At 40.4% G+C, this 273014-nt stretch overlaps 1 protein-coding gene across 1 annotated transcript; it reads right to left on the bottom strand.

Annotated features, from left to right (window-relative positions):
• Positions 1 to 32227: 32227 nt before the first annotated feature.
• Positions 32228 to 237186, bottom strand: LOC126188002 (kinesin-like protein KIF11-A). The gene is made up of 18 exons (XM_049929415.1): positions 237015 to 237186; positions 226781 to 226928; positions 226534 to 226683; positions 200987 to 201144; positions 190505 to 190654; positions 161940 to 162369; positions 106212 to 106394; positions 105905 to 106113; positions 85815 to 85954; positions 75589 to 75704; positions 72190 to 72375; positions 63528 to 63695; positions 54674 to 54931; positions 43755 to 43934; positions 36371 to 36593; positions 36165 to 36289; positions 35920 to 36030; positions 32228 to 32761 (listed from the first exon to the last, which is right to left on the bottom strand). The coding sequence occupies exons 1-18, from the start codon at positions 237068 to 237070 to the stop codon at positions 32645 to 32647; spliced, it is 3108 nt and encodes a 1035-aa protein (XP_049785372.1). The 5' UTR covers positions 237071 to 237186; the 3' UTR covers positions 32228 to 32644.
• Positions 237187 to 273014: the final 35828 nt, after the last annotated feature.

The following is a 273014-nucleotide window of genomic DNA, read 5'->3' as shown; positions in this document are numbered from 1 at the left end:
AGGCATAATCAGTCTTAAATAATGATGATGATATTCACCTGTCTCTTACAACTCAACCCAGTCGTTCCGTGTCTTAAGTCATTGGCTTACATAGTCAATAATCATGCGGTCCTGATCCAGGAACTCTCGAAAACTAAACCGTCAAAGTGTAAAACAATACTTGCTCTAATGACCTGGAAATTCTGTACACATCTTGTCCGCTGTGGAGTATACAAGAATAATTTTGCTCTTCCTTCTGTTCAGATCTCATTTGCAGTACTTCGAATGCTGACAGCTTTCCTTCCATCCCACTATCTCCCAGGCTTCTATCCTTCCACCTTTATTAAACTTACATGCACCCCACTGTCTATTAAAACTGGGCATCTCAACTGAATGAAATCTTTCTTGCTGGTGCAATCTGTGGTACGTATAATGCCGGTTGCAGAGTAATGTGACTGCTCCATTATCCTTTGCGTTTCTTTCCCAGAACATTCTTCTTATGCACATTCAGCCATCGGGTCCCTGTAGTGTCCATGGCGTAGTGTCCCGGGCAGTGATCGGTAAAGCATGTCCCTGGTTTCCCTTGTGTACATGAGTGAGTATATCCCATCAGGCTACACTGACTGCATCTCACTTGAGCTGGGCATTACGACTGGGACCTGTTTGCTCACAAGTGACACACTTCGATCTCTGTGACCGGTAATCTTCAAGGAATCGAAGGTTGAATTAATTACAACTCCACACCAAGTGTCTCTGTGACCACACATAAAACACTTTGTACATACGCCATGGCTTTGTCTTGAGGAGGGACCACACTGTTCCCTCAAACTTTTCTGTCTGAAGTCATGGCACTTTCTTTAATTGCCACTAAATCTATGGCTTCCAACAATGTTAGATGCTCCCCGTGAGCTCTAATGACCGTCTTTATGCTGTTCTCAAACTGCCCGTCCGAGTTTTCCAATCAATGCATTACTTCCAAAATCATCTGTGTTCATTACAATTTTAATTGCTTCCCTGAAAGGAAATTTCATTACGTCTATTCTTGTGCCCCAGTGATCCACACTTTCACCTCTGCTGCCAAATAATTTGTCCTATGATAAACTTTAAAAATTCTTTAAAGAACTAGGATCCACTAACTCGTATGCTTTATTGCAATTGTTTATGAATTCAGACCACTGTTTGCGATCACCATCAAACTTCCATTGCACTAATTTGGTTGCATCACTGTGACTCAAAAAATCTCGAACCCTGCTATTTGAGAGTGGACTCCCTGCCTCAGAGAGTGAAGTCATAGTCACTAACCTTCTCTTACTATTGTAGTCAGTGTAGCGGGACTTTGAATTTCGCCGCGCTACACTCGTTCCCTCAGATAAAAAATATCCCGTCGCAGCGGTATGAGCGCTCGACGGCATAGAAACTACTAAAATTGTAACTTTTTTTTTGTTTTCTATTCGTTTCTTTTTTGTCTCTTGATAGCCGAAGCTTAAGGTAGACGTGATCTGATGAAGACGTTAAAACAAACTTATTAGCTAGTCTTGATCTGATTTTAATGTGTAGACATATTGTGGAAGTTGTTAAGAAATTCGGAGGATGGAAGTAGCAAAGTAAATTAAATTGCATACAGTATCAAGATGATTTTAATTGGTATAAATTAGTGATTCCTGGACGATTGCAAGATTTCGGAGCAGACTTTTCACGCAGAAATGAAGGAGATTTTTGAAGACCTGGACGCCGCCCGAAAGAAGACAAGTTAACCTGGTAAAGGATGATCTCTCATCTACGCCACTTCCCCCTGTCAGTTACATTCTGTTATTCTCTGTTTCTTTTCAGTAAGTTTTGTAGTGGAAATTGGTTTAACTTTTGCTCAAAAACGCCCCAACTATAGCTTTTCTGTAATACGAAGTCCGATTTGCATTTCTTTCTTTCTTTCCCTTTTTTTTCACGGTCATTAACGATTTAAAAAAAAAAAACATTTTCACTTACGATTTCTTCCCACATTTTCAACCTTTTTTTTCTTTTTCTTTTCTTCTCTCTTTTCTTTTTTTATTAAACACTACAACTGGCTCTTGCGACAGGACGCAATTTTCGGATGTGTCGTTTTTGAGCAAATTTGAAACTTTAATTTGTATTTTTTCCCAACAGAGAATAACCAAAAATCCTGATGTTTAAAGGGTAGCGAAAACACCAACTTTATTGTACCTAAGCAAATGATTATACAACAATATTGTAAAGAATTTGTGTAACTAATTCAATCTGTTTTTCTTTTCATTGCATATATTGATGCGAAACTGTTATTTTGAGACCTTTTGGTGATTATCCGATGGAGATGTATTAAGAAAATCCATATTTTGACGAATACGATTTACGCAGAAGTGTTTGACCAGCCACTGCTGGACAGAAAATTTAATGGTGAGTCACACAATTATGTTTCATTCAAACATTCAATAGCCAACTGCAGAATCCATTTTTCCCTTTCCACGCATCCTGTAGTTTTCTTCTAGATTTTTCCAAAATTATCTATCTCTATTGTAGTTTGTGGTAATTATAGTATTGTTGTAGCATATGAAGATCGTGAATTTGACCGCCAAACAGCCATTTGTTACGAAAAATTTTGTCCGCCCTGCTGCATCTTTCTCAATCATTGTTTGCAATAGAGCAATCATTTACATTGACGAGAAAATATTTCATCCTAAATTTGAGTCAAATCTTTATTAATCAGACTTATATTATTCCCTTTTTGACTTACTATTATACATCCTATTACAATGGAACGCGGTAAGGCAGAGATAGTTTCGGCAGATGAGTTAAGTGAAGTAGATTCATCTTTCAACCAACAAGAAAGTCCGCGTTTCCCTCCATGGACGAGTTCACAGATCAGTGCAATGATTTTGCCTCAAACTCGCAACATTTGTGATAATACACAGATGGCGACTTTAAATGACGAAATGTGGAATGGACGCGAGACTAGACAGTCAGCGCCATTGTTAACATCAATGTCAGAACCGAATATGAGACAAATTCAGCAATGTGACACAAATCGGACACAGGAAACTGACAAACTGGACCGACTATTAGAGTTATTTGCAGACATGAAACGAGACGTTAGTCAGAAAATTGACATATTAAACCATACTATGACCGAAAATTTTGAACGGACGACAAAACAGATGACAGAATTAAATAACACCACTCAACAGCTCAGCCAGTGATTTGAGACATTGTCCGATCGAGTCACTAAACAGGAAGAAACTTTGGTTACATTCACACACGAAACAAAAAACAATATCACCGGATGTGAGAATCAGTTAACTCAAATAGTTAATGTGCAGCAGGAAGTGAACACTCGTGTGGAAGAGTTAGTTCAGGCCCACACTTCAGCTAGCTCCACCCAAGAAAAGCTGACTGACAAATGTAGTTCTTGAACAAACCCACCTCAAAGAAAAGATAGAAAAATTAGAAGACCGAGCGGACCTCGCGTCACTAAACAACGACACCAACATGGCCGAAAGAATCGTACATGAATGTAAATTGTGTGACGACTATCTGGACAAAAAACTTGAAACAATTACACAGGACATACTTTCAAAAACAAAGACACATGTTAAAGACGAGACAAAACACATAGAAGACGAAGTGACAAAATTACGAGACAATGTTGTGCCGTGTTTGGCGATTGGTGCAAACGCATCGCTAGGAAACGACAAAACAGCTAAAACCATGGCTAATGACACAGACAGAACACCTATTGTGAAATCACCTATTTCCAATCAAAATTACGATGTGGAGCTTTCTTTTCCACCAAACGAGCAATATTACGGTACGACACCTAGAGTAGCAAGTGACACAAACTACGTCAATACAGTTATGCCAACCGGCATGGCCGATGACATGTTTGTAAGACATGGGCGTTTCCAGACATTTTCCAGTGAGGTCAAGCACAAAGTCCACCCTATTGTGTTTATTAGATCATTTGACGGTGTTTTTCCACGTAGTTGGTCAGAAGTCGATAAAATCAGATACGTTACCAATCTCATGAGAGGACGGGCAGCTAAGTGGGATGCCGCTATGAAACGGCGGTGCCTTACGTTTGAACAGTTCGAACAAGCCTTCTTGGACGAATTCTGGTCCGAGAATGAGCAACAGAGTCTAAGGAGAGAAGTGTGCAACCCCGAGGCCTATGACCCTAAAAAAGAGACATTAAGACAATACTTTGAGAGGTACCTAGACAAGACGCTGTACTGGTCCAAACCAGCCGACTTGCCAGCGATAATTGACACTTTAAAGAGCCACTTACCCTTTTCATACCGAGACAGATTAATAGGAGTACCGGAGAATGACGTTAAGACTTTCTTAAACTTCTTAGATTAAATGGACGTAGTTCACAGAGGCGATTCACGCCATTCAAATTTTACTCGTATTAGTAACCAAAATCGGCATCCACCCCAAAGGAACCGTAGTGACGGTGGTTGGTGGAACCATCCGTCCGCGCCGCGGCACAATACGATGCCTGCGCGCGAAACATATTCAAATGGAAACGTGTATGACAGTAGGAACAACCGCAGAAATTCGTGGAATAATAATAATAATAATAATAATAACAACAACAATAATTATCACCCATATCAAATTGGTAACTACAAGCAAAATGAAAATTACAGACAGTACAACAACAACAACAATAGGAGACGTGAGAATAACCGGTACAACCCGGGCTACTTTGACAGGAACATGACATATAACAGACATAATTACCACCAAAACAATAACAATCCCAACAATCACCGACAGAATATGTGGAACACACAAAATTCACGCATGACAAATCATAACCCTCCACGGAATCCGCCCCCGTTCCCCAGTACAGTTATGCACTCCCCGCCACGAAGTAGCAATAACAATTGCGGCGCGCCATCAGCTGACGCGTGGGCGCCAACCGGCCGGAATGTAAACATAGTGGAGCTGGTCAGTGAACCCGGCAAAACACAGCAGACGACGGAAAACAGTCGACGACCGAGCTAAGCGCTCGTGCTTCGGTCGTGAGGTGATGTAAGAGCGCAACGGCTGAGACGGTTTGTTTCCTCAGGTACGATGACAAAATGACAGCAGAACAGGAATTAACCGACGAGATAAACATTAAATCAGACAGTTGTGTTAAAGAATTCATACAAGCTACGGCATGGGTTAAGTTTAACGATTATGATGTACAAATTTTATTCGATACTGGTGCTGCTGCAAGTGTGATGTCAACCGCATTCTATAATGAATTGAAACAAATTATAAACATACCTACATTACCTGTACAGAATTGCCACGTGGTTAGTGCCACAGGTACTAAATCTAAGAACATACGCATGCAAGCCCTTGTTAACTTCACATTTTCCAATACACAGTTCAAGTGTAATTTTCTGATTGTAGACAAGCTTATCGTACACTGCATCCTAGGGATGGATTTTTTGAATGAACACAAAGCAATCATAGATTTAAGTAATGACATATGTCAATTATCCGTAGGAGAACAACTAATTAATGTTGAACTTAACAAGACGATTGAACCACGACAAAAACATTACGAAGTAAGTCAATTTCAGTTGGTATATCCTACCATAGTTAGTGTATGTAATTTAACACCTGAAGATTCAGACTATCAGGAGACTGAACAGGATTTATTGTATCAGAAATGTGTCGAATCTGACTATTTAACGAAACAACAGCAAGAAGAATTGTACAAATTATTATGTGATTATGCACAAGTTTTCAGTGAGAGGCCTGGTGTAATCAGAGGTTATAGCTACAAAATGGATGTTAAGCCACATAAGACTTATTGTAGGACACATTATAATATTCCATGGGCGAAGAAACCTGCAGTTTTACGTGAAATCGAGCGTATGTTGACCTGGGGTGTCATAGAAAAATCACATTCCCCTTATTGCAGTCCTATCCTGGCGGTAGGCAAGCAAGATGGCAATGTCAGATTGGTGCTAGACGCACGTGAAATCAACAAAATTATTATACCAGTTAACACAAGACCCGTTAACTTGAATGAACAGTTGCTAAAATTTTATAATGTACAATACCTAACTAATACTGACCTCCGCTTATCGTACTGGCAGGTGTCCCTTCACAATGACAGTCGTAAATACACTGCTTTCCTTTGTGAAGGACGCAGTTATCAGTTTTGTGTGTTGCCTTTTGGTTTGCGCATAAGCGCGGGTGTGTTCATCGAAGCGCTTGACGCCGTTCTCGGCCCGTGTTTGTTGTCACGCGTCACGGCGTACGTCGATGACATCGTCGTGGCAACAAATACGTGGGAGGAACATATTGATCTGTTACAGCAAATTTTATTTAAATTTTCACAAGCTGGAGTCACAGTAAATCTTTCGAAGTCCAAAGTAGGAAGGCGTGAAATCAAGTTTTTAGGCCATATTGTCTCGCCGGAACGTTTTCGTCCCGATTCTAAGAAGATTGTTGCTATTCGTAATTTCCCTCCTCCACAAAACCGCAAACAGTTGAAAGCATTCTTAGGTTTATCTTCTTTCTTTCGGAAGTTTGTTTCAAAACAGCTTCTGAACAGCTCTCACCTGCTAACTTTACTGAAAAAGAACGCAATTTGGAGATGGACAGAGTTTTGCCAAGCTGATTTTCAGGCTATTAAAGATGCATTGGTGAACGCACCCCTCCTCCGCCACCCTGACATGACGTCAGACTTTTGCCTAGCCACGGATTCGTCATCATACGGCCTTGGAGCTTTTCTATTTCAAATTCAATCCGAAACAAGACAATCTGTCATCAAACCGAAAAGGTTTGCGAGCCGCACGCTCACTGAGTGCGAGAGGTCGTACTCGGTGACGGAACGGGAGGCTCTTGCCATTATTTGGGCATTCCGTAAGTTTCGCTACTTTCTTTGGGGTAAACATACTCGCATATACACAGATCACCAAGCCCTTTCTTTCTTGCTATCATTCAAATTGCTTCATTCACGGCTCACCCGGTGATGCCTTTCACTGCAAGAATACAGCTTCGAAATTATTTACATAAAGGTAAATCAAACGTAGTAGCCGATGCCCTGTCCCGTTTGCCCCAAGGCATACAGGATTTTTCGGAACTTTCCGAGCAAACATCAGACTTTAACATCTTACTTATGTATGATGGTACATACACCCCATACTACCGCAATATGTGCAAGAACTTTGCTTCACTTCAGGACAGCGACCCCAGGTGGTCAAATATCAAAAAGAAATTACGTACAGATCCTTCTTCACATTTACAAAAATATTACACAATACACAAAAATGTATTTTTTCATAGGCGTACCCGACTCGCACCATTGGTGTGTTTGTCTACCCGACGCGCATGTTGACGATTTTATTCTGTTCACACACAAAACTTGGGGACACTACGGAGTCACCAAATGCACTGATAAAATAGTACAGTACTGTTATTTTCCCAATCTGCGTCGGAGAGTGTTGCAAATTGTTCGTAAATGTATCATCTGCCAAGAAGCAAAATTTTCCAACCGATCATCTTTGAATGAATTACATCCTATTGTACCAACCCGACCTTTGGAGATAGTATCGTTGGATATCGCCGGACCTGATCCCAGAGCTCTTGGAGGTGTGAAATACATCGTTGCTGTATTTGCTGTCTTCTCAAAATACTTAAAATTGTATGCTATCCGCACTGTCAACGCATCTGCTATTGCTAGACGTTTGACAGTTACTTTACAAGGTTTGGCAAGGCCCACAGCATTATCACGGATAACGCACCCTATTTTACGGGAAGAAAATGGAAATCTTTTGTTGCCACACATAGCATCAAACATATTCTTACATCAGCATTTCACCCGGAAGGGAACCCCGTAGAAAGGATTTTTAGAGAGTTTGGTCAATTTATGAGAATACATTCACCTCACAAACACACAAAGTGGATCGAATTTTTAGCACCCTTTGAGCAGATAGTAAACAATTTGCCTCATGCCTCAACAGGATACCCACCACAGGAATTATTATTAAACAAACCTGAACAGAACAAGTGCGCTATGCCCATTCCAAAGCTAACCGCATCCACAACACATACACCTTTGGAAGAGAAAGTAAGACAGGCATACACTACGTTGTGCAATAAAGCCAAGATCAGGAAAGGGAAGTATGACAAACATGTTACAAATACACAAACCTATCAGGTTGATGACCTTATTCTGTTGCGTTCACATCCCAAGTCTACAAAATTAAAACAACTGAACAGAAAATGGCAGCTATTATATTCAGGTCCTTTCAGAATAGCAGCATACCTCACCCAGGTTGTTACTCCCTAGAATACCCGTTATCTCACAAGCCGAGGGGGCTGCATCCCCACAGACATTTGAAACCCTTTGTACACTAAAACAACATAATATAATGATAACTAAGTAGAACATGAGCAAGTTGCTGTGAAGACGAGATCATAAATATTTGTATTGAATACACGAACATTAAGTTATACAGCCTAAGAACACAAACGTTAATTTATGGAAATTATATAGCCTACTGCAGTTACACTTGTACACATAATTATGAAGAGAATGTAAACTCAGGTGAGTACACTTACTGAATGAGAAGATATTCATATAGGAATGAGATCTACGCAGGTTACATTTGTTGTTAATTGTAAATTATAAGGTGAATCAACAATTAGGTAGTTATTTCAAGGCACTCTAATGACAGGAAATAATAGCTATTGAGATCAGTAATGACATATGTATGTAGCAGAATGAATGAGGACATAAGAATGAATGATCAGTATGAATGAGTTAATATTTAGGTTAATATAAGAAGGTAAGTTACTGTGAAGTAGTTGATGGAGACAAGAGATTATTTGAGGAAAATATTATTGGAAGTTTATGAGAATGGAAGTGCCCCACGTATGTGATATATTAATGCTTGATGAGGAATATGTTTAATGTATAAGGACATATATATTATGATGAATATGTGAGCAAGGAATGAGTGAGAATGTTGGGTAATATTGTGCTACATAGAGAAGTGAGTAAACAGTCTACATCTTTAAGATTACATAAGAATTTCAGTTTGACAGAAAACATTTGTGATGAGTTAAAACACATGAGTACAAGGCGTTGAAGGTGAATCTATTTACAATGCCCTTGAAAATGAACGAATGCAAGAAAAGCAGAGTGAACATAATGTTGATTACACCTGTGGAAAGAAGTGTAATAAGAATGTAACTTGGAAACACATTAGCCTTAATTTATTTCAGAAGTGTAACTTAGTAACCTTTCGTTAAGTTTTGTTAAGCCATTGTGTGGAAGAAAACACTTATATTTCGTGTTCAGACAGGAGAATGGTATTTTAAGGAACTTAAGTTGAAATATAGTTTTTACACAGCCCTCATCTGAATACATTTGTATAAATTTCTTTTTACGAAAGTGAAATTAGTGCCATGTTAGCCTTTATTATACTTACACACAACAGAAAACCATGAGGAAACAAAAGATAGGTGAGTTATTAAGGCCGTTTTGCGATTCGTACAACACCTCCACTTAAGCGAACAGATAACAAAATTACATCTACGTTGAAGACATTTGACTTTTCAGGGTAAGCAAGGTAAGTGCAAAGGAGCAGTGACCATCCGTGCAGCCGACGTCGAGCAACGGACACTGAGAAAGAGACATTTTACTGTAAATTATAATACTATGTTCTTTATTTATGATTTATAGAAAGAAATGATATATATACGCCACATACATGGTGTTTAACCTTCACTAAAGTAGAAGAAAGTTCATGGTTGAACTCTTGAGAGGAAATTTGATATGTTATCATATAATACACATTATGAGAGAGACAATCTCTGAGATACATTTTCCATTTGTATAGACGGCATCCACAAGAAGTGGAGATATTGAGGAAGTACTGAGCAGATATGCGATTCACTCATGCAAGGATTTGTTAAGGTATAATACACTAAGTCATATGAACAATCACAACACAAACAGAGAATCTGCCATGATGTTACACTACACAGACTTGACGTAAGGACACTTACATTTACCCATGATATGGTAAATTGTAAGCACCTCCTTTCACACACCCCTTGAAGGTGATGCAAACGTTATAATGTATTATGTTCTTTTTTATGTATTAGCTGTAGGATTTGGCAGTTTTTAGGTAGTGAATAGTTTCTTCCAGTCTATCTTTCTTTCTTTCTCCATTATCCTACCACCTACTGCAGCTGGGTATTGTTTCTTTATGGAATGTAAGAATATATTGTGTGACAGTAAACTATCAGGTATGAATAAAAAGACATGAAGAAAACTGAATATTGATGGCATTACAAGCCTGGTCAACCACTAGCCAGCCAAGATATGGAATCAAAAGAAAGAAAGAAATAATAAGTGAAGGAAAGCCCGTGCTTTTAAACATTAAGTCTTATATCCCTTGGCACGCCCAAACCTGAATAAAAAAATTAATACCCCAATAAAAGAAAGCCAATGGGACTTGTATAATTTTTTTTAGTGTAAATATTTCACATGCATATTCTTGTAAATATATATGTATTTGTATATGTATAAAAACTTTGCATATTGTCAACATATTTTGAAATGTGACCACGAAATGTAAGCTTTCAGAATTAACGATGTAAACATGCTTGGCCAAAGTGAGCTTTGTTAAAATGTAAATGTGGCAAAAAGTGTTGCAAACTGTGTTAAACAGTGAACGCTATAAACGACGAATTTTGTGTTGTTTGTGAAACTTATGGTGCATAAACCAAATAACTGTTTGTAAATCGATATAAACTGCAATTTACTTTGACGATAATGAGGATTTTCACACTGCAAATGAACGTTTGTTGGCAAGTGTGAACAATGTGGTGAAACACCGGCACTTATGCAGTTTAGCAGGTACGGAAAAAATTTTTCATTCCAAATGTATCTGGCTTGGAGAGCTTTGTGGGTGAATATGTAAAGTTTGTTGGTGATTGCACTTTGTATTTTCATAAATAAAGTGATCTGTAGCGTAGCCCACTTGAGGTTAGGTTGGGAGTTTTTTTTTTTTGGAATGCGGCCGCGGCAGCGGCCGCCTATGATTTGAAAATACTGATTAGTTAGTGTATTACGCAATGTTGCGTCATCGGCAGCGCCGCGCTTATCGGGCAGAAGATATCGCCGACGGTCAAGGGAAAATGAAAATGGATGTTATATTCGAAATCAGCGCATCAGAATTCACTATATCGACAAAATATTGAAAAATAAAAAAAATTTAAAAAATTTAAAACAATTTTTTTGATGTAAATAATTGACTGGGGCGAAAATAAATATCGTATTCGTAATCAGCGTATCAAATTTGACTATAATCGATCAAATTTTGAAAAAAAATGAAAAATTTTTTCCGTACCTGCTAAACTGCATAAGTGCCGAAACACCTACCTTTGCGAACATCGACGCCGTTGTTCCTGGCCAGCCTTCAGATGCTTTGGAGACAATAAACTCAGCACCTGTCGTAGGCGATGTGGAGGCTAAAAACTACATCGACCATGTATGCCCCGGGAACAATAGTCATGAAAACGCACAAGGACCTGGAGTGTTGTGTCGTAACAGAAGACATGGACGTTGCTTCAGATCACGCACGCGCTCAATCTTATGGTGTCATCGGACTTAACACGCCATTTAATGCTGGAATAACAACTTGTAATGAACACTATGTGAAAGTAAATACTGTTCAAGACTGTCATAACACAGCGATTTTGAAACTGCCGGACGCGAAATTCAGTGATGCTACTGCGCGTGCGCAAAGACTACGTGCTGCCAGAGATGCATTGGGAAACTAACGCTGGGAGCCATGGAGGTATCTGGGAGCACACGACATTAACTGCGCTGGCGAGCAGCTTTTTCAAACAAGCTGTATGTAAATATATATATTAATTGCGTACAAAGGATCCAAACTGTAGTAATTGTATTTAGTATGTAGGTTTAGAAAGTAAGTGTTGGGAAAGATTATCCCCTATGGATGCACGTGGCCTTTCCAATGAAAATATGCGTATATTGACTTTTAGGTTTGCTAGCCTGCCACGCTAAATGTTTTAGCGTGACAGTCGAGGGGGCGATGTAGGGGGACTTTGAATTTCGCCGCGCTACACTCGTTCCCTCAGATAAAAAATATCCCGTCGCAGCGGTATGAGCGCTCGACGGCAGAGAAACTACTAAAATTGTACCTTTTTTTGTTTTCTATTCGTTTCTTTTTTGTCTCTTGATAGCCGAAGCTTAAGGCAGACGTGATCTGATGAAGACGTTAAAACAAACTTACTAGCTAGTCTTGATCTGATTTTAATGTGTAGACATATTGTGGAAGTTGTTAAGAAATTCGGAGGATGGAAGTAGCAAAGTAAATTAAATTGCATACAGTATCAAGATGATTTTAATTGGTATAAATTAGTGATTCCTGGACGATTGCAAGATTTCGGAGCAGACTTTTCACGCAGAAATGAAGGAGATTTTTGAAGACCTGGACGCCGCCCGAAAGAAGACAAGTTAACCTGGTAAAGGATGATCTCTCATCTACGCCACTTCCCCCTGTCAGTTAAATTCTGTTATTCTCTGTTTCTTTTCAGTAAGTTTTGTAGTGGAAATTGGTTTAACCTTTGCTCAAAAACGCCACAAGGACCACCCCAACTATAGCTTTTCTGTAATACGAAGTCCGATTTGCATTTCATTCTTTCCTTTTTTCACGGTCATTTACGATTTTAAAACCCCCTTTTTATTCACCATTTCTTCCCACATTTTCAACCTTTTTTCTTTTTCTTTTATTCTCTCTGTTCTTTTTTTATTAACCACTACATCAGGCTAGTTACTGCGTTTTATCTGGGTGTCTCCTTCGGAGTCAGATGAGCATGTTGCTCATGGTCTGCATGGCAGCAGCTGTGTCGGTGAGCCTGTTGCTCACTGTGGAGGTAGCACCTGCATCGGTGTCCCCTTCTGAAGGGTGGGCCTGTCGCTCACTGTGGCATGAATGTGAATGTGGTGGGGCTCTCCATCTCGAAATTCTTAGCTTGAGACGTTCCCTGTTGGCATACACTTAATTTAACTAAGCTCCCATACACCTGTTCCAGTGCCCTGATTTTATTAAATCCACCTACATCGAAACACATCCACTCCATATCTGGAACCAAAATGAGTTCACAATCCTTGTCGTGTCCCGAGAGGAGGAGACATTTCAATTACAAGGGCTTACTTCGATTAATGGTATCAAGGATGACTTTTGCATGGGTTGCTGGTAGAACCGCATCCTGTGAAGAATCTACAAGCTAAGAGGGTGTTCAGAGACACAGAACTCTGTGTAAATACCAAGGAATCGCATTTTGAATTAAACTCCAAATAACGAAGTTCAATGATAGTTCACTTCTGTCATTACTGACTTTTAACTCCTCTGTTCAATGCATGATGCTACTGTATGTGGCTCACTTGACTCTTAACAGTCAACTACTTCTTGTCTCTCGATCCTCAGACTACCTTCTCAGTACTATCTCGCTCCCAACACAGGTCTAAATATTCCAAGTCCTCAGCCTGGCGATGTCCGGCACAGGGCGATTTCCCTTTTTATAGTGCTCACCATGTTGCTGGAACATTCCATCTGATGCTTATTGCAAGAGGGTGTACATTAGCATATTTGGGGCAACTCCTGGTGCACTTGTCACTGAGAGACGTTGCTTGTATGGGTCCTGGGTTGAGCACTGGCCGACCAACAGTCTGTCTCCATGTGTGTGCAGTGTATAAGGGGCGTTCAAAAAGAAATGAGCGGGGGGCCTAATTACAGAAACCAGTACCTGTATATCAGAAGTACTGACCCTGTCTGTTGAGACAAGCGTCCAACTGTGCCACAAGGTGGTGAGTGGCTCTTTCACGTATACAACCTCCTTTCATGATTCTTAAAGTGTTAGCTATTATTAGGTTATGCTCTGTGCAACATTCTATCAGACAGCTTATTCTTTCATTCCTTACTCCCGTCCATATTCACCTACTACACACTGGCCATTAAAATTGCTACAGCACGAAGACGACGTGCTACAGACGCGAAATTTAACCGACAGGAAGAAGATGCTGTGATATGGAAACGATTAGCTTTTCAGAGCATTCACACAAGGTTGGCGCCAGTGGCGACGCCTACAACGTGCTGACATCAGGAACGTTTCCAACAGATTTCTCATACACAAACAGCAGTTGACCGGCGTTGCCTGGTGAAACGTTGTTGTCATGCCTCGTGTAAGGAGGAGAAATGCGTACCATCACGTTTCCGACTTTGATACAGGACGGATTGTAGCCTATCGCGATTAAGGTTTATTGTATCGCGACATTGCTGCACACGTTGGTCGAGATCCAATGACTGTTAGCAGAATATAGAATCGGTGGGTTCGGGAGGGTAATACGGAACGCCGTGCTGGATCCCAACGGCCTCGTATCACTAGCAGTCGAGATGACAGGCATCTTATCCGCTTGGCTGTAACGGATCGTGCAGCCATGTCTCGATCCCTGAGTCAACAGATGGGGACGTATGCAAGACAACAACTATCTGCACGAACAGTTCGACGATGTTTGCAGCAGCATGGACTATCGGTTCGGAGACCGTGGCTGCGGTTACCCCTGACGCTGCATCATAGACAGGAGCGCCTGCAATGGTGTACTCAACGACGAGCGTGAGTGCGCGAGTGGCAAAACGTCATTTTTTTGAATGAATCCAGCTTCTGTTTACATCATCATGATGGTCGCATCCGTGTTTGGCGACATCGCGGTGAACGCGCATTGGAAGTTTGTTTTCGTCATCGCCATACTGGCGTATCACCCGGCGTGATGGTATGGGGTGCCTTTGGTTACACGTCACGGTCACCTCTTGTTCGCATTGACGGCACTTTGAACAGTGGACGTTCCATTTCAGATGTGTTACGAGCCGTGGCTCTACCCTTCATTCGATCCCTACGAAAACCTACATTTCAGCAGGATAATGCACGACCATATGTTGCAGGTCCTGTACAGGCCTTTCTGGATACAGAAAATGTTCGACTGCTGCCCTGGCCAGCACATTCTCCAGATCTCTCACCAATTGAAAACGTCTGGTCAATGGTGGTCGAGCAACTGGCTCGTCACAATACATCAGTCACTACTCTTGATGAACTGTGGTATCGTGTTGAAACTGCATGGGCAGCTGCACCTGAACACGCCATCCAAGCTCTGTTTGACTCAATGCCCAGGCGTATCGAGGCCGTTATAACGGCCAGAAGTGGTTGTTCTGGATAATGATTTCTCAGGATCTATGCACCCAAACTGCATAAAAATGGAATCACATGTCAGTTCTAGTATAATATATTTGTCCAATGAATACGCGTTTATCATCTGCATTTCTTCTTGGTGTAGCAATTTTAATGGCCAGTAGTGTACTTTCCCTTGTCTTCCTTTTCCTACTATTTAACTCCAGTCTCCCATGACTATTAAATTTTCGTCTCCTTTAACTATCTGAATAATTTCTATTATCACATCATAAATCTCTTCATCATCTTCGGAGCTAGTTGGCATATAAACTTGTACTACTGTGGTAGGTGTTGGCTTCATGTCTATCTTGGCTACAATAATGCGTTCACTATGTTGCTCATAGTAGCTTACCTCTGCGAAGTCATTAAGTTTCCTAACACTGGAGGGCGGGGGGTAGGGGGGGGGGGGCAAAAATGCAATATAAACATGCCCATGCTATGAAGAGATATGTACGGGTGGGGGTGGGGTGAACCGAATATATATCTGTATTCTTCTGTTTCCTTCTACTCATTCTGAAAATGAGACCTGGAAACACTGTAGCCTGCACTATTCGGATATAACAATGACATTATTTATGATTTTATTATACTGCATTCTTTATCACAGCGATGGACGGCGCTTACTTTTCTTCAAGCAAGAAGAGGTAAACATCACTGTTCAAAGGAGAGTTAATATATCAATCAATTTAGACTGTTTCAGTGGTGATCGTAGTGATAGACTGTGGAGGTGTAAACTTGTGACACATTAAGTGCTGCTGGTGAAAGTATCCGCCAGCAACACACACCAAAGTAATCCACAGTAGTTGCACGTCCTTTCAGCGCCAGTACTTAAATACCAGTATAACTGGCGATGGTAAAAAAAGATGGTGCCTGGTATACTTGAAATAATTAAAATATGTAAAAATTTTCCATTGTATTAATTATCTTTTGTTTTCTTTGTTATATGAAACGAATAATATTGCCAAGAGAAAGAGAAGAAGGATCACAAAAGGATATGCATGTACAGAATAAATTGTGAAACTCATTGAGAAGATAGGAAAATTCTGACTTTCAGCTTGCATGGCTGCACTTTATAGTGCCACCCTTGTATCTAATATCAGTAGTACCCTCTCCCCTCCCATCCTAAAAACAGGAGTAAATAGTGTATATATTAAAAAATCATTTTCTTGTTGATAATTTTGAGTACATGTAAGGGCAACAACAATGAGTTACAATATACAGGGTGTTACAAAAAGGTACGGCCAAGCTTTTAGGAAACATTCCTCACACACAAAGAAAGAAAATATGTTATGTGGACGTGTGTCCGGAAACGCTTACTTTCCATGTTAGAGCTCATTTTATTACTTCTCTTCAAATCACATTAATCATGGAATGGAAACACACGGCAACAGAACATACCAGCGTGACTTCAAACACTTTGTTACAGGAAATGTTCAAAATGTCCTCCATTAGCGAGGATACATGCATCAACCCTCCGTCGCATGGAATCCATGATGCGCTGATGCAGCCCTGGAGAATGGCGTATTGTATCACAGCCGTCCACAATACGAGCACGAAGAGTCTCTACATTTGGTACCGGGGTTGCGTAGACAAGAGCTTTCAAATGGCCCTGTAAATGAAAGTCAAGAGGATTGAGGTCAGGAGAGTGTGGAGGCCATGGAATTGGTCCGCCTCTACCAATCCATCGGCCATCAAATCTGTTGTTGAGAAGCGTATGAACACTACGACTGAAATGTGCAGGAGCTCCATCTTGCATGAACCACATGTTGTGTTGTACTTGTAAAGGCACATGTTCTAGCTGCACAGGTAGAGTATCCCGTATGAAATCATGATAACGTGCTCCATTGAGCCTAGGTGGAAGAACTAAAATGAGCTCTAACATGGAAATTAAGCATTTCCGGACACATGTCCACATAACATCTTTTCTTTATTTGTGTGTGAGGAATGTTTCCAGAAAGTTTGGCCGTACCTTTTTGTAACACCCTGTATATACACAACATGTCACAGGATAATTTACAAAATATTCTCAGAGTAATTAAGAAAGGGATATTCATTTTAAAATTTAGCGTTTAGTAAATCACAAGGACAGGAATGGATACAGCAGGTAAACCCAATGTTCACAATTCAGTAATTAATGTACAAGCACAAAGTGTCACTGAAACTAACATGACAACAAATGGTACTGAGTGTAAACATGTCCATGAGTGAGACAACAAATGCGAGAATTATTTAAGCTCAACTATGATTGAGGACAGCAATGTTGCGATTAATAATATGACTTGACTTACAGTAGACAAAATAAATTCAGGACTATCACTGGGAAGCATTTTTTCATATGAGACTAGTGAAAGATGCAGAGTAGGGGGCAGAGTCCAGTAGGTCTTTTAATGTCCTCATCAGGCGAAATGGAACCGAATGTAATCAGGTACAACTTATGCAAGGGTGATGAAAACTCTTAATGATTTTAGGAATGAACAAACACAAAAATTTAATAATTTAACTCAAAAGTCTAAGATTCTTCAAAACAACACACACACAAACACAGAATAATTTTAGTAATTGTGCAACACAAAACTATGAAGAACTTTCAAATGAACAAATCCAAAACTTTGACGACCTAAGTAAAATTTTGTGCACTGACCTGTGAAATGATTTAACACGTAATTTGTCTGAAATGGGAAAAGAATTAAAAGTGGATCTATTCACAGATCGGGTTTCAGGAAATAGAGAAGATAGGTACAGGATGAAATGGCAGGTACACATAGCAATGCCTACCTGGGAAGAGCATTTGCAACTTTCGGAACAAGTACTACATCGATTCTCAGGATATATTACAGCAAATTTAATGAAGTCTGAATTTTGGTATGAGAAGGACAAATTACTGAGAAACATCACATCACTCCCAGGTACTTAGCCAGCTCTGGAGAAACTAGATGCAATTAGGTATCTTCCCCCACCTCAGAACAAAAAACAACTGAAAGCTTATCTGGGCTTAGTGTCTGTTTAGAAAATTTACTCGTGATCAGTTGTTGAACAGCAAGGTCCTGTTAAACTAGTTACAGAACAATAACTCAACGGTATGAACCAATTAATGTCGAACCAAGTTTGGAAAGACAAATAATGCTCTACTCAACACAAATATATTGCATTACCCAGACTTGTTTTGTTTAGGTACTGATGCGTCTTTGCAGAGTCTGGGAAATGCCTATTCCAACTCACCATGACAGACGGACAACAAATACCCAAGATAATTAGTTTTACCAGAAGAAATCGTACTTGTTACGACTTCTGTACCACTTGTTAGCAGCAGACACAGTGACTGCGGCAAAGACTGAGATGGCGTGGAGTTTTACAATTATTTATCAAACTTTCTTTACAATTTCTCCCTCGTCATCGCTGCCCAGCCCTGCGAAACCCTCCACCTGGCTGCTGCTGTGTAGATTTTCCGACAATGCTGATCGCACTCTGAAGCCTCAGGCCACCAGTACTCCGCCGAAGCCAGGATGCCTTGTGGTTGAGATGAACTAGTCGCCGCTTGGCACCCCAGTACGGCATGCCCACGGAGCTGGGTCGCTGTGAGGTCAGCTGCCGACGCATGACGCACCAGCGGCTGGGAAGCTGTCAGTCGCGATGTCCCGTCATGGACGCACCACACGCTGTGGGGCCGGGTTGCCATGAAGTCCGGGCGTCAGTCCCCAGCGGCACCTGTGACCAAGACCACGCTGCGGCCGGTCCTGCTGGAAGTTCTCCCTGTAGTTAGTCAGCCATGGTGCCGACCAAACTCGGGCCGACCACTGGAGCTGAAGTTGACATCTGGCTCAACATAGTAGCACAAGTGTCCCCTTCCTTAGAAATTAATAAAACCTCCTGTGTCCTCAACTGTATGCCCTTCCCCATGCGCTTCCATCTGACCGGATAAGGATGCACTCTGCAACAGTGATACTGTCTCCCCAAACTAGTTACTGGAAATCTAATCTCTATATACATCTTAAATCGATCTGTTGTTACCTTAATCCTAGACATATGATAAAAAAGTGACATACTCGCTTCAGTTATCGGCAGTACGTGCTCTACCCCCTCTGGAAACTCTCCTGCCTGCTTCAGACTCCGTCTGAATTTTTCTGGTGACATTAATGTCACACTCACCTGCCTGTGCAATGAATGATGTACTGCCTCTTGCAATTCATCCATTCTCACTCGTGCATCACCAATGCTGTTAACCAGTTCCCGCAGCAATTTAGCCATTTCCAGCTTCCTTTCCGCTATATCCAATTGTGTTTGTTCTATATATACTCGTAACCCTGTAGCCATCCCATGAACCACGTGTGTCACATTCAACAACTCTGTACCTAACCCCCGTATCTCTGTTGTGTGTATATCCACTAACTTCCCTATGCTTTCCTTCCTGTCGCGAATAACTGTTAAAGAATTGTTCAAACCCTCAATATTGTCTCTATCTGCTGTTCCAAAAATTGTTTTCAGTAACTTCCCACCTGCATTCAACCAACCCCTCTTTACTCTCTTTCTCCCCCTGGAATCATGCTCACGACTTGGCGCAGTTGTTCCCTTATTTCCTTATATGACCTATCCAAAGCCTTGTACTCTTCTTGCACGTCCCGTAATATTCCATTCTTAGATGAAACCATTTCCACACTCGATACCACCTCCTGTAGCTGCCGCATCTTGTTCCTTACCTGCAGCAGGATGTTGAGTGCCAGCCGAAGCGTCCACTCATGACACGTGAGGACCACATCCGGTTGTTTCCCGAACAACACCCCACTTCGCAATGGCATATCCTGTACCTGGCCAGCTTGTGTCAGCTGCCAGAGGACTACGCCCCACATTATCCACTTCTACCCCATCCCGCGACTACACATCCCTCGAACACAACTTATATGTAATACCCGGTTTACTGTCTGCTTCTGGGGCTTCTTTTCACTTTCTGCCAGAAGGAGAAGTACGTATACACGGATCTACTAACCCCTGGAACGGCTTAACTATACTAACGTGAACCATCGTTCTCTTGGTAGGCAATTGTAATTTTACATTGACAGGTGGTGTCATTGCGTGCCTCAGCGATACAGATAGCCGTACCGTAGGTGCAACCACAATGGAGGGGTATCTGTTGAGAGGCCAGACAAACGCGTGATTCCTGAAGAGGGGCAGCAGCCTTTTCAGTAGTAACAGGGGCAACAGTCTGGATGATTGACTGATATGGCCTTATAACACTAACCAAAACGGCCTTGCTGTGCTGGTACTGCGAACAATTGAAAGCAAGGGGAAACTACAGCCGTAAATTTTCCCGAGGGCATGCAGCTTTACTGTATGGTTAATGATGATGGCGTCCTCTTGGGTAAAATATTCCAGAGGTAAAATAGTCCCCCATTCGGATCTCCGGGTGGAGACTACTCAAGAGGACGTCGTTATCAGGAGAAAGAAAACTGGCGTTCTACGGATCGGAGCGTGGAATGTCAGATCCCTTAATCGGGCAAGTACGTTAGAAAATTTAAAAAGGGAAATGGATAGGTTAAAGTTAAATATAGTGGGAATTAGTGAAGTTCGGTGGCAGGAAGAACAAGACTTCTGGTCTGGCGAATACAGGGTTATAAATACAAAGTCAAATAGGGGTAATGCAGGAGTAGGTTTAATAATGAATAAAAAAAATAGGAATGCGGGTAAGCTACTACAAACAGCATAGTGAACACATTATTGTGGCCAAGATAGACATGAAGCCCATGCCTACAATGGTAGTTCACGTTTATATGCCAACTGGCTCTGCAGATGACGAAGAAATTGATGAAATGTATGATGAGATAAAAGAAATTATTCAGGTAGTGAAGGGAGACGAAAATTTAATAGTAATGGGTGACTGGAATTCGAGAGTAGGAAAAGGAAGAGAAGGAAACGTAGTAGGTGAATATGGATTGGGGCTAAGAAATGAAAGAGGAAGTCGCCTGGTGGAATTTTGAACAGAGCACAACTTAATCATAGCTAACACTAGGTTCAAGAATCATAAAAGAAGGTTGTATACGTGGAAGAAGCCTGGAGATACTGACAGGTTTCAGATAGATTATATAATGGTAAGACAGAGATTTAGGAACCAGGTTTTAAATTGTAAGACATTTCCAGGGGCAGATGTGGACTCTGACCACAATCTATTGGTTATGAACTGTAGATTAAAACTGAAGAAACTGCAAAAAGGTGGGAATTTAAGGAGATGGGATCTGGATAAACTGACTAAACCAGAGGTTGTACAGTGTTTCAGGGAGAGCATAAGGGAACAAATGGCAGAAATGGGGGAAAGAAATGCAGTAGAATAAGAATGGGTAGCTTTGAGGGATCAAGTAGTGAAGGCAGCAAAGGATCAAGTAGTAAAAAGACGAGGGCTAGCAGAAATCCTTGGGTAACACAAGAAATATTGAATTTAATTGATGAAAGGAGAAAATATAAAAATGCAGTAAATGAAGCAGGCAAATATGAATACAAACGTCTCAAAAATGAGATCGACAGGAAGTGCAAAATGGCTAAGCAGGGATGGCTAGAAGACAAATGTAAGGATGTAGAGGCTTCTCTCACTAGGGGTAAGATAGATACTGCCTACAGGAAAATTAAAGAGACCTTTGGAGAAAAGAGAACCACTTGTATGAACATCAAGAGCTCAGATGTAAACCCACTTTTAAGCAAAGAAGGAAAAGAAGAAAGGTGGAAGGAGTATATAGAGGATCAATACAAGGGCAATGTACTTGAGGGCAATATTATGGAAATGGAAGAGGATGTAGATGAAATGGGGGATGTGATACTGCGTGAAGAGTTTGACAGAGCACTGAAAGACCTAAGGCCCCGGGAGTAGACAACATTCCATTGGAACTACGGACGGCCTTGGGAGAGCCAGTCCTGACAAAACTCTACCAACTGGTGAGCAAGATGTATGAGACAGGCGAAATACCCTCAGACTTCAAGAAGAATATAATAATTCCAATCCCAAAGAAAGCAGGTGTTGACAGATGTGAAAATTACCGAACTATCAGTTTAATAACTCACAGCTGCAAAATACTAACGTGAATTCTTTACAGGCGAATGGAAAAACTGGTAGATGCAGACCTCGGGGAAGATCAGTTTGGATTCTGTAGAAATATTGGAACATGTGAGGCAATACTGACCCTACGATTTATCTTAGAAGCTAGATTAAGGAAAGACAAACCTACATTTCTAGCATTTGTAGACTTAGAGAAGGCTTTTGACAATGTTGGCTGGAATACTCTCTTTCAAATTCTGAAGGTGGCAGGGGTAAAATATAGGGAGCGAAAGGCTATTTACAATTTGTATAGAAACCAAATGGCAGTTATAAGAGTCGAGGGGCATGAAAGGGAAGCAGTGGTTGGGAAGGGAGTGAGACAGGGTTGTAGTCTCTCCCCGATGTTATTCAATCTCTATATTGAGCAAGCAATGAAGGAAACAAAAGAAAAATTTGGAGTAGGTATTAAAATCCATGGAGAAGAAATAAAAACTTTGAGTTTCGCCGATGACATTGTAATTCTGTCAGAGACAGCAAAGGACTTGGAAGAGCAGTTGAACGGAATGGACAGTGTCTTGAAAGGAGGATATAAGATGAATATCAACAAAAGCAAAACGAGGATAATGGAATGTAGTCGAATTAAGTCGGGTGAGGCTGAAGGAATTAGATTAGGAAATGAGACACTTAAAGTAGTAAAGGAGTTTTGCTATTTGGGGAGCAAAATAACTGATGATGGTCAAAGTGGAGAAGATATAAAATGTAGACTGGCAATGGCAAGGAAAGCGTTTTTGAAAAAGAGAAATTGGTAACATCGAGTGTAGATTTAAGTGTCAGGAAGTCATTTCTGAAAGTATTTGTATGGAGTGTAGCCATGTGTGGAAGTGAAACATGGACGATAAATAGTTTGGACAAGAAGCTTTCGAAATGTGGTGCTACAGAAGAATGCTTAAGATTAGATGGGTAGATCACATAACTAATGAGGAAGTACTGAATAGGACTGGGGAGAAGAGAAGTTTGTGACACAACTTGACTAGAAGAAGGGATCGGTTGGTAGGACATGTTCTGAGGCATCAAGGGATCACCAGTTTAGTATTGGAGGGCAGCGTGGAGGGTAAAAATCGTAGAGGGAGACCAAGAGATGAATACACCAAGCAGATTCAGAAGGATGTAGGTTGCAGTAGGTACTGGGAGATGAAGAAGCTTGCGCAGGATAGAATAGCATGGAGAGCTGCATCAAACCAGTCTCAGGACTGAAGACCACAACAACAACAGGTGATGTCATTTCCACTATCTGGTACGGTCCCTGGAACTTGTTTGTGAACTACTTGGTTCTCCCTTTTGGAACATGCGGATTAGCTAGTAGCACCCATTGGCCTACTCTGTATGTGGCAACTTCCTCGTTGTACTTCCCATCCGTTCTTGTCATTCCAATGCTTTCATGTTAGCTCGTCTAACTCTTTGCCATACTTCCTTAATGGTTTTTGCAAATTGCCTTACATGCTTGCCCTCCGCTCCCAGCCTTGGACGAAGCATGTCAGAAGGTGATGGCATCTTCCGCCCATACACCACTTCGTACGGCAACAGTCCTGTTGATGTATGTTCCTTACTATTATATGCACTGGTTACGAATTGCAAGTACACATTCCAGTCAGTGTGTTGACTATTTACATAGTGACAACATCTTAGCGATCGTGCGATGCCCTCTCTCTGTTCGTCTGTTTGCTTGTGGATGGAATGGACTAGTCTGTAATTTCTTTACCTTCAGCAACTTACACAGTTGCTTCGTCAGATCAGATGTGAAATTAGTACCTTGATCCGAGATTAAGGACTGAGGTATCCCATACCTGAGTAACTAATTATTAACTAAAGCTTGTGCCACTGTACTTGCTTTCTGATCTGGTAATGCGACCATGACTAAATACCTAGAAAAGTGGTCAATCACTGTTAACACATACTTATTCCCTGTTGCACTCCTATTAAATGAGCCTGATATATCGATTCTGATTTGTTGGAAAGGTCTGCCTCCCTCCGGTAATCTTTGAAGCTGAATCTTTTGATGGCTCAAGTACGCATGCTGTGTGCATGGCACACAATTCCTGATGTACTCATCCACGTCTTGACGTCATGTCCTCCACCAAAACTTCTCCGCTATCCACCTATCCGTAGCTCGTCTCCCGCCATGTCCTGACAGAAAATGGTCATGCGCCTGTTGCAAAACTTCAGATCTCAACACTGCTGGTACGACGACGCACGGGCCGCATTTTGTCGACCTGCAAAGTAACCCATCCTGTACTAGGAACTGCGGTTGCTTTCGGAACGATTGGCAATCACTATCCACGGCTTGTGACCTTTTCCACTCATCTTCAGTCACCCCTGTTACTTGTAATACTGCCACTTTCCTGCTCAATGCATCAGCATTGGCATGTTTCACGCCTGGCTTGTGTATTACCTCATAATCGAACTCACTTTGTTTCAGCGCCCATCTCACTAGCCTACTCACTGGGTCTTTCAGACCTAATAACCATTTCAGAGCTGAATGATCCGTCATAACCTTAAACCTTCCACCGCACAGATAACATTGAAAGTACGAAATCCTGTACATTACCGCTAACAATTCCTTCTCCGTCATGGAGTAATTTTGTTCCACCTTGTTAAATTGAGAAGGTGCGAACGCAATCGGATGTTCTTTGCCATCAATTTCTTGCCCAAGTACAACCCCAAGAGCGTGATTAGACGCGTCACACTGTAGTATAAACTCCTTCGAAAAGTCAGGAAACTTCAAAACTGGATCTGATGTCAGTATCCGTTTCAACTCTTGAAATGCTTTCTCGTACTCTGACATCCACTGGAAGGTAACACCTTTTCTTTGCAACTTAGTAAGTGGCCTTGCTATTTCTCTGAACCCCTGTACGAATTTTCGATAATAGCTCGCAAGACCAATATACGATTGCAGTTGTTTAACCATTTGCGGAAACGGAAAATCTCGTACTGCAGAAGTGAGACGAGGATCTGTCCGTACCCCGTCCTGAGTGATAACATGCACGAGATAATTTACTTGTGCTTGCGCAAAATGGCATTTGTCTAAACTTAATGTTAGCTGTGCTGCCTCTAATCTTTTAAACACCTCCTCTAATCGTTCCACATGCTGCTGCTTCCAGAATCGTCACCTACGAAGATTGAACATTCGGACACAGACCACGTCCGTCCTCAGAACCGAACTGCTTCCTAATGGCTTCTGTCTGTTTCTGCCTGCGCTCCAATATTTATATACGGGACGAGGACTTTTTTTACCCTCGGTGGCAGCTTTTTGTTATTACTCCACACAGTATATTGCAGCGTAACTTAGCGTGCTGGCCTCACTTCCCCTTACTCAGCACTGTCCAGGCTTCGCTCGGCGCTCGGTCTTTGTGCGTCCTTGCGTCAGTCTGTTGGTAGACTGCTGCTGTCAGCAAGGCTATCTGTGCCTGCTTATTTCGCAACGCCTCGGTCGCCAGCATGCCTCTGTTTTGCCATTCTCCACTGCGTGAAGCAACGCTTACTACATGTGGTCGCAACGGAGCAATCATATTCAGTAACAGAGCTCAAAGCTCTCTCTATGATGTGGGCTTTCATGAAATTCAAATATTATTTGTGGGAAAATACACCAAAGTCTTCTGTGACTGCCAAGCACTTTTTTTTCTCTTGACGTAGAAACTGTTGCACAGAATCGGCATATCATGTTCTTACCCAAGAATCCAATTTTGAGGTAGTACACATCAAAGGTAAACGAAACATAATTACTGATGCCTGGTTGGAGCTACCCCAAAGGTTATATGAATTTTTAGAACTCACAAAACAAAATTCTGAAATCCATGCCTATAAAAAACACATACACACTATTATGTAAAAATGTACAATAGCCTGAAGCAATTGCAAGAAGAAGATCCATCCTGGAGAAGGGTAAGACTGAAATTACGTGAATGAGATAACTTAAAAAATTTTATATTATTTATAAAGGAGTACTGTTCATTGCTGTACACCTGATCAAAAACGGTGGTGCATATGTTTACCTTAGAAGTTTGTAGATGAATTCATTCTTTACACTCGAAAATGTATTACTTGTCAGAAGACCGAATACTCCAGCAAATGAAAATTAATTGAACTGCATCTGATAGTTCCCATTAAACCTTTAAAATTGGTATCATTGCATGCAGCCAATCTTTATCCAAGTACGTCATTATTATATACAATGTTTTTTCCAAGCATGTTGAATTGTATGCAGTGACATCAGTGACCACAGCCAGATCTATTAGTAAAAGAATTACAGATGACTATTTCCTGAGATTAGGCAAGCCACAGATAGTGTTAACTGAAAATACATCGTACTTCACAGGTAACAGATGTAAGGAATTAATGACTGCTAATAAAACATATACTGGTATCATGATTCCACCCCATAACAAGCCCCATAGCATAGGCATTTAAGGAATTTAATAGATTTATACACTGCTACACACCACAGAAAAATACAAAATGGATCGAGTTCATCTCACCATTTCAGCAAATCATTACCTTGCCACACAGTTTGACAGCGTTTACTCCAACTGAATTAATGTTTAGGAAACAAGAAATGGATGAGTGGGAAAACCACTGCCTAAAATATCAATGGGGGATACTATTTGTGCAGACAAAGTTGACTCTCAGCATGCTGGCTGATGGGAGTGATGATGATGATGTTTGGTTGTGGGGCGCCCAACAGCGTGGTTATCAGCGCCCGTACAAGCACCCAATCATTGCTCAGTCCAATTGCGCCACTTTCCTGGATGATGATGAAATGATGAGGACAAAACAAACACCCAGTCATCTCGAGGCAGGTGAAAATCCCTGACCCCGCCGGGAATCGAACCCGGGACCCCGTGCTCGGGAAGCGAGAACGCTACCGCGAGACCACGAGCGGCGGACGCTGATGGGAGTGACTGTAAATGAGAAATGCCTTTATAGTCGCTCCTGTCAGCCACTGCGCCGAGTGTCAACTTTCTTTGCCCGTATGAATGTCATTTGAAGGAAAAATACACCCAGCCTTGATTAATCTGAAAGAAGAGGCTGAGCAGAGAAAAAATTGTTACTGCAAAAGAATACGGCACACTGTACAATTCCACAAAGGACAAGAAGTATTGCTGCAAATGGCAACACTTTCACACTGGCCCATTTGTAATTACGCCCCTCATCCAGGATCATACAGTGGACCGGACAAGGGCCTTTATCCACACAAGGATCTAAAGGAATTTGTACACTGAATGGGTTTGACAAAAGGTCATGAAGTTTTTGTGCTTAAGTGTGGTGAAAATATATCACTACAAATTATGAAAGGTGTTCACTTAGTTTTAGGATAAGTTTCTCCCTTGTTATTTATATGTGAATAAACAGAAATAAGGTAAGTCATTAGTTATTTAAGATTTTGTTCATTCACAAAAGGATGTAGTGAAATAAGCAATAAGCTGAATTTAATTGCCATGGTTCGAATTTGCAACTAAAATACATACACCTTCCGAATGCAAATTGATGAATGTGGCAGGAGAAATAAATGATGTAGCACTACAACAAGAGGCAACAAGCAAGCACAGTAGAAATTTATCTCGCAGGACAGTGATCTTGGTGCACGCGAAAATACAAAATGTGCCCAGCATGCTGCTTAACACATCAGTTGCTCAGCTAACATTAGTATCTGTACACCAAGTAGAACATATCCGAAATATTACGAGTATAAATTGATTACTAAAATAAATACTGAAGTCTACATTATAGAAGTAAAACTAATATAAGAAAAGAGAACTAAGATAAGGAAATATTTACATGGAAGTGAAGAAAACGAACTAACTACGAGGAGATATCTATCCACTAGGTTACTATAAGAGGTGTTCAAAAATAAATGAGCCGGAGGCATAATTACAGAAACCAGTACCTGTATGTTGGAAGTATTGACCCGAGACACATGTCCCATTGTGACACAAGGTGGTGAATGGCTGTCTCATAAAATTCCTGGCACTGTGATGTTATCCAGTTCCGCATGTGCAGCTGGACATCGTTGTCCACACGAGTGTAGGAAAGGTTATGCTGATGGTGTTCTTTGACCAATATGGCTGGCCCCCTTCTGATTCCCTTTCTGCAGCACGGGACAACAGTGAATGCCCAGCATTACTCGCAAACCTTGACCATCCTTCGCAAAGCGATCAAATCAAAACAACCAGGCAATCTCACCCGTGAGTTCATTCTGCTTCACAACAATGCACAGCCTCATAAGGCCAACACAGTCGTGGCACTCCTGCAGAAATTCAAATGGGAGGTTCTCAGCCACCCTCCATACAGTCCAGACCTCTCTCCCTGTAAGTATGTCATTTTTGGTCCCCTTAAAAAAGCTCTAAGGGGGCAAACGATTCACCTCTGACGAAGACGTCCAGCTATATGTGTGGAACTGGTTAACATCGCAGACCCAGGAATTTTATGAGATAGCCATTAACAACCTTGTCACAGAGTGGAACAAGTGTGTCAACAGCCAGGGTCAATACTTCTGACATACAGGTACTGGTTTCTGTAATTATACTTTCGGCTCGTTTCTTTTTAAATGCCCCTTATATTTACAATATACACAAAAATCTACATTATGGCTATATACAAAATAAACTAAGCACTATAAATAGGAAATCTGTTGTTGTGGTCTTCAGTTCAGGGACTGGTTTGATGCAGCTCTCCAAGCAACTCTATCCTGTGCAAGCTCCTTCATATCCCAGTACCTACTGCAACCTACATCCTTCTGAATCTGCTTAGTGTATTCCTCTCTTGGTCTCCCTCTACGATTTTTACCATCCACGCTGCCATCCAATACTAAACTGGTGATCTCTTGATGCCTCAGAACATGTCCCACCAACCGATCCCTTCTTCCAGTCAAAATGTGCCACAAAAGGAAATCTGTATATAGCATGAAAGAATGACTAATTCTAGGGATATACTCATGCTCGAATTCAAACACAACCTTATTTTGCGTCAAGATTCTCAGGAACGGAAACTTTGGAAGTTTTGTACATTTCATGTACATTAATTGTAATATAAAGCCGACAGGTGCAGGGCATAAATGAGATATAAACTTAGCCGCAAATAAAAGGATTTGAACCCCAGCTGGACCAAACCTTAGTTTAATTGGTACTTTCATATGAAATCTGATTGATTATATGTATGTGTGTATGTAAAATACACCACTAATGTATACTGTCACTCTGTAATCTGACAACACAAGTATACAGTAGGAAGCAGTTGTGATAGATCTTATGTTGTTTTAGCTATAAAGTAAGTGTCATTTAATAAGCATCAGAACACTGTGCAGGGCACAAACATAAACATGCCCTTGCCAAAAGAAAAATGAAAATATGTATGTTATATTTTTCCTTAGGGCAATATCAAAATTTTCACTTCAACTATCTCTCTCTTCCCATCCATGATTCTGGTTGGACGTGTTGTGTGTGTTAGACAGCTATGTGTATTTGTGTAAAAGTGGTTTTTTTTTTTTTTTTTTTTTTTTTTCCCATCATATCTTGTGGAAAGGGAGGCTGTTTCTTTCATTTATAAATTACTCATCCTGAAAATGGTATCTACATATACTGTAGACAGCAATCTTTGGATATCAGCGACATTTTTTCCGATTGTATTATACTGCAGTCTTGATCATGGTGCTTCCTTTCCTTCAAGAATAAACTAGTAAATATAATTCTGTTTAAAGGAGGGTTAATACGTCAATCAATTTAGACTGTTTCAGTGGCAATCTTAGCGAGAGACTGTAGAGGTGCAAATTCAGACGCATGAACTGCTTCTGGTGAAGGTATCCCCCAGCCACACACCTCGAAATAATTCATATTAGTCGCACCTCATTAGGCCACATGTGCTTAAATAGCAGTATAAGTGTCACTTCATGCAGCAATGACAGATTTCTGCCAAATGATTACCCCTGAAAGATACACTGTCAGTAGCGCCTCCTTAAATTAAAAAAAGTATTATTATTATTATTATTATTATTATTATTATTATTATTAACTCTCTCTCTCTGTCTGTGTGGGTGTGGTTCTTTAATATATAAAAGCAGTTTATATATAAGGCTGCCCAAACATAATTTAAGTATAGAAATCTACGAATTTTAAGCAATCTGTGGGCATACATCTGGTGGAAAATCTGAAGAACTGTGACAGTGGCGGACAGTGTGTGGAACATCATAATCTCTGCAATTTGTTCTAATCAAAGACAACAGAGTGCACCAACCGCTGCGGTGAATGGTAAAACAACAGGTAAATTTTGCAGTTCCAGCAGAGAGGGCACTGCCACTGAAGTGTGGTCCATCTGTCAACTTCAATCTTTACATTTGAATGGAATACTCTGAGCACGCTATATATGGTGGAATGGAGCAAGCATTCATTGGTTCACCTGAAGATGACTGACAGCTGCCCTGTCGAAATATCATGCAATGAATTAGACAACAATTGGCTGCAAGCCCGAAATTTGTTTGAACAATGAGTCTGTATATTGAACCTAGAGGACTGTATAATAGCTGGATATTTCTGTATGGAAAGCATGGATGGAGGGATGGGAGGGAGGAAGAAAGGAAGATTAAAGAGTCTTAACATCCCAACAACAGGGCAGCCATGGGTGACCAAGCACAAGCTCTGATTACAGAAAGTTTGGGAAGGAAAACAGTCATGCCCTTATCACAGAAACCATCCCCACATTTGGCTGGAGCAATCTAAGGAAATTATGGAAAACTTAAGTCGAGATGGACGAACAGGGATTTGAACCACTGTCTCAGGAATGTGATTCCAGTGTGCTGATTGTTGTGCTACCTTACTTAGTAAGGAGAAGTTGTCATCCACGTGGAGAGAGAAAAAAAAAAAAAGTAAAAAATTACGAAGTATGCACATCCCCACAGGGAGATTTTCATATATTTTTGGGAGGAAAAATTTCCATTGTGCCACCTAGCAGACACAAGAAACCAAATAATATTCGAAGAGATTTTAATATTAATGTTCTGAAGGATTATGATAAACATAAATTGAAACTATTACTTTATCACTTACAATAGTGTTCAATTCTTAATGTGTCCACCAGAATTACACAGGTGAGCAGTGCATTAATATGCGACACATTTAGTCAATGACAAACATTTCTACAGCAAAAAATGCCCCTGCCATTGACATTTTTTTTTTTCAGAATTTTCTGTTGCTGATACAGTATGGTACAAAAAAATAAATAAATAAATAAAAATAAAATAGTCTTGAACCATGAAAATTTTCATATCACATGAAATACTATACAATAATAATTCAGGCAATACTTCAGAGAGAAGTTGAGCAATGTGAATGTCCATTATTGTTCAGCTCCTTTCTTTAAGCACAGTCAGGCACCCAAGTATTAAACAAGCTCAGAAGACTGGCATTGATACTGCAAAGGATGAAGCAATGTCAATGCTACATATGTACAGTCAAATTTCAGTTGCACTGGCCAGTCTCACTGTTTTTTCTGTCATGGAGGTGCTGGAAAATAATATGTACACTAGAAACACACACCTATTCCAAAGTACAATACTTCTCTTCCAAATACATCTCTCCACAAAATTTACAATTTTTCAATTCATGTATCAAATTACACAAAATTTAAACAACAAAATATTGCAAACTGGTGTATTCTGTGATTTGTCTTAAGCGTCTTTTTGTGCAGCTCACTCTATTTTCCTACTACAGGAACTCCAGTAGTATGGTATTGAGATCTGGCTGCTAACAGAAAGGATGCAGAACATTCCACTAAGAAACTCAGGGCATGTACACTGTAAAACAGCACCTTCAGATTGTGGCTGACTTCCTACAAGTGTACCACAAGGACTGACACTGGGACCACTCTTTTACAGGAAAAAAATAATGATTTGTTATAAAAGCATTACAAACTGGAGTCAATTTATTCAACTTTGGCGTCAGAATGACACTGTTTCCTCAATTTACAGTAAGACACACAGCTGTCAAGCTCAGTTATTGTTACAGGAATGTACAAAAAATTAAAATAAATGCCTAGTTACAAAAGAACATTAGCACACTAACATACAATTTATTATATTTCTATAAATATTCACATGTATGATGGTAAAAACGGCAGTGAAAACCTAACCCTACTGACATTTTCTTCTCTTAAAAGAAGCTGTAAAAACTTTGTCATAATATTTACAGACAGCTTCGCACAGCTACAATATATGTTTAATTTACATTTAATTGCAAGATAAAACTGAGGTTCACTAAACTTTTGTTTCCTCTTACAGGAATGTACAAAATAAATTCATGTAACGTCGTGATATAAAAGCATTCAGTTTTTAGCATTCAGAGGTTTACGTGGTGTGACTTTCATATCATTTAAACTTGCAGACTTTAGTAACTTGCTCGTTTCTTTGTCACTAGGCCGTGAATTCTCTTTATTAACATCCTGTAACAAAATAGAAGTGTGATTCAGAAATGGAACATTTGGAAAAATATGGTAAAAGTTATCTAGTGCCACCTAAACTTATTCCAATAAGTTGTTGCTTACACCATTGAAGTTTGAATGAAAGGGCTAGAAAATTGTAATTCTCAGTCACACAATGTAACTTGCTTAAATTTAAAAACTGATATTGAATTTTCTGTAATAAATATCTGTAGTATGCACACAATTTTCATATCAAGAAGTTTCAGTTCAAATTAAACTAAACGGTGTTGTGTGTTTAAGTACTACAGTATTAAGTTAAATGTCAGAACCAGCATCCCCGAAAAAACACAGTTGATCCAAGTAGGGCATATTAGTAACTGGATCTAGGCAAACAGCTAGAAATTTAGTGCATGGAATGTGTGTGTGTGTGTGTGTGTGTGTGTGTGTGTGTGTGTGTGTGAGAGAGAGAGAGAGAGAGAGAGAGAGAGAGAGAGAGAGAGAGCAGGGTGGCATTGGGACGGGTGTGGGGGATGGAAATGTGTAATTGGGGGATGGGGACATTGTAAGCATCGAAAACAATGTGTTGCAAGTTGGATGGATGGGCACATTGGGAGGTAGAAGTCTTAACAATATGATTTCGTTACAGTCCTGTGTATTATTGAGTGACAAGAGGATATGCCATCATTATCTGAACAGCAAGAGATATCAATTAAAATGCAGGGTCTACAGGTGGCCACACTGCAGGAGAGACTTTTTGGTGTTAACCAGTTGACAGATGTTGAAGTTGAAGTTGAGTTGTTGCTGGTCACTGGTAGGTTTGGCGTGAACACACATTCTTATGGGGCAATCAGTAGGTGAATGCAAACATCCACGAAGGTGGGTAGCCGAGCTGAAGACAATCAGGTAAAAGGGTGTGTGTGTGTGTGTGTGTGTGTGTGTGTGTGTGTGTGTGTGTGTGTGTGTGTGTGTGTGTGTGTGTGTGTGTGTCTGTCTAAGATGGCCCTCACCCTGTGAATAAATCATTATGACACAACACGAGGTTTGCGACCGAGTAACTACAAAAATGCCTTGAAATAGCCCAAGAACATACTGGAGTGTGAGGTGCAGACCTCCTGATATGACAGTTGTAAATATCTTTGTACAACCACCCTTTAAGTGACTGGCTCATGAATTTGTTCATTTCAAGACATTTATAACACTAAAACCAAATGTTTAGGATTCTTGACATTAGTTTTAAGAATATATTTTATTCTCATGACATGTGAAATATCTAACTTGAAAAGTTACACAACCAAATCAAAAGGGATGTCTCATCTATAACAGTGTCAATAAAATCTCCTTGCAAACTTGCAGAAGGAAATTGTGGAAGTCACAGATATGCACTAGCAATAGCTTATCAGCGAAGTTTGTGAATGCTTTGACACTTGCTCTGTCAGCACACAAGTGAACACACACAATTCCTCCAACAAAAGCATTGAGAAATCTTCCCTGTGGATAGATTAATTCATTTTCGAGAAATATATTGGATATTACCAATTCCCTAATCCTTCAGACTGCAACATGTTGTCCTTCCTACCCTGTCACCTCAGATCATGAAATTTTTAGCCAGATATTTTCAACAAAAGCAACAAAAAGCTTATTTCAAGAAATTATCTTCCAAAAACTTACATTTTTATTGATAAAAAACATCCCACAATGAAAGACATTACTTATATACTTACAAAGATAGCCTTTAAAGCTCAAAATAATGAGTTCTAGCTTACTGAACATTTCCATTAATAAATTCCCGAGTGTACTCATGTACTGGACATCAACTAAAATATAAAAAAACTAAAAGTCACTTTTTAGTTTGTGTAGCTATGAAGTCGTTCACAAAGGTTTCCTGTGAACACTAACATTGGAGGAACTTGCTGGAGAACACTGGACGTATTTTCTCTTACCATTGGCAAGCACTTAACTGACGAACTGTTGTAACTTACAGTTTCTAATGAAAACAGCACATTTTCCTTCACTTTCTGAGCTGCTAAATTCAATGTGAATCTCAGGATTACTGTAGTATCCTCTTTCAAAAGTACTACCTAACCAACAATATGGAACAGAAGTTGAAAGTGTGTGTTTTGTTGTCAAATATCCCAAGCAGCGCACAGTGTAGACAATATCTTGTGGCAACCACCTCAGCCAAAACATGACAGCCACACTAAGAATGTACGATTTAAGCAAGATTTAATTTTTCAAAGATCTCATCTTAAGTTGCCCGAGGATACTTGGGATTTTTTAGCTTGCCAAAATAATAAAACCAGAGTAAATTGGGATTTTATGTTTAGAGGTAAAACAAAAGGCTGCAAAATATTTTAAATACAATAAATCTTACTGAGATAGGGACTATGCCATTGCCACTTCCCATCAGTGGTAACTGCACACATTGTGATTCTAGAAAGCACTTAGTAATAAAATAAATGAGGGTTGCCCAGAAAGCAATGCACCACATGTTTCCTTTAACAATCCTTTATTGTACATAATGAGAATTACACACACGAAAGAATTTTTTGTTTTTTACACACACCCTATTTCTCCACTTTATCTCCATCTCATTCTATGCTCTTCATTCAGCGCGAAACAAGGGTGCCTTGTTGGTATCAATCCTTGTCTTGGTGGCAGAGCCATTGCTTCACTGTATGAATCATCATCTGTTCGTCCTCGAAATGTCTTCCACAAATGGCATCCTTTAATGGCCCAAACAAGTAGACGTCCAAGGAGATTAGGTCAGGTGTGACAGCCATGGACAGTCTCCCCGACTGCTGCAAATCTTAACGCTCCACTGAACCGCCTTCTGATGACCTCACTTTAAGTGCCCAGCGACTAACTGTACTTTTGCTGACAGCAGTTGCTCCATAGACTTTGCACAAGTGTTTGTGAATACTCCCCACAGTTTCTTTCTCTGCAGTGAGAAATTCAATGAAGGCACATCGCTTGTAATGTGCCATTTTGAAACTGCCCTGCAGCTACACTACCTGCCGGAAGTGGCAGAAACTTGGTGCACTCACTCAGGTGACTTCACATAATACGTAAGTAACGTTTCACATTTACAGCATTGTTTTCGGCTGAGAAAAAAAACGTAGTGTGTTACTTTCTGGGCAACTCTTGTACATTGCAGAAATATAACTCTAAACAATATATACCTCATTGCTCTTAGCTTTATGTAAGCTAATGGGTGTCCTTAATATATTTTCTGCATCTTGATTACTGATGGAGGAGTCTGTGCTCTCTGCTTCTACATCTTCTGAAATAACCTGGAAAACACAAGATTATAATAGAGAAAGCATTTTCAAGCCTTGTTTTCTCCAAGCAGCATGTACAGGTTAACAATGGACATGATGGTGCATTTATTTTCTCCTACAGCCCACATCAAAAATATGTAGCTCACCTGATCCAGCTTATTTTTGAGTTGCGCAGCATCATGAATTTTCTGTAACTTTTCCAATATCCTTGTAGGTGTTGAATTTATTAAGGTTGTTGGGTAGTCGAACTGCCTTCTCTGCGGAGTGGTGCCTACAAATCAAGGGACACAATTAAGAGCAAATGGCTCTGCAGCAGTTATAACAAACGCTGGAAGCAGTAAAGTGAAATTACCAGTAGGGATATCTTGACGTAGCAATTCCACAAGGAACTGTTCAACATCTTTATCCCGTTCTTGCACATGACCATCAATACTGTACTGCCAGTCAGATATATGTGCACACTGCTGTTCGAGAGAAAGGACACGTTCACGAATAAAACTGGCATATGACATGCGTTGTTCTTCTATATGTACTTCTTGAGCATGTGCTGACTTGTGGAGACTCCCAGTTAATAGCTGTAGAAGAGACACACATACAAAAACAGGCATGAATTTTGTTATTGAACTAACATGTTAAACGGAGTATGTGTAAAACTAACACTGTTTGTGTAAAGAATTATATTTATATTTAACTCTTCCAGTGCAAACTTTGTAGTATATTTCACCTAACTGTGATCATCTTTTATTCAATTTTCTTTCCAAAGCATAAATGTATAAATAATGAAGCTTCTTACAAGAATAACAGTGCCTTCAGTGAGAGAAAGAACTTGAGTGTATCCAGCACTTCAGACACTGACTTTTTGGAAGTGGATAAAGCAGTAGATACATTTGGAAACTTTTACACATTTGATTTAAAGAGAACCTTATCAGATCTGCCAGGGTGGTAAACATTATAGAAATATAGGACAGCTGTAGAGCAAAGATGCCACAATGTTAGGTGAAGAGCGAGTGATGCAGGGAGTGTGTGCGCACGAGCATGTTTACCATTGTGCGTCTCAGCAAGACTGAGAGGTAGACCGCATTGGCATAGAGAAATCTGGAAACTGATTTTACACACACGAAAGCAGAGATGTCCAACATAACTTCTGCTGACAGGCTACATGTTTCAGGATGAAGCAGCTCTAAGGTATTTTAAGAGATTGTGACAAATTGCTTTTATTTAAGCCAACTGATATCACGCCATTTTTGTGAAAATTTGTAGCTATTTCATCACATGGAAACAACGTCGTCGTATATGATTCTTGGCTTCCCAACATCTACACTTTTGTACTATACTAGTCATTTATAAACAATCTGGGACGAACAATTCAATCAGCCTCGCAACATGTACCGTATTTACTCGAATCTAAGCCGCACTTTTTTTCGGTTTTTGTAATCCAAAAAACCGCCTGCGGCTTAGAATAGAGTGCAAAGTAAGCGGAAGTTCTGAAAAATTTGGTAGGTGCCGCCACAACTAACTTCCGCCGTCGAATATATGTAGGGCTACACAGGCATGCTTTGCAGGCACAAAGATAAATTCTGGCGCCAAAACCTCTGCGCCAGTAAATGAATTAAAAATAGGTGAAAGGCGAGCTTTTTTCTCCGCCCCGAGTTCCGACCACTACATTTTCATACATTATACAACGAAGTAAATACAAATTCCATATTGTTCATCTTCGAATGTAGCAGCATTTCAATGTACTACAAAAATCCAACTGGCAAGACTGTTTGTGATGTTTGTCAATATGGCCAACTCTATGTTCTGAATTTTTTCATACCTGTGAGAGAGATGGTTGTTAACAGGAACTTTTATGAATTGTGAATCACATGCAGTATTCCCTTCACCATAAGAATAATTTGAATATAAACATTTTGCCATGCATTTGTTTCATGTTTGCTGCTATCTCATTTAAATCCTGTCTGCCTAATAAACTACGAAACTAGAGTAAGACAACAGCAAACGCGGAAGAATATACATATCATGTCATGTTTATATTCATATTATTTGTATGCCTAATAGTGATACAGTCAGAAATGAAGCACGGCAATTGACTAGATTTTTAAATCTACGATGACTCTAATTTCTGTGCAGAATGTTATGTACTAAAGAGGCGTCTGCAAAGATTTTCAACGGAGAAAATTTTTCGCTAAACTCTCGTTCAGAACATCTATCATACACAGTCTATTATTTGGTTCTTGTAGATCATTATAATAGAAAGCAGCAGTGTAAGTAACAACAAATAGCAGTCTCTTCCCATTGTTTCGCTAATGAGACAATTCCCCCCCCCCCCTCTCTCTCTTTCTTTTTTATTGTAAGCGGCGGTAGCGTGCACAAAAGTAAGCTATGCCGCGAGCGGCGACAGGCCATAAACACTCATTATCAGAATGCGACAAACAATGCATGACACAGTACAGTAATGCGTTTTCAGTTTAGAGTGACGTAAACACCTATAACAAAGAGAACGGCACTTATCAGATCAAAGAAAAATAAGCAATGAATTCAAACTAGACGAAGCACGTGGAAAAGGAAGGGTACCCGTACAAATACGGATGGAGCGCCTGACGCATAGCAATGGCTACCTGGTAAAGCTTAACTTCTAAGCTTACGACTCGAACCAAACGACTCTAGCTGTATCGCCATGCATTCGACCTACATTGTGTCTCATATTACAATGGACCAACTTTGTTTCGATTTGGGGGTGCGGCCTAAAACTTTTATCTCCCCTTGAATTTCGAGTCTCATTTTTCGAGTGAGGCTTAGAATCGAGTGCGGCTTAGATTCGAGTAAATAAGTAAATCAAAATGGTCAATGGAAACTCTTAACTTAGTCAGAATACTTTACATTTTTAATTTTTTTTAAAATTGAAATATTTTTATTTTAGTTTTGTAAATTCCAATCAATAGAAAAGTCAATCACAAATTTATCACCACCTTGAGCATCATCGTGAAAACTGAGTCAAAACATGTTCTACTTTGATTATAACACAGTGAAACCGTTAGCCTCCCTTTACTAAATTTTCCACCTGGCATTTTTCTGCTATGAACTCAGAAGTGTTTTCCAGGCAGAAAGTGCAAAAATAATACGATTTCATCTGCATTAAAATCATCATTAGGACTGTACTTTTCTATGACAGCTTGAAGAGTATTTTTCCACAATTCTGCAGTGTCAATGTCATGCTTCCTGCTTCAGATCTAACATTTATGTACTAATTATGTGTTCTTGTCATTTAAAATATGGTATGCTATATAGTCATTGGGACATTTTCTTGGGGACCCAGAGAAAAACACACAAACTTTGGTAAACATGTGCAGAACAGATCAAATGAGGAATGAAAAAGCAAATTGTGGAAAACATCCAGCCAAGTGATGAACACACAAGAGATATCATCATCATGAGTAATAACGACAGAAAATAATACAATTTTACTTCATACAACATTCATACAAACAGGATTTAAAATTTTAATCCTCAATAATATGTGAAAGTTATTTACTCAGTTGCTGGTAACAGCCTTTCTACTAATGGTCAAAACTTTAAAAAATACAATTCTGCTATGCAGGTACTGTTATCTCATTTAAATCCTGTCTGCCTAATAAACTACGAAACTAGATTGAGACAACAGCAAACGCGGAAGAATATACGTATCGTGTCATGTTTATATTCGTATTATTCTTATGCCTAATAGTGATACAATCAGAAATGAAACACGGCAAGTGACTAGATTTTTAAATCTAAGATGACTCTAATTTCTGTGCAGAATTTGATGTAATAAAGAAGCGACCGCAAAGATTTTCAAACGGAGAAAAATTTTCGCCTAACTCTCGTTCAGAACATGTTCTATCATACACAGTCTATTATTTGATTCTTGTTGATCATTATAATAGAAAGCAGCAGTGTAAGTAACAACAAATAGCAGTCTCTTGCCATTGTTTCGCTAATGAGACGATTCCTCTTTTTTTTTTTTTTTTTTTTTTTTTTTTTTAATTGTAAGCGGCAGTAGCGCGCACAAAAGCAAGCCATGCCGCGAGCCGCGACAGGCCGTAAACACGCACTATCAGAATGCGATAAACAATGCATGACACAGTGCAGTAATGCATTTTCAGCTTAAGAGTGACGCAAACACCTATAACAAAGATAACGGCACTTATCAGATCAAAGCAAAATAAGCAATCGATTCAAACCAGACGAAGCACGTGGAAAAGGAAGGGTACCCGTATAAATACGGACGGAGGCGCCTGACACATAGCAATGGCTACCTGGTAAAGCTTAACTGCTAAGCTTACGACTCGAACCAAACGACTCTAGCTGTATCGTCATTCATTCTACCTACATTGTGTCTCATATTACAATGGACCAACTTTGTTTCGATTTGGAGGTGCGGCCTAAAACTTTTATCTCCCCTTGAATTTCGAGTCTCAAATTTCAGGTGCGGCTTAGATTCAAGTAAATACGGTATTTATATTACTCTTATGTGATATGCAACTGAAGTGACATTGTTACTGTCTGGATTATAACTGTATACAGTACTGAGGTGGAGCACTTTGTCATCATCACTATTATTCTTTCCTCTAAACATAATTTGCTTCATCTCAAGCAACAAGAACCCTTTCAAGTTTGAGCAGAAAATGCAGGAATTAATTAATTGTAACCCTAGTGCTCTGCTTCTTGTAATGAACTGCTGACTGTCAAGGTGTTAATGTGCAAGTGCAGCTTCATGGATATCTTAACTGAAATGATCGTGTGTTTGAGATCCCCCGACACAGATCCTTTTCGAAGTGAATGAAAATGATTTATTCGTAAGAATTCATTCACCTGTGTTCACCCAAATTCAGTAACAAAGTTTCCTGTATGTCAAAAACTTAATATCATCAGTAAATTTATTTTAGTTAACTTTTACATGTTGTCTTCAAAATTTGCTGTCATAAATAAAACTAATGAAAGCATAGAGCAGATCTCCAAGAGAAGTGATGCCAGTTCCTTTTTTGTGCACTGACCAGTTTAAGAATTTATGATACTGAAGATATGCATGTGTTCTGTGTGGGATGTGCAACTCTGCTGGTGTTAGAGCTAAATCGCTGTCTCCTAAGTTTTTACTACTGTGGCCAGATTAACAAGGAACATTTACCACTGATTGGTAGACTTTTTCCACCTATCACCAAACACAAATTAGGAACATGAATGGTGCCTGCTGTGTGCAATATGAACCCATTCTGTTACTGCATCACAGTTACGTTTGTGTTACAGAAATTCCTCATGAATGAATAATAGCCACTATTTTTGAGAATTTTTGGCTTAGCAAATGCAGTTTAAGGAAATCAATAGTCCTCTAAAAAAGATTGTCTTACATAAACGTACTGTCCACATCCCCACTGCTTTCGCTGCTCACAGCTTTCCTTCTTTCTCGGTGTCCTTGCTAATGTTACTGACCTCTATGATAATAATGCTGTATAATACGTATATAAATAACAGAATAGATTTTCTTCAAGAAACATGATAGCAAAATGATTCATTGCAGGACAACTAGTAAAAAATTCCTAGGAAAACTAAGCACAAGTCATATGCATCCATTCAGCAATTAACCACTGGTGTACAATAAGATCAAGGGATCTTTCGCAGAACCCAAAGAAGTTCTGGCCATATGTAAAGGCTATTAGTGGCACCAAAGTTAGTGTACAATGCCTAGCAAATGAGACAGGAACTATAATTGATAGTAGCAAAGCAAAAGGTGAAATGCTTAACTCCCATTTTCAAATGTTCCTTTACAAAGCAAAACCCAGGAGAAATTCCCCAATTTAATCCTCGAACCACTGAAAAGATAAATGAACTAAGTATAGTGTCAGTCGTATTGAGAAACAGCTGAAACAGTTAAAAGTGAACACAGCTCCTGGGCCCGATGGAATCCCTGTCAAATTTTATGCACAATTTGTGGCCAAGTTAGACCCTCTTCTAACTATAATCCATCTTAGATCCCTCGAACAAAAAACAATGTCCAGTTCTTGGAAAAATGCACAGCTCACATCCATCTACATGAAGGTTAGTAGAAGTGATCCCCAAAATTACCGCCTAATATCCTTGTCACAGATTTGTTGTAGAATTTTAGAACATATTCCGAACTCAAACATAATGAGGTATCTTGAGCAGAATGACCTCTTCAATGCCAACCAGCATGGATTTCAAATTCTTGGTTTCTGAAAAGCATTTGACTCAGTACAACACCTATACTTATTGTCAAAAGACTGAACATATGGGGTATCAAATGAAATTTGTGACTGGACTGAGAACTTTATGGTAGAGAGGATGCAGTATGTTATGTTGGATGGAGAGTCATCGTCAGAGGTGGAACTACCTTTGGATGTGCCCCAGCGAAATGGGTGGGGATGGCAGGCTTTTTGCAGATGATGCAGTTATCTATAATGAAACAGTATCTAAAAGAAGCTGCATAAATATTCACTCAGATCTTGATAAGATTTCAAAGTGGTGCAGAGAATGTCAGCTTGCTTTAAATGTTCAGAAATGTAAAATTGTGCACTTCACAAAATCGTAAAATGTAGTATCCTATGACTATAATATCAATATAGTCACTGTTGGAATCTGCCAACTCATACAAATAGCCATGTGTAACACTTTGTAGGGATATGAAATGGAATGATCACACAAGTTCAGTCATGGGTAAAGCAAGTGGTAGAATTTTGTTTATTGGTAGAATACTGGTGAAGTGCCATCAGTCTACAAAGAAGATTGCTTACAAATCACTCGTGCGACCAGTTCTAGAATGTTACTCTAGTATGTGGGACCCGTACTAGATAGGACTGACAAGGAACAATGACGTATACTGAGAAAGGTAGCACATGTGGTCAGAGGTTTGTCTGATCTGTGGAAGAGTGTGACAGAGATACTGAAGGTATTGAAAGACTCTTGAAGATAGTCATAAGCTATCTCGAGAAAGTCTAATAACGAAGTTTCTAAAACAAGCTTTAAATGATTATTCTAGGAATATACGACAACCCCCCAGATGTCACTCACATAGGAATCGAGATTAGTGTAATTACTGCACGCACAGAGTTATTCAGACTCTTTCTTCCCATGCTCCATATGTGAATGGAACAGAAAAAAATAAATAAATAAATAAATAAATAACTGGTACACTGGAGTGTATCCTCTGCCATGCACCTTATGGTGGTTTGCAGAGTACAGATGTAGATGTAGATCTAGGAGATATAGGTGTACTTATTCAGGTTTTGCCACCTCCCTCTGTACATTGTTGAGTATTTTTTACTGTTACTTTCTTTGCTGAGCATTGAAAGGCCAGATAATACGACTCCCGAGACATCATCATGATCTGAATGAGCCTGAAGTATTTCATTATTATGAAGGTTGAAGTCAAATAAATAAATAATAAAACATGGGTAATAAGGTTGCAGTATAGCCACTAAATCTGGATAGCTGATGTTTTGTGTTAAAAGCTAAAATATAATTTTAAATAAATAAATAAATATTATTATTGTTTATTTACAAGCAAAGGGATGAAAATACTTCAGACTGAAGTGAGAAGGAAAACTAGAGTAACTTTGTGTCAATGACGTCTTACATTGTTCTGAAAGTACACAACTGTCACAGTATTAGCTTTCAATAACAAAAGCAGGATGAAAACAATTGCCAACCAACAGATTAGGTGTTATTACGTGTTACTAACTTACTTGAGTATGATCTTGATGCTGTTTCTCAGCTTCTCTAATATTTTCTGATATATGACGAAGTTGTTGCTCAATGAAACTGTATTGTTTTGACCATGCTCCTTCTGTATCTGAAACTGCTTTCCTTACGACGGTTTCCAGTTCACCATTACATTCTTCAATCCCACTTTTAACAGTTGAAATCTGAAAAAAGAAAACAATTTAATTTTAAGATAAATATTAAATAAATACTAACATTATGTATAAAATAATTATGTCTGCTATTTGCTACTTATGCAAAAAGCAATGATATTATCAAGTAAGAGAATTCTTTTTAACCATTTTAAATTGTTGCATGATATGTAGTTTGTACAGTACACACAGATCCATACATAAGACACTACTTAATTGAATGTACTTTTTAGTTACTAAGAACACATCGGTAACCTCAGTAACAACTCAATAAAACATGTAGACAAGATTCAAGGATACTTCACTGCACACCACTTTTACTATTATTCTGATAAACATTATTACATTACTACAATTGGTTTGTCAGTGAAATATGCAAATTTGTCAGATTTTTGAGACAATATTTCAGGGTCTGTGTAAATAAGAAAATGATTAAAATTATTTAGTACCCCATTTTCGGTTACACCCAATAATGTACTTCTGGAAATGTAATTAGAATTAACAGACTTGCAAAAAAATGTGCTTAGCGGAGATAAAACTACAGCACCACAAATCTGTTCCGATATATTGGAAAACTGGTTGATTCATGGGAGAGAACCAAACAGCGAGGTTATCAGTCTCATGGGTGTAGGGAAGGATGCGGAAGCAAGTCAGGCCCCATCCTGCCATTTGCCTGAAGTGATTTAGGGAAATCACAGAAAATCTAAATCAGGATGGCCGGACACGGCACGGGTTTGAACTGTCAGCTTTCCAAATGAAAGTCCAGTGTGCTAACCACTGCGCCACCTTGCTTGGTAACCACTGGTAAATCTGCAAGCATTGGAAAATATGGGATGCAATGCAACAATATGAAACATGATAAATCAATACTCACCACATAAGGGAAGCATTTAGTAACTGGCAGGCAGGCATGTTTAAAAAAGACTGCACTTCATATGCAGAAATGAAGACCCCCACACACACAAGGCTGTGCTGTAGGGTCAAAGGGGGGAGGAGAGAAGCAGATAAGGGGAAAAGACTACGCAAGCACAATGGAAGGGATAGAAGACAACTGTATGATAAGCTGGAATGGAAGCAGGGAAGGGGATAAGGTAGGTTGCGGACAAACTAAAGAAGGTTGAGGCCATTGGGTTACAGGTGCAAACTGTATGTTGCAGAAAAGTTCCCAAATCGCACAATTAAAAAAATATGGGTTTTGGTGGGAAGAATCCAGATAGCACTGGCTGTGAAGTGATCTTCGAAGTCCAGCACATTGTGTTCAGTAACGTCATCAGCAACTGGGTGGTCAAGCTGTCTGCTGGCACGGTGGTGGTCATTCACGTGGGCAGACAGTGTAGCCTCCTGATGTTGCACCTAGGAGTTCACCATCTGTACCTGCCAAATCCCTACACACACACACACACACACACACACACACACACACACACACACACACCACTGGTGTGTCTTCCTCCACCACTACACTGCTATCCCTCCCCTTCCCTGCACCACACCTCACACCTCTTCTGTACTCCCACTCCCACCGCACCCCCTCCCCCCAGACAAGCTCAATGCTCACTGCAGTTGGGCCATAAGCCCGTCACAGGGGGAGTCAATTTGACTGACATATAATTATAAAATTGTTAAGGCTTTCGATGTCACTTGCTAACGAACTGCCTATTGGCTTCTGTCTCTGGTTCTTCAGCTGACATTCGTCTGATGATTTTTCTGACGTTCGCCAGCACGAGTGGCTGGCATTGTCAAAGTTTCACACTCCATTGCTAGTGGTGGACGTGAGCCAAGCTCGCGGCCACAGACTGTATGTACCTGGTGCGCCGATGTCCAAGGCTTCTATGCAGTCATTTCCGGTGTGTTTCTCCTCTTGCTACGGTCATTCATTGCGGCACAGGAAGCCAGGATCCATTTACCTTGAAGCTTTCTTCTTTCTTGATGAAGCTATTCCCATGTTTTTGTATTTCTATAGGTTCTCTGAACAAGTGTGTGTGATAGTTCTCCTCTCCAGCCAAAACTTCAGCGTTGGGAAATTTTACTACGTAGTCTGTCTCTTGCAATGCGTGCTCTGCCACGGCCTATTTCTCCATCTGCCCCAATCTGCAATGTTCCTTACGTTCTGTGATCCTGGTGTTGATTGATTGTCCAGTCATTCTGACAAACTTTTCACATGTGCATGGTATGCGGTATATTCCTGACACTGCAAGTGTGTCTTTTCTCATTTGCCGATCTAAGACACTTTTTGATCTTCTTTGTTGGTTTGACAATAGTCTTTACCCCACGTTTGCACAATATGCGGCCAATTCTGTCTGTCACTCTGGGAATGTATGGCAGAAAGGCCGAACTTGATATTTATTTTTCTGATTTGTCACTTTGCTGAGTGTTTTGGCTCTGTTACACCACATGCCATGCACATGTGGAAAACCTTATGTCGGAATGACTGGATGATCAACACCAGGATCAAAGAACATAAGTGACATTGCAGGTTAGGGGAGGGGGAGAAATTGGCCGCGGCAGAGCACACACTGGATGAGATTTACATGGTAGAATAAACAGACATCTGAATAAAACAACTACCCAGGGACAAATGCAGTCCATCCTAAAATAGAATTCACCGTTAAGACAAAAGCAATCGTGAAATTAAATTTCCTGTACATCACCATACACACAATCAACAGTAAACACAATACAAACGATACATTCAGCCATGAGTACAACTGTTAACAGCCAGTCCACTCACTGAAGTGCACAAAGTTTCACATACATGCTACACTCCATAGGACAAACTCAACTGTACACATGAAATGTACACAATGAATCAGATAGCTAGAGAGCATCGGTACAAAAAAAAAAAATTTACAGAAAAAGTCGTCAGTCCTGTGACTCACTCTGAAGATGGCCGGACGATACGCAGCCGAAATATCAGTGGAGGGAATTTTATTTGCGTGGCTGCATGCCCAAAATTTAATGGACTATTCATTACGCCGCTAGAAGTTGAAAATGCACATCAAGTACCTCTTTGAGGAGGAGATGGTTTCATGGTTCCACAGTTTGGACATATTACGACACAAGAGAGCAAGACTATTTACCTCCTTGAGTTTCTTACTGAAGTGCCATGAGCATGGAGTTGTCCCAAAATTTGCAAGGTTGGTTCACTTTGTTAAGAACGCTGCAGTAAATAAAATTTTACATAGGGCTGGTTCTGTATTGTCAGAGAACGAATTCATTTTACTAGTTGGAAGTTGGACATTGTATCTGAACACCTATATCATCTGCATTTGAAGGTAGCAGCTGAATTATGGTGTTGCCATGGGAAGTCCCCTCTACCCTCTGGTAGCTAATTTATAGGACATGCTGTATATCGGAAACCAACACATATCTTCATGCCAGTAGCTGCCATCACCCTTAACAGACCATAGGTGTCCTTAAGACCTTAGTGCATTGGGTGCACTGTATATCCGATAAAGACAATTTACAAGAAGAGCTCACACACCTCAAGAGCATTTTTCAATCGAATGGATTTTCTCCAGAGCAAATTCGTAGAGCATTCAATGCAAAACCTAAAATGCATGTATGTGATGGGGAAGAAGATAGTAATGCCTTCAGATCTAGTGCGGTTTTGCCCTATGTGGGTGCTCTTTCCTCGTCGATAATCCGTATTCTTGAGAAACACTGTGTCAAAATGATCTTCCGGTCCCCCACGAAGATTGCAGCTTTACTCGACTCTACGAAAAACGATTTAGAGCTTCGCAAAGCTGGCGTGTATCAGATTACTTGCAGAAATTGTGAGAAGGCGTACATAGGTCAAACAATACGCACCGTTCATGAGAGGTGTGTCGAGCATCGAAGATACACAGGATTATTACAGCCAGACAAATCAGTTGTGCCCGAACACTGTATTGATACAGGGCATTCCATGAATTACAGTGATGTGAAGATTTTAACATCCACTACTTCTTTTTGGGAATCTGTCTTCAAGGAAGCTATAGAGATTAAACTGCAGAGAAGTTGTCATGATCAGCATCTATGACCTGCATGCGCAGTACCACTGTGGTGGAGCATCTAAGGCTGCGCTTGGCATCTTGTCAGACTTGTGACTCACTCTGAGGATGGCTAGATGATATGCGGCCGAAATTTAATGGACTACAGAAAAACTAATCAAGGATAAATTATCAGCCGCTACAAAACCCAAGAGCACCAACACTTGACAAACACAGAATGGACTATACAAATGTATATCAACAATGATGTCCACAGGATGGGGAAGATTCTGAAGAAACGACTACAATATTGAAACAGATGGGAAGTTCCTAAGAGAATGCAACAGTTGGGTCAAGATTTTGTTATGAATGTATCTGTCATGAGGAGGATTACAACTACAGAATGGTTCCAGCTTTTGGACGCAACACTAAAAAAAATTCTGTGTCTTGCAGCAGCATGAATATTTTGATACTTGTAAATAAAAATAAGTCTTGTTATGGAGTTTAACAGGGTAACACTGTGGGCAGCGTGGGAATGATATTCGGAAGATATTGTCTTACTTTAGAGCTTAGCTTGAAAAAGTCCCAGGATGTAACTAGATAGAAATGGGGAAACCAGTTTTGAGTTTACAAATTGTGGTACTGGGGGTTTCAATGGTAGGGCAGAATCTGACTTTGCCTTTACAAATGTCTGCTTGTGTGGTTGTGTGTGTGTGTGTGTGTGTGTGTGTGTGTGTGTGTGTCTGTGTGTGCGCACCCCCCCCCCCCCCCCACTAAGGTACCGTATTTACTCGAATCTAAGCCGCACTTTTTTTTCGGTTTTTGTAATCCAAAAAACCGCCTGCGGCTTAGAATAGAGTGCAAAGCAAGCGGAAGTTCTGAAAAATGTTGATAGGTGCCGCCACAACTAACTTCTGCCGTCGAATATATGTAGCGCTACACAGGCATCCTTTGTATGCACAAAGATAAATACTGGCGCCAAAACCTCTGAGTCAGTAAATAAAATTAAGAAAAAAATTGGAAGACGAGTTTTTTTTTTTCTCCGCCCGAGATTCGACCACTGCTTTTTCATACATTATCCAACGAAGTAAATACAAATTCCGTATTGTTCATCTTCGAATTTCAATGTACTACGAAAATCCGACTGGTAATACTGGGATTTTTGTCAATATGGCCAACTCTACGTTCTGAATTTTTTCCTACCTGTGAGAAGAGATGGTTGCTAATAGGAACCTGATGAAATGTGAATCACATGCAGTATTCTCTTCACCATAAGAATAACACGAATATAAACATTTTGCCATGTATTCTTTCGTGTTTGCTTCTATCTCATTTAAATCCTGTCTGCCAAATAAACTACGAAACTAGAGTGAGACAACAGCAAACGTGGAAGAATATACGTATCGTGTCATGTTTATATTCGTATTACTCTTATACCTAATAGTGATACAGTCAGAAATGAAGCACGGCAACTGACTAGATTTTTAAATCTAAGATGACTAATTTCTGTGCAGAATTTGATGTACTAAAGAAGCGGCCGCAAAGATTTTCAAACGGAGAAAAATTTTCGCCAAACTCTCGTTCAGAACATGTTCTATCATACGCAGTCTGTTATTTGGTTCTTGTTGATCATTATCAAAGAAAGCAGCAGTGTAAGTAACAACAAATAGCAGTCTCTTGCCATTGTTTCGCTAATGAGATGATTCCTCTTTTTTTTTTTTAATTGTAGGCGGCGGTAGCGCGCACAAAAGCAAGCCATGCCGCGAGCAGCGACAGGCCGTAAACACGCACTATCGAATGCGTCAAACAATGCATGACACAGTATAGTAATGCGTTTTCAGCTTAGAGTGACTGATGTAAACACCTATAACATAGAAAACGGCACTTATCAGATCAAAGCAAAATAAGCAATCGATTCAAACCAGACGAAGCACGTGAAAAAGGAAGGGTATCCGTATAAATACGGACGGAGCGCCTGACTCATAGCAATGGCTACCTGGTAAAGCTTAACTGCTAAGCTTTCGACTCGAACCAAACTACTGTAGCTGTATCGTCATTCATTCGACCTAAATTGTGTCTCACATTACAATGGACCAACTTTGTTTCGATTTGGAGGTGCGGCCTAAAACTTTTCTCTCCCCTTGAATTTCGAGTCTCAAATTTCAGGTGCGGCTTAGATTTGGGAATTTTTTTTTCCTTTATTTCGAGTCTCATTTTTCAGGTGCGGCTTAGATTCGAGTAAATACGGTAAGTCTTTCCGCTCCCGGGACTGGAATGACTCCTTACCCTCTCCCTTAAAACCCACATCCTTTCGTCTTTCCCTCTCCTTCCCTCTTTCCTGATGAAGCAACCGTTGGTTGTGTATGTTTGTGTTTGTTCGTGTGTCTATCAACATGCCAGCGCTTTCGTTTGGTTAGTTACATCATCTTCGTGTATAAAAATGCATTTATTAAATCATTCCTCTATGAATTTCTGGGCTTAAATTATTTTTATTATTAATTTATTTCTTTAATCGGTAACTTCTTAATACCCAGGTTAAAAAGAATTGGCACAAACTGTATTTTTTAAGGATAAATGAATGGGAATGGCTTGCTTTGTGCACAGATGGAGTTCATGGGGATGAGTCAAGAGAAATATGCTGGCGAAGCAGGGACTGAAGTTCGAAAAATTTTTACACAGTGGAAGCTGCTATTCCTTGCTTGAAACTAGGGATCTGGGATATCACCTAAGCTTTAACCCTGAGACATTGATGCTAATTATTGAATGGTGTCAAAAGCAACATGTAAATACACCTGATACCATATTTATCAGTCAATAAATAGAGAAATAAATAATTTTACATAAACCACAAGAATTTGGACTAGAAATACGATTTTTGAGGAGTTTCTTCTTTAATCCACTGCATTATTGACAGAGAGCAATATCCTACTTCTGACAACAGTCTTTTAGAAAACTGACATTGTGTTTACACAGCCCTTCAGCACTTTTTTTGATAGGTAGTACTGATGATATGATTCCATACTTCTAATAGATCTTGTTGAGCAACTTTAAGGTTATTTTGCAGATAATAACTGGAGTGTTACAGTAGTTCCAGTTCACTTTCAGCATATTATTCTTTTCTTGTGGATTTTTATAAGTATGCATGTTTTGCCCATCTTTAGAGCCATTCATTTCAACAGCAGCAAGCAAATCTTTGGTGGTTTTGATTGCCTTCATCTTGAAAATTTATGTTCTGAATACAGGTGCCAGCAATGTTGATATGGTTAATGTATTAACATGTTCAGCTGATGGTAAGTGTTTTCTGGCTTCTGTTATGATATTATTCTTTACATTCCCTTCAACAGTCAGTGTTGATTGTATACCAGATGTTTTTATGTTCAACATGCTGGTTTTGAGATGAATTCACTGCTTGCAACATACTTTTCTACGCTAATTATCAGTGTAGCCAATTCTATAGACCGCAGAATGTCACAACCATCTTAAATATCTAAAATATCGGCAACTGACAGTGCAAGTGGTGCACTAGCATGGCAATAACTGGATATGGCTGCACAAAACTTTCCATTAAATCTACTGGATACTGCTCATATTAGTTTGAAATCTCTTTCCTTAGCTCATAACTTGCTATTAAACTTTGTTTACACTACATTACAATTATTTACACAGTATTTACCAACTCAGTCAGACTTGTGGACAGCTTTTTTTACTTCATTTTATTTTATTTGTGTGTGTGTGTGTGTGTGTGTGTGTGTGTGTGTGTGTGTTGGGGGGTGTACCAATCTGAGCAACGCATATTATGCACCGCCTTCTTCCACACATTATTTCTTTTCAGTTTTAAGAAGTTAATTCCAGTAGCTGCATTCTTTATTTGCTTGTATTTAGAGACTTCTGCACAACAAGCTTCTTACTTATGAACAATTAAGTCATTTTTATAAATTATATTTTTACCCAAGTGTAGGTCAGTGTTTCTCAACCTGGGGGTAATTACCACCTGAGGCGTAAAATGAAATTTTCTGAGGAGTAAAAACTGAACAATTCGATTCTGTTTCAGTCATAAAACTAATATTTTTCAAAAGATAATTACTATTATCACAATTTCGTAACACTCTGATAGTGATTATATAAGTTATCAATAATTACATCTTCTCAATTAGTAGTATTAATGTGGCGGAGGTTACTGGTTCCTCACGTAGTCCAGCCATGACACGTCATGCATTGTTCCGCACATTGCTGATGATAGAAGTGAGACTTATAAATAACAAATGCTTCATATCTAAACAAAATATCTTCTCCAAGTTGTAGATAGCACCTGCAGTAATCCAGAAATTATTTTATTACTCTACATACTGAAAACACATAAATTTACCACATAATATCTAAGGGATGCGCTATGACTATTTTGGAAGAATTGTAGATATAAACACACACATAAGAAATTTCCCGAATGACTTATTGAACAAACTGACCTGCAACACAATTCCTACCTAAAAATTTTATTGAAATATTTGACAACTAGAATGGATAAACATGAAATCATAGATAACACACATACGAAATTTCTATAACTAAATAATATCTATGCAATAAACACACCATCCTGGACTCCCAAAGAAGAAAATCTGTTAATATACAGCACCTAAGGATGCCTCCTGTCAAATGACATCAAACAATTATCACGAATAATTACAGATTATAATATTATTTCTTAACAGATAGTTCACAGTTGGACCCTGGATCCCATAACATTGTCAACTCCACCTATACATAAGCACACTGTAATTTATAAAAATGGCATTACTGATCATAAGTAATACAGAAATAAGAGTCACTATCTACATTAACCACAAATGCACTATAAAACGGCATTGTAGGCCAAAACAGGGAAGCTTTTTGTGCAGAAATCTCTAAACACAAGCATAAAAAGGTTACACTGCAGTTACTTGAACTGACTTTCTGTAACACGTGGTATTCCTGCTCAGTTCACCCTGCAAGCCCTACTGACAATAATACATTGACAGTGGTAACAAGTAGACTGGTTTTACACTAACACTGAAAGTCGATATTTTGTCATTAACACTGATGTAATTATGTTTCAAATGCTCCAGTGTCAAGATTGACATTCTGTAAATATTGATGACTATTTAACATCCATACTTCAAATTACCATTTAGGACAATATTACGCAATTGTAAATAATATCTCTCAAATTTCTTAATGGGAGTCAATTTCTGTATCTCATATATTTCAGGAACAACAGTATACTAAAATGACAGAAAAGAAAGAAGAAATATTATGTTTAGGACCTTAGTTACCATTCTCATCACCCCCTTCTACAAATTTAACACATTAATTTCTTTATGTTTAAAAATATCAATTTCCTGCGAAGTGTTCCATAATATCAAATTCCTGTGACAATGGTGAATCTACAGTGATAATCCAAAACATTATGACCACTGCCCACCGTGATGTTGGATACTGCATTGTGTCGCGGCAGGCCTATGACATGGTAACAAATATATGCAGAGCAGACACAAACAGAGGAGCACCTAAGTAAAGATATGGGCTACAAATGGGGAAATACATTGAGATAAGCGACTTTGACAATAGGTAGACTATTATTACGCAGAGCCTGGGAGCGAGTAAGTTAAAACAAAGAAGAGCCACTGTCTTGGGCATCTATGGAAGCGGTAGAAGAGCAGTGAAACTATGAATAGGCGCTAAATGGTTGGACGTCCACGACTCTTCACACAGACTGTGGGGTTCGGAAGCTTGTGAGATCTATAAAGTAGGAGAGAATGTGATCTGTGGCCCCACTGCTGAAAGAGCATAATGCTGGTGCATACGCAAGTATTTTGGAGCACACAGTTCATCGTACATTGTTGAACAACTCTGCAGCAGACCACCCCTGTGTGTTCACACGTTGACCAAAACATCATTAATTACAACTGCAGTTGGCACAGAGCCATCGAGATTCAATCATCGATAAATGGAAACATATTGGCTCTTTGGTTGAATCATATTTTTGCTGAAACTAGGTTGATGATTGTCTCCACTTATACCATCACTGAGATGAACGGCACCTCGAAACGTGCAGCGCGTCATGGACGCAGTAATAGAAGACACGCAGACAGATGCAAACCACCTGCTTTCTTTCATGCTCAATGTGTTCCCTGACAGCAATGTCATCATTCAGCAGTATAATTGTTCATACCTCTGAGCCAGAACAATGCTGCAGTGGTTTGAGCGGCATTATAGGGAACTCACGTCTCGGCAATCAAATTTGCCTGACGTAAATCCTATGGAACCCGCCTGGGTCAAGTTCAGGTGCCATCACCACATCTACAAATCGACAGTCCATTATTTATGCGAATTACGTGACCTGTGCATAAACATCTAATGCCACATACCTCCACAATGTACGAACAAACTAACAGGTCCCTGATATACAGAATCAGTGATGTATTTCATTCCGAAGACAGACAAATAAGCTATTAAGCAGGTGGTCATAATGTTTTGGCTCATCAGGTGTTTAAGTGCACTGTTCTACGGTAAATCAGTTTATATCCTGGTACCACTTTATTCTTTATGGCACTGCTGTCAAGAGATTACAATTTTTGGGAGTAAAACTATTAAAGATGTACCTGAACAATATCTACTGAGACCTCAATTCCCACTTCTGAGGGCAATTCTTTTGCTCTTTGTTCTATAATAAATATTTAGCATATTCAGTACAGTTACTGTACTAGAAATTGAACACTCATTTTCATTTTCCATACTCACCCTTTCAAGAAATCCTTTTACCATTTCCGAAGTTTCTTCGCCATGCACCTCTATGCTAGTATGAAGATCGCGGCACCGTCTTTCTTCTGTTTCCAAAGCAGATGATACCATAAGATTAGCTTTCTCTGTATTTTGCTGGATTTGCTTAAAATCTTCATCTGTTTCCGACTCATCATTTTCTTCTGTAAGGAATTCTTGGTGTCTTCTTTCAATATTTCTAGCATTTTCTATCAATTTTCGTAAACTGGAGAAAAGTTCCTGTAGTAAAAAGAATAATGCTTTAATGCACAGGTGTGATGATAATTGCTACCTTCAAAGCTCTTATCAGATAACCTTCAAACAATTTTGAAACAAAAGTCAAATGGATCCTTCTGCACTAGTGTAATGATTAAGGACCTGGAAAGATAACATCCGTTTTTGGTGAAACTGGAACCAATAAAAGCAAGCATGCCTCACGCACACGTCTGCCAACTCCATCTAGGGCCAGAATGCAACTGTCACATGAGATGCAAGCCACAATCTGGAGGCAACTGGAAAGGGAAAGGGATAGTGGTGCATGGGTGGAGAGAGAGACAAATGCTGTCTGATGGAGTGTGCAGGGACTGGAATGCCAACACGCATGTGTCAGGAGGTTGTAGGGCAGCGAAGTGGGGAAAAATGGACCAAAGAAGGATAGGAACAGGGAAAGACTGGCAGTTGCATTGGCAGAGGATTGGAAATAAACAGGGTGAGAGATGCTAGGACAGGAGTGGAAACTGTTGGATGGAAGTTGTGCGATAAGTGTGTTACTGTAGTTTGAGGGAGGGATACTTACAGGAGCAGAGAATTTGTTGTAAAGATAACTCCCCATCTATCCAGTTCAGAAAAGCTGGTAGTGGAGGGGAGGATCCAGATGGCTCGAGCAGTGAAACAGCCATTCAAATAAAGTGTGTTATGTTCAGCTGCCTGTTGTGCCACCTTAATTCCATCACTGAACCCTGCATCTTCCACTTCATACCACCACAGAACTGTAATCCTCACACTACCCCCCCCCCCCTCCCTCCTACTTAACCCCCACCAGTCACCTTCCAGGAATTCCTTACCTCCAACTTAGCCTTCTCCATCCTTCAGTGGAAGAAAGAACAGCCATACACAACCTCAAAACAAATCCTGACCTGACCATTCAACCTGCAGACAAAGTTTCCACCACTGTTGTCATGAATCACAGTGATTAACTGGCAGAAGGTCTCCACCAATTATCTAACTACTCCATCTATAACTCTGCCAGTGTGATCCCATCCCAGAAATCCAACCCAATCTCCAATCCCTGCTTAAGACCGTAGCCAATTCCCAGAAAATCTCCCCTGAACCCATTTCTGTCCTCACCCTATGACAGCTGCACACCTACACACTCCCCAAAATCCACAACCCCAACAATCCTGGACTTCCTATTATGGCTGATTATTGTGCCCCCACTGAAAGAATTTCAGCCCTCATTGACCAACACCTTCAACCGATTGCCCATAATCTAGCCTTCCACGTCAAAGACACAGACCCTCCACCATCACCACCCGTTTACCTCCTGAATCCTTACTTCTCACTGTTGACACCACCTCCCTATGCACCATCTTTCATGTCCACTGTATTACCATTATTGAACAATACTTTTTCCAGCATCTTCAGATTCCAAACTCACTACCTCATTCCTCATACACCTTACTAACTTTATCCCAACCCACCCTTTGAAGAGAAGGTACATAAATCCGAGGCACAGCTATGGGCACCCACACAGTACCATCATATGCTAACGTTTTTATACGATATCTAGAGGAGACCTTTCTAGCCTCCCAAACACCAAACCCCTCGTCTGATTATGGCTCATTGATGATACCTTCATGATCTGGACTGAGGGCCAAGACACTGTATCTTCGTTTCTTCACAACCTCTAACACTTTCCCACCCATCTGCTTCGTGTGGTCCTTCTCAATGCAGCGTGCCACCTTCCTAGATATTGACCTCCCCATTCTCTCTGATGGCTGCATCTGCACCTCTGTCCACATTAAACCCACCAGCCACCAACAGTACCTGCATTTTGGCAGCTGTCATCCCTTTCACAGCAAAAAAATCCCTCTGGCCCTTGCTCAGTAAGCTGAGGGATTTACCAGGGCCGTCACAGACAGGTACTATTCCCCAGACCTAGTCCACAAACAGATCTCCTGTGCCATTTCTCTTCACACCCCCAATCTTTCCACGGCCCTCAAGAACCAGACACAAAGGAGTGTCCCCTTCACCACCCCGGACTGGAAAAACTGAACCACATCCATTTGATTACCTACTATCATGCCCTGAAATGAGGGACATCCTTGCTGAGATACTTCCCACCCCTCCTAAAAGGGTGTTTCGTTGACCACCCAACCTCGACACATAAGGATCATATCCCTGTGGAAGACCCAGGTGCAAAATCAGCCCAATCCACCCACCCAGCACATTCTATTCCAGTCCCGTCACATGTTTATCCTACCCCATCAGGGGGTGGGCCACCTGTGAATGCAGCCACGTCATTTATCAGCTCTGTTACAATCACAGCACAGCTTTTTACACTGAAACACCACAGGAACTGGTACAAGTCCTTAATATCGTGCAGGGACCCTGTGAGCATGCAGAAATGCTGCAACAGGACATGGCATGGACACAGCATGGATTCAACTAATGACTGAAATATTACTGGAGGGAATTGACACCATGAATCCAGCAGAACTGTCCATAAATCAGCAAGAGTACGAGGGGTGGAGATCTCTTCTGAACAGAACATTGCAAGGCATCCCAGATATACTCAATAATGTTCATGTATGGGGAGTTTGGTGGCCAGAGGAAGTATTTAAAACTCCGTTCCTGGAGCCACTCTGTAGCAATTCTGGACAGGTGGGGCGACAGATTGTCCTGCTGGAATCGCCCAAGTCTGTCGGAATGCACGACGGACACGAATGAATAAAAGTGATCAGACAGGATGCTTATGTACATGTCACCAGTCATAGTTGTGTCTACATGAATCGAGGGTCCCATTTAACTTCAACTGTACACGCATCTCACCTTTACAGAGCTTCCACCAGCTTGAACAGTCCCCTGTGCAGGGTCCATGGATTCATGAGGTTGTCTCCACACCTGTTCACGTCCATCTGCTCGATACAATTTGAAATGAGACTTGTTTCCAGTCATCAACAGTCAAATGTCAGTGTTGAAAGGGCCCAGGCGAAGCATAAAGCTTGTGTCGTGCAGTTGTCAAAGGGTACACGAGTGGGCCTTCAGCTCCGAAAGCCAATATTGATGACGTTTCGTTGAATGGTTTGCACGCTGACATTTCCTGACTGCCCGCATTAAAATCCACAGCAATCTGCTGAAGGATTGCACTTCTGTCACGCTGAACGATTCTCTTCAGTCGTCGTTGGTCCCGTTCTTGTAGGATCTTTTTCAGATGCAGTGATTTTAGAGATTTTATGTTTTATCAGGTTTCTGATATTCATGGTACACTCTTAAAATGTCCGTACAGGAAAATCTCCACTTCATCGATACCTCCAAGATGCTGTGTCCCATTGCTTGTGTGCTGACTATAACATTATGTTTAAACTCACTTAAATCTTGATAACCTGACATTGCAGCAGCAGTAACCAGTCTAATTGCTGCACAAGACACTTATCTTATGTCAGCGTTGCTGACCACAGCACCGTATTCTGCCTGTTTACATAGTTCTGTATTTGAATATGCATGCCTATACCAGTTTCTTTGGCACTTCACTGTATATTGGTATGAGTACCAACCAGATGTCCACCAGAATGAACGGCCACCAACAAACAGTGGCCAAAACTAAAGTAGACCACCCTGTGGCCCAACATGCAGCAGACAAATAACACACTTTATTTCAATGGCTCCTTCAATGCCCGAGCCATCTAGATCCTCCTCTCCATGGCCAGCTCTTCTGAACTGCACGGATGGGAGTTATCCTTACAGCATGTAACAATCACAGTCTCAACCTACAGTAACATACTGTCCACACACCCTCCACCCAACGGTTTCCACCCCTGTCCTATCATCTCCTCCCATTTTCGTATCTCACCTTGTTTATTTGCAGTCCTCTGCAACACATCTGCCAGTCTTTCACTGCTCCTCTCCTCCATTTTCTCCCACCTTCCTGCTACACAATCTCCTGATTCTGCGGCTGTTGGCATTCTAGTTCCTGCATACTCCACTAGACAGTGTTCGTCTCTCTCGCCACCTGTACAGTACTACCCCTTCCCTCTTTCCTGCTGCCTCCAGATTGCTGCTCCCATGTGATAGATGCATTGTGGCCCGAGGTGCTGGTGTGTGTGTGTGTGTGTGTGTGTGTGTGTGTGTCTTTCACAGGTGAAGACTGGCCGAAAGCTGTATGTAAGTGTCTGCAACTTAGTATGTCTTTTTTTACAGTAAGTAGTGTTTTGTCTTCTTCTACATTTATGAAACATGACTTTAGTTATGACCACTAAATTCCTACAGTGCGAGGATAGAAATGGGTGTGTCTTGTGCAACTGTCCACTGGATATAAAAACCAATTACTTCAGAATGGAAGCTGATATTGTTCTGATCTCAATCTGAAATAAAATTTCTATAGCTTATCTGCATTTCATATGCTCAATATACAATCTAAAATCAAGCATACACAAAGTTTATCTAACGTGTTTTTACCTCTGAAAGTCTTTAAAACTGTGTGCAATGTTTTCCTTATTTTGATGGAGTACAGTAACTGATGTATAACAAAAGGAAATTGGTCCTCTATCAAGTGAAAATATCAGACTGTAACATGTGCAAAATCAATTTGTTTCATCGAATAATTTTCTTAAAATCTGATGATAATTACTGCATAGGGGCCTGAAAGCCATCTCAGCACAAGTAGCAGCATTTGACGAGTAGTATAGCCACAACAAAGCTACAGTCAGCATGGATGGCAGAGAGCATGTACGTAACAATGAAAGGATTAACGACAATTACTCATTCTTTTTCAAACAATAGTGACTGGAAGTTTAGTATAGAAATGTCTGAAGTAACTGCATGATAGATAATTATCTGTCTTCTTTTTCCATCAGGGACTGTCATTCTCCCCTTGGGTGTACCAACGTTTCAACTTCCACTAATGAATGAAATCAATTTCCGTATGTGTAATGAATGATCAAGATTAAACCAAGTCTGATCAAGCTACACAATATTATCTAAGGTCTCACCCACCATATTCCACAAAAATATCAGCTATTATCTCTCCATCTCATAGTTCTGATCCATTAATAAATGAACAACTAAGTCTTACGTTTCTCAGCATTGCACGTAATGAAAATTTACTGCCCTTGAGAAGATACAACCTTCCTGAAGTAACAAGAAGCTTTAAAAGTGTCGACTGTTCCCTTTTCCTAGAAAGACAACAAATGTTATATTTCTTATAATCATCCAAAGCTGTCATTTACTTCTTACTCTGACAGTTTTAACCTGGGGAATGCCAATTCGTTGTGACAGTTTCATTATAATTTCACCATTATTTTGCTAACAACACCAATGTGCTTTTGCTTATTTCCCAAAGCTGTTGTGGTCCTCTTAAGACCTGACTAATAGCTCACAAGTTACCTTTTCTGTTCCAAAGCACTCTTTTGCCACATGGATGTATAGCACATATTTCTCCCTCATGTGTGTGGTTTGTACCATTCATTGTATACATCACTGTTTAGAATGAAATGGAAGTGAATAATCATGAATAATAACAAAAACTAAATAAACTCACTTTTGCAGTTAAATGACTCTAAAAGCCAAATATATGCACACAAGTTCCGGTTCCATTGCACAAATGATGTCATCAAGCTACACATCAAGAAGTTATACATAATATGGTAGCTATTGCAATAAAACTGGTTAATCTAAATATTTTATTCCTTTTATGTCTAAATATTTAACATACACATGAAGTGCACCGATTCAGATCACTGTACTGTAACCACAATGGTAAATCGGGACACTATCTGCATTTTTGGAAGGCAACTTAGGTATTTGATGAATGCAGCAGCAGTAGCAGCAGGGGAGGGAGAGAGGGAGAGAGAGAGAGAGAGAGAGAGAGAGAGAGAGAGAGAGAGAGAGAGAGAGAGAGAAATGGACCAAATGCAAATTTGTTTAGTTATTTTCCAGATGGACTATGTAATTCAGATAAACAATTGTAACTACAACTAAGACAACGGAAGTAACTCAAGGGACAAAATATCCTGTTTTTAGTGCAAAGTGTGGCAGTTGAAGTAACATCAGTTAGTGACACTGCTTCACAGATAATAAGTGTAAGAGGATGATGAGGCACAGACCGAGTGATATTTCCTCCTAAGGCAACACAGTTCCACAGCAGGTACCAAGAGTTTATGCTACAATATTTGTGCAACTAATGTATAATGCATAATTAAGGCACATTAATTTTAATTTTTATCTGTTAAGTGGTAATCAGAGGCAGTTAACTTTGTAAACCTTGACGATATGTACTGGCACACTGTGTTCTTACTTAACCCTTAACATCTCTGAAATGTGCGTAACTGAACTTCACATAATATGACAGAAATCAAGTAAATAGTCAGTTAATTCATGTTATAAGTAAATTTAATACTTTTCAGCCCATATAAACACTTTGTTGTTTAAATTATATAAAATAAACAGGATTCAGTGTCAGATTACATATGATTTTCACCACTGTTCTACCAGACAATATATTCCCAAATATAAATAAAATATTGCAGAGAAAAAAAGATGATCATCAATTGAACTGAAATATTAAACCCCATCTCTTTTGCACAGTCAACACACGTCTTTCTGCTGCATTCCAGGCAAACTGGGTGACCACATTTGATGCACTTATAAGCCGTTTTCCTCTTCTTGGTCACAGGGCACTTCGTACACGTCTTCCTTTTGACCATTCCATCACTTGGTATGCCTTCGCTTGATCGCTGAGTGTCTCCTAGAACTTTGTGGATCATTTCCTTGACATTTCTAGAACGAGTTCGCATGGGGTTTCCTCTGTAGCACAAATACAGAACAAAACTGTTCATGCAACTGATGTTTACAAGCGTGTAAAAGACTGACATTGGGCAGCACCTTGTACGTCTGTTGACGAATATTTCGCACATTTCATGCCGAGCAAATCATCTCCAAATTTCGTTACTACAATGCAACAAATAATTTCTAGCTTATGTTTTATGGTATCATTTTCAATGGAATGATGCATTGAAGACACAAGAATTACAGCTTTGTTTCTCTTAGGAACAAATGAAACCAGTGTTGTATTCTCAGAGAGTCCATATAATGCTGACCCAACCGGCGTACTTTTATCAGCCAAAAACTCTTTGAGAATTTCATGTTTGTTCTTTCTGACCGTTCCTATGTATGTTAGTCCTCTCTTTCTCAGCTCACGGATGAGTTCTAGAGATGTAAACCAGTTGTCAGCAGTAATATTTCCGTTACTTCCTTCTATTGGTTTGCACAGACGTAAAACAGCCCGAGTTGGTTTGGCAAGCCCTTTCTCTTCTTCTGTCAGGCCACATCCATCACTATCTTTCCCTGAATATATGCAGGCATTGAAGAGGTAAGCGCTTCCAGAGTCTGCCAGGCACATAATTTTTATGCTGTATTTGACTGGTTTGCTAGGCATATAAACACGGAAAGGACATTTTTCCCCTGAACGGTACAAACATTTCATCCACTGTAACATTGCCTTTTACACAGTATAATTGCTGAGAATTGAAAATTAATTTCTCAAAAATGTTTGATATTGCAACAGCACGACCTGACTTCTTTCTTTTGTTTCTGGTAGTCGCATTGTCGTCTCAGGCTACTTAGAAGTATTTCAAAGTGCTTTGCCGACATTGTCACCACAAATATACGACAACAGGTCAGATCCTTTTCGGAAAGATACTTGTCAGTATCTCTGTAATTGGACGGATTAGTTGTTTCCTGCAACTTTACCCTTATTGTATTCAGTTTCATATTTGTGTGTCAAATTATTTCATCCATCATGTCATCATCAAATAAATTCTCCCATATTTGAGATTTAGTAGGACTTGGTCCCAAACTTCGACTTTTGACTGTTAGGCCAGGCATTCTTCCTTTCAGAATATTGTGCTCTGGTGGTGTTCTCATTCTAACAGCCCACTGGAAATTATTTTTACCATAAAAGTACTGTGTTTGCTGTGAGGTATTGTCTGTAGTATACACTGCTCCAGGCTCATCTTCCAATAAAACTTTTTCTTCACTATTATCACTCTGTTTCAGGGTGACTACCACCTACCACGAAATCTGTATCATCATCAGAGTCGTGGATGTGTGGGGAGAGAGATTCAAAACCTTTCTGGTCATAGGGCAGATTTGTGAATTTCTTTCTATCTGTGTATTGGGCAACACATCCATCCTAAAAGTAGTAAATGTACTTTGGAGTTGAAAGTAACATTTTAAGAAATTGACGAAACTGTGTTGGAAAGCAACCAATTTTTGCTGAAGGTACTTTGTTATATATTTTTGAAACATTTTATTTAATCACAGCACTGTGTTTTCCACTGTTTATGAGCATATAATTTCAATTTCGTACAGATTAACATCACCAAAAACATGCATCTCCCTTATTCAATCTTCTTTCGCAGCTGTAATTAAAACTTAATGGAAAGTAAGCTCCAGATTTAATGTGTAAAATTAAATACGTAATTAAGAAACAATCTTGCTTTCTTCTATGCACTACACAGTTTGGCACGTCACTGCTGTAGCAAATATAATCTCTATTACTTTTAGGATCTCAAAAACTTAGAATATAAATAAAGGGAAAACTGGACTGTAGCATTACCTCATTATATTTCTGTTTTGCTTCTTGCCTCTTTTTATGATCCTTCTGCATTTGCTCTGTTGTCTCTTGAACTATCTGAATAGGAATGCTAAAACTATGTCGTAATTGCGACAGAGCTTCCAACTGCATTCTAGTGAATGTTGCAACTGTCTCAGAGCTTCTCTGGGCCTGAAATTAATTTAAAAAATAAAAAAGGTAGCATTACTGTAACTCGCCTGAGCTAAATTGTTCTCCGAGTCTCATTGAAATAATTCAAGATCGACATGCAATTTTTTCAGCCACTGGATAATTTATTGTTTCCTTGTTGCCAAAGTTGGCGATTTTATCATTAACAACATTAGTCAGTTTCATGATCAGTGAACTACTCCAAATTCTCTGCAGTTATAAAATGTTGACCAGGAAAGTGATCTCTCCACATCACAGGCAGATTAAATATTCCTGAAGACATGTCCAATGAAGCATAGTCTTCTCTCCTACTGAGGATATAGTAGATAGTAAAAGTACAATAGCATGGATTTCTTGTCAAACTTACATAATAAAACAGAATTGTCAAATTTGAGAAGGTACGTGACCAGGGGAAGCAGCAGCTCAAATTCAGGAACACATTTTAAGTGATGCCACATTCTTAGAAGGTTTAGAAAAGAATTTTAAAGAGTTAAAGCTTTCTACTGAGTAAATCCAGTTGCTCAATTAGTGGCTAATGCTGAGCCTAGTCCCCATAGCACAGTCCCTGTCAGGATCAGAGAGAGAAAGTAAGATCATTATTTAAGACTTAAGAAGGGTCTTAATGGAAACTAACACAAGAGAATCAGTGCACGAGTTAAACGACAAGGTTCCCACTCTTTTCCTGATCTGAAAATTAGAGCCTGCGAACACTCGTGTTCTAAAGAGGAAACTAAAGAAGCTACGAATTGAAGGTAAGATATTCACTAGTCCCACATAATTTTTTTATTTAGCAAAACCAATTAATACGTGTGAAACACTTTAAAATATGTATTTTAAAAGTGTTTTATTTTACACACACATAATATATAATTTAGTTTCATATCTTTCTCTAAACCTTTACAATGCACCAGAGTTATAAAAGTTTAGAGCAAACAAATTCTATATCTAGCCACCAGGTCATGGCAGTTTATAAAATTTTACGGGGGGAGGGATTGCTCATATATGAAAATTAAAACCGTTTTTATGGTATCTTTATGTGAATGTTAGAGATATTTTGCTTGCAGTGGCGCACGTCGATTGTTTGTTAGATCATTTATATTCTTGCATTAACAAGGACAATGACAAAGAAAAATATATTTCTATCTCGGCTTTCTGTCAGAAAACTGTGGAAAAGAAACTAACATCTTCCACGAGGAATGGAAGCTAAAGCATATTATTTATTATTATTAGTTTTACTGTAAAATGGTTTTTGCCTCATTTAAGATAACAATAGTGATTACTAATTTTCATGGTTCATGACTGATGTTGCTAAATGGAATGATATGAAAAATAAAGTTGTATTATCAGAACAACAGTGTTTTTGGTTATCAAATATATGCAAAAATAATCTTTAGATGTGGAATTTTAATTTAAACATAAAAATTAACTCAAGTCAATGATTATAAAGAATCCGCCTTGATTGCAAATACACAATCACGCAAACGCAACTCACTCATGATATGTCCAAGTTTGACGAAGGTATTACTGGCCAAAAGCTATATTTGTGACAGTCTTTTTGTTGTGCTTATCTGCAACTCAGCATCTCCGCTGTACCATGAGTAGCAACTTTCCTTTTCACAATATTGTTACATTCCATCCTGCATTTTCCATTGTTTGAAATGTGATTTATGACTGTCAGCGATGTAATTTGTGATGTCACAGGAATGGCGGTGGCACATGGAGGCATCAGGATAAAAGACCGGATCACAATTTGAATAGTGATTACAGGAGAGGCAGGAACAATTGGAATGCTAGACATTTTAGGAATTAAAGAGAGAGCAGACGTAATGGCAAATATGGTCACAGAAATGACACACATTCAGTCTTGCACATTGGGGCCGTACAATCACCGGAACTGCGGAATAATGTGTAGTAGCCACGAAGAATTGAATGTGTGTAATTTTGAAGATGTGGGGGAGCTTTTGCTTGTTTAGAAACAGGAAAAATTAGATTCTCTAGTGAGTCCAGTGCTTCAAATAGAAGATGAAACCACTGGTAATACATTATGCACCATTACTTACAATTATTCCACAAAGATTAGAAGGGCTAGCAGCAATAGCCTTGTTTGTCCTCTTGGGATAACTAATAAGGGGCCCATTTGCACGTCCTTAAGTCATTTCTTGCATGAAGTTAGACAGGTGAAGAAGATGGTATCGGACAACAGTCCATAATTTAGACCAAAAGTCTGAAAACATGCTCCACAACATCACAAGATTAGAACTATTTCCATTTCACTATATCATCAGGCATGACACTTACGATAGTGTGATGAAAGAAATAGGATAATTGCGCAGACTTTTATTGTTAAAGATGCCACAATCACAGCATTCCTATATTCAACAATTTGAGGAAGTCCTTAATGAATTACAAAGTAATTCAAAATGCCCATCACAAATTCAGGCTCTGCGTACGGGGGTTGAGACAGTGTTGATGTGCAGCTGGCTTTATGGAACATCAGAAGGGATGCCAGGAACAATAACTGCAAGAGAGTAGCAAAGTCAATCGTCCTGGGATAAAATAACTAATTACCCAGTAAATGATATTCACTGATACAGAATGTGTTTTTTCCTATATATTTAAGACCATACTGAGTGAGGTGTGTTGTAAATGAAAACACAATCAAGGTGGAGACTAAAGAGCAGGAAAGGCCAGGGAGCCCTTTGTCTCTATCATGTGGAAATATATAAAGAGCAGAGAGTGGAGAACAGTGTTTTTACTTGGAGTCCTGTTGTGATGAAGTATTTACAGCTCTTTGCCTACTATGTTCTGTATTATGAGAGGGTTGAGATTTCAGAAGTAACTGAGTAACGCCACACTAGATTCATTCAGAATAAACAAAGAGGAAGTAATTGAAGGAGTGAGTGCAGCCACCACAGGAATAATTTCAGGATGGACTTGGGACAACAAATAGTAAGATACAGCAAGCATGATGTGAGTGAGTACGCTGAAACTTCTACCTTTTATCCCTGTATTTTAGTGAGTGAAAATAACTTTTCGACCTAAGGTTTAGAAGCCGTGTAGGGTTTCTTGTTTTATGTTATTCGTATCTGAGTTGGTGAATGAGTACCATTTTTCCAGTAGGGACAATTTTGAAGATCAGCGTTGAATGTGTAATGCTAACTACCTTACAAAAAACATTCCAAGTCTGCCCTCAAATTCCAGTGGAATCTGATGGAAATGGAAATCATCCTATGGCACTGTTGGCCGGGAGGCCCCATTTGGGGGAGTTCGGCCGCCGTATTGCAAGTCCTCTTTAGGTGATGCCACATCGGCAACTTGCAAGTCAATGATAATGAAAATGATTATGAAGGACACACAACACCCAGTCCTCTGCTGGGAATCGAACCCGGGCCCCCTGCGTCGTAGGCGGTAATGCTAAGGAGGCGGACAGGGGAATCTGATGAAACTCCACTGTAATTGGCCATCTATCTACTATTATGTTTTTACACCACTTTGTCTTGCAAACAATCTTTGCTGTTATACCTGTGACACATCCACCAACATCCGAATACTTACACCTGCTTTGGGTACAGAAGTGTTTCGCTGAGGTCTACGATGAATGCGCGGCTATGGCTAATGTCTACTAAGGGTGTTGTTGGCGCACATGGCTGGCTTGCTATTAAGGAAAACAAGGCTTCGAACTATTCCATTTGGGCTGTTTGGAAGGGAAGGTATGTTTTGCTCATGAATGACATTGTGTGGTGACAGTGACTGCATTAACACACACAGAATAGGAGGGAGATATGCATGAAATCAGCAACGGCTTGTAATGAAGAATTAATAAGAATATACAGCTGCTTTACATGCTCCTATCCTGCAACACCCAGTAATATTATTATTTGCTTTACAAGTGGCATAATGGCACTCGAAGTTATGATCGATGCGGGGCAGATCCCATTTTGTTTACGTATTGTTTGATTTGTGATTGGGTTTAGCAAGTCAGTCTTGCACTCACCAAATAGGTTTAATATTTTCTATGCCTTTTCAAATTTATGTCACTGACTGGAGAAAGTCGTACATGTCTTGAGTAACCTTAATGGCTTTGAAATAGGTAAGACTTTCATTATTGTGGAACAATAATAATTATAAAGTTAATGCAAATCTCATTTTATTTCAAATTTGCACCTTTCATAAATTTAATTAACACAAGTACAACTATTATTAGTTAGTAGAAGTGGGCACCAATGGCGCATAGCACATTGCTTATGTGGAAGTAATTAAAACAAAATATTCTGGAGCCTAATCAAAGTCAGCTTTTTTTCCCCCTCATTGAAACCATTTTTGCCCATAGTGGATGCTTGCAAAAACCACTCTTTGGATTTGTAAACTACTTTTATATTATAGACAGTAAGTTACCTTGAGAGCTTGGAAACTGTGGCTACTCAAAATTTTATTTACTGGGTTTGCGATACTGCAGTACTGCAAGGGCATTTCACTGAAATAAAACAACTTCATACATTAAGCATAAATTTGGGTCTCTGTATTGCTTATTGTTAAGAACATGAAAATTTAGCATATTTTTGTTTATAAATGATTGTGTTTAAATTTGAAAGGTTGTCATACTATCTGCCTGAGGATGAAGACTTAGCATTTTGAAACAAGACTAAAAAATTGATGATTTGGGACCTTTTTGACTGGAACATTTGCTTTTCTCCTAAATGATTTTGGCTAATTTTCTTCTTTTGGGTCTACTTAAGTTTTCCAACAAATGATACCTTCTGTTGAGGAAAGGAACGATTTTCCCACCCATTTCAAAAATTCCAAAATTCACATGTTACTGACTTCTGGCAAAATCAAACAATGGCAAATCCAGGATGGAACATAACAATATTACGAAAAGGATAGTTGCTACTCACCATACAGCGGAGATGCTGTGTCGCAGATAGGTACAACAAAGATGCTGTAAGAAAGTGAGCTTTCTGCCAAAGAGGCCTTCATTTGGAAAAACACACACACACACACACACACACACACACACACACACACACACACAAGGCTACACACTCTGGCTAAAGCCAAACTTGGCAGTCAGATTTCTGAATGAAGACCTTGTTGACCGGAAGCTCACTTTCTAACCGTCTCTTTGTTCTGTCTATTTGCAATTCTCCATCTCCGCCACATGGTGTGTAGCTACTATCCTTTCATAATATCGTAATACTGACTAACGTCAGTGGGCATTCATAGCCATGCAACACATACTTGACAATGTTACAGATGGAACCAGCAAGGTAGATACTGGTACTTGGAGAAAAGTCCATAAAATATGCCGTAGAGAAACAGAGGTGCTGAACTTAAGATTAAATGTCCTTTGCCATATTGCTGTAAAGGATAAAAAATGAAACACGCTTGACAGCCTGCACATTTTTCACTAAAACGACCAATAATTCATACAGTAAACATAAACTGGAACATGAGTGGTTAAAAAAGGGCATTCCATCAGGAAATGACGAACCGTCAAAGGTTGAGGGCAATAAGCAGAAAGTGGTGGGGAGCACCACTTGACAAACAGTAATGGCTAAGAAGGTAAGGCCCAATATGCAACCTAGCTAAAATGATCTCAGATAGATAGGGCCAGGAGATTGTCCAAGCCACTGGGAAAGGTTTAATTTCCCAGAGCTTGTTCCCACGAAGAGAGGACCAGTGGTGTTGCCAAAGTGACATCACCTGCTGACGGACGGCAACAGAGAGATCCTCGGAGGGAATGGAAGAACCAATGGGCCTTGGCAGCAACATTTCCTGTTAGATTGAAGTGACCAGGAACCCACAATGACACAGTGGATCTATCAAGAGGGAGCAAGTGACAGCTTTCCTGGAACTGTTTCACCAAGGGATGGACAACGTACAGCACACAGAATTTCTGAAGGGCACAGAGAGTTGGAGCAAATGATGCAATTGAAAAGCCTGTGTCTCCAGATGTACTGCATGGCCTGATACAGGGGAAAGAGTTCTGCTGTAAATACTGAGCAGTGTTCCGGAAGCAGATATTGAAAAATGTAGGTGCCAATGACGAAGCCACACCCAAATCACTTTCACACGTTACACTAACACGTACTGCTTTGTGGTCACTTTATAGTGCACAGTGCTGACACTATAAACTGGCAGTTGCTCACGACCATAAACCAACTAGAATTTTGACTGCCATAGATAATAGTAACAGTGCAGGGAAGCAATCCCCTTGCAGTGCAGCCAGTGTACAACCGCATTCTGCGTTTCTGGAAGAACAGAACTTGATACACAGTTACTGGGATCTCCGATCCCTACTGGTGTTATTAGCTTCTATACTCATTTAAAAAGAAAAGAAAACAAGAGCAATGCACAATGCAAAGCATTCAGTAATAGCTACCACAAAACTGCTTGCTGATGTTGGCAATGTCATGAACAAGGTAGTTCAAGCCCGAACTCAAGCAGTACTTTATACAACCACAGCTCTAAACAGTCACCTCCTAATTCCGAATAATAGAACTAGCCTTACAACAAAGCATCAAGAGCAGATATGTCATTGCATTCATACATTTGTTATTTTGCAAACATCCTGCAGAAAACAAAGCTATTTCAAACTTGCTCTGATAAAATACAATTCACTTCAAAATAGCATTTATGTGTAATTTTGTGTTTCTGCACTTGAGACAGAATTCGCTTGTATGTTTACATCTACTGGAAACTGCAAATTTTTCAGGTCCCTGCTTGTTACGCAAATATGAAATACTATTAGGTGGAGGTAGCTTAAGGAAGAGGCAATACTGAAGTATTACAGATATTAAAGTAAATGTTACATTGCACCATATAAGTATGGGTGTCTGTACAACCACAGTTCAGAACAACCAGACTACATTTCATTAATTGAGGCCTTATTCAGTTTTTAAGGAAGGGTAATCTTTATGCGGGACTTAGTTACCACAGAGTATTGCAGTTAAGATCATAAATAATATCCATTTGCTGCACAGACTCCATGCAGGATGCCCTTATGCTTGTGTTTTACTGTGAGCCCCATCTGATACTCTTCGGTCACATTGCACACAGCATCCCTGTGTTTAGGAACAGTCTATTTTGGCTGATTGTCACAAAATAGGCAACAGATGATGCAGAATCACAGCAAAATTCTGCAACCAGTTGTTAATAAGAATAACGCACCCTTAATGTATTCACTGCTGTGAATATGAACAACCACAAACTGTATAAGAGAATGATGACAATGAAAATCTGTGCTGGACTGGGACTCAAATACAGATCTCCCACTTTACACACATGGTTGCCTTAACCACTTCAGCTATCCATGCATGAGCCATGGGCATACCCAAACTTACATATGTTGTCACACATGGAACACAATCTGTGCACAATACAATATTGCAGTGTCTGTGTTGTTAAAAAGAACAATGCAGTGACCCTCTGGACAAGCATGCAAGTCTGAAGGAACAGGCACTGCAGCGACTACAGCTGTTACGGCAGGAAATCTTGGTTTGAGTCGTGATCTGGCACAAATTTTGATTGTTGTCATTCCCTTGTACAGCTGATGGCTATTCGTATTCTTAAGTACAAATACATTCCATGCCATTGTTAAGTTTTTTTGTAGAGGTTGCAGACTACCAAGTGTTGAAGAAAATTATTTGACACACTGTTGTCAATTGCACCTCTATGTGCATCCAAAGAATCATCCAAATGACGCCTTCTAGTGAAATTGCAATCTTTCTACAACACCATTTCTTTAAACATTCACTGTAAATAAACTGCTGTGCCAATTTGAGTGCTGGCATTATTTGTTTAACAACAGATTTTAAAACCACACTATCATCATACCTCAACAGCACCATTTCGTGTTGCAAAAACTCAAAATGTGTGTATCATACAGGACTAGCAGCCTGCCTACACCGTACATGATTGTCCCCTCCCCAAGTTTGTTGGGATTTAATCTGCCAAACTGTAACTTTGTTCTTGTTAGAAATGTTTGATGATGGGTACACATGGAATTTGTGAATAGTTTTACAAACCTAAATCATAAAAGAGCAATGAAAAAGAGAGTTGTCATTATGGATAATTACTGGATGAATAAGATCACAAGTAAATGGGGTAACACCATTGACTGCACTACTTTCACGATACTGAAAATGAAATGTAAATGGCTGGCAAATATCCTGTGAAGCTTAGAATCTATTAACAGTGTCTGCTGCCGAGAAGATTTAGCAACAGACGAATAATTGCAAAGATGTTATTTTAGCAGGTCAAATTAAATAACTACATATCTTCTACGGTATCATAATGTAAGGACAAATATCCTAACACATTTGAGAAAATGGATAACGTCTTTGTTAGAATTATGCCTGTTTACTCATTTTATAATCCGATCACAAATAATTCTTGTTTTTTTAACTACATTCTCATCACATGAAACAGGCTTAGGCTATATTTCAACAACAGCAAAGAAACACCAGAAATTATGTTTTACACAGTAATTACTCACCTGCTCAATCACAAGGCGTGCAAAACCATCATTTTCAGCTTTTGAGCGAAGAATTTGATGTTGAAGATTTTGGGTTATGGGTAAAAATCTTTCAGTCAAGAAACTGTGTACCGAGTTTATTTCTGTATCCGTTATGCTTCTTGCATCTTGAAGAAGATTTTGTGTATTTTGTTGTGCTGCACCTATCTGAAGCAGAACATATTTTTCACTTATGACAGGTAGTTCAAGTTGCCTGGAATTTGTAAGGCAGTGCTGCCTTTATTCTGCGCAAGTGACACCTTACAGTCAACAATTACACACACCATGATACAGCAAGCTGTAATATTTTGAAGTTTACATGATAAAAGATTGATCCTTTTAAGATATTAATCAACTCTCATCAAATAAAAAATAATGACCCACCTTTGGTGAACCCGGTTCAATGTTTAAATACACCTAGTTAAACAGTGGTCTTTGAGATCAATTAGAAATAAATGCCAAAATTTGAACATCCTGGATGTTTCTCATCTTCATTATATAACTGTTCCTCAATGTCTTTTAGTAACAAAAGCTTGTTTTTTTTTATGTTGGGAAAAAATTCTCCCAGAAAGGCAGAATATTGATTCAAGCCCCAATCCTACACTGTTGCTTGATTTTTTATTTTTAACCCTTAGGAAATAGTACACAATCCTTTGTAATCACTTTAATCCACTTCATTGATTTCTGAATGTGTGACAGAATATTTCAGCTCTACTACATTAACTATTTATTAATAAAAACAAATAGCAGAATCTTAAAAATTACTCTCATTGATTCAATTTTATAGAAAAATGGATTTTGTTTCATGTATTTCTGTTTACTTTGTTTCATGCAATTTGTGTGAACATATAGCAGATTAGATTAAATGAAGAATTACCCATTAGCAGCGTTTCACCAACATGAAAGGGAACAAATTATATGTGGATGAGAACAACAAAGTGATTGACGTCTAGCTTTTTACTGATCAGAGAATGCACTTGGTTGATACTTCCATTCGCCATTGTCAAATCACACTGCTACTACAGGTAACAGTTACCAGCTAGTTGCAGACAATGCTTTTCATCAGTAACCTAAGAGTTGTGATCTGCTTTTATAGGGTGCTTTAGTTCTTTGTATTTACACCACAGAATGACTTGCAGCAGGAGTGTTCAGACAAGTGTGGGCGTTTAATGGAAAGTTCAGCAATCTGCTCACGCCTTGTGTGGTTAGAAATATGGGTTTGTGGGATCAGTGTGGGAATATTTCGAGAAGAAGAGAGAGAATAGTGTAGCTATTGCCTCTAACAAAGGTAGTCTTAAGAACTGCAGACATTCTAAAGGGTCACAACAATCTTGTCAAAGTTTCTATGGGAAAATACTTTGTGGACCAGGAACGGGCTGGTTCATTTAATCTACAGGGTGATTCACGAAAATATGCAAATATTTTAATATGCTATTCTACAAGTAAAACTAAACAAAAAAGTTCATATAAACAGAGGTCCACACATGTTTAGTAAGGGAGTTTTCTTCTTGAATCACCTTGTAAGGACAACCAGCATAAAAAAAGACAGACAGAACAATGAGAAAAACTCTGATTTATTCCAATACGATGCTACTAGTCACCACATAAATGCATATTATAAGAGAAAACTGTGTGTTACTGTTCACAAGGTACAATTATTCGGTGTCAGAAAGAATTCTTTGTTAACAGTTATCATAACCTTCAGTTTCAGATACAAAAAATTACTTATCACAATATTATAACTAAGATAAGTGATGATATTGCGTAGTGCACACTAAATGGTTTGGGCTCTCCAACAACAAACAGTTACAGCATCACTGTGGCAGAAATTGAGAAACTATTAGTGGATGCAGTGGCACAAATAAAACCAGTGTAGTGGAATAGTGCTGTATGCCACACACACACACACACACACACACACACACACACACACACACACACACACACAATGAAGTGACTATAGAAAGTAATATAATTATATCCTTCACCAACTTCAGTGACTCTTCCACAGATCATAACAGCATAGTAAACATGTCGAGATAGGAAATGGGATTTATCCTTTGTTTAAGTTTGTCTTCCTTTACTGTCTGCAGACATCGTTGAGTGGCATCTGCCACACTTCCATAATAAATCTCATATCATTCTTAGTGAATATGCCTCTGTATTAAGTATGACATATCACGTGGACACTACACAGATTGGCATTTACTTAGTTCTGCAACTGTAACATAACTTGCATTTAACAAGATGATTTAAAATCCTCATTTGATGAAAATTTCTCCCCTGCCAGCCAAAGTTTCAAGACAGGGAACAGGAAGTAGTCACTTGGGTCTAAGTGTGGTGAACAGGGTGAATGTGGAACCAATTCAAAGCACAATTCATGGACTTATGCCAATGTTATCACTGACGTAGGAGATGGTGCATTATCCTGGAGAAAGAGCACTTTTTGCATGACAATCTCGATTTTTCAGCCTAGGCAAGTTTCAATTTTAATGTTGTTAGTTATTGTATTCACATGCAGTAACCTTACACATTTGAGCATCCCCTTTGTATAAAATTTACCAACTAAATGCGAATCATTTTGATTATTATAAAGACAGTGCTCACCTCTTCGCTTTTGTTGAGGTATATAAGCAATAGGAAAACATTTATTTTACACACAGTAGTACATTCCTTAAGCAACAAGGATATTGTGACCCTGTAAAGTGAACTCAATATTGCATATTAACAGAGAGTGTGAGAGGATGTTCAGTACCGAACTGTACACCTGTTGCTACTACAGTCAAATTGTACATGCATGCAATGGTAAGCCTACAACACACCCCTATTCATACTTAACTGCACTTTGCTGTCAATCACTGTTATTCTTATCCACATATAATATGTTCTTTCAGTAAGGACATAACATTTACATTTCTCACTGTGTGTAGAATAAACACTTCCACAAAGCAGAGTACAAAATATATATGCATAAATATTTTCTGCTATTAAAAAAAGATGTGCAAAGTTATTCTCTTTCAGGTAATCAGCACATTTTTATGGATAGTGCCTGAACATTCAGTTACACTGGATCTCCAGTCTTTCACACTCCAGTTTCAACAGTGCCACATGAAATTAAATCTGATATTGTAGTCTCATGAAACAGGATACCCAATTCAGTTCTTCACAATTTCTGTGTTTTAGTACTTGCATAAATGTCGAGCTTCACATGCAGAATATTTATGGAAACTGTCATTCCACTGTAGCCTCAGCACACATAATTAACCAGAAATTTTTGAACATTACATGGAGCGTAGTGTGTCTTTGCTGCTGGAGTCATATGCTCTCCCAGTCAGGTCACACTAAATTATTAATAGTCACCTGAATTTCTTGACAAATTACCTTCTCAGAAGATTTTTTGCTCCCCGTCTGCAAGGTAGTAGTTAGCATATTTACTAAGGAAGCCAGATCATCACTTAATATGGATAGATCTTCATTTTTCTTCTGTACACTTTCATCTGAAATTTAAAATAAATTTTTCCTGAATAAGTAATTCACGTAATAAGAATTGTAATGTTGTCATGAATGTTTTGTTTGCTCAAATATAATATGTTAAGAATGTGTTTTTAGTTGTTAGTACAACCATAAATTTTGAGAGACCTATGAGTTATCAACTTGGGATATATACTAAGCTACTCAGGAACTGGTGCATGGTCTGTGTAGCACACGTCTGGAGAAGAAACATATTTATTATGAAGCAGTGATACCTTTGTATTTATGGCTCTGGTAGAAGTTCTGGTATTTTTGCAGGCTTATTGAGAAGGTTGACGACATGATTCTGATAATGTCATCAAACAAGAGTGTGCATGAAACAGAAACCATTGGTGTGTTGATGAGAACGTGATAAAATGGTCATAAAACTGTTGGTGTGATGGATGCTGACAGTCGTCAAGCAGTTACACCTTTTAACTTTTAAACTCTGCACGAAAAAATTTGAGAGCAACATGGAGGACATTTTGCAGTAAGTTTTTACTGTCAACAAGCCATGGATTACTATAAAATAAGTAACAATCCAAACAAGCTGTTTCTAATGAAGATGCTCCAATACAGACAGATTGTTCCATCTGCTGGGAAAGTGATGGCAAACCCCCTCCCCACGAAACTTGTCATCGAACATAGTTCTGCAACTGTAACATAACTTGCATTTAACAAGATGATTTAAAATCCTCATTTGATGAAAATTTCTCCCCTGCAAGCCAAAGTTTCAAGACAGGGAACAGGAAGTAGTCACTTGGGTCTAAGTGTGGTGAACAGGGTGAATGTGGAACCAATTCAAAGCACAATTCATGGACTTATGCCAATGTTATCACTGACGTAGGAGATGGTGCATTATCCTGGAGAAAGAGCACTTTTTGCATGACAATCTCGATTTTTCAGCCTAGGCAAGTTTCAAACAATACAACAATGAATCTTAAAAGGGTCCAATTATGGTTGTGATTTTTTCCGAATAATCCATGACTACTATTCCTTGCAAATCCCAAAAAACAGTGGCCATCACTTTACCAACTGACAAAGTAGTCTTTGCCTTCTTTGGTGCACTTTTTCCAGTCTCTGTCCATTGTTTTGATAGCCATTTTGACTCTGGTGTGTAATGGTCGATCCAGGTTTCATCAACAATCACAAATCAGCACAAAAAGAATGCGGATTGCGACTAAGCATTACCAGACATTGTGCTGAAATGTTGTCCCAGATGCGCTTTTGGTTGACTGTGAGGAATTGTGGCATGCATCTCTCACACAGCCCCTTCGTAGCCAACTCTCCTAGCAGGACATTATGTTATCACTAAGTTAACATGCTACAGTCTCAGCAATGTCATGCATTCTTATACAGTGATTTTGTCAATGGTTTCCTTTGTGGTGACCTCATTTGGATGGCTGGAGCATGCTTCATTTTCAGTGCTACCTCAACCATATTTAAATTCATTAATCCAAAAGTAAATATTCTTCAATAATGGTCCAGAGTCAGTGTAAACTTCATTTATTTCTGTTTTGATTTGTGTGGCAGATCAACCCTACAAATGAAAATTAATAACAGCACAAATACTGTCGTCTCGACTTTTAATCCCAGTCGATGCACTGAACAATTCAGACAGCTTTACACTCTACAGTGTTGAAATTCTCCACACTTTACTTTGTACAATCAAGCTTACCAGCCATGAAGATTTAACAAAATTGTTACATTCTCACATGGAAATTTACCGCACATATTACACCACCCTCATAATTCTCTCTCACAAAAATGCGAAATATAGAGTGTATCGAAAAGAATCATCCAATCTGGCACGTCTATTTCTGAAACTGATCAACATATACAATGAATTTTGTTTTTCTATGAACGAAAGACTCCAAAAGTTTTTCTTCTTTCTTTTTTGCCCATACCTTTACATAGGTGTTCTATATACCCCACTCAAGATGCATTTTTATAGACCCCCCCACAAGAAAATCACATACACCCAGGTCCGGTATCTCTGAGACCAGTAAACTAGGGCTGAGACCAGTAAACTAACGCTGAATCATTTGGCCCAGTGCAACCAATCCATCGTTCAGTAAACCTTTGATGTAAAAATTCCCACACTTCCAGTTGCCAGTTCCCCATCCTCTTGGTAAATGAAGTCATTCGTATCAGTTTCCAACTATGGGAAAAGAAAGTTTTCAAACTATCAGGTGCTTCCCGTAACAGTGTTCTCGGAAAATAAGAAGGACCATACACCTTTCCTGTGAAACTGCACAGAACACATTAAATTCTGGGATTCCTCTCATGTTTTACAACTCCATGTGGTTGTTCCATACCCCATATTCTCACATTACGACGGTTCACCTTTCTATTTAAATGGAATGTTGCCTCGTCACTAAACACTAAGTGTGGAAGAAAACTGTCATCCTCCATCTTGCTAAGAGCAGAATTACAAACTCTACACATTGTTGTTTGTCAACTTCACTAAAAGCTTGCAGTAGCTGAATTTCGTATGGTTTTGTGTGTAAACATCAATGCAGCACACATTGGGGGCATGTTGAGCTGTCGAGCTGCACAGCGAATGAATTTCTGAGAACTTCTTGTGTTAGACATTCGGGGATGGCTCAGCAATTTGCCTTTACATAAACAACCTTTTTCATGCCATGCTCTTTACTAGAATGGAAGTGGGCACACACTGCTGCTACCTAAGTGGAAACCATGTAAAACTCGAGTGTTTGCTCTTTCCAACAGTATGTTGTTCACACACGAATCTCAAACATAATAATGATTTTTAATTGGATGATTCCTTTTGATACGACCTGATAAAAAGAAATTTTTCCATCGAGTGTTTGCAAACGTAACTCTTTATTTTCAAGCTTTCATGCACTAATTTAAATAACTTTATTTCCAGATCATTACACAATTTGCGTGTGCATTCATTCAAGAGACTGTTCTAAATCACATTTCAGTCCTTAAATTCTGGGAATGAGGTCTTTATTCCAAGGATATCTTAAGCTGGGTTAACACTAAGCAAACAAACATCAGCGCAAACTGCATTCTCTCTTGTGCAAATGGTAGGCAGGTGCGAGCAAATGACATTCAATTAAGTTTGATTCGTAGGTCACTCACTATGCATCATGCCTCAGATGCTTTTGAAAATGTTCAGAAACATGTGATTCAAATCTCTTCTTTCACATTACATTATTTTCCTCGTAAGTGAAACAAATCCTGTCTATAATGTAATTTTCCCTTTCATGCTTAGCCTTTTTCACACAGAGAGAAACAACTTAATACCGAACGCATAATGTCAACATTTGCAAACATTTCCATGATAGAATCATCATTCTGTTGTGTTCCCTTCCATTCGCTATCCTGTAAATGTTCACGAAACAGACACCAGAATGGCAGAGAGCATTAACAAACTGCTCACTTGAGCCCCAGGTTTCCATCAGAGTGATGTGTAAACAGTGGGCAAGCACAAGAAAACATTCTGTCATGTTCGGTATGCATTCGCTGGTGTTTGGTCGTGTTAGGTAGTAATTAGTCTTTTAGCGAAACATCAAAGGAAGTCAAAACTTTGCTACTTCGGGTCTTGCACTATCCACAGTTTCACGTGCAAACAACTTTGTGATGATCAAGGGTAGTTAATGCTCTTTTATATTTTCTGCTTTAAGTATAAATGGGACCCAGTGAAGGATGTCAACCAACATATACTGCTATAATGCTGGAGCTGCAACTGAGTTTTAAGTGCACCACCTCGACGTAATTCACAATTATGTAAAATTCAGACACCTACACACTTATTTCCTTACTCAGTTTTCCTGCCTTCATCAGAAAGAGCAGGGAAAATAATTGTACCCCAATACCAAAGATTTACATCATAGCTATGATTAGGGCGGTAATGTCGAAAGCTATGTGATCGATTTAAAAAGAATTGCAGTGTTAGTAGAGCCGGCAAGATATGCTTATTCTCTCATGTTCTCTCCTGTGTAACCACTTGCTCACAGGTGCAAACAGGGTGTGTACGTAGATGAGGGGAAAAAAGTTCCCGGATTAGTCCCGGAATTCCCAGTTAACAGTACACTTCCTCCCGGGTGAAAATACACACTTTCCGTGTTAAGTCAGAGTATACTTTTCCTCGGAACTGTAAAAGTTTGAATGGTTATGGTTTTATACATCGGCGTAGAATTTCCCAGCACTTAAGCAAAAGAAACTCAGGGAACAAAACATGATTTGGGAAGATGTCATGTGCAGCAACATGTACACTGTTTTTTCATATTAAGAAAGTATAAATTTGAATTCCACCAAACACCGCATTTTACTTTCTGAAGCTTTGAAATCGAGATTGCGATGCACTTTTGCAAGCCAGTCATAGCTCATGTCATGTGATCTCGCCAGCCTACAACAGTGGATATTCAGAACCTAGGACACGTGATGTAGTCAGCCAATAGCAACATCACTTAATTAGCGTGAACACACAAATAGGAAAACTTAAAGGTCTAAATTAATATACGTAATGCTTGCTACAAGAAAAGAAAAGCTTTTACATATAATGATGCCCCTTCTTGCACGTGTTACACTTTAAGATACATCACACAAATGTGCCAGCAAAATTTTTAAGAACATAAATGTCAGATCTTTTGGGCTCGAAATTATTCTAAATCATCGTACTCGAAGTGCTGATTTTTAAATGAGAGTCGAACGCTCTGTGATTTAAGAAATTTGTCGTACATTCTCACACACAGTTCATCTTGCATAAAAGGAAATTTACTTTGAAAGTAACGCTTTACAAACCACTATTCGCAACATTTTCCCATGACCTATTAGAAATAGGTTCATTTCAGCAGCTGCCAGAGAGTGCCAGATAACAAGTGTCACCTCGCTTGCCCGGCTACGACAGCACAGGAAGCCCGTATATTCGTACGTGTAAAACACTAAAAGATCTTACATAATTGCATAAAAGAAACAAGACATTAGAGGATATTCCAAGAGCATGGGAATTTCGTGAACCATACTAAAATGCATAATTTGGCAGAAAGTGCACATTCGTATGTCCAGATTCGGATGTGAACTTTCTTCAAGTACCAGTACTGTATTATCTCATGTTTGGTTCTTTATTGTGGCATAATGCCATATATGCTAGAAGATGAAAATGTGCACTTGAAATGCAGCAAACAGTTGAAACTAGCCAAAAGTGTGGAATTAAACACTCCGTTTCAAATAAATTGGTTGGCTCAATGGAAAAGATTAAATAAAGCCACATTTGTTTATCAAATCAACAAAAATAACTTCATTGTTCTCCAAGGCGATTACTGCTCGACTGTCAGAAAGGGGACATAAAATAAAATCTGAAACTAATAACATATTTTAGCCTTCTGTAATTATGTAAATGTATTTTAATGGACTTGATAGCTCCCGGCCACAGAAATCAGTTTTGTTTACATTTGATGTGAAAGCAATAAACGAAAAGGAAACAGCAAACTCACTAAATGTGAACACACATGACATGGGACTACCCACCTCCCCATCACAACTTAATACTGGTCTGTGGATCAGGCCCGGATCTACGATATTTCCAAACCGGGGCAATACTAGATAGTGGCGCCCCTCCTACCTCGAGCGTTTGAGGTAGGACGCCAAACATTTTAAAAATAGACTTTTAAAAAATATGTCCATTTTGTAGCGCACATCTTTCTGAAGAGTTTGATACATAAAACGAACGTGTTGAGGAAATTTTTGATCTTAAATGTGCCAAAAAGTAGTGCCACGCCTTTTCACACAGCATTCTTCCATCGCACATCACTGTATTTCGCTCTGTGGAACTCGAAATGTGTAACATTTTATAATGAGTGCCATCAAACTGTATTCAGGACAGTGGAAATTAAAATGTCCTGTGGTACCTCTCTTGCTCCCAGACAGCCGGTTTGACAACCTACCCCTGTTTAAAAAAACTTACAATAAATACTGGATGGGATTATTTGTAACCAGGAGAACAGGAACTCTTCACAAAATTTGCACTCTTTTATTGCCTATTAGCTAATAATTTGATGTTTTGTGTGACATAAAATTAAATATAGAATACATAAAACCATTAAAGGCAATAGACAAGCAAGACAGTAGACATTTCTTCAATCCTTAGCTCCTAGAACTGCTTTTCTCACTAACCTTAGTACATCTTTACATAGTGTGCTTTCCTTTTGGGAAAGAATCCATTGGCTCACCAAAGGTTTTGTCACATGAAAAAATCAAATGTCACCATCTAATACTGAAAAAGCTATTAATACGAATAGTATCCAATACTGGTGTGCTTTCTCGATCTGATTACATTTATTTTGTCACTGTCTGCTAGATACCACAAAAAAGGTCTGCCTAACACTGCAGCAATTTTAACACACACCGAATAAACAACACTGTTTTTGCACAAATGGTCATTTTTATAACATGATAAAATATAATCATGAGGCACCAATATCAAATGCCTATTAGGCCTACTACAAGAAAAAAGCTTCAAGTTAGGAAATAATTTCACATTTCATTCAAAAGCTCTAGCTTCAGAAGCATGAAATCAAAAAGTAGTAGTACAAAATTTTATATAAACTTGGAATCGTCATATTCTTCCATAATTTTTCCTTCTCCTTCCTCATTCTAACAATCCTGCAATCAATAATACTGTAACTATTCCTGCCAGGGTTAAAACTTATTCTCCGGTTCACTTGACTAACCCTGCCACAATCACCGGTTTAGTCATCCCGCATTTATTTTCGTGTTAGGTGTTATTACGTGTTCATACAACATGTTTTCCGGGCTACTCCCAGAATACAACTTTAGCGGCTGCTAGCCGGGGACTGTACAACTGCCCCTTACCAGTGTAGCGTTCTGGGGAAAAAAAAAAATTCTGCCAAAATTTCATTTTCTTGGATACGCTGAGAAGATAATACGTAATCTTTCTTACCTGTTATTCAGCAGGAATGCATTTCAAAATCGTATGAATAATCGATAGACCGATGTGCGCTGGATGCTAGGCGCTTTGTGAAACAAGGTCTTTCCTCTCCCAGCAGAAATTGGCGCCCGGGGCAGATACCCCGGTTTGTAACAATGGATGAGCACTTCTATAGTGCAGAAAACACTGTCCCAAGCACAGGGAGACTTCCGCATTGTCTGAATGACACTTAAAAATTTCAGAAAATATTTCCTCAGACTGTGAATGGGATGTACAGCCATGATTATTTTTCGGTGCTACTGACACTGCTGTGACTAATGCAAGAGGCCGTGGGAGCAGGCCAGGCCAGAGCCAAACAAGCATAGTTGCATCAACTACTACCCACTGTGTGACACACTGACACCATATCAGGAGATTAGCACATTGATGGCATGACCGACGGATCTGCATCGTAATAATGATATGGCAAAAAGACAAGAGCCATTGTCGGGTGGTGGCTAATTTACTTCAGGTCCGAACCACAGGCTTTGTTGGGCTTTGTGACAGGAATTGATGACTTGGCATAACAAATATGCACCGTGCCTGTCATTTTTATCTAGAAAGCTGTAGTCTGGCAAGAGCAAGCACAGAAGGGACATCCATGTTGATCTACAAATTGACGTGAATCTACGATTTGTCACCACAAGACAGACATCGCTAACTGCAAACACACTGAGCCCGAGTCCAATATAGGCCACCTCTGGGCCTACTTCCTATCACTGCCTGCCTCTTATCCCGGAGAGCTATTGTTCAAGAAGAGCATAGCGGTGCAGCTGCCCAGCCACCTTCAAAGTGTACACACACACACACACACACACACACACACACTACTTCCTATCACTGCCTGCCTCTTATCCCGGAGAGCTATTGTTCAAGAGCATAGCGGTGCAGCTGCCCAGCCACCTTCAAAGTGTACACACACACACACACACACACACACACACACACACACACACACACACACACAACCTCGTGTGTCAGCATTGCTGCTGAATCACTGCAGTCACCGCAAGCTATTGGAAGCCACATGCTTACCCCACCGTTTCCACACACCCTGTCTTTAGCCAACGCCCTGGAATGTCATGCCACCTCAGAGCATCTTTACGATTGTTGTTGTATGTTCACTAATAAAATGTATGCTTAATCAATGATTTTTTTTCCCTTGATGACATGTCACCCTGCAACCAGACTACCACTTGCTGTCCCAATTCTAAACCACCCAGGATGGTGAACTACTGGTTTCTAATGCTTCCAACTCAGTAAAACTTGACAAAGGGCTGTCAGCAAAATGTAAGATGGTGGAATAGCTGAATTGTGAATCAGTTTTCCATATCATAAACTTATAGGTGTTGTCAACATCTGCACATTGGGTGACCCATTGTACACTTTAGCCACCAACTCAGTTCCAGCATCCACTGCTGCAGCCAGCCATTACATGGAAATCCATGGAGTCTCTATTTGGGCCAAACAACTGTTAGTACAAGCTATAAACCAGAATAAACTGATAATACTTTGGTGTCATATGTGCCCCTGCTGAAAGAATGGCTACCACAGTTGCACCAATACTACTCCATGGAACGGGTGAGCATTATTGGTAAGTGAAAGTGGTTTACGCATGCACAACAGGAGTTGCGGCGTCATAATGAAAAACATCAGCCACTTCATTGTTAGTGTGACAGGCAATGTTGGCAGTTCAGATTGTAGAGTCAGCACCAGCTGACACCTTCAAGATCTCGAGACTTTTCCCGGCACAGGGATGGTGCTTCACTGGTTTCTGAATATTTCTGTGCCCCACGATCTTGGATCACAGATCATGTACTTATAAATGCGAACATATCTTACTTATGAAGTATCGAAACTGTATCCACCTGTTAAACAAAGAACATTTTGTAACTATTCCTTTACTGATGGCACTCCTTGAACAAGATAGATTGCACTAAACACACTACATTGCATCTAACTAAATGGTAAAGTGTTTCTTTTTGCCAGCATTACAATTTTTTCAGCAACTCCCCTCACTGCCTCAGCTCAAAACTACATATGCCTTTCTTTAATTACCTCTTTTCAGAATTTTCACAGACCTATATAAACTCAGCCCCCCCCCCCCCCCCCAAATGATGATGTCCCTAAGCTGATAATTTTGGGTGTTAGATTGCACACTAAACATAATATCTAGCATCACATGTGTCCTTACGAATGTACTGATGAAATATGACTGCCTGGTTAGTTATGAGATACTCTTGCCAGAATAAACAAACAATTTTTCTGAACATTCTCCTCGAGAAAAGCAGCGTTCTACCAAAAATAAATTAAAATGGATTAAAAACAGTCTTGGCTGCAACAAAATATTCATTTTTAATAATTGGTTTTGGTCAGAATGTGAGTATCTGCAGATCATCACAATGGTAGGTGGTGGCAGTGGATGAAATAGGTGTTATGGTTCCCAGAACGGTAACTGCAGTCAACTGTCCATGGAGCCGCAACTTCTACTCCATTCACTGCCACCACCACTTACCATCATGATATAAATGGTCTGAAGATGGTCACATCCTGAAAAAAAAAAAAAATAATAATTTACTGTGGTCAACTCTGTTTAAGTCAGTTTTGAAATAAATAATTAACAAATGCCCTAAATTATGCAGTTCTCCAAAATAAAATTAAGTTTATTGTAATTGAACAAATTAAATACACAACATAAAATAGAAAATGACAATATTATGAAAATTATAGATTGCTACCAGCATAGAGGCAATGCTGAGTTGCAAAAGGCATAAAAAAAGGCTGCTAAACTTGTGAGCTTTTGGTCAAAAAGCCACCTGCTAATGCAGAAAACACACACTCAAGCACAACCACTGAGGCAGAACTGCGAGAAATTGCATCCGATGGAGACGAAATCTGGGCGATGAGGATAAGGACTGGGGAGGGATAGCAGGGTAGTGCTGCTTGTGGGAGCATGCAGGAACATAGTAGGTACCCTTTTCATTAGATCATCACTATTCCATCTTGTACTTCACATTGTTTTAAAAGAGAAAATTATAGTACAAGATTAATTTTAAAAAACCTCTTGAAAGCAGAAATAAAATTTCAACTTATAAAATCTAAATTCATTGCAAATTTGAACTGCTGAAAATCTTACCAAGTGTTTTTCTTATTTCATTTAATGCCGTTATATGCCCACTTAAAAAATTTGTGATGTCACCCTGTATCTCAGTAATTTTTTTGTGGAACTCTAAGCGAAAATCACGACTGATTCGGGAATTCTCCTGTTCAACAGACCTAGAAAATAACAAAAACAAATAATGAACAAAGCAAAATCGAAGTGTACAGCTACTAAATGATAGAATGCCCGACTGTCTAAAAAAAAAAAGAAAACACACGAGGTTCAAATGGCTCTGAGCACTATGGGACTTAACAGCTATGGTCATCAGTCCCCTAGAACTTAGAACTACTTAAAGCTAACTAACCTAAGGACAGCACCCAACACCCAGCCATCACGAGGCAGAGAAAATCCCTGACCCCGCCGGGAATCGAACCCGGGCGTGGGAAGCGAGAACACTACCGCACAACCACGAGATGCGGGCTGTCTATAGCAGCGGTGGTCGAAAACCACTGTGTTTAGATACTAATACTTTTCAGATTAGATTTACTTTCATTCCAATTTATCCGTAGTGAGGTGGTCCTCCAGGATGTAGAACATATAAGAAAAACAATACTACAAGACAAATATTTACAACTGAAACAAATAAGTTAATGTACCTTCCACAGGTCCCAAGTGGAATGACTGTCTTTTTTTAAAAATTAACACTATACAAAAGAATCATTTTACAAACACTCATTTACTAGGATCGCATTAATGCACTAAATTTAAAATTAGAAATCTTTTTTATTTGTAAGGTAATAAACATGAAATAGTACACATTACTGTTCTGAAACGGCACAGAAGTTAGATTGTACTTAGTTAAATTGTACCCGCACACAAAAACAAAAAACAGTTGGTCCTACTGAGAAATTAATCAATGGAGTAGAAAGAGTTGGCCACCAATAAATCCTTTAGGCTTCTCTTAAACTGAATTTCATTGGTTGTTAAGATTTTTATGGCTGCTGGCAAGTTATTGAAATGTGTGTTCCTGAATAACGCACACCTTTTTGTAAAAGAGTAAGTGATTTTAAATCCTTGTGAAGATTCTTCTTCTTCGAGTACCAATTCCATAAATTGAGCTGTTGGTTTGAAAAAGTAAAATACTTTTAATGACAAATTTCATTAAGGAATAAATATATTAGTAAGCAGTAGTTAGTATCCCTAATTCCCTAAACAGACTTCTGCAGGATGTTCTTGAGGTCACACCATATATAATTCCTACTGCACGTTTTTGTGCCCGGAAAACTTTAGCTTGGCTTGATGAATTACCCCAAAAAAGAATCCCATATGACATTATGGAATGAAAGTAAGCATAGTAATAACACCCCACCATAGTTTTCATTTTTATATCACCTATGTCTGACAATTCGCATTGCAAATAGAGATTTGTTTAGATGCTTCAAAAGTTCTGTGGTGTGCTCCTCCCAGTTGAATTTATTAACAAGCTGTAATCCCAAGAATTTAACACTGTCCAATTCTTCTATCTGCTTGTCATCATATGTTAGGCATATACTCGTGAGACACGCCTTACAAGTTCTGAACTGCATGTAGTGTGTTTCTCCAAAGTTTAGTGACAAAGAATTGGCTAGGAACCAGAGATTAATGTCCACAAATATTTTATTAGCCAATATTTCTAAGGCTACACTTGATTTGCTATTTATTGCAATGTTTGTATCATCGGCGAACAAAAAGAACTTGGCATCAGGCAATGTTACTAAAGAAAGGTCATTGATATACACAAGAAAAGGTAAGGGCCCTGAGGTGGAACCTTATGGGGACCCCCACATGTAATTACTTTCCAGTTGATGATGCCTGATAGCTTAATACATGTCTCTTTCCTAATAACACCTTTTGTTTCCTGCCAGAGATATTATATTTGAATCATTTCCTGTTACACCATAATATTCTAATTTACTTAAAAGGATATTGTGATTTACACAGTCAAATATACCAGTTGCCTGCAATTTTCTGTCTAATGAATTAAGCACATTTTCACTGTAAGTTTAGATAGCCTTCTCAATATCAGAATCATCTAGAAATCCGAACTGCGACTTTGACAGTATGTTATTTATGATAATATGGTTATAAAGCCGATTGTACATTACTTTCTAAACTTTTTGAGAAAGCTGGCAAAAGTGAAATTGGATGGAAATTTGATGCTATTTCTTTATCTCCCTTTTTAAACAGTGGCTTAAATTCAGCATATTTCAACAATTCATGAAACATTCCACTGATCAACGACACTCTACACAGATATCTTAATATGTCACATTCTTTAACTATGTTGATATTTCATCATACTCACTAAATGTTTTTTATTTCAAAATTTTTACTGTGGAAATTATTTCTCCTGGGGTAGTTAGGGTCAAATTCATATTATGGAAGTTACTTGAAATGTCTGGTCTGAGGTATTATTCCATACCAGCATCTAAAGAACCTGACAACCCCATCTTTTCAGTAACAGTTATAAAATATTTGTTAAAAAGTTCTGCAAAACTACACACATCTGTCTAAATGTTATTTGTCCCTCTTCATGTCTGGTTCTACCGGTCTCCTCCTTCAGTATATCCCATATTGTCTTTATTTGATTATCTGAAATGACTATCTTTTCCTTTTAATATATTTGCTTTGATGTCCATATTAAAGTCTTTAATATTTTTCAGTATTTCTTGTAATGTGCTATAGTATCAACATCAGAACTGCTTCGGATTGACAGATACAATTTTTCTTTTTGTTTTACAAGATACCCCTATTCCTTGAGTAATCCATGGCTTCTTTGTAGACTGTGCTCTAACCTTGGTTAGTTTTGGGGGGTAAACAGTGTTCAAATAAGGTAAGCACTTTACTAGAAAATTTTCATTCATGCCATGCCATGCCATGAGGACTGTAAACATCAGTCCAGTAAATGTCTTTGAAGAGTGTCCTAAAATAATCAATTTTTGGCTTATTGATTACCCTCTTGAGCTCAGATTTAACGGATTTTATATCCTGTTCATTATTAACATTTAACAGAAGGAACTGCATGTCATGATCTGAGAGGCCATTGACTATTGGTTTTGTAATATAGTTTTGTTCATTGGACTTTTCTATAAAGATACTATCGATGGGTGTTTGTGAGCAATTGGCTACCCTAGTGGGGAACTTTACATAATTCAAATAAGTTCTTATTGGGAGAGTCTTTAAGGAAATCTACATTTAAATTGCCAGCAACCACTATCTCTTTGTTTTTTGTTAAATGGGCCAGTAGAGCTTCAAGGTGGTTTATGAACAAATATACTCTCTATATTATGAAGGATTTTTTGCGAAATTCTACTTCTGTTGCACATGCTTCCATATGCTGTTCTAGGCAAAATTTATGAATGTCTATGTTCTTAAATTTATGACAGTTCCTGATGAATGTTGCATTAACATTAATGAAGGAAGTTCTTATTTTAAACATAACATTTTAGTACACCAGAGAATTTTTTTTCAGTCTGCTGTGAGATACTTAAAATTTGGCCAATAAATAGTGAGCACAGTTCTCATAGTATAGCATAAATGCCCATCAGTTAGTTCATACTGATATTTGAAATAAATTAATGTGTGTTGAGTACAGTGAGTCTCAAACATTGAGATTAGTCTCGGCACACCTTTGTTAGTTATTTTGTTCTGGCACCTTCTTGCAAGTTTTCAGTAATTGAATATATCACCAGAAGAACATTGTAACCAACATTTTTGACGATTGTGACTCAGAACAGTGTTGTATCTGACACCCTGCATCTGCCGATTCAATTTTTCTGCCTCAGAATTTTAGTACCACTGTCAAACCACAAAGTTCTTTAAGCTCCAAAGTCATTTGGATATCAAAGTGATTGTAAATTATAATTTTAACAAAATGCTAGTCCAGATAACGATAAACTAATTTTAAGTTCCAACTATCAGTTTCAGTTTATAGGATCTCCTTCAGATCAGAGGCATTGAAATGTGTAACATAATAGGTCATGTACGAGGGTGACTCCAAAAGAAATGCACACTATTTTTTTTTTAAATCCATCTTTTATTCTACATGTTTCAAAGTGTGTAGATACGTCCTTTAGGAACAATATTTTCATTTCTCCACATAATTTCCATCCCTCTCAACTGCCTTACGCCATCTTGGAGCCAGCGCCTGTATACCCGAATGGCAAAATTCTGGACCAACCTGTTGGAGCCACTGTTTGGCAGTGTGCACAAGGGAGTCATCATCTTCAAACCTAGTTCCACGAAGAGAGTCTTTCAGTTTCCCAAAGAGATGATAGTCACATGGAGCCAGGTCAGGACTGTAATGCGGGTGTTTCAGTGTTGTTCATCGGAGTTTTGTGATCGCTTCCTTAGTTTTTTGACTGGCACGTGGCTGTGCATTGTTGTGCAACAGCAAAACATCCTGCTTTTGCCGATGTGGTTGAACATGACTCAGTCAAGTTTGAAGTTTCTTCAGTGTCGTCACATATGCATCAGAATTTATGGTGGTTCCACTTGGCATGATGCTCACAAGCAAGAGTCCTTCGGAATCGAAAAACACTGTACCCATAACTTTTCCAACAGAAGGTGTGATTTTGAATTTTTTTTTCTTGGGTGAATTTCCATGATGCCACTCCATTGATTGCCTCTTCGCCTCTGATGAAAAATGATGGAGCTATGTTTCATCACCAGTCAGAATTCTTCCAAGAAATTCATCTCCACCAGTCTCGTACTGTTCCAAAAGTTCACTGCATACCATTTTTCTTGTTTCTTTGTGAGCCACTGTCAACATCCTGGGAACCCACCTGGCACAAACCTTTTTTAACGCCAACACATTCAGTATTCTGCAAACACTTCCTTCCCCTATCTCAAAGAAGCGTGACAATTTGTTCACTCTCTGCACATTGTCTGGAGAGTGTGCAGTACGAGGCCTGCTGCTGCGAGACAATCCTCATTATTGCCGTGCCCGCTTTCATCACATAACCTGCTTGCCCACTAACTGTACTGCGATCGACAGCAGCCTCTCCATACACCTTCTTCAATTTCTTGTGGATGTTTCCCACTGTCTCGTGTTCACAGCACAGGAATTCTATGACAGCACGTTGCTTCTGACAAACATCATCAAGTGTAGCAGCCATCTTGAAGACATGCTGTGACGGCGCCACTCACAGGAACAGGTTGAACTAAATTGGAAAACAAGCGGGAAGGATGTATCTACACACAGTAAAACTTTCACACATGCAGAATGAAAACTGTATTTTTAGAAAAATAGTGTGCATTTCTTTTGGAGTGACCCTCGCACAACAACATTTATTCGCCGTAAAAACTAACACAAAAGCAACAGTTATAAAATAAAATAACATGTTAGCAGATGATGTGAAGACCTTATACACGGAGCAGCTGTGAATACCAACAGCTATTTATCAAGTGCTAACTAGCTACCAAAGGCTAGGCATCATAAAGAGGACACTCCACCCACTATTCCACATACGATCCGCAATAAAAGCAGTTAAAATTGACAAACAGTGCATGTATGATCAGAAAATCATCATCCAGTGCATGCAAAGATAACACAATAAATTATTAAAAATGGAAACTTCAGTTAACAATCAAAGCAAGGCACTGAACAATAGTGCATGGCCTAATGTACTGAGGACACATGGCCCTGTTCTTGGAAAATTGCCACCTCATGGGGTGAGTGGAAAAACACCATTACTTATTATGAAGAAATGTTTCTCAAATTTTACACAACCAAAAATTTGCACAAGCTTTTCATTCAAACTAAAACCTTTACATCACATATATACTGAAATGTTCAACATATTTGGAATGCAATTTCATTCTTTTCTAGAACACAATTTCCTAATGTTAGTTTACATAAAGAGAATTGCAGGCAAATAATGAGGAACACTTATTTAAGAGATTTTACTCTCATTATTATGACAAGCATGACAATTTTGGCTTCTCAGTGCACTGAGATAGCTTATGTGAAGAGATGTACAACAGAACAGGGTGTCTCTTATTGTCCTTGTTCATTTATATACAATTTGTCTTTAGAATTAAGTGTAGTGTCATAAAACACTGTGTGACATTCTGATTATTACAACTTAGATTGATAAAGAAGATACAAGAGGAAAACATTCCAACAGGCCTCACAACACACCGTTAACGACATAGTGAGAAAGAAACAATGGATCATTTCCATTGCAAGAAAGTGAATACTCCATGTATAAAAGTAAAACCATATTTTAGATCTGAGTATGCAACAAATTTACGTCCTTCTCAGGAGAAGTACACCAACTAAACACTGTCGAAATTATATCTAAGAGACATTATCAAAAGTGATTTTAAATTACATTTGGTATGCCAAGCTTGGATGTGTGGTCATACTGCAACAAACGTTTTATGCAGGCGTTAGAGGTAATTAAAACAGTTGAAACAAAAGAAAATTCGCCATGCAAATACTGAAACAGCATACAAAATGCTAGTTGCTGATACTGGAAATGCAAAATAGCAGCTACTAATATGACTGTGCATATCTTCAGTAGGTACTCTTCTGCTAACAGTTTAATCATTCTGTCCTTTTAACAGCAGTACTCCTGTTACAACCTGGCAATATGCAATATTGATTATAACAATGCTTTCATGTGCTGTTGCCATAAAAGCATTGACAAGAGAATCACGGCAGAGATATCTTTATACATTCTGAAATATGGTCTGAAACATTTCATTCTGCCCAGTTATGGCCAGTCTATGAATAAGGTTATTTGCTCTGACCTTTGCACTGGACAGAACAACAGTTGGCAGGCAATTTAGTTTTCTCAAAATCCGATTGTCCAAAAATACACTCCTGGAAATTGAAATAAGAACACCGTGAATTCATTGTCCCAGGAAGGGGAAACTTTATTGACACATTCCTGGGGTCAGATACATCACATGATCACACTGACAAAACCACAGGCACATAGACACAGGCAACAGAGCATGCACAATGTCGGCACTAGTACAGTGTATATCCACCTTTCGCAGCAATGCAGGCTGCTATTCTCCCATGGAGACGATCGTAGAGATGCTGGATGTAGTCCTGTGGAACGGCTTGCCATGCCATTTCCACCTGGCGCCTCAGTTGGACCAGCGTTCGTGCTGGACGTGCAGACCGCGTGAGACGACGCTTTATCCAGTCCCAAACATGCTCAATGGGGGACAGATCCGGAGATCTTGCTGGCCAGGGTAGTTGACTTACACCTTCTAGAGCACATTGGGTGGCACGGGATACATGCGGACGTGCATTGTCCTGTTGGAACAGCAAGTTCACTTGCCGGTCTAGGAATGGTAGAACGATGGGTTCGATGACGGTTTGGATGTACCGTGCACTATTCAGTGTCCCCTCGACGATCACCAGTGGTGTACGACCAATGTAGGAGATCGCTCCCCACACCATGATGCCGGGTGTTGGCCCTGTGTGCCTCGGTCGTATGCAGTCCTGATTGTGGCGCTCACCTGCACGGCGCCAAACACGCACACGACCATCATTGGCACCAAGGCAGAAGCGACTCATCGCTGACGACGACACGTCTCCATTCGTCCCTCCATTCACGCCTGTCGCGACACCACTGGAGGCGGGCTGTACGATGTTGGGGCGTGAGCGGAAGACGGCCTAACAGTGTGCGGGACCGTAGCCCAGCTTCATGGAGACGGTTGCGAATGGTCCTCGCCGATACCCCAGGAGCAACAGTGTCCCTAATTTGCTGGAAAGTGGCGGTGCGGTCCCCTACGGCACTGCGTAGGATCCTACGGTCTTGGCGTGCATCCGTGCGTCGCTGCGGTCCGGTCCCAGGTCGACGGGCACGTGCACCTTCCGCCGACCACTGGCCACAACATCGATGTACTGTGGAGACCTCACGCCCCACATGTTGAGCAATTCGGCGGTACGTCCACCCGGCCTCCCGCATGCCCACTATACGCCCTCGCTCAAAGTCCGTCAACTGCACATACGGTTCACGTCCACGCTGTCGCGGCATGCTACCAGTGTTAAAGACTGCGATGGAGCTCCGTATGCCACGGCAAACTGGCTGACACTGACGGCGGCGGTGCACAAATGCTGCGCAGCTAGCGCCATTCGACGGCCAACACCGCGGTTCCTGGTGTGTCCGCTGTGCCGTGCGTGTGATCATTGCTTGTACAGCCCTCTCGCAGTGTCCGGAGCAAGTATGGTGGGTCTGACACACCGGTGTCAATGTGTTCTTTTTTCCATTTCCAGGAGTGTAGTTCACTACTGTAGACCAGAAATTCCGTGTTAGAGGGCGTACGAGTTTTGCCCTTTTAGGGAGGATACAGTCTCTCTACAAAAACAAAACATCTCTTTTCTCACTGTCTATGTTTACTCATTTTAGAAAATATTGTATCTGTTACGGTAATAGCAATTATCAGAATTTCACTTGAACGATGTATCCAGAGCTGAAAATTTCATTACTTTGTACAAGAGTGACTAACTGCCTTGTACTGCTTTATCAAGGCAACAAGATACTTCTCTGTGCAGTTCATTCTAAAGTTAAACAGAGCAGCACTAGACCAAGGCAAGAACTACATATAGCCCATGAGCCACAGTGGCCACTGTTTGTCTATAGGATCATTCTGTATCAAGTGGTGCAATTTAAAAAGTCATGCCAACAAAATTTTACACAAACATCCTTCACAGAATAAAACTACTACCAAAAATTTGAGCTAAATGTCAAGTGAGCTTTATTTACAGTTTTGGCCAAATTTAAGATGGATTAAAATTGAAACTAGCAGTAATGTGAGCACAATATTTTGACTGGATATACATACAACTTTTTGTGCTCTCCAGTCTTAAGATTTAAAGAATGAGCAATTTATCTTTTTTGTGCTTTGTAAGCTCACATTTGGGGGCGGGTGGGTGTGACAACGACATTGAAGCTATTTTTCCAACAACTCCATCAGTGTGGTAATTATTGAACAAACAAGTACACCGAGTGCTCTTTAGCAGTTTTGTAGACAAGCTGTTACTTAGTTTTCTAGACGTTATTGAAATGAGACCAAATTTATTTATATAGAATTTGTGTGTAATTTGATGTCCTATTGCTAAATAATGTTGTACTTCCTATAACCTATGTCATTAAAAAGAGCATGTATTTGTATACTGGAGAAGTTTTTGTTTGTTATGGAGACACACTGGGTAACTTTTAAAAAGCGAGGCCAAATGCCAAATTTATTTCAGCAAAAACGAATTCAGTAACTGTTAAGAAGAAATCATCACAATGGAAAACCAGAATGAAAATGATTAAAAAGGACAGACTTAATTACCTACTGATGATTGTGAAAATATATGACACACATCCACATTGACGTTTCAAACTAGTTCGACAGCCCACACACAGTAGAAACAGATGTTGTACCTACATACAGATCTGACGTTATCAAGGTGTCGGTATAGAGCAGGGATTAGTGATCATGCTGTTATAGTAATGATGGTTACTTAAGTTAGGGAATCAATTGTGAATGCTAGAAGAGTACTTTTGCTAAAAATAGCATGTGTATCGGAAAGACAGATTAGACACCGTAGGAGGTGGTGTCTTCATTGCAGTTGACAAAAATATTGTGTCTACTGAGATTGAAGTAGAGTGTGATTGTGAAGTTATACAGACACGTTTGACAGGACTTGGAGGATCATACAAACATACTGCTGTTTGAGTCTCGTACAGATTCCCGTATGGAGGACTTAGTGACAGACATCCCTGGGGTTGCGAAGCAGCTGAATGGGTTGAAAATAAATAAATCGCTAAGTCCTGATGGGATTCCAATTCGGTTTAACAGAGAGTACTCCACTGCAATGGCTGCTTGCTTACTTAGCTTGCATTTATCGTGAATTTCTGACCCAACATAAAGTTCAACTGGAAAAAAGCGTAGGTGACGCCTGTATATAAGAAGGGTAGAAGGACGGATCCTCAAAATTACAGACCAATATTCTTAACATCGGTTTGTTGCAGGATTCTCGAACATATTCTGAGTTCGAATACAATGAATTTCCTTGAGACAGAGAAGTTGCTGCCCATGCATCAGCATGGCTTTAGAAAGCATCGCTCCTGCGAAATGCAACTTGCCCTTTTTTCACATGATATCTTGCGAACCATGGATGAAGGGTATCAGACGGATGCCATATTCCTTGACTTCCGGAAAGCGTTTGACTCGGTGCCCCACTGCAGACTCCTAACTAAGGTACGAGCATATGGGATTGGTTCCCAAGTATGTGACTGGCTTGAAGACTTCTTAAGTAATAGAACCCAGTATGTTGTCCTCGATGGTGAGTGTTCATCGGAGGTGAGGTATCATCTGGAGTGCCCCAGGGAAGTGTGGTAGGTCGGCTGTTTTTTTCTATCTACATAAATGATCTTTTGGATAGGGTGGATAGCAATGTGCGGCTGTTTGCTGATGATGCTGTGGTGTACAGGAAGGTGTCGTCATTGAGTGACTATAGGAGGACACAAGATTGGACAGGATTTGTGATTGGTGTAAAGAATGTCAGCTAACTGTAAATATAGATAAATGTAAATTAATGCAGATGAATAGGAAAAAGAATCCCGTAATGTTTGAATAATCCATTAGTAGTGCAGCGCTTGACACAGTCACAGCGATTAAATAGTTGGGCATAACACTGCAGAGCGATATGAAGTGGGACAAGCATGGCAGTTGTGGGGAAGGCAGATAGTAATCTTTGGTTCATTGGTAGAATTTTGGGAAGATGTGGTTCATATGGAAAGGAGACCGCTTATAAAACACTAATACGACCTATTCTTGAGTACTGCTCGAGTGTTTGGGATCCCTATCAGGTCGGATTGAGGGAGGACATAGAAGCAATTCAGAGGCAGGCTGCTAGATTTGTTACTGGTAGGTTTGATCATCACACGAGTGTTACGGAAATGCTTCAGGAACTCGGGTGGGAGTCTCTGGAGGAAAGGAGGCATTCATTTCGTGAATCGCTACTGAGGAAATTTAGAGAACCAGCATTTGAGGCTGACTGCAGTACAATTTTACTGCCGCCAACTTCTATTTCGCGGAAAGACCACAAAGAAAAGATAAGAGAGATTAAGGCTCGTACAGAGGCATATAGACAGTCATTTTTCCCTCGTTCTGTTTGGGAGCGGAACAGGCAGAGAAGATGCTAGCTGTGGTACGAGGTACCCTCCGCCACACACTGCATGGTGGAATGCGGAGTATGGATGTAGATGGAGATATACCGTATTTACTCGAATCTAAGCCGCACTTTTTTTCCGGTTTTCATAATCCAAAAAACTGCCTGCGGCTTAGAATCGAGTGCAAAGCAAGCGGAAGTTATGAAAAATGTTGGTACGTGCCACCACAACTAACTTCTGCCGTCAAATATATGTAGCGCTACGCGGGCATGCTTTGTAGGCACAAAGATAAATACTGGCGCCAAAACCTCTGCGTCAGTAAATAATTTTTTTTAAAAAAGTGGAAAACGATGTTTTTTTCTCCGCCGCTAGTTTCGACCACTGCATTTTCATACATTATCCAACGAAGTAAATACAAATTCCGTGTTGTTCATCTTCGAATGTAACACAATTTCAGTGTACTATGAAAATCTGACTGGCAATACTGACTGGGATGTTTGTTAATATGGCCAACTCTACGTTCTGAATTTTTTCCTACCTGTGAGAAGAGATGGTTGCTAATCGGAACCTGATGAAATTTGAATCACATACAGTATTCTCTTCACCATAAGAATAATATGAATATAAACATTTTGCCATGTATTCTTTGGTGTTTGTTGCTATCTCATTTAAATCCTGTCTGCCTAATAAACTACGAAACTAGAGTGAGACAACAGCAAACGCGGAAGAATATACGTATCGTGTCATGTTTATATTCGTATTATTCTTATGCCTAATAGTGATACAGTCAGGAAGCGGCCGCAAAGATTTTCAAACGGAGAAAATTTTCGCCTAACTCACGTTCAGAACATGTTCTATCATACGCAGTCTATTATTTGATTCTTGTTGATCATTATCAAAGAAAGCAGCAGTGTAAGTAACGTCTCTTGTCATTGTTTCGCTAATGAGACGATTCCCCCCCTCTCCCTATTTTTTTTTATTTTTAATTGTACGCGGCGGTAGCGCGCACAAAATCAAGCCATGCCGCGAGCCACACCAGGCCGTAAACACGCACTATCAGAATGCGACAAACAATGCATGACACAGTGCAGTAATGCATTTTCAGCTTAAGAGTGACGCAAACACCTATAACAAAGAAAACGGCACTTATCAGATCAAAGCAAAATAAGCAATCGATTCAAACCAGACGAAGTACGTGAAAAAGGAAGGGTACCCGTATAAATACGGACGGAGCGCCTGCGCATAGCAATGGCTACGTGGTAAAGCTTAACTGCTAAGGTTACGACTCGAACCAAACTACTGTAGCTGTATCGTCATTCATTCGACCTAAATTGTGTCTCATATTACAATGAACCAGCTTTGTATCGATTTGGAGGTGCGGCCTAAAACTTTTCTCTCCCCTTGAATTTCGAGTCTCAAATTTCAGGTGCGGCTTAGATTCGGAAATTTTTTTTTTTTCCTTTATTTCGAGTCTCGTTTTTCAGGTGCGGCTTAGATTCGAGTAAATACGGTACGCAGGTATTAGCATCTCACTTAGAAAATGAGCGAACATCATTTAATTTTATGAAGTGTGATTGGAAAGTTTTAAAAATGGATTCGCTACTGCTTACTGGAATGGCAGGCAGGAAGACGGAGGGTGGGTAGTGAGTCATTGCCTTGTCCCTGAACACCCTCTGACAGGAAACAGTGTTTCCTTTATGTAGTTCATTGTGACAGCTTGTTGAGTGTGGGTCTGTTAAGACTTGTTGCTGGATTCTGTCTGCATGAAAATTGATGTAAAAACGGAGCAACGAGTTTGTGTGAAATTTTGTTCGAAAAACGGGAAATCAGCTTTGAGACTTACGGACTATTAAAAACAGCTATCATTTGAAGATCAACCACGGTCCAACCGGCCTTCCACCTCAAACGAATGAAAATGTTGTGAAAGTTCACGTACAAGTGCGCTCTGATCATACACTTACAATTAGGGAGATGGCTCGTGAACTTTATTTAAATTTCCATGCAGTTCAGTCAATTTTAACTGAAGATCTGAACATGCTTAGAGTGTCCGGAAAATTCATTCCAAAACTGTTGTCAAGAGACCAGAGACAATGCCAACTTTAAGTGTGCCAAGAACTGATTAATCGGACTAAAAATGACCCAGATTTGTTAAATAGGGTAATTACAAGTGATATTGTGGGTATATGGATATGATCCTGAAACCAAAGTGCAGTCTTCGCAGTGGAAGACTCCAGGTTCACCATGACCGAAAAAAGAATGGCAAAGTCGGTCGAAGGTGAGGACAATGTTGGTGATTTATTTTTTATTTTTATTTATTTTATTTTTTTTAGTCTACCAGTATAGTGCTACATGTATTTACCACTGGAGGACAGACAATTAACCAGGAATACTACAACTGTGTCCTTAGCATTTGCGCGAAAAGGTGCAGAAGGAAAGGCCTGCATTGTGGAAAGGCAGGAGTTTGGTGCTACACCATGACAATGCTCCAACTCATTGTGCCTTCTCCGTCGTTGAATTTTTGACCAAATTCAAAACTCCTGTGCTTCCACAACCACCATAGTCCCCTGAGTTGGCTCCTGCAGACTTCTACCTATTTCCTAAACTGAAATTTTCACTGAAAGGGAAGTGATTTGACTCGACTGAAGACATCTAGGCAAATATGGAGAGCGTCCTTAACACACATCAGGAAAAAATTTCCAGGAATGTTTCCGAAAGTGGGAACACTGTTGGAGTCGGCGTGCTCAGTCAGAAGGGGACTATTTTGTAGGAGACGCATCACAGTAGCATATAAGTGCCATCATTGTACAATTAAAAGCCCATTCTTAAGACTTTCCAATCATACATAGTAGTATCTTGGAACTATGGGCAAAGTTTAAACAGACTGTAAATCATGCTCTGCAGAAATATATACTGAATAAGTGGATTAACAACAGAAAGGACCCATTGTGACTAAATAACTAAGTTTGGAAAATGCTAAGGAAGCAAAGACTACTGTATTCTTGGTTACGTGTGTTAAAAGATCAATGCACGAAGCTTACGACCATCACCGTCATAGCTTAGCAAAGGATCTAGCGAAGAATCCCAGAAAATTCTGGTAGCTCCCAAAATTTCTAAGCAGGCCAAAGGCTTCTATCCAGTCACTCTTTTACCAATGTAGTGTGGCAATTCGAAGATAACAAAACGAAAGCTGAATTTTTAAATTCTGCTTATAAGAAATCATTCACACAGGAAGATGTAATGGATCTGGGGGATATGTTATTTTTTTTTTTTTTTTTACCGTATTTGTCGATACCAAATTGTAAATGTTTTCTTATATTTTTTGTCAGAATTTTTTATTATAATTTGCCTTATTATATGTTAATTTACTTATATTTTTGAGAGTGAAAGTCTATTGATTACTATTAGTAAATGTATCGAAGAATAGCAAAGAGACTGATTACAAGTGGAAGCTTGTGTGTTGTGTAAAATATCTTTGACACTGGAGTCATCTTTGACTGTAGTCAGTCGGCAGTTAACTCTTGGTGTGTGTTGACGGAAGAAGAATGAGAAGGTCGCCGTCATAAATAATTTTGAATTATGTTACTATTTTTCTTATATAAACTATAAGAAGAAACTACATTTGAAGAAATGGTATTTGAAACACCAAAAATAAGGCAAACACATTGAACCAGGTCATTTCTGCAACCGACAAAGATGCATTGTGGAATCATACTTAGACAACTGAAGCCAAGACTAATATGCCTTATGAACGTCTAACGGAAAAGGTACTGTCACGAAATATGGCAAATTTAAGTAAATAAAAAATAGTGAGCACATTTTCAACTTTGTGTCTTGGCCGGAATACCATATTTCAAAGATTATATCAACATACTGTCGTTTGACCATCGCATAGAATCCTGTATGGAGGACACAGTAATTGGTGCACTTGGATTAGAGAAGCAACTAAAAGAGTTTAGCACAAATTAGGTGCCCCATCCGAATGGAATCACAATTTGGTTTTACAAAGAGTACTACGGCACTGGCCCCTTACTTAGCTTGCATTTATTGCAAATCTCTCAACCCAGTGCAGAGTCCGAAGTGACTGGAGAAAGGAGCAGGTGACTCCTGTGTATTAGGAACGTAAAGGAAAGGGCCATCAACATTGCAGACCAATATCCCTACCATCAGTTTACTGCAGAATTTTTTAAACATATTCTCAGCTCAAATGTACTAAATTTCCTGGAGACAGGAAAGCTTCTGTCCAAAAATCAGCACACATTTAGAAAGCATTGCAAACACACAACACAATTTCCCGTTTCTCACACGACATCCTGCAAACTATGGATGAGGAGCAAAAATCCAGATTTCAAATTCCTAGATTTCCAAAAAGCATGCGACACTCAACGAAGGTATGAGCGTACGGACTAGGTTCCCAAATCCATGACTGGCTTGAAAACTTCGTAAGTAATAGGACACAGTACCCTGTCCTCTATGGTAAGTATTCATTAGAGACAAGGGTACTGTCAGCAGTGCCCTGGGGAAGTGTGATTGGAATGTTATGATTCTGAAACTTCCTGACAGATTAAAACTGTGTGCCGGACCGAGACTCGAACTCGGGACTTTTGCCTTTCGCGGGCAAGTGTTCTACCAACTGAGCTACCCAAGCATGACTCACGACCCGTCCTCACAGCTTCAATTCTGCGAACCTTGCAGAACTACCACTCCTGGAAGAAAGGATATTGCAGAGACATGGCTTAGCCACAGCCTAGGAGATGTTTCCAGAAGGATATTTTCACTCTGCAGCAGTGTGTAGGCTGATATGAAACTTCCTGACACATTAAAACTGTGTGCTGGATCGAGACTCGAACTCTGGACCTTTTTATTCCACTGCAGAGTGAAAATCTCCTTCTGGAAACAACCCCTAGACTGTGGCTAAGACGATCTCCACAATATCCTTTCTTCCAGGAGTGCTAATTCTGCAAGGTTTGCAGAAGAGCTTCTTTAAGTTTGGAAGGTAGGAGACGAGGTACTGGCAGAATTGAAGCTGTGAGAATGGGTCGTGAGTCGTGCTTGGGTAGCTCAGTTGGTAGAACACTTGCCCGCGAAAGGCAAAAGTCCCGAGTTCGAGTCTCGGTCCGGCACACAGCTTTAATCTGCCAGGAAGTTTCATATCAGTGCACACTCCGCTGCAGAGTGAAAATCTCATTCTGTTATAATTCTGTATACACGCAAATGATCTGATGGACAGGGCAAGCAGCAATCTGAGGCTGTTTGCTGACGATGCTGTGGTGTACAGGAAGGATTCATCGTCGAGGGACTATAGGATGATACAAGATGGCTTAATCAAAATATCTAGTTTTTGTGATGAATGGCATTTAGTAGTTCAGGTTTTTTTTGTCCACAGCTGCACACATATATTGTATAGGTTAACTGCCACGTTTAGCAACTGTGAAGAAGTCTTATTAAGATCAGACGCGTTTTGATTTGTTTTGAAGTATCTTCAGTGGTCAGTGGAACAATTTTGTTGTGATAATTAACAGGTTGTATGCTTTACTTATTACTATAAACAGATTTTATTCCTTTTGTTACTTACACGTTTTATTTGTGATAATTCCATTTTTCTGTCTGTGTGTGTGTGTGTGTGTGTGTGTGTGTGTGTGTGTGTGTGTGTGTGTGTGTGTGTGTGTGAGAGAGAGAGAGAGAGAGAGAGAGAGAGAGAGAGAGAGAGAGAGAGAGAGAGAGAGAGGGGGGGGGGGGGGGGGCAGGGAGGGAGGGGACATGGAGGGAGGAGGGGGGCAGAGGTACCATGTCCTGGCTACTGTGTGACATTGTTTTATAGTTTTAGATAACCTAGGATGGGGATATTACCTAGTTTGTGGTGTCTATTTGTGGGGGGGAGGTTATTTTTCAACAAAATGTTGCATTATTTTAAATAGCATCTGGTTGCTGAAGTTTGTCTGGTCATTTTTTATGCAGATCTTCTCTGTTATTGCTTTTTTTTTTTTTTTTTAATTTAAAGTTTGCTTGTAGGTGTACAAGATGTTTCTGTGGCTGAATCTGATTAGTTTAGTCTTTTTCTAATGTAGTAGGATCATAGTTTTCTTGATGGATGTGTTCTGAAAATGTTGAATGGCTGATGCCATATTTCCTAGCTCTTTTGTGTTCCTTATACCGTATTTCAAAAGTTCTGCCTGTCTGTCCTAGGTATACAGCATCACAGCTGTTGCTCTTGAGTTAGTAAATGACACATTTTTGGTAGATGTCCATTTGACCTTCCCTTTTTAAACATATCTCTATAGAGTCATTGCTTTGGTGTTCTATTTTTATTTCTCATTTCTTGAAGATGTTCCCAATTCTGTGTTACAGTTTATTTCCATATGCGAGTGTGTACCAGGTTGTCCATCGAGTTTCTATGTTGTTCTGTTGTATAGTGGTGGTGACAACGTGTGTGCTTCTGCAGAGTGATGTGGGTCTCCGGATTTGTTGGTGCTTTGCTTTTTATTTTTATTCCTTTCTCGATTTTTTTTGTTCTGTTTTGTTAATAGAGATTCTTGGTATCCATTACTGTTTGCTATTTGAATAATTACGTCCAACCCCTTACATAACTACGGGCACTTACGTGATTGTTTTAATACTGTGTGTTGTGATTTTCCTCCTGTAAATGATTACATTTCTTTGTAATTCATACATCTCGGAAATTTATTTGGCCAATTTCTTCTGCCTGTAAAGTACCAGCACTCATTCACTCACCTCTCCCCCCCACCCCCTAGTTGGAAAATACAAACACTGAAAGAGTGATAACAGACACTTCCATCACTATCACAACAAATGAGAGACAAATAAATCATTCAATAGCAGAACAAAACATGCAAAATGTTGACAGGACAGTACACAGAAGTGCAAATGTGTTAAATGCAGAGAAAATGTTGTTTTAAAGTATGCAAACTGTTAATTACCAAAACAAAACCATAAGAGAAAACCATATTGTTACAGTGACCACTAAAGATGCTTTAAAGTAAAGCAAATTGCATCTGGTCTTACTAAGACTTACTAAAGTTGCTAAAAGTGGCAATTAACCTGCACAAAGAAAGTTAAAGTGAACTAGTAGGAAGAATAGTCCTGTAATGTTTGACTAGAGATGAGTAATGTGTTACTTGAAACAATCATGTCACTTAAATACCTAGGTGTAACACTGTAAAGCAATAGAAATGGAACAAGCAAGTAAGGATTGTACTAGGGACGGTGAATCATTGACTTCCATTTAGGAAAGTGTGCATCACCTGTTAAGGAGACCACACACACAACATTAGTGTGACCCATTCTTGAGTACAGTTCAGGTGTTTGTAATCACCATCAGATCAAATTAAAGGAATACATCAAAGCTATTCAGAGACAAGCTGCTAAAGTTGTTAAAAGTAGGTAATCAACACGCAAGTATTCTGGACATGGTTCAAGAATTCAAATGGGAACCCCCGGAGGCAAGGAGACTTTCTTTTCAAGGATACATATTTACAATACTTACAGAACTGGAATTTGAAACTGGCTGCAGAATTATTCTACTACTGCAAATGTATATTTGGTCTAAGGACTGCGGACATGATATAAAAGAAATCTGAGCTCATGCAGAAGAATATATACTGTCATTTTTGAGAGAGGAGTAGGAAGGGAAATGACTAGCAATGTACAACATACCCTCTGTCATGCACTGTATGGTGGCTTGCAGAGTGTGTTTGTAGTTGTAGATGCAATGCAAGCCGAGTTTTAATTGGTGGTGTCAACTTGGTCTTTAGGGTGTTTCTTACTGCTGGCTGTCGCCGACTAAAACAGAGCCACATTAGCCACTGTGTGAGAATGCAGAGTTGAATTGTGCAAATAATCCACAACCAGTTCTTTTTTAAATGGAACCAAGAAATTGAGTAACTTTTGAATCCAAACACACACTTTGAATAAAAGGAGACCCACTGAAAAGCAGAAACATTGAATTGTCAACAAACATACAGGAACAAACAAAATCTGCCGGCTTTCGGAGTTATTCTTTGATGAGCTAGAGGGTAACCGCCCCCCCCCCCTTCACATATACACACAAAAAGGGCATTTCTGCTTTTTTGGTAACTATAACAAAGAACTCCAGTCACTGAAAGGTTTACCCATCAGATCAACACAGACTGTTGAAATTACACTTGTGTTATAGTCATGAAATAGGTTCAGTTATCTGCTTCTATCGCGTAGCTTTGTTTCCAATGTAATTTCAACTGTTGCAGGAGCAGTAATGCAATTATTTGGCATGAAGGAAGCTTTATCAATAAAGGGCTTGTGCACTCTTGAGCAGCAAAATTAAGGAAATACACACAAATTGTGTCTCATGTACCAGAATGGGGTTCACAAGAAACTTACTGGTCTGTTATCCTACAAGGTTTCAAATGCTGGTGACCAAAATTCACACTTGCCAGAAGGAATGAAGTGACCTTCGAAAATTAATCAAAATCTTCATCTACAGTTTCACAGAAATTTTTCTGGGTTTACGACCGCATTTTTAATATATAAAACTACCAATGCTTCAATCCCTATTGCAAGTGACATTCTTCAGGGTGTTTTTTGCTCAAAAAAGAAAGTAACTTGCAACAGGGACTGAAACGTCAGTAGTTTCATATATTCACAATGCAGTCACAAACCCAGAAAATTTTTATTGAATGTGAGAATAGCTGCGGAAGTCTACGTTTATATTCCTCTACAGTTATTTATTAAGAGGCTACTTCAAGAGACCTCAGTGTCCCAATAATAGTTAACGTTACCATTCAATTTGACCAGTCCTTTGTGGTTGGAGAGAGGGGAAAATCTCACAGCTAGAATATGGTAACATCAGGAGGGGGGAAGGGGGGGGATAAAAATAAAAATAAATAAAAAAATTCTGGACTCATCATTGATTTCTGAGTCAACACATGCACACTTTACTATTTATTTGGGGGAAAGAAAATTTACCTTTTCCTGTCAAGTTTATCATGGAGCTTGTGTGTATCAACAGTAGAAGTATTTGCAACGGCAAGTATACTCTGTGCTTGTTCCATTAGCTGCTTCTCTTTGTCAAGTTGCTCTTTAACGGTTTCTGCAGCTAACTTCAAAGTATTCTTGGAATCCACTAGTTCACCTTCTGTTTCTTCCAAAGACATGCGAAGTTGGTTGCACAAAGCCTGTAATCATTTACAACTTAACTCATAGATAACAAAATTTGTTTGGGAAAAAAATATTACAATAAGCAATTTTTTAGCTATACCTAACACCAACTTGCCTCTTTATCAGCCTTCTCCTTCTCCAGAACTTTAACAAGTTGCAGCTTTTCATTTATTTCTTGACGATTCAATTCCAGCTGTCGTGTCATCTCATTGTAATTTTCCAATGCAATATATACACCATTTCGTTCACGAGCTGCCAACAGGTCACGTCTCAGGCGATCAATTTCCTCAGTGTATTCCTGTAACGAATTATGTGGTGTATGAGCGAATAGCCTAAGAGCACTCTTGATAAAGAATTTTCATGTACATGTTCAGGAAAAATGCTATAGCTGCAACAATGTCAGATACATTGTATTGTTTATCAAGCCAATTTCAAACAATTCAATTCACATTTGTAAATACTGCTCTTGGACTCTCACAATTATACAAGCATAAAATCTTGAGGACAAAAATTGAAATCCATCAAAGTAAATATTGTTTCTATAACAACTCAGTTTCACAAATAATCCTCCACCTAGTAAAAATTACTTGCAAAACACACATAAAAAGAAACTGAAAATGTGTAGTTCTACACTCAGATTTTTCTACTAGCAACATTAAGAGGACCTGTATCCTGCCAACAGCCACAGGTGGCGTATAAATAGAAAAAAAGGGCACAATCACACGCCACGAGATAAATTCCCTCTCTGATTTGGATGCTAGGGATTTCAGGCCATGCAGTCCTATAAGGGTAGTGGGAAGCGGATCTAGCTCTTTATTAACATTCCGAGCTGACCGTATTTACATTTTCAAAAACCATTCCTGCAGAAACTCATGCAGCCTCACTGTTCATCACTTTCACAATGCACTGGAGTTAAAGAACGAGGTATATCGCGCGCTACACCGCAGCCCAGCGCCGCGCCGGTATGATCGCAGCGACGCCATCGTCGCACCGCCCCTAGCGCAGCGGTTTCACCTTGTGTGCAACGTAGTTGATGACGACTGTGAGCACGGCGGAGGCGAGCAGCACCAGCGTGGTGAGGGCCCAAATCGCCACAGCCCCAGAGCCCATCTAGGCGCGGCCCCATAGCTCAGCTGGTTCGCTGCGAACCGGCAGCCAACGCCGTTATGCGCTTACCGAGTGGCAGTCCCACACAACTACGCCCGCCCCTCCTGCCCCTCCCGCGGTCGCTACCGAGCAGCGGCAGCGAATTTCGCGGAGCCTGCCATGCGCCGTCGCTTCATCTTTAATCGTCGCCCTAATTAAAAAATGAATTTTCTAATGTCTTCGCTAATATGCTTTGTTCTTGATAACTACTTATATTCAGAAGCTTTAAGTTACAGGAGAGATAGAGGGGTGGAGGTGGGCCCCGTTGCATGGTCGTAAGAAACTGGGCTCTTGTACTAATGGATGAAGTTAGGGGAGAAAATTGGAAGCTGCCTATTCAACAGAACCATCCTCGTATTCATCGTAAGTGTTTACAGGAAACACAAATTCAATTCCGCTGTTCCCAAATACAAATCCGGAGACGCGAACATTTCACCATTCCACTTCAAATACCCACGAAGCCTTGTTGAATGACTTTCACACAACACAATACACATAGCCCGCTTGGAAGTGACTCATCTTACAAGACAGTGATCACATTTTTGGGGCAAATGACATGAATCACTTCAGGTGAAGCAACGAAAGTATCGTTAAAGGAGACTTTTCAGAATCAGTAGAACGTCTAAAGCCTGATTAAAGATAAAAAGCAATGTTATAAAGCAGAAACCGTTTTATTATGCGTTTCACCTACGCTGTGTTTCTGAATTGTTCGCATGTACCATTTCTTCTTCAGCACCAGAAATAAAGTTACTTAAATCAGTTTTGTTTTATGCGCGATTATCATTCTCTCCGCTTGTTATTGGATAGAACAGATCTTTACCAGATAGCGCTGTGACTTATGGTTTTATGTAAAATGTTTGTCTGTATACGACAAGAAATAAAAGGAATCCGACAACTTAAAACAATATCTAATGATTACTTTCATGGGTTAGTATAGCATCCAAATATGCAGCTACTGACACTTCATCGGGAAGTATGTGTACAAATACAAAATCATTACGGGCTAATTGGGGGAACTTCCCATTTTATTGGTTTTAATTGTTCAGTGGTTTCACAAGGAAAAGCATACAAGTTTCAAGTCATTCACACCAGACAAGTATCAGAAGACATTGTGTGCGAATCGGTAAAGCCACGCCAACAGGTCGAATAACCACCAAACGTTCCTCAGAATCAAAAGTGAGCGACAACAATGTGGACTGAATTCATTTTACCGAAACTAAGATCACTACAGCCGACACCATATAAAGTTTTGTGACGTAACAATGTAACTTCCGTACCAATAAACTGTCACTGACCATCGCACACGGAGTAAGTACCTACAGCTGTTTAAGCCTCTTTCGGCTACAGTGCACCATATAGTTTTGTGGAAACTGTTCAGCGGACAATCGCCCGGTTCACGTGTGTTACTTGTGGTGCAGTATAGAAAGTTCTATCTTTCATATAACTATACACTAAAGTACCCTTCGTCAATAAAATGAGAGATTTTACTCTGGAAAAGGGCCGCCTCTTGAGCAAAATGATCTAAACGGTTTTTATCTCATCTAAACTGTACTATTACAAGTCATCGCACAGTGTGTGAAGGAAGTTACAGAGTAACATTACTATGTCCTCTTCTCTCCTTCCTCGCACATTCGTGACTGTGCGATAAAAATGAATGCCAGTGTCGCTCTGAATGCGAGAAATTAAATCTTTCTTGACCCACCTTGGAATTTCGGGAGTAAATCATTCCTTGGACTTCCACTGCGAACTTACATATTCCAGTGATTTTGTCGGATCGATAAGAAAACTTAGAACTCTCCTTCCGTTAATTCATGTTGCTATGAGTTCTAGGGTGACTAATAAAATTCAATCGCGCGCTGACTTAGCTACACGGCTGTTCCACTTCAAATTGATCGTGCTAGATACATGGCGACTTATGCACAACATATATTGGTTTATGTGTGGTGCGCGGACAATCTTACCTTCATGTGTTCCTCATGTGCAGATGTTGCAAACATTACGAAATCTTTCCTGTATACAACAGCTTCGTTCGCGGAACTTGTGGGCATACGACATTGTATCTTAATCGAAGTCCTGCCGTGGCATCATCTGAGGATTTATCTCGCACAATTATCTAAAAAAGAAACCTTTAGTCTGAACTACACCATAATAATCCCTGTTTCCAGAGACTGAAGAATGCATTTTTGTCTCATCTCCAGGACGCCGTGTAAGCCCAATACCTGACTCTACTTTGATATTATTTGTTACAAATTACTGTAGGTTGGAGAGGTTTAAGTGCACATTCAAGGTGAAAAATTTGCCCCATCACAATAATTTACCTAGGTTTAACGGTGAAAAATCCACAATTTCAATAGCCATTCGTCTATAACTTTATCGGCAGAGAATATTAGAGAAACTCTTGTCGCTAAAATTTAGGGTTGCAGATTTGAACGGTAGCTTTATAACTTTATCGCTATTTTCAAATAAAAACTCTACGATTCGTTCCATATTATATTTACATGGTCTAAACGAAGAGTCAGGCTTTTTAGTCACAGGCCATCAGCCGAGAGAGTTTCATGAAGGACCCACAGGTGGAAACAACTTTCACTACAGGTTACCAATTACATTTGCCTTATTGGACAGTGCCGTCATGTTGTCTCTCTCTCTCTCTCTCTCTCTCTCTCTCTCTCAGAAATTCAACCAATGGTATAGGCCCGCGTTTCTCAACCATCTCGCCTTTGGAACACACTAAATCGCGGCACCCGTACGTGCTATATATAGATGGGAGAACTATGAGATATAAATGTTAAATTTATTCCGTAAGACTCTCGAATAGGAATGTATGAAATTGATTACTCTTAAGCGGGAACACAGAATATAAAGACATAAAAGTAGCGATATACTTCCCCTGGCGATTTTTTGCAATGTCGTTCTCTGTGTGGAAGAACCTTGACACACTCACTTTATACTCTTCAACGTAGAGAATACAGACTCGCAATAGTAGGACGATTAGAAAGAAACGAGATGTTGATTTATTCACGATATCCGGATATTCACTTTTGACAGATCCCAGAAACATCTGGACAATTTTCTTTAAATTTCGATTTCAGGATGATATTACGATATGTTACTCTTTTTCGGAGCTATCAGTCTGCTTTGGATAAGCTTTCCCCGTCAGGTGCAGTCATCCACTCCCAGCCAGCAGTTGATATCAGATGGAAAGTGTGTGGATATCCCTTCTTGCAATTCAGGTACGCATCCTTTTATACGTTCCTTCATCTGATTTCTAGGGTTCTGTACCCCAATCGGTGAAACCCATATAGCAGCATCACTTTGTCGTCCGCCTGTTAAAACCCCTTTCTGTTATGTACAGATAGGCGTATCGAGCTGAAATTTATGTCACGTACTATTTAAGCTTGTATAAGTCAAAGCACTCACAATATACGGCCATTCTTTCTCGAACGTTTTTAAGGAAACTATACCGTAATAAACTAATTTTCGCGCATCTCTTAGTTTAATTCGTCAGCTTCATGATGAACAGGCTATCATTTCGTTAATGGTCATAGTTATTGTGATATTTCGATTGTAGGTAAACTACTGCAAGACATTCTTAGTTTGCAGTGCAAAAATTAGTACCGCTATGAATCTGTGTTTGGTGCGTTCAAATTCTAAAGGTGGCAGTGGTAAAATGCAGGGAGCGAAAGGCTATTTACAATTTGTACAGAAACCAGATGACAGTTATAAGAGTCGAGGGACATGGAAGGGAAGCAGTGGTTGGGAAGGGAGTGACACAGGGTTGTAGCCTCTCCCCGACGTTATTCAATCTGTCTATTGAGCAAGCAGTAAAGGAAACACAAGAAAAATTCGGAGTAGGTATTAAAATCAGAAATAAAAACTTTGAGGTTCGCCGATGATATTGTAATTCTGTCAGAGACAGCAAAGGACTTGGAAGAGCAGTTGAACGGAATGGACAGTGTCTTGAAAGGAGGGTATAAGATGAACATCAACAAAAGCAAAACGAGGATAATGGAAGTGTAGTCGACTTAACTCGGGTGATGCTGAGGGGATTAGATGAGGAAATGACACACTTAAAGTAGTAAATGAGTTTTGCTATTTGGGGAGCAAAATAACTGATGATGGGCAAAGTGGAGAAGATATAAAATGTAGATTGATAATGGCAAGGAAAGCGTTTTTGAAAAAGAGAAATTTGTTAACATCGAGTATAGATTTAAGTGTCAGGAAGTCATTTCTGAAAGTATTTGTATGGAGTGTAGCCATGTATGGAAGTGAAACATGGACAATAAATAGTTTGGACAAGCAGAGAATAGAAGCTTTCGAAATGTGGTGCTACAGAAGAATGCTGAAGAATAGATGGGTAGATCACATAACTAATGAGGAAGTATTGAATAGGACTGGGGAGAAGAGGAGTTTGTGGAACAACTTGAAGAAGGGACCGGTTGGTAGGACATGTTCTGAGGCATCAAGGGATCAAAAATTTAGCATTGGAGGGTAACAATTGTAGACGGAGACCAAGAGATGAATACACTAAGCCAGGGCTTCCCAACATATGTGCTCGCGGAGCAAGCTGTGAGCAGCAAGGCACGAGCACGCTACCCCCACTACCGGACCAGAGCGGAGAGTGGAGAAAGTCACCTGGGGCACACAACAGCTGCCGCCATTCAATGTAAATCCGCGGCCACCTGCAGGGATATCACTCACGGATTATTACTGCGACAAATGAAACAAATAAAGGAGAATGTACACATGCCACATAATTTTATTAGCTTAGTGTATGCCTCTACATTCGCATTAATTTGTGAACTGTTACACAATAAAAGGTGTCACTGAAGTGTGGGATTCTCGGTTATCTTGTAGTTTTTGCCCTTTACAATTGCGTCTATGTTCGGAGTAATTGTTCTTGTACATTTTAGGTGCAGCGTGCAGTTTAAATTTCGATCAGGCAATGCGTTTCTCAGGCGCGTCTTGTTACATTTCATTGCAGAGAACAGTTGTTCAAAAACATACGTGGAACTGAACATTGATATTATTGTAGCCGCCAGTTTGTGCAAACGAGGAAATCTATCCTGAGGAAAGTGTCTGTAGAATTCCAAAATGTTTTTCTTGTTCTGAAATTTGTCTCTGTATTCTCTGTCACACTGCAGGTCAATAATTTCTTGCTGCAGCTCAGGACGAATCTCTTAAATATTCGATGGATATGGAGAGAACAGATCAAAATCACTGACTAGTGCTGTCAGATCTCGAAAGCGCTGATCAACTAAACTATGTGAACATCTTGCATGGATGATAATTTAGGAAAATGAGCTAGGTTTCCTGTTTCCAGCTGACACACCCAAAGTGTCAATTTCATTTTAAAAGCTAGTATTCGATCTATGAAATGAGTAATTAGCAGATCTTTAGCTTGTAGTAAAATGTTCAAAGCATTCAGATGGCTAGTTAAATCTGCTAAGAACGCGAGATCACATTCAAACGTGCGCGCGCATTTCCCCTCCCTCCCCACTCCGCGACCTTGCACCTGCTCGCGAGAACGTGCCTGAGTAGACGCGAGTACTCCGCCAGTTGTTAAGCCCTGCACTAAGCAGATTGAGGAGGATGTAGGTTGCAGTAAGTACTGGTAGATGAAGATTGCACAGGATAGAGTAGCATGGAGAGCTGCAGCTGCATATTAAATGTAGATGATATATTTAATTATTCTTCAAACTTTTAAGGATATCGCCAACGGTTTCCAATTTCGGGAAAATTTAATATATTTAAAGCGCTCAATGACGAACTCGTGCGTCAGTGAAAAAAATGGAATATAATATTTAATTCCTCGTATCTCATAAATGGTTTGATATATCCAAATAAGATTTGGCAGATTATAGCGCGCAAAGAAGGGGGTATTTTGCCATACGATTAATATGCGAAACTTCCATATCTATCGTGATATTCAAACGACTATAGAGTTTTTTCAGTGGAATAATGTAAATATTGAGTCATCGATAGCTGGTCAAACGAGAACTGCTGTAACAATTTAAGTGAAGAAACTACAAGTTTATATACATACTATGAATGGCCTGTTTCATAAACTATTGACCTATCACTCAGTTGTTAGTTCAATAAGACACTATTTCAGGATTCTTTCGCAATTTCAACTGCATTAGAATGTTAGTGAGATGAATATTTCTGAACTCTGCTGTGTTTTGACAAAAGAAGCAGATTTTAACATGGCAACAAGGAAAGTTGTGTACTTGTCAAAACTCGTCACAGTCCTTCATGAACAGATGTTTCTTGAACTGCCTTCTTCGTATGGCTGACAAAGACCAGTCCTGTTGCGCAACATTTTCAATGGCTTCTTTGGTCAGCATTTCAACCTCACTCAGTGTAAGCTGCTGCTTGTTTTTTGCCCCATTAGTTTTCAGCTAGGCCCATATACTCATCGGGTTCAAATGAGCATGATACGGAGGAAGCCTGATTAAACAATTTCCTTTACCGTTAGCCAGTTCGTAGATAACGTAGCGTGAAGTTCAAGCTTGTACAGCACTCCAAGTTCCATTTCCTTCGCCTCATACATGCTAGGTTAAATTTTAACTCACGGATCATTTCTTTGTACCAGCAAAATATCTGCTTTCCCTCATTGCATTGTTGGAGCTTTATTCATCGCAACAGAGCGACCGAGCGGTTATGCGTTTTGTTCATTACTACCGCTGAATTCCAATAAATGTTTTGCGGCAGAACGTTATCTTTCCAGCCCATGAAGGTGTTCTCGGACGACACTTTTATTGAAAACGTCGTATTCTGGTGTACTGCATAGCAACTAATGCAACACCAACACAAACCACTTGCGCATAGTACCTGACGACTACAGAAGACTTCAATGCCAGAAAATACGTTGCAATGCGAGTTGACGAACGTTGGTACATCTAATGCGTTCTGTTTATTCATGGTCTGGCAATAGGGGCGCGTTGCCAGCCGATCCACTGACGGCGTGGTAGGGAAAGTCGGCTCGCCATTGGTGCTACCTGGGCAACGGCGTCACATCTCTCTTCGGTCAGCCAAACGTCAGAAGTAAAACTAATTTTAAACGTACTATAGTGTCACGGTTTTGTATTTTACCAGTATCGATATCAGACAAGAAGTCTGTCTAAATCCTCGATTCCGCCGAAGGATGAACTATACGTTATTCTACAAGTAAAATTAAAGAAAAGAGTTCATACAAACATATGATAAGCAAGTGTTGAGGTACGGAGTTACGGCTAATAAAAGAATTTGCCTGAAATTTAACAACTTCGCTAATATGAAGCCATCGCAAAACTATACAAGGTTAAAGTAAAGCACGATTTCCATTATTTTGTTGTTATTGCTCTGGTGAATCTAATAAAACATGTCCCAGACGGGTACCTGCAGTGGTTTTCAAGAACATACAGAGAAGCAAAGAAGTAATTTCGTAAAATTTTTAATTTATTAACTAATTAGCCCATTTTTTTTAAATTCCAGACAATAGCACAAAGTTTTCAACAGAAGTTGTAGAGAATTTAATTTTGGAAAAATGATGGTAACAACGTTAATTGAAAATGTATGATTGTAAGCTAATCTGCTTTTATTAATACCATAGCAAACGTGAATTCCTGTGAAACCGGAAAATACACTTTTGTTCTTTCACTGAATAATACAGAAAACTAACTCGTTTCAAGGTCAGCAAACGACTGAAAAAAAAAAAAAAAAAAAAAAAAAAAAAATTCAAATACGTGTGAAATCTTGTGGGACTTAACTGCTAAGGTCATCAGCCCCTACGCTTACACACTACTTAACTAAATTATCCTAAGGACACACACACACACACACACACACACACACACACACACACACACACACACACACTTGCCCGGGGGAGGACTCTAACCTCCGCCGGGACCATCCGCACAGTCCATGACTGCAGCGCCCAAGACTGCTCGGCTAATCCCGCGCGGCTGACTGAAACAGCTCGCTGATGGTGGCCACCAACGACATAAACGTTTCTACATTCTTAATGAAAAGTAAACAAATTTGCTCTGGATGTTCTGGAAAGCTACTGGAGATACACGCCTGGGACACATTTTATTAGATTCACCAGACCAATAAAAAGAAAATAAATGGAAATCGTGCTTTACTTTAACCTCGTACAATTTTGCAATGGCTTCATATTAGCGAAGTTGTTAAATTTCAGGCAAAATCTATTATTAGACGTTTGCGGACCTACGTTTATATGAACTTTTCTCTTTAGTTTTGTTTGTAGAATAACATTAAAGTATCAGCATATCTTCGTGAATCACCCTGTATATACAGATAACTCTCGCTGCGCGAATTCTACTCGTACTAACGGGGATTTTTTTTCCCCTTGTCCATTCACTCACCTGATGCGGTAACCGTAGCTGAAAAATCTGTTATTCGTAGATCGTTCTCTCCTGTAGCCGAAGTCCAAAGGATGGGTTTTTACGAAAACGCGCTGATTTTATCACTTGTATGATCGTTTTATGCAGTCCTGCATAACTGAATTGAAAGTTAGTTGAAACTATCTGAGGTGCGCTGAGCTGGCGCACCAAATGGGATTTTTAAGACATTCACAGTAAGGGAACTTCATAATTCTAAAACATGGAAGTAGTTCGTGATGTTCTAGAATTATTCTAAGGTTGGCTGTGGAATAATACTAGGATCTGCACCAATTTCTTCACAGTTTCTCAAACGCTTAGGATTTTACAGGATGAGTTTATTACATAACAACCGTTTGAATGACGCCAAACAAACTATTTTCGCCTGCAGTGTTCGCCATTAAATCCTCTCTAAGTAAAAAGCGAAGAGTAATTATTACTGATCGGTTTTATGCCGCGCGGAAGTTCTAGTAGGTTTAAAATTAGTTGCTACTTCAGACGTTTGGCTCACACGAGGGCACATGACGCCGTTGCCCAGGTAACATCAATGGCGAGCAGGCTTTCCCTACCACACCGCCAGCTGTTCGGTTGGTAAAGCGCCCCTGTTGCCACGCCGTGGATGAACACTACCTTACCGTGCCGCGTATTACATGGATCTACGCACTTTAGCTCTCGTTGTTAAGTGATATTTTCTCTTGCTGAAGTGTTCTTCAGTAATCACGTATTGAACTAGTGTTTTGTGTTGGAGTCGCATTAATAAAAACAGTGCACCACATCTGAACTCTAGATTCGCAATAGAAGTGGTCGTCAAATAACACGTTCACCGGGTGTGAAGGTAATGTGCTGCATAATATTCCTCTGAATTCAACAATAGCAATGGACAATACGCCACACCACTCCGATGTGATGGATAACGCTTCAACAATGTATGGAGGAAAGCGAATATTTTGCTGTGGGTACAAAGAAATTTTCCGTTAGGTAAATGTGAAGATAACTTGTGTGCGGCGGAGTTCAAGGAACCTCTGTACACGCCAAAAACTCTAAGCTGCCAGGTCGATGCTGACGCTGAAAGGCATAGTTTAATCAGGCTTCCTCCATAGCATCCTCATTTAAATCCGACTGAAAATATATGGGCCTACGTGAAAATTAATGTGGTTGAAGAGACATGTATTCATGAAGGATTGCGACAAGTTTTGAGTAATACGCAACTTCTCTTGTGCCATGTTTAAACACAGCAGAGGTGACAGATGTCGATCTCACTACCATTCTAATGCAGTTGAGATAGTGACAATCTTAAAACAGAGTGTCAAACTATCAACTGAGGGGAAGACAGGTCAACAGTTATGGCTCTGAGCACTATAGGACTCAACATCTTAGGTCATAAGTCCCCTAGAACTTAGAACTACTTAAACCTAACTAACCTAAGGACAGCACACACACCCATGCCCGAGGCAGGATTCGAACCTGCGACCGTAGCAGTCCCGCGGTTCCGGACTGCAGCGCCAGAACCGCTAGGCCACCGCGGCCGGCGGTCAACAGTTATGAGAAAGTCCACTCTCAGTAGTAAAATAAACTTTTAACTTCTTCACTTATATTGTTATAAAATCCACAGCGAATCTCGTTTCACCAACTACTGATGGTCCTTAAATCTTACATTATTTCAACTGGAGAAAAAAAAAAAAAAAAAACTGTAGTTGCTTGAATATCGCGTTAGATATGGAAGTTTCGCATATCAATCATATGACAAAATACTCTCTCTGCGTGATATCAATGCCAAAAACTTGTTTCAAAGAATTTCGCGCAGTAGTTTCCCCTAATATCCAAATATCACATTAACTATGACCATGAACGAAATGATAAGCAGTTAATCATGAAGCTGACGAATAGATCTATAAGATGTGCGAGAATCAGAGTTTATTCCCGAATAACGTCTATAAAATCCGTTGAGAAGGATTGCAGACAGGCCGGCTTGCTATTCATGCATATTCTGTCATTGCAGCGGTTCTATCAGTACATATAGCAATGCAATCCGTCCACTTGGCCCCGTTATCTTGAAAGAAACTCACAATAACGGCAAATCAGTTACAGTGATGGTGGTTTCCAGTTCTCGACAAAACGGGTACTGTTAAATAATAGTTTATCGATCAAGATAATGCCTGAATGCAAGAATTCCCAAGTTTAAGATACTCTCGGCTTGTAATTCCACTGACTGGGATAGTATTGTCTTCAGTACCACCTCGACGTTAGCGCCGATAATCGGTGGGGACTTGTTTGGATATGCAACGGACAACGGTGGGATACCACCTGACTACCGCCCCGTCATATTGCCCGACAACAATGAGTGATGGCGTGGGGTGTCATTTCTTTTCATAGCAGGACGCTTTGGCTGTCATTCGCAGCATCCTTACAGGACAGCGGTACATCGACGATATTCCACGCCCCTTTTTGTGCCTCTTCGTGACAAGCCATCTTCGGCACACATTCCAACAAGATAATGTCCTCCCGCACAAGGCGGGAGTTTGTATTACTTGTCTGCGTGCTTCCCAAACCCTACATTGGCCAGAAAGGTCGCTGTACCTCTCCCCAATTGACAGCGTTTGAAACATTAATGGGCTGCACCTCCAACCTCGGGATTCTGGGAATCTAACGCGCCAATTGGACAGCATTGGGCACGATATTCTTCAGGAGGTCTTCCAGCAACTATCGGTCACTACCAAGCCAACCCAATAACTGCTTGCATAAGGGCCAGAGGTGGACCAAAGCGTTACTGACTTGCTCATATATGAGCGACCGTTCGTTTTAGAGTTGAAAGCAAAAAATTTATTATTATGATACATGTTTAAATGCATGTAATCACAAATAAAGGTAACCAATTTGCTGCCAGTTGGGCTATTCCAAGAAACGATTTGGCAATAATTTTTTTTATCTCCTAAATATTGTATCAGCGGAAGATTAGACGACATTAAAAATCTCACCACACACCTCACATTTATTCCGAGATACAAATGTGTCGCGACACGGCAGTTGAACGCTGGTATATGCAATCTAATTCCTGTCACAAGGTTTTTTTTTTTTTAAGATCTGAGATGGCTAAATGGATGTCGACTACATACAACTCCTAATGCCTGCAGTTCCATCCTCACATGGTTCCCCCGTCATTAAAACTCATGTATTTTCCGGAAGTAGTATGTATACAGGAAATAATGCTAAGTTGTGACATTTAAGAGTCACAGCTAAACTCTTAAGTCCCTCTATAACTGGGACTGGGTGCATCAGTTGTAAGACTGGTGTAAGACAATGGCGTATAACCTTCAAGATGCCCAATTTAGTCCAGCACCCAAGTGTTCAAACTATCTCTTTGAACTGAGAACAACTCTGCCTTTATACTGAGCGAGAAGCAACCGTTCTGAAGGCACTAGACTTCCATTGGGGAGGGGGGATTCAAGTTTCCACCTGGTCAACCAGATTTAAAATAAGAGCAATGAACTACTGCTATAAGCACTTTTAATTTCCACCATCAGTTGTTACTGTTAAAAGAATTAACACAGGACTCTCTCCAAGATTAAAGTGTATTGGGCGCTCATCAACAGCCGCATCCGAAGGAAACTGGTTTCACGTTTTGAGAATAACTGAAGACGCCGCCTTCTGCGGTCTTACATTTGGTCATTACCGTTGCCATTGCGATGGTCGCACTACCTCAGACAATGCAGGCTCAAAGTGGGATTTCTGTTAATAGCTGATGGGAAGTTTAGTTTCAGCACATTAAAATTGTGTTTTTAACAACCTACTTACTGACGTAACTTGGTTACATCAATTTTAATGGTAGACGATGCGACAACCATGCGCCTGAATATTCCCTGATATTCATCCAAACTCCCTGATACTCATCCAACGAAACCGAAAAGACGACTAATGATGTAACTGCCCTCGTAACTTTTCCGTGAACCGAACAAGTACACTGATTTTTAAACGGAATGTAAATCTCTTGTGCCGGCGCCGAAACATTTCGAAGTATCCGTGAAATATGCTAAAATTTATGCAAGGGGATCAGAATCGGCTGTTGTGTGAACACCGACATGTGGGGCTCTCACCCAGTATCTGTCTTAAGAATGACGACAGGCATGTCGCACACCGGCAAGGAAAGTGGTACCAAATCAAGAAACGGCAATTTTAGGTTTCTGTCATCGCAATATACGTGTGAAGTGAGCCAACGTGCGAGAAAAAGTCACACCTCTATCTCGCAGTTCGTCTGCTTCAGGACAGATGTGTCAACTTTGTTGCAGGTTACTTCAGGATACGCCATGATAAGAACAGCCAACAGTGTCTATATCAGGATTGTTACTGGCAGTTGTGCATGGGTCATTCACGAAGAGCGACACCTTCTGAGATGTTTAACTTTTCATGTGTAACTTAAGTTGAATGTAATAGTTAGTAATATTGATAATGACAACGTCAGTGTTCATATACTGTATCTCACATAATAATGTCCTCCACACATTCATGCTTATGAAGGAACAGACACTGTTTTGTAAATTTTACAAAAAATTTCGTGCGTTGTAGCGTACAAGCAAAAATGGACATTTATACTATAAATAGCGTTCAGATTGAATAATTTTCCTAGGTGGAAATTATTCCTGCATTATATTATCCCATTTATGATTCCACGTTTCCTTAAATTGTGTTCCTTAAAATTTATCTAATTTATGTTCCTTAAGTTTTATTTATTTTCATAAATTACAATCCTGCAGTTTTCTGTAATGCAACAATTTCAACTTTTTTCATTTTTGATGTTAACTTAAATATGGTAGAACCACTCTTGTCCACCGTTGCGGTTGATGCGTCCGTACTCGAGGTGACCTTGTCCCGACTCATGGGCCGTTTTTTTTATTTTTTACAGGTAATTTTTGTTGCTGCTAGTTCGTTTTTGTGCTCAGTCACCTCTCGTATGGTTTCTGTCGTTGTACGTGTTTTTTGTACTGTGAAGTTTTTAGTGCTTACTGTACGGTGGTTTTACAACATTGATCTTCTGTGGTCTTTACAGTATTGTGTTTGTTCTACATTGTGTGCACTCTACAGTTGTGTTTTGCAACATATCAGGAGTAAAACTTAAACATATTACTCTTTCATCGAATGAAAAATTAGCAGCCCTACGAAGACTGGACAAAGGCTAAGCCAGGGAACTCAATGTTGACGTTACAACTGTAAAAGATTAGAGAAGAAAGCGGAAAGACACTATCATGTTCAATTACGATGGATGATGAAAACGCTCTTATGACTCGCAAAACATTGAAACAGCCTAAACTTTAACAGTTTGACAACATATTGTTTATGTGGTTGCATCAAGAAAGTAGGAAAGGGACCCCGATATCTGGGCCCACTATAATAGAAAAGGCAACAGCTTTGCACTTAACCCCTAATTCACGCGGTGTGGTCTCTCAGACCGCATGAAAATTTTTGAACTCGCTCTCCAGGGGCCAGTTGTGGTGGAATGCTTCTGTACTACCCCTACCCTCCCAGCTTACGATATTTTGTCGTCGGTTGCGTTATCGCCTTCTGCGTTTATTGGTTCAAATGGCTGTGAGTACTATGGGACTTAACATCTGAGGTGGTCAGTCCCCCTAGAACTTAGAACTACTTAAACTTAACTAACTTAAGAACATCACACACATCCATGCCCGAGGCAGGATTCGAACCTGCGACCGTAGCAGTCGCGCGGTTCCAGACTCAAGCGCCTAGAACCGATCGGACACAACGCCCGGCTCTGTGTTTATTGTTGACACGTGTTACTGATAGGTATTGGAGTCTCCTAGACCGCGCCTCGTGAACTACGTACCTGTTTTCTTCAGTCGGTACCGTAAAGCTCAAAATGTGTTGGCACGAATGTGCCGTTTTTAACTTTAGCGAGTTTGACGAAATTGTTGGTCTATGGAGGAAGGTGTCAGTGATATAGATCAAGAAATAAACGAGAAAGACGAAGATTTTACATTAGACAGTGATCACAGTTCTGCTATCGGACATGGGTATTATTCAGAGGAAGAACTTCAGGAAAGTTGTGATGGGGATCTGTCTGTTTCTTCAAAGAAATACTTAAAGTGTGTTAAAATCGAATGTGTTCTGAGTGGTGATCAGTGGAATGTAGTTCCCAGCAATCCTCGTGAGTTTGACAGTTTCTTTTTGTAGCTATCAGATGGAATTTACAGTGAGTCCAAAAAGTATTCGTCTAGTTGTAATTTTTTTTAAAACTAAGTATATGTCACGTGAAAGGAAGGGAACATAAAATGTGAACATCCAGTCATATGCAATGAACCTTGGTAAGTCATTTTTATTGATGGACAAGGAAATAAATACATCCATAGCGATAGCAAATTTAACAAAATTGAGAATTTATTCAAGTGCTACTTCAAAAAGTATTCGTTCACTCATACTTTCGTAATTTACAATCTGAAAATGTGATTTCAGTTACAAAAATTAATATTTAGTGGGGTTTCCCTTTGCAACTATTACTGCTTGTAGTCGTCTGGGCATCGACTTTCCCCAAGTCTGCCGTCAGAGAGGTATGAATTTTGTCCCATTCGTCTTGAAGTGCTTCTTTTAGGTATCTTGTTAGAAATGTGTGTTCCTCCTTTGCTATTTTCCAGTACTTTGCAAAGGTGTTCAATGTTGATATACATAAGGTGATCCATTGTACCTTCTATGAAATGTAATTTTCCAATACGTGCAGCGCTCGTACAGCCCACACCACCATGGAGCCACCACTGTGTTTAACCGTTGGCACAAGATTGCGCGACATCTCCACCTTAATTTTATGCCACACCATTCGCCTGCCATCCGACCCGAATACGTTAATTCACTCTCATCAGAAATATTACTCTGTTCCAGAAGTCTTCCTTTTTGAATCTACACTCCTGGAAATGGAAAAAAGAACACATTGACACCGGTGGGGTCAGACCCACCATACTTGCTCCGGACACTGCGAGAGGGCTGTACAAGCAATGATCACACGCACGGCACAGCGGACACACCAGGAACCGCGGTGTTGGCCGTCGAATGGCGCTAGCTGCGCAGCATTTGTGCACCGCCGCCGTCAGTGTCAGCCAGTTTGCCGTGGCATACGGAGCTCCATCGCAGTCTTTAACACTGGTAGCATGCCGCGACAGCGTGGACGTGAACCGTATGTGCAGTTGACGGACTTTGAGCGAGGGCGTATAGTGGGCATGCGGGAGGCCGGGTGGACGTACCGCCGAATTGCTCAACACGTGGGGCGTGAGGTCTCCACAGTACATCGATGTTGTCGCCAGTGGTCGGCGGAAGGTGCACGCGCCCGTCGACCTGGGACCGGACCGCAGCGACGCACGGATGCACGCCAAGACCGTAGGATCCTACGCAGTGCCGTAGGGGACCGCACCGCCACTTCCCAGCAAATTAGGGACACTGTTGCTCCTGGGGTATCGGCGAGGACCATTCGCAACCGTCTCCATGAAGCTGGGCTACGGTCCCGCACACTGTTAGACCGTCTCACGCCCCAACATCGTGCAGCCCGCCTCCAGTGGTGTCGCGACAGGCGTGAATGGAGGGACGAATGGAGACGTGTCGTCTTCAGCGATGAGAGTCGCTTCTGCCTTGGTGCCAATGATGGTCGTATGCGTGTTTGGCGCCGTGCAGGTGAGCGCCACAATCAGGACTGCATACGACCGAGGCACACAGGGCCAACACCCGGCATCATGGTGTGGGGAGCGATCTCCTACACTGGCCGCACACCACTGGTGATCGTCGAGGGGACACTGAATAGTGCACGGTACATCCAAACCGTCATCGAACCCATCGTTCTACCATTCCTAGACCGGCAATGCACATCCGCATGTATCCCGTGCCACCCAACGTGCTCTAGAAGGTGTAAGTCAACTACTCTGGCCAGCAAGATCTCCGGATCTGTCCCCCATTGAGCATGTTTGGGACTGGATGAAGCGTCGTCTCACGCGGTCTGCACGTCCAGCACGAACGCTGGTCCAACTGAGGCGCCAGGTGGAAATGGCATGGCAAGCCGTTCCACAGGACTACATCCAGCATCTCTACGATCGTCTCCATGGGAGAATAGCAGCCTGCATTGCTGCGAAAGGTGGATATACACTGTACTAGTGCCGACATTGTGCATGCTCTGTTGCCTGTGTCTATGTGCCTGTGGTTCTGTCAGTGTGATCATGTGTTGTATCTGACCCCAGGAATGTGTCAATAAAGTTTCCCCTTCCTGGGACAATGAATTCACGGTGTTCTTATTTCAATTTCCAGGAGTGTATGTTCCACCCCAAAATGAAGACTTTTCTTTCGATTCTGTTCACTGACACAAAATTTCTTGCGCGCTACCCAGCCGTGATACACTTTTTAAGATATTTCTGATTGTGTTACCACATGCCTTCTTTCCCCCTAGACTCTTACTACCCAGCCAACTTAGGAGCGCTGATTTTAGGTTTGGGCCGGCCGAAGTGGCCGTGCGGTTAAAGGCGCTGCAGCCTGGAACCGCAAGACCGCTACGGTCGCAGGTTCGAATCCTGCCTCGGGCATGGATGTTTGTGATGTCCTTAGGTTAGTTAGGTTTAACTAGTTCTAAGTTCTAGGGGACTAATGACCTCAGCAGTTGAGTCCCATAGTGCTCAGAGCCATTTGAACCATTTTTGATTTTAGGTTTCTCCTTCATTTTCCTCATGATAAATCTCACGTCTGCATCAGTCAAAGTGTGAAGGTGTCCAGTACGTGGTTGGTTTCTTAATCATTTTGTTGCGCAAAATCGATCTATTATCGACTGAACCGTCGATCTAGGTCTACCGACTACTTTAGCAATCTCGTAAGACTATTTGTCCTCATTATGTAGGCGCAGAACAAGTTTCCTTTCTATCAGCGTCGTCTCACTACCCTTAAAGCCCATGGCGCTAATTGAATTGCACTGTATCGGCGCCGTTCAGAACCACAACAGCAAACAAGAGGGTCCGCGCACGGTTGACTCTAGTGTGTGCCGTGGGTCAGCGTTGAAACTCACCGCGCGCAGAATTTCGGCAATATCTGATGGACGAATACTTTATGAACTAGCTCTTGTATTACATTTTCTATTTTATTAACCTTGCTGTCGATTTGGATGTATTTCTTTCCTCGCTTTTCAACAAAATTGACTTACCGAAATACTTCTTACATGACTGACTCTTTAGATTTTGTAGACATTTCTTTTCACGTTACACAGACTGTTTTCTAAAAGACATGCAGCTAGGCGAATACTTTTTGGACTCACTGTAACTTTACATGGAAATTTATTTGCTATAGAGATTGTATAATTTTTCAGAATGTAAAATTCAGTACTCCAACAAAATAAACTGGACCCATTTAAACAACACTTGAATAATCGTGAAAATTAATGTTATATGGCATAACTTAAAAATTCCATGCGATTTTTGCCTTAAATCTCGGTTTAAACATAGGGGTATCAGAGCCTCCCCCGTCGTGGTATACGTTCTCGCGAGTTAAGGGTTAAGACGAACTCCGATGCGAGCTCGCAGCTAGTGAAGGCTGGTGTTATGCTGTTAAACCCGTCATGGCGTACAGTTTGTTTCAGTTTCTAGTGAAAAGCTGATGCCGAGGAGGCAAAAGAATTTTCTGTGAAGTTTCAAGAAATTGTCGAAGCAATTTAACTGTTACTTTGCCACTATAACGAGACAGGCCTAAACTACAAAATATGCTGCCAAACAAAACTCTCGCTGCATCAAGTAAAACCGTAGCAGGAACGAAACTGTAAAGATAGGATAACCGCTGCTCTTTGCAGCAGCGCTCACGGTACACCCAAGCTTCCCCAGCTTGTATTGGCAAATTTAGGAAGCCAAGGGCGCTAACTTTATCTTCCCTGCTGGTTTATTACCGCAATAAAAAATATACTTCGATGGACTGTAATCTTTTCCAACCTTGGTTTTTCGACGAATTAGTTCCATCTGTTGGAAAAGATTTTAAACAAAAAAGTTCCCTGTTCTTGGTCTGTTGCTATTGGATAAACGCACTATCACGCCCATCCATCCGAGGATGATTTAGTTAAAGGAGTCGTGAGAGCTATCTACCTTCCCTCAAATGTCACATCACTTATCCAAACAATGGATCAGAGAGCGACAGAATGGTTAAAGAGGCGATATCGTGGAAATACATCAGCTTAATTTTATGGAAATCCCAAGTAAGTTGTAATGTACTTGCAGCTAAGAAAACGCTCAGCGTCAAAGCCCTTACCTATACAACTGCTGTGTTATTAGAGGAATTAAAACCTGACACGCTGCGAAAGTTGTGGCGTACGCTTTGGCCGGGAGTTCTCACCGAAAGTGACCAGATCGAAGGCGAGCAAAACGACAACACGAAGGAAATCGTTAAAAATCTACAAACCATATAACCTGATGTCCCTGCCGGTAAGATTGAGGAGTGGATTGCCGAATGTGATAAGACAAGCCAGTGAAGAGTTCAATGACAGCCAGATCATTGGCGCTGTTTTGGAAAAAGAAAAAAAATTGGTGAGGAAACTAAACGAGGACTGACGGAAAAAATTGGTGAGGAAACTAAACGAGGACTGACGGAGATGATCAACCCCCTACAAACATTTCACATACCGACGCCGAGAACGTTTTTGATACTGCCCTTCAGTACATCGAATATAACTCAACCAACATTTGTGGACATTTTTTGGACCGAGAAATGGAGAAACACTGCAAATAGGTCTATAATTTTATCTGCTAAACAAAGCTCGATGACTGACTTTATTCCCAAGTAATTTTTTACTAGTGTATAGGCTACCTTCAATTTTTACAGTTCTGTACAAATGCACTGTATGTAGAGAACAATAAATGCATACTGTATAGTATTGCTCTTTTTCAATATGTATTAACAACAGATTTCGTGCTATTTATTGCAATTTTTACTGTAGAGAACAATATACTTATGTACAAGTCATTTTTGAGTTAAGAGATTAAGAGATTGTTTATTTTAACGCAAATCCGTGTATTGCTTTAGTTTCTGGTGATTCTAAATATTTGGATTTTTTATTACATGAAGGGTAATAAAAACAACTTACTTTTTAGAAAGTCAAGAAGTGACAATTCAAAGAATTAATAATTACCTGAAAACTCCTATCACTCGACGAGAAACAGAACGACATGCCCATATTGCTGTTGTATAGACTATAATGGAATTTACTGGGAAAATTACTAACTTTAAATATAAGAATGCTTATACTACTTTAAAACAAGTTTTACAGAATTCTTCAAGTCGTTTTATCACAAGTAGTGCATTTTTTAGTTGTCACTATTCTTGCTAGGGTGCGATATTATCATACTAAAATAGGCTTGGCCCGCTGCTCTACTTGGTATTTACATTGCCTTCCCTTTCAGTTTTTGCAGGAATTTCAGTAGCAAGATTATAAGCGTTATAAGAAGTACCGCATTCATCTTTCCAAGAAGCTTTCAAATACACAAAGTATATTGTTCCATTTAATGAAAAATAAAATAATTGGAGTGATAATGCGACTTTCCCTGAATATCGTTGGTAACAGTCGGTGCAAATTAACTTTAAAAGTAGAAGTACGAATTTGCTTAACTTTCTCCAAACACTCGTTTGCGTGGAACAGCAGCTCTAAGTAATAGTGCTTTCAATTCTCAGGGCGGTGGGGGAAATTGGGACGATTATAGTATCTACACTGAACTTTTTTTAATCTAATACGGGAAGGAAACATCGGCTTTGCTAAAATGTACGGAAAAAGTTAACTACCTTTCGCGATGATGATACACAGAAATTAAGGATGCTTATGATCTGCACAAGAGTAGTCATATTTTATTTGTTAACCGTCCCGTTGTTTGGGTCTTCATAAACTAAAAATCTGCTGACAGTTTTTGCACAACGGGTCCTGTGAGTTACAAGCGAGCGGCGCGCCGAAAAGCGGCCATTGAATCCGGTTTGGGCAGTCTTCCTGACACGCGTATCAACGGATGACGTCAGTCCCTTTACGTTAGCATGCTGCGCTGAACGCAGAATACCCAAACAAAAAGCGAATGCGCAAGCCATCGGCGGGGTCGGTACGAATGCGATACACTTTTGGAACTTCATCATACGAATGGACGCAGAACTTAACGTACTGCACTAATAATTTATACGCAAAATGTGTTCCCATATGAGAATGAATCAAAGTATTTAATTTGCCTCGCACGTAGAAGCAGAACCAGGTGAAAATCAGGTTTTCTTCCGGGAAAACATAGCAAACAGGCGAGGCAACACTGCCCTCAAAACTTCTAGGGAAATTGATCGTGGCAAGCAAATATACGTTTATAGCATTTGTAGATAGAGAAAAGGCTTTTGACAGAATTGACTGGAGTCGGTCAGTGAAAGTCTTAACCTTCTGCTTACCAGAACAACTGTATAGCGTTGCCTACCAGTCGGGCCCCTCAGACTCGTGTTGTCTAATTTGACATACACTGACACTGTTTTAACTACCTATTACGTGACCTACTTCTGACGTATAAACACTTTTAAAATACAATTTTTATGCTTGGTAGCTTTTATTCTCATTGCAAACTGATGTACAGACAATAGCAGAAAGTTCCAAGCATACAGGTTTGGTGCGCTTATAACATGTGATTTGACTTTATTTTTCTTCTCTACACAAATGCTCATAATCTTCTCTTAGCTGGTGGTTTCACTACCCTTCCTGGATCCTATGCTACTAACAAATTCACTAACTTCTTTACCCCTGGTAGTTGCTTTCCAAAATTGATGATGAAAGTCTGATGTCTCTTTTTATTGATCCATCCAGATTATGTATGCATTCATTCCACTCACACCGATCGTGCTGAAGTAAACTATCAATGGCCAGTGCCTTATTTTACTCTTCACAATGTATCATCGCGTCTTTATGTCCACGGTGTCAACGCCGCACTTCGTGGTATCGTATATCATTACAACTACAGGCTTCTTTACTTGTGATGATAACACCGTTGGTTGGTACTGAACAGAGAAATGGACGGTAACTACTTCGACTTTCTTAAGAATAGAAGAGACTATCATCACATCTTGTTGAAAACCAAATAATGTAGGGTATACTTCACGTCGATTAGGTATAATAAAATCTGCAGAAAGCTCACCGTTGCTTTTCCGGATAGTACTGGCCAGTGTCAGATCTGATGAACACAAATAATAAGCTAAATCGAGAGATGTAAAAAAATTATCACCGGTGATATTACGTCCAGACTTTTCAAGTTCAATCACCAGGGTTTTCACAACATTCTCTCCAAGTCGCACGGCTGTGGTTTCTTCCTCCTTCCTCAAATACACTTTCATCTTCCAGAACTTTATCCCCAATCTACCAGGTTTTGATGAGACGTATTGTCGAAATGGGAAGCGACTTTGGAATGTGAGCGACTGTTCATCCACGGTCATGAACCATCCTGGAACGTAGGCACCCGTAAGGGTAATTTCCCACATTTCAAAAACTTGTGATTGATTCTAATTTATTTGCTATGTTCACGTCGGGCTGCTGCACTGACAATGTGCAACACCCACAGAATAGGATAGAAGCTGTTGTGAGACAATTTCATTGAACTGTGGTCGGCCATTCTCAACACTCATAAGCTGACAAATTGGGAAAAATCCATAAAATTTCATTAAAATAAAAAATACAGAGGATACTAAAACATCACGGACAGGCCTCTTGAGGCCCGATGGTAGGTGAAGAGTTAAGTAGTACAGTGAACAGAAAGTTACATGCGACTAGTACAGAAGACAGAAAAGTCACAGAAATAAAGGGGAAGTAATACCGTTGTTGTGGAGGAAGTCGCAAAGAGTTGAAGCTGTAGCAGTGACATCTTGCTGTTTGGGTAGTCAAGTAATTGGCGATGGCTGAAGTAAATAGCTTTTCTGAACAACAGTCTATTATGTCCACACCGAATAAAACTCAAGTGTTACAACGACTTTCCTATTTATATCTGGAATGTAATGTTATAAAGTTGACGAAAAAATGCGCATACAACTACAGGATAGATAATTTTTAAATGTAGTAAGAAAGATGAAGATTACGCAGATAGTTACTAGATCTTAACCAAGAGGTTGGGAATTGAACTAGGAGGAAAGCTTTATATTACACCATGTCTAAAAGGGATAGGTTGATAGGACATATCCTACAGTCTCAAGAAACAGTTAATTTTAATTAGAGAGAGAGAGAGAGAGAGAGAGAGAGAGAGAGAGAGAGAGAGAGAGACCAGGCTTCATACTGCAAGGGCTTCCCATCCATTTCTGTACAAAAGTTTACAACAGCTCCCAATTTGGTAAGCACCCATTACACCATAGTGACACCCAGGTAATCCATGATAATATTGATAAGTCACGTCTAGTCAAGGTATAATTATGCAAATATATCGCAGTTTTCTTACGAGCCTATCTCAAGTGGGTTTTGAAAATTCCGAAGACATGTGTAAGAGTGATTAAAGCTGTAAATACTAACACTGCAAGACGATTAAGTTTCATCTATAATTCCAGATATACATATCGCCTGTTTTGAACTTACGTTTCGAAAATTCAATGAGATTAACTATAATATTAATCAGATTTCAACACGGCACTAATGCGGAACAGCAGCGAACTACCACCGACTTACAGATGTCAACACCCCATAATTACTACATTGCGAATGCTTAAGTGAAAGAATAAGTACTTTACATTTACAGAATGTGCTCCGTGTAGAATAGGCACTGTCAGATGCAGTTTTGTAAGTTGGGACGTCGGGCGAGCTCCGTAGTTCGTGAGGCTAAGAAGGACGGCAGAGCTGCAAAAACTGGCTCCGCGCACCAGGGTCCAGCGATATGCAGGCCATTAAATCATTGCTGCCTGTCTCGCTAACAAGACCACTGCGCATTCAGGAACTTCACAGTCAAAACAAAGATGCTCCAGTTTGAAGATCTAGCCTTGGTACAAGCTATTTCAGTATGACAGTGAAATTAAAACTACGGAACAAGAGGTAGTAATAGGTTCATCGGCATACAAGAACTCAGTGGAAAATCCAGGATAGATTGCTAACCACCATATAGCAGAGACGAGTCGGAGACAGGAACAACAAAAGAGCACTAAATACGTAAATTTTTTGATAGAAGGCGTTACTGAATAGATGCCTCGTCTGCCAGAGAATGTGTGTGTGTGTGTGTGTGTGTGTGTGTGTGTGTGTGTGTGTGTGTGTGCGCGCGCGCGCACGCGCGCGTGTGTGTTCTTCAGAAGATGTCCTTCTGGCCGAAAGCTTACGTGTTGAGTAGTATTTTGTAGCGCTTGTCTGTGACGAATATGACATCTCTGCTATATGGTGAGTAGCTATCTATCCTTTTCTGGTATACAAAAACTGCATTACTACCCGGCTTTCGCATATTAACATGACTTCAAGATTTTTGTGTTGTCACACTTCATGACCCAACTGTGTTCAAACAGTTCTTGGCTGCGTGTTCCACAAGAAACTTAGTAATGTATTCATATTGATTCCAAGCATTTTGATGAATAATTCGGGAAAATTTGGTACATTTGATCTAACGTCCGTGGATAAATAGATCCAATTTCATTCAACAGAGTGGGTTTCCGCCGCGTGATAGTAAGAAGTTTATGCCAGAAAAATAATTATTCTTGTTTAAAGTATTTGTAAACACCGAATTTGATAAGGTTGACGTAGCAAACCTGTGTGTGTGCGTGCGTGCAACCTTGCAGCCAAGCCCGCCTTGAATCCTCGATGCGTTTCAATGACCCTTCTTTAGTTATCCGATATATCCACCAAATCATCAGAATTCTTCTGTAGCACCACATTTAAAAAGTTTTTATTTTCTCTTCTTAGAACTGTTTATCGTCCATGTTTCATTTGCTCGTAAGGCTGTCTATGTTAATACCACGCTACTTGACAATTTAACTTACTATTGCAACAAATATCGCAGATACTGAATAATTTCGTAACATTAAATCGAGAGCGATGCAACTCCAGACTGTTGCCTCTGTGGAGAAACTTATATAAACTGAAGTTAATACAGTAACTGGAAATGTGTTAATTTCTAGGTCACTGTTTACAGCTGGTCGCTGTCAATTGTTTTCGTTAAACTACCTTAAATGTATGAGCTCGTGTCACATCCAATTGACAGTGGACATATGGCTGTTCTGTTAAATCAGATGCTGTAAACCCCCCCTCCCCTCCAATGCCTTACCCCGCTGAGGCAATAGTCGTCGTGAAGTTTGGCTTCCGAGCGGCGCCGTCAAGTAGTACAGGGCAGGGCATGGCACGGCGCGGCGCGGCCCGGCGCATCGCAGCACTTTTACGATCCCTGGAGGCAGACCAAGGTTACGATGGACGCTGCCACGCTCTCAGCTCGCTCTCCAGCGACAACGCTACGACGGAGATTACCACACCGTCCCAAACCTTTATCACAGTCTTACGCGTCAAAATGTTTTTGCATACAACCATTTCCGAGAAAGTAACAGCTGAAGCAGACTGCGCTTCAATTTATTATTCCATAACGACCTCCAATCTGTCACTTAGCTTATTTTTCGGAGTCCTCGTGCAAGGCTGATGCGCGGGACTGTATCGGCAATAAATGGCTGTTAACTTCGAGGTCAGATCGGGCGGCTGAACTTTTGTTCAGCGCAGAGAATGTCTGGGTAAGGGAAGATGCAAGATCCCCAGTGCATAACTATAGCTGCATGTTTCATTTAGTAAAGATGAAAGAGGAAGATGTGTGTAATGCAGAACTTGACAATACACGCGCTCATGTGCCATAATGACTTATTCCACAACCCACCCCAGTCTACTTTTCGATGAACAAACCAATCAAGAAAAAGAAACTAATGAAATATCACAAAATTATCATAAGTACAAATCAATAACTTTTAACAGAGAAATCTTCCGTTATTCAGTTCCGGAAATTTCAAAATAAAAGTTGCGTGAGCGTGGGTCAGGTTCCGTTACCTGCGACCGAACACCTACGGACAATTCCGAATGATCCATACCACCAATCATTCCAGCAGCCCGTAAACGATCAATGAAGGAAACTAGGGCTACTGGTGAATGGGAATTACCGTAACTGTTTCCAGAATCATAACTGTGTCTTAGAACTATTTTATTTACTGTGACTTGTGTGCCTCTGGACTAAAACGAAGTGCTCACAGTGTCTCGCAGAGATTTTTATTATGTAAGTGAAATATCTGCCTTGTCTCCTTAAACGAATGTCAATACGTTGCTTGTTTCGTGTCTTTGTCAAGGTAACAGATGAAATGCTTAGTCTAGCTCACCGGGTAACTGAAAGAGAACAATCATTCATCTCGCCAGCAAGACGAGAACTAAACGTATCGAAATCTTACACTCTGATCAAGCAATTTTCCAAGAATTATTTACATAAACTCGAAAAAATTGTGAGAACTCTGATCATACGCATGAACATAACATGTTCAAAAGTATCAAACCACTCACGTAACAAATACCTTCTCGCAGTTTTCGATGTCATTCTTCAGTTCCAAATACCACGCTCTGTCTGAAGTGCGTAAAATATTTGTTTAGAAGATATGGTCACTAAATCAAGCTATGCCACTTTTTGTGTATTTGCAACTCAAGGAATCCTGTTATTGTTCTTTGTCATTGATGTATTAGAACTCTGTCTCCATATTCCAAAAAAAAAGTCCTGTACGATTACATTCTGTAATCTGACATTAAAACACGCAAACGTCGCAGATGGCAATACAAACAAGATATGACAGTGGATTTCAGACTATATTGAGCACCAGGAGACAGCAATGAAAGGAAGTAATTAGTGATACGAAAGGGGTCTATGCACAGACAATATTTATCAATTTCACTGTAGTACCGAAGCATTTGGCTGTGACTTCAAAAACTCTGTAAAACCTCGGCGACACAAATTCTTCCCAACGTTTTCCGTAGAAGGCAGAAATACACGAACGTCGACGTCTTTTGTCCATTATTGTCTCTCTACATCAAGGTTTCCCGAACTGTGTTTCGCGAAAAAAATATTAATAGCGGTTTTTTGTGATATTTTCACGACACTAACTACTTTTGAATTTTTTTTACTATTTCTGTGCTATTACAGATTAAAATATGCTTTCAGCTACATTGGCCGCACATTTATGTACTAAATCGCATGATCACGAAATATCTGCATCAGAAATAAAATGGAATAGCTCTTATTAATTAGGTGGTAATTTACATAAATTAGTATGTAATGAGCCCCGCCAACAACTAGATACAGTACGATGCACTTAAGTTGGCTACTGGTCTCCAAGTCCTGATCCGTAAGTCGGCACCATTCGGAACACTTCGCGTCGACTGCTCTCGATCTCTTATGTCCATTCCTGTGATTGATGTTCTGCGAGACTTCGACTGTTCACTTATGTATGTGGATAAAAGACTTTGATCTTATTTTATTATATTGCAACCAGTTTCGGTGACTGAGTACGCCACCATCTTCAGGTCTTAACTGACGCTGAAGGGAGAGCGTCAATCTTATACAAAACCACATCAGTGGCCAACATCTATGAACTGGAAGCTGCCCACTACGGTTTGCAATATAATAAAACTGCATCAAAACGACGGCTGCAGGTGCTTCATCTTTTTACATTCTCGATTTCAGATTGCTGCCACCCTTAGCGACCCCAAAGTTTTAACATCGTAATTATTTTACGAAGAAGACCCAAAGAGGTCCTTAGAAAAGGAATAGCACTCCAGACCATCATCCCCGGTTGTCGGGCCTTATGACGTGCGACAGTAAATTTTTATCGAAACTGCACTCATCACTGACGACAATTCAACTCCAGTAAATGAAATTCAAAGCAGAAGACTTGTCTGGCGACATCACCGACAGCGGTGGTAAACCACCCCAAGTGTCGCCCGCCATACGGCACGATAACCAGGAGTGATGGTCTGGGGTGTCATTTCATAGCAGGTCCGCTTTGGTTGTCAGTCGTGGCACCCTTACAACACAGTGGTGCATCGACGATATTCGACGCCCCGTTTTGTTGCCCTTCATGGCAAGCAATCCTGCGCTTACATTTCAGCAAGATAACGCCCGCTCGCACACGGACTTTCTACAGCTTGTCTTCTAGATTGCCAACAAGGTAGCTCTATCTTCCCCACCTGAGAACGTCTGGTGCATTATGGGCAGGATGCTCCAACCAGCTCGGGATTCTGAGATCTTAAAGCGCCAACTCGACAGAATTTGTCACATCAGCAAGGACAGCCGACAACCCCATCGGTCGATGTCAAGCCGAGTAACTGCTTGCAAAGGGGGCGGGGGGCACCTACGCGTTATTGCGTTATTAACTTGCTCAGTTTCTCTCTCTCTCTCTCTCTCTGATAAATCATTCATTCCTTCTGAAATTTAATCATTTGTCTAATGTGCATCACATCTACCGATTTCCGCCCCATTCGGACAATTCCTTCATGGTGCGTCGGTTTTTATCTTAATCTTGTACCTTATGCAAATGAGAGGCGATTAAAATTTTTACTATTTTGAAAAACATGTTTCTTCTAATCATTGCGTCTATTATAGTCGCCTTTATTTAATTTCGCATTCCTTGCTACAAAAACATATCGCGTTTGAGATGACCGTCTCTATAATGCGCATTCAAGAATCCATGTTACTTGGGTTTGAAATTTATATCACAGGAGCTGATCGATAAGAGGCTCATTCGCTCATGAGCTATCAGCACCGGAAGACAATTCTACGGAGGCGTTAGGTACCACTAACGTAGCAAATACGTATCTCTTCAAGCATACATATATAGTAGTTCAGGAACTTCAACTGAAATTGCGCACATTAAAACATTACTTTCTCTTTAAGTACCGGTATTTCTGTTTATTGCTAAGCAGGAAAATTACACTCTTAAGATCTCTTAAGATTAGCTGATTTTTTTCGAACGCGGCTTTTAGAGACGCATATTATTACAAAATACGGATGAAAACCGCGGACCGCAGAAATGCTTGATTCGCGCCGCATTGGGACGACTACTGTGCTACAATGTTGAAGCAAAATGAAGGAAGACCCGCTGAGGGTCGTGGCTTGGTGAAAGGATTTTCTGTCGGCTTTAAACATAAATTAATGTCGCACATGAGCAGGCGGAAAGGCCTGTTATTGTATGTTTATATGATTGCCGATCAATCACTGGAAGCAGTAAAATCCATTACATAAATGTGTATGCGTACGAAGCCATTCAAAGCAGGATGAGCACATAAAACTCATCCCAGGAAAGGTAGACGTCAAACAAATTCAATGGAAGACTCCTATATGTGGGCCAACCACGAAGGAGGCAGCTTATAAAAACCTCGAAAGGTTCTTTAGTACTCTTAGTTGGCCTACGACCTTTAGCAGACGGGACTAATGGAAGAAACAGAGAATATCCCAAGAGCAGCGCGTTTCGTCACCAGTTATTTCAGCCAACAGAGAAATCGTTAGGAAGATGTCCATCCAACTTCAGTGGCAGACGCTACGAGGCGTTGCATCACTAGTAAATCACGCTGAACAACAGTGAAGATAAAATTAGACAGATTCGATCTCACACTGTGATTTACCAGCTATTTTTCTTCCCGCGCACTATGCGCTTCTGGTTCAGCGGGAGGGGGGGCAACAGTGAAAATTTCACAAAATCTTTTCCAGTAATCAGGGAAGTGTTACAATTTGCGGAACTTATCGAGAATATGGCAGGCTATGTTGCATTAAAATGTAGTCATGATTGGTCTTCACGATATTATCTCTCGAGATGTCAGTTACGAGCTTCGTCCGTAAATATTAAAAACCGAGTACGGAATTATTCTCAGCAAAGTCCTTAAACGTGTATATTAACTAGCTTACGAGAAGAAATAATGATTTTAAATTTGAGAAGACACTGAAATATGTCCAGCCGACAATCCACAGCAAATCATCACTGCAGAATACGATGTAATATGAATAGCACGCCATGTAGTTTTCTTTTTAACTGTTCGATACGTCGTGTTCGATATAATATGTACTAACGATTCTGTTAATATGCAAACTGGACACTTCTGAGTGATTTTTATATCAGACTTATTTAATCAGAGAAATCACATTTAATGATCAGGAACTTACTAACTGCTTGATTCTCAAAAAGATGTCTATTTTGCTTACTAACAAGCTATCAATGTTACACTACATATTGTGAAAATGATACGATGGTGCGACTCAGTAATTTGCGACTCTGTGATGAACAGGTGAGCTAAACTGAAATAAGCAATTTCACATGAACCTAGTTAGTTTATTTCGGAAGGTCTTTGATCACCCCACAAAATATTAATGGTTGCCCGCTCCCATGAACTGCAGTTATGTTTAGCTCAAAGACCAAAGCAGTGGTACTTGTCAGCGGACGCTGCAAACAAATTACGCTTCCGCGACTTAGTGAAAACAAACCCATGCTTAGTCAGTCGTTTTATTTATAAACAGTGAACCAGCTGGGTAATGTCTACGACTAAATTTAGCACACTTTTCGCAGAAACAATGAGTTCGATGACCCAAGCGTGTACATAGCTCTGGCTGCGAAAAGCTCCGGTACGAAGGGAGATGCTGTTACCTGCTAAGTATCTCGCTGCCGAAAGTAAGAAGACGCTTCTAGTTCATTCACAGAAAAACCCTCCGACAGGAAATTTGTCAACATTTCTGTCGCCATCTGAAGTACCAATTTTAAGACCACAAAGTATTTTCGAACACACATTTGAGAAAAATTAATTTTTTAAAATATTTTATCGCCTTTCCTGTGGTGCATTTCATTTTTTAAACACACGCAATACACCAAAAATATCGGACTTACGAGCCCCGTTCTACATTAACGTAAGCTAAAATTTTTGAATAACGTACAAAAATTATCAATGAAAAATATGGAGTGCAATCAAACGTATGAACGTTGAATGATAGGCACTTAAAAAAGTGGTTGCTTCCACAGCAGCTAAGATATGTGCAAAATTGATGGTAGAAATGTACGAGTACGCACGTACAAGAAAAATTTCCGATGCTCACTACTGCTGTCTTCTCCAAACTGTGGTATTTTCCGTTAAATACGAAACAGCTATCACCAAACCACTTCCACTTTCATTTGCAGGACAAATGCTTCTAGCAATTCACGACAACTGCATTACTCACAACAGATGTACATATCACTTTCAGAAGACTGAGTATTATAATAGCTATATTACTTAGTTCCTCCAACATACAGGTAACAAACAGTTCCCAGAGAGCAACCCAGCATAAAATTCTCACTATTCTTCATTTGGTGTTAACACAGACGATACCTCTCACTAGTTTTCTTACTAACATATTTCATGTTTCACTTCTTCCTCCCTCTCCCCCCACCCTTTAACAACATTCTTTCTCCCTCTCATATTGCTCCTTTTATGTTTTTCTTTACTTCCCTATTTTGGTTATTCGGAACTTATTAGAGACATAGCACAAGCTTAATTTTGATGACAGAGCATAGAAAGCATCTGCCATACTGTTGCCAAAAGGACTGCCAGAAATATCTACCACATTTAGTAAAATACAGAAGAACTATCTTAACAGAGATTGGCAGCTGGAGAGATTTTTCTATTTGTTCCATGCCACCCCCTGCACATTTTTTTATGTAACTTTTTATCATCCCTGTATTAGCAAATTCAGCTCTTACATAAAATGTCATCCCTCTATTACTCACGTCACAGCCATTCTTTAATTTCTCTACAAGAGCTGTGGGTAGAACCTGAATACAGCCAGTACACGCTACAATAAAAATTATCTCTAGAGAGAAATTCAAATTGGGCAGATTGTGTGTGTGTGTGGCACATGTTAAGTGTGCTCTTGCTTATCCCATAGATATCTACAGCAGGACTGCCAAAGATAAATATTGTAACGAGAAAATATTGGTGCACATTTGCCATTTATTGCTCTCCTAATCTTATAAACCTAAGTTCTGTCTGATGGCTGGAATAAGATTTCAGTGCAAGGGTCAGTTAAAACAATATTCTTATACACTGTTTGATGAAGTTTGAATTAAGCAAATGTGTATAATTTGTTACCTATCTGATCACGTTACTTAAACAGTACCTATATTTCCCAACTTGTGAGGTGGAAATCTGTTAACTCTCACATTTCAAATATTTCCAGTTAAAACCATCACTCTTCTTCACTCATGGGTACTATTAAACACAACCGCATCTGGTTGGTAAAAGTGGTCTGTTCTGTTGATTTTGTACATCAAGTTCATTAGTTATGTTGTGGAATCTAGCAGTTTCACAGGGGCAACCTTAAATGATAACACTGTACCTCTGGTTGCAGACCAGCCGAAAGAAAGAAAGAATATAATTTATGAAGTAAACAACATAGCTCCCATTCTGGTGACAGATATAATGCAGTGACCCATTAGCCAAACAATAATTAATGTAGATTATTCTGTGGACGCAATGATTTAAAGCTTCTAGACATTTTTCGAAAATCATGGTTTGCACATAGGTGTTCAGTCAACTTATTAAACAAGCAGTTTCGGTAAGAAAAAGATCACCTTCAGATATAATGTGACATCAACCAGATGCATGACTATTATTGGACTGGAAACAGACTGGATGCAACTCCAACAGATTTTTCTTCTGTATACCATAATCTGTGCTTATTCCAGCGTCCAACATCCACACACAAACTGGTGGCAGGGACTGTCAAGTTTATGAAGATTTGTTGCTTTTAACAACAGCACTCCAAATGCTCTTTAATTACCACACAAATCCCAAATGTTGCTTGGACTGCGTAATTTGGCATGTACATTGGGGACAAATTGTTGTGCAGAATAACTTGTTAGACTGGAATTTCTAATTTAACCATTGGTAAAAGCCATCACTGCTTTCAACATATAGTTGTTACAAGCAGTACAGACAATGGAAGGAATGAGATCAGCATCAGAGGATCTACATCAAAATGTTTCTATGCCTTACTTCAGCTATATAATTTTTAATAAATAATGTGGAACTAATCTGAAACATTATAAAAAATGTAAGCCAAATGAAACTGCGACCTCAGAAAATAATTCTGCCAGAAATGGTGACACTTTCAAATCAGTGGCCACCAAATTCAATGATTATTTCCTCACAGTGTCTGCAAAACTGCAGATATTTCTAAACAACCAAATACAGATGTGTTACATTTACCTGCACAGACATTGTCTGCACCACCAAACAGGCAGTTTCAAAAATACAACCCCTAAGGAAATCACAGATTCATCTACTCGCTAAAAAGTAGCAATTTTGCTGGCTATGATGGTGTTTCTAGCAGGATGTTAAAAATCTTGTGCTGATTATAGGATTACCCTTAAATCATTTTTGTAATCAGTCAATGCCACAGGCATATTTATTGACAGAAGTAAATCTGGTGTAAGAAGCCCATTTACAGTACTGGAGATAAGCAAACCACTTCTCATTACCGACTATATTACTTCTTCCAGTCTTTTCGAAAGTGTAATGATGGCATACAATAAAATACTGTCTCATTTAAGAGAGCAGAAACCATTATCATCAGACTTGGTAGAAGCTTTTCTACAGAAAACAATTCAACACTTCACAAAAGAAGTGCTATCGAAGCTAAACAAGAAAAATTAATGTGCTGGTATATTCAGCAACCCTGGCAAAGCCACTGCATTGATCACAAAATTGTACTTGGCAAACTATTGAGTTACGGCATTGACGAGACCAATTTTCGTATGGATGTTATCTTTTGTTCACATGAGAGCTGATTATCTCATTAATAGATTGCCACTGGGATGAAACTAATCTCAAAATGACGGACCATAACATGTGAGCCACTATGACTGATAACAGGCCTACTCTTGATTGAAATCTACACAAAATGATTTTCCAATATCTTTAAATGGTAGTTCAAAAACTAATGTTTGCCGATGACAAAATTCAAACCCTCAAACCCAGTATTAGCAGACACAGCTTAGATGATAGCTGCGAACCAATTATAGGCATATTCAGGTAACAGTCCAAGCTTTTATCTTGCAGATAAGTATTTTACAATTTGAAGAAAGCAGTAATGACCTTTTAGCACTGGAAGTAAACATTAATGGATACACACGAAATGAAGCACACTGTGTAAAATTTCTAAGGATCCAACAGGATAAGAATTCTTTAAAAATTGCAAGAACTAGCCCCCAACTGTCCTACAATATTATATCAATATGCAGTAATTGAGACTCTGAAAAGAAAGTTGTTTGTTATTATGACAGGACGAGTAACTTACGAATGTCGCACTACACTCCAAAGTGACAGACACACGACACTATTTTCCATCGTAGTCACCAAGTTTCTTGAAATAATGGTCAATGCGTTCTACGTATCTTTCACTTCTGTGAGGAGAGAAATCTGTTCTTGGCCACACGGCCCTTCGAGAACTGCTGAATGATCATCTTTGCCAAAAATATGGAAATCACTGACTGCATGCAAATGCTTTCAACCCCCACCCCACTGAATACACTGATGCAAAACTTGTGTTACAGATGTAGGTGGAGCGTGTATTTTCATGCACAGGAACAGTGCCTTTACTTAAGATTTTTATACCTCTTGACCTTTACGTTTTGCCCCCAAGAAAGTTACTGTCCCACATAGTTCAAGAGTTTGATTTACTACAAATCTGAGATTTGAGATTGTAGGGAGTGCTTTAAATTACACTGTCAGCATGTAAATCCTTTTGATAAAGACAAATCTAATAATTTTTCTATGTCGCTGTATTTGGGATGCTTACCCCATTCCAAACATCACATACACAATAGGCAATAGATCTAGGGCAGTACTTCAACAATGTACATGAAGCGTGGATGCGATCAAGTAGAAGTTGCTCTGGAGGATTTTTTAAAATGATTTCTGCACCTTAGGGTAATTGGCAACCTAGGAGGGTGCTTTCTGGGTTGAAGAAAGTACGGGCAACATTCCAACTGTTTTTGGATGGTGTGCTGAGAGGTTTGAAACCACAGCGAGGTCTTCATGTCATAATCATATTTTCAAGGTATACATGAGACACAGACAATGAATGAGGGAAGTAATTCAAGAAGTTATGAGCAGCTCGTTTGACACTCAGCATGGAAAAATGTCACTGTGTGCTGGAGTAAGCACATCATGAGGACAGATCTGAGGGTAGTGCAAGCGATAAAAGTTTTTCCGATGCCACTAACAACCAAGGAATTGGAATCTCTTCTCGGTCTTGAAAACTTTTATAGGAAATTTATGAGAGGATATACAGACATACCACAATCACTTATGTAGCTGTTAAAGAAGGGTGTTAGTTTTGTATGGCCTGAAGAATGCCAGGGAGCATTTGGCAAACTGAAGAAAGTATTGACATCTAGTCCGGTGTTGGTACTTCCATATTTTCAAAGGGACTTCATATTGTCACATGGTGCATTGACTTATGCACTTAAGTGTGTTTCAAGTCAGGAAGTGGGTGGGTGATCAGGAACATCCTGTTGCTTTTGCATCAAGGCAGTTTAACAGAGCAGAGAGGAGTTACTCCACAACAGAGAGAGAGCTTGGTATACAGAGTAACGTATTTTCAGTGTTACCTTTATGGTAGACAAGTCAAAGTAGTGATGGACCACACTGCTTTGAAGAGGTAACTATGTTTGAAGGATCCACCCAGTAGACTGATGACGTGAGCATTGAAATGCTGTGAATTTGACTATGAAGTAATCGACAAACCTGGGAGGAAACACGGAAATTTAGACAGACTGAGCAGAATGATAGTGGCAATGCAAGCACTTTGTCAGGACTGAGGAATGACAAGCTGAATAGAGCAACAATGATGAATGTAAGCAATACAGCACGGATGAAAAAGGTAAAATTTTGGCACACAATGAGGAGTAAACCTACAAAACTTTACTCACTCCCACTCACTGCACCATGAATCCGTGCGACAGAGGGCTGTGACCTATGCAAAGACAATTATGGAGGACCTAATCTCATCTTCATGAGAAAGGAGGTAAACCATGGCTGCGCTGTGGGCTTTACTGCAGCTTATTCTCTGTCATGGGCTAGCCACTCATCTTCTCACTGACGCATAATTCTATACCTCAACAGCGAGGTGATAGCATGCAGGCAGATGACACACTGAACTAAATGAGGATACCAACACGCCTTCTTGCGGGTACATCCGCCCTTTTGTTCCCCGCAATAGCCATGTACCCTGGTACACAGCAGAAAGGCACCTTCTTCCCCCACTGTTTTAGTTGAAGGAGGGCGTCCTGGATGTTCTGAACTACTTTATCTGCTGGGTTGTAGAGAGTGAAGGGCACCCAGAAGCTGTAGAGCCAAGGAATTTAGCATGTCTCGTCTGCTCCAAGGCATGCAAGATCATATACAATTCTGCATCCAAGATAGTAAGGTCTCAAGGCAGTTGGACATTGAGTACACGATCAAGGAAAACAACAAAGCAACCAACGGAGTTCCCGTTTCGAACCATCGATGAAGACAGCTGTGAAGTTGCAGTGCTCAGTTAAAATATCATAAAATAATGTATTAAAAACATAAGCACTTGTGCAACCTCTCCTGTACTACACAAACTAAAATTACTCTCAGCCTCTGCAGCAACCAGTGTGGCAGACAGAGCCCTTAATATGGTGGTGTACTTGCTCCACATGAAGTGACTTCAAGCACATGCTGCATGCAGTTTTCAAATGGTCTTGTTGCTCTTCAAAGCTGCTATGAACTTACACGCCTGGCACACTATGAGGAGCTACCACCAGATGGTGAGTGGTGGTTCCCCAGTCTCAGCGCTGGCACTGGGTATGGGGCTGGTCATATAATCGCCTGTGGCCAGGCTAATCCCCTCATAGTGGATAATGTCAATGACCTTCCAGTAAGAACACCTATCTCATATGCATACACTGTGCATCCACAGCCTAGCCGCAAACATACAACAGCCCTATAAAACAGAGCACATGCACCCTTGTCTGCTCCCATGACCTGTGGCTAAGGCACCTCATGACACTGAGTGCCTTCTGGGTTCTGGGTTTCAGGTGTCCCAAGGTTTGGTGACCTTGTCAATTTGGAGAAAAAAATTAGGCCCAGAAACCTCACCGAGTTTAAAGTATAGAATGGTGTCCCTGGTATGCAAGCCAGGTAAAATAAAAATACAGTGAGAACGATTAAAATGAACACACACATATTTATCTGCAGAAAACTGAAAACCCACCTTTGTACCCCAATCCTCTATCCTCTAAACTATAAGTTTAACTGATAAGCCACTGTTGCAGCACAGGAGGAACAGAAAACACCAAAATTGTTCACAAATAAGGAGCAGTGTACAGGACTGCTTACTATACACATGATACTGTTCATGAGTATGAAAAAGAGGGTAACACTTAAAATACTGCCCTGAGGGACACCATTCTGCTGCTAAAAAAAACAATCTGACAGCTTGTCACCAAATCGGGATCCAAAAAACCTGCTTTGACAGGAAGGACGGTACAAAGATGGGCACAAAAGGCCCTCTAATGGAGTTGCTCTAGAATACTGAGTCTTGCACATCTTATTGATGTCTAAGAATATACCGAGACAGTAATGTTTACATAGGAAAGCCTGCTGAATAGCAGCCTCTAGCAGGGTCAGGTTGTTGACAGTGGACCGAAATCTCCAGAATCCCCACAGAATGGCTAAGGAGCTGCGTGGACTAACAATCAGATGAGACGATGGTTAAACATTTGCTCCAAGGTCTTTCTGACAGCTCGTTAAAGTGATGTTCCAATAACTTCAGAGACAAGAGTAGTCCTTTTTTGGTTTACAGAGAGGTATCAAAATTGCTTCTCCACATGTTGGGGAGGTGACTTGCCTGCCATACCAAACTAAAACCATTAGAGAGGATTTCCTTAAACGCTATTGGCAAATGTCGGAGCATGCATTACTAGATTTGGTCACAACTGGAAGCAGTATCACTAGTCTCAAAGTGTCGATTCCAGCTCCCACATGGAGAAAAAGCAGTTGTAAGACTCAGAACTGTTGGATCTGAAGTCCAACTTACTTCCTTCTCTACAGTCTCACAATAGCAGTGAAATGCTGGATCCTGACTGGCACTGGCAACAGTTCTTGCAAAATGCTCTGCCACTGAGCGATGTCTCCAGACATTGTTTGGAGACACTTCTGTTTCAACACTGCTGCTATTGGTGAATAACAGTGTCTACTGGATATACTTCTGATAGCTTCTCATACTTTTGTACAACAGGTAGAATGGTTGATAGAGTCCAGGATCACTTGCTCTCTTTAATTTCACAGCGAGCCTTAACTCTCATGACTCAAAGCTGTGAGGCTGTCAGCTGTTGGGCAATATATTCAAACCATTGAAGAGCTACACCCTTGTCCCAGATTGCTGAGCAGCACTCATCAGTCCACCAATGTACAGGCTGCCTCCTACAAAGACCCGAGGACTTGGGGATGGATAAGTCGGCTGCATGATGGATTACTCATGTGATGTCCACTTATTTCTGAATGCTGTTCAATGTTCAAAACAGAGCCAGATGGCTGAACAGCATCCAGTTAGCCCTGCTGACCATTTCCGTGTCTTCTGTTTAAATAATGCTCTATTAGATAGGTGGATCCACAGCTGGCAGTGGTCGCTGGAATGAAGGTTTTCAGTTGCTTCCTACAGAGCTGAGTCTGCAAGGGCTGGAAAGTAGAAAGGGTGGTTGATGGCTGAGGATGACCCAACAGCAGCCGAGAAATGACAGTAACCACCTGTATTGAGGATGCACAGCTGCTGAGACATTAGGAGGTTTTCCAAGATAATTCAAGACCCATAATACATTATAGGCATTGGTATCACCCTTTATTATAAATGGGCAGAGGAGCCGTTCCATAAGGTCTTTGAGAGCGTCAAAGTCTATCGCATCCTACAGACGTAAGTCCAGTGAACTGACCCAAATGAATTGCAACAGTTACTGCTTGTAGATCAGTAACCAAGGAGACAGCAGAGGAATGCTGTGTGTTATTGACAAAGGCAGCAATCCCTCCCTCGGCTCTTTCCTCGGTCAGGTCATCCTTTCGATTGATGTTACAGACCCATAGCACAGGGACATCACTGGCTTTGAAATGTGTTTCTTGTGAACACAAGCACAGGTTGTGTGTGTCTGTGCCATGAGTACCAATTTCTCCACGAGTCCTGAACCAATTCATGATCCACTGTAGTGTGGAAGACATTTATCATGGGGACTGTACTTTCACGTCTTTCCGCCACGGCAGGTGGCCCGCAACAGGTTGATGTTAAGACTTTTGGCAAGATGGTTTCCCAGGGCAGATTTCGTATTCCACTGGCTCTGAAGCAGAAGTAGCAGAACAGTCAGGTCGAATGACATCAACAGAGTCTGAACATCTACCGCCTGTTTTTGGCCAAAGAGGAATTCAAAGGTCTGCAAGTTTGAGAAGGGATCACTGATGTACAAAATATACTGAAAAGGGTAGCTGGAGATCCTGTACAAATCTGATTCCTTCGTATCTTGATCTTCAATAGCATGTAATTCCCAGAACAGAAAGGTGAGTGGGTTCAAGAATTTAATTTCACAGGTTCCAGCTCGATCCCACATGCAGCAAGGGAAATACGGGTCCAGCCAGAAAGACTCACATGCCTAGGTGCAGCAGTTTCCCCAGGGGTTGCCTGCTAATGATTGTTCCATCTCCTCTGCCCAGCGTACCTTGAGATTAGGGACTTATTTATAGAGGTTTTACTATCTTCACAATCAGGTGATCAAGCCAAGATCCCTGCCCAGAGCTTATCGTGACAAAGGACTGGTGGCAATAACCAGCCCCAGCACAGGAACCCTGAATTTACCAAGCCCATAGCCAGCAAATGAATGAGCACCTGAGAGTTGGACGTATTATGACCATTCGACCCACCACCAGCAGATACAAGTTTTGTGCTGACCATAATAGACCATTGTTCTCATTTCACAGAAATGGTGAAAATGCTGGGCCAACATGCACTCAGTCGTATAGACACTGGTGAACAGGTCAATACAGACATTTGGGGAAGATCCTCTGCAAAAGCAACACATCAGCTTGGGCTCCCACAGCAACAACTGCCCTCCAGGTTTGTGCTAATAAGAAACAAAAATTACACAAAGGCAATAAAAATTATGGTCTATTTTGCATCTTTTGCGAAGAATGTGCCCATCTGGCCCAAGAATGTCCTAAAACTACTGACACCACTGAATGAAAACAGAACTTTAAAATTACTAAATGGTATTTTCTATGTCAAAACACAGGACGTGAATTGTCAAACTGGGAAAGAAGGATTTGGCATTTTGTGTAAGTTGAAAAAGCCACAACAAGTCAATAAGCATCACAAGGTACAGTGAGTGACTTCTCCTACGCCAAGCTCCACATTCTTGCAAACAGCTAACGTGCACATCATAGAAACTACAGGACTAAATAAACTTGCTTGATGTCTGCTAAACAAGGAATCCTTGCATCATTCATAGGAAACTCATTAATAGAAGATTTTAAAATGTCTGTCTCCAACCTACGACACCTTAGTATTTTTACATTTTAATCTCATGCTAACTCCTCTACATTTTAATCTCATGCTAACTCCTCTACATTTTAATCTCATGCTAACTCCTCTACATTTTAATCTCATGCTAACTCCTCTACATTTTAATCTCATGCTAACTCCTCTACATTTTAATCTCATGCTAACTCCTCTACATTTTAATCTCATGCTAACTCCTCTACATTTTAATCTCATGCTAACTCCTCTACATTTTAATCTCATGCTAACTCCTCTACATTTTAATCTCATGCTAACTCCTCTACATTTTAATCTCATGCTAACTCCTCTACATTTTAATCTCATGCTAACTCCTCTACATTTTAATCTCATGCTAACTCCTCTACATTTTAATCTCATGCTAACTCCTCTACATTTTAATCTCATGCTAACTCCTCTACATTTTAATCTCATGCTAACTCCTCTACATTTTAATCTCATGCTAACTCCTCTACATTTTAATCTCATGCTAACTCCTCTACATTTTAATCTCATGCTAACTCCTCTACATTTTAATCTCATGCTAACTCCTCTACATTTTAATCTCATGCTAACTCCTCTACATTTTAATCTCATGCTAACTCCTCTACATTTTAATCTCATGCTAACTCCTCTACATTTTAATCTCATGCTAACTCCTCTACATTTTAATCTCATGCTAACTCCTCTACATTTTAATCTCATGCTAACTCCTCTACATTTTAATCTCATGCTAACTCCTCTACATTTTAATCTCATGCTAACTCCTCTACATTTTAATCTCATGCTAACTCCTCTACATTTTAATCTCATGCTAACTCCTCTACATTTTAATCTCATGCTAACTCCTCTACATTTTAATCTCATGCTAACTCCTCTACATTTTAATCTCATGCTAACTCCTCTACATTTTAATCTCATGCTAACTCCTCTACATTTTAATCTCATGCTAACTCCTCTACATTTTAATCTCATGCTAACTCCTCTACATTTTAATCTCATGCTAACTCCTCATGGTGGCACAGCCTCGTCAATTTCAAAATTAGAGGACTGCTGACTAATTCTATGACTTCTTTAAACAGGTATGAAAGTGACCACTGCATCACACCTCACACCAGAGTTTCACAAGATATTAAGAATATGATACCTGTTCGCACAATGCAATTAGCTGATCCACGGACAGATTCCCAAGAAGAAATCCACATTGAGCATTTAATTGGTAGTGATTATTAAAGGAAAATAATTACCCATAGTTTACCAATAAGCATTTCAGAATCAATTGTTCTGTTTCTCATCAAATTTGGTTGAATCCTCAGTGGGGGCGGACTGCTGTTGTGTGAATTTAGCTGTTATCCTTGAACCTCAGACACATATGCCCACAAATGATTGAGATTATTTTGAATCATAGACACAATTAGCATAACTGCAAATCATGATACAGTTAAGACCACTAAATATCCTGTCCTTGAAAAATTTCAAGCATCACCTCATGTGCATCATCATCATCATCATCATCATCATCATCATCATCATCATGAGCAGTTAGTCTTCCTAAGAAACAAAATATTCTACATTCTACTGGGATGCAGGGCACCATCAAGATGTGCTTACAGAAAGTGTTGGGATGATCAAGATTAACTGCAGAACAACTCTCTACCACTCTGGTCAACATCGAAGCTGCCACCTCGAAATCTCTCTCTCTCTCTCTCTCTCTCTCTCTCTCTCTCTCTCTCTCTCTCTCTCTCTCTCTCCTGGAGATGATACTGGCCCACTTTTTGGTTGATAACTGGTTACTAAATTTGCCCATTGGACATGAACCTACTGTCTCAGACAATCTGCTCAAACAATTCAAACTACGTCAGAAGCTAACAAACAACTTCTATCACACGGCTTTCATGAAGAGGCACATCTGCAAGATGTGTTGACTACTGGCCTGGTGACCTGGCTTTGATTCAAGAGGGTGGATGGCCATGACATCTCTGAAGAGTCAAAGGGACTGTGTCTGTGATACAATATCCAGTTAATGTCTGCCTTCAGGAGTTCTGGGAACTGGAGTGATGCAAAACTTTTTTTATGTGTATAATGTTGTTATCTGATCTGACTTATTGTAAATTCCTTGTAAGATATGTTCTGTGACTAAATAAAGCGTATTGTATTGGAATCACTGCTCACCACTAACATGACAGCTGCGGACTAAATCTGAAATTAAACATACTTTTCTATATAATCTTTAAAATTGCATATAAATGAAAAAATACTTTAGTTATTCATTAGGCTAGTTCTTGCACAGAATGCGAAATACATAATGGGGTTGTAAAAATATACCACCATAACAGGAAAGCCTCAGGCATAGTCAACCGATTCGTGTTTTATTTCCCACACCCCTTGTTTACAACCTAAACTGAAAGACTTCAGGATATTTTGGCTCAACAGCTCCCTGGTTGTGAAGAAACAACCTCTAAAGGTCATGATGCATTATCCATTAAAAACTGACATAATCCGAAGATAATTTGAAACAAAGCATTTTCCATCAGCCATATGGGGTCTGCGAAAAAACATTTTCGTAGAAACTGAGGAATGAAACTTATTTGGCTGCCACTTATGTACCCGTAAGATAAACAGTTTAATGGCAGTGCTGCTGGCTTAGTGATCAAGGCAGCTGGCAGTGAAGTGGAGAATTTGTTAAATTCTCAGATGCATTCTGCAGTTTTTTCCTTTTGTATATCGAAATTAGTATGAATAGAAGGGTTGATAAGATATACAAATAAATTTCTCAAATGACTTGAATTAGTAAGGAATAAAAATTTTAAGACCTATATGAAAACAATTCTCAGCAAGACTGTTGCGATGATGAGCATTTGCCACACATTATCGGTTAAGGAAATAAAAGGAACCATTGTTGCTGTTGGTATTATATTGCCTTTGCCCAGTTTTCCTGTGCTTACAAGAAACTAAATGATTAATTTGTCCTTGGGGTATAGAAGCAGACAATTGTTAACAAATGAATCTTCCTGGCAGATTAAAATTGTCAAAGGCAATTAACGTTACTTGCTCCAGATCTGGGAAATTGACAAATTTAATTTACAAAACTTATCTTGAGAATATTTTAAAACCATATGTTGCTGGTAAGTTTTGTCTGATACTGGACTGCTGGGGTGGTCAAACTTATATCATCACATATGACAGCAATTTATTGATGACTACGGTCAGAAAATGGTTCAAATGACTAATCACTATGGGACTTAACATCTGATGTCATAAGTCCCCTAGACTTAGGTTAGTTGGGTTTAAGTAGTTCTAAGGACATCTCACACACACACACACACACACACACACACACACACACACACACACACACGAGGCAGGAAAACCTGCAACCGTAGCAGCCTCGGGATGCGGACTGAAGCACCTAGAGCTGCTCAACCACAGTGGCCAGCGATGACTAGGGTCAACTGACTGACATAATAGAAGGAATACTGCACACCTGTTTGCCAGCTGTGAGATGAGTATTTTCAACACCAAGTTAAAAAACTTTATTCTGAGGGTTAAAAACTGGAACCTGTTTCTGGAAAACCCAATGGGAATCTTGCAACTGTGGAGATTTAATAACAACTCGCAGCATAACTCATAATCAAATTGCAGCACCAATCTTCCAGGCAGTGTAACTGTATGCATGGAATGCATCAAAATTAATTCACCAAGAAATAAATAAATATAAAAATTTAAACCAAGCCTGTTTTCTGCAGAACCCTTGGAAGGAATGATGTAGTTACACAAGGACAGCATTCATTAGATGTTCTTGGCACTGTCAATAAATCTGCTTAGACTGTTTATACAACAAGTACCATATATCTAGTAATTCAAAGCAACCTGAGAACACATAACAGAGTAAAAGAGCTATTGCAAAACGACCATGATTAAATTTTTAGTTCTTCATTAATCCAAGTTGTTCATTCCTCACTGATTTAGCTACTTCATTAAGAGATAGAAATCCCTACCAACTTCAAAACAGAAAAAAATACAAATGGAAAAAACTGCAAAATTTATTTGGAAATCTAACACAGGTCAATCTCTGTAGCCCGATGCCTTAATCGCCAGGCCAACATTGTCAATGGCAGCCGGAAAATTTTTTCCTGGATTTTTTAAAAAAGTGTTTGCAAAACCTGTATATGATTAAGAAAAAAGCTCAAATTTCAGTTATTTCTTGATTCCATCAATTCTCAGTTGACTGTGCATCATGAACTTCAGATTGGTTTTCTCACAATTTCTTAAGAATCTCTCATTTTCAGTGGTACACAAACAACTTTCCGGGAAACAAAATAGAAAATGAAAACCAACCCCACACACACACACACACACACACACACAACCAAGGCAAAAGGTTCGCAAAAAAGGGGAGGGAGAATCTGGCTGCTGAGAAGGCAAGGCCAGTGCTCCAGTTCCTAAGGGAAATTCAAGGGCTTAAACCATTTTCGGGAAGAAAACCAAGGGCAGACATAAACATGCGATGGTCATCTGATAACACCAACGACAAGGAAGGTGGCAGGCCATATTTAATGTGAAGATCTAAAAGGTGGGGGAAGTCTAGTAAAACAGAGATGATCATGAAGGGGGCTCGGCAACTGCAGGGAGGGGGGCTGGCTGTTTGCTGTGGTCTACATTTTGAGATGCCAGAAACTCTGCACCATCGGCATATGTGTCCTTTACTGATTTTCTTTGAGGAGCAATGGACTCCAGAATAACGGCACTGACAAACGCAGGTAGTAGAACCACTATTAGCAGCTTCAGTCTGTGTAGACGCACTGGCTTTCGGAATAGACATTCGAAGTAAGTAAGTGAAAAATGGGAGCTGGGTGGCCATGTCATTCCCAAGCACTGGCAATTGAAACATCACACTGGGTTGGGCAAAATAAAACCACACATTTAAGCAAAGGAAACCTGCCTTGATATGCTCTGGAAATGTTGGGCTACTGAAGGTAAGAATGAAAGAATCTGATTTGACCAGTTCACCATCTGCAGTAGGATTTTGAAACCAGGGTGTATATGTGGGCCCAAAATCCTGAATTTCCCAGTTGAAAATAGTTTCTTTACTTTGAATGGTAAAGTTTTATACACTGGCGTAGAGCTTCGCGACACTTCCAGCAAAAAACACATTTTGGAAAGATCTTTAATGTGTGGCAACATGTAATCTGCAGATTTTGGTATTACGAAAGTATGACTATGAGTTAAGCAAATACAGCATAGTAGCTTCCGAACATAGAACACTAACACGTAAGAAGTGTGACATCCATGGTACGATACAGAAACAGAGGCCTTAGTAGCGCTACGAGGGCCTGGTAGTGAACTACAAATTCGAAAAAATATGACGCGATAATACGAGCACTTCAACTACTCCACAGAAAATTCGATTACATGTGAAATTGCTAAACAACTCATTTTGTTCTTTTTTTGATGGATAAGTACACTTTTTGCCATTATTGTTGCATAATTTGTAATCTATGTAAGAACTACAATAAATACGAAAAACTAACATTGAAGATTGGTCTTTTTTAGCTTGTGTTCGCTTTAAGACAAATCAAACACAAATGCACCAGTACTATTCTAAATGAAGGCACATTTGGCTGGTCTTCTGGGCCTGAAATTTTTCTAAGTGGCTCGCATTCAGCGTTAAGTTCTGAAAGAGTCAAACTCTGCACGATTTAGGAAATTCATCACATATTCTGAAATGTAACATACTTCGTCTTGCGTAAAAAGGAATTTACTTCGAAAGTAACACTTCTCAAACCACCATTTGCAATATTTTCATGCTACTTATCATAAGTGTGAACAGTTGGGACTTCACACTCATCGAATGCAGTTTGCTGCTACGATGTATTACATAGTCTTCATCCTTACCCCTTTGACACATTTTGCTGTTGGCACATTCTTGTATGTACACTGCTTTGCTATTGTGAAAAGTGCATTTTCTTTGGAACTAAACTTTTATTTTTGTGTTAATTTCTCTCTTTTTTTTTAATTTTATTTTATTTTGCTGCAGTATTATTCTGCAGTAGCAGGCTGAAGTCAAATTACGTGTTAGAGTATCAGTTCTTACCAGTCAAAATTACAGGAATTTAACTTATAACTAAAACAACAAAAAGTTCCCGGAATCCTAAAACATTCCCAGATGAAAAATGCCCAAATTTTCCAGTTGTCCTGTGCTGTATACACCCTGTGGAACATATCGTGTTCAAACATTATGAATTACATCTAAGAAAATGATGTACTGACAAACAGTCAGCACATATTCAGAAAATATTGTTCTTGTGAACCACAGCTACCTCTTCACCAACATGAATTAATGAGTGCTATCGGCAGGGAATCTCAAATCTATTCCATATTTGTAGATTTTCAGATGGCTTTTGACATCTATGGGGTATCAGTTGTGCAACTGGGTATGTTTATCCTGTCAGAACGGTCATAGTTTGCAGTAACTGATGGAAAGTCATAAGTGGCATCTGGCATTCCCGAGGAAGTGTTACAGGAGTTCTGCTGTTCATAATCTATATAAATGATTTAGGAACAATCTGAGCCACTCTCTTAGATTCTTTGCAGGTGATTCTGTTATTTACTGTCTAGTATCTTCATCAGAAGAACAAAACCAATTGCAACATTTTTTAGACATGATGTCTTCATGGTGCGAAAAGTGACAACTTACTCTGAACAATGAAATGTGTGAAGTGATCCACTAAGTACTAAATGGAATCATGTTTCACTTACACAATAAATCACACAAATATAAAGGTTGTCAATTCAATAAAATACTTATATATTTAAAAAGAAAGATGATGAGACTTACCAAACAAAAGCGCTGGCAGGTCGATAGACACACAAACAAACACATACACACAAAATCTAGCTTTCGCAACCAACGGTTGCCTCGTCAGGAAAGAGGGAAGGAGAAGGAAAGACAAAAGGATATGGGTTTTAAGGGAGAGGGTAAGGAGTCATTCCAATCCCGGGAGCGGAAAGACTTACCTTAGGGGGAAAAAAGGACAGGTATACACTCGCACACACACACATATCCATCCATACATACATACAAGACACAAGCAGACATTTGCCGCAAATGTCTGCTTGTGTCTTGTATGTATGTATGGATGGATATGTGTGTGTGTGCGAGTGTATACCTGTCCTTTTTTCCCCCTAAGGTAAGTCTTTCCGCTCCCGGGATTGGAATGACTCCTTACCCTCTCCCTTAAAACCCATATCCTTTTGTCTTTCCTTCTCCTTCCCTCTTTCCTGACGAGGCAACCGTTGGTTGCGAAAGCTAGATTTTGTGTGTATGTTTGTGTTTGTGTGTCTATCGACCTGCCAGCGCTTTTGTTTGGTAAGTCTCATCATCTTTCTTTTTAAATATATTTTTCCCACGTGGAATGTTTCCCTCTATTATATTCATATCAATAAAATACTTAGTTATTACAATTACAAATAACTTGGTCACATAGATAATGTTGCAAGGAAAGTAAAGCACGGACTGTGTTTTAGTGACAGAACATTTAAAGATGCAACAGAACCACTATGCTCATCTGTCGTCTTCTGGCTTTGGTTCAAATGGCTCGGAGCACCATGCGACTTAACTTCTGAGGTCATCAGTCGCCTAGAACTTAGAACTAATTAAACCTAACTAACCTAAGGACATCACACACATCCATGCCTGAGGCAGGATTCGAACCTGCAACCGTAGCGGTCGCCCGGTTCCACACTGCAGCGCCTAGAACTGCACGGCCACTCTGGTCAGCTGTTGTCTTCTGGACTACCACTGTATGGTATGGGATCTCTATCAGACAGGATTGACTACAGCCATCGAGAAAGTGCAAAGAAGGGCACTCGTCTCATTATCACGAAATAGAAGAGAGTGTGTCACAAATATGATATGCCAGTTGGGATAATCAACATTAAAACTAAGGCATTTTTCATTGCTACCACAACTTTTCACAAAATTCCAATCACCAACTTTCTCCTACACAGTAAGAAATGATAATCATAATACAATAAGGGAAATCAGAGTTCGCATGGAAAGATTTAAGTGTACATTTTCCTAGCAACTTCTTCGAGAGTGGACCATTAGAGAAGCAGTCACAGTGGTTCGATGAACCATCTTCCAGGAACTTAAGTATGAATTGCAGAGCAGTCATGTATATGTACATCTACTCATTTCATTATATTCTGCATGCCAATGCTGTTTTATTGAGACCACTAATTGTTCAGTTCTCTTTGGGAATATCAATATCTCTGCATGACACCACCTTTACTGTAGTTCACGGTGTTGACAGCTCAATTTCAACTGCATTTTCGCAAAGCATTTAATTTTCTGGAGATTTGCTGCTGTAGGGAACTTTAAGATTCCACTGAGTGTCCCAATTCTCAATAACCTAAGGGTTTTAAAGTGTCTATGCCATCTACACCCTTTTCAGTGTAATAAGACTAAACTTTCTCAAAGCTGCCCTCTTTCCTGTTAATTATTAAACACACTTTCTGTCTCGGGGCATGTGTTTAGTTACTACAAACATAAGAACTATAAATAATATCCAAGCCAGGAAGACTGGCTACACAAACTGCTTTGTCAGTGGTACACCGATTCTATTGGGACTAGAAATGAGAGATGTTTGAGGGTACTGTCTCAGTCCCAAGAGCAGCCCGGAAAACAATGGACCACCCAGACAGTGCCATACATGCCAAAGCAAGTGTTACACAACTGAGGTGCAGCAGGTTCCCCACATGTCTGCTCTGTTCCACCTCAACAGCATGATCATCATCTCAGCTCATAGCACAGAGTTTTTTTCTTTTTTAATAGGTGTTTGTATCATCTTTGCAATCTAGGTGGTTAAGCCAAGATTCCTGTTCCCTGTAACACACAACATTCCACCACCATACTATGTGATGGTCACTGTGGCATGTCCAAAATTTCTAGTTACAGGGAATGGTGACACCAAGCTCAAACCCAGCAATCTAACACTGTGTTCCTTGACATGCTCACCATTCAGGTGGGTCTCACCTGACTTTATCGAAAATACCATTGATGGGACAAGCATCAGCACCCCTTCTGATGGTAATGAGTTGTGAAATGTTTTTTCAGTATCCTGTATGACAAGCAACTGTGGAAGAGTAAAGAGTGTTTTCCAAAGGTACGGGAATCTTCCTTAGCTGGTGGGGATGCAGCTGGCCATCTGCCTGCCACATTGGTATTAAATAGCACTGGAACAGTGAACACATTGCATGTATGCTGTCAAAGCATTCCACCCTAATGGTAATTCATATGTGCAGACATGTCGTGCTTTTCACTCCCATTTTCAAATCAGTCTATATCAACTGGTGTCCGCCTGTGTGATTAAAAAGTAAGTTAAAAAGATTGTAGCGAAACGGTCAGTGACAATTAAGACTAAAAAACACACAAGAGTAATGGATTATTGACAAGGCCCATTTTCATTTGTCAGGTTACATCAATAAGCGAAAATTTAGGTTCTGGAGTGACATGAATATTGGACATCAGCACTCACTCAGCAATATCTCCATTCCACAAAAGCTACTGCACTGTGTTTTCATCAGGGATAATTGGACACTCCCTTCCGAAAGTTGTGCTAGGAAGTCACAGACACCAGGATCAGAATATACAGACACATTGGGAAACATTTACTATATAATTTCCTCAGTACAAAGTAAACAAGGAGACCTTATTTTTAAACAAGATGGAGCAACTATACACACAGCAGGAAAAATCAATAACAACATTCATGCTTACTTTCAAATCATGTGATCCATGTAAATGGAAATCAGACGACCTCATTTACTGGACTTCAGGGGAGTATGTACGTCCTATACCTACAGTTTTAGATTTGCAATATTGATGACCCATTAACTCAGAACCTTCGAGAGTTAGAGATCTGGAATTTTTCAGAAGTATATAGTTCCACTCCTTTTCTTATTACTGAACCAGGATCAGAATATACAGACAAATAATTGGTTAGTTATGATTTTTCAAAAATTAAGTTCAATTTTTTTTTAAAAAGTCCCCTGTTCCTTCTCTAAGGAAAAACCGTTACAAGGAACATAGTGTAAAGTAAGACATATTATCTGTAATAGTTCCCGAGACAATGGGTGAAACATCTTAAAAATGTAATTACCGGAAAATCAAGTTTAAACATTTTATTTAATATTAACTCTCATATGGAGCCATGCCAGCACCTAGAAACAGCCAGGCCCATAATCAGCATTATCTGGATTGTGTACTTTATCATTCTGCAAACCTAGAAGCTTCCTTTTTTTTTTCTGCTTTAGTCGTTTCCTCTGCTGCACACTGCGCTTTCATGATCCAGAGTCGATCCATTTGCTGGAAGGCTTGCAGTGTGTTGGCTCCTGGAGTGATACCTAGTTGCTCTAGTAACCTAATTCATCCCTTATTGCCATCATTAAATGTTGTCACAGCATCAAAAACACTCAAGCATAGAGTTTTAATGTCTACGAAGACATTTTTTGGCATGTGGGTCCAAATGTCATTACTGAAAAACTCATTCGGGTTTTGCATTCGACCACGGAGACAATTGGAGAGAAGATGTAACACACTATATATTGGCTTAATTAGCTCCATCACTGCAGATGGCATGTTGTTTTTGTGCCTAAATTGTTCCTCTGTACCTGCTGCCTGAGTTTTGCGGTGCTTGCACCATGAATCAGCACCAGATGGGTAAGGTCCATGCATCAACAGTGGATGATTTGTGGAAGAATGTAGCCCACACTGCTCTTTTCATTCCTTGAAGGTCATGTGTGTTGTTCCTTATTGCCATTCCATAATTGTGCTGGAGTTCATCACTGTTTTCGTCTGTAAGTCTTCCTTTAACATTTAGATCGTTTCCATCCAATAACTTCTCTTTTTCTTTCATCAGCTTCAATTTTCGAAGGCACGTTCCCATCCATTTTCGAGTGGGGCCCACACATTCAATCTTAAAAATATTCTTTTCACCATAAGGTTGACTTTCCAGGACTGATATGAAGGCCTCCAAATCATCCCGTCCAAGTAATCACTGTAGCACACACCTCTTTTCTGCTGTGAGCTTCAGAACATAGAAACAACTGCAGCAGCCTCCATAATTCTTGGCACAATTTGTTTTATGATTTTCACTTGTTTCATTGTCAACTGATTTACACTGTGGCAGTATTTAGTTAGCACTTCAATGGCTACAATTTTACCTGTGTCTACACTAGTGACCGTTGCAACTGCACTTTTAGATGCGTGGCCTCTTCTGCCATGTACCATAACTGCCACAGATAAGTGTCATATAATTCTATTGGTTCTCTAGTAGCGGCTTTCATAGAAGCAACAGCAACAGATTTGACACATTCATCAATTACTTCAGTGTATTTACTTGATCTGGTTAGTGCGTTTGACAAGTTCAGTGTCACACATAATACTTGAGTTGCAGTCAATCCTAGAGACTAACCGATCAGGATAACCCACCACTAACAGTTTAATCACTGAAAAGAACAAACATGACATGAGGTATTTCACATCCCATGTATCACAAGTATGTAATGAATAATTTCCAGGTGCACCTGGACAATTGTCTATGCCTGAATGGATTTCATCTCACTGGAGTTATTGTTTCAACTTAGACTTTTATATAATTTGATCTTTTTACAGTCTTTTCAAAATCATTTTCTGCTCTGTTCCACCCTGAATGACAGGAATCTAGCATAACTATGCTGACAGTATCGATTACAGATAATTTAGATTAACAATTTGTCAACAGAGGAGAATATGACTGTAATCTAGGTTCGAATATCAATACAAAAAAGACAGTTTACACTTGTCCACCACCAATGCAAATCTGCAGTTTAAAGGCTTCTTTATATAAAAGTGTACTCAAGTTTAATTGCCTTGGAAAGTGGCTCTGAAGACTGGAGCTCAGGTACAAAGATAACATAGCATAGAAAAAACCTGTAATGTTTACACAAAATTCAAGAAAATTCTTAGAAGTACAGGCCTAGGCCTAAACCTTACAGTTCAATTTATAAGGTATTATATCTGGACTGAATAATGGACAGTAAATATGACTATAGCAAAGAAGATTGAGGCATTCGACAGACAGCAAGAATAACTAACACTGGAGTATTACGATGAATACACAAATAACGTGTAATATTCACAATGTTTAAAATAAGAAAAACTGCAGACATAGTGTGATATAATAGATTGTTTACACTCTCCCTCACAATCAGATGAAAGACATTCAAAAGCCAGTTAGCTAATTAGCAAGTAGACAAGTTTCCAATATGCGTGCTTTGATTTTCGATCGCACAGACAATGGGAAAAACATGAGCACCGGACATCGGCACGATGTGAAGCTGCCAAGCATCTCCATCTGCTGGGAGGGTGGTGTTTATATTTTGGCATCTCAGCTTGGCAGTGTTTTGGAAGGTACAGAGCAAGCTCCTCTGTTGACAATGTAAATGCCAGAGCAAACAGTTCAAAGAAGCCAAGATTCGCTTTGGAAATTTTGTCCTGAATAATAAGAGGTGTCACGTATGTTGTAAATGTTCAATAAGAGAGTAACTAAATACAGAAGGGTTCTCTAAAAAGATGGTTACATCATTTTGTAGTGAGCTGGCAAAAATGCGATCTCTCTTGTAGTCCTTGACCCTTTGTAAGAAGGCGAAGAGATCCCACAATACACTCAGTGGCACTGCATAGTAGGTTCACAGCTCCAAGAAACTACAAGAATATGGCCATAAATCTTAAATAAGGTAAAACTGCCCATAAACAACATCAAGATGACAGATTATTAGTGAAGCAGTTGATTCAGTTACAACATTTCACCAGAACATATCTTACGGAACACCTAACAGGGTTGCCACAAGTTTCCTCAGGTGAAAGTCCCTGGTTTCCAGAGAAGTTTTAGCATTTTTCCCTGGCAAATTTCAGAATCTCAAGAGTAAGTAAAGACACAAGTTGGCAAAAAATGTAAGTACCTCCATATTTCTCCCCGTATGAGCAAAAATCGTAAGTACCAACATCGGCATCTTTTGTAATGAACTGTTCTTAGATGGAGTAAGCAATCCAAATGGTATGTGTGTTTCATTAAGACCACTTATTTCCATAAAACTAAACACATTTGGCGATGAAAACACACTTTTCCTTAGTGAAGGTACTTTAAATCTGTCTTGTGGCTCCGATTTCAGAAATAACCCTAGAAAAAGGTAGGCCTCTTGAAAGAAGCGTATAAGGCAGGGAAGAGTTGTGTAAACCAACATTACAGGTGACCACCAATAAAATGTTGGTTCTACTATGTTAGTCATTCTGTTTCGTCTATTATTTTACGGGTATTGTGTGATTTTTCGTTTGAGAAATATATGAGTACATAGGTTACAAACCACCAGCAACTGCCACAATTTTCTTCTCATCATTACTACTTTTTAATACATAAATTATTTTTGAAGTTCCAAAATGTACTATAATAAATAAACTGTCTATAAAACGTCGCACTGTACAATTTACTTGCAGTGAGACTGTCGCAATTCCTGAAATCATCACCCATGGCCTCTGGCCTGCCGAGGAGCACCACCGTCCTGGGGTCCTTGGACAAATCACCAAAATCTGCAGCATTATGCCACACACAAACAGACCGAACCTGCAGGCAGAAAGGCGAGACTAGATCCGACGTGCAGGGCTTGCACATTAGTGGGAAATGATGGGCTTCAGATTTGCAGGCCCGACCCGTTAGATACCCATAGAAATGGCCTGCAGTTTTGGCACGTCATGAAGTCCACTCGCGAGGCCAGCTGTTCACATATCACAGACACCATGTTGATAAAATGAGACTGCAGTGATTAATCCATGCAACAGATAAATTGTGCAAATACTCTGAGAATCAATACTAATGAGGATAGGTAGGAACTCACCATAAAGATGATCGCTAGCAGCAGACAGGCATGCAGAAAAGACAATCACACTCTCACAACTAAATTTTCAGCCATAGCCTTTGTCAGAAAACAAGAGCACACACACATTCACAGTCACTCAAACAACTCACGCACACATGGCCACCATCTCCAGCTGCTACGTCAACAATATCTGAGAATCAGATCCAAACAAACCATTTCTCATGCCTCACTGCCTCTTGTTGGCAGACAGTGATGGCAGCACTGACTGCAAGCTGAGGGAAGAGGTAGGAAGCAGTAAGAACGAGGGAGTGGGGAAGTGGCACACGTCCTCAGCTGTGCCCTACCAGCGACAATGCACTACATCTCAGTAAACAAACCCTTTCATCTACTGAGACAAACACGATATTTTTCCTGTGGTTATTTCCCCATTTCCTTGATATTTCTCCGACACATTTGAAATTCCCTGGTATTCTCCAATTCCATAATTTGTGGCAAACCTGCCTAATATATGCTTTTAAAATCGATAATGAAAGGGGAGGATCAAGATTAAAAGAAGAATACCTTTGTTAGGTAACAAAGCAGTGGACACAATTACCAAGTAGAGGACTATGAGGTACAGATCAACTGCTATCTCTGCCACCTACACTTTGATTAGTCAGTTGTATCTTCTTTAAACATTTTCTGTTCTAAATATTTTTACAGAGGACACACACACACACACACACACACACACACACACACACACACACACACACACACACACACAGCATGAGCAATGTCATTTTCAAGCAAGTGCATTTATAATGACAGAATATTACATGAAAAATTTAATTTATTCCTTACCTTTATGAGCTGTGCTTTAGATAGTTTTTCATTCACTTCAGGTCTGTTCTGAATATTCTTTGCACGGTTGGCATATTCAAGTGTGCTCAATGTTTCTTCAATGTTGCACGAAGCTGGTGATATGGTGGCTATTATCGATGTTTTTGTTCTGCCTCCAAGAGAATCCTGAAGCAAACGTGTAAGCTTAGATTCTCGATACGGTATATGTGGAGCTTTCTCGACAAGTGCAGTTATAACTCGCCCCAAAGTTAAGAGAGACTGGTTGATATTGCCTGCCTCACGGGCACGTTTCTCAACTGCTCCTGAGCGGCCTATGTTCTCACTCCCAGCAAGATCAACAAGATTTAATTTGCCCGTTTTCAGTAGTTCCTCACTGTCAACAGCTTTCTCTCTCATATGGACTGTTATAGAGAACACTGTATGTGAGCGGCTGCAACAAAAGAAAAACAAGTGAACTAATATTGACATCACAAGTAAGACAAACAGATTGATGTTTTTTTTTTTTTTTTTACTGAAATAAATGTATCAATTATTATTTGCTAATTAAATATGCAATGTAAGTTTTTCTAAACTGATTTATAAATATTGATAGAATTAATTTTAAGAAAAATGGCATTATAATACACAGTAACTCAGTTCTAACAGCTGCAACAGGTAAATTATGATAAGGTACAAAATCCAATGCACACACAATGCCAAACTTTAATAAGGAAAGAAAAACAATAAAATAATGGAAATCCAGGATGGAACAACAGTATGAAAAGGAAAGATTCCTGTTCATGACAAAGGGAGGTGCAGAGTGGCAGACAGGCACATTGAAAGACTGTTACGTATTATTCATCCATAAGACCATAGTCCATCAGATGTACACAAATCTAAACACCCACAAATGCGCATCTCACAGATACATGCCCACTTTCATCTCCAGTCAGTAAGGCCCAACTGTGTCCGAGGTGAAGAGTTATCTTTGCTGGTGTGGGTAGTGGGTTTAGGGAAGAGGTGTGAGGCATGGAGCTGAAGGGATAGCACGGTAGAAGTGGTGGAAGAAGTTAGTCTTGCCTGTAGAAGCTTGAAGGAATGTGGTGGACACAAGCTAGTGTGCTGCACTGAAGTGGGATGGCGAGGGGGGAGGGGGGGGGGGCGGGGCAGGATGGGCGAGGCAGAAGTAGGAAAGATAAAAGGACTGTGCAGGTGGACTGATGGGATAGAAGGCATGTGTAGAGCTAGAATGGTAACAGGGAGGGAGATGTATAGGTCGAGTACAGGAACTAGCAAACCTAGACAAGAGGGTTACAGAACTAAGAACTGTTGCAGTCAGTCGCCATCTATGCAATTTAGGAAAGTTGATGTTTGGCAGTCTTTTTTCAATGCACCTGCCTGGCACTTAACACTACTATGTAGTGAGTAGCAACTTATACTTTTCATACTGGAGATAAAATATGAACACTCGGTAGAAATGAATTTTGTATTTGGAAGTTGACACGCAAATATGCAGAAGTTCACATTTTACGTTGTCATACACTGCTAAGTGGTGATGCATTCGTGTCTGTGTAGCTTACGTTGCCAATTCTTAAAACAATAAGGGCTATGTTTGATGCATCACAATTGCAGTGACTATTGCATGCAACTGCAAAGGGCATAAATACCATCTAAGAACAACTGGTCAAGTTTTGAACAGCCAGTGCACTAACATACATGTAGGCTGTGTCAAATACTGATTTGTCTTCTACCTTGGGTTCAAGTCCACACGTGTAACAAAGAAACCAAGAAACTCTCAAATTTTGTAAACCAGATTTATATTATTTAGGCATATTATTCAGAAGCACAGGCTCTCAGAAGCAAAGAGAACCATTAATTACCTGAACTGACATCAATTAGTATGTAATAACTATACAGGAACACTGTGTTACTGAGGATAATGTCGGTAAGGTGTATGAAGAATGAGGTAGTGGGTTTAGAGTCTGAAAGATGTTGGGAAAGGTAGTGTTCAATTGCGGTAAGGCAATGGGCATGAGGAATGTTGGTGTTTAGGGAGTTGGCGACATCAGTGACGAGTAGGGATCCCGGTGGGCTGAAATTATTTCAGTGGAAGCACAATAACCAGCCAAAATGGAGTGTCTACAACTGTTGCCAGGTTTGTGCCTTTTGGGGAACAAGTAGACGTTGGGTGTGCGGGGTTTTATAGGGGTGAGGAGATAATGGATTCAGGGGAAATGTTCTGGGAAGGGCCTAAGGCTTTAAGCAGTGACTGGAGTGTGTTGGACTTCTGGGATGGGAGGGGATCACTCTGGCGGAATTTGAAAGTGGAAAAGACAGTCAATAGGCAGAGGCCTTCTGCCAGGTGGTCACAGCAATTCATAACAACAGTGGTGGAGCCTTTGTCTGCAGTTAGGATGATTATGTCAGGATTTGCTTTCAGGTTGTATATTGCTGTTCTTTCTTCTACTGAAAGATTGGTTTTCTGAGGAAGGTACCTGGGGAAGGATGGTGGGGCTAAGTTGGAGGTAAGGAATTCCTGAAATGTAGTTAGGTGGAAGTGGGGGAGGATCACAGTTGAATGGTGGTATCAAATGGAAGAGGCAGGGTTCAATGTTGGAATTTGGGTGGTTTTGGTTGGAGGCATGGTGGCAATGGAGTGCTTCCATTGCAGGGATTGGATGCTACATTTTTTCATTTTGTAAAGTGCACAATTTACATTTCTGAACACTTAAAGCAAGCTGCCAATCTTTGCACCACTTTGAAATCTTATCAAGATCTACCCGAACATTTATGCAGCTTCTTTCAGACAGCACTTCATTACAGATAACTGTACCATCTGCAGAAAGTCTGGGGTTTACTGTTAATATTGTCCACGAGGTCATTAATACACAACATTAACAGCAAGAGTCTACATAGACTTCCCTGGGGCGCAATCAAAGTTATTTTCACATCTGATGACAAGTCACCATCAAAGATGACATACTGCACCCTCCCTACCAAAAAGTTCTCAGTCCAGTCACAAATTTCACTTGATTCCCTTATGATCGTACTTTTGACAATAAACATAGGTGTGGTATCAAGCCAAATGCGTCTTGCAAATCAGGAATTACAGCATCTACCCGACTGTCTTGATCCAAATCTTTCTGTATGTTATGCGACGGAAATGTGATTTAGGTTTCACGTGATTGATATTTTCGAAATTCATGCTGGCTGGCATTGTGGTCAATCTGTTGGACATACTTCAGTGTGTTTGAGCTCAGAATATGTTCTAAGATTCCACAACAAATCTATGTCAAGGATACTGGATGGTGTTTTTGTGGATTGCTTCCACTGCCCTTCTCATGGACAGGTGCGACTTGTGCTTTTTTCTAAGAATTGGGCATGGTTTTTTGTTCAAGGTAGCTACGATAGATTATAGTTAGAAGACGGGCTAACTCTGCCGCAAATTCAGTACAGAATCTGACAGGCATTCCATATGGACCTGGAGCTTTTTACAGTTTTAACAATTTCAGCTGTTTCTCAACACCACAGACAGCAATACTTATTTCATTCAATTTTTTTCCTTTGGTATGAGGACTAAATTGGGGCAATTCTCATGGGTTTTCCTTTGTACACGAACATTAGAAAACAGTTAAGCATCTCAGCTTTTACTTTGCTACCATCAATTTCGGTCCTGTCTCAGTCACTAGATACTGGACACTAGCTTTGGTACCACTAACAGTATTTACATATGACCAAAATTTCTTTGGGTTCTGTGAAAATTCATTTGACAACATTCTGCTACAGTAGTCATTGAAGCCACCGCACATTGCTCTCGACAGTCAAAAGTGTTTCATTGAGCATCTCTCTATTTACAGCCCTACGCTTTGTTTTACACCTATTATGCAGTAATCTCTTTCTTTATATGCTTCTTTACAATGACTGTATACCATGGAGTTTCCCTTCTATTATGACCTGTTCCACTGGGTACATATCATTCCAGTGCATCGTCAACTACTCTTTTTAAATTTGAGCCATAGTTTGCTTACATGTTCCCACCTTGCGCTGCAAGTTCCTCATTGTGATACAAAACTAGTGATTTTTATATAGCTTGACTAACATATTTATCTTTTTGCTTATTTTAGTTGTCCTCTGTACTTTGGTAATCATTGTTGCCACAACCACGTCATGATCACTGATACCCGTTTCGCGTGGACATCCTCATACATGTCAGGTCTATTTGTTGCCATTGTATCCAATATATTTCCATCAACAGTGGGGTTGTGAACTATTTGCTCTACGTAGTTTTCACAGAAGGCATTTAGTAATAGTGAACAGGGCATGTTATCATGCCCACCGGAAACAAAGCTGTTATTTTTCCAATTAATTGTTGAATGATTGAAGTCTCCACTGATGATTACAGTATGATTGGGGAACTTGGGCAAACTGGGGTTTTCTACGCTGTTTTCGGTTACATAAGGAGATGAGTATGGTGAGCAATTGAAGGATCCAGTAACAATTTTAAGCACAACCATGATACTAATGCGACAAATATGCTACCTCTATTTTGCATTAGCCTATACACTCATATTTTCCCCACAAATCTCACCATTTCAACCAGCTCTCCGCACTTAGTATTATGTGGGCTTCACTGCTTTTCATAAGCACCTCAAACTCTGGCACTATGTTGCAAGTGCTTCAGCCTGTGTTAGGCATTTCTTTCAATCTTACACAGATACTTCCAGCTTTCCTACAGCTATCCTTTATCTGGACGCGATAGATAGTTATATGGGGTGGGACACTACGAATGTAGTGTGTGGACATACAAGGTGAGAATGTGGGTATCGTGTGAGGCATGTGCTCGTCCCTGCAGTCACGCTATCCTCTGTGTCCTTGGTGGCTCAGATGGATACAGCGCCTGCCATGTAAGCAGGAGATCCTGGGTTAGAGTCCCGGTCGGGGCACAAATTTTCACCTGTCCCTGTCGATATATATCAACGCCTGTCAACAGCTAAAGGTATTAATACAGGGTGTATACGTGTACGAGGAAAAAATTCCCAGATTTTTCCCAGATAAAAATACATTTTCTCTTGGATGAAAATACACTTGTTCTGTGGTAAGTAACAGTATACTTTTCCTCGAAACTGTAAAACTTATCAATCCTTTCAATGTTTGTGGTTTTATACACAGGCGCAGAATTTTCCGGCACTTTAGAAAACAAAACTCAGAGGAAAAATCACGTTTTGGAAACATGTCTGATATGCAGCAACATGTACACTGCATATTTTTGCATTACACGAAAGTTTGTAGTAGCTCATGTCACGCGATCTCGTCGGCCAATGACAGCGGATATTCAGAGCATAGGAAGCGTGATGCAGGGAGTCAATAGCAACATCACTTAAGTAGCACAAATACGCAAATAGAAAAAGGTAATTGTTTAAATTACTATACATAGAGTTGCTACAAGAAAAGAAAAGCTTACACGTATAATATTGGTCTTTAAGATTAATAAGCTGCAAGAGAAGCTAAGCTTTCACACATAATGTTGATCGTTTTTGCGCTTGTTACACTTTAAGATACATCACACAAATGTGCCAGTAAAATTTTTTACGACGACATAAATGTACCATCTCCTGGGCTCGAAAATATTCTAAACGGCCGCCTTCAAAGATCTGATTTTTTGAATGAGAGTCAAACGCTCTGCGATTTAAGAAATTCATCGGACATTCGCGCACAGAGTTCATCTTGCGTAAAAGGAAATTTTCTTTGAAAGTAACACTTTCCAAACAACCATTTGGAATATTTTCCTGCGACCTGTTGGAAATAGATTCGTTTCAGCAGTTGCCAGAGAGCTCCAGGTAACAGGCGTTGCCGCGCTTGCGCAGGTACGATTACACAGAAAGCCCGTACGTTCATATGTGCAAAACATTAAAATATCTTACATTATGTCATAAACAAAACAAGAAATTGGAGGATACTCCAAGAGCATGGGAATTTTGTGAACCATACTAAAATACATAAATTCGGCTTAAACTGCACATTTGTGTGTCCAGATTCAGATATAAATTTTCTTGGAGTACCAGAACTGTATTATTTCATGTTTGGTTCTTAACTATGGCATAGTGCTATATGTGCTAGAAGATGAAAATGTGAACTTGAAATGAAGCGAACAGTTGAAACTAGCCAATAGTGTGGAATTAAACACATTGTTTCGAATAAATTGACTTCCTCTGCAAAAAAGATTAATAAAAGTCAAATTTCTTTAACAAACCGACAACAGTAACTTCATTGTCCTGCAAGGCGATTAACACTTGACTGTCAGGAAGGTGGCAACAAACTAAAATCTGAAACTAATAACATATTTCAGCCTGCCATAATTATGTGAATGTATTTTAATTCACTTGATAGCTCCCGGCCACAGAAATTCGTTTAGCTTTCATTTGACGTGAGAGCAATAAAAGAAGAGGAAACAGCAAAATCACTTAACGTAAACACTGGTCACGTGGAGACTACCACCTCCCCACTACAACTCAGACTCCTCTGTGCATCAGGTCCAGATCTACGATATTTCTGAACCAGCGCAATATTAGATAGTGGCGCTCCCCCTCCATCGCGCATTTGAGGTATGACACCAAAAATTTTAAAAATCGACTTTTCACAAATACCTTCATTTTGTTGCGCACATCTTTCTGAAGAGTCTGATACATAAAACATATGTTCGAGGGAATGTAAGACATGTTATTTGGTCTTAAGTGTTCCAAAGTGCAGTGCCACACCTCTTCACACAGCCTTCTTCCGTTGCACGTCTCTATTTCGCTCTGTGGAATTCAAACGTGTAATATTTTGTAATGAGTGCCATCAAACTATATTCAGGCCAGAGGAAATTAAAATGTTCTGTGGTGCCTCTCCTGCTCACAGTTGGACGGTTCGACCCCGCCCCTCTTAAAAAGAATCTCGCAATTAATACTGGATGGGATTATTTGTAACCGGTAGAACAAGAACTCTTCAGAAAATTTGCAGTCTTTACCACCTATTAGCTAGTAACTTGCTGATCTGTGTAACATAAAATTAAATATAGGATACATAAAACGAGTAAAGACAAGAGACAAGCAAAACAGTACACATTTCTTCCATCCATAAGTCCTAGCTTTTTATTCTATGTAATCTTGCCACCGCTTTATGTGGCATACTTTCTTTTTTGGGAAAGACTATTAGCTCATCGAAGTTCGTCAACGTTTTGCCACATGAAAAAATGAAATGTCGTCGTCTAATACTAGAAAAGCTGTTAATACAAATTGTGCCCAAGACTGGTGTGGTTCCGTGATCTGATTACGAATATTTTGTCACTGTCTGCTAGATAAAACAAAATATGGCTTTCTAATTTGCAGCAATTGTTACACACACCAAATAAACGAGACTGTTTTGATACAAATGGTCATTTTCATAACACGACGGAACATAATTCACGGAGTACGAATATAAAATGCCTATTAGGCCTACTAAAATCAAAAAGTTGTGTGTTAGGAAATAGTTCCACATATCATTCATATTCTCTAGCTTCTAAAGCATGAGGTCGAAAAGTAGGAGTACGGAATTTTTATATAAATTTTGAATCGTCATTCTTCCGTAATTTGTGCCAGTCCGTTTCTCTGGTTAACTCCACTAACCCTGCCACAATCACCACTTTTGTTATCCCACATTTATTCTCCGGTTAGGCGTTACGATATTACATGTTCGTACAACGTGTTTTCCGCGCTAGTCCCAGAAGACAACTTCAGCAGCTGCCGGGGCCTGTATAACTGGCCCTTAGTAGTGTAGCGGTCTGGCTAAAAATTTTCTGTCAAAATTTCACTTTCTTGGATACACGTAGAAGACAATACATAATCTTTGTTGCCTCTTATTCCAGTTAGTCGTTTATTTCCAGTCTGGTAGTCTGAAACTACAGAATTCGCTAATAATTATAACAACGCTGATAATTAACAAACCATGTCAACTGCATAAAAAGTGACTGGCATTCACTCGTTCGACTTTTTTCTGCTCAGCTCCTATAGACTGGTCCCCTTTTGTCCACAGGATAGTTTATTTCTAGAGGCGACGGGGATTCCCCTGGCAGAGACATCACTTACACTATGAATGCGTTAAAAAATCAACTTATGATTCACTCAGAAATCAACTTAGAATTTTTTCAAAAATGTTCAAAAACCAACAGGGATGTGTTCAAAATAATATGAGTAATTGATAGGTCAAACTGCACTGGATGCCAGGCGCTTTGTGAAAAAAAGGTCATTTTTCCTCGGTAATACGCCAATTTCCGTACTTACGCACCGAAAATCAAGCTCGTAACGATCGTCTTATTTCCTGAACGATTCAAGATAATGAAATGAAGTGTTTTGCAAATGACAGCACACAAAAAGGCACTATTTTGTACAACAAATACTCTAAACTTTTTTATTCACTGAGATATGGAAGGAACCTGCAACCAGCAGCGACAGGTCAGAGACTCAGGACACATACAGACATTAATATCACTGTAGGAAAACTTGGCTTGTGGATGTAAGTTCACAGCATCTGGCACATGGTGGAGCAACACTTGCGTATACGTTCACAGCTGTGAAAGGGTTAATTAACACCAGAGAAATAGCATTAAGTTAAACAAAGCAGTGTTGTGTTTGACTCGTTGCACCATGCTTGTCTTGTGATCTGAGCCAACTGCAGTTATTGGTTCCTACCTCTGACATTCAGACAGAAAACTGGCATTCTACGGATGGGAGTGTGGAATGTCAGATCCCTTAATCGAGCAGATAGGTTAGAAAATTTAAAAAGGGAAATGGCTATGTTAAAGTTAGATATAGTGGGAATTAGTGAAGTTCGGTGGCAGGTGGAACAAGACTTCTGGTCAGTTGAATACAGGGTTATAAATAGAAAATCAAATAGGGGTAATGCAGGAGTAGGTTTATTAATGATATATATATAGACAAAAATGATGAGACTTACCAAACCAAAGCGCTGGCAGGTCGATAGACACACACACACACAAACACACACACAAACACAATGTGTGTATGTTTGTGTGTCTATCGACCTGCCAGCACTTTGGTTTTTTATTATATATATAGGGAAACATTCCACGTGGAAGAAATATATCATAGCTAACACTTGGTTCAACAATCATAAAAGAAGGTTATATACACGGAAGAACCCTGGAGATCCTAAAAGTTATCAGACAGATTATATAATGGTAAGACAGATTTAGGAACCAGGTTTTAAATTGTAAGACATTTCCAGGGGCAGATGCGGACTCTGACCACAATCAATTGGTTATGAACTGCAGATTAAAATTCAAGAAACTGCAAGAAGGTGGGAATTTAAGGAGATGGGACCTGGATAAACTGACTAAACCAGAGGTTGTGCAGAGTTTCAGGGAGAGCATAAGGCAACAATCGACAGGAATAGGGGAAAGAAATACAGTAGAAGAAGAATGGGCAGCTTTGAGGAATGAAATAGTGAAGGCAGCAGAGGATCAAGTAGGTAAAAAGACGAGGGCTAGTAGAAATCCTTGGGTCACAGAAGAGATACTGAATTTAATTGATGAAAGAAGAAAATACAAAAATGCAGTAAGTGAAGCAGGCAAAAAGGAATACAAACTTCTCAAAAATGAGATCAACAGGAAGTGCAAAATGACTAAGCAGGGATGGCTAGAGGACAAATGTAAGAATGTAGAGGCTTATCTCACTAGGGGTAAGATAGATACTGCCTACAGGAAAATTAAAGAGACCTTTGGAGAAAAGAGAACCACTTGCATGAATATCAAGAGCTCAGATGGAAACCCAGTTCTAACCAAAGAAGGGAAAACAGAAAGGTGGAAGGAGTATATAGAGGGCCTATACAAGGGCGATGTACTTGAGGACAATATTATGGAAATGGAAGGGGAGGTAGATGAAGATGAAATGGGAGATACGATACTGCGTGAAGAGTTTGACAGAGCACTGAAAGACCTGAGCCGAAACAAGGCCCCGGGAGTAGACAACATTCCATTAGAACTACTGACGGCCTTGGGAGCAAGATGTATGAGACAGGCGAAGTACCCTCAGCCTTCAAGAAGAATATAATAATTCCAATCCCAAAGAAAGCAGGTGTTTACAGATGTGAAAATTACCGAACTATCAGTTTAATAAGTCACAGCTGCAAAATACTAACGCGAATTCTTTACAGACGAATGGAAAAACTGGTAGAAGCCGACCTCGGGGAAGATCAGTTTGGATTCCGCAGAAATGCTGGAACACGTGAGGCAATACTGACCCTACGACTTATCTTAGAAGAAAGATTAAGGAAAGGCAAACCTACGTTTCTAACACTTCTAGACTTAGAGAAAGCTTTTGACAGTGTTAACTTGAATACTCTCTTTCAAATTCTGAAGGTGGCAGGGGTAAAATACAGGGAGCGAAAGGCTATTTACAATTTGTACAGCAACCAGATGGCAGTTATAAGACTCGAGGGGCATGAAAGGGAAGCAGTGGTTGCGAAGGGAGTGAATAACACTGGGGAGAGGCTACAACCCTGTCTCAATCTGTATTTTTAGACCAAGCAGTAAAGGAAACAAAAGAAAAATTCAGAGTAGGTATTAAAATCCATGGAGAAGAAATAAAAACTGAGGTTCGCTGATGACATTGTAATTCTGTCATAGAAAGCAAAGGACTTGGAAGAGCAGTTGAACGGAATGGATAGTGTCTTGAAATGCGGATATAAGATGAACACAACAAAAGCAAAATGAGGATAATGGAATGTAGTCGAATTAAGTAGAGTGATGCTGAGGCAATTAGATTAGGAAATGAGTCCCTTAAAGTAGTAAAGGAGTTTTGCTATTTGGGGAGCAAAATAACTGATGATGGTCGAAGTAGAGAGGATATAAAATGTAAACTGATAATGGCAAGGAAAGCGTTTCTGAAGAAGAGAAATTTGTTAACATCGTGTATAGATTTAAGTGTCCAGAAGTCGTTTCTGAAAGTATTTGTATGGAGTGTAGCCATGTATGGAAGTGAAACATGGACAATAAATAGTTTGGACAAGAAGAGAATAGAAGCTTTCGAAATGTGGTGCTACAGAAGAATGCTGAAGATTAGATGGGTAGATCACATAACTAATGAGGAGGTATTGAATAGAATTGGGGAAAAGAGGAGTTTGTGGCACAACTTGACGAGAATAAGGAAGCGGTTGGGAGGACATATTCTGAGGCATCAAGGGATCACAAATTTAGCATTGGAGGGCAGCGTGGAGGGTAAAAATCATAGAGGGAGACCAAGAGATGAATACACTAAGCAGATTTAGAAGGATGTAGGTTGCAGTAGGTACTGGGAGATGAAGAAACTTGCACGGGATAGGATAGCATGGAGAGCTGCATCAAACCAGTCTCAGGACTGAAGACCGCAACAACAACAACCTCTGACTACCAATGTGTATCACTTCAGTTTATTTCTTGCAGGCCAGTCCACTTTAGGTTCCTATTTGCCTGTTTTATTTAATGGAGCTATAAACTGTTAGAAGATATTCTTTACCAAACCTTTAACTCTTTACACAAAGTCTACTCACATGCTCAACTCAGTGAGCTGAGTTAATAACTTGTTTGTCAATAATATGAATTAGTTCCGTTTATCGCGTAGGCCCTGCGTATCAGGGGTACAGTCACAAAATTAATATAGTTCCCTTGTGCTAAATCTGTGTAATAGCGATTTGCCTCACCCTGGGTAGCTTCAAAAAATGGGAACTTGGTTAGTTTGAATTTAACTCAATACCACAAATATCACTTTCAATCAGTGTTAAGTTCTCCGTGGTTCCATATGTGGACGTCAAAATGTGCTGTGGCCGGCATTGCTATAGATCATAGTTTTTTTGCACACATTTACCAAAAAGATCAAAAGATAGTAAACCTCATTACACCACAGTTACTCATTGTGACTTGATGAAAACATTCAAATTCCAGGTGAAAAAACTTCATGAAGAATCACTTCTAAAGAGAAAAGAAATGAGATATAAGATGTTAACATTGAACAACATAGGGAGGTGTTCTGTTTAGGTCACATGATATAAAAGTTATTTTCAACCATTCTCATGTTCTGCATGTAATACAATTACCATATAAAAACAGGTCATCTGCCATCATTTCTATTAAAAGTAAAATGCAAATTAGACGTTTTTAAGGAGCATCAGTAACACCAGTAAAGCATTTTATATTCTCCAAAGAGATGAGCTGTAGTTGACATTACACAGGACGAGAGCGCACAGCTCTACCACAGCAGCAGCTGCCAGGTGCCAGCAAGTGGGCTCCAGAGAGCTCTGACGCATGGAGCATTCACAGGCACAGTATTCCAAGAAATCTGCTGCAAAAATGTTATTGGACAGAACTCTTATTACTGGTGTGTCAAAAAGTGAAATACACTGTAGCTGTGCTATAATTACACTCAGTGCATGAGCATTCAGACGAAAGTAGTCATAAAACATTTAGGAAACGAGCAGTTTCGACAGCGTGACATTGCATTCATATAATGTGCTATTTACCACTAAACCACAGGCAAACACATATCTTAACAACTCAAACAGAAGACAGACTTCCTCCACCGACTGCCACAGCCTGCAGTGTTGCCGGACTGTGTGCAATGAGAGGAGGTTGAGGTTTGCTGGAAAGGCTGTGAAGGGTGAGTTGCCTTTCCGGAGGTGGGAAACCAGGAGACTGGATAGTTTTTTGAGGTGGAGGGTGGCATGCTGTTCTAATTTGCGGTTGGCCTGTAGGAGGATGCTCTGAACAGCCGGTGTGGATGTGGGAGAGGAAAGATTGAGGACTTTTATTAAGGATAGGGGTTGACGGGTGTGTTCATTGGCTGAGTTGATGTGTAGGTGAAGGGTTAGGTGGGTGAGCCAGCTTCATCCTGACCCAAAACTTCTTCACTTTTGAAGGCCAAACATACCAACAATTAAAGGGAACAGCCATGGGTACCAGGATGGCCCCCTCGTACGCCAACCTATTCATGGGTCGCTTAGAGGAAGCCTTCTTGGTTACCCAGGCCTGCCAACCCAAAGTTTGGTACAGATTTATTGATGACATCTTCATGATCTGGACTCACAGTGAAGAACTCCAGAATTTCCTCTCCAACCTTAACTCCTTTGGTTCCATCAGATTCACCTGGTCCTACTCCAAATCCCATGCTACTTTCCTTGACGTTGACCTCCACCTGTCCAATGGCCAGCTTCACACGTCCATCCACATCAAACCCACCAACAAGCAACAGTGCCTCCATTATCACAGCTGCCACCCATTCCACATCAAACGGTCCCTTCCCTACAGCCTAGGTCTTCGTGGCAAACGAATCTGCTCCAGTCCGGAATCCCTGAACCATTACACCAACAACCTGACAACAGCTTTCGCATCCCGCAACTACCCTTCCGACCTCGTACAGAAGCAAATAACCAGAGCCACTTCCTCATCCTCTCAAACCCAGAACCTCCCACAGAAGAACCCCAAAAGTGCCCCACTTGTGACAGGATACTTTCCGGGACTGGATCAGACTCTGAATGTGGCTCTCCAGCAGGGATAAGACTTCCTCAAATCCTGCCCTGAAATGAGATCCATCCTTCATGAAATCCTACCCACTCCACCAAGAGTGTCTTTACGCCGTCCACCTAACCTTCGTAACCTCTTAGTTCATCCCTATGAAATCCCCAAACCACCTTCCCTACCCTCTGGCTCCTACCCTTGTAACCGCCCCCGGTGTAAAACCTGTCCCATGCACCCTCCCACCACCACCTACTCCAGCCATGCACCCTCCCACCACCACCTACTCCAGTCCTGTAACCCGGAAGTTGTACACGATCAAAGGCAGAGCCACGTGTGAAAGCACCCACGTGATTTACCAGCTGACCTGCCTACACTGTGACGCATTCTATGTGGGAATGACCAGCAACAAACTGTCCATTCGCATGAATGGACACAGGCAGACAGTGTTTGTTGGTAATGAGGATCACCCTGTGGTGAAACATGCCTTGGTGCACTTCCCACTAACACCAACATATCCGAACTCCGGAGATGGGAACTTGCTCTTCAATATATCCTCTCTTCCCGTTATCCACCAGGCCTCAATCCCCGCTAATTTCAAGTTGCCGCCACTCATACCTCACCTGTCATTCAACACCATCTTTGCCTCTGCACTTCCGCCTCGACTGACATCTCTGCCCAAACTCTTTGCCTCTGTATATGTCTGCTTGTGTCTGTATATGTGTGGATGGATATGTGTGTGTGTGCGCGCACGAGTGTATACCCGTCCTTTTTTCCCCCCAAGGTAACTTTTCCTCTCCTTCCCTCTTTCCTGACGAAGCAACCGTTGGTTGTGAAAGCTAGAATTTTGTGTGTATGTTTGTGTTTGTTTGTGTGTCTATCGACGTGCCAGCGCTTTCGTTTGGTGAGTGTCCAGAAACAAAAAAGGATTTCTCAAAAGAAAGCCTATTACTAGACATGTGGATGAAATTGAAGATAATTTAAAAAGTCATGAATCTGAGTATATTTTATTCTCCAGCTTTGGACAAATGCACAGATATGGCGGATACCGCCGAAGTGGCGATTTATGTCAGAGGTGTTGATGCCCATTTTGAAAAGAGAGACAAATTAGTAGTGCTGTATCCACTTTAACGATACCAGAAGACAAAAGATTTGTTGGAAGCAAGTATATGACATTAACCCTTAGCTACACACGCCGCTGCAAGTTACGCCAGTAAACACGCAGGGCACTCCGTTCCGCAGTTCCATTTTCCAGCAATCATACCACAAGGTATTTTTAAAATATTTATTGAGCAATAAAATTTAAGTAGTACAACTGTTAAAAATGACTCATGATGGCAAATATAATACTTTAGTAAATATTTCAAATATAACTCATTACTTATGACTAACTAGGAACAAGGTTGCATAAAAAACATAGCAATGAACAAATATTTAGAAAAAAATAAATACTAAGATGTCACACGTCGTCAAATTAAATGTTGCAGACACTGCAAATAGTTTTGCAGGCGGAATGCTTTTTGCACACAAATCACGTACACTCTGAGCATGTTATTGTAGTTTTATTCTTGTGATGTTTACCACACTCATGGCATGGACCAGATCTTAGTCACTCTCCTGAGGCTTGAGGGATTACTGGTAAATCAGAAGGCTCCTTGTATTTGACCAAATATGCTTTTATATCTGGGGGTAGTGACTGTATGTGAGCCCTCTCTTTCAGATAACCCTCAAGTAGGCTAAATCCCAAGTTCTCAAACTCTCCTCGCCTTTGCCTCTTCCTTTCCAACATTGATATGTCATTGGCAACAAAAACAATATGAGCATTTACAACTGCCATACCAAATATCTGAAAAATAATATTAGTGGCTACCTCCTTGTCCTTCGTCTCTTGGAATAATTGGCACATTTTTGGTCATGTGAATCAACGCCACCTTTAGTAGGGTTATAATCAAGAATAATGTCTGGTTTTGATTTCCTTGCATACAGCTGGCTTATTGTGCATGGAATGTGAGACATCTGTGAGGCTGCTCATCATCTACCTATCCACTAGTATATATAGTCTACTACTGAAGTTTGGGACCAGTCCCCACTGTACCAAGTTATTTTGTGACTACTTCTCTTCTTGTACCAGGAATTTGCGATCGCCAGCCCATTCCTCTTGCAGAATTCCAGCAACAATTTTCCTTCTCTATTTCGGTTCCCCCAGCCCTCTGGTCCCATTATCTCCTCGAATCCTTTCCTGTCTGTGCCAACATGTGCATTGAGGTCCCCTATTATAATTCCTCCATTTAGCTGCTTTTGCATATCATCTTCAAATTCCTCCTCCTCCTTTTTTGTACACCCCACCTGTGGGGCATATGCTTGGATGATTTCAATGCTTTTTCCTTTCACCCGTACTCTGGCTTTTATCATTCGATCATTGATACCTTCCACCTCCTCCTGCAGCCTCTCTCTAACCACTATTGCCACTCCATTTCTTCCCCTCTCATTCCCTATCCAGTACAATTTACATCCTTTACTTAGTGGTTTTTCACCAACTCCTCTCCACCTAGTCTCAGCAAGTCCCAAGATGTCCAATTTCCTCCTTTCCATCATTTCTACAATTTCTTCTAACCTCCCAGTTAGAGTCCTTACGTTTAGGGTGCCCAGTCGTAAACCATCTCGTAATCCTTTTCCATTGCTTGGTTGATGTTAAGGTCATTCCATCTGAGGCCTTAAACAGTGACCATCGGCTGTTGGTAGCCACCCTGAGAGAGAAAAAAGATAGGAGGGCAACAGAAATACAGGAGAAAAGGTTGAAGACATGGATGCTGAAAGAGGATGAACGGAGTACCCAGTACCAGACACTGATCAGGAAGAAGCTGCCAAAGGAAGATCAGAGAACAGTGGAAGAAGAATGGGGAGATTTTAAGAGGGCTCTACTTGAGGCAGCTGAGACTGTGTGCGGAAGAACTAGCACAAAGAGGAGAAGTAGCAAAACCCCATGGTGGAACAACATATGTAAAGAGGCAGTACTTCGAAAGAACAAAGCCTTCAGAGAATGGTTCCAGACCCGAACAGAGGAAGCTAGGGTAAAATATAAGGAAAGCAAGAAAGCGGCACAGACCATAGTAAGGGCGGAGAAGAAGAAGTGGTTGGAAAAATGGACAAGAATGTTAGAAGAGAACAGTGAAGGGAACAAGAAAGTACTTTACACCATGGTAAGAAATAAGAGGAATGACAGAAGCGAGTGCCTGAGGATCATGGATAATAATGGAAGAGTTGTGGAGGAAATGCATGAGCTCAAAAAGATTTGGAAGGAGTACTTTGAAGATCTGTTGAATGCCGCCAAGCGGGTAACTAACAGCGATGGAGAGCCTAAGGCAGCAGACGATTATAATAGTGGGGAAATTGATGATCTAACTTGGAATGAAGTGGAGGAAGGCATAAAGAGGATGGAAGGGGGCAAAGCACCAGGTTGGGACGAAGTAACAGTGGATATGATACGAGCAGCAGGAGAAGTAGGAACCCAGTGGCTATACAGAGTGCTGAGGGTGGTGTGGAAGGAGAACAGAATTCCTGAGGATTGGAAGAAAGGAATTATAGTCCCGATCTTCAAGAAAGGGGATAAAAGGAGATGTGAGAACTACAGAGGAATCACCCTGCTATGCCACTGTGGAAAAATCTATGAAAAGATCCTGGAGAAGAGAATAAGAAGCAGTATTGAAAGTAGACTGCAAGAGGAGCAGTACGGTTTCAGACCGGGAAGATCAACAACGGACCTCATATTTGCGGTAAGGCAACTGCAGGAGAGGCACTATGAGTACGGGAACGACTTAATCATGGCCTTTTTGGATATTGAGAAGAAGTATGACAGTATCTGTAGGGACAAGCTCTGGGATGTGCTGAACGCAAAAGGGATAGATGAAGAGATAACACGAAAAGCCAGAAAAATGTATGAGAGAAGTGAGAGTTGTGTGAAAGTGGGGAGGGAACGTACTGCATGGTTCAAGATGGAAAATGGGCTGCGACAGGAAGTGCACTTTCGCCTTTATTGTTTATTATTGTTATGGATGAAATCCTACAGCAAGTATCAGATGCAATTGGAGATCATAAAATGAAAGCAGTGCTTTTTGCCGATGACCTGATGTTACGGGGAAATTGCGAGAAGGAGGTGCAAGAGCAGTTAGATGCATGGGAGGCAACGGCAGCACAATATGGAATGCATTTCTCAGCAAAGAAAAGTGAAATAATCGTCACAACAAGGAAGAAGAATAGGCCAAATGTGGATATAACTTGTGGAGGGGAAAAACTACAAGTGGTAGAGAACTTCAAGTACCTGGGAAGCGTGATTGAAAGTAAGGGGGGAAATGCAATGGAAATAAATGAAAGGTGCAGAAAAGCAGGGCAGTTCTACAAATGCATTAGGGGGCTTATTTGGAGCAAGGAGGTGCCACAGAAATCCATGGGAATTATATACGGAACCTACTTTGTCCCCATATTGGCATACGGAAGTGAGACATGGGTAATGCACGAAAGCGACAAAAGTAGAATACAGGCTAGTGAAATGAAGTTCCAGAGGAGCAGGTTGCGTGTAACAAGATGAGACAGATTGCGAAATGTTATGTGAGGGAAAGACTAAAGGAGGAACCAGTACAGGACAGGATAGAAACATCAAGACTGTAGTGGTATGGACACATGAAGAGAATGGATGAGGGAAGAATTCCAAAGAGGATGTTTGATCTGCAACTGGAGGGGAAGAGCCCCAGAGGAAGACCAAGGGATAGATGGGTGAAGGGAGTGAAGGAATGTGTGATGAGAAGATGAGAGAACTGGATGAAGGTGGAAGAGGGGGAATGGTGGAAAGACAGAACACGATGGAGGGGCTTGTGTTCCCGACAGACCCAGCCAGTGGCTGTAAACTGTCCAAGATGATGATGATGATGATGAGGAACGTGAGACACCAGAGTGCAACAATCTTGAAAGTCAAATAAAGTTGATCCTACTGGGCGATTTCGGTTAGGAAGGGACTCAAGAGGCATGTCTGGCTTGTTCTTCTTCATGGTAGCTAGAAAAGTAACGCCATTTTCGAGAAGGGTGTACAGCAAGCTCATAACCTGAATAATAGTTATCAGTTGTTAAATTTCTCTTTGAACCTTTCAATGCTGCTACTAATCTCTTTATGATGTCCATCGGCTTGTTCGATAGTACATATTGCCCTGGACGCCACAATAAATCTCAAAATGTGATACATAATACGTTTTCGCATCACATAAGGCATACATTTTTATGCCATATTTGGCTGGCTTATCTGGCATACAGATGACGAAGCCACATCGGCCTCGAAATGGGTGGAGCATTTCATCAATGGTGACAAATGCAGGTAAACAATAACTTTTCTGAAAATTTTCATTTATTTCTGAATAAACCTCTCTAATTGGGGCTAATTTATGTACCACACATCTCTGATCAACTGCAGTAGTCATCAAAGCGTAGGGAATGTACACTACTGGCCATTAAAATTGCTACACCACGAAGATGACGTGCTACAGATGCGAAATTTAACGACAGCAAGAAGATGCTATGATATGCAATCGATTAGCTTTTCAGAGCATTCACACAAGGTTGGCGCCGGTGGCGAGACCTACAACTTGTTGACATGAGGAAAGTTTCCAACTGATTCCTCATACACAAACAGCAGTTGACCGGCGCTGCGTGGTGAAACGTTGTGATGCCTCATGTAAGCAGGAGAAATGCGTACCATCACGTTTCCAACTTTCATAAAGGTCGAACTGTAGCCTATCGCTATTGCGGTTTATCGTATCGCGACATTGATGCTCGCGTTGGTCGAGATCCAATGACTGTTAGCATAATATGAAATTGGTGGGTTCAGGAGGGTAATACGGAACGCCGTGCTGGATCCCAATAGCCTCACATCACTAGCAGTCGAGATGACAGGCATCTTATCCACATGTCTGTAACTGATCGTGCAGCCACGTCTCGATCCCTGAGTCAACAGATGGGGATGTTTGCAAGACAACAACCATCAGCACCAACAGTTCAGCAACATTTGCAGCAGCATGGATTATCAGCGCTGAAACCATGGCTGTGGTTACCCTTGACATTGCATCACAGACAGGAGCGCCTGCGATGGTGTACTCAACGACGAACCTGGGTGCACAAATGGTAAAACGTCATTATTTCGGATGAATACAGGTTCTGTTTACAGCATCATGATGGTCGCATCCGAGTTTGGCAACATCGCGGTGAACACACATTGGAAGCATGTATTCGTCATTACCATACTGGCGTATCACCCAGCGTGATGGTATGGGGTGTCATTGGTTACACGTCTCTGTCACCCCTTGTTCGCATTGACGGCCCTTTGAACAGTGGATATTACATTTCAGATGTGCTATGACCCGTGGCTCTACCCTTCATTCGATCCATGCGAAACCCTACATTTCAGCAGGATAATGCACGACCACATGTTGCAGGTCCTGTACGGGCCTTTCTGGATACAGAAAATGTTCGACTGCTGCCCTGGCCAGCACATTCTCCAGATATATCACCAATTGAAAACGTCTGGTCAATGGTGGCCAAGTAACTGGCTCGTCACAATACGCCAGTCACTAGTCTTGATGAACTGTGGTATTGTGTTGAAGCTGCGTGGGCAGCTGTACTGAAGCTGCGTGGGCAGCTGTACCTGTTCACACCATCCAAGCTGTTTGACTCAATGCCCAGGCGTATCAAGGCCATTATTACGGCCAGAGGTGGTGGTTCTGGGTACTGATTTCTCAGGATCTATGCACCGAAATTGTGTGAAAATGTAATCAACATGTCAGTTCTAGTATAATATATTTGTCCAATGAATACCTGTTCATCACCTGCATTTCTTCTCGTTGTAGCTATTTTAATGGCCAATAGTGTAGTAAAAATCTAAATTTGTTTACTCCAAAAGCAGCCCTGGTCACCGCAAGGCACTATTTGTCTCACACGCATGCGAAGCATCATCTCTGCAACTCTTGTTGACAGCTAAAACATATAAAAGCCCTAAAAGACCCATGATTACAAACAGCGAGGTGTCCTTACAATCTTTATCTATGGAATAAATGCAACTACTTCTCTTTCTTTCTATATATAGATTAGTGTAATTTACAATTTTATCTATAATATCAATTGTAAAATACTTCAAAAATGCATCAATTTCAGTTTTAGCATCCCGTGAGACGTGTGGGTTCAGGAAAAATTTCCAATAAGTTGCATTAAGACATTTTCGAGGTTTGGGCCACTGGATTGCTAGGCCGAAATGTTTCAGACCTTTTCCCCTGACCCAAAAACACTTTAAATTCACTTGGCAGTTCCAGAGTTTCTTGGCCTTTGTACCCTGACTGTTTAATCTCGTTGGAATGGTCATTCTCTCTTCTTTGGCACTTTCGTCCGAAAAATCGAAAGTATCTTCTTGCTCTAATCTGCCTTCACACTCTTCATCAGAGAGCTCTCTTAGTAGCTCCACAATCTCTTCTGTCGTATTATAACGTCTAGACCTGAAAGATGAAAAACGAGGGAATAATGAAAGGAAAAGCAAAGCAAATAAACGACTAAAGTCAATAGAATAATTAGACGAATGAAACAAAATGTAGATTATTTTTGTAATAGAATTAATAACAATTAATCATTAATAAATGTATAGTACTAAAAAAGCAACGAAGTAGTTAAAAAAATACTTACATTATCATGTATTATAAATATAATTGTAGAACAACACACGAAATCAGTACGGGTTGCCGCAACAAGGAAGTCTCTCGGTTAAGGGCTTGCAGACAACTAGCTGTAAATCACACAGGCATGGAGCGATGCGGGGATCACGTGGAGACTTCTGGTGGGAGAATACCTGGAAGCTGAACTTCAAGCCTCCCATAATTGCTGCCAAAACTCAGAAATGCGCCGTTTGCGGCACGGAGTGCCGCTAAGCGTGTAGCTAAGGGTCAAGTAATGTTTCATTAAAACGTAACAACCTACTGCAGCTATCAGACAGACACAAAGGTTTAGTCCAATTGATTGAAAACGAGGACAGCAAAGTTGGCAATACATTGATGCTAAACTTTCATTGCATTATCCATTAAGGGAACTTATGTGCAAAGTCCCTCAAAATGGACCATGTCACAAAGGTAGTTGTCAAAACAGTGACCTTTGTTAAGTCTAAAGGACTGAATCACTGTCGGTTCCAATTTCTGAAGTCTTCAGATTCAGTGCATGATAACATATTTTTGTATTATACAGAAGTAAGATGGCTAACCCGTGCAAAAATGTTGGAGAGTGATCTGAAGCAAGAAATGCCATCATTCTCTGAAAGCAAGTCAAAGAGACTCCCGAAGTTCAAGGAGAAAGAATGGCTTTCCAACCTGTTCTTGGTCGATACAACTAGCCATTTAAATATGTTAATACCCGACTCCAAGGAAAATATCATCTGATTAACATCATGCATGATACTTCCGCTTTTCATATCAAACTTGGGCTTTGGGAACAACAGTTATGAACAAATAAATTCTCCGTCACACAGGTATTTGGACAAAAAGAAATATCCAATATTTTACGAATATTCTTTAAAAATGATTTCCTTATTTGGAAACACTAACATGTGTTAACAGCTTTTTAGTCAGCTGAGTTACATCAAATAACAAATGAGAACACGAATTACTGATGTTCATCTCGAAAACACGTCGCATGTACGAACAATTTCAGTTGAGATAAACACCGACTCACTCAGTTCAAACAAAGACCGATATCCCACTTACATTGCTTTTCACTAAATTGTATAATATTTTTTCCTCCGGTATCATTTATTTTCTTTAAAAAATAATCCAATATTTTTTGCTTGTTTTGGTTCACAAAACAAAAATTGGTAATGCACCCTGTGGGGAAATCCCCTCTCAAAAATTTGGATCGCCCGCCAAAAAGGTTGGCCACCCCTGGTCTAAATAATACGCAGAACCACTCTTATATGTGCTTGTACCTAATTTTAGGTACAAACTGGCACAGTGTACAACTGCAGGAAAATTTACCCAACTACTTTTCCAACACAGTTTGAAATATATATTATTTACCAGCATATTATCATCTCATTACGACAGTTTCTTTTATGCTGGAAGCCAGCTAACAAGTAAAAATATACTACATTCACAATTGATTTTCTTTTTTTAACTCAAGGTTCATTGGTTGGTTGAGTTGAGGAGAGGACCAAACATTGAGGTTATCGGTCCCATTGGATTAGTGAAGGATGGGGACGGAACATACCGTGATTCATTAAGTTCTCATTACCTTGTGCTACAAACACTGATCTCTCAATCTACTTACTGATTGAAGGCTACATTAACTAATTTTTTTAATAGTAGTTAAGTGAGTGTCTTGGAGGTGATGTGTGCATACAGTAACCACATTTTCCTGATACAGGTTGAAAACTTACTCTGTATAGTATTTATACATGATTAACTAGTTCTGACTTCGGTTTCAGATAGAAAAATTAAAATATGAATAGCCCATTGACTTCAAGTTTGTTTTAGACTGAGTACAAGCTAAGCTGACAAAGATGAAGAATAATATTAGCCCAGGCCAGTTTAGCTCATTTTTCCAAAGTGACTGGCAGAAACCATCAAAATCAGGAAGCCCAAGAAAAGATTTAAGCCCTGTATTTTGTGAGTGTGAATCCAGTGTCTCAACCTGTGGCATGGTCACAGAACTCCTTCACAATCACAAATTTTATCTTCTTTGGTATCACCCCACTACTTCATGTCAGTTGCACCTTATTTCATGTCAGTTGCACCTTATTTCATGTCACTCTCATTCTGTGAAAGATGAGTGCCTTCTGTTTTCAAAAATGGAATGAAGCTACCGACATTAGCTGTCTCCCTGACTTCCCAAAATACGTCAAATGTTTATTTATTTATTGTTCCGTGGGACCACATTAAGAAGAAGTCTCCATGGTCATGGAACGAGTCAATCCATGAAATTATAACACGATTGTAGAAACAGATAAAATAAAATATAATAAACATATTCAGGCGACACATCATTAGTTTAAATAAAGAAAATCAAGAATGTAACACTGGAATTTGCTTAATTTTTTAGCTCTTCCAAGAGCTCCTTGACAGAATAGAAGGAGTGAGCCATGAGGAAACTCTTCAGTTTAGACTTAAAAGCGTTTGAGCTATTGCTAAGATTTTGAGTTCTTGTGGTAGCTTATTGAAAATGGATGCAGCAGAATACTGCACTCCTTTCTGCACAAGAGTCAAGGAAGTGCATTCCACATGCAGATTTGATTTCTGCCTAGTATTAACTGAGTGAAAGCTGCTAACTCTTGAGAATAAGCTAATATTGCTAACAGCAAACGACATTAAAGAAAATATATACTGTGAGGGCAATGTCATAATTCGCAGACTATTGAATAGGGGTCGACAAGAGGTTCTAGAACTTACACCACACATAGCTCGAACAGCCCGTTTTTGAGCCAAAAATACCCTTTCTGAATCAGAAGAATTACCCCAAAAAATAATACCATATGACATAAGCGTATGAAAATATGCGAAGTAGACTACTTTTCGTGTTGGAATGTCACTTATTTCAGATACTGTTCTAATGGTAAATAAAGCGGCATTTAGTTTCTGAGCAAGATCCTGAACATGGGCTTTCCACAACAGCTTACTATCTACCCGTACGACTAGGAACTTGAACTGTTCCGTCTCGCTTATAACATGCCCATTCTGTCTGATTAAAATATCAGTTCTTGTTGAATTGTGAGTTAGAAACTGTAAAAACTGAGTCTTACTGTGATTTAGCATCAAATTATTTTCCACAAGCCACGAACTTATTTCATGAACTACATTATTTGATAATGTTTCAATATTACACACAAGATCCTTCACTACCAAGCTGGTGTCATCAGCAAACAGAAATATTTTTGAATCACCTGTAATACTAGAAGGCATATCATTTATATAAATAAGAAACAACAGTGGCCTCAGCACCGATCCTTGGGGAACGCCCGATTTAACAGTGCCCCATTGGGACTGAACATCATTACCACTCTCAATATTGCGGAGAATTACCTTCTCCTTTCTGTTCTTAATGTAAGAGGCGAACCAATTGTAAGCTACTCCCCTTACTCCATAATGTTCCAACTTCTGCAGTAATATTTTGTGGTCAACACAGCCAAAAGCCTTCGTTAAATCAAAGAAAACACCTAACGTTCGCAACCTTTTATTTAATCCGTCCAAAACCTCACAGAGAAAAGAGACTATAGCATTTTCAGTTGTTAAGCCATTTCTAAAACCAAACTGTACATTTGACAGCAAATTATGTGAATTTAAATGCTGCAGTAACCTTGTATATACAACCCTATCGATAACTTTAGCAAACACCGATGGCATAGAAATAGGTCTATAATTATCAACATTATCCCTGTCTCCCTTTTTATAAAGTGGCTTCACTACCGAGTACTTTAATCGGTCAAGAAGCCGACCACTCCTAAAGGAAAAGTTACAGATATGGCTAAGTACTGGGCTAAAATACATAGAACAATACTTCAGCATTCTGCTAGATACCCCGTCAAATCCATGAGAGTTCTTGGTCTTTAGTGTTTTAATTATTAACTCAATCTCCCTCTTGTCAGTATCATGGAGGAGCATTTCAGGTAACAGTCTCGGAACACTTTTTTCTAAGAGCGCTATATGATTCCCTGTTGGGACTAGGTTTCTATTTAGTTCACCTGCTATATTCAGAAAGTGATTATTAAATACTGTACATATATGCGTCTTATCAGTAACACGGACATTCCCACTACGCGCTGATTCTATATCCTTGACCTGTCTCTGCAGACCAGCCACTTCCTTTACGAATGACCATATGGTTTTAATTTTATCCTGAGACTTAGCTATTCTGTCTGCATACCACATACTTTTTGCCTCCCTAATAACTTTTTTAAGCACCTTATAATACTGTTTGTAAGGGCTACTGCATTTAGATTGTGACTGTTTCTAACGTTTTGATATAATTGCCACTTTGTTCTACAAGATATTCTTATACCTTTAGTCAGCCACCCAGGCTGCCTGTTTGTGCTAGTACCCTGTTTTGAACGTTCTAATGGAAAGCAACTTTCAAAGAGCACGAGAAAAGTCTTGAGGAAAGCATTATATTTATCGTCTACTGTATCAGCACTATAAACATCTTGCCACTCTTGTTCCTTGATAAGGTTTACAAAAGTCTCTACAGCAACTGGATCAGCTTTCCTAAAACGTTGGTAACTATATTTAACCTGTGTTGCAGCACAAAAATCTTTTAGACTTAAAATTTGTGCATCATGATCTGAAAGGGCATTCTCCATTCTGCTAACAGAATGCCCTTCTAGTAATGACGAATGAACTAAAATATTGTCTATGGTTGTTCTACTGTTCCCTTGCACTCTCGTTGGAAAGAATACGGTTTGCATAAGATTATATGAATTAAGGAGGTGTACCAGCATCCTTTTCCTTGCACAATCACTTATACAATTTATATTGAAGTCACCGCATATAACTAACTTTTTGTATTTCCTATAAAGTGAACCAAGAACCTCCTCTAGCTTTAGCAAAAACGTTGTGAAATCGGAATCTGGGGATCTATAAATAACAACAGTAAGAAGTTTAGCTCCACTAAATTTAACCACACCTGCACAACATTTAAACACCTTTTCAGCGCAGTACTTTGAAACATCAATTGACTCAAATGGGATACCGTTTTTCACATACATGGCTACTCCCCCACACCGGAAAGAGCTCCTAGAAAAGCTGCCAGCCAACCTGTATCCTGGTAAAGGAAGCCTCTGAATTATCTCCTTATTTAAAAAGTGTTCAGATATACCAATAATTTCAGAGTCAACATCTATAAGTAGTTCACTAACTTTATCTCTAATGCCTTGTATGTTTTGATGAAATATACTAATTCCCTCATTAATCGGATACCTAAGCTTTGTCGAAAGTGGTTTCTTTGTTAGAGAGACTTCCCTTAAGCAGGAATACCTGTCAGCTGACTTCAATCTAAAAAAGGTACAGCTCTAACACCCACAACTACCGGAATTTTCCCATGACTGATCCCACCACCCCCACCTATGCTGTCACCTATAAGCTTTGCCAACCTCCCCTTTCCATACCTGTTGAGGTGCAGGCCACGTCTAGTGAAACCCGTCCTGCTGATAGACTCCACCGACACCACTGAAATGTGACTCATGCCTTCTGTCATTAGCGCACCCCCAAGTCTCATGTTATTACGCCTGACGGCTGTTTTAAGATGAGGCCGATGGTGACGCTGAAACAGTTCCATGAAATGCACATTCGTGTTGCCAGTCTGAGTGGCTATCTTTTCCAGGTCACCATCTATGTCATACTCCCCATCCCTATCAATACTATTACCAGCCCCACCCACAATCACTACCTGATCCTCTTTTGTAAAATCCCTACATAACCCCCCTATGTTAAAAGTCACCTGAGCCAATCCTGCATTAGGCTTCACAATGCTGGTGACCTGGTACTCACTCCCCAAAACTTCCTGCAACTGCTGGCCTACACATCTACCATGAGAACTACCTGACAGCAGAACCTTCTTCTTTCTCTTAGACTTTGCACTGTAACTGCTGAGGTCTGTTGCATACTACCTACATCTACAGCTACTGGAGATTCCTCTCCACTAGACTGACAGTTTGTCAAATCTATTACAAACGCCAATAGTAAAACTATCTGATAATCTCCTTCTCCTAGCAGATCTCTTGCCAACAGCCAGCTCCCATTCCCCAACCCCCTTCTCCCTCCTCATCCTATCTATCTCCTCCTGTGTGTTTTTCAACTGCACCTGAAGGGCACAGATCTTACGCTCCTGCTCCTCTATCAACTTACTCTTGCTACATAACCTGCAGTTCCAGGAGAGGATCTCACCAGAATGCCCACTGGCTTCCCCACTGCATTTCCCCCCCCAGTGAAAATACTTCGAACAAATCTCACACCGCAATCCACTACTCACGAACCTACGGCAAAGCCCACACTTCTCACTCATGGTAAAATTTTACAGTTATTGAAACAAGAAAACAACTTTATCTAAGTTCCGCTACTACAATAAGAAGATGTTAAAAACTGACTACAATAATCACAAACTTTCTCCACAAGGAAAGTAACTACTATTATTGACAGTATTAATCAACAACTAATGAGAATATAACAAAATACTAACACAGAAAGAAAATCAAACGTCTAACTGAAAGCAGTTCGCAAAAATTTCTTCTGAAGTTATTTCACCGGAAAACACCAAGAACACCGGTTGAAGACTACTAAAGTTCTTAAATAAACTACTATACACAAACAATTAATTAGTACTTAGCTTTCGATGCGCCACTACAGCTGCATCTGGTCAGCGCGGAATGTAAACACGGGTAAGAGGTTAAGTTGCTCGATACGAAACACTCACAAATATCAGGTCACGAGACAAGAAAGGCAAAGGTGAATGAAGAAACCACTAATAAGTCACTTATATAGTAAATATTAACACAAAAACCGTTAAAATATATATCTGCAACCTAAAAATAGATGAAAACTTAGAGAGCGATCTCACACGCAGTCACGCGCGTATGACGTCCAAATGTTCTGCAACAGTTCAATATACAAGGCTTTAGGTGAAAGTAATCATGAAACTTCTGGTGTGTGCGTAAGGATGGAGGCCAATATCAAATAGTGAATGTTTTTCTTTTCCATTTTTCCTGCTGCAGTTGTTCCAATATCTGGGGGCTGCTATGTTATTTTACTTACAGGAATTGGTCTATAAGCCAAACACCACAATAGTCATCAGTTTACTTGAGAGCTTCGTTCTCACAAGGTTCAGCGACTTATTAGCTATTTAAAGAGAATTTTTCCACTCAACAATTTTACTAGTTCATTATTTAACACAATGACTGGTTCAGCTAATATCCCATTAAAAAGATTTTGTGATGCACACATCTTTAATTGTTACACTACATACAGTTTCTGCTGTCCAGTAAGTACTATCTTATTCACAGCTCAAATATTACCTGGAATTTGCATTCATAAGCGTGGCCGCTGTCTGCCGTTTGGTCGTACCACGATCCATTATATTGAAAACTTCATTTTTGCTGTGTACTGTCACCTCCTCCAGCCCATTAATAATAACAGAACCTTTTTTAGTTGAATCTTCAAACAGCCTGCAAAATAAATTGACATATTCACAATATGTAATAACGTGTGAGTATCAAAAGGATTTTACCATGAATCAAATCTCCAACTTACAAGGCAAATTCCCTCTACAATAATAAAACCAGATCAATTTATCCTGTACCAGGTATGAAGTTTTGTGGTAGCTGGTTTTAGAATAGAGCTGTAGAAAATACTGAATAGAGCTCTAGAAAATACTCAACTCAAAAGACAGGTCAGTAATATTTAACAGCATTTCTGTTTCACAATTTTTACAATCTGAATCACTGAATAGCTGCTAGATGTAAGTCTTAGTCTGGCATTTTGAAACTTTCCATTTGTGTTTCATAACTAATGTTAGCAAATTAAATAAGTTGTGACTAAAGTATTGACATCGAATAGTTTGTATGTATTACAGAAAAATGAAAGCGAACTATAAATAAGCATTTAGGAATTAGTTTCAACAGCACAGGTGGTCCTACTGTCTCACTGAGGAGGTAGACTGATCATCACAACTTCCGGAAACAGCCACAAACTTCCAACACAAATTGTCAATGGCATTAAAACAATCCTTTTTTTTCCTGGATTTGCTAACATCCAACAATTTATCAGTTAATGAAGTTATGAAGTTTAAATCTAAGAACATAGCAAATGGAAATGAGCTGCAGCAGCCTCTCAAATACTGTTTAAAATCATTATGAATACCATAAAAAGCACATTCCAAACTGTGTTTGACAGCATAAACACAATGTACAAAGTCATTTTACCTGGTAATCTAATACTTCCATTACTGATGTCTATGTACGACTTGGGGTCAGCAACACAAGAAGAATGAAATCTGGACCAGTTTCACAGCTCTGAGAATGACAAGAAAATGAGCTTCACCACTGGATGATATGATTTGAAGAAATTAGAAAAAACACCATGTAAAGCATTGATAATATTCTGTATTACTGATCGTTATCTACACCAAGAACATAAAAGAAAAGGGCACACAGAATAGTATGGTAGGCTATGTAACATTGGAATCAGACATATCTTCATAGGACAGCCGTAGGTCAGTGAAGGACAAAGTCCAAAGTAAAAATCTGGTTGGTAGCCCTAAAAACATTGCATCTAAAAAACTGGAAGATAATTGCATGATCTCTTACCAATATATTCAGTTTTAAAGCTTAAAAAAGTGATGTTTAATGCAAATACTCTACTAGCCGAATTTTTCGACGAAGGAATTTCCAAGCTCGTCCATTGCTACGATAAGTGCCTTCATTTAAATGGCAACTATGTAGAATAGTAGTATTTAAGTGTGGCTTTCATCTGTATATAATAAAAAAAAATTTCCAATACTTTATTTTTAATTCCAAAACATAATTTACTTTGTGGATAGCCCTCGTATTTACCTAATTTATAAAGTCTTTTTACAAGTGGTACTGACATAAAAAAGTTGACCACAAAGATCTGATATCTCTTGTTCGAATAATTGCCCAAATGATGTAACTTCTGGACAACACAGTAACCTAAGCCATGTCTTGCAATCTCAGTCTTATCCTCTTGGCTTCTGGCACCTCTGTAAGTATAAAACCCAAGACAATAGTAAGTCAGAGTCTCACAGCATCCAGAATTTGATTCCCCATCGGTGGTGGTGTTTGTTTGGCAAATACTGTAATAGGGAAGTGTGACATTTAGTGCCAACTAGACTTTCATCAATACTAAGTTGTTCAAGAAGTGTGTAATGATGTCTAAATATATTATTTGCATGATCTACCAATGGCTGATACCTGATACATGGGTCATAATCAGGATGACCTAGTGCTGGACATTTCTCACTATCCACAAGATGAAAGAATTTCGTAAGATGCCTCAATTGGTGTGCAGAAAACATTTTACCAAACCATGGAAACGCCTGTGACGGTTTTGTGCTCCAGTATGAAAGCATTGTGGGCCTTCCATTGAGTCCCATATTTAGTAAGCAAGCAATAAAACCTCTTATCTTGGTACTTTTCACATTCTTCCATTTCTTATATGGTTTGGACAATGTAGCATGTTTAGTTATAAACTGTTTAGCTGAGCAATTTGTTTCAGTTACAATAAGCTGCAGCAACGTTGTAGTAAAGAACAGATTGAAGTAATCTATCACAGGAGATCCTGCTGGTGGCATATGTTTTGGTCCTGGCAGCTCTCGAAATGGATGTGGTAATGGCTGTAGTGTTTCAGGAGCAATTACTTCAGTGTATTGTACATCTTCCATTTCATCTTCACTTTCGTTCACAATATCATCAACTACATCACTGTCACTTCCTGAACTGTTGCTACTTTCACTAAAACACTCTTATCATTAGTACATTCTAAAAGTCCACAAATTTCTTCGTCGGTAAGTCCTCTGCTGTGGCCTGGTGTAGGTCGCATTTTCCACAAAAAGCGGAGAAAATAAACAAGCTGTAAACTCTTAAAGTGAAGAAAACCACACAGAAACAATGATAAATAACAGTACTGCGCAAAAACAAGGACGTAGAATGCAATAACATGTACTGCGAAACAACATCAACAAACAAACTAATATTTCACCGAAACGATACTCAATTGTCGATAGCTATCGACCTACATGTAGCTCGAGGCAAAAAGATTCTGTAAGCTAAACAAAACAGTATTATCATCAGTAGAGGGTGACGATAGATAGTTACCTTGACAATCAAAGGGTTAAACAACACGAAGGAAAACACTGTCACCAGCCAGCAGAGGACATGAAAGCAGCAGCTCGCAAAATGTGAGGGTGTCAACATCTGGGGTGGTAATCAGGTTTTTTTTTTTTTTTTTTTTAAGGGCGCAAAACTGCTAAGGTCATTAGCGCCCGGTCTGTGACTTAGGAAACAGTAAAAAAACGAAAACGGAAACTAGCAGCAATGGGAACGAAAGTCATAAAATTGGAGAAACTAAAAGCAGAAGAAAGGCTTAAAAATTCACTACAGAAGGGGGTTGGTTGTCCCAAAAAAACTTCAGATGACTGACGTCATTTCACTGGCACGAATGAACTCTAGAACGCGATCGGTCGATCACTGACATTAATGAACTCGAGAATGCGATCAGCTGAGTGCGTGTCATCTGCTAAAATTGACGATATATCAGGCGACAGCTGTAGACAGGCGCATAACGGAGTAAAATAGGGGCACTCAATTAAAAGGTGTCTTACCGTCCACAACTGAGAGCAGTGGGGACAGAGTGGGGGAGGATCGCCGCTTAAAAGATGTCTATGGCTAAAAAGACAGTCCCCTATCCGGAGTCTAGTTAAAATTACCTCCTCCCGACGACGCGTTCGGGAGGAAGAGGTCCAAGCACAAGGAAGAGTTTTCACGTCCCGCAATTTATTTTGGGGAAGTGTCGACCAGTGAGCGTGCCATAAATGAACAACACTACGACATAAAACGCTCCGTAGATCGGCGACGGGAATCGATGGAATAGCTGGCCGAAGAAGAGAGACTGCAGCCTTGGCTGCAATATCGGCGGCCTCATTTCCGCAGATACCAACGTGTCCCGGGAGCCAGAGGAACGCCACCGAGACGCCCCCCAGGTGGAGCAAGCGCAGACAGTCCTGAATCCGGTGGACCAGAGGGTGCACAGGGTAAAGAGCTTGGAGACTGAGGAGAGAGCTGAGAGAATCGGAGCAGATAACGTACTGTATCCGCTGATGGCGGCGGATGTAGTGGACAGCCCGGAGAACAGCGTAAAGCTCCGCAGTATAGACCGAACACTGGTCGAGAAGCCGAAAGTGATTTGGGGTGTCGCCAACAACATAGGCACTCCCTACACCTAACGATGTTTTCGAGCCATCGGTGTAAATAAATGTAGCTTCCGTCATTTGTGCACATAGAGCAGCAAATGCCCGACGATAAACAAGTGAAGGGGTACCATCCTTGGGAAATCGACAAAGGTTACGGAGCAGGCAGATCCGGGGACGGAGCCAAGGCGGTGCTGTACCCCAAGTTGTCAAGAAGGTTTTAGGAAAGCGGAAGGAAAGAGAATGGAGCAGTTGACGGAAGTGGACTCCCGGTGGTAGTAGGGAGGAGGGGCGGCCTGCATACCCTACATCAAAGGAGGCGTCGAAAAATGTGTCATGGGCTGGATTAGCAGGCATGGAAGACAGATGGCTGGCATAACGGCTCAGAAGGACTGCTCGCCGATTGGACAACGGAGGTTCAGCAGTCTCAGCATAAAGGCTTTCCACAGGGCTGGTGTAAAAAGCTCCAGACACTAAACGTAATCCACGGTGGTGGATAGAGTCGAGACGCCGAAGAATAGACGGCCGAGCAGAGGAGTAGACTATGCTTCCATAGTCCAATTTTGAGCGCACTAAGGTGCGATAGAGGCGGAGAAGGACCACTCGGTCCGCTCCCCAAGAGGTACCATTCAGGACACGGAGGGTGTTGAGGGATCGCAGACAGCGAGCCGAAAGATACGAAATGTGGGAGGACCAGCATAGATTTCTGTCAAACATAAGACCCAGGAATTTAGCGACGTCTGAAAACGGAAGGTTGACAGGTCCTAGATGTAAGAAGGGTGGAAGAAACTCGTTACGTCACCAAAAATTAACACAAACGGTCTTACTGGGAGAAAAACGGAAGCTGGTTCCGATGCTCCAAGAGTGGAGGCGATCGAGACATCCTTGAAGACGTCGTTCAAGAAGGCTGGTCCGTTGAGAGCTGTAGTAGATCGCAAAATCGTCCACAAAGAGAGAGCCCGAGACATCAGGAAGGAGACAATCCATAATTGGATTGATGGCAATGGCAAACAGTACAACACTCAGCACGGAGCCCTGGGGTACCCCGTTTTCTTGGGAGAAAGTACGGGAGAGAGTAGTGTTCACCCGCACCCTAAATGTGCGCTCTGCCATAAATTCACGAAGAAAAAGGGGGCAGCCGACCTCGAAAGCCCCAAGAGAACAGTGTGCGTAGGATACCTGTCCTCCAACAAGTATCGTATGCTCTCTCCAGATCAAAAAATATTGCTACTGTTTGGCGTTTCCGGAGAAAATTATTCATGATATAAGTGGAGAGAGCAACTAGATGGTCAACTGCAGAACGATGCTTTCGGAATCCGCATTGGGCAGGTGTTAAAAGACTGCGGGATTCCAGCCACCAAGCTAAACGGTAATTCAACATACGCTCCAAAACCTTACAGACACTACTCGTGAGAGAAATGGGGCGATAGCTAGAGGGGAGATGTTTGTCCTTTCCAGGTTTCGGAACAGGGACGACGACAACTTCCCGCCATCGTCGGGGAAAAGTACTGTCGGTCCAAATTCGATTATAAAGGCGAAAGAGGTAACGCAGACTATGGGTTGATAAATGCAGCAACATTTGGACGTGGATACCATCCGGTCCTGGGGCGGAGGAGCGAGAAGAAGAGAGTGCATGCTGGAGTTCCCGCATGGAGAAAACAGTATTGTAGCTTTCGCTATTTTGAGAGGAGAAAGCAAGAGGTCGCTCTTCCGCTGCACGTTTCTTCGGGAGAAACGCTGGCGGGTAATTGGAAGAGCTCGAAAACTCAGCAAAGTGCTGTCCCAAGGCGTTAGAAATTTCGAAGGGGTCCACTAATGTATCATGCGCAACAGTGAGCCCGGAGACCGGGGAGAAACTAGGCGCGCCTGATAACCGTCGAAGCCGACTCCAAACTTCCGAGGAGGGAGTGAAGGTGTTAAATGAGCTAATAAAGAATTTCCAGCTTGCCTTCTTGCCATCGCGGATGACGCGACGGCATAGCGCACGGAGCTGCTTACAGCGGATACAGTTGGCCAAAGTAGGATGGTGACGGAAAATGCGAAGAGCACGTCGCCGCTCACGTAGTGCGTCACGGCATGCCTCGTTCCACCAAGGAACTGGGGGGCACCGGGTCAATTCGGAGGTGCGTGGTATTGAACGTTCCGCAGCTGTAAGAATAACGTCGGTAATATGTGTGACCTCATCGTCGACGCTGGGAAAGCGACGGTCATCGAATGTCGCTAGAGACGAAAAGTGTCCAATCGGCTTGGGCAAACTTCCAGCGTCGCGGGCGCATATATGGCAGTTGAGGCTGCAGTCTGAGGACACATGGAAAGTGGTCACTAGAGTGTGTATCATCAAGGGCGAACCATTCGAAGCGCCGAGCTAGCGGAACAGTACCGACCGCAAGGTCCAAATGAGATAAATTTGTCGTGGAGGCAGACAAAAATGTGGGGACCCCAGTGTTGAGGCAAACTAGATGCGCTTGGTGGAAGATGTCTAGCAATATGGAGCCAAGTGGACAAGGATGTGGAGATCCCCAAAGCGGGTGGTGGGCATTGAAGTCCCCAACCAGCAAATAGGGGGGTGGAAGCTGACCAAGAAGATGAAGATCAGCTCGTGCCATTGGTGTGGACGATGGAATGTATACAGTACAAAGAGAGAACGTGTATCCGGAAAGGGAAAGACGGACGGCGACAGCTTGGAAGGAAGTGTTTAAGGGGATTGGGTGACAATGGAGAGTATCATGAGTCCTCCATGGGCTGGAGAGCCTTCAACAGAGGGGAGATCATATCGGACGGACTGAAAATGATGGAGAACAAAGTGGTCATGGGGACGCAGCTTTGTTTCCTGAAGACAGAAGATGACCGGCGAGTAGGATCGTAAGAGGATCGACAATTCATCCCTATTGGCTCGAATGCCGCGGATATTCCAGTGGATAATGGACATGGGGTGAACAGAAAATGGAGGAATGTGACCAAAGTTGCTGTCAACCCAAAGACTGCTCGGAGCTAGCGACCGACAGCATTGAATGGCAGTCAGCCGAAGGCAAAAGATCCTGATCCATAGGTTGGTCAGGAGCAGCTCCTGCCACCAGCGATCGGCCGGTTGACCGGCCACCAGCAGTGCGCCTCAGCGACACAGAAGACGGCCGAGGGTGATTTCCGCCAGGTGGTGCTGTAGATGGGACACGCCTTGGCGGAGAAGGAGAGGAACTGGGTTTCTTGGTAGCCTTCTTAGAAGTATGATGTTTAGATGAAGGAGGAACCGATGGTTGGGAAGTTGCGGTACGTAAAAACTCTTCACGAGTATGCTCTTTTTTGGAAGGTTTGGTGTCTGACTTTTGGGCTCGAGATTTAGCAGAACCCGATGAAGGGTGAGCCATAGAGTGGGCAGGCGAAAGTGGTGAGGTTGAACGGGCGATCTTTGCGCTGGCCGATCTGACAACCGTGGCACTAAAGGTGAGGTCGCAAGTCTGCGTGGCCACCTCCTTTGTTGGCCGAGGAGAAGCAAGGACAGTGCTGTATTTTCCTGTCTGAGGCACGGTGGGCTGGCGACTGGCGAATAATTTTCGAGCAACAAAGGTCGACACCTTTTCCTTCACTCTTATTTCCTGGATGAGCTTTTCATCCTTAAAAACGGGGCAATCTCGAGAGGAAGCAGCGTGGTCACCCATACAGTTGATGCAGCGAGGGGATGGAGGTGGACAAGCACCCTCATGGGCATTCTTGCCACACGTAACACATTTGGCCGGATTGGAACAGGACTGGCTGGTGTGATTGAACCGCTGAAACCGATAGCAACGCGTAGGGTTTGGGACATAAGGGCGAACGGAAATTATCTCATAGCCTGCTTTGATTTTCGATGGGAGTTGAACTTTGTCAAATGTCAAGAAGACAGTGCGGGCTGGGAAGCAGTCATTAAAGTGAAGCACATTGTGTTGGGCAGCATGTTCAGCAACTGGTTGGTGTAGTTGCCTCTTGGCCATAATTCTTTAGTGGCCATTCACACAGACATACAGTTAGTTTGTTGTCATGCCAGCATAGAATGCAGCACAATGGTGGCAGTTGACTTGTAGATCAGATGACTGGTTTCACAGGTAGACCTGTCCGATGGGATAGGTGACTGGATGGGAGTTGGTGGTGGTGGTGGTGGGACGTATGGAACAGGTTTAGCATCTAGGTCTACTGCAGGGATTTGAGCCATAAGGCAAGGGGTTGGGAGCAAGGGTTCAATGGGCAGCAGAATACCGATGTGAGAGTGGTGGGAAGGATATAGTGGGTAGGGCATTCTTCATTTCAGGGCACAATGAGAGGTAGTCAAAACCTTGGCAGAAAATGTGATTCAGTTGCTCCAGGCCTGGGTGGTACTGATGACAGGCAGGACGGTGGTATGTAGGCGGACACTGGGAAGACAAGGCATCTTCAGTCTGTGACACGTTCAGTGTTACCCTTGGTATATTTGTAGAGAGGCTATTTGTCACTACTGAGGCAATGGCCACAGGTGGCTAGTCTGCATGGAAGGGATTTCTTTGTATGGTATGAGTGGCAGCTGTCTAAGTGGAGGTGTTGGTGGCTGTGACATGGACAACAGTAGTGTGGTCATTTTTTAGATAGATGTCAATATCAAGGAAGGTGGCTTATGACTATATGTACATCAGTCTAAGTCCATCTTCCATCACGTTTGTTTAAATTGGACAGCAAGTATTTAATTAATAAAACAGAACATATTGTTTATCCCATGAAACGTGTCAATTTCATATACTGTTCAAATTCATCACTGCACACAGTTAATGAAAACATGTCTTTCAAATCTTATTACAGTACTCAGTAAAACTGAATAGTTACCAACTACTAGTGATGGAAACCCCCTTAGGGCTGCACTACCTCGGTTGTTACAGACTGGATATAAAGAGGAGTTCACGCAATGGAACTATTGCATGTGGATAGAGGGAGGATAGAACCTGTACACCAACAGCAGAAGAAAGGAAGGAAAAGGAGTGTAAAGACAGAAAGGGGGCACGGGAGACCCCAAAGACTGGTACCCCTCCCACCCTGGACTACCCTTCTGGGGGAGGTTTTACACTGGTGGACCAGATAGCAGTGGTGTTTGTCAATTCTACAGAATCTTCTTCACACCATGCCTCTTACTATGGTATGCCAATGGAAAGTATGATGCAGTTGCCTAGTTCAATTTCCAGAGACAAAGAAGAGAATAATGAAAGGTGAGACTATTGTACTGAATCTTACACCTGCTTATTCAAAGGTTTCAGAGACAATTGCTCATTTCTGTAGAATGAGGATTGATTCAACTTAGTTACTAAGCACAATTACCATTACCAAACAAACTCGTACAATCCATACCATTTCATTAAAAAACCACACACACACACACACACACACACACACACACACACACAGTATAATGCCTTTCCCCACAATAATTATTCGAACTCTACTTGCTCATAATAAAATAGAAATCCTCTCCGGTTGTGTTGGAATGCTGGGTTAAACTAATAGAGTTGTACCTATTAAGGAAGGCAGCATCTCTTAATGTTACAATGAAACTAAAATATCCTTTCAAAAATGTGGGTAAACCAAAACATTTGCTATTGAATAATAGAACACAGTTTTTTAGCCAGGAAGTTTAAAACATTTTTGGCATGGGAAGGTGTGAACAATATAATAATTTCTAAATATCATTCACAAAGTAACCCAGCATCAAGGGTCATGCACAAGTTGGGCAGGCATTGTCAGACTTACTGCATGGCTAGACATTCAAAATGCATACATATGGTGAGAGAATTTGAAAATCTGCTAAATGAGTTGTCACATTCAGTTACAAAGGTTTCCCCAAGGGGAACAGTAGGAGTACACAAAGAAGGAGAATCCCTCCTAAAGTGGGGTGAGTGACCACAGGAGGATGGTACATAGGTGTCAAAGGGCAATAATGTGCAAGATTTGCTATTGAGAGAGGCTGAGAAAAGGATAAAGAGATGGGAGAAAGGTATACCTATGCAGTACAAGGTGGTCAATTTGGTCACCTTGTGGGATGTGAAACTGGCCAAAAATCACATCTAGGATGACCAGCTCGGCAGTCCTCATCAATTAGGACCAGACTCATCTTCTGAAGTCCCAAAAGTGGCAAGTCAAAATGCTTAATAGTGCTGGCAGGTCACATTTTTGTTATATTATGTAATTTGACGTATTTGGAAGGAGATAAAGTTTCATGAAATGATTCTTTAAAACAGTTTCCTATATATACAGCTGAAATACAGTTCATACTCAATTACAAGAAATTCAATTTACAACAACTGTTTGTATGTCTATCCAACTTAGACAATTCCAAGACTTCTGTGGACACAGCAAAGGCTTCATCACCCTGTTATGTCTTGCTATACAACTTAAGATTTCCTTGAGACAGTCATATACACACCATAAATGTCAGTTCCAGTCTGTCTCCAGTAGCAGCCTATGAACTGACAGTTTGAGTAGTATCAATTGCGTACATGTAATATCTGAATAGTTCAAACAATACAGCACATCTAATAATTTACCACCACCAATTAAATGATTTTCATTGTATTTTTCTTACCGTATTTTACTGTTGTCATCAATTGGAGACAGCAAATCAAACAGCTCTTCGTTGTACAACTCCAGAAAAGACACTCTAATGGTGTACTCAACATCTTGTATTCGCAGTTCATCAATTAGATGTCCTACAGCTCTTGGAATAACACCAGCAAGAGGATCCTAAATTAAAATGACACTGTTTTAACACAAAGCTTCCAGTTCTTTGGTTTCATTAGACTTTAACCATGTAAATGTCTCAATTTTAAGACAAATGCATTTATTACATCTGTTACATGTTTGATGTCTCAGCCTGTTCAGGTCAACTGAAATTTGGTCCAGTCAAGTGTTATTATCCTCACTGATATTAAGACGTGTAATGCATAAAAAATTAAGTAGAATAATAAACAAATTAAACAATGGAAAACCCAGAAAGTAATAACAAGAATATTATAGTGAAAACAATTAGATTGATAATTACCACATAGAGAGAAGTTGCAAACAGACACAAAAAGACTGTTACACATTTGAACTTTTGGCCGAAGATGATGTGCTGATTGTAGGAGCATGCAGGGACACAATGGAAACAGTAGGGATGGATGTAGGAGTGTGCAGGAACATGATGGAGGCAGGGTAGGGCTGCCAGGTGCACTTGGGAGGTTCAAGGAGAGGGGAGGGGAGCAGAAAAGGAGAGGAGCAGGGGGGGGGGGGGTGTATCAAAAAAATCTGGGTACACGGAATTCTAATAAACGTTCTATAAATATTAATAAAATAAATTCTAATACATTTTGTTTTTTTCCAGACTGAATGATGGCTCTGTCTAAATAAGTAAAAGTTAGTATTCGAAGTGGAAGAGAAGGATCGTCCTATCACAAAACTGCAGAAGAATTTAACCTTTGACACCCTCATCAGCAATCTATTTGTTTTACTGCCATCAGGAAATTAATCACCAAGTTTAAAGTAATAGGGAGTATGTTGGAAAACCACATTTTGGATGACCCACGACTTTAGACGAAATTAAAGAGGCTGTCTTTGCTAACTTTATGCTAGCCCAAAGAAATCACTTCATCTGACATTCATGGAGTTGGGTGTTCCAAGGTCAACCATCTAAAAACTCCTGGCAGAGGAGAGGTTTCATCTGCAAAAGATACAGCTATTGCACCCCTTAAATGAAGATGGCCCCGACAGACACAGATGTGTGAATGGTTTGCAGACAAATTGGATGAAAATTTCAACTTTACTGAAGACTGTTTGTAGTGAAGTGATGAAGTTGTGTTTTATGTCAATGGTGAAGTGAACAGAAAATCTTTGATACTGGTCTCAAAGCAATCCACACTGGGTGAGTGCATCCAAACAGCAGGGCTGCCAAAAGGTGATTATGTGTGCTTCGTGGAAAGCTCTTCTTTGAAGAAGAAAATGTAACAGATGAGATTTATCGGAACATGCCGAGAGAGAAATTTATGTCTCAAACTGAGTGTTGGTTTTGGGTGACAGACTTCCAGACTGGTTTCAGCAGGGTAAGAGCCCTGCCCATTTTTCTGCAGCTGTTAAGAGACTGGTTGAATGACAATTTTCCTGATTGGATTGGGAGAAGAGGTCACGTGGAGTGTTCGCCTCATTCGCCAGACCTTTCTCCCCTTTATTTCTTTTTCTGGGGTATGCTGAAAGAGAATGTTTTCTCTATGAAGATTACAAATTTAAACCACCTGACAGAACACACTACCATTCAGTGTGCTAAGATTGATGGCAATTCCAACCTATTTCATCGAGTTCACCTACATCGTGCAGAGCTCATCAAATTACGCATTGAAAAGCATGGAGATCATGTTGAAAACAACATTCATTAATGTTAAAGTGACTAAAACATGCTTTATTATTATTTTTTAGAATTCCCCGTGTGCCCATATACCCTGTACAAGGCTGCGTAGTGCCGGAATGAGAGGAGGGAAGGGAGTGGGTGGGTGAAGGACCAGTTGATGATTTTTTTTTTTTTTTTTTTTTTTTTTGGGGGGGGGGGGGGGGGGTACCAGGACGTAGGACATATTGTAAGGAGAGTTCCCACCTGCACAGTGCAGAAAAGCTGGTGTTGGTAGAAAGTAGGCAGAGGTCGCGGGCTGGGAAGCAGTCATTAAAGTGAAGCACATTGTGTTGGGCAGCATGTTCAGCAACTGGTTGGTGTAGCTGCCTCTTGGCCATAATTCTTTAGTGGCCATTCACACAGACATACAGTTAGTTTGTTGTCATGCCAGCATAGAATGCAGCACAATGGTGGCAGTTGACTTGTAGATCAGATGACTGGTTTCACAGGTAGACCTGTCCGATGGGATAGGTGACTGGATGGGAGTTGGTGGTGGTGGTGGTGGGACGTATGGAACAGGTTTAGCATCTAGGTCTACTGCAGGGGTTTGAGCCATAAGGCAAGGGGTTGGGAGCAAGGGTTCAATGGGCAGCAGAATACTGATGTGAGAGTGGTGGGAAGGATATAGTGGGTAGGGCATTCTTCATTTCAGGGCACAATGAGAGGTAGTCAAAACCTTGGCAGAAAATGTGATTCAGTTGCTCCAGGCCTGGGTGGTACTGATGACAGGCAGGACGGTGGTATGTAGGCGGACACTGGGAAGACAAGGCATCTTCAGTCTGTGACACGTTCAGTGTTACCCTTGGTATATTTGTAGAGAGGCTATTTGTCACTACTGAGGCAATGGCCACAGGTGGCTAGTCTGCATGGAAGGGATTTCTTTGTATGGTATGAGTGGCAGCTGTCTAAGTGGAGGTGTTGGTGACTGTGATATGGACAACAGTAGTGTGGTCATTTTTTAGATAGATGTCAATATCAAGGAAGGTGGCTTGTTAGGTTGACAATGATCAGGTGAAGTGAATCAGGGACAAGTGGTTGAGGTTCTGGAGGAATGTGGATACGGTGTCCTCACACTCGGTCCAGATCATGATGTCATCAATGAATCAACCAGGTAAAGGGTTTGAGCTTCTGGGTGGTTAGCAAGCGTTCCTCTAGGTGGCTCATGAATAAGTTGGCACAGGATAGTGCCATGTGGATGCTCGCTGCTGGAACACAAATGTGTGACAGGTGGTTCCTTCAAATAGTGAAGTAACTGGAGGTGAGAGTGTAACTTACCATGGTGACGAGGAACGCTGTTTTAAGTCTTGAGTCAGTTGGGCACTTCAGTAGCAGCAAGGCCATGGGCATTAGGGACATCAGTACAGAGGGAGGTGGCATCAACAGTGACAAGCAGGGTGCTGTGTGGTAAGGGAGGAAATTGTTAGCATCTTTTTCATAGGAGTGCAGGTTATGGGTAATAGGCTACAGGTGGCGTTCTATGAGAGCATAGATTCCCTTAATGGGGTCACAGTAAACAGCCACAATGGGGCATCTTTGGTGGTTGGGCTTATGTATTTCCTTTGGAAAGAACTGATATTTCAATGGGACTAAGGTTTGTGAAGGAGAGGTTGATGATTGTGTTTCAAGGTCTGTCTAGGTTCTGGATTCTGTATGGTTGTGGGAGTGAGTTCCTGAGGGCATGATAAATCTAGCAGATATGTGAGGCAGAGTTTGTCAGTTATGAGGGGATAGAGGAGAGAGATGTGGGCTGTTGCAGAAGTAGTGAACAGTGGTAGTCCCGTGTGGGAGTAGATGGTAAACACGTCCTATCAACATGAGCTTTACTGAATTGTGCAGGTGGGAATTCCCCGTGTAGTATACCCTACATTCTGATAATCCCCTCCCGGCCTGGGCCTCTAACTTTGCTAGTCCCTGTGTTACATCCACCTATCCCCTCCTGTGCTCCGACTCCAGCACTACACTGCCTTCTCCTGTTCTACCAATACACACCTGAGTCTTTTCCCTTTTCTCTACTTTCTCCTTTTCCACTCCCATCCACACCCCTCAAACCTCCAAACAGCACCTAGCAGCCCTATCCTCTCCCCATCACATCTCTGCATGCTCCTACACACAGCACTATATCTTCCGCCACCCTAACCCTAGCATCCCTTCCCCTCCCTGCCCCAAACTCTTCCTTACCATCCCCCCTACCCACAGATTGTTTCTCCCATCAACCGCATCTACTGTGCATAGGCCAGCAGTGCCAAAAGACAGTGGTAAACACATGTGCAAGTTGTGCTTTTGGGAAATATTGTGTGTTTTCTACTTTAGAAGGCTTTTTGGTAGAAAGTTACAATGTATATCAGTCTTTTAGCGTGTCTGCATTTTAACAAGTTATCTTAAAAAGCTGCAGAGCTTTCACATATTCCAGTCCTTTAAACTGTTTCACTGTTGATGTATTTGTCTATATGCTTTCTGCACATAAAACAGACAACTCCTTAACCATTACTATTATGTGAGCACAGGAGCAAATTCTGTGACTGTTATGCCTTTTTTTTTGTTAAATCAATAAGGATGAGAATAACTCATGAATTCATTTCTTGTCAACAATGTTGTTCTCACGCAGCTCACTCAAATTGCTGTGTGTTGCCATGCCCACTTATCTTGGCTCACCAAGTGTACCATGTTTGGAACCAGTTATAGCTGACCAAACCATCCGAAATGCTCACCACTTTGAATCAACCAGTGAACAATTGTACCCTGACCAATGTAACAGATGTGCCAAGTATTGTCCTCAAACCCTATGTAATACAATTCTTACAGATGACATCTTTATTGTGACATACAAACTGATTGCTTTAAAGTTCTGATCAATCCACCACTACAAATCTGTTAACAATAGCCAAAAATAATAACAAAAGTAGTTTTAATGTCTTACAAACAGGAAACTAATCTGAAATGTAGCTCGGGTATTTTTTATTGAGTAACTGACAAGGAGAGGGAAATCAGTGGTGCAATTTATTTTTTTAAACTATCTATACGGTGATGCAGGTTAGGATCTCAGGTATCATTCACTGCAGCCATTCACCCTGGTGGACCCCCATTTGAGAGTAATTGAAAAAATCTGAATTTTGTGCGACAGTAGCGTTAAAAAATTATAATTATGTAGTCTAATTGTGTGGTACAATGAACAGGATAACAGCTTCACATCCAAGAGGTTGTGAGTCAAATCTTGTCAAATGAAGTAACTCTTATTTTTAAATATTCATCAGAATAATTCAATCATTTTTATTCAATTAATTGATTTAAATGTAATGTTTTAATTCCACTCCTTTGCTACATAATTTTGATCATAATATCAACTTCTTCATTTGCTCTCATTCTTCTTCCTATCATTTTTCCCCACTCTGAATATTCATTCATGCGTTTCAAATTAATTTTATGTATTAATTTTAATGTAATTTCTTTTGTTTTGTAACCCTGTTTTTTTGTCCACACTACTGCAATTGCTATATTTCTGATTTTGCTCAAGTTTTGTTGTACTTACAAAACTGCCTTACATGTAAATTTTCATCTGCGTTATTTTGTCCGTACTGCAATAGGTATTCAGGTTATGTTCTGAATGTTTGTATGACAACTACCATGCAAACAAAAATTGCACAATAACTGAATACTAAGCAAGAAGTTCATACAGTGATTAAAATAAAGTGTCAATAGAACAGAAATTTAAAAAATAAAAAATTAGTATATTTAATGAGATTTGAACCCACAACCTCCTATATGTGAAGCTGTTACCCTATCCATTATATCACACAACAGGACTATATAAGGCAACTTTTTAATTCTCTTAAATGTCACACAAAATTTCGAATTTTTGTCAATTACTCGCAAATGAGGACACACCAGGGTGAATGGCTGCAGTGTGAGATACTTGGGATCATAACCTACATCACCATAAGTTTCAGAAAGTCTATCACATCACTGGGCACCTCTCCTTGAGAGTACCAATAATAATCCTCAAATAATTTTAGAAAATTTAAATCTGGGACAATGCATTTGTCGTTGATATGTTAGAAATAGTTTTTTAGCAGTGTAACAGTGAGCATAAATTACTATGTATTCATAGTGTACTATATATCAACAGGCCACAAACATATGTAAGGCTACTACTAACTTGGGACTTAGTGCAGGAACTACCAATCCTGCATGATCTGTTTTATGGGCATAATAATTTTTAGGCAGGCAGGATGAAACTTAAAAAATAGGCAGCATTTTGTCACCAGAAGAAACCATGATCTAGTTAGTAATCTCATAGACAAATAGCATCAGAATGATTTATTTTTTGTTGCTTTCATTACGCACACCAGATGGCGCTTCTGACTGCTAACAATCTCTAAATTTTAGATCCAAAGACTGTCTATTCTGCATCTACATCCATAAATACAAAATCAAATAGAGGTAATGCAGTAGGTTTAATAATGAATAAAAAAATAGGCGTGCGGGTAAGCTACTACAAACAGCATAGTGAACGCATTATTGTGGCCAAGATAGACACGAAGCCCATGCCTACTACAGTAGTACAAGTTTATATGCCAACTAGCTCTGCAGATCAAGAAGAAATTGATGAAATGTATGATGAGATAAGAGAAATTATTCAGATAGTGAAGGGAGACGAAAATTTAATAGTCATGGGTGACTCGAATTCGAGTGTAGGAAAAGGGAGAGAAGGAAACATAGTAGGTGAATATGGATTGGGGGTAAGAAATGAAAGAGGAAGCTGTCTGGTAGAATTTTGCACAGAGCATAACTTAATCATAGCTAACACTTGGTTCAACCATCATAAAAGAAGGTTGTATACCTGGAAGAATCACGGACATACTAAAAGGTATCAGATAGATTATATAATGGTAAGACAGAGATTTAGGAACCAGGTTTTAAATTGTAAGACATTTCCAGGGGCAGATGTGGACTCTGACCACAATCTATTGGTTATGAACTGCAGATTAAAACTGAAGAAACTGCAAAAAGGTGGCAATTTAAGGAGATGGGACCTGAATAAACTGACTAAACCAGAAGTTGCGCAGAGTTTCAGGGAGAGCATAAGGGAACAATTGACAGCAGTGTGGGAAAGAAGTACAGTAGAAGAAGAATGGGTAGCTCTGAGGGATGAAGTAGAGAAGGCAGCAGAGGATCAAGTAGGTAAGAAGACGAGGGCTAGTAGAAATCCGTGGGTAACAGAAGAGATACTGAATTTAATTGATGAAAGGAGAAAATATAAAAATGCAGTAAGTGAAGCAGGCAAAAAGGAATACAAACTTCTCACAAATGAGATCAACAGGAAGTGCAAAATGGCTAAGCAGGGATGTAGAGGCTTATCTCACTAGGGGTAAGATAGATACTGCCTACAGGAAAATTAAAGAGACCTTTGGAGAAAAGAGAACCACTTGTATGAATATCAAGAGCTCAGATGGAAACCCAGTTCTAAGCAAAGAAGGGAAAGCAGAAATATGGAAGGAGTATATAGAGCGTCTATACAAGGCCAATGTACTTGAGGATAATATTATAGAAATGGAAGAGAATTTAGATGAAGAGGAAATGGGAGATACAATACTGCGTGAAGAGTTTGCCAGAGCACTGAAAGACCTGAGTCGAAACAAGGCCACGGGAGTAGACAACATTCCATTAGAACTACTGACGGCTTTGGGAGAGCCAGTCCTGACAAAACTCTACCATCTGGTGAGAAAGATGTATGAGACAGGCGAAGTACCCTCAGACTTCAAGAAGAATATAATAATTCCAATCCCAAAGAAAGCAGGTGTTGACAGATGTGAAAATTACTGAACTATCAGTTTAATAAGTCACAGATGCAAAATACTAACACGAACTCTTTACAGACGAATGGAAAAACTGGTAGAAGCCGACCTCGACGAAGATCAGTTTGGATTCCGTAGAAATATTGGAACATGTGAGGCAATACTGACCTTACGACTTATCTTAGAAGAAAGATTAAGGAAAGGCAAACCTACATTTCTAGCATTTGTAGACTTAGAGAAATGCTTTTGACAATGCTGACTGGAACACTCTCTTTCAAATTCTAAACGTGGCAGGGGTAAAATACAGGGAGCGAAAGGCTATTTACAATTTGTACAGAAAGCAGATGGCAGTTATAAGAGTCGAGGGGCATGAAAGGGAAGCAGTGGTTGGGAAGGGAATGAGACAGGATTGTAGCCTCTCCCCAATGTTATTCAATCTGTATATTGAGCAAGCAGTAAAGGAAACAAAAGAAAAATTTGGAGTAGGTATTAAAATCCATGGAGAAGAAATAAAAACTTTGAGGTTCGCCGATGACATTGTAATTCTGTCAGAGACAGCAAAGGACTTGGAAGAGCAGTTGAACGGAATGGACAGTGGCTTGAAAGGAGGATATAAGATGAACAACAAAAGCAAAACGAGGATAATGGAATGTAGTCGAATTAAGTCGGGTGAGGCTGAAGGAATTGGATTAGGAAATGAAACACTTAAAGTAGTAAAGGAGTTTTGCTATTTGGGGAGCAAAATAACTGATAATGGTCGAAATAGAGAAGATATAAAATGTAGACGGGCAATGGCAAGGAAAGCGTTTCTGAAAAAGAGAAATTTGTTAACATCGAGTATAGATATAAGTGTCCGGAAGTCGTTTCTGAAAGTATTTGTGTGGAGTGTAGCCATGTATGGAAGTGAAACATGGACGATAAATAGTTTGGACAAGAAGAGAATAGAAGCTTTCGAAATGTGGTGCTACATAAGAATGCTGAAGATTAGATGGGTACATCACATAACTAATGAGGTGGTGTTGAACCGGATTAGGGAGAAGAGGAGTTTGTGGCACAACTTGACTAGAAGAAGGGATCGGTTGATAGGACATGTTCTGAGGCATCAAGGGATCACCAATTTGTTACTGGAGGCAGCGTGGAGGGTAAAAATCTTAGAGGGAGACCAAGAGATGAATACACTAAGCAGATTCAGAATGATGTAGGCTGCAGTAGGTACTGGGAGATGAAGAAACTTGCACAGGATAGAGTAGCATGGAGAGCTGCATCAAACCAGTCTCAGGACTGAAGACCACAACAACAACAACATCCATACTTCACATGATACTGAGAAGTGCTCTGTACCACACGTCACATTTTCTTATTGCTCCATTCACATATTTAGCACAGGGGAAATGACTTCTTAAGCAATCCTCTCTGTAGGTTGACTGCCTTTTTTCGTTATCTCTCCAAGTAACTGAAGTCTCGCCCATTGTACTTACAATTAAGCCTACATGTTCATTCAATTTTGGTAAACTAATCCAAATACCTGGATGTAACCATCTGCAGGGATTGTTATACACAGGTACTTATAATAGATAACAGACCCAATTGTGAGGATAAAGCTATTCTGAATTTTGTGAAGTGCACATGAAAGGGATTCTGCTGTGTTCTGGAGCCTTCTTCAATTTTAACAATTTGATCTGGCTCTGAACACAAATGTAAGTAACACATGAATCACATTTTTTGCAACAGAGAGAGATGTGAACTGGGCAGTACAGCTTTATGTTCATTTGAACAACAACCAGTCATACAATTAAAAATATCTGGAATAACTGTATATTGTTTACAAGAAATTTTCAATTTAAAAATATTTTCAATGTGTCACTCTCACATATTGTTTTGCAGCATCTTTAGTCCTAGTTATGATATTAACATTATTAACACTCCATACAATTTTCATTTTCTCGTAAGTCAGTATCAGGCACTATTCATCAAGCTCCAAGATTTTTGTTTCGAGTTACTGCAACACTGCATCGACTACCACAATCTTAGTGTTGTGACAACTTGCTGACCACCTCATTTCTGGAGCTACAGCAATCCAATGTTACAACTACTCTTCAGAAGAAAAGTTACAAAATGTTCATGAGTGTATATTCACACTTCTTCACGTGTTCCATGCCAAGTAGGCTAATTTCGAAAAAGGGTGAAATTTTATTTTAACATTGGTAATGTTTTACTTTCACCATTTAATAGTTGCAGAGATACAGTCATTTGTTTGACCCCATAGCGTACCTTTCAACAGTGTACCAATGAGTTATCAGCAACTTTGCGACAGTATCTCGGACAATATTTTCATAAATTAAAGAAAACTAGGCCAAAGTGAAATTTAGCTTTTCAAATCTCCAGAACTGATTGTGAGATAAACCTGACATTGAGTGCAATAAATTACCAACCCAAGGTCTCAGAATATATAATTTCATTCGTCTCTTGCTTTCCAATAGTTTACAAGCAGTGGTCAAATTGAAAATTTTTGTAAAAATCCCTAAAATGGAAATTTTCAGCACACCATTTTTGGAAAAGTATTTCCTGCAAACACAGTTAAACTATTTTCATTAGACTACATTCTGAGCCATCTAAAAAAGCTAGATTTGGTCTTGCAAGACAAGCATATAAGGTGCTAAAAAAAATGAAACAATGAAGGTGTTGTGAAGCTATGCCCCTTCACTGATAAACTAAATCTGACATTTTATTTTGTTTTTCAATTGTTTACTAGTATTTAAGTACAATCAGAAGTCACAATGAAGAGACGTGAGATTTAAACCGAAAAACAAATAAAAAGTGTAAAAAGGGTGTGATTTTTAAACGTACGTTAAGCACTCAACACTATAAAATTCTTTTTCTAAAAATGAAAGGGTGTAAAGAATCCAGCAATAAGCATAGTGCTATTTTCTGCGTATCTAATAATTTAAGGTATTCAACTGAGAGTTCCAGTATGGCAGTTTAAAGTCAGCAATTTGAAGTTTGAAGGACCTGACAAAGATGCAGATAAAATACGTAAAAAGATTAAATGTCTTTGGACAAGCCAGTTAAAGTTATAAAACGCAGAATACGAGCAGCTGCTCGAGCGTCATCAGCTAAAACATCCGGTAAAGTAGATGGCAGGGACAGGACAACACGAAATTGACTAAAACGGGGACACGACAATAAAACATGGCGCACTGTTAATGCCTGACCACAAGGGCACTGCGGGGATGGGTCACCGGAGAGCAGGTAGCGGTGGCTAAACCGGCAATGCCCAATCCGCAACCTGGTCAGAAGGACCTCCTCGCGCCGAGATGGTCGGGGAGGATGTTGTCCAAGCAGTTGGGAACGGTTTTACTGCCCGGAGCTTGTTTCCTTGGAGGGATGACCAAGCATCCCACCACAACGACACAAGCCTCTTACATACAACCCCACGAACGTCAGATGACGGGACACAATGGGAGGCTGGCCGAGGCAGGAGGACTGCAGCCTTGGCTGCAGCATCCGCAGCTTCATTCCCAGGCACTCCTACATGTCCGGGACCCACAGAAAGCTGACAGAACCACCATTATCAGCGAAAGAATGGAGGGACTGCTGTATCCGTTGAATCAAGGGATGGACCGGATAGGGAGCTCCAAGGCTCTGAAGAGCACTGAGTGAGTCAGAGCAGAGTACATATGATGAATGGCGGTGGCGGCAGGCATACTGAACGGCCTGATGGAGAGCAAAAAGCTCGGCCGTAAAGCTGGAACATTGGTCAAGGAGCCGGTATTTAAAGGTGGCGGCCCCGACAACAAAGGCACAGCCGACACCATCGTCAGTTTTGGAGCCATCGGTGTAAATAAAGGCGTGACCGGCAAGTCGAGCACGAAGTTCGACAAACCGTGAGCAATACACTGCAGCCGGAGTACCCTCCTTCGGGAGTGAGCTGAGGTCGAGATAAATATGAACCGGAGCCTGGAGCCAAGGTGGTGTCGGGCTCTCACCCTCTCTGAAGGTGGTAGGGAGGGCAAAATCCAATTGTCGAAGCAGGCGACGGAAGCGGACTCCGGGGGGGCAGCAGTGCAGACACATACAACCCGTACTGACGGTCGAGAGAATCGGCGAAGAAGGACTTGTAAGAGGGGTGGTCGGGCAGAGACAACAGCCGGCAGGCATACCGACACAGCAGTACGTCACGCCAGTAGGTCAACGGTAACTCGGCAGCTTCAGCATAAAGACTCTCGACAGGACTAGTGTAGAAGGCTCCGGTAGCAAGACGTATCCCCCGATGGTGGATGGAGTTGAGCCGGCGTAAGAGGGACGGCCGAGCGGACGAGTAGACGAAGCTCCCATAATCCAGCTTCGATCGGACTATGGACCAATACAAGCGAAGCAGGACAGTGCCATCCGCTCCCCAAGATGAACCGCTAAGAACTCTGAACACATTAAGGGAACGTGTACAACGGGCCGCCAAATAAGAGACATGTGGAGAGCAACACAGTTTCCTGTCCAACGTGAGCCCTAGAAACTTAGTTGTGTCCACGAATGGGAGAACAACGGGACCGAGATGTAAGGATGGCGGAAGGAACGCTTTATATCGCCAAAAGTTGATGCAAACCGTCTTTTCTTCAGAGAACCGGAAGCCATTTGCCACGCTCCACGAGTAGAGGCTGTCTAGACAACGCTGAAGGCAGCGCTCCAGGAGGCATGTTCTCTGGGCACTGCAGTAGATCGCGAAGTCATCGACAAAGAGAGAGCCTGAGACATTAGGTGGAATGCAATCCATAATTGGATTGATCGCGATGGCAAAAAGGGCTACGCTCAAGACTGAGCCCTGAGGCACTCCGTTCTCCTGGAGGAAGACGTCGGACAATACGGAGCCCACACATACCCTAAACTTTCGATCCGTTAAAAAGGAATCAATAAAAAGGGGCAGGCGACCGCGTAGGCCCCACCTGTGCATAGTGCGGAGGATACCTCCTCTCAAACAGGTATCATAAGCCTTCTCCAAGTCGAAGAACACGGCTACCGTTTGGCGCCTTCGCAAAAAGTTGTTCATGATGAATGTCGACAAGGTCACAAGGTGGTCAACAGCGGAGCGGCGGCGACGAAAGCCGCATTGGACATTAGTAAGTAGCCGTCGAGATTCAAGAATCCAGACTAACCGAGCATTAACCATGCGCTCCATCACCTTACAGACACAGCTTGTAAGAGAAATGGGGCGGTAACTAGAAGGAAGGTGTCTATCCTTCCCGGATTTGGGTATAGGAACAACAACAGCGTCACGCCAACGCATGGGGACTTGACCTTCGGTCCAGACGCGATTGTAGGTACGAAGAAGGAAGCTTTTGCCCACCGGAGAAAGGTGTGCCAGCATCTGAACGTGAATGGCATCTGGCCCCGGAGCAGAGGACCGGGACAGTGCAAGCGCACGTTCGAGTTCCCGCATAGTAAAGGGGGCATTATAGGTTACCAGATTCAGCGAGTGGAAGGAAGGTCGCCGAGCCTCTGCTGCCTCTTTCCTGGGAAGGAAGACAGGATGGTAATGGGCGGAGCTTGAAACCTCCGCGAAAAAGTGGCCAAAGGCGTTGGAGACAGCCACAGGATCAACAAGGACCGCATTACCTGAGGTCAGGCCAGGTACCGAGGAGTGGGCCTTAATGCCCGACAGCCGGCGCAGGCTACCCCAAACGACGGAAGAGGGAGTAAAACTGTTAAAGGAGCTGGTGAAAGAGGCCCAACAAGCTTTTTTGCTGTCTTTGATGACACTACGGCTTTGCGCTCGGAGTAGTTTGTATTCAATACAATTCGCCAACGTAGGATGGCGGCGAAAGGTGCGTAAAGCACGTCGTCGAGCACGGATAGCGTCCCTACAAGCCTCGTTCCACCAGGGGACGGAAACGCGACGTGAAGAAGAAGTAGTACGAGGAATGGAACGTTCGGCAGCATTGATGATAACAGCCGTGAGGTATTCGACCTGACTGTCACAACTGGGAAAATCGTGGTCCGGAAAGGTCGCCAGGGATGAGTAAAGTCCCCAGTCAGCTTTCAGTATGTTCCAGCTCGAAGGACATGGGGATGGGGTGTGGTGCAGGAGACGAACGACACAGGGGAAGTGGTCGCTCGAATAGGTGTCAGAAAGGACATACCACTCGAACCGACGAGCAAGAGTGGTAGAACAGATCGAGAGGTCCAAGTGGGAGTAGGTATGCGTAGAGTCCGAGAGGAAAGTTGGGGCGCCGGTATTGAGGCAGACAAGATTGAGATGGTTGAAGACATCTGCCAAGAGTGAGCCTCTTTGACAGGATGCAGGAGAGCCCCAAAGGGGATGATGGGCATTGAAGTCGCCAAACAATAAAAACGGCGGGGGAAGCTGAACGATCAGGTGCATCATGTCAGCCCGACTAACAGCAGACGACGGTGGAGTGTAGATGGTACAAACTGAAAAAGTAAAAGCAGAAAGAGTAATGCGGACAGCTATTGCTTGGAGTGGGGTGGTCAATGGGATGGGATGGTAATAGACATCGTCCCGAACGAGCAACATGACCCCACCATGAGCTGGGATACCGTCCACAGGGGTGAGGTCATACCGCTCCGAGGTATAGTGGGTAAAGGCAATACGGTCAGACGGGCCCAACTTGGTTTCCTGGAGTCCAAAGACGAGCGGACAGTGCAGGCGGAGGAGCAGTTGTAATTCCTCCCGATGAGATCGAATACCTCTTATGTTCCAATGAAACAACGCCATCGCTAGTCAAAAAGTTGGGGGAACGAGACGGGGGAAGAGCTGGTCACCTCGACGGCCGCGGAGGGCCAGGTTGCGAGGGAACAACTCTACAACCGACGGGAGGCGGATCCGGTTCCATTGACTCGTCGCCAGCTGCGGCCGCTGTCCCTGGTTGTGTAGGAGGGGCAGCATCATTTGCCGACGAAAGGCCAGCTGAGCGCCTGGCAGCAGAGCGTCCTGGCGAAACTGAGGACGGACGGGAGCAGCAACTCACGGATGGAGCGTCAGACGAAACGTGCCGGGGTGGAGAGGGGATAGAGACTACTTCTTGGAGGCCTTCTTGGAAGGCCGAGGAGGCACAGGGATGGTGGGCTGGACCCGAAGAAGGTCCTCACGCGCGGGTCCATTTTGGAACGCCGGACCTCGGAAGCTGGGGTCCGGAACATTTCCCCCATGGACGCCTGAGAAGAGGATCGCTTCTCAGGTGGCGTGGGGGGAGAAGGAGGAGGAAGGGTGGCCCCTGGGGCAGAGGGGGTGGGGGCCATGGGGGAGGAGGATTTGGAAGGGAGGGATTTGGGAGGCGGAGGCAGAGCCCCCTGATGGGCGGAGGAGGCGGAGGGGGGACAGGAGAGGGGTGAGGATACCGCGGAAGGAGTGGACACAACTGAGGCAAACGAAATGGTCAATGGCACGGGATGTAGGCGGTCATACTTCTTCCTGGCCTCAGAATAAGAGAGCCGATCCAAAGTTTTGATTTCTTGTATCTTCTTCTCCTTCTGATATGCGGGGCAGTCTGAGGATCTAGGCGAGTGGACCCCAGGACAATTAACGCACCGAGGTGGTGGGGTGCATGTATGTTCCTCACGAAGAGGACGTCCACAATCGCCACAAAGGGGCTCAGCCTCACACCGTGACGACATGTGCCCAAAGCGCAAACACCTAAAACAGCGCATAGGAGGCGGGACGTAGGGTCGCACGTCACACCAGTAGCACATCACCTTTACCTTCTCCGGGAGAATGTCCCCCTCGAAGGCGAGGATAAAGGCCCCGGTGTCGATGCGACGGTCTTTGGGGCCGCGCTGGACTCGCCGGACAAAATGCACGCCTCTGCGCTCCAGGTTGGCCCTGAGCTCCTCATCAGATTGTAGCAGGAGGTCACGATGAAAAATAACCCCCTGCGTCCTATTTAGTGCCAGATGTGGGACAATGGAGACTGGGATGTCCCCTAGGCGGTCGCACGCCTGGAGCGCCGCCGACTGTGTGGCAGAGGTGGTCTTGATAAGAACGGACCCTGAACGCATCTTGCTGAGAGCCTCGATTTCCCCGAAGATGTCCTCAATGTGCTGAACAAATAACATGGGCTTGGAGGTGGCGAATGTCCCCCCCATCGGTTCGAGAACAGACCAAATAGTGGGGGAAGTACTTCGCCCCAAGCCGGCGGGCCTGTCCCTCCTCCCATGGAGTGGCCAAGGGGGAAAGGGCAGGAGAACCAGAACTAGAAACGGTACCTTTTCTTTTGAAAGACTCGGCCGCAGAGCGACCTAATACGTGGTGACGTTTCATCTGCGAAACGTCCGCCCCGATACCACCCACTCTGACCAGGGGCTCTCCCCACGGGCGCCACCCAGCCGCAGCAAGGGCCACCTGGCAGGATGACCATTGCCGGGAGTCCTGATGCCCCAAGGAGATGGGCATCTACTCCTTGGCCGACGTGGGGAGGGTGCAGCTCAGGTATCGGCAGTACGATCCCTGTGTTGTCAGGGGGCTACAACCTAGAGGGTACATGACGACCCCACCACAACGGGCTGGCTACCGTGCTGGATTTCTGGTGCCATGGAAAGTCCATCATGATCGCTGGTGCAGATGGAGATGCACTATGGGCGTAACTTGGACAACCCAATTTGAGGAATAGTGGGTATGGTTACAACGCCGGTGCAATGCTGAGTGCCAAGGTCTTAGTGCACTTAGGACCAGTGGTACACCACATGGAAGGCCGAAACGGTTGAAACTCCTTTGAGTCGCCTCGTGCGACAGGCAGGAATACCTCGGGCCTATTCTTACCCCGGACCCGCAGGGGGGAATTTGAAGAATGCTCACACCAACGTGAAAAGTACCGAGCTATGGACCAGATGTTATAGCAATTGCTAGCCGATTCATACAAGATGACCGATTATTGTGTATAAGCAATGGATCCATGCCAATCCGGACACTCAGGGCACGAAACAAATGCCAGTGGATTAATTTATTAAGGAAGTAGGAACAAAAATTTACAATTAATCATGTCATTACGCCGTTAAACATCAAAGTTCACACCTTTAAGCCACTACATTTGATCTAATAACAGGTAAGATTATTATCCTAATGGATTTTGCCAAAAATTACTCATTTACCATTCAGGATGCAATGCAAGTTTTTCACTGTGAAAATAGTTGAACAACAATTCACTCATTCATTCATCTTCTATTTTTTCCAAAATAAGAAAGTGGAATCAGAGTTCCTTAATCTGTCCATGACTGTCTGCAACAATACAACTACTTTTGATACTGACAAATTATGTAAATTAAAAAAATAAAAGTAAAAAATAAAATAAACTGCTTGGATTTCCCCCACATCCGTTATTTCCACTGATGGCTCCAACACCTAGATAAAACTACCTCAATTTGTGCTGTCATAAAAGACTTTAGAATGACAGCAGAATGGATTTTCTATGCTGCAAGTCATGTAAAGTCACCTTGCAATGGGATAGAAGATACAACAAATTTATTAGTGTCAAGAGCAAGCTTGCTATGGCCAGTTCCAGTTGATGGGCAGATTATTACACCTATTGATGTGTTTCACTTTTACACAGAGCATTAATGTAATTAAATTTGCATTCACCAGCAAAGAAGATGAACAAAATAAATCTTCATGAGGACTCTTGCACAAGCTAGACAAAAATAATTTATTCCAACTGATGAAACATCAGTTCAAGTCAGCAGAGTTTGAAATAACACGTCATCTTTTCTAGCAAATATTAGTGACACAGAAGGAGATATATTAACATCGGATCTCCGGCCAGGACAACTGAACACTGCACGTATCTATTTATAAAAGATTTTTTTTGTTATGGTTTTAGGGCGCAAAACTGCTATGGTCATTAGCGCCCATCTGTGACGTAGGAAAAGGTAAAAAAACCAAACTGGAAACCAGCAGCAATGGGAGCAAAACTCAAAAAAGTGAGAAACTAAAAACAGAAGGAAAGCTTAAAAACCACTATAGAATGGGGGTTGTTTGTCCCCAAAAAGAGCTTCAAATGACTGACGTCATCTCACTGACATTAATGAACTCGAGAATGCGATCAGCTGAGTGCGTGTCATCTGCTAGAAGGGAAGATATATCAGGCGACAACTGTAGACGGGTGCGTAACGGAGTAAAATAGGGGCACTCAAGTAAAAGGTTTCTCACCGTCCACAGTTGAGAGCAGTGAGGACAAAGCGGGGCAGGATCGCCACTTTAAAGATGTCAATGGCTAAAAAGACAGTGCCCTATCCAGAGTCTAGTTAACATTACCTACTCCCGATGACGAGTTCGGGAGGAAGAGGTCCAAGAACAGGGAAGAGCTTTGACATCCCGCACTTCATTATTGGGAAGTGTCGACCAATGTGCGTGCCATAGAAGAGTAACACGACATAAAACCCTGTAGACTGGCAAAGGGAACCATGGGAACAGCAGGCTGCAGAAGAGAGACTGCAGCCTTGGCCGCTATATTGGCCACCTCGTTTCCACGGATACCAACATGTCCTGGGATCCAGAGGGACGCCACATACCACCCCCCTCCCCCCAAGTGGAGGCAGTCCTGATTCCGGTTGGCCAGGTGGACAGGGTAGAGAGCTTGGAGACTGGGGAGAGAGCTGAGAGAATCTGAGCATATAATATACTCTATCCACTGATGGCGATGGATGTATTGGCCAGCCTGGAGAACAGTGTAAAGCTCGGCAGGAAAAACCGAACACTGGTCGGGGAGCCGAAATCAATTTGGGGTGTCGCCAACAATATAGGCACTCCCAACACCAAATGATGTTTTTGAGCCATCAGTGTAAATAAATGTGGCATCTTTCATTTGTGCGCATAGAGCAGCAAATGCCCGATGATTAACAAGAGCAGGAGTACCATCCTTGGGAAACTGACAAAGGTCATGGAGCAGGCAGGTGGAGGACCAGAGCCAAGGCTGTGCTGTACCCCAATTTGTCAAGAAATTTTAGGAAAGTGGAAGGAAAGAGAACTGAGCAGTTGAAGGAAGCAGACTTCCGGGGGTAGTAGAGAGAAAGGGCGGCCTGCTTACCCTAAGTCCAAGGAGACGTCAAAAAAAATGCCATGGGCTGGATTAGCAGGCATGGAAGACAGATGGCTAGCACAATGACTCAGAAGGACAGCTCGCCGATTGGACAGCAGAGGTTCAGCAGTCTCAGCATAAAGGTTTTCCATGGGGCTGGTGTAAAAAGCCCCAGTCGCTAAACGTAATCCACAGTGGTGGACAGAGTCGAGGCACCGAAGAATAGACAGCCGAGCAGAGAAGTAAACTATGCTTCCCTAGTCCAATTTCGAGCGCACTGAGGCGCGATAGAGGCGGAGAAGGACCACTCGGTCCGCTCCCAGGAGGTACCATTTAGGACACTGAGGGTGTAAAGGGATCACAGACAGGCGAGCCGAAAGATAGGAAAAGTGAGAGGACCAGCTCAGTTTTCTGTCAAACATACGACCCAAGAATTTAGCAATGTCTGCAAACGGAAGGTTGACAGGGCCTAGATGTAAGGAACGTGGAAGAAACTCAGTACGACACCAAAAATTGACACAAACGGTCTTACTGGGAGAAAAGTGGAAGCCAGTTTTGATGCTCCAAGAGTGGAGGCGATCGAGACATCCTTGAAGATGTCATTCAAGAAGGCTGGTCCGTTGACAGCTGTAGTAGATCACAAAATCGTCCACAAAGAGGGAGCCCGAGACATCAGGAAGGAGACAATCCATAACTGAATTTATGGCTATGGCAAATAGTACAACATTTAGCACAGAGCCCTAGGATACCCAGTTTTCTTGGGAGAAAGTACGAGTTGTGTTCACCCGCACATTAAATGTGGGCTCTGCCATAAATTCACGAAGAGAAAGAGGCAGCCGACCTTGAAAGTGTGCAGAGGATGCCTGTCCTCCAAGAGGTATCGGATGCTCTCTCCAAATCAAAAAATATTGCTACTGTTTGGCATTTCCGGAGAAAATTGTTCACGATATAAGTGGAGAGAGCAAGAAGATGGTCAACGGCAGAACGATGCTTTTGGAAACCGCATTGGGCAGGTGTTAAAGAACTTCGGGACTCCAGCCACCAGGTTAAACGGCAATTCACCATACATTCCAAAACCTTACATACACTACTTGTGAGAGAAGTGGGACGATAGTTAGAGGGGAGATGTTTGTCCTTACCAGGTTTCAGAACAGGAACGACGACAGTTTCCCACCACCATCTGGGAAAAGTACTGTCAATCAAAATTCAATTGTAAAGGCAAAGGAGGTAGTGCAGACTATGGTATCATAAATGCAGCAACATTTGGATGTAGATACTATCTGGTCCTGGGGCAGAAGAGCGAGAAGATGAGAGTGCATGCTGGAGCTCCCATATTTCACGATTTTGAGAGGAGAAAGCAAGAGGTCGCACTTCCGCTGTACGTTCTTTAGGAGAAAAGTTGGCGGTTAATTTGAAGAGCTTGAAATCTCAGCAAAATGATGACCCAATGAGTTAGAAATTGCGGCGGGGTCCACTAAGGTATTATGCATGACAAACCATTTAATCCGACTCTAAACTTCTGAGGAGGGAGTGAAGGTGTTAAATGAGGTAGTAAAGAAGTCCCAGCTTGCCTTCTTGCTATGGCGGATGACGTGACGCATCACGCACGGAACTGCTTATAGCGGATACAGTTGGCCAAAGGAGGATGGTGGCAGAAAACGCGAAGAGCACATCGCCGCTCACGTATTGCTTCACGGCATTCCTCGTCCCACCAAGAACGGGGGAGGGGGGGTGGCGCTAAGCAGAGGTGCGAGGTATTGAAAGTTCCGCAGCTGTAAGAATAACTTCTGTAATATGAGTGACCTCATCGTTGACGCTAGGAAAGTGACGCTCATCGAATGTCGCTAGAGATGAAAAAAGTGTCCAATCGGCTTGTGCAAAATTCCAGCATCTCGGGCGCATATATGGCAGTTGTGGCTGCAATCTAAGGACACAGGGAAAGTGGTCACTCATGTGTGTATCAGCAAGAGCGAACCATTCAAAGCACTGAGCTAGCGGATCAGTACTGACCGAAAGGTCCAAATGAGAGAAATTTGTAGTGGAGGCAAACAAAAATGTAGGGTCCCCAGTGTTGAGGCAAACAAGATCCACTTGGTGGAAGACGTCTATCAATAGTGAGCCGCACGAACAAGGACGCAGAGATCCCCCAAAGTGGGTGGTGGCCATTGAAATCCCCAACCAGCAAATAGGGGAGCAGAAGCTGACCAAGAAGATGAAGGAGATCAGCTCTTGCCATTGGCGTGGGCGATGGAATGTATGTAGTACAAAGAGAGAAGGTGTATCCAGAAAGGGAAAGACGGACAGCGACAGCAGAGAAGAAACACGAGTCCTCCATGTGCCGGAGTGCCGTTAACAGAGGGGAGATCAAATTAGACTGACTGAAAATGAGGGAAAACAAAGTGATCGTGGGGACGCAGCTTTGTTTCCTGAAGACAGAAGATGACCGGAGACTAGGATCGTATGAGGATAGACAATTCATCCCGATTGGCTCGAACGCCGCGGAGATTCCAATGGATAATGGACATAGGGTGGACAGAAAAGGGAAAAACGTGACCAAGGGTGCCCTCAACTCAACAGCTGCTCGGAGACAGCGCCCGACAGCGTGGAACGGCATTCAGCCGCAGGCAGAAGATCCTGATTCATAGGTTGTTCAGGAACAGCTCCTGCCACCAGCGATCGGCCGCCAGCAGTGCGCCTCGGTGACACAGAAGACGGCTGAGGGCAGTTACCGCCAGGTGGTGCTGTAGATGAGACAGGCCATGGCGGAGAAGGAGAGGAACTGGGTTTCTTATTAGCCTTCCTGGAAACAAGACATTGAGATGAGGGAGGAATCGATGGTTGTGAAGTCGGGGCATGTAAAAAATCTTCAGGAGTAGGCTCTTTTTTGGAAGTCCGGGTGTCTGATTTTGGGGCTCATGATTTAGTAGAACCCGATGAAGGGTGAGCCATAGAGTGAGCAGGTGAGAGAGGGGAGGTTGAACAGGCGATCTTTGTGCTGACCGATCTAACGACTGTGGCTCTAAAGGTGAGATCACAAGTCTGCATAGCTGCCTCCTTTGTAGGCTGAGGAGAGGCAAGGACAGTGCTGTATTTACCTGCGTGGGCACAGTGGGCTTTCGACTGGCGAATAACTTTCGAGTAGCAAATGTCAACACCTTTTCCTACACACTGATTTCCTGAATGAGCCGTTTGTCTTTGAAAATGGGGCAATCTCTAGAGGAAGCAGCATGGTCACCCATACAGTTGATGCAAAGAAGAGATGGATGTGGACAAGCACCCTCATGGGCATCCTTACCACACGTAACACATTTGGCCAGATTGGAACACGACTGGCTGGTACGATGGTGGATTGGATTGGAAACCTACTTAAGACTTCCGGCAGGCAGGAATATGCTTTAATAAGCTTCATCAGGGTGTACACGTAGACAAGGGGAAAAAATCCCCATATTTCCCAGTTAAAAATACACTTTTTTGTGTTAAGTGACAGTATACTTTACCTCAGAACTGTAAAACTTGTCAATCCTTTGAATGGTAAGGTTTTATACATAGAGCTTCCCGGCATTTAGAAAACAAAACCCAGCAAAGAATGGGTTTTTGCAAGCACTTTTGATATGCAGCAACATATGCACGGCATATTTTTATATTACAAAAGTATGAATTTGAATTCCACCAAACACAATACTTCAGTTTCCAAAGTACTGAAATCGAGATCGCGATGCACTTTTGTAAAGTCTATCACAGCTTGTGTCACATGATATTGCCAGTCCGATGACAGCAGATATTAGCACATGAAGAAAACAGCCAACCAGATGCAATAAAAAGATTGTCAGACTGTTGCTAACACATTTCATGAGGAAATGTGTTTGGTTGCTTTACGAACTGGCTGCTAATGTAAAGTGTTTCTTGTCCTAAAGAAGACTAGTTTAAATCCATTTAAACTATGGTTAAGATTAATTGAAAATCACTATTTCAACTAGATGGCTGTCTTATTCACCTGTTATTCTGTAATTGTTGCTGAAGTCCAGCCATGTTCAAGATGTTACAGTAGCTATTCATGGCATAGGATACATGGTGTAGTCAGCCACTAGTGACATAACTTTAAACTCTGCAGATACACAAATAGGGAAAGTTACAATATCATAAAAAGGCGAGTTGCAACTCACCAACAAAAAGACTGTCACAAATAAAGCTTTCGGCCAGTAAGGCAGTAAAAAAAAAAAAACACCCCCACACCGCCACCCCCCCCCCCCCCACACACACACACACACACACGCACGCACGCACGCGCGCGCGCGCGCGCGCGCGCGCGCGCGCGCGACTTCAGTGACTGGCAACTGAAACCACACACGCGCGTGCGTGCGGAGGGGTGGGTTTTTGACAAAGGCCTTATTGGCTGAAAGCTTTATTTGAGACAGTACTTTTTGTTGTGCCTATCTGCGACTCTCTATCTCTGCTACATTGTTAGTAGCAACTTTCCTTTTCATAATGTTGTTACATTCCATTCTGAATTTTCCATTGTTTAGTAGTAAAAGTTAATGGTTTAAATTAATATATATTGTGTAGCTACAAGGAAAGGTAAGCTTTCACAGATAATATTGGTATTATAGCATGTGTTAGTCTTTAATATACATCACACAAATTTAACTGTAAAATTTTAAATCATGATACAAATGTCAGATCTTCTGGGCTCAAAACTCTATTAAGTGGTTGGTCCTCAAAGCATTAAATTATAAGAGAGTCAAACACTCTGTGATTTAAGAAATTCATCGCACATTCTCACAGTAATATAATTCATCTTGCGTAAAAGGAAATTTCCTTTGAAATTTACACCTTTCAAACCAACATTTGCAATATTTTCCTATGACCTGCTAGAAATAGGTTTGTTTCACCGTCACCAGAGAACTCCAGAAAATAGTCATTACTATGTGACACGAAAAGGCCTTATGTTCATATGTATATAACATTCATCTTCTTACATTATGTCATAAAAGAAACAGGACATCAGAGGATACTCCCAAGAGCATCAGAATTTTGTAAACCGTACTAAATTCATAATTCGGCTTGAAGTGCACATTCATATGTCAAGATTCGCAATGAAGTATGCCCATACCCGATATTAAGCTTTTCAGTGTGGTTTCTGGGGCAAATTTTCTTGGAGTACCAGTACAGTATTGTCTCGTGTTTGGTTCTTTTATATGTACCAGAAGATGAAAACATGCACATTAAATTAAGTGAACAGTTGAAACTAGCCTACATTGTGAAATTAAAGAATTCATTTCAAATAAATTGACTACTTCTGTTGGAAAGGTTAATAACAGCCAAATTTCTTTAGAAAATCAACAAAAATGACTTCATTGTTCTGCAAGACCATTAATGCTTGACTGCCAAAAACGTGAATGAGATCAGAAAACTGAAACTAACAACAATTTTAGCCGACGTGAGAGCTGTAAACTAAGAGGAAACAACAAATTCACTAAATGTAAACATGGGTCACATGGAGACTACCCCCTTCGCCACTGTAACTCAGACTGGTCTGCGCATGCATGAATCCAGCAGCTAGGGGGTGCCAGAAAAATTTCGGCTGGTAGCATCTGGCTGTTTGTTGCTACTGCTGATTCAGCTACACAGCCACACAGCCAGAAACGGGAGAAAGTACTGCTCATAAGCGTCTCAGGTGCACAAGCGCACATGCATGAGCCTGCTGCCAACTGCTCATTTCCTTTGTAACTTTTTACTTTTTTTTCCTGTCATTTATGTTTCATTGCTGCAGTATAATCACAGTAGTGGGATATAGCAAAATTCTCTGTTACAGTATCAGTTTTTAGCTGTCAAAACCACAAATTTTAACTGTAAACTAAAATGAAAAATTTCTAGAATTCTAAAAAATTCCCATATTTTTCCCAGTTGTGTGTGCATATACGCTCTATGCACCCACATAGCCCAGCAAATTTGTTTTATTGGCCATCATGGAGTGACAAGTGTGGTATTCCTGATCTGTCTTTATTGCAGTTATTATAGCTCAGTCGATGACAATCTGCCCAGCAAATGAGACTTCTAAACCAAGTAGCTTAGAGTGGACATAAACTTCAGACCTAAAAGAGACAACATCTACTTTTGGCCTCTTATGTTTACATTACAAAAGCGAATCAAGCATTAGGTGGTTTGGAACATGGCCTTACTAATGAGAATGGTTGAAAAAGAGTATGCAGAATATAATTTTTTGTAAAAGTGGGATAAAAATGTGAATTTTTGTCATTTTTACTAAAGTTGTCAACTTTGCCATCAACTTGTACACTAGTGGAAAGTAGTAAGAGAATTAAATTTTATATTCTAAGGCCTTTTGTTGGCAAGTTGTAACATACAAAGTTTCAGTTTATTACACACTTACTTGGCAAGAGTCATAAAAAGGTACACCTCATTTTTTCCAAGCTATTTTTTGGCTACTTTTGCTTAAAGCTATCCACATGAAAAACATTAAAATTTTTGTTAATTATTTCATTAAGAGTCAAAAAAGTTGTACAATAGGGCCTAGCCTTTTTCTTTCTTTCAAGAAAAAAATGATACGGATATTATGCCTCAAAGTTGCTGAAAACTCGTGGGTACTAGCTGCCAGCTGCATTATAGGGTCAAATAAATAACTATCACCTTGATTATCAAAACAATGTTCATTAAAAATTACAAGTGTCTACTGAGAACATGTACAAATGTTCACACAAAATTCCATCAAAATCCATTATCGTCATGTGGGAGTCCCTAGACCACTTGGCATGGAATCAGCCTTAAACATCTAGTAACAGTACCTTCAATTAAGAATGTGTAAGCCAGAGGTTTCACTTGCTACAAAAATTCTTATCTAATATTTGAACTAACATTAAATAGATTTAATAACAAAAATTTTACTTACAGTTTGCCACGAACTTAAAGCATTCCCCTTTTCGCCTAACATAGTGAATGTCTTTCCTGTGCCAGTCTGGCCATAAGCAAATACTGTACAGTTGTAGCCAGACAACACCTCATCAATCAATGGACTAACAACACAGTTATAAACATCAATCTACAAGCAACAGAAAAAAGTTACAAATTACTGATAGAAAGGCAATGAAATTGAACATAACTTCATTCTGTAATATCAAAAAAACAAAAGCTATTACCTGTTTAGAACTGGGTCCAAAAACACTGTCAAAGGTAAAAGTTTTTGTTACTTTATCCGAAGTCCTTTCACTGATTTTCACTTCTTTTGAACCAGAAATTTCAACGACATTAGTAGTTCTCTGTTGTTTTTCTGAATTGTTCATTGGCCTGTAGAGGGTAAATTTTTTTTCATCAACTGCATGTTATATTTTGTATCAAAAATGACTTTACTGAAAATGCTTGCATTAATCAAGGACAGAAAGCAAAGAAAGCTGGACTTCATTTAGCACTGCCTGTGATCAGACAATATTAATTGTCAAAGTTTAAAATTACATTCAAATAAGTATGGTTAAACTCCTATGACACGGGAGAATTTAAAGAAGAAATACTACTACTAAAGTAATTAGTGTGCAAGAAGTTTCCAACCATGTTTGTTGTTTGTGTCCTGCTCCACACTAGTGACAAAATTTCATGTTCAGTACTCCCAATTTGTACTACACAAAGTATGACAGAGGATGAATTAGTGCTACATTAATCACAGTCAAATGAATTTTTTTTAAACTTTTTAGTTTGTAGCTTATCGTTATAGATTTTTATGCGTCGAATCCAAATCTAGCCTTAGTTTTTTTTTTTTTTTTTTTTTTATCACCCATAGTTTTCGAGCAATATGCTTTTTATTATATAGTATACAAATCCTATGCTATATGGTAAATGAGGAACTTAATGAAACACTTTGTTACAACATAAGCATGGTTTTATTTACAGTAAGCTACTTAAAACAATGATACGTGTTAATAGGGGTTTCACTTGTCAGCTGGAACTGGTTTGAATTATCTTTCTCTTATTTCTTTGAAGCATCAGTGTAACTTCTTCTACGATGAATCACTTGCTGAACTTCTTGGTGAAGTGACCAACAGCTGGCCCCCATCATGTTGGTGTTCCAGCAGCCTTGGCAGCTTTTTCCCATCACTTTAAGTCCTGGTGAAAACGCTCTCCTTGCTCCTCACTAACATCTCCAATATTGTCCAGGAAGTAATCAAGGCGACTGTGCAAAAAGTGAACTTTCAGGCTCATTAAACGTCATAAAGTTCTAAACTTCTTTAACACTGTAGCTATAATAGAAACATATTCTGGGTCTTTTTTATCTCCTAAGAACTTTGTAACGACTTGCTTGAATGATACCCATGCTTCTTTCTCATTTAAGGTCATTGTGGATTCAAAGTTAACTTCAAAGATGAATTTTCTAATGTCAGGTCTGACAAAGACGCCTTCTTTTAGTTTAGCTTCTGAAAGGAGTGGAAACTTAAGGCAGAGATGCTTAAAACATGGTCCATCTCTAGGCAAAGCCTTTACAAACTGTTTCATATATGTAGAGTTGGTAGGAATACGTTTTTCGCTCTACAAGGTTTTTGCGTAGAATGTTCTTCTCACCAGGTTTTAAAGGCTCCCTCCCTGGCAAGTTCTTTCTGCAACAGTGTTCATCCCTAACCCTACTGTCCCATTCACTCAAGAAACATGGAAATTTGGTAATGCCACCTTGCTGACCAAGGAGCATGCATGTTACTTTTAGATCGCCACATATCACCCAGCCATGAGCAGAACAGCCTATTTTATTTAGCACCATTTCTGGGTTTTCATAGCTTTCTTTCATATGTATAGAACGCCCATCAGGTATAAATGCATACATGTTACCATTGTGTAATAAAACAGCCTTTAAACTAGTTTTGGATGAATCAATAAACAGCCTTATCTTGCACCAACTATTTGTAAGCTCAATTTTTTTTCTTCGAATTTGGAGACACTACTGTTAGTTTGAATATCTCTGCACTGGGTTAAGTTACACCACAGCAAATGACTAAATTGTTTTGAGGAACGTCTCCTCTACAACATTGTTTATTACACAAAATATGCTTAGTTCAAGAATTACCTCCAAAGTTGGGTATTGGAAATTTAGAAAATTCACTTTTTAGACCCAAAACTAACAACCAAGGAATTATTTAACAGAGTATTTTTTTCTCTAGTTAGATAACAAACTACTCGCCTTGCATAGAGAAAGAACACTGACAAATGTTTCCTTAATTTTTGAAATTTGAAAATCTTTAATTATTGTTAAGTGGGTGAGTGGGACTGAACATAAAAATTTGATTTTAGCACATTTTTTTACATCTATATGATTAAGTACTGCAAAAATTTCAACACTGATATTTGACTGTACAAAGATATGAACTTTTGAAACTGAGGAAATAATTCACATCACACTACAACTTATCTTAAGTTGTTGCCTATTTAAATGGTTTATTGTTTCATTATAATAATGTGTAGTTGTACAATATTTAGTTAACACCATCACCCTATATTTAGTTGGTATTAATTGCTTTAATAACATAATATTAAACAGGAGTTTTTGCTTTAGTTCTGTAAAAAAAAAAAAGCCATTAACATCTAGGTGTATTCTCACTTAAGTTGCACATTATTACAAGTTCAAAATGAAAAACTAAAATAATATATGCATGAAATTTCTCTATTGTTGAGAAGGCTACAGTTCTGTGTACGAGATTAGACCTCAAGACAAGTGTGTACAAGAGCCCAATGGGTAGAATAAGTCTGCACAGGAGCCCAGTAGTCGGTGACAAATATGTACATCAACTGTGTACCCCATTACTTTTGCTGGGTGTGGCATTGTTGTCAGTCTACTCAGAAACCTCTGTCAGAGTGGATGTAACTACTTCATTGAGAGTGTAGAATATTTTGTGCACTTCTGTCATGAGTGCAATTTTTAATTAATTAAAATAATTTTAAAATTCAATAATAAATGTCTGTGGGACAGATAGTAAGTGAAGTGTCACAAAAAAGTTACAGGTTAAGTTTCAAAAACTTAAAAATGTTAATGAGTTTGAAGAAGATAGACAAACTTCGTTTACATTACGAGTAAGTTGTTCTATGTCATCAGTTTGTATCATGATAAAAAATATATACTGAGGTACAATCACATTTTTAGAAAAAATGCTCTGATCCACTGAAAGTTCATTAAAAAGCCAGTTGTTAAAAATATTTGAAGGAAATAAATCTTGGGGTTGAGGGAAATAAAATTGGAACATTTGCCCTTAAGAACTAGTAAAAACAGCTTCCAGAATGAAACTTTATGTAATTCCTGTGCCCAAACTGTTATTTGAAAATGTGTGTCATGAAACTATTTATATTCCTAATGAGGAAGCTACAAGCAAACTGGATTTTGCTTGTTCTAATTTAGAGGTATCCCCCTCTTTTTATTTAAATAAAAAAAAAAAAATAAAAAAAAAAAAAAAACCACACACACACACACACACACACACACACACACTATGGTAGCAGAATAAGAGAAAGCTAAATACAACGAGTTTCAGACAAAATTAGAAAACACAGGATCATGCTTTAATAATGCAGATACCAACAGTATTTCTAAGAAGCAAGAAATCTATCCCCAGAATAATTCATCACTGAATATTTGAGCTTAATCGAGGCATTGAAAAAGTGTTCAGACACCTAAAGAGGAAAAAGTTAAAATTTTAAGTTTGCTCCCTGACTCATGGTCTAGAGTAAAAATAGTTCACAAGCTAAACATTTCTGATTATTTGCTTAGACTAACCTGAAAATTAGTGAAAGAGCACAGCATTCTACCAGTTTTAGGAAAGAAGAAACGGGAAGGTATTAGTGACAAAGTAATTGAAAAGATCCAACAGTTTTTTGATGACAATGGAAACAATAGAATGTGTCCTGGTAGCAAAAATAGAAAAAAAAAAAGAGTTGTTACAAATGGAGCTAAATTAACAAAGCAGAAAAGACTAGTGATATAAAATTGAGATGAACTTCATGTAGCTTCCAAAAATGCTAATCCTGAATGCAAAAGTGAAGGTCAAAATTTTGTGACCTTTGACCGAAGTGGTGTATTTTGGCCGGCTCCTCAAGTGTGTGTTTGTATCATCAAAATGTCAAACTGATGACTGCAGATGCAAAACTATGTTGACAACCACAAAGAGTTACTAAATTTTATGTTCTCTGTTACCAACAATTTGTGACTGAATGATGAGTTTCTGTGATAAATGTCCTGGTAAAGAAGTCGCTCCTGAATTGTTTAACAGATCTGAGGAAGAAATGCCCAACAATGTTACCTTCAAATAGTGGGTCACAACAACAGGTCTAAAACAACAGTGGTTAAATCTCAGGAAGATTATTCTGAATCTTTAACATTAACTTTCTAAAATCCAAAGCAAGTTTTTGAAGAGCAAAACAGGACAATTTTATGGAACTGAATGCATAGCCCTAGCTGATTTTACAGAAAACTTAACATCTGTGGTTCAGGATGGGGTTCGTTTTCTGATTTAAGGGGGGGGGGGGGGGGGGGCACCAAACTGCGAGGTCATCTGTCCCTCGTTCCCAGTAGAACAATTACCGAAGAGAACGAAGAAAATGAAAATGTATGGCACAATAAGTGGAGTAAGGAACAACCAGAAGAACGACAGAAAGGAGTAGCAAGCCACTCTGCAACACATTAAAACCTCCACCCTAAACGCTCTAGGGTGGGCAACAAAGAGGGACAAAGGACATGCACTAAAACTTAGATCAAATGATAAAACCCACTCTCATGAATAAAACGTAAAACTGATGCTTCTGTAGAGGCATTGTCACCCAACACTGAAAGTAAGGTGCTGGGAAAGTTAAAAGTACACCACAGAGCAGATAACCACAGAGCGGATAAAAGTGGGCAGTCCAGCAAGAGATGGATGACTGTCATTTGGGAGCCACAGCAACACTGAGGTGGACCCTTACAACGGAGGAGGTAACCATGTGTGAGCCATATATGGCCAATGCGACAAAGAACAACTGATTCCCTGCAAGAACCCCCAGGGAAGACTTCCACACATTCGAGGTCTCCTAAATGACATGCAGTTTGTTGTGCATACTGTTATGCCACTCCGTCTCCCAAAGCCTAAAAACCTTGCAGCACAAGACAGAGATGCCCATCTCCAGGAGCAGTTTCCGTGTATCCTGTTTGGCCAGCCTGTCAGCAAGTTCGTTGCCTGTGGTCCACACAAACACCACTGAATGACTGGAGCATTCCAAGGCAGAGATGGACTCCTGGATGTTCGCTACCAAATGATGGCGAGGGTAGCACCGGTTGATAGCTTGTAAGCCGCTCAGGGAGTCAGAACAGAGAAGAAACGACTCACCAGAACAGCAACGGATGTATTGAAGTGCATGAGATATGGCCACCTCTGCAGTGAACATACTGCAGCCAAAGGGCAAGGAATGCTGTTCAGTGTGGCCTCTGTGGACATAGGCAAAGCCAACATTACCATCAGCCAACGAGCCGTCGGTGTAAACAACTTCAGAGCCCCAGAACACGTCAGGAATCGAGAGGAAGTGACAGCGGAGAGTGGCAGGGTTAAAAGAGTCCTTAGGGCAATGCAAAAGGTTCAAACGAAGCTTCGGCCGAGGAGTACTCCATGGGGTGTACACGGATGGACCTCAAGTAGAGGTGGTAAAGGGAAGGACTCCAATTTGGAGAGAAGGGATCACACGTGTACTGCAATCGTGAACCCTGAACTGGGCCACCGATGCGAGAGATGAACTGCCACGGGTAGGAAAAGGAGACAGTAATTCTGATTCCCAGGATAACTACAAAAGTGTGGAACATAACTGGCAAGCAGTTGAGCACGTCAGGAGGGACTCAAGCCTCCACCAGGACACTTGTCACCAGACTGTTTCTAAAAGCTCTTGTCGCTAGGTGTACGCCACAGTGGTGCACTGGGTCGAGTAAACGCACCATTAAGGGTGACACCGAACCATAAACCAGGCTCCCATAGTCAAGGCAGGATTGAACAAGGGCCCTGTAGAGCTGCAGCAATGTAGAGCATTTAGGTGCTTATAAGCTGACAAAGGTGAGGTAGCCAAGTCAATCGGGAGTCGAAAACCAGTCCTAAAATTCAATACATCTCCACTACAGTGAGTGGATCATCATTAAGATAAAGTTCAGGTTCCGGATGAACGATACAATGCTGACACAAGAGCATGAGACACGACTTCGCTGCTGAAAACTGGACTGCGCCTTGTGAATTGCTCCTTGTAGGCACCACTCAGAAACACCAGTACTGGAGGAGCAATACGAAATGCAGAAGTCATTCACATACAGAGAAGGGGAGACCGACAGTCCTACAGCTGCTGCTAGGCCGTTAGTGGACACTAAAAAGAGAGATACACTCAATACAGAGCCCTGCGGAACGCCATTCTCCTGAATACAGTGGGGTGGGAGCTATGGGACACACCAACTTGGACATGCGAAGTAGGGAGCAACAGCAAGTTTTGGATAAGTCGGGAGCGTGCCCCAGAGACTCCACACATTCAACGTCGTATGGATATGTCGCCAGGTTGTGTCATATGCTTTACATAGTCAAAAAAGGTGTCAACCAGACATTTGCATCTGGAAAAGGCGGTTCAGATGGCAGACTCTAGGGACACAAGATTATCAGTGCTAAAGTGATCCTGGCAGAAGCCGCCCTGCCATGGAGCCATTAGGCCACATAACTCCAGGACCCAACCCAACTGCCAACACACCATACGTTCCAGCAGCTTACAGAGAACGTTGGTGAGGATGATGGGTTGATAGCTATCTACATACAGCAGATTTTTACCAGGTTTTAGCACCGGAACGATGTCCCCCCCTCTGCCGTGGAAAGACCCCATCACACCACATCTGGTTAAAGATGACGAGAAGATTTTGCTTGTAGACCGACAAGAGATGTTTAATCATCTGACTGTGGATCCAATCTGGTCCAGGAGCTGTGTCGGAGCAATGTGGAAGGGCGGTGAGGAGCTCCCACTCTGTAAATGGGGCATTATAGGGTTCACTGTGGCATGTAGCGAACAAGAGGACTTTCTTTTCCATCCACCCTCTGAGGGTGCGAAAGGCTGAGGGACAGTTCTCCAACACAGAGGCTCAAGCATAGCGCTCAGCAAAGTGCTCGGCAATCGCGTTTGTGTCGATAGAGAGCACGCCATTCATGTTAATGCCATGGACACCTGTTGGGGTCTGGTACCCAAAAAGACATCCGATCTTCATCCAGACTTGGGAAGGTGACATATGGTATCCAACGATCGACATGTACCTCTCCCAACACTCCTGTTTCCGTCGATTTATAAGCAGACGAACACGTGCACAGAGCCACTTAAATGCTATTAGGTGTTCTAGGGAAGAGTGCCGCTTATGTCACTGTAGAGCTCTCTGATGCTCCTAATTGCAACAACAGCTTCCAGTGACCACCAAGAGACTGTCTTCCACCAGGGACACCCTACAGAACGAGGGATCACATTTTCCGCCGCAGAAATTATCGTTATAGTGACCTGCTTTATCACAACGTCGATGGCACCATGTGGGGGAGATTAACGGTTATAGTAGAGGTGAAGGCTACCCAGTTTGTCTCGTTTAAAGCCCATATGGGTAGGCGGTCCATGGGCATGATGCTGGGTGAGTGGCAGGAAGATGGGGAAGTGGTCACTACCACACAGGTTGTCATGTGCTCTCCAGTGGATAGATGGGAGAAGTCCTGGGCTGCAAACTGATAAATCAATGGCCGAATAACTACCATGAGCCACACTGAAATGTGTGGCAGCCCCAGAATTTAAGAGGCATAGGTCGAGTTGGGACAGTAAATTTTCGACATCTCTGCCAAGGCCAGTAAGAATGGTGCTACCCCACCAGGGTTTACGGGTGTTATAATCTCCCAAAAGTAGGAAAGGTTTAGGGAGTTGATCAATCAGTGCAGACAATACGTTCAAGGGTACCGCACCATCTAGAGGGAGATATACATTGCAGACAGTTATTTCCTTCGTTGTCCATATCGTGACAGCCACAGCTTCAAGTGGAGATAGAAGGGGCACAGGATGAAATACAAGGGTACCGTTGGATCAATGACCAGGCAACAGTGCATCTATTTGTTCTGTACTTCAAAAATGAGACATAGTTTGCAGTTCAATTTGCATTCTAAGAGACTATTTGGAGCAATTGCAGTTGATCATGTGTTCCAAAAGTATGTAACAAATTAAGTAAAAGAAAAGTTGCTCGAATTTGACAAGCTCATATACTTTTCAGGTGGAAGTGGTAAATAATACAAAAAAATAAAATCTTTGCAACCACAAATTAGATTTTGGATTGGAGGCCAAATGGAACTTTGTCTCTTGACACAGTAAAAATGCATGCAATGTAGTAGGGGCACAATAAAATGTGAGGTGAGTAAATCCAGCCTACAAAGACCTAATTATTACATTAGGGGACATTTATGTCTTTTGCTAAGATAGTATTAAAGGCATCACCTATTTCCTCATCAAGAAAGATGAGGTAATTCATATAAAAACAACACTCCAAACAAGATTTGAAAACTGTATACCAATAGAAGGAACAAGGCAATTCCACATTGCGTGCATGGCATTGAAGAAAACTTACTTCATGCTATGTTACAACAGAAACTACAATTTATAAGAATCATTGTGCCAGTAAAATCACATCTCTGTCTCTAACACTGAATGACATAGTGGCATGTGTTTACAATGGACAATTGTGACTTGCACAGCTTGAAATAACACACATGCAAAACAATGGTATTTTTGTGCATTTTCACCACCTTGCTGGCTCAAGAATATCATTCAAGAAATCTACTAGCGAAGTTCAGATATCAATAAAATGTATTAAGAATGCTTTCAGTGTTGCACTTACCACAGCACCTAGGAAGTCTTACTCTGTGTCACAAAAACTACCTGAAGAAATAAGTGTTCTTAACAATTACCATTAGGATTAGGAAGCACCACATCTGAGAAGGATGTTAATTGAAAACGATTAAATTTTAAATGGCAAGATTATGCAAATGTTTGGTTAAGTAAATTTTCGAGTTTATTCATATAATTCCACACCTTAACTTCACTAAAAGTTGATTACATATAGCCCATATGACATGAATTAGGCAATACCCATAAGAATAATTTTAGTTTAATCATTTCCTCACTTCCAAAAATTCACGCCTTTGTTCAGTCACAATATCAGGTTTGAAATTTTTACAGTGCTTCGCTACCGTACAGGTGTATAAGACGTACAGAAATCACATTTTTATATACAGTCCCATCAAACTTCACAAAAAAATAAATTCCCCATATTTCAAAAATTTATGATACATCAAGGAAACATTTGTAAGTGATCTTGCACTGTATGAGGCTAATAGTTTATTATATGTTACTAGAGAAAAGAATACACTCTGATACATCACTCCTTGGTTGTCGGTTTTGGGTCTAAAAACTGTATACTCTAAATTTTCAACACCAAACCTTGGAGGTAATTTTGAGTGATTTTTTTGAATGTAAGGTATTTTGGGTAATGAACAATGTTGTAGAGGAGACTTTCCTAAAAACAATCATGTAAATTTTAATACTGTTCTCTCTCTCTACACACACACACACACACACACACACACACACACACACACACAGAGAGAGAGAGAGAGAGAGAGAGAGGGGGGGGGGGGGGGGGAGGGGGATTGTGAAATGCCTCAAAGGAGCAAATTCCATTCGGATAGTAGAAAGGAATATGTAGCAGATTTTGCAAATTTTTCCTGGGCCAAAACAAGTAGCAACACTGCGCAGCATTGTGTCATACAATTGCAATAATAGTTGTGTTCATTAGTAAAGACGTCAACAAGACACCGTAACTGCAACATGAGCAAAGAGTGACAACCAAAAGTCTCACAAACGGTTCATCATCATGCCACGACCTAACAACAATTCACCAGCTAACGTCTTAGCTCCACACTTTCACTTACCAATATTACAAAAAGAAATACAACAATATATAAAATTAATTCGAAAAAAATATAGAACGGCAGTTCTGTTACAGAATAGCTAATTATGCACCATGTCCCTGTACTAGTTTCAGTTAAAACATTGCTTGTTAAAGCACCACAGCATTAGTATTCCATTACAAACAATGCAAAAATTCTGGAAGAGAGAAACAAAAAATTTAAATTCAGTGAAGTACATTTGCAATTCGAAGTCTTTAGTTGCACAAAATGTTGGCAAGCAATATACTCGGCGCAATGCAAATTGCATAAATTGACTTCCATACAGGGATTAGCATAGCAAAAGGGAAGAAGACTAAACTTTAAACCTAAATGGTCCAAATTGGTAGACATGACATTTACCCGGCAAATCAAGCTATCCACCGAAATCAGTACATACCTTACTCTAACAAACACTTTAATGTTCTGGTTTTTTTCTTTCTTCTTGGAATTCATGATGTACACAAACCAAAAACAATCAATGGGTGGTCAACCGCCAACGGAAACAACTATCAGTTCAGCACGTATTTTCAAACTATGTACGATCTGCAGCAAGCGCTCCGATTGGCTACAACAAACAACGACCATCAAACAAACTGTGGCGGGGGACGAAAATATTCGATTCTTAAATCGATAGATATCGAATCACATATGTAACCCAGTGATCTCTGTACTATGAAGAAAACTGATGTAACCAGAGCCACAACAAGAATTAAATACAAACGAAACCGAAACCTAAACGTTGGAACCAGGAACAAATTTCATACAGCAATCAATTAGAGGTGACAAACATATTTATAAAAGATATAATACTTGAAGACGAAAATACTGTCTGCTACAGCAAATAAATGCACGTAAATATATTGTATAAATACTAGGAATAAGAACAATCTACATAAAGACCTAAAATCACTTACCTTGGTCCCGAAAGGGGTCCAATACACAGGAACACAAATTTTCAATAAATTTCCACCAACCATTAAATACTTGCATTCAGATAAAGCACAGTTTAAACAGAGTTTCAGACTTTTGATAGACAACTCCTTCTACTCTATAGACGAATATCTTAACAGGGACTGTAAGACCAGCTTACGTAAAAAGGTGGTTACATATCAATTTTGACAGCACCTGTTCACAACAGCCAAGAAAAGATTTTGTGTATGATAAAATTATTAAAAGGGCATAACAATGTTTCATTCTGACAGTGTATTAATTCTTAAATATGTAAATATTAGCAGCTCCTGTTTACTCTTGCGTATTCAAATGTTTCGACAATCTCCTGACTAATGATCATTGTAGTAAGTATTATATTCCAATATTTTATTGTTTTATGTTATACTTTCTGAGATGTTCCATACCATGGTTATCATTACATTTTTTGGGGCGATGGAACGAAAACTAAATCTAATATGATCTAATCTAATCAACTGCAGAGACACCGCTCTCAGGGAATTTTAAAATTATACTATATTCGTTAATCTAATTTCAAATAATTCTATTTTTTACCTCCACATCTGCCACATCACACCCTGGCGTTATTTCCTGCATACAGTCTACAATTTCGACAGTGCATCGTCTCTCAGCTTACAATGTTTAACTGCGATTCACATATCAGGAAACGGAATGTAAGGACTCATGAAAAAATCCTACAATATATACCAAATAGCAACATTCACGTTGGCAGTCAATGGCAAACGACATGCAAAAGAGCATAACAATTAAAGTTTTCATGAGAAGATAGCATTGTCCTTGACACTAGTGGAGCGACGCTGTCGTACTCTGCTAACATTGTAAGTTAACCTTGTGTGATTGGACGAAAATATGGAAACATCGCGAGAAATTCGTACTTGAACATAAAATGTACATGATAGGCTAGTCTGCAGCCTGCGTTGTTGTATCTGACCACGAGCAGCATCGGTGCAATGTTCCCAATACGATTCAACTGCCCCTCATCGTCGGAGCAGTGTTCCGTTTAGTTTTGCATTATATTGGGGCTAGGTGAATTAGAATGTGGGCAATTTGTTGATGCTCGTATGATGTGTGCTTCCACCATCAAATTACTGTAGCCGAAGTGTTAGATGTTTCAAGAGGCATCGTATCGAAGATTTATACAGCTTACAGGGAAACAGAAAATCGTCTTCCGCTAAGTCACAACGTGGTCGAAAATGTGTTTTGAATGATCATGACTGACTGTGACCGAATACGATGGTGACCAACAATAAGAGGGTGACAAGTACAGAAGTCACTGCAGAGCTGAATGTCACACTCTCGAACACTGTGAGCACCAAGACAACACCAAGGGACATCCAGAAGAAGGGAATAGCAGGGCGAGTTGGAATTCCAAAACCACTCACTATGCCGGCCGTAGTGGCCGAGCGGTTCTAGGCGCTACATTCTGGAACCGAGCTACCGCTACGGTCGTAGGTTCGAATCCTGCTTCGGGCATGGATGTGTGTGATGTCCTTAGGTTAGTTAGGTTTAAGTAGTTCTAAGTTCTAGGGGACTGATGTCCTCAGAAGTTAAGTCCCATAGTACTCAGAGCCATTTGAACCGTTTTTTTGAACCACACATCAGGGATGTAAACGGCTGGATCAGGAAAACGTGGTGTTGTAGCCACAAAACATGGACTGTGGAACAACTGAAGAACGTCGTTTTGTTGAATGACTCTTGTTGACTCTTGTCAAGTGTTTTTTCAACTATTGTGAGAGTTTTGCCCCAAGGATGAAACACGGTGGGTATGTGGTGATGGTTTTGGCATCCATATTCTTTTATTCTATGGACCCCACGGTTACTCTGTAAATTCGAACTGCGGGGGAATGGTCGTTTGACAACAATAGAAGGAAAAGTGACGTAATTTTGACGTCATGTGCAATATCGTCAGCCGCATGATTGGCTATCTACTTTGTGACAAAGAAACATACGAAAATTACTGCTCCTGGATTTACTCACAACAATTTAAGCTGCCCTCTTAGGTACCCTGTTAACCACACACTAGGAAATTGCCACATATAAGTAAATAAACAGCGAAATACTTGTGACAAGGAAGAATATGAATGTTGTTGCTGCTCGTTTCACTGTTAGTAATTTAACCCTACGCTGGGCACGTGGGGTCTTTTGAGACCCCATACCACTTACACGACATACATTTCATTATTTGATGGATCTGCAGCACACGTGGTCCCTGACATCTCTCTCATAGTTATGATCTAAATTACTACTATGCAGAAATACCATTAATTAACTATTTCTTTAGTTTATGATTACTTAGTTTAGGAATCAATGGAAATGGGCATTTGGGATCTTCAAAGACCCCAGCAGGTTTAACTGACTCGGTGTTGCCAGAAAATGGCTGAAGTTGGCCGGACTTATTAACAATGAAAGTTACTCAGTTGTTAAGCTTCAGACAGCATTGTTGATGTTAGGGAAGTGGATGATGGCTGGCTTTATTAGGTAAGCACAGTATTTTTTTCAAATCCTACAGTTTTGCATACATGTATGATATTATTCACAAAAAGAAAGAAATGACTGTTCATTATAACGTAAGTAAGTCAAAATTAAAAAACTGTGGGAACTGTAGGAAAAACTATTTTCTTATACTTATGTTAGAATTTAACTATAGGATTAATTTTTGTTTAGCAAATTTGTTTGGGCTGAAGAAGCTGATTAGATTCTTCTTCAAATGTGGGATGATGCTGATGTCGACAACGAACGTATTTCTGACTTGAATGATGATGAACACTTGCCTTCAGGTCGTGAAGAGGAAGACAGTGATGTAATGGAAGATGAAGATAATGAAGATAATGTCATTCACAGTGAGGATGCTGTAACTGTAACGAATGACAGCACTATGAAATGATATTTCATTGGAAAAAATTGAATGACTTGGTACAAAGAGCCTCCAACTAAGTGCCAAACTCCATCTCATAATTCGTCATAAACCTGGTCCTATAGTGGTGGCCCTAGTTCAATAAAAGAAGTCCTAAAGTTCCTAATAACCCAGAAATAATGTCCGTCATGGTAAGGGAAACCAAGAGAGAGGCTAGGCGAGTGTACAAGAAGAGGAATGAAGATTATCCTGGTAGTACATCTAAGGTATGGAAGGAACTAGAAGTGGAAGAAATAGAGGCATACATTGGTTTGCTTATCTCTTCTGGAGCCTACAGATCACGGAAGGAGGACTCAAATGAACAGTGGAAAAAGAATATGGCACACTTATTTTCAGAGCAACAGTGCACCTGAAAAGGTTTCAAGCTATCTTAAATTTTCTTAGATTTCACAATAAGGAAACAATGGAAGCTTGTAGTATTCAAAATAAATTATCTGCATTTAGAGACATCTGGGAAAAGTTCATTTCAAAGATTTCTTCCATATGCAGTCCAGGCTTTGACATAACTGTTGATGAACAGCTTGTTGCGTTTAGAGGGAAATGTCCATTTCGACAATACATGAAAAGCAAGCCTGTTAAATATGCTATAAAAATATGGTGGGCTTGTTATTCTAGAAATGCATTTCCACTGAATTGACAGATTTACTTGGGGAAACAACCCAGCAAACAGAGAGAAGTAATTCAGGGTTCCAGAGCCATAAGACATCTAACTGCAAAATGGTTCAATAACGGCTGCAGTATTATAGCATACCTTCAGTGAGAGAATTGCTGGCAGGGAAAACCACCTATGTCGGAACTCTAAGGGAAAACAAGATTGAAATTCCTAAGGAGCTGTAGCCATATCGTTAGAGAGAAGTAAATTCCTCTGTGTTTGTACTCTCTGATTCCTTATCACTAGTATCACATATACCAAAGACATCATCAGCAGTTATACTTGTGTCCTCTCTTCACTCATCACGAACTATAGTTGGTCATGAAAAGAAGCTAGAGTGTAATAGAGCATTACAACAAACATAAGGGAGACGTTGATACCATGCATCAACTAGTGGGCACCTATAACGTGGAATGCAACACCAACTGCTGGTCTCCTCTACTCTTCTATAATATGATCGGCATTGTTGGAATCGCTGCAATGATTATATGTTTGAACCATCACCCACAAAGCTTGATTTCAAATCAGAAGAGGCAGCAGTTCCTGCTGCAGTTAGGATAACAGGATTTTCTGCCATATAATATAATAAACAAATTTTCGTATGATATACAGGATGAGTCACTAACTATTTCCACCAAAAATAATTCCAAAGGTATGATAGGAGCTGAAAAGTTTGTGGGACAAAAGTTGCTTGGGACAATGGCGGACATAAGATGTTGGTTTTTTTGTTGCTAGGTGGGTTCACTCCAGAGGTATGAAATGGAACTGAAGTGTGGTAAGTGTTCATACATAACCACCTTTCAGGACAGTGTTGCAACAATTCCAAACGAAAAAAAAATGGTAGCAACATCTATGAACACAACATTACATTTGTTTATGCCTTGCCTCTAGTTCGTAAGGATGTAACTGCAGATGCAGTTTTCTGTGGCATGATGAATCTTCGAAATACCACAATCAAGATTACAAACTATAAAAGATTTATAGGATCTAAAGAAGAAGATGTCCGTATAGAATCTACGAAAAATGCTGTGGAAGAGGCAGTAATAGAAAACAGTGGTAATAGAGACTTGACTGCAGCATTCAACGGTAACTGGCATAAACGGGGACACCATCTCTTCATGATGTAGTATCTGCCACCAGTATATATACAGGAAAGTTTTAGATGTAGCAATAATATCTAAATATTTTGGCTATCCACAAAAAATAGAGGTACACACGAAAATAATTGTGCAGCTAACTATAGTGGTAGTAGTGGAGGAATGGAAGTGGCTGGTGTTGGTAGTGTATTTCAACACTCTGTTGCGTGTGATATAGTGCGATATGTGAATTACCTTGGTAACTGTGATTCTAAAAGTTTGAAACATATTAAAGAACTGAAGCCCTATGGAGATGATGTTGTAGTGCAGAAATTTGAATATGATGGTTGGAACTAAAATAGTGGTAACTACTTATTCACAACGGATACAAAAGAGATCCACGTTTGCACCTGTTACTGGTTTTCCAAGTAGTCACCAGCTTTGTGTAGAACCCGTTTCCAGCGATGTGGAAGGCGTAGTACACCGTTAGCAGAGCCTGTTCTGTTGATGGTGCTTATGGAACGGTGTACTGCGTCTCGAATCTCTCGAACAGTTCTGAAACGAATGCTATTAATTGGTTCCTTCTTCTTCAGAATCAGATCAAAGTGACAAGGACTTAAGTCTGTGGAGTATGGTGGATGGCACAGTACTTCCCAGTCCCATCGACCGAACAGAGCAGCCACAGCTTGCGGTGTATGCACCCATGCATTGTTGTGCAAAATGATTGGAGGGTTGTGCAGAATGTGTCACCACTTCTTTTGCAAAGCTGGTCGCAGGTGATAGTTACTCCAAAAACGAACAGTAATACTGTGCACTGACGGTCTGGAATGTAATTCACTAACATAACACCATCACAGTCGTACACGAGAATCATCATAACTATAGACTGCTCCATTCACACCATCAACAGAACAGGCTCTGCTAATGGCATACTACGCCTTCCACATCGCTGGCAACGGCTTCTACACAACGCTGGTGACTACTTTGAAGGACAGCAACAGGTGCAAACATGTAAATCTTTTGTATCCGTTGTGAATAAATAGTTGCCACTATTTAAGTTCTAACTTTCGTATCGACAGTTCTAACTGTCAATACAGAAACTATGAAATCAAGACTTCGGAGGCTGAAAGCTTCATACAAACCACAAAAACTCAGCGATGACAAAGGGTTGGATGGGAAGAGAAGGTTAACTGACAGTGTAATTGACAAGGTACAGAACTACTGGAATGGCTATCAGGCAAAACATACACAGTGTCAATGAACTGAATAAGGTTGTTTGGGCTCTTTCTTTTTCATGCTTTTTCAACCAATGAAAGTTCCTGTCATTACTTGTGTCCCAAAGGAGAAAACAGTTGACGTAAATACAACAAGAGATTGCTACCTGGTGAAGTGTACACACATAAACATAGACTGCCTGATGCAGTAATGGATGTGATAAAACTTATTTTCAGAGAATTATCAGCACCAGAACTGTTTAAGAAGTGTGTTCATGGGAAAAATCAAAACCCCAGTGAAAGTGTAAATAGTGTTATATGGTCGAAAATCTCCAAGACTGTGTTTGTTGTAATAGAAACACTTCACTATGGTGAGTATGCTGCTGTTGCTACTTTCAATTATAGCAGCGTTGTAAGTTGCAAAGTTATTTCGAAATATGGGAATTAAGATAGGTTTCAACATGGTACAAATGATGCTTGCTTTAGACAAGGAACGTCATCAGGCTGCTGACAGGACTGTAAATAGCCTAGAAATTCAAGCTAGAGTAAACAGGAGGAGGACAAAGAGGAAGGTGGAGGAAGAGTTTGCAGAAAATGAAGATAATCCATTCTATGGACCTGGAATGCACTAGAAAGGTAATCCAAACTTTTATTTTGAAGAATCGGCCTCAGTTGCGCAATTTTTCTGGTCTTTACCATGTTTTGGCTAAATTAATCTAGCCTTCTTCAGAAAAATAAAATTACTATAACATGCCAGAGTAAGGCACATTCAACATTAAAATTACAACCTATAGTACCGTGGTACCATGTAGAATTAAAACTACTTAACTGGCAGGGGCAACCAACCGACTGCGTGTTGAAGAGATGCCAGGGCTGGACTTCAGTTAAGTGGTTTTAATTCGACATGGTACCACAGTACTATAGGTTTTAATTTTAATGTTGACTGTGCCTTACTCTGGCATGTTATAGTAATTTTATGCTTCTGAAGAAGGCTAGGTTAATTTAGCAAAAACCTGCTAAAGACCAGAAAATTTGGCAACTGAGGCTGATTCTTCAAAATATTAGTCTATCACAGTTGCTGACGGGGCTGCAATATGCTAAAAGTTCTTAAATCCAAACTTTGTCGCTCGATTCACAAAAGTTAAATTTTTTCATGCAAATTACATGCTTTCACAGGATCTATGAAACCATTTTGCTTCAAAATTCAGGAAATTGTACACAGTCCCTTCTGTCTTTTCCGAAAAACCTGTGTATTGGTGAGTTTGTAACAAAAAATTGCACAAAAAACAGTGATTTTTCATAATACCCAGAAAAAATTAATCACCAACAACTGAATTCAAATTTTTAAAAATCCCTATATCAAGTCGTAGCCAATACTCCAATAAATAACCTGTAAAAATTTCAACTTCTGAAGTCAAATACGTTCTGAGGAAACATGTAATTTATAAGCGCTATTTTAATATTGGAAAGATAGGGCTTCCGGAGCTCCTTAAGCCTTGTGAGGCTCCTATCGAACCCTAACAAAAGTCGATAGCCGATCATGCGGTTGTCGATATTGCATGTGACGCCAAAAGGACGTAATCATTGAGGTAATTTTTATGAGACGAGTAATTCACTCGAATTATTGCTGAAGTTCATGTGACCATTTTCCCCATGGAGGTAAAAAAAAGAAGGGAGGTGGCACTACGCAACCTTTTAGACCCAAAACCGGACATCGTAAACCGATTTCCCAATACCGCTTCTGGGTTGTCACGTAAATACTTCAAAATCGACTTTGGTTGGTTGGTTGGTTTCAGGGAGGTGCCCAGACATCGGGGTCATCGCTACCACCGCATTAGGGAAGGCTGGGGAAGAAAGACGGCCTCGAGCTTTCAAAGGAACGACCCCTGCATTTGCCTGTAGCAATTTAGGGAAATCAGGATGGCCGGATGCGGGTTTTGAATCGACGTTCTCCCGAATGCGAGTCCAGTGTGCTAACCACTGCGCCACCTCGCTCGGTAGAATCGATTGTGAAAATACGCTTCTAGTTGCCGGTTTTCCAGTTCTGCAATCCGTTTTCGCTCTCACGTAAACACAAATGGTTTTGAAACATGCTTGAGCTGTTAGGTTTCATCTTATTTTTAAAAAGTTCAAAACATTAGGAGACTACTGTTTATGATCGCTTCTTGCTCGTCATTTCTGTCGTCTGCATGGAACAACTGTTTTAAATACTAAGAATTACTGTGCTTGCATGACTAACGTAGTGTCGGAAGGCACTTTCGGAAGTTTTTCTGTTCTTGAATGAGTATTTGCGCTAGTAACACGATACATTTGGCCTCGTTAATGTAACCTGGTTTTATTGATGCATTTCGAAGAACCAAGAAGAGAAGGATAACACAGTGTGAAAAGGATGCTTTTCTAATGAATTCTGTTCAGCGTTCACTATTTTTGTATGGATAGAAAATGAAGCTAGAATTCCGAAACTAATGCTTGTATGCCACATTTTCAGCTTTCATCTTGCAAGCGCAATATTCTTGATGTTTACATTTGCAGAAAACTTACCTACATATGTTCTTTGTTAGCCAATAAACGTATGCAATGAGTAAAGAAGCAAGGCATGCTATCATATCTTGTGCATGTCAACAAAGTAGACGATTACTGAAATGGCAAGAAAACAGAACTGCATAGAGGTACACCTCCACACAGAATAGAGATCTTGACTTATTAAATTGTTAGTGCACTAGTTTCACTGTAGTTTAGATACTTTCTTACTTTGAAATCTTATCTATGATGCCTCATGAGGTGTGTGCCAAATAATAGTAAAATAGAGTAAAAAAAGCTATAATTTATTTAAACATCTTCCAGGATTGTGGAATACTATAATGTGACTAAGGGAATGGTTTCAAACGCTAAAGAAACCATCAAATGGATATTTTGATGCAACATGTTTGTAAGTAACTTTTTAGCAATGATTGCCTAACTTGTATAAGATGTGGGCCTACCTTATCCTGGAATATTTCTTGCCAATAACTCTGGCAGTTTTTCGGGAATAACCAAACATAACACAATTGGAATGTACATCTACTTTTATCATCTGCTTGATTTTTCTTTTGAATTTCATTTGGAGGTTTCCAAAGTATCTAAGCCTATTCTGCGCTTTGTGATATACAAATAATTAGTTAGTTACTTTCATGTTCCATGTATCTTTTGCATGAGAAATTGTAATGATGTTGAGTCATTATATATTGACCTCATTATATATTATATATTGACCTCAATTATTTTTGTAAATATCACTCCAAGCTGGTCACTGGATGGCTTTTTCGTTTTTTTAATTAAAGGTAGATGTTAGTCTGCAATTCTTAGCAATCACCATTTATACATTACAGTAATAGATAACCTATAGTGTAATAGGAGGAGTTTTCAAAGAGAAACGATTTCACTTTAGTTTCAAATTTTACTCCGCTGTCTGTCAGGTGTTTTGTATCAATGGGTAAGTGATCAAGACTTTTGGTTGCAGCATTGTGAACCCATGTTTGTGCTACAGACAACCACCTTAATGTGGCGTAATGTACGTCACTTTTTCATCTGGTATTGTAATTATGTACAACATGGTTTCTGTTGAAGAGTGCCGGCCGATGTGGCCGAGCGGTTCTAGGCACTTCCGTCCGGAACCGTGCTGCTGCTACAGTCGCAGGTTCGAATCCTGCCTCAGGCATGGATATGTGTGATGTCCTTAGGTTATTTAGGCCTAAGTAATTCTAAGTCTAGGGGACTGAGGACCTCAGATGTTAAGTCCCATAGCGTTTAGAGCCATTTGAATCTTTTTTTGTTTTTGTTGAAGAGCAGTGGGTTATTTACAAAGAACTTCATGGGGGAATAACTATAATGTGAAACAGATAGATTACTACTTGCATGCCGATCAGCAGGCAGGTACTACGAAGAGTGTTCACATAAATTTTCAGCCAAAGCCTTCTTCAGAAAGGAAGCAAAGCACACATACACATTCATACAATCGTACATACAAAACCCACACACGACTACTGTTTTGCTGTTCTAGCAAGAATGTTTTCAAAAGGCGAGTGAAGTGTGAACAATGAATAATTATCCACGGGAGGAATTTAGGGCAACAATCAGCATGATTACATAGCCATGTGTTGTGTGGTGATGAGACTGTTGATATAGTGTGGCTCAGATGTCAGTGCGTTGGCGATTTGGAAGCAATGAAAAACATAGGAAAGAAGAGAAAGAATCTATGCTGAGCAAAGTAAGGCAAATCTAAAGTCAAATGACAGAAATAAAACCTTTACGATAGAAGTAAACAGTGCAACCATAATTCATGTACACAAAAGTAAATATTGCTTGAACAGCTCCACTTGCAAATGAAATTTGACTCCTTTAAACTTTAGACTATGGTTGAACTGATTTGTACAGCTGTAAACAACCCAAGCTGGCATTTTTGATGAAACAACCATGTCTCCACGCAATCAAAACATTCAACAGGGTCGAAACTGGGCTCAGGCATGACAGAGTGACATTACCATTGCTGTGAACCTTGGAGGTATGAATGCAGCGAACGTATTGTTTTGAGCTACATGAGATAACGAACATTGTTTTCTAGTTTGTATTGTAATGACAACTCCCTTCTTTTCTTACCTCAATCATATATACAGTATAGAAATAAGTAGGGCCATGCTTCATATAAAATTTTGTTTCTGATACAGTTGTTTTCAGAAATGTGGTAGGCCAAATTGTAAGACATCTTAAAGTGATGCGAATGAAGCAAGGACATTGCACTCCTGTTTTCGAGAAATGTATGTCTCTTTCAGCTTGGGCGTAACAGGGAGGGACAAGATGAACATGTTACTAAATTATTACAAATTTTACTATTCCATATTTTATTCAAAGGAAGTCATAATATATAGTCTATACACTAGTTAATTACAGTTGTAAGTTCTGCAGTGTTACGACACGTACAATGCCCTTTTTTACAGTTTATACTGACAACTGTTCTGCTCAAAATGTTGGTGGGAAACACGAATTGGTACCAGCTGCAACCATAAATTCTAGGAGGGTTTAGCACTCTAGGGTCAAATTGCTGGGACTGAAACAGTAACTTTTTGATACTCCATTGCTATGGATATTTGGCTGTAATTGTACAGATAGGTCACGATTTCCAGGACTGTGGTTAAGATGTTTTCGGCTGAATTGTCCGAATATCTCGCGATTTCGTAGTGCATGGTAAGGCTAAGACATAAGAACACTACTTGAATCGCACAAAAAAATCCGGTTGTCGTGGCAGAGTGATCTGTAGTGAAGCCAGAAGTTTAGGTTAGGTTGAAATGTAAAAGTCTGGTTATGAGTTCGTAAGCCCAACGAATGTGAAAGCAAAAACCTGATTGTGGCGACAGACTAATCTGTATTTGTAGCTAGAGGTCTAGAGTAGGATTGAATGCAACAATGTTGTTGTGAGATGGCGAAGCTAACGAATGTGGAAAAAACATCTGATTCTGCTGACTCATTGATCTGTAGCGTTGCCAGATGCCTAAGTTAGGTTGGAAAGCAACAGTTTGGTTATGAGTTGGCCAAGTGAAACGTAGGAAAAGGAAACACAACAGAGGCCGCAAAATCGTAGGAAACTGAGTGTTGAGTGGGTTTAGCAAGAGTCAAAAAGAGCTTCATTGATTCTGTTGAATTTTGGATCAAGGAAGTGTTAAGAATAACAAAAGAAACAATCCTCCGTGGGCCGAAGATCGTCAGCGACGGTTTAAGTTCATACAACACTCTAGGCACTGTAGGTTTTCAACACCATAGGGTAAACCATAGTCTGAATAATGTAGGTTCGGAAGACAGTTCTGTTCACACAAGTACGTGGAGAAACTTTGGTCAGGCGTCAGAGGTGCCATCACATGATATGGCAGCAAGACCAAACACTTCACGGGTTATCTAGTTGAGTACATGTTCCGTCAAGCACACCGTCAAAAAGAAATATTACATGCATTGTTTGTTGAAGCCATAATTCTTTTGAAGAATGTTACAGGCACGACTAGCGTCTACAATTCCCCGTGTTTCAAGAAAACTGCTGACTTCAATTTCCTCAATATTACAAATATGTTAAAGCATTTCTTTTGTTGGTACTGTACATTACTTTGGCATATCTTCTTCATTTGTGTTTCATATGTAACATTTTTTCGTCGTATGCGTGTTAGCGCATTGAAAATGTGATGGTATGATTGGCTGATTACAGAACGTGTAATGTTCTCTCATATTGTGTTCTGACTGCCTGAGAAGATCAAGTGTCCTACCCCAGTTTGTGTAACAAAAGCACATCGTACAGAAAAATCGTGATTTCACAGTTTCTGAGGATATCGTTTCATATTTGGTGGATTTAGTATTCAGACTTGCGTATTGCGCAAATATGCAGTTTCAGTGCTATAGCGCGTTATAGATCTATCCTAGAGACATCCTTTTTTTCTCAGGTTTTTGTGCTACAGTGCCTGTAAGTGCGAGACCAAAAAGAAACATAATATGTAGGGTAAACAGGCTGTATGTAATCCTTTATGAACATTATTTTATATTGTGGAATAAACATACTTTCTTCAGGACGTAAATGTCGATGTTTCGAAGCGTTGTTTCGTTTCTCAGCAATTTACCAAACATAACTGGTCAAGAACAACTCTTTATGAATTTCGCTTTGCCCATTAACAAAATTTATTACTGTCAGTCCCTCAATTCCAATAATATTCTCCTGATTTTTGTATCACAGATGGTATCTTAAGCTGACTTTTATTGTTTGGTACTGCGCCTAGCATAATGTTGACACCATTTCATGGTGACGTCACCTGATGGCACATTCCATTCTGTTGACGCCTAGTGCGAATCGGTCTTCATACAAATCATTTTTCTACGTTCATGTTAAAGTTATTTATTTATTCGTCCAAAAATATTTCACATTTGTGGAATACATCATCCATATGGTATATCAGTGCTCTAGCACACACACACACACACACACACACACACACACACACACACACACACACACACACACTCAAAAGAAGGAGCAAATTTTGACTTTCTGATATCAGTGATTTATGTGAATGTTACATTTCCATAAATGGGATTTATAATTGCGATTTGTCACAGTTTAAAGTCACATTTTACATATCCACAACTCATATCCCTCATTACTCCTTGAACATTAAAATGCGTTTTGTCACCTTAGATCTTACACTGTATTTAGGCACAAGTAACAACTTACAGGCACAAGCAAGTATATCTGCTAACTGTGTCAGTGCAACAGAGGTTTGCAAACTGAGTATTTCAACAGACTCTCATTGCAATCATTACACGATTTAATACAGATGATAAATAAATGTGAAATGTGCTGTGGGTGAATATTCAAATTTCCATTCTTACATTCTTAAAGTGGTGAAATTACCTAAAATATTCTACTATATAGTTATTGACAAATGCTGATAATGCAAGTGAAAAGAGTGGGAAGTGCAGATCTTCCAGTTAAACGTTCACATCGGAAAAGTTTAAGTGCAGTACTTGAAGATAGGCACAAAAGTTTATCTGTCTATCATTGTGTTGAAAAAAAACATCAGGGCTGTCAAAACACTAGTGTTAAACATTTATTAAAAATTTTATACCTCCACTTGTTATCTTTGCGGTATATGTACGACTCGTTGGAGCATTGTCCATTATCTAATATACCAGGTTGTTATAATTAAAGTGCGTCTACCCTTGGATGTCCAGCGTGGGGCAATTATCCTATGGCAGCAAAGGTTCGTAGATAAACTAATGAACTAATGTGGAACTTGTAACGTTCCCTGGGAAACTCATGCTATTAATGAACTAAAATTTATTTGTACCATATACGCCGCTCTGAGCAATTTGTATATACTGTAATTATTGAACAAAAAGTATTATTGAATTTTGTGTAAAAGACATTTGTTATTATTGTAATATTTTTTGTAGTAATATTCTCTCTGTATTTAGGATGGTAATATTTCTATATTCATTATGTAATTGCGAAATGTGTCAATATCTGCGATAACAGAGATGTGGAATTCAGCCAGAGAAAAATAATGTTATGAGATTACAAAGAAATGTTAATAGTCAGCAGTAGTATAAAAGCACCACGTACTGTGTATTCTTTGGTCATCTCCGTGTAGAGCTGAATGCGAGAGGAAGCTGTGACGAAGCGTTTTATGAATGGGTAGACTTCCTTGGTCTGTATCTAGATTTAGCCGCCATTAGAGGAGAAATTACAAACTAATGTGAGTTGAATTATTGTTGGGTCTAAATATATCATAATTTATCAAAAGTGTGTATTATTAATGTAAATTAGCTTGCCCATATCATCTATAATATTTATTTAAAGAATTTTCAGCATTTTTAGCGGTGTTGCTGGGCTGTGCCGCGACCGATCGATTTGCAGTGGCAGCACATTTAAAAAAAATTGTTCCGCTAAAGAAAAATCAACCAAACCCGTAAATCGGGAACAGATAAAAATTAGCAGTGAATTAAGAGAATGTTCTTCTTTTACAGTGATCCTGAGACTGATGAATTTTAAACTAATTATACATTTGTGCATTCGTAGGCGGATAGTTAATGTTGAAATTTAACAATTTTGGTTCTTTCAAATAACTTAAATGTATAGCGAAGTATGTTTTATCAGTGATAATTAAATGTCGGCTTAGCAATATTTAACCATTTTCTGCTAATAGAGACAGTCTTGTGTTCCATAGCTAACGCCGGGAAAGAATTCAGTAAATATTAAAAAAAAAACCACTGCATTTAGAAAATATGTGCAAGGCTGAATTATGTAAAGGATTTAATTCTCGACTAAATATTCTTAATCAGTTAATATGAGTTCACGTAATTTGTAAATGTACGTAATTCTTTTGAAAATGAATTTTTATTACCACACGTAAATAAGAGAAAGGTTCTACAACAAAGTTCGTACTTACAGAAGAAAGTTAAGGAAAGGCAAATTAATTAACTAAAAGCAAAAAATTTAAAAAAAGGTAACTGATTATTATTATTCTTTAATGAAAAATTTCATGCAATTTCATTAAATTGGCGCCCAACGTGGGGCTCGAATATGCAGTGGCCACTAAATACCCATGAGATAACTAGGGAATTATTATAGTCGAACTTTGTTGGAGAACAATTAATAATTTTTCCATGTATTGTATGTATTGCCTAACCAATATTGTGTGGTAATACCTGCATATGATTTTTTGCATGAGAACACTATATACCCAGAGGCAAGCTGAAGAAGAGAGCTCATTATATCGAAAAAGTAATTACCTACCACAATATCAGGGGGCAGCTGCACCCAAGATAGATCACCAAAAGGTAAAGCTACAGTGTAGTTGTCCTGTGGGTAGTAAAGTAGCCTCAGTGCAGTGTTCTCAGGTCATTAGTGGTGTGCTTGTTGTTAGTGCTTTTTTTTAAATAACAGGACATTTGAGTAGTTAGTCACTGTAGTATATAATAAGTGTGTTTCAACAAATGACCATTTCTTGTGTGATTATGTCAGTGAAACCTGAGTGTTAGGATATTTAGTTCAGATTTTGTTTCTTTTGTTGACTATGGTTAAATTGCGTAGTCAGAAAGATATCAACATGGATAATGAACAACAGTTAGTAAGTAGTGATACCGAGTTAGAAAGTGGGACACAAAGTAATGTTAGTGGCGTAGTTCAGGAGGTACAATGTGAGAATCTGGGGGCAGAAGGGCAAGAAATGTTGCCACTGTCAGCCAGTGATTCAGTTGATAGCGGAAATACTGTGCCACCCGCAAGCACTGGACACGGACCAGAGAGTGGTGAGGTGTCAGAAGTGCAATCATTAAGAGTTATGTTCGAGCGCATGCTCAATTTCCAAGCTGAATTTGTACGTAAACAAGCAGAGCGTGATAGAGAACGTGATGCTAAACAAGCAGAGCGTGATAGAGAACGTGATGCTAAACAAGCAGAGCGTGATCGACGCCTGCATGAGAGAGACTTGCAGTTAATGCAATCCTTGGAAACTATGCAAAATGAGATTGTTAGTTTGAGACAAAACTATGAAACTATATCCAAAACGGTGCAAGAACTGAGCGAAAGAGTAGATAGTATCCAAGTGGCTAACGCCAGTATCGTAGATGAAATCAGTGTACTGACTAACAGGGTGGAACAATTAGAAATTGACACAAGTAATTGAGCACAAAATGTCCGAATAAGTGCACGAAATTGAAAACGAATTTATAAAAAAAATAGACGAGAAAGTGCACGCCGCGATTGAAGCCAAAGATGTGGGCTCAAATGCGGAAATGCAGAACCTAAAAAAGGTGGTACACACTGACATTCCGCTGTGGCAGCGGAATGTCAACCGTCGTCTTGCCGAGCTAGAAATCAGCTTGCTGCACGACGACCCACAGGCGTATGTCACGCCAGCCAGGTCCAACAATGATAGGCATATAAATACAGCAGTAAAAAATTGCGACTGCGAGACAGAACAGGCAACCAATGTTAGCGAAACAAATAAATGTCACTCCAAAATGGTGATTGAAGAAAGCCTGATTAGAGACCGACAGTTTCAGATCTTTACAACGGAGAAGAAATCTGTTCACCCTGTAGTGTTTATCAAGGGATTTAGAAACATTTTGCTTAGCGTTTGGAGTCATACACAGAAAATACAGTTCGTTATGTCTTACATACAAGGAGATGCTGCATTATGGGCAACCAAAGCAGCTGACAGTTGCGACACATATGAGCAATTTGAAAAGGCATTCTTGGCCAAATATTGGTCAACATGTATTCAGGAGAGGTTACGGAAAGAGGTATATAATCCAGAGCCGTATTCTCCACGATTAGGCAATTTGCGAAAATATTTTGAGAAGTACATTAATAAGACCCGTTATTGGGACGAGCAGATTTCATCCCGGGATTTGATCAGACTTTTGAAATCACACTTGCCGATACACGTAAAGGAAAAACTTATACACGTGCCGGAGAATGACATGGAACATTTCTTGTCTGTTCTGGACTCAATTGACCTGATTCAGGAGGATGTTAAGGCAGCCTCTGAACAGGCTAGAAGTAACGGAAACGGTTACAGAAATGGTCGAAATAACACGCCTCCACCAAATAATGGAAACGGCGGAGGTAACAATAGGAGACAAGATTATGTACAAAACGGGAATAGAGGTAGAGACCGGAACGGCAATAGTCCGCCGGTGAATAATGACCGCAAAAGGAGGTCGGATGACCGATATGAAACAGGCCCACCAAGCAATAGTAGATGGAAAAATGCCAGGGGGTCGTGGAACACTAATACCTATAATGATGCAAACCGAACTTGGCCACAGAACCAGAGGCCCAGTCCGGACCGGCAAAACAGTGAAAGATATGACAATAACCGACCGCCACCACAAAATGCGCCAATTGCGCAACCGTGGCGGCCGACGCAACACAACTTACACATAGCGGAGGTCAGCGACACAGAGCAGCCACACCCATCCACCTGTAAAAATTCAACAAACTAGATTCAGCCGAGTCGGCTGAGGTTTGGAGTGAGAGCAGCCCGACACAGAACAAAACATCGGGAATCTGTATCCTCAGGTATAATGACGGGGTACAGATGGGACATGAATTGATAACTGAACCATCCACGTGCATAAAGGAGCACAAAGACAAAGTACAAGCGATAATAGAGATCAAAATTAACAATATTGATGTGCAAGCGATCGTAGATACAGGTGCTACTGTCAGTGTCATGAGTATGGACTTATTCAGAGTACTGGGGAAAGAAAAGCGTATGCTGACTTTTCCTGTGAACAATTGCAAAGTCACTGGAGCCATAAGTGCACAGAGACAAATAATTAAACTCCAAGTGCGGGTAGAGATGTATATAGGGGAAGAAGCCATAGTGTGCTCATTCCTGGTAGTATAGGGTTTAAGCGTAGCCTGCATTTTGGGGGTAGATTTTTTGAGAGAAAGGGACGCAGTAATCGACCTTTCTCGGGGAAAATTAAGTTTGATGAACGCGGGTAGGAAGATAGAATTGTCCATGCTCAGATCTGAAGAGGTACCTGTGCCTAATTGTAATGCTATTAACATAAAATGTAGGAATCAGTGGATACTACATTTAGACAATCATTGTCAAGGACAAAATCTCTATTATCCAGATGTACAAAGTGATCAATTAAAAGCAAATGTGGACGCACTTGTGAACAAAGTATCACAGTCCGAAAATTTGAACTCAATGCAACAGCAGGATTTGGTACAGTTATTATCTAACTATGCAGATGTATTTTCAGAACGACCAGGAATTGTTAAGGGATATCAGTACAATATCGAGGTGAAGCCTCACAAAACCTTCTGTCGAGCCTCATACTCCATTCCTTGGTCCAAGAAGGAAATAGTAGCTGAAGAAGTAAGAAAACTGATCGAGTGGGGAATAATAGAACCGTCTTTGTCCCCTTATAGTAGTCCTTTGGTGGCGGTAGCAAAAGCAGACCGACAGGTACGGTTAGTATTAGATGCGAGAGACATAAACGAAATTATTGTACCTGTCAGGACTCATCCGGAAAACTTAGATGAGCAAATTCAAAAATTCCATGGAGTGCAATATTTGACATCTGTTGATATGAAAAGTTCATTCTGGCAAATCCTGCTCACACCCGAATCGAAGAAATATACTGCATTTATATTTGGGGGACGGAGCTACCAATTTAGGGTACTACCTTTTGGCTTAAATGTAAGCGCAGGAGTTTTCATAACAGCCCTCGACGCGGTTTTAGGTCCGGATTTGCTGCAAAGGGTAACAGTGTATGTAGACGATCTGGTGATTGCTACTGCCACCTGGGAGGAGCACGTAGAACTACTGGGTAGAGTCTTAGAAAGGTTTAAGCAAGCGGGAGTAACAGCGAATATTGAGAAATCCAAATTTGGATGTAATCAGATTAAATTTCTAGGTCACATATAACACCACAAGGCATCAAACCTGACAGCAAAAAACTTGACGCAATTCGTGGGTTTCCTAGCCCGAAAAATAAGAGACAACTCAAAGCGTTTAGCGGTCTTGCATATTTTTTTAGACGGTTTGTTCCAAACCAATTAATGAATAACGAATCTTTATTGAGCCTGTTGCGTAAAAATGCGCACTGGGTGTGGACAGAAGAATGTCAACGCGCATTTGACGCTATCAAAAACGCCTTGGTGAATGCAAACATACTGCGACACCCAGACATGACAAAAGATTTTTGCATAGCGACAGATTCGTGTTCATACGGTCTGGGCGCTTGTTTATTTCAGTGGGACAGGAGCAACGACCCCACAACCATCAATGTAATCGGATTTGCCAGCCGCACACTAAACAGCTGTGAGAGAGCATATTCCGCTACCGAATTAGAGGCTCTTGCAGTGGTTTGGGCGGTAAAGAAATTCAATTATTACATCTATGGCAAAGAAGTCAAAGTATTCAGTGACCACCAAGCTCTGAGCTATTTAATGTCTTGCAAATTATACCATACCCGCTTGCTAAGATGGAGGGTAGCATTGCAGGAATATAAAATTAAGATTATGTACCTAAAAGGACAAGATAATGTTGTAGCTGACGCCTTGTCGAGGCTCCCATTAGGGCAATCCTCAGTGTCAAAGATTTTGGAGCAATCGGAGGAATATCGAATACTCTTAGTACAAGATAAGGTACATAGGAGGGATTTTTTACATATGTGTAAGAATGTGTCTATATTGCAGGAAACTGATCCGATTTGGCGAGATATCATTAGCAAAATTAAAGAAGGAACCAATCTTAAAAGTGTTCAGAATTTCAAAATAGTAGATAATATTCTGTATTATAAGACAGGTGTGTCAAATGACCATGGAGTCGTGTGTATACCGCAACAGGCTATCCCAGCTGAAGTGTGGCACACGCATTTAGCATGGGGTCACGCTGGGATAGGCAAAACAATAAGGATTTTATCCAGATTCTGTTACTTTAAGGGAATAAGCCAGCAGACTCGCACCATTATCAGGACTTGTCCTCTGTGCCAAAAAGCTAAGTTTCAAAATAAGTCCACAAGGTTTGAACTGCATCCTATAGTGGCTCATCGGCCACTTCAGTTAGTATCTATAGACATAGCAGGACCCTACCCTCAAGCCAGGGGTGGATTAAAGTACATTTTAGCGGTATATGACCTTTTCTCTAAATACTTAAAAATATACTGCCTTAAATCAGCCACTGCTCGTGGAATAGTTAAATGGTTAGGGAAAGAATATTTTACACAGGTGGGTAAGCCTGAAGCGATAATATCGGATAATGCTTCCTATTTTACAGGCCATACCTGGAAGAACTATTTACATGAACAAGATATAAAGCACATACTAATATCCCATTTTCACCCACAAGCAAGTTTAGTAGAGAGAACATTTGGAGAGTTAAATAAATTTTTCAGGTTATACATTGCATGTAAGCACACAAGATGGCCAGATCTGATACCTAAGTTTTTTGGAAATTCACAACGCAACCCCGCATGCTTCTACGGGGTATCCACCAAACGAGATTATAATGAATAGTAATAGAGTTCTGAATGAGTGGCTGGCACCTTTGCCTAAGGTCACAGTCATTCCTGAGCCTATGGCCGGTATTACACTATCAAATTTCTTTGTCCAATATCTTTGTCCAATATCTTTGTCAAAGATATTTGATAGTGTAATAGGGACTTTGTCAAATGTCGTCCAATATTTGATCAAATCTACGGCCTCGCTGTATATTTGATCAAAGAAACCGCTTGTCTTCTGTTCACTGTAATGTGACATGTTACCATATGGACCGCTAGCATCGCTGCAGCGTTCTGTCGTCTGTAGTGTTTCTATAACCATTGCTGGTAAATACAATTGGTGTGTGCCGACAACTACAAAATTAATAAAGATGTCTGAAGCTGATGAGGCGCTTTACAACGTGAGGCACCCTGAATACAAAAATAGATTAAGAAGATTGGAGACCTGACCAGAACTGACCTGACCTGACCTAACCTAACCTAACCTAACCCTCTCCTGTAGCAAGGAATCGGAGTCTTACAGCGAGCCTGTCTTCTGAAGATGTAGCAGTTCTTAAGTGAATATTGTGCTTTGTGATATGAGGATACACTTCATTGAGCACATGCAGAAATGTATGCTCATCCATTCTTAAGTAATTGATGTACGACTTGACGTCTTCCACTGTAAGCTCACGTAACAAGTTTTGTTGAATGCTTTTATCGTGTCGTCGTAAAACCCACGGCTTCACCCAGATTAGATTAGTTTTTCGTTCCATAGATTTGTGCTGAGGAGATCCTCGCGGATGTGGAACATGTCGATTTTTCTTAAGCTGAAATAACAATACTAATAGTATGAATAAATACAATACACCATTTGTTTCTATTAAAAATTTCGCCAATGGAGTAGAAGGAGTTGGCTAGTAGTAAGTTTTTCAGGCTCCTTTTAAACTGATCTTTATTTCTAACTAAATTTTTTATGTTTCCTGGCAAATTATTGAAGATGAGTGTTCCTGAGTAGTGGACCCCTTTTTGAACTATAGTAAGTGCTTTTAAGTCCTTGTGCAGATCATGTTTGAACTGAGTTGTTTGTTGGAAAAAGAGATATATTATTTACGACAAATTTCATTATGAAGTAAATATACTGAGAGGCAGTAGTTAGTATATCCAGTTCTTTGAAGAGGTTTCTGTAGGACGTCCATGAATTTACTCCACAAATAATACGTATTACACGCTTTTGGACTCGGAAAACTTTTGTTTGACTTCAAGATTTACCCAAAAATAATATCCCATATGACATTATGGAATGAAAGTAGGCAAAGTATGCAAGCTTTTTCATTTTTATGTTGCCTATGTCTGCTAACACTCGAATTGCAAATACAGATTTGTTAAGGCCTTTCTGCAGTTCTGTGGTATGCTCCTCCCAACTGAATTTATTATCAAGTTGTAATCCCAGGACTTTAAGACTGTCAACCTCATATGTACGGTTGCATCTTTCCCCCACTTCTTTTCCGCATGTGCACACAATTCAATTGGGGTACGTACAACTGCTGCGGTTAATAACAAGTTGTTGTCAGCCATCTTGAACTTTGACGAAAAATTTGATGACAGTGTAATACCCCTTCTAGCGCTACGTCAAAGATCTTTGTCAAGTATATTGGACGGAATATTGGATCACATCTTTGATCAAATCTTTGACAAAGAAATTTGATAGTGTAATACCGGCCTAAGGAAGAGAAGATAAGAAAAGCAGGGTGCAACCTTACCAGGTGCACTCAGAAAAGGAAAGAAAAATATAATCGACATGTGACGAATAACCAAAAATTTAGTGTTGGGGACTTGGTGCTCTTACGCAATCATCCTAAGTCCTCGGCATCCTTGAAACAGAATAGTAAGTGGCAATTGGTGTACGATGGACCTTTTAGAATAGTAAGTGTGCCACATGAGTGTAGCTATCTCTTAGCAGATCCCCACTCAGGGAGAGTATGGGGACTGTATCCGCATAAGGATGTAAAAATATTCCTACAGTAAATGACTAATAGTCCTATGTGGACACCATTCTTTTGTAAATGAATGAACATTAATGATGTGTGATCTGTAGAGATAATGTACTAGTGTAGAAGTATTTAGTTATAAGAATATGATTGACTTTCTCTTTTGTTTATGAATATTTGTGTTATGTCTTCTTTTAATTAGTGTTAGCTTAAACATGCTCTAGATGTCTGCACAGATAACCTGATTAGTGCAATTATTTATAGCGTTAAATTGTGACAGAGATCAGTCAGGAGGAACATTTTAGTAGTGATTAGTTTGTGTACTGCATAATATTCTATATGTGTGTCAAACTTGAAATATTTCTTGGTACAATCTTTTTTATTATATATGTATATATGTATATATATGTGTAGCTGTCAGATTGACAGATCCGAACCCAGAATAATATCAATAATATGAGGCCCTGAGAACTTTATTATCAAACCAGTGTTATCAAAGAGAATAATGCACCCAGTAGTGACCCGAGGGCACCATGGGAGGCAAACTTATTGCAAATTTAAGTAGTGCAAAGTTACGCACAAAGAAGCTCCAATTGAAGCATGTGCAGATTCAATCAGTAAAAAAGGAGCTAGCCTGATACAGTCCAAGTCAATTTTAGCCTGCAGAGACTACACTGTAGTTACGTAGAACCTTGCAAGTAAAGTGAGACATAATTTCAAAGGAGTTATTGAACAATATGCCTGGATCCGGCTGGAATGCACAAATAAAATCTACTCGAACATGAATATAGATGATTTTTGGGCAAACTAATACGAAATTTTAATATTTGTTACCATGTATGCAAATATCACACACCTTGGTAAAGAGCGAACAAAGAAGTTACGAATGTGCTGTTACAAAAATTGCACAACGAACATTATAAAAAAAAAAAAAAAAAAAAAACTTAAAGAAAAGTGCAGTATTGTGTAGCAGAGACAAACAGTGACTGTTAAACCTGCAGCAATACGTCACGAAGTTGTTTTGTACAAGCAATATGAAACTGTATCATCGCCGTGTGTGCAAGTGGACAAGGAACTAGCACGACACGAACAGTGAGCCGATAACGGACGGTGGACCGAGTTAGTGTCAAACTTTAACTCTTTGTGTGTCAAGGGACGCTAGGAAAGCGCATTGACTACAGAGATACATTTTGTCCTAAGGTGAAAACTTGCGTGTGACAAATGACAAATCATGACATGGTAAAAAAATATTGTGTGCCCATAAAACGTGTTACTGTGACAACGAAACATTGTGCAAACCAGACTAGTGAAGGCCTACTGAATAATAACTGCCAATAACTGTGTGCGTTTTTTTCCCACAGCAGGAAAAATGCCCATAAGGATAGTACACTGTTTGTGAACTTGTTGCATGTTTGCTGGAGCACTGCAAGAAGATGTCACACGGGCGAGCTGATATACAACGCGCATCCGGCTACCTCAGCCATGCAGCGGCCGCAGCAGCCCGTAGCAGACCAGACAGCCACATGCCTCTCCGCGCCGTAGCTGTCAACACTGGGGGCGGTGACCTACACGGAGCCAACGCGCCGCGCCGAGCGCCGCTCAACAATCACTCCGCACCGCTCACCAACTACAGCATTATTGACATTTTACAAAATATTTACACAAACTGCATAACATGTCAATGACTCCAATTTTGATAAACATTGAACATTTATTATGTATATCCGTAAACTGATAAGAGAAAATGAACACTAACAAGTGTAGGAGATGGATTTGTAACACGTAGGTAGTGGAAACATTATGAAAAGTGATGCTGTGCTAAGTGATTTCAAAAAAAAAAAACTAAGTGATATATCCTAGGACAAGTGACCTTGCAGTATATCGCAAAATTAATAATAACGAGTTGTTAATCACACACAAAAAACTTTCGTTGAACCTTATGTGACTGTGATATTATGTAACCGTTGATGACAAACTGCTAAATTAATTCAAAAGAATGACTGTTAAAGAGACAAGATTAATTATGAACCAACTGGGATGGCTGGGCTCCGGCACAGTTTTGCCCAGGTTTCCTGTCTGCCTTTGCCCAAATGGGGGAGCCATGAACATATATAACCCTGGGACTAATTAAAAGAGCCATTCCATAAAAAAATACAGAATTGTAAAGAACGTTACTGGCACCATTGTGTCAAAGTATAGAAACTCTTTGCCAAATGTTGCCAGGGGGCAATGCAACGTTCCCTGGCAAACTCACGCTATTAATGAACTAAAATTTATTTGTACCATATACGCCGCTCTGAGCAATTTGTATATACTGTAATTATTGAACAAAAAATATTATTGAATTTTGTGTAAAAGACATTTGTTATTATTGTAATATTTTTTGTAGTAATATTCTCTCTGTATTTAGGATGGTAATATTTCTATATTCATTATGTAATTGCGAAATGTGTCAATATCTGCGATAACAGAGATGTGAAATTCAGCCAGAGGAAAATAATGTTATGAGATTACAAAGAAATGTTAATAGTCAGCAGTAGTATAAAAGCACCACGTACTGTGTATTCTTTGGTCATCTCCGTGTAGAGCTGAATGCGAGAGGAAGCTGTGACGAAGCGTTTTATGAATGGGTAGACTTCCTTGGTCTGTATCTAGATTTAGCCGCCATTAGAGAAGAAATTACAAACTAATGTGAGTTGAATTATTGTTGGGTCTAAATATATCATAATTTATCAAAAGTGTGTATTATTAATGTAAATTAGCTTGCCCATGTCATCTATAATATTTATTTAAAGAATTTTCAGCATTTTTAGCGGTGTTGCTGGGCTGTGCAGGGACTGATCGATTTGCAGCGGCGGCACATTTAAAAAAATTGTTCCGCTAAAGAAAAATCAACCAAACCCGTAAATCGGGAACAGATAAAAATTAGCAGTGAATTAAGAGAATGTTCTTCTTTTACAGTGATCCTGAGACTGATGAATTTTAAACTAATTATACATTTGTGCATTCGTAGGCGGATAGTTAATGTTGAAATTTAACAATTTTGGTTCTTTCAAATAACTTAAATGTATAGCGAAGTATGTTTTATCAGTGATAATTAAATGTCGGCTTAGCAATATTTAACCGTTTTCTGCTAATAGAGACAGTCTTGTGTTCCATAGCTAACGCCGGGAAAGAATTCAGTAAATATTTTAAAAAAACCCACTGCATTTAGAAAATTTGTGCAAGGCTGAATTATGTAAAGATTTTAATTCTCGACTAAATATTCTTAATCAGTTAATATGAGTTCACGTAATTTGTAAATGTACGTAATTCTTTTGAAAATGAATTTTTATTACCACACGTAAATAAGAGAAAGGTTCTACAACAAAGTTCGTACTTACAGAAGAAAGTTAAGGAAAGGCAAATTAATTAACTAAAAGCAAAAGATTTAAAAAAAGGTAACTGATTATTATTATTCTTTAATGAAAAATTTCATGCAATTTCATTAAAAACTGATTTATGCTGGGGAAAAAATTAGTTCCAGTTTTGACCGCCAGATGCGAATTTGGCGTTGTACATGTTTTGTATGAGGGCATGACATCCACACTGTCATTTGAGAAGCCATAATGTGAATGAATAGTACGGCTATCAAGAAGAGAGATAGTGTGCTTTTAGTGAAACTGTATGTGAACGGCAGCAATTACAGTGCATTACCGACTCAAAGGCCCGAGGAGAAGCTCAATGTTATAATGTTACAAGTATGCAGGCGAGCTATTTGTCCACCTAGGGCTGATGCTGAGGAGAGCTGAACTTGCTTGCTTGGCTGAGTACGAGTCGGTAGGATGAGGATATTGCCACATGGAGTGGCCAAGTGGTTTGAGGCGCCATGACACAGAGATTCAAGTTCTCCCTTGGGCATGGGTGTGTGTGTTGTTTTTAGCATAAGTTAGTTTAAGCAGTGTGAAAGTCTAGGGATCGATGACCTCATCAGTTTGGTCCCTTAGGAATTCACACACATTTGAACATTTTTCAAATGTTGATTGCGAGTGATATTAGAAAACAGTGCTATTTTAAAAGTGGTCAGTCGCATGTATTAGTGGACACCACAACTGAAAAAGAACCAAAAGATGCTTCTGTCAAGAAGGCATAAATTATTTTACTTCAACAACAATTCGTTGTCATTGAACATGCATGTGCTTGCGCAAGAGTTATAGCTTCTTTATTTATGAACAAACATTTATTTGTAATTATTGTGAATAATCTGAGTGGGACCAGATATTAATAACATTTACTTATTTAAATATTGTAGTAATACATTAGTTTACTCGAGGAATTGGTCATGATGAGACAAACTATGTTTGTGAAACGTAAGAACGATGTATTTTTGTTGTCGATGCCCTTCAGCCAATAGAAAAGCAGACAAAAAGACAGTAGCGGAACACTACTGGAGTTGAGTGGAGACTGAGACTTTTCGAGTTGAAAGCTCAATGGAGCGATTTTGGACACTTTATGTCTAGTTCCTGAAGAACACAGAGCTACCTAAGATTATGTTCGTGATTCGATAGTATAGGTGTTTGATCCTGGGCGGTGAACTACCGCTAGCAAACCTTAATTTATGAAGGATTTTATATTTTGAGAGGTCTGAATGTGCTCCAGAAAAGGATTGTAATTCCACTTGTGTCACGGAACTGAGGGTACACAGTTACTATTCTTTGTGTCACCTGGGATAATTTGTAAATTGTCATGTTGAACTATGAACTCTTTAGATTGATTGGTTGGTTGATTTGGGTGGAGGGGACCAAACGGCGATGTCATCGGCCCCACTGGATTAGGGAAGTGGACCATGCCCTTACAAGGGAACCATCCCAGTACATGCATGAAGCGATTTAGGTTCAATCATGGAAAACCTAAATCATAAAGGTCAGATGTGAGTTTGAAGCTTCATCCTCCTGAATGCGAGTCCAGTGTGCTAACCACTATGCCACGTCGCTCAGCAAACCCTTTAGAGCTCGCAAATATTCCGTGTACTGTGATTACAAAATGGACTTCACTTTCACGTATCTTCAATGACAGTTTAGTATGGGAATTTTGCTACCATTCTTATAATGATTCCAATGTAACTTTACTACATTTGATTAGGGTATTTTCTTATCTGAACTTCTCATTTATTTGAGATGTCCCTTCTTGAATAAACATTATTCAACATACTATTCTGTAGTCTTCATCAATTGCAGACTTTAGAATAGAACTTTTCTTATTTAATTATTCATTTAACTTTTATTTTGTATTTCTATGTGTTTTGTAAATTCGCAGTTCTAGGCAGTCTATAGACTATTGACTGCAGGATCACAGATGCAGGTTATTATTTACAGCGAAATAACTGTGGGGTATAAAAGCAAATATGCGCGGCTTGACTCTGTGAATACATCGAGCTATTTTTTTTTTTAAATTGTGCGCCTGGTGTGTTAGTATAGGATGCTGTCTGGAAGAGTCACATGTCAAGCAATAACCATTAGGTATCGCCACAATATCATTAAATGGTTTATAGAAGATGATAATTAAATTCGAAAGTATGGGTGAGGTTTTACACCACAAGGTGCTCTGAATAAAGGGAATTGAAGAATTTTGGGTACTATTAAACAACATGCTGTGGACAAAGAGCCATTACATTCGCTGTATTGGACTGTGTGGTGTGGATTCACAAGCACCCTTATTTTTGTTCATTCTTCTTTGAAGAGAATACACCCAGAGAGCATGTCAGGTGTACCATGCTGTCTACATGTTATCAAGACATTGCTGTTCAGCATGTGATTCTTGCTTGGAAAGAGTGCAATTGTGTGGAATACACTGTTTTCATGCAAGAAGGAACAATATCCCATGTCTTTGTCCCACAGAAAGATCTTCATAATGCAACATTCCACTAATGGTTTTCCTGAAGAATGGCCTGCAAGGTCACCTCATCGGAATCCATGTGAATTTTGTCTCTGGTGATATCTAAAAGAACGAGTTTACCAGGGACATGTTCGGCGGATACCTGACCTGAAGGAACATTTTGCTCAAATTATACCAGAACTGCTGCAAACAACTGTTGATCACATCATTTTATGGATTTATCATCTCGTCGATGTGTCTGGTTCTCATACTGAGGAATTCTGTTGGTGGTGGTTGTTAATAAATTCAAAAGTATGCCTTTCTCACTTATTTGATGTTTTCTGTTCACATCCTGATCCTAATCCATTACAAATGGAAACATTTCTATCCAGCTTTCTTGCATTCACAACGCCAGATTTGCACCTGGTGGCCAAAATCGGAACTAATTTTTGTCCAGTGTAAATCAGTTCCACTCAAAGAGGACAGGAGTCAATAGGCTAGTCTTGGGCTTTTCAAATTCCTTTGTTGCAGCCCTCCACTATGATTCACTACAAGCGGAGGCAGTGTGGTTGAGGCATCCAGCTGCCTCCAGCATGCTTGTACGTGATGTCCCGCAATTCTGACAAAGCATGGCATGGCCGAGCAATGGTGCAAAGTCCTCTGGACTCAGCAGCTAAGACAGCGGCGGCTGATGTGTGGTCGATGTCTCCAGCATCGCAGCGGTAGTAACTCACTATAGAAGTGACTTGGTTGGATCCGTGGTGGTGGCAGCACTGCGTCTTGTGTCTCAGAGCATGGTTTTTTGATGCAAGGTCCAAACTGTGGATTCCGTACAGCGTTTGGGATGGCCACAGGAGTTACAGCGCTATAGTGGTAGTGCTGTGATGTTAGCACAAGATGATTTCAGTAGAAAAGTGGCTAAGTATTTATAAGCTCATGAGCTGCCCTTCCTTGGGCCTTGCAGCACATATACTACTAAACACTTCCACAGTTGGAGATGTAGAGAGGCTTCCATCTTCTTCTGCTTAGGTGCTGCTGTATCAACTGCTTCTACACTTCGTCTTACAAGCTCGCCTCACAATGTGCGATGGCATAACATCTGCACTCGCCTGCCACTGGATCTGCTTCCTAATTAATACATCAATAACCAAATATGGTAGGTGTGCTACAGAGCCCTTCCTCTTAACAAGACAGTCCCTCAGGTCAGCTTATATCGACTGTTCTTGAACACTAAAATGACAGATCCTGGCAGCTGGTCGAACTCGTTCCAGTCAACTTTTTCAAGATTACTTTTATCATCAATTTCCCTTAAACATTACTCATCACACCTTCCTTAGTCTTCTGCTCAACTTCACTTGTTGTTACCGTTCTGTCTACTGCCTCCTAACCTCTGGGAATCCAGTCCATCAGAATTTTAGCAGAGTATGTGTCTACATCCACATGGATACTATGCAAATCTCATTTAAGTGCCTGGAAGAGGGTTCATCGAACCACCTTCACAATTCTCTATTATTCCAATCTCGTATAGCGCGTGGAAAGAATAAACACCTATATCTTTCTGTACGAGCTCTGATTTCCCTTATTTTATCATGGTGGTCGTTTCTCCCTATGTAGGTCGGCGTCAACAAAATATTTTCGCATTCAGAGGAGAAAGTTGGTGAATGTAATTTCGTGAGAAGATTCCTCCGCAACGAAAAACGCCTTTGTTTTAATTATGTCCATCCCAAATCCTATATGTTTTCAGTGACACTCCATCCCATATTTCGCGATAATACAAAACGTGCTGCCCTTGTTTCACTTTTTCGAAGTACTCTGTCAATCCTATCTGGAAAGGATCCAATATCATGCAGCAGTATTCTAAAATAGGATGAACATGCTTAGTGTAGGCAGTCTCCTTAGTAGATATGTTACATTTTCTAAGTGTCCTACGTATAAAACGCAGTCTTTGTTTAGCCCTCCCCACAATATTTTCTGTGAATTCCTTCCAGTTTAAGTTGTCTATAATTCTTAGGAACTTAGTTGAATTTATGGCCTTTAGATTTGACTGATTTATCATGTCACTGTGGTAATTGGTATAACAATTGTCAGTGTTGTGTCACTCCTATACCGATTCTCCCTGCACTGACTCACATGCTGCATCAATGTTTCCACAGAGATTCGGCCCTCCTGTTCATTAATGAGTTTGTATATGGACTGTATTAACTTGGGTTACATACCTGTCTCGCGCCACTGCTACAGATGTAAGTACAAATGTGTTATCGGTACTTAAGGCATATACATATGGTATAAACTATTGTAAATTACATTGTTGTCACCAACCTTTGTCCCTTAAAGATCAGGTCAAACTGCAAAGTTTTAAATGACTACATAAACAGAATTAAAAGGGTTTTAATTAATCCAATCAAGTAATACTAAATCAGATCACATAATCACAAGTAAAATATGTATTAAATTAATAAAATGTGGGCTATGCACTTCAGTGGTGAGGGCTCCCTCTCAGATTATGTTTCGTTATTATCACTGTCCCCTTGTGCAGCTTGCAAAAACAATACTGAAATATTTCGAGAAAACATAAGCATTCTGTACACTATATTTTGCTATGAAGCTGATTGCATGGTAGGTCAGAGGGAATACAATGGGACATATGGTATTAGTTTTAAATTAGAAGATTTATTTTAATTCATATGTGAGAAATAAGGTGGAACATCACAACTCAATAGCTGGCTGGTGCCTGAGCATGAAACAGCTTACCAGGTTACATTAAAATAACACAACGTTGTGCATCTTAGTTGATCATATGAGAAGTGAAAGGAGAGGAAAATAAATGTACAACCTAATACACTCAGACTGAAGCCACACAAGAGAATAAAGTTCAGAGAGAAATTAAGTATCACTATACGCACACAGTTATTTGCAAAGGGATTTATACTGACTGAAACAATTTTACTGACATAAGTATAAGATCTGGGAATTCGAGTGTGGAATATGTAAGGAAAGGGAAAGAACACATGGATCAATAAATCACTCATTGAGCAGAATCTTGGTGAAACAGATAAAAATCATGAAATAAAAAAAATAAAGAGTGCAGGACTACAAAGGTTAGGTTCAATCATGAAGAACTTCGAACAGATCAATGTGACCAGGAAATCTAAAGGTGTCACTGGGTCATGGAACATGTTGTCCCACATACAAAATACGTTGCTACAATCCCTCAAAACTACTAAAATACAGCTGCTCAAATAACATGTTAGACAGTGATCATTCAGTCAATCTAGGATCGCGCATTGAAATACAATGTCTCACTGAACGAGGAACACGTGGAAATAGTTGTAACTAAGCACATGAGGAAATCAGTATATCTAAGCACACATTTATCATAGGCAGGAAAAAGACCCATAAATTAGAATAGAAAGAAACACACGTACATGAAAACACAGTTATTTTCACATTCACACAAGGTAAAGATTGCCTAATCAAAATGTTCCAATGGCTCTGAGCACTATTGGACTTAACATCTGAGGTCATCAGTCCTCTAGAACTTAGAACTACTTAAACCTAAGTAACCTAAGGACATTACACACATCCATGCCCGAGGCAGGAGGCAGGATTCGAATCTGCGACCGTAGCGGTCGCGCGGTTCCAGAACCGCTCGTCAACCATGGTCAGCTTGCCTAATCATTATGCGGTGGATAACGTTCCACACTACAATGTTCTAAAGCAACAGAGCAAACCCATAAATATGTCCCAGTTTTCTGTACATTATTCTACCAGCCAGAATTTCATATGAAGATACTGAAAAGGCACAAAGCAATCACCTAAAACTGGCGAAAGTCAGGAATTCAGACTACTTTTCCTTAATGGTTGTAACAGTGTTGTTACCTAATGGATCACAGATAGTATATGATAATTCTACAGATAATCCCAACCCATATGTCCTTCCACCCTACTGACAATTCTTCCATTCACTACATAACTTGGCTCACCCTGGCCCTCAAGGCACAGTAGACTTGATTCGACAGAGCTACATTTGATCTTCATTGAAACAAGGCATTAAGCTATGGACAAAATCATGTGTTTACATTGAATGAACAAAAATTTCAAAACATATAAACAGTTCTCGTAGAACTTTCGGTGAAGTTGGCACTTTCTTCTATCATGTGCAGGTTGATCTAGTGCGTTTATTACCTTGCTCTCAAGGTTTCACCTATCTCTTAACAATGATCTACATGTTTACGTGATGGCCACAGGCAGTTCAACTGTAGGACATTTATGCAGAAAGTGTTGTCAGCACTCTCTTACTACCAAGGATCACTCGGTTTTTAATCCCAAAAGTCGTCACCACTGACAGGGGATGGCAATTTGAGTGTCAATTGTTCAGTCACATCACAAAACAATAGTTAAAGAAACCACTGCTTACCATCCAGTGTCGAATGGCAAAGTGGAACAGTAGCATCACAACATCAAGACAGCAATCCGCCTGCTTAGCTGAGTGGTAACATGCTTGCCTCCCATGCCAGAGGGTCCAGGTTCGATTCCCATCCCGGTTGGAGATTTTCGCCGCTCAGGGACTAGATGTTGTGTTGTCCTCATCATCATTTCATCCTCATCACCGGCGCGCAAGTCGCCCAATGTGGTGTCGCCTGAAATAAGACTTACACTTGGTGGCCAAACTTCCCAGAATGGGGACTCCTGGCCAACGATGCCAAACGGTCATTTCCATTTTTTTTATCAAGACAGCATTAAGAGCATGACTCTCAGATGACTAGGTCGACAAATAACCTACAATTTTAATGGCTCTCAGCACCTAAGTGATTCCAGAATATAACAATACTGCTGCAGAAATGACTTATGGCATGATTTTTTTTATCCTACTCCAGTGGTGTGTAACATTTCAGCTTTCAAGACACGAATGAATTAAAGACATTAGCTGACAGTGAGCCCTAATATAAATCAATAGGGAAAAATGAACATTTGTGTTGGACCAGGATTCGAACCTGGGTGTTCTGGTTACCTGGCAGATGCGCTGACCACTGCACTTTTGGACACAATGGTCCTAGCACCAGCACAGACTACCCTAGTATGCCTCCTGTCATACCCAAATTCTCAATGTATGCATCTACTACCGATGTAGTGCCCCTTATCCATTATCTTCATTAATCGCGGCATTTTGTTGCTTCCCGTAAGAGTTCGAGCTTGGTGTGTATGTGCACTGAAAAGATCACTCGTCATTATCACCTTAACTATACAGAGTGAGTCAAAATTATATGAAAAATCTTGATTTTGTTTCGTTTCCTATTTCAGGTTGTTAGTACTCATTGCTGACGGACTCAAGTTGGAGCAGAGAAGAGTGGCAGCAAGATTAATGGAAGTTATGCAGTCGGCGATCGAATTGCGTCGCGGGTCTGCAGAACGATTACCAGACAGATGATCACCAGCTCGTTTAACAGTTTGTCTCATTTACCAGAAGTCTGTAGCAACTGGATCTATGACAGTCAGTTATAACAGAAACGCGGGGCAACTTGGAACGTGCAGAAGTGAAGATTGCTATAGTGCAGGCCATACGACAGAGTCAATCAAAATCGATGAGACGTTGCAGTCTGGAAACAAGGATTCCACGGAGGACAGTTGACCAAATTCTATCCAAGGACCTTGACACGTGACTGTTCAAGGTTTGACTGCTCAGCAGAAACAGGAATGAAAAGAATGCTGTGAGAGTCGGGCAGAAATGTTAAGATTGCAGCTGGGCATTGTCTGGAAAATAATTTTCAGTGATGAAGTCACCTTTCGTACTAGTGCCCATGTTAATTCTCATAACGCAATTTTCTGGTGTTCTAAAGACCCAATTCTTGTATTATTAGTGAGCATGAACGAGAATCCGCAAAGGTAAATGTGTGGTGGACGTGATCGCTACTGGTATACAAGTCCCATTTTTCTTTACATCCCCAATGCTGAATGCATATGACTACTTGCAAATGCTGAAAGAGTTTGCACATTCATAACATGCTCCTGCAACTTAGATGAAAAGCTTATTTCCAACTTGATGGTACATTGCCCCATTTTACTCATTCTGTTCGTGCTTCTGTTGATCAAACATTCTCAAACAATTGGTTTGGTCACGATGTATAGTTGTTGTGGCTTCCCAAATCGCCGTATCTCACATGGTGTTGAACGTTGGTTTGAGTGCATTAATTGTTCTGGTGATCAGGTTGAGACTCTGTATAACGAAAACTCAGGGTAAATGTTTTCTCTTAAATAATTTTCACATCATTTTGACTCACCGTGTATATGTGGTGTCTGTTTTGTCGGACATGTCCAAAAGTACAGATACCAGATATCTCATCTTTCATTTTCGACTTGAAACAACACATGGCGTCGATTTAACCAATTCATGTTCGATGTCATGCTACAGCATCTGTCCTCACTCATCCTGAACTCATGACCTCTTCAGGTATTTTCATGAGACATGATGCACAGAGAAAACCTCTTCAAACCTATGTATGATGGACCATATCTGGTACATCCACACTCTGAAAACACTTTGGTATTGAAACACCTCATGGTCAGAAGCCCATTTCCATCAACAGACTCTAGCCATCCTTCATGTGAAGACTGTGGATTCAAGATCACCTGTGTCAGTGCCACGTCAACAATCAGCTTCAGTCACCATAACTGCAAAGTGCATAAGACAACCTAGTGAGTTACAAGTCCTAGACACACAATGCACTTCCCGAAGAAATACCTCAGCATTATCACTGGGCATGGAATATTATGTCACTCTGAGGGACACAGTGAAATATAAACTCTGTAATAATTATAGATACACATAGTAGTACTTAGTCTTTTCTTTGTCTGTTTATCATTTCCATTGCAATTGTTATATTATGTATGCATTCTTCGTAGCTTCCATAGTGTTGCATGAAATAAATAATTGTTTTTACTAGAACTCATGGCATTATAGTCTGTTATTTTCTTGTGGAAGACTTGAAAAGAGGCTGGCTTTAATAACTTAAATTTAGCCACATTTGCATTTAGAATCGTTGCAAATATTGCAAAGAGGCTAATCAGGATGACATATTTTGCATATTTTCATTCGATAATATCATATGGAATAATGTTCTGGGGTAACTCATCTCTTAGAAAGAAAGTCTTCATTCCTCAAAAACTTGCTGTAAGAATAATATGTCGTTCTCACTCATGATCACCTTGTTGGT

This window comes from Schistocerca cancellata, chromosome 1 (assembly GCF_023864275.1).
Source record: "Schistocerca cancellata isolate TAMUIC-IGC-003103 chromosome 1, iqSchCanc2.1, whole genome shotgun sequence".
Lineage (NCBI taxonomy): Eukaryota > Metazoa > Arthropoda > Insecta > Orthoptera > Acrididae > Schistocerca > Schistocerca cancellata.
Note: the sequence above shows the minus strand (reverse complement) of the source record. Positions and strands in the feature narration are given on the sequence as shown.

What these genes read in the sequence shown, in the direction of transcription:
- LOC126188002 (XM_049929415.1), bottom strand. Translation starts at nt 237,070, where the DNA reads ATGAATTCCAAGAAGAAAGAAAAAAACCAGAACATTAAAGTGTTTGTT. An exon ending in AAAGTGTTTGTTAGAGTAAG is followed by an intron (nt 226,929 to 237,014) that starts GTATGTACTGAT and finishes TACCCTCTACAG; the next exon opens with GCCAATGAACAATTCAGAAA. An exon ending in TAAAAGGATTTCTTGAAAGG is followed by an intron (nt 43,935 to 54,673) that starts GTGAGTATGGAA and finishes TTCTTTTTTCAG; the next exon opens with ATTTCAACTGTTAAAAGTGG.